At 39.6% G+C, this 248,741-nt stretch overlaps 4 protein-coding genes, 2 long non-coding RNA genes and 1 other non-coding gene across 12 annotated transcripts; 4 read left to right on the top strand and 3 right to left on the bottom strand.

Moving 5' to 3' along the window:
* Positions 1 to 16,175: 16,175 nt before the first annotated feature.
* Positions 16,176 to 95,324, bottom strand: mtcl1 (microtubule crosslinking factor 1). Of its 4 annotated transcripts, XM_085439912.1 has the most exons (16): positions 93,969 to 95,324; positions 89,030 to 89,254; positions 88,165 to 88,323; positions 56,789 to 56,848; positions 54,765 to 56,153; positions 48,943 to 49,083; positions 46,279 to 46,380; positions 45,104 to 45,328; positions 41,993 to 42,163; positions 37,747 to 37,914; positions 32,147 to 32,419; positions 28,927 to 29,268; positions 28,333 to 28,412; positions 26,242 to 27,817; positions 22,922 to 22,979; positions 17,339 to 17,404 (listed from the first exon to the last, which is right to left on the bottom strand). In XM_085439912.1, the coding sequence occupies exons 1-15, from the start codon at positions 94,800 to 94,802 to the stop codon at positions 22,941 to 22,943; spliced, it is 5,784 nt and encodes a 1,927-aa protein (XP_085296038.1). In that variant the 5' UTR covers positions 94,803 to 95,324; the 3' UTR covers positions 17,339 to 17,404; positions 22,922 to 22,940. The 4 variants fall into 4 exon arrangements, with proteins under 4 accessions (XP_085296034.1, XP_085296035.1, XP_085296036.1 ...); XM_085439908.1 differs by lacking the exon at positions 22,922 to 22,979 and having other exon boundaries at positions 16,176 to 17,404; XM_085439909.1 differs by lacking the exon at positions 22,922 to 22,979 and having other exon boundaries at positions 16,176 to 17,404; positions 45,104 to 45,325.
* A 267-nt stretch (positions 95,325 to 95,591) lies between these two features.
* On the bottom strand, positions 95,592 to 106,264 carry rab12 (RAB12, member RAS oncogene family). Of its 3 annotated transcripts, none has more exons than XM_085438897.1 (8): positions 105,871 to 106,264; positions 104,740 to 104,800; positions 102,056 to 102,116; positions 101,882 to 101,946; positions 101,201 to 101,339; positions 100,706 to 100,795; positions 100,085 to 100,189; positions 95,592 to 98,700 (listed from the first exon to the last, which is right to left on the bottom strand). In XM_085438897.1, exons 1-8 carry the CDS (start codon positions 106,097 to 106,099, stop codon positions 98,593 to 98,595), a joined length of 858 nt encoding a protein of 285 aa, XP_085295023.1. In that variant the 5' UTR covers positions 106,100 to 106,264; the 3' UTR covers positions 95,592 to 98,592. The 3 variants fall into 3 exon arrangements, with proteins under 3 accessions (XP_085295023.1, XP_085295024.1, XP_085295025.1); XM_085438898.1 differs by having other exon boundaries at positions 101,900 to 101,946; XM_085438899.1 differs by lacking the exons at positions 101,882 to 101,946; positions 102,056 to 102,116.
* Positions 106,265 to 109,274: 3,010 nt separating this feature from the next.
* napgb (N-ethylmaleimide-sensitive factor attachment protein, gamma b) lies at positions 109,275 to 116,254 on the top strand. The gene is made up of 12 exons (XM_085439312.1): positions 109,275 to 109,458; positions 109,633 to 109,700; positions 109,808 to 109,892; positions 110,789 to 110,806; positions 110,892 to 110,922; positions 111,028 to 111,137; positions 112,259 to 112,325; positions 112,411 to 112,481; positions 112,684 to 112,762; positions 113,085 to 113,164; positions 113,402 to 113,531; positions 115,162 to 116,254. The coding sequence occupies exons 1-12, from the start codon at positions 109,403 to 109,405 to the stop codon at positions 115,303 to 115,305; spliced, it is 939 nt and encodes a 312-aa protein (XP_085295438.1). The 5' UTR covers positions 109,275 to 109,402; the 3' UTR covers positions 115,306 to 116,254.
* Positions 116,255 to 119,006: 2,752 nt separating this feature from the next.
* On the bottom strand, positions 119,007 to 208,451 carry piezo2b (piezo-type mechanosensitive ion channel component 2b). The gene is made up of 53 exons (XM_085438378.1): positions 207,878 to 208,451; positions 201,668 to 201,763; positions 196,305 to 196,430; positions 188,898 to 188,940; positions 185,395 to 185,557; positions 183,560 to 183,827; positions 181,876 to 182,089; positions 176,981 to 177,155; positions 171,992 to 172,105; positions 169,414 to 169,531; positions 168,219 to 168,388; positions 165,448 to 165,684; positions 164,632 to 164,752; positions 164,072 to 164,265; positions 162,618 to 162,766; positions 161,343 to 161,516; positions 158,131 to 158,417; positions 155,958 to 156,118; positions 154,301 to 154,477; positions 153,431 to 153,553; positions 151,896 to 152,096; positions 151,294 to 151,498; positions 150,483 to 150,569; positions 149,861 to 150,026; positions 146,793 to 147,036; positions 146,492 to 146,594; positions 145,855 to 146,011; positions 145,589 to 145,678; positions 143,325 to 143,446; positions 143,032 to 143,100; positions 141,767 to 141,873; positions 139,490 to 139,588; positions 138,606 to 138,726; positions 138,442 to 138,522; positions 137,663 to 137,829; positions 137,343 to 137,536; positions 136,802 to 136,975; positions 134,058 to 134,720; positions 133,213 to 133,471; positions 132,722 to 132,898; positions 129,722 to 130,049; positions 129,331 to 129,463; positions 128,212 to 128,359; positions 127,880 to 128,091; positions 127,529 to 127,687; positions 125,998 to 126,145; positions 125,307 to 125,495; positions 124,906 to 124,998; positions 124,230 to 124,399; positions 122,870 to 122,998; positions 122,070 to 122,149; positions 121,538 to 121,739; positions 119,007 to 120,620 (listed from the first exon to the last, which is right to left on the bottom strand). Exons 1-53 carry the CDS (start codon positions 207,939 to 207,941, stop codon positions 120,368 to 120,370), a joined length of 8,904 nt encoding a protein of 2,967 aa, XP_085294504.1. The 5' UTR covers positions 207,942 to 208,451; the 3' UTR covers positions 119,007 to 120,367.
* On the top strand, positions 123,536 to 128,256 carry LOC146687370 (uncharacterized). Its single transcript, XR_014916312.1, has 4 exons — positions 123,536 to 124,019; positions 126,017 to 126,131; positions 127,900 to 128,104; positions 128,195 to 128,256. It is a non-coding gene; the product is annotated as an uncharacterized LOC146687370 (long non-coding RNA).
* Positions 208,452 to 222,637: 14,186 nt separating the features above from the next.
* Positions 222,638 to 222,709, top strand: trnaw-cca (transfer RNA tryptophan (anticodon CCA)). Its single transcript has one exon. It is a non-coding gene; the product is annotated as a tRNA-Trp (tRNA).
* A 9,387-nt stretch (positions 222,710 to 232,096) lies between these two features.
* LOC146687367 (uncharacterized) lies at positions 232,097 to 232,697 on the top strand. Its single transcript, XR_014916490.1, has 2 exons — positions 232,097 to 232,250; positions 232,342 to 232,697. It is a non-coding gene; the product is annotated as an uncharacterized LOC146687367 (long non-coding RNA).
* Positions 232,698 to 248,741: the final 16,044 nt, after the last annotated feature.

The raw sequence follows: 248,741 nt of genomic DNA, 5'->3' as shown, positions 1-248,741 counted from the left end.
TTGACCTTCACATATAAAATTCAAATATAACAATCAGGCAGAAGGTAATATCCCGTCCAGCTCTCCACAGCCTCCAAACCAGCAGCACTGAGTGACATACGCAATCTGCGCACACAAAAAACACTCTCAAACGCTGTCATTTAAAATGATTAAATTGCACAAACTGTATCTTTAAAAGGCGAGCTGTCAGTGCTGACAGAGCACTCTGACAAAGCTGTAGTCAGCGTGGCAGCAACAGGCAGAAGCCATCCAGCCTCCAAACAACAGGCAATGAATTATTAATGAGCCGCTCGTCATCCAAATGTTGTGATGTAGGATATCTGCATTGCTCCAAACACCATCTGTCTCTCCATACTAATTATGATTTCTAACCTTCAGAAGCTGTGCATTGTATTATTACACTATTGTATTATTCTTTATGCTACCCCTTCTTATATTTTACTATTATTAGCTTAAAGACACATGGTTGCATCTCTCAGTGACCACTGTTCTTTCTACTTCAGGCAAATGTTCTAATATTATGAACAAATGTGCTCATTTTATTTAATTATGTATTCATGGGAGTATGTTGGTGTGTTAGCAATATGGCCTCACAGCAAGGAGGTCCTGGGAGTCTTTTTGAGTGGAGCTTTCATGTTCTCCCCGTGCCTGCGTGGGTTCTAGGTTGGCTGTGTGAATGGTTGCTTGTGTCGCCGTGTTAACCCTGTGATAGATTGGTGACCTCTCCAGTGTTTACTTCGCCCAAGGACAACTGAGATAGGCTCCAACAGCCCCACAACCCTGAATTGGATAAGTGGAACAAAATGGATGGTTTTATTTAATCAAATATCTCAATTCTATGTTTTTTTTCCCTTAATTTTCCTGATTACTGTGTTGTTGTTTTTTTCTTATTCTCTGGTTTACATTTTAAAAGGCTTAGATTTTTTGTGTTCTTCCATCATTTAAAAAGCACAGACTTTTTTTTTCATGTTAGTTAAATTATATTTTTGCCTGTGGCACAATCCAAATAAACTCCGTCCTTTTGTGGAGAAGAGCAGGAAAACAATAAAAACAAAGAGAAAACAAGTGGAGTACTTACAGTATAAAGTAGAATGCAACAGTTTTTGCTATGTTTTCAAGAGCTGGTTTATCAGTGAGTTTATCTTTTAAATATTTTAAAGTCTCCACCTCACAACAAGGAGTGTCTTTATGGGAATGTTTGACTGTTGTTCCGATGTCAGACACTGATGTTGGACGAGAAGGCCTTCCTCACAGTCCCACCTCTAATTCATCTCAAAGGTGCTATGTTGGGTTGAGGTCAGAACTCTGTGCAGGCCAGTCAAGTTCTTCCACACCGAACACCGTGTCTTTATGGACCTTCCAGTCAAGTTGGAACAGGAAGCAACCGTTCCCAAAGTGTTCCCATAAAGTTGGGAGCATTACCTGTTGCACAGGTGGCATCCTATCACTGTAACTGTAGTTGTTTCTCAAATGTTTGTAGAAGTGACACCACCACAATGATCAATTCAAAAAGATGAAGAATAAATTCAAATTGTTTTAGCAACATCTTTTTTTAATCTATTGCATTTGTGTGCAGCTTCTTTTTCAACATCACCTTTTGTTAAATAAAAAGAATAAATAGCAAATGTGTAGTTATTATGCATTTGTGTTTTCTTCATATATCCATTTATCCATCTTCTCCGGGTCGTAGGGGCAGCAGTCTAAGCAGAGACTCCCAGACCTCCCTCTCCACCAAGGCGTTCCCAGGCCAGATATAATCTCTGCAGCGTGTCCTGGGTCTGTCCAAGGGCCTCCTCCTGGTGGCACATGCCCGGGACACCTCATGCAGGAGTTGCCAGGAGGCATTCTTGTCAGGTTCCCGAACCACCTCCACTGCCTCCTTTCAATGTGGAGGAGCAACAGCTCTACTCTGAGCCCCTCCCGGATGGCCAAACTTCTCACCCTATCTCTTCGGAGGAAGCTCATTTCTGCCGCTTGTATCCGTGATCTTGTTCTTTCGGTCACTACCCACAGCTAGAGCGCTTAGATTGGGCGATCTTTTTCTCTTGGCCACACCAAGGTCAAGGCTGGTTCTTAGAGGCGATCTTGTGTTTAACTAAATGTGCTATATAAATAAATAAACTACACTACACTAAACTAAACTCGTGACCATAGGTGAGCATAGGGACATAGATCAACTGGTAAATTGAGAGCTTTGCTTTTACACTCAGCTCTCTCTTCACCACGACGCTCTGGTACAGCGTCTGCATCACTGCAGCCACAGCACCAATCCGACTGTCGATCTCCCTTCTCCCCTCACTCGTGAACAAGACCCGAGATACTTAAACTCTTCCACTTGGGGCAAGAACTCGTACCTGGCCCAGAGTGGGCACTCCACCCTTTTCTGTCTTCTGCCACTTGGCTAAGCCTAGAAATTCTGTCCATAAAAATTATGAACAGAAGTGGTGACAAAAGGCAGCCCTGGCGGAGCCCATCACCCACCAGGAACGAGTCCGACTTATTGCCAGCTATGCGGCCCAAGCGCTTGCAACGGTTGTATAAGGATCGAATGGCCCGTAGCATAGGCCAGACACCCCATACTCCCCCTTCTTAAAAATGGGAACCACCACCCCGGTCTGCCAATCCTGAGGTACCTCCCCTGATCTCCACGCAACATTTTCTTCATTTAATATCAGCATGAAAAGAATTGGAGCTCATATTAAACACGAAACATATTAATATGGTAAAATGCTAAACATCGCAAAGATGTTTTAACATCTAGAATATGCAGGATTGTTTATTCCTTTAAGGATTATGGTCCAAAAATCTGGCATCATTGTTTCATGTTCTTTTACTCAGACAGGGATTCAGCTATCCTCAAAGTGGGATTAGATGCCATGTGACCCAAAGATTTCATCACCATACATTTCAGTCCGTGTAGAGACAGAGGCCTGCTGGGGGAGACACAAAGATGTGAACACCTTCAACGTGTCTTTTAGACCCCATTCCTACAAAACTGCTCAAAGAAGTCCTGCCATTAATTAATTCTTCGATCTTAAATATGATCAACCTATCTCTAATAATCGGCTATGTACCACAGGCCTTCAAGCTGGCTGTAGTTAAACCTTTACTCAAAAAGCCATCTCTAGACCCAGCAGTCTTAGCTAATTATAGGCCAATCTCCAACCTTCCTTTCATATCAAAAATCCTTGAAAGAGTAGTTGTCAAACAGCTAACAGATCATCTGCAGAGGAATGGTTTATTTGAAGAGTTTCAGTCAGGTTTCAGAGCTCAGCACAGCACAGAAACAGCTTTAGTGAAGGTTACAAATGATCTTCTTATGGCCTCTGACAGTGGACTCATCTCTGTGCTTGTCCTGCTAGACCTCAGTGCAGCGTTCGATACTGTCGACCATAATATCCTATTAGAGCGATTAGAGCATGCTGTAGGTATTACAGGTACTGCACTGCAGTGGTTTGTATCATATCTATCTAATAGACTCCAATTTGTGCATGTAAATGGAGAGTCCTCTTCACACACTGGGGTTAATTATGGAGTTCCACAGGGTTCAGTGCTAGGACCAATTCTGTTTACATTATACATGCTTCCCTTAGGCAGCATCATTAGAAGACATAGCATACATTTTCACTGCTATGCCGATGACACCCAGCTCTATCTGTCCATGAAGCCAGATAACACACACCAATTAGTTAAACTGCAGGAATGTCTTAAAGACATAAAGACCTGGATGGCCGCTAACTTTCTGCTTCTTAATTCAGATAAAACTGAGGTTATTGTACTCGGCCCTGAAAATCTTAGAAATATGGTATCTAACCAGATTCTTACTCTGGATGGCATTACCTTGGCCTCCAGTAACGCTGTGAGGAACCTTGGAGTCATTTTTGACCAGGACATGTCCTTCAAAGCACATATTAAACAAATATGTAAGACTGCTTTCTTCCATTTGCGCAACATCTCTAAAATTAGAATTATCCTGTCTCAGAGTGACGCTGAAAAACTAGTTCATGCATTTATTACTTCCAGGCTGGACTACTGTAATTCATTATTATCAGGATGTCCAAACAACTCGCTGAAAAGCCTTCAGCTAATCCAAAATGCTGCAGCAAGAGTACTGACAGGGACTAGAAAGAGAGAGCATATTTCTCCTGTTTTGGCTTCCCTTCATTGGCTTCCTGTTAAATCCAGAATTGAATTCAAAATCCTGCTCCTCACATACAAGGTCTTAAATAATCAGGCCCCATCTTATCTTAATGACCTTGTAGTACCATATCACCCTATTAGAGCACTTCGCTCTCGCTCTGCAGGCCTACTTGTTGTTCCTAGAGTATTTAAAAGTAGAATGGGAGGCAGAGCCTTCAGTTTTCAGGCCCCTCTTCTGTGGAACCAGCTTCCAGTTTGGATTCGGGAGACAGACACTATCTCTACTTTCAAGATTAGGCTTAAAACTTTCCTTTTTGCTAAAGCATATAGTTAGGGCTGGACCAGGTGATCCTGAATCCTCCCTTAGTTATGCTGCAATAGACGTAGGCTGCCGGGGGATTCCCATGATGCATTGAGTTTTTCCTTTCCAGTCACCTTTCTCACTCACTATGTATTAACAGACCTCTCTGCATTGAATCATATCTGTTATTAACCTCTGTCTCTCTTCCACAGCATGTCTTTTATCCTGTCTTCCTTCTCTCACCCCAACCGGTCACAGCAGATGGCCGCCCCTCCCTGAGCCTGGTTCTGCCGGAGGTTTCTTCCTGTTAAAAGGGAGTTTTTCCTTCCCACTGTCGCCAAAGTGCTTGCTCATAGGGGGTCATATGATTGTTGGGTTTTTCTCTGTATCTATGAAGCGCCTTGAGGCGACTTTTGTTGTGATTTGGCGCTATATAAATAAAATTGAATTGAATTGAATTGAATTGAACTGTGTGTGTATGTGTGTTTGTGCCAGTGCCATGAAGAAGACTGGGCACATCCAAAGCAAATTACACAGACAAAGGAAGAATCAAGGAGGCACCAAATGAATGGCCTCTTTTTGTTTTTGCTCCTCAAAAGACGGACAGATGGTCTAACTGAACTTGAAGGCTGTTGGACTTTTTTTTCTTCTCAGTTTGTGTTTGCGAGGAAACTTTGAGATAACCTGATTGGGATCAGCAGCAGTCTTGTGTGACGCGCAGCAGATGCGATATCTGTACGCATGTGAAAAGAGCTGAATGGCATAGAAAAATCAGATAAACTGCTTAAAGTTACAGTACTGTGCAAAAATCCTAAGTCACCCCTCATTTCTTTACATTTTGCAAGGAAAATGGAAAACAAGTGCAGTGTTTTACTAAAACGCACAAACACAACAATACAGTATAAAAGTCAAAGTTTGTCAGCATTTACTGTAGCATGACCACCTTTATTCTTCAACACAGCCTGAAATCTCTTAGAAAAGCTCTCTTCTAATAAAGTTGTCTTCAGGAATAGCTCTCCAGGCTTCTTGAGGGACATTCACAGGTTTTATTTGGATGTTGGCTGCCTGTTGTTTGCCGAGATAATCCCACACTGCTTCAGTAATGTTTTGGATTCTTTCCATGACCTATATTATTCCATTGTGTGTTTTTTCCATCCAGGTATACTTTTACTGCATTGGCAGTGTGTATGGAATCACTGTCATGCTAAAAAGTTAAGCCTTTGCCAGTAGGACACTTTTCAGGTGGATCAAAATCTGAACGCTGTCTTCTGGGTTCGAAATTCCACAAATTTGATAAGATCCCCAAAACCACCAACTAAAAGTCAACCGCAAACCACAACGGAGCCTCCACTGTGTTTGACAGGTGGCTGTAGACACTGACTGTTTTACCTCTCTCCTGACCTCCACCGTACATATTATGATGACTTAAAACATTTTGCATACCTCCCCATCCTCAAGGCTTCTTTACAGCTGCCCTTCCACTGAGAGCATTTCCGATTAGGCTTCAGTGAACAATAGATGGATCAACAGTACATGAAGGTACAGGTGCATCTCTCAAGTTTTTCCTCAGTGATGATTTTCAGATACTGTTCATCTGCTAAAGATGTTTTTTTACACTTGTCCAGTTTCCTCAGATTTTTTGAGGACACACTGCACAACATACATAGATTGCTTGTAGGAGAAAAGTAGCCAAAAGTAGCCAACTTTGAAAGACCTACATAACGTCTTTGGATTTAGACAACCCGAAGCTGTTGAAATGTGCCAGTAAAAACATAATATATGTACTGTTTATTTGATGGGACACTAATTTCTCTGTACTTGTTTTTGAAAGCAAAGGAGTCGCCTGCCTCTTAGTATTAGAAGGAATACAAGATTAAGGCATTTTAGCATGTTTCTGATTAAAGGTATAAAAGAACAACAAGAGAACGATTGATATTTTATGTTTTAGGAATAATACTTTGTAAACACTTTCACTTTTAGATTATGTTTACGTTTGTAAACATAATGCAGCTGTACTCTTTCACATTTCCTGTAGATGTTTTCTTTGGTGGACATTGTGTTTTTGATTCTGCGCCAGCCTGAGCGCCAGCCCTGCTGCTTCAGTTCAGGGTTCAAACGGTTGTCACACTCCTCCACACAAAGGGTCTGCCTGTTTACTCGTACAATGGTGTGTTTCTTGTGGCGCAAATACCCCCAAAAACTTGACACCCAGCCTCAGCCATGCTGCTTCCCCAGTATGGGCACTACGGGTCTGCGGCTGTAGACGGGAACCTCAGGATGAATAACGATGTAACTGAGGGAGGGAGGAGAAGGGGAGGGCCTTTAAGCAAAGCTCTCGCTCTCCATGAATTCTCCTTGGGGCCAAACCTCTCGCCTGCACCGAGTGTGGGGCTTTTTGTACCGTTGGCATGACAACCTCTCAGCTAATGGCACAGCCAGGCCCATTGTGTCACTCATTGTCTGTTCGAGGCCTTTGCGCACAGCTGCAAGCTTGTGCAATTTAGGGTCCAATTTTTTGACAGATTGCATGCTGAACAACGCAGCGTGGAGCCCTCAGAAAGGTTAATGCTGTCAGCAGGACACATGGAAAATGAAGGTAGTTAAGTAAAAGTGAATAAAACATGTCTTTTTTAAAGATTGTACATGCTGTCTTAAGTTTCTAGAGAGCATTTCATTTTATTGTTAACAGGTTTAAAATGTGAACAAAGACAGGGAGTTGCTTAACACTGAAGATGAATATATTCTTTGTTTTTAGGGTAACATATTTAATTTAAAAAGTGGCAGATTGTAGTCTTTGGTGCATTAAATGTGGATGCATCACTAAGTTTCAATTTTCAGTTTTCAGCAATGCAACTGGTTTATTTTAAAACAATCCCAGTCATTTAAAGCCCCCCGAATGTAACAGATTCTTATGAAACAGTAGTACTAAGGAAGAAACAAAGTCCTCTAACCTGAAAACAGGAGATTAACACAGTAAAAAAAGTAGTTCCCAACCACCCCAGTAGGATGGCACAGGGAGGATGGCAGAATGCCCACAACAAATCTGAATATTTGATCATAAGTAAATTGTGCATGATTCCGGCACAGCTCTGTGATATAATAGCACCGTAACATATGGTGTAACAGTCACCGAACAGAAGAATACCCAAATCCAGGAGGTTGAGTAAAACCCACAATCCAAAGCTTCAATCTAGAAACAGACCAAAGTCATTAACATACTGTTTATGTTGCAGCAACTTGCCTGGAACATGTAAAAGACCTTCACCTACAGAGGCAAGACATGCACTAGTGCTAAGAGGTCACAAATGTGAGTAAGGAGGAGCAAGCCCATGAAGGATCAATAAAAACCTTTAAGGGTATTCTTAAACATAATGGAAGCCAATGTAAAAGGGCTAAAACCTAAGTGGTGTGATCCTGTTTTTTTTTAGTTCTGCTTTAAACCGTTGCATCTGTGCACTGTTCGATGATTTTCTGTTAATGCAAGTAAAAAGAGTGTTCTTTGCAATGGGGAACCAGCTGATGGAAGAATTTGTTTATCTATGAGCCGTGATCAAATGATAATAACTTAGGGTTCATCTAAACAAAGGTTAGATGATCTAATGGTCAGGAGTACCTGCATTTCATCAGCATAAAAATGAAAAGAAACACTCTGTCTCTGAATTACATGCCTGAACAGAGTGTACATTAAAAAAAATAAAAAGGGTCCCATAAATGACCCCTGTGGCACACCATACTCAACAGATGCAAACATAAAGAAATCTATCCAGTGAGATTGAAGAAATTCAGCTGATGGGATTGTAGAAATCACTTAGCACATAGCAAGACTACTGTGCATACACCTCCATCCTTCACGTCTTCAGCAACACATTTTTAAGGCTTTGTCTCACCTGCATTCAAAAAATTACTTTAGAAATTTGTTGGTCTAATAAAATGTTTACATCCGGCAGCACAGCGTCTCTGCTGTCTACAGTCTCTTAAACACTGGGGATTGTGACACTTATTGTCACGGTCTGGCTGGCAGACCGTGGGGATGTGGGGAAGGAGGACCCAGGCGCGGAGCTCAAAGTTCAAGCAGTGCGTTTATTTACAGAGGGTGATATCAAACAACAATAAATCCTCGTGTTTTTCCCCAGACTCCCGTGTCGTGTCCTCCAAGTGCTCTCTGCTCCCGTGTCTGCACTCCCGGTGCTCGCTGCTCCTTAAGCCTTCCACGCTCCTCCTGCGGGAAACAATAGCGGCAGCAGTCAGGACACTGAACAATGGCAGGCATACACTACACGACCAAAACCTAAACTGGGTAACTAACGTGGAGTCCCAAGCAATGATCCCGCGTCGGTGGGAGCTCCAAGACTCTCTTAAGTAGCTCCCCCGACGAGGCCTGATCAGCAGCAGGTGTGTGGCTTCGGGTGTGGCCAGTCCCCTTGCAGGGCCACACCCTCCAGGCCTGACGCCGCCTATAAACAAGTGCTCAGCCACCCACACACACACATATACACAAGCACAGAGAAGGGGAAGCAACACCAAAATACACAACAATAGCACAGGTCCATGACTGCCCAGGGGTCCTGGGTCACCCAGTCCCAGGACCCTGACACTTATACCTGTGTTCTCTGGACTGGCACTGATCTGATCCTCTGCTGTTTTGGGATTTTTTTCCCTCCCTGCTATCAGCTGATGTTGTCTTGCTTTGCTCTGTTTATGACCAGTGGCCTTTGTATTCCTCAGACTTTGCTCTGCCTAATATATACACCATCTCACTGCTTTGGTCTACAATTTTACAAAGCTGTTTTCTATTTTGAAATTCTCCCTCCAGCCGTCATCTAGAAATCCACTACTCTCTCATGTATGACCAATCCATGCAAAAGGAAAAACCTTGACAAGTAGTTATACCTGTCAGTCAGACATATATTTAGTTAACCATCTGAAAAAATAAGGACTCAGCATTAAAGGGGCTCCTTGAGGAAGAAATAGAAAGTCACTGGAAACATGTCTCTCCTGCATCGTACTTTGTTGTTACTCAGACTGTTCATTTACTACACAAACGCTCAGCCATCCTCAGGAGCCTTCGCATAATCAGCACATCTGTCTATCTTCCAGTGGCATAAAATCAGTATCATTGCTTCAGCCCTGCACGTCGATCCCCAGCGCTCAGACTTCTATAAGCTGTCAGCTGAGTCCTCAGACATCAGCTGCAAGACTCCACAAAGGAGAGAGAGCACGAAGCTCGTCTCATCTGTTCAGTGAGATGCACGGAGATTTGAGAACTCAAGGGGGAAATGGCTCTAGACAATCTTTCAGAGACGGCCAGACAGCCGCCGCTGCATTATTCATCACAGCCCGAATGGAAAACGTGGATCTTTTTATCTTTTTCAATCACAGCCAAATGTCAGAGCAAACATTGAAAGGCAGTGTCATTTATAGAAGTGGTTTAATAAACATACACAGTTTTACTTAGCAGACTTCATAGAATAACCTGAACTAATATCACAGCTGCTGGCTGGAAAGAAAGAGAGAGAGGTTTCTTTACAGTATTTGTTTGCAATAAGAATCCGGCTGGAACAGTTACTTTTTTGGTGCTGTGCCATCTCAGTGATAAAATCACATTAGCAGATGTTTGTCACTGAAAATCCTAAAACACATCCAGTGACCTCTTTGATGACTGATTTATTTTTCTTATCAGTTAATTGGAACATTTTCGAGTGACTTTGTAAAGCAGAGTGTCATTTAAGAAAGCGAGGGCAAAGAGAGATACAAACAAAAGCATAAAATCCTGTTTTTACACTAACGTCTGCTAAATATTGCATTTCTGGAGCATAATATCTTAGGAGGTGGTGGCATTAAAATGCAAATCTTAGAAATTTAGCAAAGAATGCTTTATATTTAATTTCTTTGTTCAAGCGGTGATTGCTTTTTTGTTTTTTCAGAGGAGAAAACTCCCCAAAATAAACCACATCTACAGCAAAATGACCATAGAACAATAAAAAAATGAGCAAATTTTCACACAATGTCTCACTTGCAGCTCACGTTACTTACCCAGACAGCATTCGCAGAGGCTATAAATTAACACATGTAAACTGATCAACACATGTGGCAAATGCACCAGAGAATGAGGCATAAATGAGTTACAACACAAAACGAGCTTTGGGATGATGAAAAAGCCAATGAATGCCCATCGCAGCCTTTGTTTCCTGCAGTATGCTCTGTTGGTATCTGCACATTAAGTACATTAGCAGTTCCAAACACAGGATTTCTGGTAAATCTTTTCCTGGAAAACCCATCACACAGGATGCGATGAGTCTAATCAAGCGATCGTCCATCAGTCAAACTTTTTTTTTTTTTTTTTAGCTTTGTGCACCGTGCAGCTCAGTAAAACAAGAAAAGAGTTGTTTACATGTAGTAGAGGATGAGTCAGGATACACAAGGGACACAAACAGGCAGAATTCAAGCCAAACGTGAAATGCATAAATGATGAGACTGGAACAATTTGGCAGCGTAAAGATGGCTGAAGGTGAACATGTCGGTGTGAATGCTGGCACTGAGGTTATTTTACAGGGAAATAGAGGAGTTTGTAGCCATCTCATATACCTTAAAGAGTGAGGCAGGACATACCCTTCACAGGCCACCAGTCTTTCTGTGTTAGTGCATCACAGAGCTAAACTAGAGAGACAAACAACCCTGCACTCTCAATCTTAGAATCTCTATTATATATGAAATGAACAATCATGTTTTTAGTCTGTGGGGGGGAAAGTAACCAGAGAGAATCCTACCAGGCACAGGAAGTACATGTCAGGAGGTTTGATTCATGCCAACCACAACCTGACCTAGCAACACAGAAACAGAAATCCATAAAAAACACTTCACTACACTAAAAGCACTAAAAACACTAAAAACACAACACTGATCAGCTATTAGGTCAGCTAGCAGGCACGTGTTTGCCATTACAGCCTGATGTCAGTGGAGCAGACAAGGGAGAGGACAAGTTGGTTGTCTGATCCTGCCATAACTAGTATATGTTAATTCTGAAATCAAGCCCAGTATCTATAGTTCTGAACAGTTAATGTGGAATAAATAAAAGCCTGAATTTTTATTTCTTTTACTATCTATTAATAAATAGACTATCGTGTATATACACACAATATCCACATGTTAAATCACACACAAAGACACACAGACAGGTTATTTCTATCTTTGATCTTTGGATACAAGGCACTTTGGTTCAGTCCCGCAACACATTTAATTCCTGCTCCCCTACATACTCAAAAGCACTTAAAATCAGACACTGCATGTGTTGATCTGCCTTTTAATACTGCTCCCAAGAAATAAATATTCTCCTGGTTTGAGTCCAGGTGTTTCATTTATTGAGTCTGTATTGAAAGGGAATGTTTTGAGGTGTTTTTCAGCCAGTGCACGTCACCTGGATGAAATGCACTATATGGCCCTAACCAAACAAATGCGCGACAGTAGGAAAGAAATCCTCTTTGTATATTTTACATTTCTCACCTGTATATTGGTTAGTGTTATGATCGTTCTGCTCATAGACATTAAACTAGGGCGGAAAGAAAAATGCCAAACAGACCACCTTGTCCCCTTCAGCTCATTTCAGCAGTAATGTGCATAATACTGGAAATCGTCCTGCCTACTTCAGAGAAATGCTGATCTCTCATCTGAAATTATCAGCCCTGATCTACACTGAGGATGATGAAAATCTCACCCTACTCTACACAAATCGTTTAAATGAAAGGAAAATAAGGTAATGGCAAAAAATCTAACTGAAATCATAAAAATGTATGAAAAACAATCAAACACAGACTTTCAGCTCACCACCACGATGGTAAAAAGCTAAAAACTTCCTCTTCAGCTTGTAATGGCTTGAATATTTAGTAAAATTACCATCCATTTATATCACATTGACCTTCAAGTGATATAAAATTCATCATATGTCAGTGTCTGCTTCAGGATATGTACTGTATTTGGGTATTACTTGTATTTTGCAGAGGTCACACCCTTCTTGCCGTGGCCGGTGTTTAGCAGCGTGTCTGTGTGTTTCAGCAGGGACTTCAGGGCTGGAGTAAATTATTCAGCTGTGGTGGATTCCTCTCGGGTGGATGGAAGTAAAAGAAGAGCATCTTCTCCTTCCAGCCGCTGACCCACTCAGTGCCATCAGCAGCTCCCAGCGTGCAGCCGGGACGCTTTAATTATTCATTCTTATAACTCAGTGAAAGGTATACGGAGGCCTTCAGCTCTCTGCTTCTGCCTCTTCATCACTCTCTCTTTCCCCTCTCTGCCACCATCACACGCTGTCCCTCTGAGCCAATAAAAGCCCAGTGTTTTCCAGTTTAAAAAAATAAATAAATAAAATTCAGTTTAGAGATTAAATTCTTGAACTTTGTTTGTTTGGAATTAAAACATTGAAAAGTAGTCAAATAAACAAGAGAAGAAAGAGGACCTTTGTCTGTATTAGCTGCCAGTCAAGTACTTTAAAGAGCCTGTTGCACTGTACAGGGAACTATTAGGCACATTTCCAGTTCCATGTTTGTATTGTAGGACTCTAGGGTAGCTTTGCATGATTCTCAGTGCAGCCCCCCCAATGTTTAAAAGTAGCTGTTTTAAGTCCTCTCCCTTTAACACCACTTAAAGGGTCTTATTACTGATTGGCTCCCCCTCGTGAGCAGGTAAAAGGCTTGAATAGCAGGTGGGTGGGGCTTCTTGGTTCCAAGCCAGAGCTGTGTGCCTCAGCAGACCACATTAGGGTCCCTATGACATCATGCAGAGATGTTTTATCGCTGACAATAAACACGTTTCCTGATCACTTTTCATAAGATGATAGCAAACTAAAAAACAAACTACCAGGCTAATTAACAAAATTTTAGGAATAAGCCAGAGTGACATTTGAGAAGATTACTAGAGCCACAAAGACCCAAAGCTATTTTTACCCTGTTTGTTAAACATTCCTGAAATTATAAGACTTTTTTTTCTCATTTATATATTTTGTTAAATGGGGTTAGGTCCTGTGTCTTTAATGTATGGAAGCTTGTTTCTGTCACTGAAAATAACAAAAATAAAAACAATTTTCTGCCATCCATAGGTGAAAATTTCAGGTTATCTTAATGTTAAAGTTTTAGTTAGTAACAATTATTTTCAGGTACCCAACATGTAATTTTAATATAACTGTTACGGCCGAGACCGTTTTGGACGAGTGACAGGACTCAAACGCAGGACGCCGAACAGCTCTTAAGTAGATTTTAAGAATAATGTTTAATGTTTCCACAAATATTCATAAACAAAAAGGTGAGAGTAGACAAATACGACGTTCCACCACTGAAACTAAGTAATGATCTGGTCCGGGTCAGAGAGTGCAGATGTTCAGATACGGATTAGGAGACATATGAATATGTTGCTGGTTCAGAATCCTCCTTCGTACTGCGTACTTGCCAAAGGAGGTCGGAGATGACGTAGAGGGGTGAGTAGTCCGGGTGTGAAATCCAAAAAACTCCTGGCGTGGAGGCAGAGAGGCAGGTAGGTAATTCGGGTAATAGCCTGTGGGACTGCCAGATGGTCCAGCATCCAAGTAGGAGCTCTTCGACAGGGGTTGACAGTTGGGTGTAGTGATGTTAGCAGAGAATCTGGCGAAGAGAGATTGAGTACGCTGGCCTTATGAGTCCCCGGCTAAATTACCCACAGGTGTAAGCGATCAGCAAAAACACTGAGGCCCCTCCCCGGGGTGGAGACGCCGGCTCGGAGGGAGACACACTGGCACACACCCGGACCATGACAATAATAACCAAACAATTTGACTTGATGGAGCGCAGACCCATCAAAACTGAGAAAACTGAGTATTCAGTTCAATTAACACAAACATTTTCTTCCTTCTCACTCTCATTTAGGTCATTTGCGCTTTGGTTCTGCTTGTTTAAACTGTAAATGGATGCCCCAGACAAATGTGGACCGGACCCGGAGGTCAGCATATTTGGATGTGGAGTATATAAATATAATGAGAAACCAGAGCTCCCCCTTACATCTACCAACATTTCACCAGTTTATGAATAGGTGATACTGGACACTTAATGAAAAAACGTACATTTATTATTTAGGGATGTTACATCGAGAGAATTTTGGGAGTATTATCCATCCCGTCTATGGAATGTGAGGGAAAAGCACAGGCCTGTGTTGAAAAGAAAACCTTAATTAGGACTGTTCACAACATAAATTCTGCTTGTGTTTTAATATAATTGTTATCCTGGCTTCCTGTTTGCTTCCATAGCAGGATGTGGAGCAAAATAAATTACTTAAGAGCCCCTTTAGCAAAACTGAATTTACAGGTTAGGTGAGTTTAGTCAGGGTATTTCTAGTAACCATATGTGCTGCTCAATTCTTTTTAGAAATATATGTAAATATCAGTTCTTTGTGTTTATTCTTTATTTTTTAGTTGGACCTGGTTAATGTAGATATTTAGTTTGTCATTTGGTTATCCAGATACTCACCTGAGGCAGGTAGAGCATAAAAGGAAGTCAGCTGCTTTCAGAGGGGTCGGTGTGTTGGTGAACTCCTGCTTTAATAATACAGGCTATAGGTTGGTGAATTCAGCCTCATGCTTTGTTTAAACCTGAAGCTACTGCTGTCTGCTAACTCTAACTAACCTGATGAGTCAATTACATCCATAAGTTATAATGGTGTAGAAACACATATCTGTAAACTAGTGCTAAATACTAGTGGCCTCTGCTGGCACTCCTCTCCCTCAGAGTGTCTACACCCCTGACTTGAGTTTTTTGCCCATAAGGATGGGTTACACACACACAAGGAAACTATCTTAAGGCCTGAACTGCTCTTAGTCTTCTTCTTCTTCTCTCAGCTCCTTCCTTTCCGACTCACCAGAGTAAATCATCTGCCTCAATCTCACCCTATCCCTAGCATCCTCCTCTGCCACACCGACCCTCTCAATGCCCCCCTTCACTACTTCCATGAATCTTCTTTGTGGGCTTCTTTTCCTCCTGCCTGGAAGGTCCACCTTCATCATTGTTTGTCCAATATTACCGCAATCCCTGCTCTGCACATGTCTAAACCATCTTAGCCTTGCCTCTTTAACTTAGTCTCCAAACTAATCAACCTGAGCCGTCCTTCTGAAACACTCTTCTAATCCTGTCCTGCCGGAAACTCCCTTTTGCAGTCAGTCTGAAGTATTCATACAAGAAACTGGTACGCTGGTGTTGTTGTTGTTGTTTCTCTTCTTCTTTTTTTCAAGTTCTTGAGGTCACCACTTGGGTCAGATATGGTGTGTAGCAGCTTGAATCCCCAGTGTGACTCCAGTGAGCTTGACCTTTACTGTTCTATCTAAATAAGGGCAAAATGTCCAAAAAATAATCTCTTTACAGTGACTGACTCTGCCAGGGGTAGGTAAAACAGCAGATTCGGTCCTGCAGACCTTTAAATAAACTAGTGGGGGTAGTAGTAATGGTCTCTGACTTGCACAATAACCTGGGAAACAAGAGTAAGATGGCACAACGTGATGCAAGAGGATTTGACTTCTGGGAGGACACAATCTTCTTATTCGCATTCTCTCTTGTGTGCGTCCCACCCCGACCCGCTGTAACCCTGTGGTCTGCACCGTAATCCACACGCACACGGTTCAGGATGGCGTGTTTGCCAAGAACGCAAACTTGGGTCTAACGAAACAGCGCACAATCCATCATGTGCTACAGCTAACGTATGTCATGGAGAGATACAAGAAAAGAGGCGGTCTTGGAAATACACATTCATATTTATTACCATTTAGTATTTACATAGGACTATAGCTCGTTAAGACTTTTTTTGACATAGACTTTTCATTTAAAACATTCATGATTTCCACAATCCCTTTTTCTTGTCAAAAGAAAAGGTTTTTCCTATCCAATAGTAACAACTGTACAAAGCCAGCCTGATAAGTACAATAATTTACTTAAAAACATCTTATTTTCATCAATGCAAATCATGTGACAACAAAACAGTCCCCTCCCCCAAACAGCTGAGCTGAGCAATCACAAATGACTATAGCTCTTTATGTACATGCACTAAAGTGCTAGTATTCAAAAGGCATGCAAATATTTGACCCATATTTATACAACTGCCTTCCAAATATGCATAAGGTTATTATGTTTGTTGTCACCCATCTTCTACATGTCTACAGAGTCAAACATTCATCTCAACGTAAAAATAAAGACGGACACGAGCATCAGAAATGACATCATGTGTCTCCGCTTCAGACCCGGTGAAGCAGAAGTTGTTTTTTTGTTTGTTTGTTTGTTTGCTTCCTTGTTTTTGTTGTCTTTCCTCTCCTTGAAGGTAAACAGAAAAGTAAAGTGAAGCTTTAAAGGCTGGCAAAATAAAAATAAATAAAAAAAGGATTTAAAAAAAGTTTGCATGAATGTTTATGGGACAGCGATGAAGAAAAATAAAAATGTAAACACAGGAGGAGTTTTTACCTGAAAAATAGGTTCACACACACACACACACACACACACACACACACACGTGGGTGATGGTTAACTCAAGTATACAGGCACCTCTTATGGAAACCTATTTTTCTGTATGTTGTCTTTAAATACAGTACATTCCAGGTTCTTAAAAAAAAAAAAGGTTCTGGTTCCTTGATGGTCAGCTGGTGCTACTGGTTAGATCCCAACCCCTCTCTCAGGCTCCTCTAGAGGGAGTCCATATGTTTGGAGGGGGTTTTCTGAGGTACTGGGTCTGTTTAGGCAGAGGTGGAGGAGGAGGTAGAGGACGGCTTTACGGCGGCTCCTCACCCTCCAGGATGGTCTTCCGGTGTCCCGGCGGCGGGAAGGTGAACCTCCTCTTCGAGCCCTCGCTCCACTTTGGGGAGGAGGAGGGGGAGCGTGCGGCCCAGCGCGAGGGGGGTCGGCGGTTGGCCGGGCGCGCCGGTCTCAGGAAGCAGGAATCCAGAGGCGGAGCCACCGGAGAGCGAGGCAGGTCCTGCCAACGACAAGGAGCTGTCAGAGAGGAGCAACGGGGCGCCTGCAGCCATTTGCCACCGAGGAAAACAGGAAGTGAGGAGATTCATACAGAAAGATGAAGGGGAGCGAGTGAAAGAAAGCGAGCAAAGGTGCTGATGTAGAAGTGACGTGCACATGAAACAAAAATAAGGAGCAATGTAATGAAAGAATTTTAAATGAAAGCCATTTCATGAGGAACTTTTATGTTTTCACTTGTTTCTTACTTTATTCTTGTTGCAGTTTTCTTTCAGTGGATATAAGAACTTCAACCCCTAACATACTGCTCCTAATGCAGTTTTTAGTCTGACCTGTTCTGCCTGCCTTATCTGAAAGGATTTAACTTAAAACTCATTTTGTTTGCTTGAAGCTGGAGCAAAAACCAGCAGGTCAGCCTTTAAATAACTTAAATAAGTGACAGACGTTTAACCTTCTCACCTAACAGGAATGTGCAATCTGGTGAAAAAGGCAAACAAACCAAGAAAGAAAAAAAGGTTACATAGTTACTGCAGACATTTAGCTACGGAAGCAGACAAGAGTCAATTTGAGCAGCTGTTTCAACCTTCCCTCTTCCACTTAATAGCACTCAGTTACTCAGGGGACACAGCAGCTAATGACCCACACCTGCTACCACCATCACTGGTTGAGCGAGCAGTGCAAGCGCCTAACATCACTTCATTTGACACATTTTAAAGAAGCTTCTGTTCAGTGATTTGTTATATTTGGCTGGTACACTGGCAAAACACAAATGGTATGACAGATATAATTTAAGAATTCTCCGCAATCAAGCATCATAACGTTTGAGTCTCTTGGTGTTTTAAAAACCGACTGAGAAACTGACAGACACAGTACGGTAGAGACTCATTAAGGGGAAAGTAAGGCCACCTTACTGCCCAGTCTATTTCCAGTCTAATGAGGGCTTTACTTTCCAAACTGAACATTATATTATATTCAGTAAAACTTAAAACCAGCAAATCTAAACTTATCAGAGAAGCATTTACTGGGGTCTTAGAGTACAGGAAGTGAAGGTCTATTTTCCCATAGACTCCTATTCAATGTAACTACTTTTTGCAACTGGAGAAGCCACCCCCTGCTGGCCATTAGAGAGAATACAGGCTTAAGACTGACAGGCTTTATAATGCAGAAAACATACAGAAACACTGAAAAAGCCAAATCCACGGTTCAAAGAAATGTCTCAGGTACACTAGAGTAAAAATCAGATGCCAACCTCCACGTGGAAAAAAACAAGAAAACAAAACCAACTGGTTACCTAGAGGTTGACAATTCTTGTAGGTGACCACTTTCAGTTACGAGGTAACTGCACACAGGTTGCCTGGTAGGAGGCAAGCTGTCTTCAAATAATACATTTGTCCAAATAATCCTACTTGGACTGACTATAGTCGCTCACAGACTTAGCAAAGGTTAGCAAATAATTGCTGTCTAATTTATAAATGTAGACAGATTGCCAACATATTGCAGTCACTCTAATTCTGTGACAGGTCTCATGAGGAACTCAGCTGGTTGCCAACTGGTTGTGTTCTGGTCATATTCCTATAATATAATCAGAGCATTAAATCACTGGATTGTCCAACAGATGGCAAAAGATTTATCATTTTCCACATTAAAAAAAACAGAAACTTATAATCTTCTTTCATCTTGACATACAAAAACTGCTTTGAAAATGGCAGCTGACTGCGAGTGGTTGGATACCTGGTCCCAATCTTCAAAGCAACCATTTCAAAGGGAACAAGATCACACAAGTTCATTCCACAGAGCTGGCAATGTTACGGTGGCACTGCTCAGACCACTGTTTTCCTGAGTATGACTGTGGCATAATTAGACCACAATTAGAAGTTTATTAGATTTAATTCAGAATTTTAAACCCTGACTCTGAAGTCATCTCAGTGTTTAAAGAAGTCCTAAACTGCAGATGAATCACTTGCGTGCCACAAATCTGCTATCAGAGGTCACTGCAGGCATCAGGTGATAGAAGTCCATAAATACATGCAGTCCATTTGTGCAATTTTGCATTGATTGTAACGTCTAAATATTTAAACCTGTTAAGTGCTTAATTGGCAACAAAGCTTTATGCATCTGTCCCCTGGATGAAAACAGAAAGTGTAGAAAAAAAGGCCACAAAAAACTAAAACTATGAGTGAGTTTGTTTTCCCCCCTTCGAGTGAAGTCAGAGCATGAATCGAGTGAACGATCACACCACTGGCCTAAAATATTAATAGCTCATCTCCAGGCGTTAGATTTCACTTGAAGGATGGAGGACAAGAAGACCAAAAAGCAACAATCTAGTTCGGCTAAAAATACATGACAGTCAGGCTGCGGTGGTGTGAGAAGATGAACTGGAGGAAAAATAACCGGATGGATGGACACGTGGATGGAGGATGGACAGATGTGCTACACAATCTGCAGCAAGTCCTGCAGAAAAACAGGTCGCAGAGTTTGACAGGAGGCGTCTGCGCCAAACCATCAATAAATCATTAGTTTATGAATACAGCTGATGGGAATACAGACGATACTGCTTGTGCAAGATTTCCCATGTGACGCCAAAGCATCAGATCAAACAATCCCACAAGTCAGGCACCTGTATACAGGAAGTCAGTATACACGAGCGGATATTAAAAAACAGCAAAGTCAACACCTGTACATGGACCACAGCTTCTAAGTTTTTGACCTTAAAAAAAGATCCACCTTAAAACCCTCTAGTGCAAGAATAAATAAAAATCCGTTTTAGATCAAATGTATGTCCATTAATTAGCCTGAAGTTACAGTATGACCTAAAATATCATCAGATTTTCACACAAGTTGATAAAAAAAGAGCCCAGATAAAACAATTAAATAAAAATCTTAAAGTCTGTCATTTATTTACTGAGGAAAACAGTCAAGTATTTAATATATGTGAGGGGGAAAATTATGTCAACCTTGAAAATAATCAGTAGTTAAAGCTCAGTGGAATACTACCGTAATCAGGTACTCACATCCTGTGTTATCTAAGGAATCTGGTTTTTACAACTCATTTGTGGACGAGAATCGTGGTACGAGCAAAAGATTCCTGAGGACTTTAGAAAAGTTTTTGCTGCTCAACATCTCTAAGGATTTTGAAGTTATTCAGACAGATTGTGTACAAATGGAGGAATGTGAGGAGCATCGTTTCCCTCCACAGGAGAGGCCGACCAACGGTATTACTCAAGGAGCAATACAGCAGTCTGGGAGCCCACAAAGGTTCGTATACATTTGTCACTGATGATATCAGCTGTTGGGACTTGTGTAAAAATATGATGATTATTTGTTATTCTTACTGAGAAATGGAGAAATGTCTTAACACCCCTCTAAATTTAACCAAATGCTGCATTTCCTCCCTTTGTGCCAGGCCTGCTGTAAAGGATCTGTATTTATATCCATGAAGGCATCTTGTTCACCGACATCACTCAGAGTGTTCTCCACTTTGTTGGATGTTGTGAAGGAGATTTTTCACCACGGAAAGAATTCTGTGATCATTAGTTTATTTGTCTTTTTAAGAATGTTGATTTGGAAACTTCTGAAGGTATTTTTCACCTCTTCTGTTCCTATACGAGTGGTGACAGGACTGTAGTGAGTCTGATGTACCCTCAAGTGGCGATATAAGCGGCGGTTGTCACAACGAACGCAGTGACTATAAGCCAGGCTTACCGATGGCCACTGTTCTTTCAAAAGCATTTGAGAAATATCAGAAGTTACGACCTGCTAACACTTCGTTCCAACACGACATCTGAAATGACCAATATGACATGGTGAGAATAGACACACTTCCCTGCAGTTTCTAACAGTGGATTTTTTCCTTAAGCATGCACAGTGTACCAGAATATTTAGTTCATTTCTACCAGAAATGACACAAAACCAAGACAGTGCAGAGGAAATGGCGAGTGTTAGCAGCCCGTCTTCATTGGTTAATCTTTGTTAGTCTGAGAGGAAATGGTAAGAAGACGTAAGAAAGCGCTGTGTGGACAAACACGTGAGAAAAAAAGTACAATATTACAAGAAAACATCACAGTCCGTCTAGCGGTGCACGTAAAAAGGAGGACCTGGTAGAAACACAGTGTTAGAATAATCCAGCAATGCCTTATGAAGCCCGAACAGACAACAATCGACCTGTGAATGTGTGAAATGTCCAAGAGTCGTCTTTTATGTCATGTTCACTGGCAAACACTTTGGCAGAAATATTAAAATCCACCAGTGATCAAGACCGAAGACTCTTTGGGTTACATGAATTTAAGGACCATACCAGTGTTTTTGCATGACTTCTTTTCCCCCCAATCAGTGGCAAATAGCAGATATTTTATGTTACCACAAAACTATTTAGCTTTTATATTTAAGTGTGACGAGCTACTCGCTGAAGCTTGAATTTTTCTTTAGATACATACTGCAGTAAAAATCCAGCACAGAGAGCAGAAACTGTGTAATAAATCTAATCTCATTTTTATGTCTGCAAAGGTTTTATGAAATGTGTTTACAGCAGGATTACTCAAAAGGTAATGAATAGATTTGCAAGCACTCATTTTTACACCTGTGTTGATCCAGGAAGTTTTTCTGGAAGGATTCTTTACTATTCTGAGGCAAAAATGGGCATGAAAATTACTCCAGGACTATTAGCTGTGCTTTTCAGACATGGGCTCAATTGGACATTACTGTGTAATCCAACCTCCCAACTAATGTCCGATTCAAATGCATCAGAAATGCATTTTCTCACATGCACCTCAACCGAATAGTGTCTAGAAAAGTTTAGGGCTGTAGTGTATGTCTGAAATTGTCTTTATAAACAAAACGGGAGGGCTAATAGTTTCAAACTGAGGAAGTTATGTGTACCAAAATGCACAAACTGCCCGAATGGCTACCAAAACATAAAAAGAAGACACACAGATTATACACACACAGAAGGAGTGTGATTTCATTCTCTGCAAAATATTATTCTTTAAGTGCTAAATATACAGGTAAGGACCTGTAAGGTCACTTGTATGAAGTTGCTGCTCTGGCTGCTTTTGCTGCAGTGGAACTCACTGATTTGTGCTGCTTAATAAACCCCATCTCTCACTTTATGCAAGTCACTTAAACGTGTTTTTTTTTTACAGTACAAAGAGACATTTTTATTAAAATTTTGATAAGCCAAGAACATATAGTATGGTGTTAGTTACAATAGTGGATGGGAATCATGGGTAATGTTCTGCAGCATGCAAAAACACCGGCATGGCCCTTTACAAAAAACTGATGATCCACCAAAAAATATGAGCATGCACTCATTAACTGGGAGAAACAGATGCATGGCCGTCGCACGACTTTTGACACCACTCCAATGGCTTCACACACTGTCACTGTGCTATCCTGTGAAGCATGCATTAATGAAGAGGGAGGAGGTGGGGGGGGGCTGAGGTCTGCGGGGCGTGAGGTTCCTGTGGTTGGTGAACCCACCGCCAAAGGTCATAGAGGCAAAGTAGGAGGAGGAAGAGGAACTTACATCACGGAGACTAGCAGATTTAGAGTCCCCAAGGAGTTGTTAGTATGACAGTGTGGTTCTGGATCAGAGCACAGAGGACAGGGAGGAGGAGATAAAGCCCAGAGGGGAGGAAAGAGGGAGGGGAGGAGAAGGAGGAAAGATAGAGCGGGAAATGTTAATTGGTAAAAATCAAGCAAAGGGGAAGAGATCAAAGAAAAGTCAGGTATGTCGAAGGCAGAAGGCAGAAATAAGGCGGACCACCCAATAAACACACGCACACAGCTTCACTTAAAACCTGGAACTTCTGAAAGGGGAGGAGGGGGGCAGGCCTAGAGACTGGTTGGCAACCACCTGGCAACCACTGGTTGCTAGGGAGTGGTTGCCTGCTGTTGTTAGGTGAAGTCGGTTGCAAAGTGGTATACATCAAAAACCTGGTTTCTATCCGGTTGTTCAGTCTGACGTCACTAGCCGTGTCTGGGTCTAAACTCTGCTGCAGGTCCATATATCAAACGATCACTATGGCATTACTGAGAGTTGAAAAACTGTCTAAAGTCTTTCATCTTTAATAAAATGATCAGCGTTCTGCTCTACCAGGTGTAACAATTGAGTTTAACATCCAGGCATCCATGAAAACGGAATTTATGACATTTAACGGAGTTAGAAGTTAGCAGGGAGTTAGCTCGCTAGCTTCTATCTAAATACAATATAGCATGTCCTGACTGCGGGGTTTTGGAAACAAATTAAAACGTACAGCTCTGCTATCACTTCCAGCATAAATGAAGACAGAAAACTAAACAGCAGTGACGTTTGTAGGGTTACTGAAGTTGGGCTAGCTGGTATATAATGATGTGCTACGTGACCGCTAGCGACACAGCTATGTTAGCATAATATAAACAAGCTAACTTTTTTTCCACTCGATAAAAGTTACCGTGAGTGCTGTCAGTGGTCAGAAACAAATGTAATCACATGGCAGGATGCTGTAAAAGGACCAAACTTCAGCCAGGAGAACAACTGAGATAATCCATCCACAATACGAGGTTAGTCATTCATACTGTATACTGCTGCATGGGCTGGGCTGTAGTTACATCCTAAGGTTTTAAAAACTGAGCTTAAATAAATGATTAGCGGTAATAAAAGCCGAGGGAGGTCAACAGTGATCACTGACTGTTTTAGGAGCTTTTTGAGATCAAATAGAAGAAAATACATAACATTAAACATGTTAACAACACAAAAGCCATATTAAACGTAGAATACTTTAGACCCGGAAGTAGGATTCGTCGCGTCATCACTGAACAACCGGATTTCTTTAGTTGCTAAGAAAGTCCCCACTCACAAACTACTCACTAAGTGCTCATGAAGAGTGAACATCAAAGCAAGAGTGCAAAGTTAGAACTAGAAACTGAGACCATTTACTTTCAAAGTAAAGGTTGCACCTTTTTCAGCAGCGAGGCACAAGTTTTACTTTGAAGGTGAAAGGTCTCCACAACTTTTCAGGGTTCATTGAAACTTGATGGTTACCTAGCAAGTTGGTGTCTTTAGTGCACATTGTGGGTGAGTCATGGCAATCTGACAAGCAAAGGAATCACAAGGTTTTTGGTGCGGCACCCTCTTTGTGACCAGTTTAACCTACCTACTGCAAGCAGCAAATCTGGAAAGCACAAGAATGCACGGCAACATTTAGGCTGGGAGCACCTTGTTAGTTTGGCAATGTCATGGTTACGGTCCAGCTTCACCACTCGCAGCCCAGAGAGTCAGTTTTATTGCTAACTGTGACTAGAATAGATATTAAAAGCTTACATCTTTAAAAAAAACTCAAAATATATTTATTCAAAATAAAGAAAGAGGAATAGAAAAGAAATGTGTGAAATTGAGCATTAAAGAGCAGCCTGGATTACTTCCAAACTGTCCTTAACAGTTAAAACTTTGGGTATAATTAATATGAGCATCTACCAGTACATGGCTGAAAATAAGGAAAAGCATAAAAGGTCCCTTTCAAACTCATAAGCTCCTCAGGTAATTGATCGAAATGGCCACATTTGTGCAACAGTCACCAGCAGCTCATTCATATCAGCTTATTTACTGCTACCTTTTATTAATTTCTGAATTATAAGACAAAGGCTGCATTAAGACGAGGTTTGCTCCATACTGCCTGCCACTTCAAGAAATAAAAAGTATTTTCTGTGAGTTTGTTCTTACAAAGCAAACAGAGACACCAAAACGAAATCCACATTCATACCTCTTCTAAAAAATTGACATAACGCGTGGTTACGCGCCATCGCAATCCATTACTTTCGTGCTATTATCATGCTGTAATCATTATCCACAGAGTCACAGTTTTGTTTCATGAATGATCGCACGCTCCAGTGCCATTCATAAAGTCACATATCAGACTGTAATCTTGCTCCTGCACATCAGTGAACAGCAGCAGGTGAACTCTTGATGTTATTAACCAGCATATGTGCGATTATATTGCTCCCTGTACATGTACACAATTTCAAATATACAACTGGTCTGGGGAACACAGATTTTTTTTTTTTACAGCTGTAATGCAGCATGACCTGCTTTTCATAGGTTTTAATCGGTTTATGGAGAGTCAAATATGAGGCGTGCCGGCAGATACTGTAATTATTTCATTCAGGACATATATTAATTAATTAAAAGTCTGTCACATTTTTTGCACGGGTCAGAGAAATGGGTGGTGAAAACAGCCTGAACTGATTTCATCGAGTGAAGTTAGCGCTTTCCCAGGTTTATTTTGGTACGCGGGGGCGGGGATCCAACTCCTTTAAAAACCGGAGCCACTTAAAATTCTGCTTGAACACTTGATTGGAAGGCGCTGCTAATGATTAATTAAGGAACTGTGTAATAGTGATCCCACTCAGATCGCAGTTGTTAGACCATTTATTTCACTTCTCCACTTATCAGAGACATAAATCAGACTTCAGTCGGGCCTCAGTGATGGTTTAAGCACAGAGGTAAAAGCCACACTACAAGGAAGCCACTGCAGCAGAGATGAAAGTACAGAAGAAGAAACCTTCAAGAGTTTCTACATGCAGCGATAAGAGAAAGTTCAGTGTGTTGCAGAGGAGGGTTAAATGTTTTATAACATTACCATTGCATCAGTCAGTGCTTTTGATCTGAGGAAAGAGCATGAACATTTTAGTGATTGTGCACATTTTAAAGGTGAATTCTTGATCATCGTTTGTCTGATTAAACACAGATGTCTTCAGACATTACACGGGAACTCCAAGGCGGTACCATAAGTATCACCGTGTCATAAAACATGGGCCCCACATCACATGAATGATGAAGCGATGAATCCAGTGCATCTGTGTATTTACCTCCATGCATCCTGACTGTCCTCTGTCTGACTCGGTCTGCCTGCTGTTGTCTCTGCCGTGGCTGCTCGGTCCTCCCGCCTGCAGCCTCCTCTCCTCCCTAAAGTTCTGCTCCTGCAGCTTCTTGTTGAGGATGCGGGCTGCGTTTTCAGCCAGCGTGTAGCCCGGCGGGGCCGATAGATCCTGCCGAATGCTCACCACCTCTGGGTTCTTGTCGCCCTGCGTCTCCACTATTAGCTGCACAGGGCTTGGTGAGCGCCCGCGAGCAGGCCGCAGGCATTCCTGCGCGTTCCTGGGGTCTGCAGACAGAGGCCCGTGAGCGGGGCTCGGCTCAGTGGTGGAGGGTGGCGTGGGGCGGGAGCGACTTGGGGACTTATTCAATTTCTGAATGGTGTCATAGACCACAGGGGTGTGGTCGATTATGTTGAAGAGGCTGGACAGCCCATCGTTGATGGTAGTGTGCACAGGGCTGTCGCGAGTGGTGGTGGAGCGGGCCCATGCCGACTCGTTGTTCCCTTTCTGGGGCGTTGTGGGCATGGGGGCGCGGCTGTTATTGGGTAGCTCGGTTTTACTGGACGTGGATGGTTTGCGCTGAAGTTTCGGTGAGCCGTACTTTGGGGAGCAGCAGGGTCGCTCGAACTTGCTCTGGACCACAGGAGAGTACTGAACTTTCCTTGTGTTGCGTGATGGGGACGAGATGGGCGTGTTGCCACCTTTCGGGGTGAGGCAGCGGTGGGGGCTGCTGGTCAGGTTCCTCAGCAGGTCTGTCTGCAGACCCACGCTGATGGTTTGGGTGGTCTGAGTCCCTCTTGTGGTGAATCCGTTGGTCTGGCAGGCGGTGTCCCGGACAACAGGCCCCGGTGGAGAGCGGATGGCGTTCCTCACAGAGATGGCCACCTCCTTCATGTCGTCACTCATGTTTCTGGAGAGCTGAAGATCCAGAGAGGATGCATAGCCCACTGTGGGGCAGATAGGAGACTGACTAGGAGAAGTCCGTAGTCCTCCACCCTCCAGAAGGCAAGGCCACCTTGCACTGCTGAACACTTCATCCGGCCCACTGGCACCCACCCCAGCCTCCACTCCTCCCCTTGCTTTGGTCCCCTTTGCATACAGGAAATCGGGATCCTGGGCAGTGGTGTGCTCAGCTGCCCCGGGTCTGGTGGGGCTGTGGAGGATGTGCACCCCGTAGTGCTCCACTCCCACCCCTGCTGCTGCTGCTCCATTGCCTCTCAGTGGGGACTTGTGGCAGTGCTCAGGGCTGCTCAGGGTGCTGGTGGTCAGGGTGGCGCTGGTGGTGAGGAACCAGGAAGCGGGTTGGAATGGACCAGGAACGGCCTCTCCTTCCCGGGCCTCTGTTGATTTGTCTGTCCACACTTCCCGCAACAGTCCCGGACCAGAGGTGGCTGACGGGAAGTCCCAGCCCTTATTGTTGAACTCCTCGATGTACTTGAGATCATCTGGAGACAGAGGCGGGGTGACGTCGTCTTGGCCCTGATCGCCATGACGCGTCTTGTCAGGGAGGAACGGTGAGCTGTCCATTAACCGCTGGAAGTCGCTCATGGAGCACACCGACTTGGCTCTGGACACACGCGCACACACACACACACACGCACACACACACACACACACACACACACACACACACACACACACACACACACACACACACACACACACACACACACACACAGAGATCATTAACTACAGCTAAAGTCAAATGTCTCAAACTGATCTTCATAACATCTCCTTTATTTTCCCACAAAAAACCCCCAAAAATCTGTGGCTGCTTTTTTTTTTTTTTTTTTTTTTTTTTACAAAGGAACTCGGTCTGTGTTTTAAAACTTTGTGAATTATTTAACAGCGTAGTGAGCTGGATCTCATCGCTGCCATAAAAGAACAATCACCAGTCTCCCCGTCACTACAAGTCACACTTAACAGAATCAGCAGGGCCGATCAGTACGTACGAGCAAGAAAGTACTGCAGGAGGCCGGATAATCTGCAGCCAGTTAGTTATTGGTTAAAAATTTACAGCAGACTTTACAATACTCCAGCTTTTTGAACTCAGTTTAACATAATTCTGTCTCTGGTGGTTACCTGAGCAGACTCCCACCCTCCCTCATCTTGTCTTCTGAGTAAGCAGCAGCATCTTCTCTCTCCGAAATCTCATTTAGGGCCTGAAAGGCAACAGACACAACAGTTAAAACATGTTGAGGGAAGGGGGTTCAGTGCATAACCCTATTTAATCTAAATATTGTGGAATTTTGGCTCACTTGTGCAACACAGTTTAGAGAAGTAAGTGCATCTTCTCCTGGAAACAGACACTGAATGATAAATTTGTGCTTCTTAGATTTTAATATACTTTTAAATATAACCTCTTAAAATCTAAACTGGTGTTTGTGAATAATGTTTCACACTTCATAGCTAAATGAACTAATAAATATAAAACAATGAAAGAAGAAATGAAACACAGGTATTAATGAAGATTACGCTATCAACTAAAATGAAAACATAACATAACTTGTTTTTACCTTTATTTTAGATTCAAATTTACATTAAGATGAATTTTCATTAGTAACAGCTCAAAATCTAAGGAAGATGTTTTTTCACATAGTGTAGCTATCACACACATGCACAAATTTTCCTTTGTCTCTTCAAAGGTCATATTGAACTCATACAGATGTGCGTTACCTCCTTCATACAGGGAAACCTCTTCTCACTCTCCAGTCTGGAGGGTGGAGGGACCTCCGGTCCACTCATGGGGTCCAGAGACAGTGCGTCCAGGAACAGGTTGTCTGCTGAGCCTTTGAGCCCCATCGCAGCCCCCTGCTCCTCCAGAATGGCCTCGGAGTCAGAGTGGGAACGTGTGGGGGGCATCAGGACAGGTGTAGCCGTACAGGGGGAGCGGGGGGTGTGAGGCGACCGGGGAGCCTGGCAGGGACTGTCCTGAGGTGAAAACATGCCTCTGTAGGATGTGCTGCCATCTTTAACGTCAGAGCCCTCACCTCGCCGAGAGTTAAGTTCCCTCTGCATCTGCATGAAGTACGACACATGTGCTGGATAAGAGTCTGGGAGCTTATTACCTGTAAATGCAGCGAGCGCAGTCATCAAACATAATAAAACTGTAATTACTAAATGTGTCAGGACAATTTTAAACAAATATAAGCGGAATAAATATGCGAAAAAGGTTTGAGTTGTGTCTCTTTCCTGATGCTCCTTTTTCAGACGCACAGTGTTAAGCGTATATTCATGATGTGCTGATCTCATTAATTTTTATTTTCTTTTTTTATGCAAAAATTAAATTTTTACCACGTGACATATTTTATTTATGGGATAATAAAATCCAATTAAGAAGCTAAACTAAAAGAACAGCTTGATATTTTGGAAAACACTGGCATGTGCTGAGTGTTCAATGAAGAATGACACAGATCTCATGTGTGCATGCCAAGTTTAAACCAACTGAGGTGCCAAACAGTAACACAGACTGGCAGAACCACAGAGACCAGCCGGCCTAAGTTTGTACAAAGGTATAAAAAAAGCAATCTGACTTTTTACTCTATGTATGCTAAGCTAATCAGCTGCTAGTGAAAGTGGCACATTTGCCATAATGAATCTTGAGGTCGATGATTAAGAATTTTAAAAGCTCTACAGCTTTATATCAGATAATATACAAGTTTTTTTCTTTTCATGAGCAGCAAACAGATTTTTATTTGACATCAAGTTCCCTTAAAATTTATTTTGAAGAGTGATCTTTAGACACACCTCTCTGAGACATGAAACATTGCCACTGCGTGGTTTTAACCAAGCTCATCCATTCACCCTACTGGCTCCTTCACAGGTTTAGCACTATAAAGCATGCAAAACCTCTCATGTGGTCCTGCAGTCAAGGGAAGTGTGCAAAAAAGCTCCCATTTTAAAATGCACAACTTTAGTGCAGAAAGTTGTCCGATCACATGTTAGTGCACTCGGAGTGCTGGACCCGTGCCTGGATACAAGGGAGGGTTTCATCAGAAAGGCTACATCTGTACATGGATGCAGCTTGTCTGTCATTATTAGTTGATAGTACACAGCACTCAACTCTCTCATTAAATCTAGCTCAAAAAACAAAACAAAACAAAAAAAAATAAAAAACAGAAATAAGCCAACCTGGTGATGCTATGATGCCTAAATCGAGGCTCCAAAATGGGAATTCCCATTAAAGTGTATCTATCCTTTAATTTAGCTTCTTCTGCTCCTTTTAGGGGTCACCTCCCTCTCACCCTGTCCCTAGCATCCCTCTGTCACACCAACGCTCCTTACCGCCTTCACTACCTCTGCTCCTTGCACATGTACATCTCCATCTGTTCTTCTCATTCACAACCATGTATTCTCTGATCACTCCTCTTCTTTCCAGAACATATCTCCACCTCTCTCTTTTTTTTTTTTATTATCCATTTCTGTTAAGCAGAGGAGGCTTTTACCACACACGCGCTATATTCTTGTGCTCTGTTACTCCAATGTCACTCGCACAGTAATACACCTGCAGCACTTAAGGTTAAGCACCTTGTTCCTGGCTTGAAGTTTAAGGAAGAACAGCCACATTACTCACTCACTTTCAGCCTGCCAGTCTGAGCAGTTCAGTGGATGACCTGTGCTTTATAGTTTCCTGCAACATTGCTGAATAATGCATTTCCACCTCCTGCTCTGCATCTCCATTCAGAGGTGCATCAGCAGTTTTTTCCCCCTCTCTGAGCTGGAAAGCGTAAACTATATTCAGAGAGGTGTATTCCTGTCCCCTGGTCTGAATGATAATACGCTCACACACACATCATATTAATCAGTGTGTAGTTCTACTTCCTGCCCTGAACATCAAAATGCAAAAAGTGCAATGCTACAGCTCGTCTAATTAAATCGCACAAAGGACATAAATTATTCAGTTATGCTCAATTATTGCATCTACTATAATCGCCCTGAGTCCTTTGTCTGGGTTTCTTTCTCTCATTCCTTTATTAAAACACTGATGCAGCAAAAGAAATGCATAAAAAAAATCTATTAGCTATAATTTTGTTGATTGTCTCCCCTTAAAACTTTATTTCTAAAAAGTTTTAAATAGCTTTAGTTTTTCCCTCTTTATCTCCGATGTCTCAGGTCTAAGACTCATGCAAAAGACATTCAGAGCTCACAGAGATTAAATAAAGATTATACGCTGCCATCTTTGCCTAGTCTCCCTCACAAAAGAGGGATATTAGGCAACTCAGATAAACTTTAAGAACTTCTGTCTAGCAGAAATGCCAGGACTCGGATGAATGCAATGATCATAATATAAAAATATGGCAAAATTATAAAAAAAAAAAATTGCTTCATGTTTTCTATGTCAAAGCACAGAAAGCAGTAACGTGACGACGTGCTACAAAAAAAATGATACAAGACCGTCTCTCAAATATGAAGATTTAAAGCTTTTCTCTGTTTTATATCAATGTATAAAAGGAATATTTTGTTTTTTTGCCTGTGAACAAGAGAAAACACGTCTATAAAATGGCATTAACTGTGAAAAATGTTTTGGCTATTTGTAAGAGTTAAGAATTGAAATGTCTGAGTTTTCTTTTAACTTACTTACTGGTCAATAAACTGAACTGCTGATCAGTTATCAGGAAAGTTCGATCCCAGAATGAAACCTGCAACTTCTACTGTTGTTTCTTGATAACGTTCAGCAGGAGGAGCTGCTGAAGTTGTCATGGAGCTGTAAATCTTCACATTTATTTTGGGAAATTGTAGTCCAGTTTAAAGTTAATTTCAAACCTTGTAAACAGATGATTCCAATGATTACATTACAGCAAAGACCTCAGATTGAGTCAAATCTTGCCAAATCTTTCCTTCTTTGCCATTATTACCACTACTATTCTGTCTGTTTTTACTCCCGCCCTTCTCTCACCCTCTCCATCTTCCGGTGGAGCTCCCGCATACTGCTGTCCCACTCCTGCCGCTCCCTGTCGAAGTGCTCCAGGAGATCGACCCTCTCCCGGTTCCACCTCTTCTCTCCGTGCTGCAGCTTCCAGCGCAGATCCAGCGACGTGTTGTGGCTCTCGGCAAGCAGACGACGATGCTCCTCGCGCTCCAGCTTCAGGGCCCACTCGGTGTCTGCAGCTGGCTCCCCTTCGCCTCCCTGCGCTTCACCTCGCACCTTACCTTGCTCCTCCTCCTCCAGCTGGTCGAAGATGAGACACAAATATTGAAAAGAGACGATAAATAAAAAACACAGAAAAAGAGAAAATACCAGAGAATAGTAAAAGTCTCTGCAGTGGCAGTTTGCTGTTAAATTTTTGATAGCATTTCTGTTTAATTTGGCTTTAACGTTATTAACATGAAGGCAAAACACTTATTACAAAACCATCCTACTGTTTTGTAATTTCTGTGAAAGACTGCTTTAATTTTAGAGCACAACATTTGTAAATAGAAAGTTTTCAGACAATTAAAAGATCTTCTTCCAAACTTTCTGTCAGTTCAGTAACATACAAACGTGAGTGCAGCCAAGCAGGTCACCAAACCACAAAATAATAAATCAATGTCAAAACAGAACAGAAAAACGAATGAAAAGGCGTTGGCTGAAACAAACGCTCACTCTCACACTACGAATGATCGACACGTGCGGACGAGCCAACAATTAAACGGCTCACTGGGACTGATCGGTGTCATTTTGCAATGCTGAAAATCACAGTGTTATGCCAGCAGCAGCATACGTGTTAGATGAAGATGTAAACAGACGCTGTAGTCTTTAATAAGTAAGAGAAAACTTTTACAATGCAAATTTTTGTTTGAATCCTAATCAACAAAGGAAGATTTTAGGCATGACGTTGGTTCAAAGAGCAGCTTGAAGAAATAAAAGAGTAGTCGATAAAAACCTTTGGGAAATTTAAGAGAATCAATATCACTTTCAGGCTTCTATTATACATACTTGTAGCCAGAAGACGGTTTGCTTAGCTTAGAATAAAACTGAAAAGATAGGGAATGTAGGTTGATCCTGAGAGCTCAGAGCTCAGTGCATTTCAAATTGAAAAAAAAAAAAAAAAGAAACAAAAGCTAATTAAGAACTCTTTACCACATCTTCCTACAGGACAAAAATAAATAAAATTAAACAAAACAACTATATTATCATATTTTCAGTGCTTCCTAGAAACATTTTACTCTTGTATGTATCAAAAAAAACTGACGACAGTCTTCTCTAACTTTATATTCCTTGTGTTTTGTCCGTTTACTCGGGCTGTAGCAGTATTCAACAGCCTGTTATCAAAGTTCTGCTGAACTGAGGGTGAAAGTCACCAAACACAGAAGTTAAAAAAAAGGACGAGGCAGAGAGAAAATTAAAAGTAGCAGAAGGCTTTTCACTTTTCTCTCACTGCACTGCGGCTCTGGGTCCTTCTCCAAAGCATTGCTGCTCACTCACCTAATCAACACAACAAAGCAGCACGGTTCTTGTGCCGGTCCAACTCTTCCCACTTTTCACGCTGAACTCTTTATCGTTACACAATTACTGTGCAGACATGCAGGTGAGAATGATCTTCTTTTATAACTTAAGGGCCAAATAAAAGGGTAAAATGGCACGATAAGCGATAAAAACCATCCACTTTATTGCCCAGGTGAGGCTGGAGCCTAACCCAGCTGTCACGGATCGAGAGGTGGGGGTATCCCCCGGACAGGTCACAGGTCTGAGGGGGGTCCAATCAATCAGTCACTCTCACCTTCACACTTAATTTCAATTTAGAATTGCTATCTAACCTAAAGTAGCCGGAGAAAACCCACATAGGAACAAGGTGGAACAAGCAAACACCACACCTGGATCTGAACCAAGGACCTTCTTGCTGCTAGGTGACTTTTTCCCAACTTAAAACCAGTTCAAATTAATTAAAATGAATTGAATCTCTGCTGTACACAGAGAAATGACAAGAGAGGATGACGAAGCGGTTATTCTGCAGCAGGCAGAGACAGTTCAAACCTGAATTTATATGTCTAACCACACAATAGCGGGGAGGGGGGGAGGAAGAAGAAGGGAATCAGGCATTCTGCAGATTCTTCAAAGCTGCAGAACAACGAGAGGGAAGCTTCTCTTTCTGCAGAGCGGAGCTTTGTAGTCTTCAGACATGCTTTCATTCCAAGACATAATGGTACAAAGTAGAGTCTGCAGCAGGAGAGTCGTGCACACGGACCTCCTCAAACACAAGCTTCCGTTCTCTCATTCACAAATATTTGCCTTGTAGGCTTTTTATCTGTTTTAAACCTGCCTAATTTGACACCGGAGGAGACGATGAGTACACTTAGAGCTGCTGAATGAATTCTATAAGTCAGACTCTGCGGTATTATTAATACAGGCAGCTCTGTAGGGGCGAGCAGGTGGCCAGACCAGAGCATGAAACAGGAGGCAGCGTAAGCAATAACATAATCACTGGTTATGTCCACAGGTGAGAGCAATTTCCAATTCGACTCTGGTCTACTGGGCTGTATAATAATCCTGAATGAGAAGTATATTTCTAAAGTCCTAATAAGTGAAGCAAGTAAAGAACTCTGCACAGTTATCAGAGCAAATAAGTACATTAGTTCCCACTGTGGCCTTCAGCGACCTCTCCTCTGTGGAAGGATTGAACCGTGTAAGAGATTTACAGATTAAAAGCACAAGAGTTAAAAAGATAATCTTCCTCCTTTGACTCGAGCCTCTTAATTGGTTCCCAAAGCTGCAGTTTCCTTTAAAAAAAAAAAATCAGCTCAGGCTGATAAGAGACACTTCTCCACCCACCAAGGGTTTCAAATTTTTAGCTCTCAGCAAAGTGGTCAGAGAGGACATTCAGGACCCGGTTCGATTCTCAACGGGAAAGAAAGTTTTAGATTTCCCGCGCGGCGACAGCGAGGTACCCACAGAGACGCACGCAAAGAAAACACACTCAGCAAACGCTGCCAAACAAATGTGCTGCTTCTCAGAATAAAGTTGCTGTTTATTTCGCCTCATGTGAGATTTAAACGATTTAATTATGTTTGACCTTTAATAACAGTTTTTCTTAGAAACACGCTGTGAACACAATCCCGACACTTCAGTCAGAGAACTGCTTTTCAAAATGACAGATTTGTTGCAGCAGAGTTCCCCGCTTCCTTTGAATCTGTTACAACAAAATTTAGGAGTGATTGATGACTAATTATCTCCTCTGAGCCTACAGATGGGAGCTGGGAGGGAATCAAACAACAGGTATCTTAATTAGACCGCCAGACTGTGAGGGGAGTTTTGAAAAATGACATCAGAAGAGTAAGCCATCGATCTAGATACGTATACCTCAAACGTTTCCCTTTTTAAACCCTATAAAGTTTGAACCATGAAATAATACCCAAAAAATTATAATTTCTTGAAACTTGAGTTTTTACTGAATCTTCTGACAAATGAAAAAGAAAAAAAATATCAGTTTGCAAATATGAGTTTTAATTTAGATCTTTTTTTGCTACAGCCAGCAGTTTTGTGTAATTTATTGCTTAAAAATTTGTTGTGCAATTTGTTCAGGTTTTCCAAGGAAAAGAAAATGACACTGATGCTATAGGGGTCTCAAAACCTCACAAAAACACACGGATTAAAACGATACTCGTGGCTTTAGAGCAGGGGTCCCCAATCCCAGTCCACGAGGGCCGGTGTCCCTGCAGGTTTTAGATGTGTCCTTGTCCCACCACAGCTGATTTCAATGGATAAATAACCTTCTTAACATGTCTTGAAGTTCTCCAGAGGCCTGGTAATGAACTAATCATGTGATTCAGGTGTGTTGACCCAGGGTGAGATCTAAAACCTGCAGGGGCACCGGCCCCCGTGGACTGGGATTGGGGACCCCTGCTTTAGAGGGGTAGGTCCATTACTCGCTCTTTTAGCTTCTGCCCTCCACCAAGTCATAAAGAAAATATGTGGCTCACCAATCAGCTGGTTTTAAAAGTGCTTTTATAACAAACCTTTACATTTTTATAAAACACTAATTACCTCCTCTAAGGAAGTGACTGGTTTAGATCAGGGTTGCCAAACTCGTTTTACATCGTGGGCTACATACGGGCCACTTTGATGTGAAGTGGGTCATATCAGTGAAGCTACATGATAAACGTGTAAAGGTAACAGAAAATGTCCTTGTATTTTTGGGTAGTATGGATTCCACTATAAGATGGGGGTCTTTACTAATGCAAAAAGCTGTTAAAAAATATGAAAATACAGTTAAAAGTTCAAAATCTATGCACTCCATATGTTTTTTAAAGCTGTCCAATGGGCCAAATTTGGAGTTGTTGCTGGGCAGATTCTAGCCCTCGAGCTATAATCCTCCTAACAGACAGATTTACAAAGACTTTTATCGAAGATTAACTTCTGGAAACAATCTAATTTAATTTTGGAAGAATTATTTATTACTTTATTAGCGAGGTGCAGATTTTATTTTCTATTGGGATGTCTCATTATTCAGCAAATATAAAATGATAAATGGACTGGTACTGACATGATGCTTTTCTACTCAATTAGTTTGTGAGAAAGCAGTCCAAGTGCTTTCTTACTACGAGCCTTATCCACCCATTCACACGCTAACACACACGATCCCTTCAATATCTCGGCCCAAGGTACTCCGACATGCAGACTGAGGAGGCTTGTGACATTAGCAGACCTGAGCCACATGCGTCTTTGCTATAATCCACACTAGATTTACACTTACAGATTCGCTAATCCACCACAATCTGGCATTAAAATTGTCAGACAGTCGGTTTCAGACAGCATACAGCACTGTGTAAACGGCTTCCTCATCATTTTATTTATTGCTCTGCCAGACAGCAGCCATGCTATCACACAGGGCAGTTTTCTTTTTTGAGCCATTTGATTAGCCAAAACTAATCAGATACATCGATCCGTTACTAAAACTGGTCTTTTTAATAGTTCGTGCTGATGCAGGAAAGCATGCTTTAGCAAATAAAACTACCTGGATGTGTTTGTTATATCAGCAGACTTCAGCATTTATGACACCAACACAAACATCAGGTTACACACAGCCATGTCATTTTTAGATGAGGATGGTATACTTTCAAAGTACAAAGCACTTCTATCTCATTAGGAATATGAATGAGTGCTTTAACAGCTGTTTTCAGTTCTGTAAGATGTGCACAGAGTCACACTGAACAATTAGGCTCAAAGCTGAATTAATTAGTTTGCGCAAAGACAGATTATATCCATTGTGCAGTGCCAAGAGTGTGATTCATCATTATTTCCTTGGATGCGGTTCTTTTTTTTAAATTTAATCGGTGAGGAGAGATTATGAATGTTCGTTTGTTTGTCAGATGTGATATGGTTTAAGACACTATTTAGAGTTATTATTCATTCCAGCGCTTTACTTTCAAATCAGAAAACTGGCCAAAGAGGAGCAGTGAGCTTACAGGTAGAAAAAAGGGAAAACAAAACAGGTTTTCTCTGAGTGCAAAAAGGCAAAAAAAAAAAAAGCAGATTGTGTCCTGTCCCTTTAAAGGTGGGTGCTGAGATGCCATCTGTACCTGGGCGACATGGCACTTCATCTCTGCCCACTTGACCTCCCAGGCGGCTTTGTCATTGGCGTAGGATTGCTGCAGTTGGCATCGCCGCGCCTCCTCCTCCCGCAGCTCCTCTCGAAACTCCTCCAGCAGCGTCCGCAAGACCTGCAGCACTCGACGTGTCTCGCCGAACTGCACGAACAGGATGTAGACAAAACAATCATCAGAAACACACATTGGGCAAACTGTGAACGAATCCTTATCTAAACTGTGATTCGTTCAACCCGCGTCCTTTTTTCTCTGAATCACCTCGGGATGAACCTGCTTTGTGAGCGTTTTATAAAATCATTTTTACTTTTCTTCTTGTCTATTCTACTCTATTTTTTTCTATCCTTGTCCTTTTCTTGACCTCGTCGAGTAAAGAGCTGAAAGCTGGGTGAGAATAAAAAACTGTTTAAAATTCCTTCAGAACTTCTGAGCAATGCGCTAATTATGGCTGCAACAAAAACTTTCGTCATCCAGGATCTGGATTCGGATTCGTATGGAAACGAACAGCGGTGCTTGCCTGAGCTGTCTGCTCAGAGAGGTGTTTGCAGAGCTGTTTGCCTCTGGTGGTCCTGCTGTGGAGAGGCTTCAGGTCTTGGCAGGAGGCAGTGAATCACAAAAAGAGTCTGATCACCTCGAGGTGTCAATACAGCGCTGCCAGATCTGAGAACATAACATGAGCGCAATAGTTGCAAACTATTGTTTGCTTGAGTCTTCTATAGTTCATTTTTTTATTTATGTTTTTAGGGTAAATAATACCAAAACAAAGATAAGAGGAAAAAAGTATCCAAAGACTGAGGCTCTCATTATAAAAGGAATATAAATAGCTGTGCTTTTACCTTTCTAGCATACTCTATATAACAGAAGTCAAACTCATTTTAATTAATGAGCCACAGGCAGCCCAATATGATCCTAAGTGGGCCATGTCAGAGAATTTCTTGCACAGTAAACTCATAATTTTCCCGTTGCTTTTAGTGTAAAACAATAAAAAATGTTCAAATTTAATGAAGAACCCATCTACGGAGTACATGATGAATGATCTGAGAAAAGAACCTGACATGTTTTTCCCATATTAGCCCCAGAACTGAATTTAAAATCTTGATCTCGACTCCATCATATTGTTAAGACTTACTAGTATCATATTTTCCCAATAGGGCTCTTCCCTCTCAGACTGCAGGCTTACTTGTGGTTTCTGGAGTTTCTAAAAGTAGAATGGGAGGAAGAGCCTTCAGCTATCAGGAACAAACTCCCAGTTTGGATTTAGGACACAGATATCCCTCTCTACTTTTAGGATGAGACATAAAAGTTTCCTTTCTGATAACACGTAAAGTTAGTCCTGGAACAGATTCTGAGTCTGATTTAATCAAGGCTGATCAGCTTTTAGTTATGCTGCTATTGGCTTAGCCTGCTGGTGGATTTCCTGTGATTCAGATTCATCGATCATTTATTTTCTATTCCCCTCTTTTAACTCCCTGTGTGTTCATATCCTTCACAGCTGTTACAGTTTTCATAGTAGTACATTTTCACCCGTACAAGATTAAAAACAAAGGGGCCATTTGACCATTTATATCACTTTCACCAGAAGAGCTCATATCTAGCAGACGTCACAGTCGCAAAAATCATTCAGCCTGGGTTTTGTTTTCTTATGACCTGCTCCTATGCTTCTTCAGACCAGCCACTCCCACCAGTCCTCAGTACATACACCTCCACCTTTGGTAGATTATCTTGATGCCTGACCTTTCAAGCATTCTGTTTTCTTAACCTTTCCTCATACTTTGGGTTCTGCCTCAGCCTGATCCTCCCTGTGCTCCCCGTCTGCCTGTTTTTGTAACCTTGAACCTGTACTATTGAAGTAAAACTCCCTTTTTGCCTTTACAGCCTGCCTCCTGTTGTGCTTGTAAGGCCACAGGATAAAAACAATCAAGGTTTCACAGGTCTCACATTTCTATAACTACAAGAGTGAGCAATCACCTTCACTCAGAAGTCGCTATAAAACACAACAAATTCTACAAGTGAGTTTAATATAAAGAATGAGGACCACAGGCCAAGTTTTAAAGAAATGAATCGGCTCCTATGAAGCATTTCTTTACTTTCCCTTAAATATGTAGGTTGTCACAGCACAATGAGCCACTTTACAACATCATCTACCATTGTGATTTAAAGCTAGTATTATGCTAGCAACAGCAGTGAATTTCTAGCATCAATCTCAGCATCAACAACCAGAAACAGCGATTAAACCTCGTATGAATGACTGAGGAAAGTGGAGTGAATGGAAGATCCTGCCCATGTTTAAGCAGCAACACAAAAACCACAATCTGGTTCAAACGTCGTTGCCAAAACCGGTGACGTCAGTATCTGAGTGCTGTGAAGTCAACGGTTAGACGTCAACATTCAGCTGCTGGAAAAACACCACGTTCACAGACTGCTTAGTCTAATTAAAGGAGGAGCTCTCCCTACCAGAAATGTGATGAAAGTTCACAACGACTGCAGAACTTATCTGCCGTATGTAGGCTATTCATATATGCTTAAGCACTTCAATCATATCAGCCAACTGCAGTACCCGAAGGAATGAAGGATTTCTTCATCACCAATCTGCCTACTTTCTTCTCTGGTTGTCACTGAGAACTGAAAATGACCCTTTCACATCTTAAAATAATCTTATGTCACTAATATCTCACTCTGGCTGCAGGACCTATGATCTGTGCTTGCTCTGCTGCACGTGTGCAAATGCTTACTATATCAAGTCTGCATTTCTGCCCTCACGTTAACCTACTATGCACGCTTGTTCATATACTGAAGCTACAATGTCAGATCATTGTACACACCATTTTTGAGATGCTGGGAAAAATCAAAACACGACAAAGTAGAGCACTTAGTGCTGCTTAATAATGCATTCGACCCAAAATGTCTAGCTGCTTTCTTTACTTTAAGGGGGGTCAGCTGAGGTACTGAAAGGAGATTTCATCACATGAAAGATCTAGAAACTCAAAAAAAGGAAGCTCCTTTTGTCTCCTGATGTTTGCATAAACAAGAAGCATAAAACTGGGTTTACCCAAAATAATTACCGTCTCTAACCAGTTATGTAGGTCAAAATTCCCATCTGCATACTGTGCCAAGCAGCTCCAATGAATATCTGCCAAACACTCATTTGCACACAATGAAAGAGTAAAAAAAAAAAGGGTATAACTTTTGATGTGTTTTCTTTTTACAGTTACTGAAGTCTCCATTACATCTTATTGTATTCCACTCTGTTTTACTAAACACAGCTTTGAACCTTTTTGTTTGTGTTAGAGCTCACGGTCATTCTGAAAATATAAATTCATTCATCCAGAAAACTGTGCTGAAGAAAGAACAAAGAAACCGTGTTATCATAACTGCACTAAGGATGATGGAGCTTGAAACAAATAGTAGTAGAACTGCAGCCAAAGCCCTTTTTTCATTCAGTAATACCATCGTACAGTCATCGTGCCTCAAACTTGACATCCTATCCAAGTTTATTACATTTCTGACGCACGCTGTGCTCATATTATACTCATAAGGTTGCCAAATTCATGCTTTTGAACACAGTAAGTGAGAGTCATTATGTGAGGGAGCATTAACAAGCTTTTGCTCTTTAAAGTGCCCAGAAAGACTCCACCAGACGAATGACTCAATTTCAGATCTTTGCCCTAAACGTGCAACAGAAAAAGACGATCTTATCCACACGGATTAAAATGGCAATAAATTAAAACATTATTGGGGCTCAGTTTGGGAGAATTTGCAATGAGTGTCGGATTCAAGATGGGAAGAGGCTCTAACTGGATAGAGATCAGGGCACACTGTGGTCATGAAGGGATGGACATGATACTCAGGTCAACTCTGGCAGGTAAATGACGGTCAGTTGGTACTTTGGGGTCCAAAGTGTGCCAAAAGAAATTCCCCACACCCTTACAGCCCTACTTGCAACCTGATCTATTCATACAAGCCAGGATGGTTTCATCATGTTTACAGTAAATTCTGACTCCACCATCTGAATGTTGCAGCAGAAGTCGAGACTCGTCGATTTCTAAACCAGGTTGTCTTGACCATGCCTACATGACACGAAAGACCAAGTCGCTGCCATATGATTGGCTAATCAACTAATCGTGTTAATGAGCAGCTGAACAGGTGTCTCTAAAACGGTGTTTGCCTTTTTACATTTCATAAAGCGTGTGTGACAGTGGAGCTGCTGTAAGAGGCGCTGTACCTGTCTTTGATGCTGCAGGTGACGGTCAGGTGACGGCAGAGGGATGATGGGTGTGGTGTCGGGGACGTCCCCTGGAGTCTGTGGTAAACACAGTCTGTCGTCTCGGTCTGACTCCCCCTCCGCCTGCTCCATGATCACTCCCAACTCTGGGAAGCCCTCCAACTTCTCAAACTGGAACAGATGATAGAGCAACAAAAAGCCATGTTTTCATTCGTGCGCTTAGTTTGTGGGTTTTTTTGTTGTGTACCAACACATTCTGTTTCAGGCTCACAATCGCTGAGCCTTTCCCAGCATGCAACAGACAGAAGCTAGTGACACACCCAAGTCTTTCACCAACACATCTGAGCTATCTAATACGAACAACAAGTCCTGCTCAAAATCCATACCCGTGAGTTTAAACCACACACGTATTCAGTCTGGGTTATTTTGGAGGAAATGAACTCACACTTAAGTTATGCAAAAATTATTATTATTTTTTCCCTTTTTTGACAGCTGGATAATCTGCTCCTTCACCCATTTAATTCCTTAATTTTCCACCTGAAAAACATCCTCGAAATTCAGTCAGTCAAAGCTCCACAACTCTAAGCCCTCAAATGAAAATCTCTGGGCTCCAAGGATAAGAGACACTTGGGAGAATTTTGAAACACAATAAGTCGCCGTCTCCTTATCACCAGGTGACAGTGAGGCAAAACTCCAACGAAAAAAGGAAAAAAGGCATTTTTAATAAATGGGAGCTTTGTAACGCCGCAGATACCGATGTTATTGAACTTGTTCCAAAAAGTCTCGGCTGTAACTCTAATAAATTTGATGCAACAGATAGAAAGCAAAACAAATGATCGAGCGTGGTGTAATGCTCGTCCTATATCGTTGCATGCATGTCAGCAAAGACATACGTCTGACCGAGGTCAGCAGTGAAGGGAATCATGGAGAACATTTGCAGAAGGAACAGCGTGCACTTACAGATCTTTCCGTATTTGAGGCATTGGACTGTACACACTTAAAATGACAATGCCCCTGCACGATTAAGAGGCGGATAGAGTGCTTGCTGCTTTGTGCTTTAGACGTTACATATCACAGCCTTCTCAGTGTGACTTGTACAGAAGTGTAGTATGGCCTTCCCTGTCAGTTAGAGGATCGCAGTGCTCTTTATGCTTTCTGTTCCAGGGAAACAGCCTAGAGGCAAAAATCATTCATTGAGGTCTATGGAGTGCATCAATCAGAAGATCCTCAAAAAACCCAAAAGAAACAAGCAAAAGAAATCCAAAATATTTCAAATGTTTCTCGACACTCTGACAGAAAAAACACAGCAGAAGCAACTGAAGCTGACTCATTTGATTTCTTCATGTGTTATACTTATACCATATTAATGCTTTTTAAATTATATTTAATGCTCTTTAATGCTATTTAAACCTTTTATGGTTCACACTACACCCTGCATTCACCAATCAGGGCAATCTGAGGTTCACTGTCTTGCTAGAGGACACTCATTCCTTGGCTTATCCAGCCTGCAGGTGGATGTTCTGATTGAAGGCTGACCCCATCCAGGATTTACAGTTGTGTAAAACTTGCTCAAAGTAAAGTAAACTTATTCACAACTACACCATCTTCTATTGGTGGTGTAAATTTGAGTGTATTTATTATTCTTACTAGGATGGCTTTTGTTTCAAGTGTCCTGACACAGGACAATGTGCAAATGAGATGTTCTCAATACAGAATTGTGAATAAATGAAGTTACTTGAATTTGAGTAGATTAATTATTCTCTCCACGTGATTGGAGAGTTTTCCTCTCCGATCATGTTTAGCGTCAATAAACTGAAGTTATTCTAACAACAAAGCCAGCGCAATCTCAAACACATGGTCTCAGCAGCCTTGAGCCTTTGCAGACTAAACACCAAAATAAGTTCAGCAGCTCTTTCTTTTTTCAACCTTTTTTTGTTTTTTAAAGGTGAGAAGCATCAATTTGCTTTACGGTTTCTGAATCTAAGGACTGTAAAGCTCTTTGAGGGTATTATGATGATTAAAGGATATAAAAAAATCAAGTTTAATTAAGATTTAAGGTCAAGGTAAGATAAGGACGATGTAAACACACAGAAAGAAACCTGCTGGTAACTCGCTGCTCCACCATCTGTACACAAATTAGGCTTCGATGAGTCAGGATAGAAAAAACGAGGGATTTAGAAACAGCAGCACAGAATTATGCAAAAACAGCTCATTCGAAGAAAGAAAATAAATTGTCCATCAGGAGAAAATTAAAGGAAAAGAAGTTATCGCTGCTGGCTGCGGTGCATAGAGTAATCCAGTGAGTGTATTCATCTAAGAAAAACAAAACTAAACACATGAATCTTATAAATTAGGAGTTTAATCAACCAGGGGCAGGAGAAGATAACAAGGAAAACATCGACCGCTGAATCAACAAGGTGAGCAACTAATGGAGTCGCTCAATCAGCCGGCCAACCAATTAACCATCGCAGGTGGGACGTACACACCAGTAAGAGGCACGGGGCTGGAAGTGAATCAGGATGAGTCACTTGTTTGTTGTCGTTTTCCTCGTGTTGTTCCTAATGATTGACTTAAACCACAACCCACCTTATCTGCAGCATTTTTAAGAGATTTGGGTTACTCCGACAGCATATCTGCACTGAACTACAGCTTCCTGGAACTTTATTTATTATTCAGTATATCCACGGTTACCTTTAATTCTCACTGGATGATGAGAGTAATGGAATGAATCCAAAATGCTGACTTCTGTGCACCAGATCATCTTCATGGATGATGCCAAAGGTAAAACCAACAACTGTTTCTGGATTCTGTGCAAAGTCCCCCACAAGAGAGTGAAGCGAAAAATACTGAAAAATTCATCAGACTCAGCTGGCTGCGGGGCAAAAGTTAAAAAAAAGAAGAAAAACTTTTTTTCCCTGCTTTAACTCTTTGATCCTTTCCCTTTCATTCCCTAATTATTATTTTTTTTAACAATTATTTCTTTGCTTCATCATCACTTGTGTCTGGTTTCTGGTGCAATGAAGAGTCAAAGCGCTCAAAAAATGAAGAGAATCATTTCATCGATAAAAGCTTAAGTAAAAAGTAAGTCCACAAAACCCCTGTCGGACTCACCTCTGGGTGCACCGCGTCGTCTCCAGAGTCTTCCTTGCGTCCGAGCCTCCAGTGCATAAGGATCCACCTGAGCTTCATGTAGATGATGATGATGTTGCGTCTATAGAGGCGGACCTCTTGTTGCAGCATGGCTCTCTCCTGAGCCCAGGGCACCTCGTGAGTCTGAAGGCCCTGCAGCTCCAGACCCTCACGCTGGGCCTCCAGACGTAAACGCTCATCATCCTGCTGCAAAAAAACCTCCATTCATATAGTGAAATAAACAAAACAGATCAAATACATACATACATATAAAATCTTTGTTTATTTGGATTCGACCTTCCACTAATATCTTTGTTTTTGTACTCCAGCATGCTAAAACGTATGTTTTATTTTATGGTATTGTAAAATACACCTGAGAAACTGTCACTAGTCGTCTTTTCCAGTGTGAAGTTTTTCTTTAGTGTGTCGTCAAATATGAGGCTTTGCAAGAATGCTTTACAGCACTGAAAAATCGGAATAATTTTTCACATTTTAACCAGCCAATCCACAAACTTGTTTTTAAAAGAAAATGTATTATGTGCCAGATTATGGATCCTGATTCATTTTGATGGTAATAAAGAGGCCAGTGAAAACTTCAAGTTTTTATGTTCAATAGTTTTTGAGATCTGTGTGTGTGTTGGAAATTTTTCAAAAACTATATCTTAAAAAGTATCTGATATATAAAGCCAAAATTTCACACCAATCAGTACATATCATCAAACTCTGGACCATGAAGTTTATATGTAAATTGGTGACAGTTGAGCAGAAAATGGTCAGAAATTTGATGATTTGGAATCAAATTACCCAAGAGACAGTTGGGGATGAATCATAAAGTACCAAGAATACAAAACATAAGGGAAAAAAAGACAAAGTTATGAACAAAAACAAATTTTGTTGCAAAGCTAAGTAGAATTAAACTCAAACTTGAATCAAATGAAGAGCAGTTTCATTGATAACGCATACTGAAGACTGTATCACATCAGTGTTGGTCTAAAACTATTCAATCAATCAATAAAAATACTGAAACTTTCTTTCCCATCAGATGGTGTCGTGCACTTAAAATTCTGCTCAGCCAGCAAAGATAGAAAACCCAGCAAAGAGTGATGCCGCTGCTCCTGCGCTCATTCTCTGAAGGCGTTCAGACTGAATAACCGTACCTGAGGCAGAGAAGCGACGGCCTCCCGTTCCTCCGTTGTCGCCCTCATCCTTCGCTCGTGATCCAGACGAAACTGGATGTCAGAAGCAGGCGTGTCCCGGAGCTGAACCCACAACAGCACAGCAAACAATTATTTAACCATATCCCTGGATAAATTTACACACATACCGATGTCTCACGATCGGTCTTGAAGCTATAATTGAAAGTCAAACAGGGATTTGTGGGCGAGATTATTCTACTTGATCATATTTATAATTTTCAATCCACTGCAAAATAAAAACTCGCCAAGGAAGATGAGGGGGAAAAAAAAAAACCCTCAAATGAGATCCGAGTTTTGTGCAAGCAAAAACCCCATTAAAGCTTCTTCAGCAGCATCTCGAGAAATGATTAGGATTTAATGCTGCTCATTTCAGGCTGGACTGTTTCTTTATTTAGCAGCATCAAAGCTTTATGATCAAATTTCAAGCACTGGACTTTTTCATTTTTTTGTGAATTACCAAAGAGTTGCTTCACGTCTAATCGGGCAGGTGTAGAATGATTTCTATCTCCAAAATAAATCTTTCTAAACATGCGAAAATTGTTAATGCACTAATAAATGGAGAATTTGCAGTTGAACTGATTCTTTTGTGTAAAAGTTTTCTGAAAGCGCATCTTTAAATATGAAAATGAGTTAATATCCAATTAAATATTAACTAACTTGCAAAAATTACCAAGTGATAAAGTGCATTAAAATAATTAAAATGCTGGAAAAAAATGTGGTGCTAAAAAAATTAAAGCTAAAATATTACATGCCAACTGCAAAAGGAATTGGCAAAATTTGTTTAACTACAAGTGAGATAAAAATGCTCTTAGGGAAATGATATGTCCATGTTTATGGTTTTGAATGTGATGATTTGTCTTCGGTCTTCAGCTCTTTCATAAGACATCCGCATCTTTCCCTCTAAAAATACCCCAAACTGCAGACTGACAATTTGGAAATTCCAGCAATTTATAATGCGATTTCTCTTCTCTATCCTTTGCTGGGACTATACTGTACCCTCCAACAGCGAGTTGAGCTGTTCAGCGTGTACTGACCCTGGATCGCCTCCCTGTCAGCCCAATGTCAAATGCAAATCACACAGGCCAACAGTGCACTGCTAATCCTGCCATATCCAAGCTGCTTTCCCCATTCATTCACTGCACCTCGCAGATTATACTGCAGCAGAGAGCGCGGGGATAAAAAGAAATCCACACGAATGTGCTATAACTGTAACTGTAATAGTTGTGTGTCACATCGCTGTCGCTGCTGCCAGTGCTCTGCATTACATAACAACCGGCAATTTCTCTATGAGCACAAACATGAGGCAGCGATTATGAATCACGGTGTCCTGCGATTACACAGCCAGTTTATTAATCAGCCGAGTCACCGAACGAGCTACCAGATCTGAGATGATGTGTGCTGGTAGCGCTCAGGTCTTTGATCTTCTGTGTGTGTGAGGGGAGGGGTGTGGGTATTGTGGTTCCCCTGTGTCAGCTGCACTTTTACATACATTAAATATGCTGAATCACGAAAGTAATACTGGTAGTGATGAACCAGAGCCAGAGGGCATCGTTGCAGAGTGCACTGCCTGCAGATTCAGCTATAATACACTAAATACACACACAGGCCTAACAAGTCATCCTAATGTACTGCAGTTGTACACGGCTGCTGTTTAAAAGAGCAACAAACTGCCCGCCCACCCGCAGATGCATACAGGATCAGCAAATCTGCTGCAATGAATGAGCAAAATGTTTTCAAGCTCCTTTGAACTTTTATCGGTAATCAAACCTACTTCCAGGGGTGATACAAATTTTCAAAGAAAGACGAAAATGTGAAACCAAAGGAGAAATAAAATAAATTGAACATCAGTAGCCGTGGGAGTGGATTTTAGTGTGGAAGTAGAGCGAGTGGATGAAGTGACATCGTGTTCATCAAGAAGTGACCGTGGCTGGAGTGTCACTAGACATGCTGGACTTAGAGGCCTTCTGGACAGTTCAAATTTAACCCACTGTCATTTACAATCAGCCAAATTTGGAGTGTATTTGGATGTAATGTAAGATGCCTTTGTTAGGGATCAACATAACTTATGCTTTTTTTCTTTAATTTATAAGTAATCTGTGAAATCGAACGTTACATTTGACCTGTACCTGTACCTAAGTGTTCAACTTGAGTCAACTCCAAAAATCAACTCCAAACTGTAAACCCCTGACTATCACCAAACAATGTCACAGGTGTAACAGAACAGATATCATCAGCTGGCATGCACAGATCACTTCCATTTCAAAGGTAAGCTCCGCACTCATTGTATCTTAAATACCTGTGTCAGGTTAGCGCTAGAAAAATCTGGAGATAGAGAGCTGCAACTCTCAGGAGAGGAAATAAAATATGTAAATAGGATGTCTCAAAGCTTTGCACATATCAATATGTTGAGATCTAAATGTTTGAGTTAGTTTTGGAGTTGCTGTTTGGAGTTTACATTCATCCTGCAGAGCTGCACTTGACAGTTATTCACCCTGCGGAGCATTTGAATCAGTTGGCAATGGAGTAATATAAAAACAGTGTTCAGGTCAAAAAAAAAAAGAAAAAGAAAAACTGTCCAGATTTATGGTTCAGACTTAGCAGAAGGGAGATGGAGGAGGCACTGACCTCTACTTTTAAAGCCAGGGGCCTGTGGTACCTAGTGAGTCCAGTGGCTCCCCTGCTCTGGGCCTGGCCCCCACCCTGGCTCTGGGGCTCCACGCCTCGCTCCTGTCCTAGACGCCACTCCAGCTCATCCCTCTGACCGGACTGTGAGTGTCGTGGGGTGGGGAGAGGGAAGGAGAGGGAAGGGAGGGGAAAGGGGGTGGGGGGTCGTGTGGATGGTGGGTGTAAGGGATTAGGGAGATGGGTGACAGGTGCGGGATACGGGGTGCAGGTGGTGGTGGTGATGGTGGTATTGGAGAGGGAAAGATGTGTGAGGTGGGTTGTGGACAACAAAGACAGAAGACACCAAACAGTGTGAGGGGGACGAGAAAGCGGGCAGAGAAAAACAAAAACAGAAAATGGGTAAAGAAGATAAGCCGAGGGGGGGGGGGGGGGGTAATAATCGACTAACAGACTACACGATGTGGAGAAGAACAAACGGACTACAGTACGAAGAAGAGCGCAAAGAGGAAGACCAACTTAAAGATGACGGCGTATGAGAGAGATGAGAAGAGAACGAGAATGAGGATGAACAAAATCATGGGCTGAAACATCTGGCGGGAACACAAAGAGGAACAAAGAGAGGGAATCGGGGAGGAAAAGAATGCAAAACACTTGTTATGAAGCGCATGCAATGAGGGATACATGAGTCCAAACCAACAGCTGAGAGATACCGCGCCAAACTGCAGAGCTAGCACGCTAAAGGTTTTCAACACATGCCCGTGCACAGCCGTGTGTGTCGTAGAAGCAGTAAACTAAAGGGAAGTTGCATCTTGAGCCTGTATGATGCACATTGTTTTCAGACAGTACAGCATTGAAAATACACTGAAGTCATTGGAGGCTTCGGTCAAGCTTTTGAAGCAACATGCTAGTTGCCTCCTTTGTAGCAGTGCTCACACATTTCTTTGAGTGTAATATTGCTACTAGCAAGCAGTTAAGTCATCATACCAAAGAGGTAAGGTATTTATCAAAGAAAAAAAAACAATGGTAAGTTTATATGCTACAACAGAGCGACTTTTATTGTTTCCACCTTGTGAGTCTGTGTCGTCTTTCGAAAATTTAGCGTTGCCAACGAAACTTTAGCAGGAAATCCCCCGAATGCAGCTTTGGGAATTTTGTCATGTGTGTTTGTCTGTTTGGGTTTTGTCAATGCAAAAATGCAGCAACATTGTAAATTGTTGTTCCCAAAAGTTTAATAAATAGGTAGCTGGGGTCAAAAGATAGATGGGATCCATCTTATGATTACTGAATAAGGGGCACCAGGGGGCCCATGGTCCTTTTCCCTCTTTACGCCTCTGTCACAGAGTCTCTCTCTTTTAATGCATTTTATTCTATATATCAAATAAGTTTAGAGAATATTTAACATTTAATATTTTAAATGGCTGCAGTGTGAGATATAATTGGTGTTACAGCTGTTGCGATCCTAATGCAGGATGTGCTCTAATTTCTTATAGTTTTTCTTTCTATATCTTGCAATGTTGACAATATTTTCCATGAGTGTTTGAGAATCATTCAGAAACTATCTTCTAAGTTAAGAACAACTTCTTCAGAACCTCATAAATAAGTATATGAGGTTTTTGTCATTATTACAAGAATATATTCAAACTAAGCTGTTGTTTTTATTATAACATTTTAATATCATAAAACTCCCATAATCACAAAACCTGCATTTTTCATTTTAAGTGTTTTGCTCTCAATATAATTGAGGTTTCATTATCACAATGTTATTACAAAATTTCAGTACTGCCGAGCCATTTTTGGAATTTGGAAATCACGTTGATAAAAATATTTTCAAATAGATAAATTGTCATAATTATAACTGAGAGAAATCTGAGAATGAGAAAATACCGAGATGGTTAGTTTAAATGTAGGAAAAAAAATCAGTGTTTTTAAGGGTGAATTTATACATATGAATGTTTTAATTGAGAACACGTCTTAAATTGTATAATTCATTAAATATGCTTCTTATTGACACAACATACTTAGTCATAAAGAGACGTTTTAATGATAATTTTCAGGTAGAATTACAAAAAAAATTACAAAATAATTACATGAAAATGCCTATTTTTACTCCTTTCTGAATGCACTTTTATAAAGAGCTTCATATTTAAATTTATTACACACACATTAACTACATTAATTACATTCTCAAGCTTAATCCACCTTCAGCAGCTCTCAGTGCTTGAAGGCTTTTTTCTTTTCTTTTTTTGGAACAAGTCAAGGTTGTTAGTTCAGCAGTTAGCTTTAACTAACCCACCCAGCTTCACCCAGACTAACAAGTGAATCCTACAGGCAGAGGAGCAAAGCAGAAACAAGTCCTTGGACAGAATGAGTATGGAGGCAGCTTCACTCTATTATCTCTACAAAGCACACTGGGTTCTTCAAGGGAGAGATGTTTAAAGAGCTGATTGTTTTATTCCATACGACAGTCTGGCTAATTAGAAATGACATCCAAGATGTCGGCCTGATCATGCAGCACAGGAATAATGAACCTGCTTTGGTAGAGTACACTGTATGTTGACATGTTGATTTACACTATAAAACAAGGACGCGATAAAACAAGGACAGAAAGCAGGATGCCAGCCAGCGAGGTTCTTCCACAGGCAACTCACACTGCCATGCAACAACGTTTCAGACTCTTTTTTTGGTCTAGCACAGGTTATTTTAGTGAGTGCACACATTTTTATGGCTCGTCTCCTTGACAACACCATGGAGTATCCAATCCCACGTGTGTCTGTGTATGCGTGATGATATGTTGTGCAAACATAACAGCTACACCATTTTTGTGTCATAATGAGTCACAGTAATGATAGTATCGTGCAGCGGAGCTATAAAGAGAAAAATACCAACTGAACTTCATGCGGCAATTTGTAGTGTCAAGAAAGTCGGGCCAAGTGGAAGAAGCTGCTAAACTCCTTTAGTACTTACTCCATTCACACCAAGCACCCTTTCAAGCACCCTCTTAAGCCAGCCACTCTCCTTTGGCCTTGGCTGACTGAAAGCAGGGCAGCTGCAGACAGTGAGTGCATGGAGAGGGAGGCAGGCAGGCAGGCAGGGCTTCTGGCTATGAGGATGTGCATGAAGATGCAGATGTGAAAGCAGCAGCAACAGCAGCAGCAGGAAGCAATGGTGGTGGCAGTGGGTCTGGGGAGGGGTGGCGGTGGTGCCAGTGTGGTCGAGCTGGGGTGAGTGTGGGGCCTGACGCTGTGTGTTACTAAAGCCCTGGAGGTTTATTAAGGCCCTCAATCTCAATCTTCCTTTAAAGCTTACGGTTCGGATCTTTTCCAGTTTATCTAACCCTTAGCTCAGTTTCCTTGTTGCTGGTTGACCAGTTGAGATGCTTCAAAGCATTTAACTGCCAAACGTCTGTCTGCAACAAGCTCATTGTCTCTTAGGTAACTTTTGATATCTCGTGTTTAATCTAAAGAATCAGAGAGCCTGTTTACACTTTGTTTTAAAATCCATCTTGGGCATTTGTTTATCATGTGCCTCTCAGGTGTTTTATTACTGTCCAAGTCATAAACAGGTTGTCAAGGACGGAGGTCCAATTTAGGGAGCCAAGAGCTGCAGTGTAGTGGTTTACATATTTGCCTAACATTTGCGAAAACTCCCCTCACTCTACTTGTAACAAATCATTCCAGAGTGGTGGTTTATGGTTGTAATTACAATTCTTTTACAGTTTTATATTTTTTATTCATTACCTATGGCATTTATTTACATCAACTGTATTCAGGTACCAAGGATTAGAGTGCTATGACATATAAAACAGAACAGTTCAAATTCTCTTAATCTTGTTTTGAATTGGTGTAGTATGACACGAAGCTCATTATTTCCTATCTTGATGCACCAAGCAAAGGCTGTCATTGGCCTACACTTTGTGAATACTGGCACTAGAGGTTAAAGGTCCCTGTACACCAATCAGGTGCCCAATTTGTGTTGCAAGTCCTAGCATAGAAAATAAAATGCTAAACGAACTGTTCCAACTATTGAAATTAGCGGGGAACCTAATTTCTGCCTTGGAAAATGTTGAAGGACGCATTAGAATTAATACGCCAATAGATTTGTGGCCTAGCCAAAACACAAAAGCTATCATATCACAAAGCGTCTCATCTACATCTACACTGGTACTAACCACTGCCCACTTATGATCTGACCTTCCAAGACATATTTCAAAACTAAATGTAAACAGGCCGGAGGATTCAATGATACTGAAAATCAACAAGATAAATACCCAAAGATAGCAGATGAAGGCTTTTGCTTTCCCTACCTCCCGTTTACTACCATTTTAAACCTGCACTAACCCAAACCACACTACAAAAATATAACATCCATTACTCACTCTATGCAAAAAGCTTCAGGAATCAACGTTATCAAATTTAGTCTGTACTGGGTCTTCGTAAGACATTTTTTCAACCAGTTAAAAGTACTCAAATAGTACTTTAATGCAATTAGAGAGAGACACTGTTTCCCCAAATTGGACACTATAGTTCCCCTAGTTAGTATATAAACTATATATACACTGTGCATAGTTTACTAGGCAGACACGTGATGCACTGTATGAATGTTGACAGGGTTTAACAAAGTTCTGCACTTACTGGAAATGACAAGAGAGAACTCTGACCACAACTGTCGTCTAGCGTCATGTCTTGTGAATGTTTGCAACTTGTCGAGCTTCACATAAGAATTAATATTAAATTCTTCTATGGTGAAGGAAACAATTTGACACACAAATATTAAACAATGACTAGCTGGCACTGTCATCTCCTTTCTGAAACCCCACATGTCCTCGGTTTGTCTGATAAATATTTGAAGATTCTCTCTTTTTCCAAATATGCAACCGTGGCGACCAACGCGAGAGTTCCACACAAAGCTTTATGCCGGTCATGAGTACTAGCCACGTACTTTTAGAGCACTTCATGCAGTCTCACTTGTCAGTATGAACATACTTATGCACCCAAGATAGTGAATGTAAAAGTGTCTTCTCTACGACCCATCCTGTGTGGTACGCTGGTGGCAGCTCATTTAGCCTTGAGCCGAGAATATGAAGCAGCCACAGCGGCAGCAGAACTCCCCAAAGTTTTCATGCGCAGATTTCATAAGCAGATTTTTACACAGAACAGGAACTTTTCCTACATTTTACCCCTCATTTCTTACATTGGAGTTGAAAGATTATATTGGGCCTTCACTCTCATAACTCAACATACGAGCATTATATGAAGATAGACAATGAAAAAGTCCGAACCCATCCTTCACGCCGTTTTTCTTTAATGAGATTCCTTTTGACAGGCACGGCTGTGCAGTGTGTGTCCTGCTAAAGATGAGCCGCCAATTAGAGCTGCACCTTTAATTAGAGATGCTTTTTCTGCTGACTTGGACTCTCATTTAGTTTATTTTGGCCATAAATGTGTACTAATGAATGCACACTTAGGGACATTTAACTCAAACCTAAATGAATTCTCACATTTACAATATACCACTGGATATACTCGTACCCATCTTAATTTTGCCTGCTAGTTAAAGTCATTTTTTGGACAATTTAATGTTTCCTACTGCTTTTCAAGTTAACGAAGCCTTGATATCTGCTTCTCATAAGCTTAAGATTGTCTGGAATAATCAGGAGATTTAATGCTAATTGATGTTCTTATTCACAATTTTTATAGAACACGAGACATTTTTCTTTTTGGACAAACAAAAGTGAAAAGAACATCTCTGTGTACCAAAACATGTCACCTTACAGTACAGAAAGGCATTGAAAAGGTCAGAAGAAGGCTATCCATTGAACTTACCTGGAAGTCGGTCACCAGGTCTCTGCCAAACGTGCCAATGGGAGAGTCACGAGACATGGAGGTGACGGTGGACAGGAAGCTGCTGGACTCTGTGAGGTTTGGCATGGGTGACAGATCATCTGTCCTTTCTCTCAGCCCCTCCCCTATGTGGTCCAGCTTCTCCATAAAGATGTGCAGCTCAGTGCGGAAAGCCTTCATGCGGGTGTTAATGGTGTCCAGGACTTGAGTGTCTGGTTTGGATCCAGAGGCTGCCCCGCCTTCGAGGCTCTCTCCTGTCGTCACCAGGAGCCTGCCCTCAAAGATCAGGCTGTCAGTGTCCGTGATCAAACGGTCCACTGTCTTCCCGAGCCTTTCTGCCTCTCGCTTCACATTAGCGAATGACTCCCGCTCTTCCCTTCTACGATTGGCCAGTTCAGTGGCACTGAGCTCGCTGCCATCTGATGGTTTGATGCTTCCAAACCCCGAGGTGGTCGCTGTTTTCTCAAACAGATCTTCAGAGTCACTCTCACCTCCAATAGGTCCTTCTCTCTTCGGTTGGAGGAGGAGAAGTCGCCCTGCTTCCTCATCCTCCGCAGCTTCTCGCCGGCCCGCATCACTCTCCGCATCGCTGTCTCGAGGGCTGCCGGTTCGCAGGCCCAAGTGTGCAGCCAGGTCACAGCGCTGGACATTAGACATGAGGACACGGTTCTCATATTGCAGCTTCATCACCTTTCCGCTCAGCTCGTTGATCTGCATCCTGGCTGATTTAAGCTCCTCCATCAACATCCCACTACTGGAGCCATTACCCGTGCCCCCGTTCCCGGGTTTAAACAGTACCCCCTCACTGCCTTCTTCACCAACGGCCCCAGAGGTGCTGCTTGGACCAAATTTGAAGCGATTGAGTTCAGACGTAAGCTGCCTATTGTGGTCCTCAATCTCTGAGATGGAGCGGCGCAACAGCTCAGCCTCCTCCTCGACAAACTGGAGATGGCGACGAAGCTCACTGGCCGACTCCAGCGCATCGCCGCCATATGGAGACGAGGGCATGCTGGAGAAAGGCTCGCGCCCAAAGCAGTCTCTTTCATACTGACAGCGAATGTCTTCATTCTCCGCTCTTAAGCTGCGGTTCTCCACCTCCAGCTCCACAATCTTTCTGCCCAGAATGTTAGCCTCCTCCTCCACCAGCTTGAGACGCAATCGTAGCTCGGCTTCTCGAGTGGTGTGAGGGCCGCCGCCAGAGCACTCCGCCAGGGGAAGGGGACTGTCCACGTCCCCGTAAACTGATTTGTACTTTTGCAGCTCCTGCTCAAGTTCATCCTTTTCACGGCCGAGCTTGGCCATCTTTTTCCTCATGAGGCCGGACTCCTCTTTGGCAAACTGCAGCTGGCACCTGAGGTCCGCACTGTCCTCCTAATGAAATAAAAATGACAGTAAAGCTGCTGTCGTCTCATACTTTTGTTATTGTCTAAAAACATCCAATAAAAGTTCCAATCCAGTCCAAGAGCAATTTTTTCCTACTATAACAGAGCATTTTATTTTTATTCGTGTTGTATAGTATGTAATTCTATTTTATCTTATTCTATTCTATTGCGGTTTTCGTAACTTTTACTGCCTTCAAATGGACGTATGACTACAAAATGTACCAAAATGACTAAACACAGACTGAAAAAAAGGTTGGAAATCACTGCAATACATAATTTAGCCCAGAAGGCAACAGTACATTTATTGAACTGGATAAAAGCAGTAAGTGGGCTACAGTAAATGTTCTGCCGAAGGCTCAGCTTAAATGTTGCAGCCTGGTTGTTTTCCTGTTATCTTCACTTACGGTTTCTCATTTTAAACTTTTGACTTCACACTTATTTTTCTATTTTCTTTCCTCTTGTTGTGATTTCTTTGTTTCCACCTTCAGGATGTGTTTTTTTCTTTAATTTTATCAAAGCTGCTTTTCTCTTTAAATCTGCTAATCCACGCCTGTAAAGGGTTGAAAAAAGTGCCTTATTCTCTTTCTGCAGAGTGAGTAACACTGACATCTTTTTCTTATTTACCTGACTTGTGGATTTTTTGTCTTTAAATGTTTCCCTGCTACCTCGTCGCCTCAGTGCAGTCTGTAAAAGAGCAAAACAGAAGAAACGCCTCATCAGAAACAAACTTCTTCACTGCTGCACAAAAGGAAAGAAATTTTTAAAACATGCCAACATTAAAGCAGAGTGATAAAGACATAAGAAGGCTATTAGGGAGGATCTCTGCAGCTCTATTGATATTTCCATAAATCACGATGCCAGTGTTTATATAGACAATCATGATGATGGCGTTTGCTAATGTGTATGCCAACTCCCTAATGTGAAGAAGACTCTGGAAAAAAGAAGCGCATTAATCTATCTGCATGTGTTATATAACATTGGCATCATCAGGTCAAAGCTAGATCTAATAAGGAAGTGTTTACTTTAGATCACATTGCACATCATGACATAATTACTGTCAGAGACTGTCCTGGTAATAGCCTGCATCCAAGGCTAACATCTGGCTAGCATGTCACTCTTTCTGTGGTTGAATGGAGCGGCAGATTGAACAGACAATATATATGATTTATATGAATAAACTAAAATGCCCCTTGAGACGATTCTGCTTTTTATTCAACTCAGAAAACTTGAGAATTCAGATAAAGGCGGTTTAATGTCTGTCATGTATGATGCACCAGGGTGCTTTAGATCCCATTCATAGCTCAGTGTGACAGACGTCTTATCCCGGCTCAGATTCAGTGACACATGGTGCATCCACGACGCTCGGAGGGGAAAGCATCTGCCCGTCCAGTGGGGAAATCTGTCCTGTAGCTAATACAACAGTAGGCATCGCACGCAAAGCCTGGATAAAACAGGGCCTTCTACACGCCAGCTTAGTCTTACTGACTAATAAAATCATTCATTTTTTATCAAGTCACTTTCTTACATCAGCTACAGCTCTATCAGACTGGGGCAAGATAAATTATCACAGAGAGGGGGAAAGGGAGAGGAGGAGGAGAAGCGAGAGAGAGAAAGGGAGGAAGAAATCCCCGTCTATAAATGCAGAGCCTTTTCCAGGAGCAGACTGCTGCCCCGGCAGGGTTATTTAAAGGTTTGATGATCAGTTGGGCTACGGATGGCTTCCTTTCTAGGAAGCATAACTTGATATTAATATTTCTGATGTCACAGTCATAATCACACATCTCTGTGTAGGTTCTTGTCATCCAGGTCATGGTAGTCTAAGGAGCTCGGAAAGAAAGCGATTTCTCAGATGAGAGGTGAAACGTCTTCATGGGTTTTTTTAAACCAACTCGAGCATCTTAAAGTCTCTCATCAAATAGATTATTACATATTTCGAATATGTTCCAGGACTATTGTGTCAGCGGAGGTGTACGTATGTGTATATTTGAGCCTGTATGTATACTTTTAACTGTGTGCGGATTAGAGAAAATCCAAAATAAATTCAAAAGTTGTGCACCCGTATCTTATTTTCAAGTCAAGTCATCTTTATTTAGCACATTTAAAAGACATCAAGTGTCTCGCAAAGTGCTGAAGTGCTAAACATCTTTAATTTTAAAGTAATTAAAGGTGTTTAAAAGACGATTAAAGCCCACGATAGTCATGCTCCAGATTTTTGACCTTTTGACCACAACTGTAAATGTGACATGTTGTCACAACAATTTTAATACTCCTTAGTCTTCAGAAAGGCACATATTGTATATATACATTATATAGTGCCAATTGTCTGATATAAACCACTGCAGGTCACTGATGAAAAATACTGCACTGGGGTCGAGCTAAGCAGCAGCACAGTCACTCACTGCAGTCGACTGCAACAAGAGTTTTTAAGCATATTGCTTCCTCTTATTCATTTTTTGGGAAAACTGTTTTTGCTTTACTCTGATTGCAAGCTTGAGTGAGATGGTCTGTTAGCTCCACTCATCCACTGCTGATCAAAATCCAACCTTTAGTGGTTTGAAGCACCAAAGCTTGCAAACCATTGCATTAACCTAAAATTAACCAATCGCATATTCATGTCGAATCACGTAGCAGAGATTGAAAGGTGCACGAGGGATGTTCACTGGTGGGATGAACATGTCATTTGAATTGAACGAAACTGATTTTTTTGTCCTGCCCACCAAAGATGTGCAATAGCTCAATGAGCAGAATCAGTGTTGGCTACTCCTCTTTCAGCACACACTCACTCACTCTCATTTCACTTGGCATACAGCAGATTCTTCCCTGCAGAAGCTCTGTTGCCATCCTAAACAGACCAGAAGGACAGTGTGAATCATTCATGGCCAGACGGATGGAAAGTGTGAGGGAGAACCTGTTTTGCCCAGAGCAAGAACGGACCTTGACTCAGTCGCTGGCTCGGCGACAGGAAGGGAGCGCCCGCTTAGAAACGGTGGCGCAAAAATGAGCATAACCAAACTGCAGGCGGCAACGGTTACAGAGAGACGTCTGTGTCTGCTGCTTTCCGTGACAAATTTGAATGAAAATACTGTTTTGATTTTAAACTTTATTTTATTTTATAAGGTTTGCGTGCAGAGAAGTTCAAGCAGGGCACAGATGAGACACATTTCTCTGTTGCTGCTCAAAAGAGCTTTATAGTTTTGTTTCATTTCCTAACTGCTGTACGATTCCCTTTATCAACATGTTTCTTTATCTGCTCCCGTTGCTCTCTCCACAGTCTCAGTCCATTTTGACCTCCGAGCTGCTGTTCTCCAAAAAAAAAAAAACATTTTCTCTATAGGCTGAGTAACCTTGGCCTGCTGCCTTTACAAGATCTGATTGTTTGATCGAACTGTGGCACCAACTGTCTGGGTTTCCCTCGGAAAAAAGACAGATTTCTTAAATATGTCCCTAAATTTAATTTGTCAAACTGATTTTTTTAGACACTGGAAAAAGCTAAATGTCAAAATGACTGAAGATGACAGTTTGCCCTTGAAGGAAACTACACCTCTTCTGATCTTTCCCTACAACCAGACCTCAATGTTTCTCAGAAATCCATTTTCTTTAAATACAACAATTACTGACAGATTCATAGTTTACTTTATTTATTGATCAGCTGCATCAAAATTGTGCATCTGCACCCCCACAGCCCCTCGGGTCTCACTTCAGCTTTGTTTTCAGGGTCTCTCCAACACCAGCCGTGGTTTAATTCCCCACCCTGGTGACGGGGCTAATCTCTCTGGGGAGACAGCGGATTAGACAGCATCTTGTACAAAGCTCCTCAGACTGCCATTGTCAGGGATCCCCGTTTATTCTACACACAAGCCAATGTGAGAGTCAGAGAAACAACAACGTGATCAAGTAACTCAAAGACACTCATCTGCGATTCGCTTGCAAATATAACTGCACAAACAGACCTTATATTACATACATTAACAGTGAGTAGTCATTTAAACGTCAGATATCTGTATGGCATTGTTATTCTTCTAATCTAATGACGAAAACTGAAGTAACAGGGTTTGGTTTTTTTTGAGCTGTTAGTTTTTTGGCTTCAAGTGGGTCATAGAAGCGGGAAACTTCAGGGCTGAAAGAAGACAACACTGAAGTACAACTTTAGAGCATAAATAAACATTTTTCGTTAATTCTTTCCTTCATGAAAACTATAAAGGTTGATTTCCTTCTAATAAAATACCCATTTGAATTTTATTACAGCTTAAATTTTGAATTATTAAAGGCATGGCTGTTTTTACTGGCAAGTAGGTTCCCACTAGGCAGGTAGCTGACCTCTTGGCTATAACTGTTGTTTTATTGTAGTTATCTGACACTGCGAGCCATGCTCATAGACACAGAAGTTTGGTGAATTAAATTGTAATATTTTATTTATATGTTGCTTCAAAGCCATCAGCAGGTATCAGTATCAATGCATTGCACCTGTATAGTTTATAGGAGCAGTTTGTTAACCAAGTGTCCTATAAATGAAGGCCATTTTCAATCCCATTTCTAACTTTAACTGATAACTTGGCACTCCACTCATGGTTCCATAAATCCGACGCTACAATTGACAAATTGATGTTGCTTCTTCTGAAATTACCAAATCCTCAAAATAACGCCAGTGCAGCTATTGATATGTTTTTGTAGTCACTTTAAAATTCGAGCGTGCAAAAACTTTGTGTTAAAAAATAAAAATAAAAATCGTGTTAAAACTCATATCACAGATCTGTACGTGGACAGGGCAATTTTATGGTGTGTGGAGACCTTTTGAACTGAGATTCAGGTGTGTTATGCAAATAATCACTAATAAAGCTTCAAGCTGCGGAGATCTGGCAAACACTTCTTTCTCCACACCTGCTGATTTCAAACTTTAATCACAACCCGTCACCAGACAATATCCCGACCACACTACAGCATCACGCTAACTCAAAGTTCCCTGCTGAAATTTTCCAGTTATTAAGGATCAATAACATGAAATGAACAACAATACTTCTCCAAGATAGTTAAACTCCTCCACCTGAGGCAGTAATCATTCCCCACCTGGTGTGGGATACGTGGACCGGCAAAGACCAAATATTTAGCTCCAATAATCACCACGTTATTCCATAATGGAAATAATTATCTGCACCTCTAAAAGACCTTTTACTGCTCCCTGATAGTGTGAATGACTGTTGCTCTACTTTTTAAAATTTGATTCAACCACTGAGATTAATTGTGCCTCCTGAAAGCTCTGCCACATTTTCACAGTCATGCAGTCACGCAGGAGCAGCATGCAGTCTGGCAGGCAGATCCAGCTGGTGTGAGAACTGGCTGCATTACTGGTGCTGCTGGTTTTTACTTGGACCTCTGCCAGCCTGCAGGATTAGCAGATTGTAGTTACACAGTCGTTACTCTGGTGGGACCGAGTGAAGCAGTCGCTGCAGGCCCTGACTGACTGACTGCCAGTCTGTATTTCACTGGCCTTCTCATGTACCTCCCTCCTGGACTCCCTAATCCCGTTTTACTCCCTTCTTGCTTCTTTCTTTCTTCCACATTTCCTTACTTTACTCCAGCTCCACATAAATCACCCCTGAATGACATCTGAAATGTATGTGGCAACTAAAGTTATATATGTGTGTGCTCATAGTGGGCCGTTCTATCTTTGAGAAGCACCTTGAGTTTAGATCATCAAAGTGAGGTCAATGTAGCCTCTCAATCTCTTTTAAAGGCTTCACTTGGGTAAGGATTATAAATGAGCACTAAGATGAGATTTAGGATTTGTTTTGGCAGTTTGAGGTCAGATAAAACTTTGATTTGATTTATTTGAAGATGACAGAGTTAGGATAAGGTTTAGCACAAGATATGAGGGGCAGGAATTTAGAGGTGACACTTTAAGGATGTCAGGGAGGAGTTTGGGCGACAGGTTCTTAAAAAGAGAAGACACAAAAAGCTGATTTTTGAAAAATAACATCTCCACTCTTATAAACCCTCAGTGAGTCGGTACACTGGACTGTACAATCCAGCAAGTCCCGAGACATTTCTTTAAATTTTAGTCGACAAATTCTAAAAATTCCCATCATCAGAATTTGCTCTGGAATGTTTTGATTGGTGAATAGAGTCGTCTTGGGATGCAGCCATCTTTATCTGTGGCTTTTTTGATAGCCCCAGCTGAGACAGCGCACTAGTCTGCTGGATTAAGTAACTAAGTAAGGTTCATTAATATAGTGTTTTTCGAGAACAAAGTACACACGGTGCTTTACAATGCCCATGTAGGTACAACCAAATTAAAACAGTATAAAAAAATAAATAAAACTATGATAAACAGTTATGTAGGGTTTGAGTGTTTCAGTTTGATATGTTAAATTGGTGGTTGGACGGGTTAGTATGTTCACATTTCACCAAATTCTTATTAGCCAGATGATGTCTGGCATTAACATTATAAGAATAGTGTTGAAGTTATTCCATAAATATCCTCCCAGGACTGACCCCTGGTTTTTTGCAGGTGGAGAAACAGGCTTCCACAACTTTGAACTTGCAAATTTAACAACAACCACTCGTTCTAACTGGTTTCACAATTAGCGAATGCTTACATAGAGCTGGCTCCAAACTAACATGTCAAATCATCGGTGTAATATGAATATTTTAGCTTGTTGTGTGGTACAGACCATCCAAGAAGTTGTATTTTCAGTTTTAATGAGTGAAATCCTGGTGTTTTACTTGTATCTTACATTTATTTGTGTCCTTGAATGTATAGTTAATGCCTACAGTTTACTAAACTTTCTTCAGCTGAGGGTCAAGAGGCTGAAAACCAATGAGTTGCATCACTGTGGCTAAGGCAATTCTTTTACACAGTCTATGCTCCTCTCTCATTAAAAATGAAAAATGGTATCACACTGGGAACTAACGATAACCCTCGAAAATAAAGAAACGATCAACTGCTACCGTCTGTGTTGTATCCCAGAAGTTGTGTGCGACAGTGTTTATGTTCAACAAGTGTTTATAGCATTTGTTTAGAATTAAAAATGCATCACAAGTTGGCGATATCTTATTATTATTATTTTTTTAGATGTGGGGCAAAATCCTGACAACTCAATTTCCCTGAGAAAATTTCATTTTTCATGTTGCTGCTGCAGTCTCACTACAGTCTTGGAACAAGTGTTGGAGCACAACAATATGGAGTATTCTGACACGCCTGTTTGCGTAATACACTCGGGCATTTTTGGAACAAGTGCAGACTGACATACACAGTGACATCACCCCAAACATCCCAATGTGGGAAGGGGGAAAAAAAACTGAAAAACATTTTGGGAACACAGCGAGAGTATTTTCAGCAGCATCTGTACTCAACAGCTTGGCCTATTTATGATTTAGCTCAAAGACCGTAACACATTGCAGAGAGGGGCGTCTGGCTCTGGTAATGGGATTTAACAGGAAGTGTGGTGTGACCAGCGAAAGAGGGGGGCGGGATGGAGGGGCTGGCAGGGAAGGGGGTGGTAACGGAGCACAAACGCAGCTGCGACTGCCGCTGGATGCAGATAAACCCCTTCTCAGCCCTGACAGAGGCAGCTAAGACTCCGACACAACAGAATAAATATCGCTCACCCGGCGGGAGAGCTCAGAGAGATAAGTCGCTATGAAATGTTTAGAGGCAGATTATATTACGGAGATCTGGATGAATGAGCCCTCAATCTGGACTGTAATCCGTTTCAATAAATTAATTAATACAGCACACGCACACACACTTGTCTGAATATATTTAAGTGTCAGACGCCCTCTCTTTTTGTCACTTGATTTAATTTTTTTCACCCCATCCAAGGACATTATTCTGATGCACAAGTGTTTTCTGTTGCTGCTCCTGCTACTTCATGATGCACACAGCTGTTTTATTTTTAAACCGGTAATCAATCTGTGACTTGCAGCACCTGCATTAGTCTAAATATACAGCTTCTAGATATGCTCCATCAGCCAAATACGCACCATGCAACCCACTGAAATTCAATTTGCTGCTGAAAATGGTGCACCGCCACCCATTCCTCCTCGAGGCTACAGTGAAGTTGCTGCAAACAGGAGCAGCGGTGATATTTTGAGGAAAAAAAAAAAAAAACCTTTCACCAATCAAAGCTAAATGAATTAAAGCAATCTAGCAGAGTGGGCTTCCAATATGATGCACGTGTGTGCTCGTCTGCACACGCATGCGTTGTCGAGACATCCATACAGCGTGTTATTGTGTGGGTGCCTGTTTTTGTGCTTTTTGTCTGGGCATCCTGGTGCGTCTGTGGCTGCGTTTGTGGCGGTTGCTGGTCTGTCCGTATAATCGGCAGTAAGACAGGCTTCATGCAGCACTCTGAGGTCGTTCCAATGTCAGGGCACCCCCAGCGGATGTGATCTTGTAAACAGCTTCAAGCATCTCCATCTCCCCTTTGTCTTAACATCAGTAGCTGTCCAGAGATTTTGATCCACCTCAGAGGTCTTTATAGCCTGAATGCAGGAGCAGAGCTTAGGAGAGGCAGGTGGAAGAAAATGCACACAACTGCCGTTATAAAGCTGGTAAAATTCCAAGTGGGCATGTTTTGGGCCAAAGGATGGCGCTGGTGTAAGTAAAACCATCAGCTAAGACTTTAAAACTGTACTCAGTGATGCTTTTTAAAGCAATGAAACAAATTTATTTGTGTGTTATTAAAGTAATTGCTTGTAGTGAACTAGATTGACTATACGAAACAGGTGTAGCAAGAGTGAACCTTGAGTTTCAGGGTGGTGTGCCAAGTTATAGGCTAACTTGGTTAGCCATTTTTGGGACTATTAAATGATGAACATTTCTCCAGAAGGTGCCAAAACTACAAACACAGTGCAGAGGTCCAGTTCAGTGACTCAGGTTAGCTGAGACCTGGCAATGCTCTGGTAAGCTGCAGTGACACCATCCACTTGTCTCTCAAAGCATTAAATCCGTAATCATGTATAATTTCAAATGCTTTAAATGGGTGAGTCATATAAAAATTCACCCCATGTACAATTGTCACAAAGGACGAAATTATCTGCAGAGAACAAGCTAGTTTTGAAATTTCTGCTCTAAATTTGGAGAAGTCTGTGGGCACTGACTCATTTTTCAAGCAAACTGCCATTCGGGGAGCTGCCAGTTAATGCCACCTTCTGTGTTGCCTTTATTGTTGCATCCTCAGAGGTTGCCACTTCACGGTGACAAATTCACTGAAAAGTATCATCAAACCCTGCGGTTCCCCATATGGAAAAGATATATATAAATCTTATAAAGTTTGTATCTGTCTTGTGTGAAACTTGTATGAAAAGCATATAAGAGTGAAAACAGATATAAGATCCCTTGAAAAATTATATAATGAAACTTGTATGTTTTGGATACTTACTAAAACAATATATGAAAGTAATGAGAAAGTGGCCACTTTCATGAGTAATCACATATAAGTTTTTACTATTTCTTTTCCATATGGGTCCCCTCAGCCCTGCAAAGCTTTTTAGCATTTTGGAGGCTTAACGTTCAGGTTTTGCATCTTACTGTTTGGTTTGTTCTTTACTCAGTACCATGTTTGGCCACAGACACAGATGTTTTCAGTCAAAACGCTGATAAACTGTAACTTGCCCATTATCAAACAAACCAGACAAAAAAAATAGGCAGCATTTCTGGTGAATGCACTCTCGCTTTTCACAGGTACAGTCAGATGTTTTCTTTGAGAGAGAGGTAAAAGGAGAACGAACAGCTTCTTCCTCTGACTTGTTGTTACCATCACGTCCCTCTTGTGTGATTTTTGTACAGAATTTTTATTTTTGTTGCAAACTTACGACATATATTCATTTCTATTTATTCTTTCTATAAGAAATATGATAGACTCATTGTATCCGAGTCTTAATGACCCCCCCCCCACACACACACACATTATTATTTTATTTTGCAGCATTACCCAATCTTCTTCAGCTCAAAACACTTGAAACCAGCTCTGTGTGATTTCGGTCGTCTTTTTCTAATATTTTTCAGTGGCAAAGTGTTCAGAGTATTTCCAATCTTTGTCAGGATGTTGGTTTGTTTGCTTTACACAGTATGTAAAGTTATATATTTAGAGAAGTTAATAGATTCCAACACCCAACAAAAACACCAAATAGAGCACCTACAGAAGGAATTAAAAATATTTCTATTGTGGTTCATTTTACAAACTAGAAATCAATTTTTTAGTAACAGTAACCTGGGGGGGACACAGTGGTGTAGTGGTTAGCACTATGACAAGAAGGTCCTAGGTTCAAACCCCTGCAACTGTGAATGTGTTAGCCCTGGGATGGAGATGAAACCTCTGTAGGGTGTACCCTGCACCCTATGGCAGCTGGAATAGGCTCCTGCCCCCCTGCAACCCTGAATTAGACAAGTGGAAGAATTTGGATGGATAGACCATTCAAATGACTGGAATTCTCTGATGCATGTTCCAGCAAAAACACAGGACTTTCAATGTTGCAGACAAATTAAAATATATAAAAAAAGAAAAGATCAGGCGATCTGCATGAAGCATCAACAGTGCTGCTATTCCTGGATGCCCACCAGAGATTTCCAGGTCCTACAGCAGCATGTAGACGGGAAAAGAAAGAACAGGCCAGGAATTCTCAAAGGAGTAACCACCGGTAGCTGTAGCAACCTATGCTGACTTGCAGAGTGTATATATATATATATATATATATTAGGGGTGCAACGATATTCGTATTGATATTGAGTCGTTCGATACAGTGCTTTCGGTTCGGTACGCATATGTATCGAACAATACAACATTTGTAATTTATTTTATCAATTTTCCTTCTGACGATGCTGTCTGTGTTGAGCGCTCAGTGAATCTGTGTTCGACTACTCCGCCTAGGCTGCACTGTCCTGCGCAGATCCACTGAGCGCTCAACACAGACAGCATAGTCAGAAGGAAGAGCGCAGGGCAAGCTAGCAAGACAGAAGTTAAGCTCTCCTTGCAACATAGACCTAGTCATGGACTAAAGTAAAACAGTATGTTGGATGTGCCATGCAATGCTCAATTACACGTGTGTGAACTAGTGTGTTAGCGCAGTTAGCTCGTTAACGTGTTGGCCGTCTAGCTCCATGCACGGAGCGATCAGCGGTAGCTCGTTAACAGAGATTTGCCGTGTTGTGGCGTTAAGGTCATTTCAACGAGATTAACCTGAAAGCACTAGTGGGAACACAACGAATATGACTGCACATTTACGCCGACATGATCCTAGTGCAAAGACAAGTGGAAGCAGATAAAAAAAAAAGCAAGCATGCTACTAACTTTAGCCGAGTCATTTAGAAAGCTGTTAGCACATGATTCTCCTTATGCTGCTGAGAATATATCCCTGCCCGTCGGGCTATTGTAGGAAAAATATATGTCAATGCTTTTGCATTCTTTCAGAAATGTAGCTGGGTAATTATGTCATTGGCATCGGTGAGCCACTGTCAATATGTGACATATTGAAGTCGCGTTTGAATTTGCGCTTGTTTTTTTGCTTTCACTTTGCAATCGTGCGAACTATGTATAGAGAGCGACAGCACTGATCTGTGAGTGATGATAATTTGTGCACCAATTCCTCTGACATCGTCTTATTAATCGTTAGCTTACTATGCAAACATGACAAGTGAAATCTCCCCCAGCTTAAACATGTGAGAGGTTGATCGCGCAGAGAATCGCTGAGCTTATATATATATATAAATATATATATATATATCCTGCAAAATCCTGCAAGGCAGCAGGAATACAATATGCCTACCTGAGTGTGTGTGTGAGTAAATGTTTGTGGATGAGTGTCTGCAGGAGGTCGCGCGTGAGCAGCGAAGGGTCACTCCCATATTGCTCTCCACTAAGCCGTCCCTGACCTCTGTCTGAGACCCAACATGCAATAAAGAGAAGCACAAAAGAGCTTTTATGGGGCATGTCACTACCGCTCTCGCTCACGCTTTACAAATCTCCCTGAACAACCCGACGGCCTGGCATGCTGCTCGTGGAAAACACGATGCCACTCTGCCAGCTGGCACGATCCAAAGACACAAGTTCGACACAACCTACGGGGGCATTAAGAAATTCGGCAGAAGTTTAGCAGAAACACTCCTGCTAATCTCTTTTACAGAACAGAGGAGTGTTGTCATTTCATGCTGCTTCAAAATAAATCAACAGAAAACTGCAATTAACTGCTAATAATTACCAAATTATGTCAATCACTGCGCGAGTGCTGAAACTATTTAGCAAAACAAAATAACTGTGCAAGAGAGGGTTTTCCTCAAGCAGATCAGATTTCGCAATGTAAGACATGCATTAGTCATTATGTGTGTGCATTTGTGTTGCACGTGTCATACATTAACATGCACGCTGGCTCTCGAATGGCTGAGGTGCAGTGCTGACACTGCAGATCCCACGGTAAGAGGAAACAAGAGAGAGGAGAGGCTTCACTTCAGTGAGTGCTCCCATTAGCATCAGAAGCTTCTCTCAAACGTATAATTACAATCAGCTTCACCTCAAGGTGCCATCATGAAACACAGACAGGCCACATTCATTTGAGTACTTTATTAAGCTTCAGAGACCAAGCATGAAAACTTATAGGGCGCAGAAGAGTACTGTGTTGCACAATGCTGATTTATAAGCAGTATAGTAGGGGAAAAGATATTTAATATAGCAAAGACAGGCAGCAATGATCCCCTGTTATCTTTGTCATGAGGATATAAGAGCAGGTAAAGAAAGATAAGAGTGAGAAAAGGAAGGTAGTCTCCTTATTGTCAACCTCGAGGAGTCTGCAGCATGTACACATAACTGATGAGACTGATAATGAAACCAGAAGCGGGACAAGTAGCTGCTTCTGTAGACACTGATGTTTAATTTCAGTGTAAATTCAGCTTCAAAATGGTCAAGTTACCAAAGAGATCACGTTGTCTACCAACTGTTTAGTATTTTACTCTAAGGATTAAAAAAACCTGCTGTGTCATGAGCTTTGGAAGTTTGAGGTAATAACATAAAGATGTCCAACGTCAGACATGACACATTCTTTAAAATGGGAAATGTTGAAGGATTACAAATTCAACAAACATCTCAGTAACAATTAGAAATGCGATGAAAAGTTTGAGACACTCTGGTTTATCTTGTGGCCAAGTGATGGGATCCAGATCTCCAGGTCAGGAACTAGCGGATCTACATGAGGCGGTTGACATTGAGATTATTGAATATTTACATTATTTTTTACTTTTTCCTCAAAGTGGGCGAATTTTCCTCATTTTCACCTCCACATTTTCTATTCCTTGACTTTACTAAAGTAGCTTTGCATGTTTCACAGTTCAAAATATCACCTGATTATCTAATTTTGAGCCTTAGCATCATCAGCTGTCTGACACTAGACACAGTAGCTCCTCTGTCTTTAAGACCACCAGCTTTAAGAGAGCTTTCTCCTAACTGGCTGCCCCTTGGTAGGGTCAAACAGCAGGTCAGCGGAGCCTCTATGATCTCATATTCAGAGCTCTGTGTCTAAGATGGCCTCTGATTTACACGTTCAAGAGTATGAAGAAAAAAGAAACAGCGCCTGAAACAGTCTGAAGCTCGATCTTCACACACTAATGGCACATAACTGAACTCACTGTCTGAAGCTTTGACCATTTGTAATAAGAGCATCCATCATCATAATACTAAGCAGATAATAAGGAAATGTAGAATTCAAGTCCTCAAAGCATCAAACAAAAATGCTTCCACTAACTCACGGTAAAGATGTCTCAGCTGGCTCACAGTCAAAGGACACACCGCCTGGTTGCCCTGTGAACAGTAGCTAGTAAAGCAAGAAAATCTTCTCACAGTAATTAATGACCCGTGGCTGGCTGTGCTATCCATCACTGGTTGCCACGGTAACGGATAGCTCTAGACAGCCAAATCGAAAAATCTGACCTGGAAATAGAAGAAGTGAGACAAGGAGCGGGAGCTTCTGAACACAGACGGATGTTATAATTACACTAACAGCACATGCTCTCAATGTTCTGATCAGGTGTTTTTCAACCGATAATGTGCGCTTTTAAAAAGAAGCGCAGTTTTGTGTTATTGTTTTATCTCCGTGAGCACTTTTCCATCCACCTTATTAAGCACATCTTCAGTTTAGTCTCTAAACAGATCAGTGGCTGAGTGGAACATTAAAAGGAAACTCTACGCGATGAAGCTTTTTTTTAAGGTTGGTGGTAAAGTAAGAAGTTCTAATGTATGCTGAAGAGACTCCGTGTGGAGGCTGAAGTTCAAATATCCATCCATCCGTTCGCTTCCGCTTATCGTTATCTGGTAGCTGTGGATACAGGGTTGCTTTTGTAAAGAAATACTTTTGAAAAAACACAGTGGCTTCTGTTGCTGCCACATTGTAACTCGATTTAATGCAGTAACCTGAAGAGTCCATCAAAGCGACCAGTCACACGTCAAAAGTGAGTCGATTCGCGCGAGCAGAATTTATGTCCGAGCGTAGAGAGTTGTGAAACAGCAGCGGCATGTGAAAAGAAGACGCTCTGGCGTGTGGGATGGCGTATTTGTGCACGCTGCTGCCGAGTTCTGGGCGTGGATGTTGCATTTATGTGCGAGGAATTTAATTCCACCCATGAAATGAAACTATTTGCTCAGGTTATGTTTTTGCTCGCGCGTACATATTGACATAAATACCATCCCATAGAGTGAGCATGTGCATTAACTTTTATTTAGTTTTTTGTTGTTTATTATAACTATTATAAACTTCTCTACTTTTGAAATGAAGTAAACAAGTAATAAAAAAGGGTCCACAGGTGAAGCCGCACTGCCATCAGACTTAAACATCTGGGGTGGATAAGAGTCTATCCACAAAAAACTAGTCTGTGCATGAATGACTGACACATTAATAGGTACATTTAGTGAATGAAATGTTCTGGTTTATCTGTTAATTTTACTGTGATATAAAACATGAGTTTGAGAAACACACAAATTAAGTAGTAGGACATCAACAATGAATATCATCACTGGCACAAAAGAAAATCAACATAAAAGAAAAAAAATAATATTATACACACAAAACAAAAACCCCATAGACATCTCCTCCAGCAATGAGCTATCCAAATCTAAAATATTGTTTTAAACATTGCTATTCGAACAGTATTTCTCACAAGCAGAGGGGCTCAGTGTAAAAACTTCAAGCGATATTGCTCCCATTCTGTCACTTTTGGCTCTATTTGTAAAGCTCTTGGTGCCATGATTTGTAGTTCTTTGTTATATCTCATGGAAAAATGTTCATAGTTAGTGTGGTATAAGAAGGTACGTTAGTTAGGTAAATATGAATATTTTCATACATTTTAAAACCAACATATTTGCAAAGGACATCTTAAATAAGCCAAGTTTTGTTTTACTTATTTATTTTGCCACGAGCGCTCTAAAGAATCTGAGTTTATCTTTTGGTAAATACATTTTTTTGACAGAGTGCATCACGCTGTCCCACAAAATTTGTATCTGTGAGTTGCCTTAAAATTTCATCAAACACTGCGACTCTAAAAGAGCGAGCTGACAGACTGGATCCAACTAATGATAAACTCTGAGCGACTGCGGGCCTGATTTAGCCCCCTCGCTGCTATGGAAGGATGACAAGTGCAGAACTGGCAACCTCCCCCTGTGGCTCGGTGAGAGAGCTGGTGGTGGAGTCGAACGGGGAGACTGCACCCGACCGCTAAAGGCGAGAGGAGGGAAGTGGTGATTGATATTTCTGCTATGAAAGGCACACAGTCTGGCAAAGTGAACCAGCTTCAGAGAACAAGTGAATTTTGTTCTGAACACATTTCCAGCCTGGAGAGGAGTGCCAAGTCCAAACAACTCGTTATTTTCTTTCTTGTCAAGTCTGCTGCAAAGGTAGGGCTTCTTATAGTTTGCCTGACTATGTCAACACTGCATTTTGAGTAAGGTACAAATGATCTGAACTAAAACTACATAGCTGTAGCTGCATTTGTTTGCTGTAAGACTCAGCTACCAAGCCTAATACCTGATTTTATAATTTAGAAATTATTTAATGTCCTTGTTTGTGCTGACACTATGATGGTACAACTGACATGTTACATGACAGGATTAGGCAGGTGGAGAAACATTAATGACTCACTATGAACTTCCTAATATGATCAACTTAACCTGCTCTGCTGCAGCTCTGAGTCTAATGCGTTATATATGCAGATGTGATGTGAACTATTATGCTGCCATGGCTGATGTCCAGTCCCCATAAAGTCATAAAAATGCATGGCAAATGGTGCTAAAGAGCATCATGAGCTTAATTTCAAACCAATGCTACCCATATGGAAAAGATATATATAAATCTTATAAAGTTTGTATCTGTCTTGTGTGAAACTTGTATGAAAAGCATATAAGAGTGAAAACAGATATAAGATCCCTTGAAAAATTATATAATGAAACTTGTATGTTTTGGATACTTACTAAAACAATATATGAAAGTAATGAGAAAGTGGCCACTTTCATGAGTAATCACATATAAGTTTTTACTATTTCTAAACTAAACTAAACTAAACTGTGCAGTGTGGGCATCCATCTATTTTCTTCTGCCCTGTGACTCTAAGGCTGGGCACCCCATGATGGATCGCCAATCTGTTTCAATTCAATCTATTTATACAGCGCCAAATCACAACAACAGTCACCTCAAGGCGCTTTATATTGTAAGGTAGATCCTGCAATAATACATACAGGATCATATGACCCCTTATGAGCAAGCACATTGGTAAGGCAAGGCAAGGCAAGTTTATTTGTATAGCACAATTCAACAACAAGGTGATTCAAAGTGCTTTACAGAGACATTAGAAACAAAAACCAATACAAAGCATGATTTAAAATTGATTAAAACAAGCAAACAAACTAATTAACAAACAAACAAAACAGTATATAAAATCAAAACAGATAAAATCAGTAGTTAAAATGTAAGTTTTGAAATTTAAGCTTAAAGTGTGGATTTGGTTCTTTATTCAAATGCAGCTGAGAACAGGTGAGTCTTCAACCTGGATTTAAATAAACTGAGTGTTTCAGCTGATCTGAGGCTTTCTGGGAGTTTGTTCCAGATATAAGGAGCATAAAAGCTGAATGCAGCTTCTCCGTGTCTGGTTCTGACTCTGAGAACTGATAAAAGACCGGATCCAGATGACCTGAGGGATCTGGAAGGTTCATACTGGGTCAGGAGGTCACTGATGTATTTTGGTCCTAAACCATTCAGAGCTTTATAGACCAGCATCAGAACTTTAAAGTCTATCCTCTGATGGACAGGCAGCCAGTGTAAAGACCTCAGAGCTGGACTGATGTGGTCCACTTTTTTGGTCTTAGTGAGGACTCGAGCAGCAGAGTTCTGAATGAGCTGTAGTTGTCTGACTGATTTTTTAGGTAGACCTGTAAAGATGCTGTTACAGTAATCAAGCCTACTAAAGATGAATGCATGGACTAGTTTTTCCAGGTCCTGTTGAGACATCAGATCTTTTATCCTTGAAATATTCTTGAGGTGATAGTAAGCTGATTTTGTTATTGTCTTAATGTGTTTTTCTAAGTTTAGGTCTGCATCCATCACTACACCCAAATTTCTCGCCTGGTTTGTGGTTTTTAGATGTATAGATTGAAGTTCTCTGGTGACCTGTAATCGTTTTTCTTTGGCGCCAAAGACTATTACTTCAGTTTTGTTTTTGTTTAGCTGGAGAAAATTGTGGCACAACCAGTCATTAGTTTCCTCAATGCATTTACCAAGAGCCTGTACAGGGCCTCGGTCTCCTGGTGACATTGTGATATATATTTGTGTGTCATCTGCATAGCTGTGATAGTTTATTTTGACAGTGAGAAGGAAAAACTCCCTTTTAACAGGAAGAAACCTCCGGCAGAACCAGGCTCAGGGAGGGGCGGGGCCATCTGCCACGACCACGTGTGAGAGAAGGACGGCAGGATAAAAGACATGCTGTGGCTTTTGGCTAATGCACAGAGACAGATATTTACACTCACATTCACACCAACAGCTACTTTAGAACCACCACTTAAACCATCCCCATACATCTCTTTGGACTGTGAGAGGAAACCATAGAGAAGCCCGTACAGACACGGGGAGAACATGCAAAGAAGGCCCCAGTCCAGATTCGAACCCACAACTTTCTTGCTGTGAGGTCTTACTGCCGAAGTCTACAAAAGCTTGAGGACAACAGCAGCAATCCCACAAATATTAGATGACTGTTTGTTTGAGATCACCTGTGAATCAAAGAAAAATGAATGGACACCCTTGTACCCCTTTATAACAAAGCCCTCGGTGAAGTCATGAGACTGTACAGGGCAGCTCCCAGGTGGGAATGTGTGTAACTTAAAATGAGCTGCAGGACAGTGCTTTAAAAAGCCTGCAGACACAGCAAAACTCTTCCCTAGAGACAAGTGAAAAATACACAATACACCTGAAAGGCATTGGCGCTGCATACTACTGCTCTGTCTGGAGGTCATCCAGTGCACATCCAGCCTAAAAAGCCTGAACTCCCAAACATCCCAGAGTCTAAGTGAAGCTACTGTATGGATACATATATAAAATAATAATTTAAAGCGTCACTAGGAGTCAACCCACTAACAGCTATTAGTGACACTGTGGCTCAGACAGGCCAGGAGGAGGGAAGAGCTGCCATGTCAGCTGCCTCCAAACTCTTCAGCAGGTCCAGCGAGTATTCTGGGAAAGCAGACTGGCTGCGTGCCAGTGCTGTGCAGTGTGCAGTACAAAGAAAGCGAGCCATGTGGAGAAGGCAAGGGAGGCGAATGTCGCTCTGCACTCATCAAGATATACAGAGAAGACGGATAAGATCAGCGAGTTACACTCAACCGGAGGCGACCCCGCCCTCGGGCAAATTAATGCTGACAAATCAGAAATGGAAAGAGATACTACATTTCCCATGCTGTTCCTGCCAGAACAAATTTCTCCAGCACAGACATGCAGAACACAAAGATCCTCTCTTATTTTTTTGTGCAACCCATCTTGAACCAGTTGGTGCAGCTGAGATTAAGAATTCATCTTTGAAGGGAGGATAAGGGATAAAGCTGGTGATATTTTACCTTCATATGTATTTGGCAGATGCTTTTGTCCAAAGCAGCGCACAGATGAATCTCTGTTATTATCAACAAATATGATGAAAAGACCAAAAACTCAAACAAATGTAGCCCGTTGCAGTATTTCTCATAGCTGACCCACTTCAGCACCATTCATTACATTGATTCCAAACCTTTGCTTCAATTTGGCATGTAAATCTCCTTTACTTGAGTCAAAAGTGATTATACGCGTGACCTAGACGGAGGCCGCTCAAAATTACATTCCCACTCCCACGCAAGCCGAACAGAGAGGGGGATTCCTTTGATCTAATATATAAAAAGAAGAAAAAGTAGGACGTCTTCACTTGTCTGAATATCATTAGTGGGTGTTTTATGTTGATAAATTAACAAACTGGGTCATTGTTGTCTTTCTTAATGGAAAACAGAGAAAAACAGAAAGTTGTACTGACATAAAAAAATACATCAAAACTCTTGAAAAGTAAAGAACTACTCTGGAGATCACTCACAACTTCCCAACTCTAGCATCTCAGAACTGAAGTCATCCACGACCTGCTCACTTGTGCAGTTTACTCATGTGTACATGCATACAGCATACATTTAGTGGGAACAGAATCTCTGAGTCATCCCTTTCCACTACATGGTCCACCAATGTAGTGAAATGGTGCCAGATGGTCTAGTCTGAGTATTTTAGAAACTGCTGATCTACTGTGATTTTCCACACAACCAGCTCTAAGGTTTGTAGAGAATGGTCCAAAAAAAAAGAGAAATATCCAACGAGCGGCAGCTCTCTGACTAAAAATGCCTTGTTGACATCAGAGGTCTGAAGAGAATGGTTGGATTGCTTCAATGTGACAGGAAGACAGTAACTCAAATAAACACTCATTACAGCCAAGGTATGCAGAAGAACATCTTCAGACTGGCTGCCACTCCTGTCAACCAGAAACAGGAAACTGAAGCTACAATTCATACAGGCTCATCAAAGACTGGAAACACATTGCCTGGTCTGATGAGTCACAATTTCTTCTCCAACATTCAGATGGTAGGGTCAGAACTGAACAACAAGAGAGCATAAAACCAACCACTCAGGCTGGGGATATAGTGGGGTGAGGGACATTTTCTTGGCACATTTTTTGCCCAATTCTGCACCAACTGTGTGAGGCTATTGTGTCAACATGAACCAAAATCTCTGAGGGAGATGAGGATTACGTTTACTTCATCGTGAGAGGTAGCTCTAACACACTTGGACACAACTTCAAGGTTGACTTATGTAGATACCTACTAATAACTACTAACTCATTGAATATAATGTACAGCTACAACTCGTGTACTGGTTTTGTTTATGGCCATCCTCCTTAGTGAGGTCACAGTTTGAGGAAACATCATAGAAACAAGGAACTGGTTTTTCCTCTTTGTTAAAAGTCCAAACATTCAGGCTTGCTTTGTTTTTCCACAATGCCACCAGTGTCTTGCTGATCATCACACCAGTTCATGCTGCATTCCTAATGGGTTGGTTACAATGGTGGAAGTAGGTCACAGTAATCTCCATAAACAGATATCTGCCTATGAATATGTAGAACCTGCAGGCAAAGGTTTTCTGGTGTCATTATGCAGTCAGCTTGAGTTCTGCTGACCAAACACATTTAAGCAACCTTTGATTGTGTGCAGGTAAACACTCTGTGTAAAGAGCAAGGAGAGACTGGGGGAGTATTTGCTGAAATGCAATCTTGAAAACATTGACTATTTAGCATAGAAAAAAAGTTGTGCCCAAAACTGAGTATTTGGAAACAACTATCACTGAATACAACAGGAAGTCATTGCTCAGACACGCATCAGCTCTATCAGGAGCCCTGAAAAATTGCTCCTTGTCTTCAGAGACTTTGCCAGCAGACTAGTCAATGGGTTTCCAAACTTAGGCTATAGCAGCAATGATATTGTGTGATGGACATTTAAACTTTGTTCCAGTTACAGCTGTCCTGTAAAATCAACCAACCAAGCCAAGCCAATTCATCAGCCAATATTAGAGTATTGGAGACATATTGGTATTGGGATATATGTCTAACGTTAAGTCTCAAAAACCAGTAAAAACAAAAAAATCTTTTAAATTGGCATTTTAAAAGATCAGTCGATATATAATTTCCTGTTACTAAAAATCCCTTTCTTTGAGATTTGGTGCAATCAAAAGATCAGATACTTCCCTCAAATCTTACTCCAATGCAACAGTGCAAAAAGAAATAAGCCCATTTAGACTTTGGTGCATCTGATTGTTTCTGTAAACAGACTTCTCAAGATAGCTTCCAGGCCCAATTAAGCCCTTATCAGCGGCTTATTATCCTTTAGCCCATGATTATCATGTAGTTAGGAACGGCAGCCTCTTCTCACATCATCTGCAATTCATAATTAGCAGGAACCAAGTTATTTTTCAAGACTCTGACTCCTCGTTCTGTTACCATCAAGCATGTGTCTATGGTAACAAAGCAAGGATAAATAAAAACCTTACAACCCCATGATCATAAACTTGTGTCTGTTTATCTGGAGCTTTCCCTCAGGCATCAGCCATGTCTCCTCTGCTCACTAATAGGAACCATACACACAGCATACAACAGAGCACTATTATAATCTATGGAAGGAGCCTGAATGAGCGCACAGTTGGAGGGGGGTGTAGGTTAGGGGGGGATGAGGGTCAAAACGATGCGTACGAGTGTCCAGCTGGCTGATAATGAGGTCGGCCTCACCCCCGCGCCACTTTTCCACCACCCAGCACTTCACTGTGCCCTAGTGTGCATCAAAAGGTTCACAAAAGGTTGGTAATAAGAAGGAGGGGCTTTCGCCTCTGCACACATGGGAGCTTCGTGGCCAGAAAATGTTAGGAGGGGAACCAATAAAGGAGCAAAGTGAGAGGTGAAATACTGAACTATTATGAAATCCCAGCAGACTACCAAGCTGCCACAGGACGTTGTACAAGATAACGAAGTCTGAGCTCAGGTGGCGGCCAAGGAGTGCAGTAATCTACAGAGTTGTTACCCGGACTTGTTATTAGCCCAGATGATGGCTTAAGTCGGGGGGTAGTGTTTGTTTGTGTCATGTCACAGCTCCTGAAGTGGAGCTTTTAACTGATTCTTCTGGGATGACCGCCTTCCTCCCTCAGCTGGGCTGGAGCTTTGCCTTTTCTCAGTTTCCTTAGAGGGGGTCTAAGGCATTGATACGCTTATTTAATTAAAGGTTAACCAGTGTTTGATTTCTAAACACTGTAGTTTACACTCATAACCTGTAACATTTTGCAACTCCAGGGCTGTATTTTAAAACCAACCACGTGAGCCAGCTAATTCATCAGCCAATATTAGGTTATTGGAGATATATTGGTAATTGGGGTATATGTCTAACTTTAAGTCTCACAAAACTAATGTTATCCATGTTATCTAAGCATCAACACAGTACAAACTCCCTAAAATTGGTATTTTAAAGTTCACTTAAAATTAAAAGCCTAGCGGTCAGTATATCCGTTCCTATCACTATAAACATCTATGTCTGAATCACACTTAATTAAGCATAAAAAGAATGGCTCTATCTCAGATGGTTGTTCACAGGCAATGTGCATTATCATGTGAACTGCTGATAGCTTAAAGAGCAGTTTGAAGCTTCAAAAAAACAAAAAAAAAAACAACTTCATCTAGTACTGAATATCACAGCATGACATGGAAACGACAGGCTTGCAGTAGCTCTCTAGAAACTACAATACCTCGACCTTCGTTATGTGTTGGTATAGTCAAACGGTGATGATGTTCTTCTCCAGGTCATCATTAGTGCAGCGAAATTCAAGGCCAGCAAAGGAGGGCGAGGAAGCTACACTAAAACCCCCTAGGTACTTAACAAAGAGGGGATTGAAAGCAAATAGAAGAGGTAATTAAAGGAGGGATAAGTCACCAAGATTTCACAGCTTTCTGATTTAGTCTCCCTCAGTCTTAACAAGCTATGCAGCAGGTCTCTGTCCATATCACCGAAGTCATTATTTGCTTATGACTGTTTGCGTGCAACATATAACCTCGGAGAGGAAGCAGTGACAGCCTCTGTTTTCTTTCCCAGTCTCATAGTTTCTTCTGTAACAAGCACTGTGGATTAAAGCACAAACAGATCTATAGGCTCCCACAGTTCTCAGACACATGCAGCCCCATCTACTTCAAGTGAGAGACCACACAGTCCCCCCCAGACTAATACATTGCCTGAAATAGACCACTTTAAATATGATAGAGAACTCACTTGGATACTGCAAGCTTGACCAGGCACAGCTCTTTATTTTCTCAGGAAGGTTATACACTCCTGGACTGTAAAAACATAAACAGCTTTGTGATTCTATTGGAGTCCATCTTGATGAAAAATGTGTACATCAAAATGTGCATCGAACTCTTTTTGGAAAGAAACAAGCTATTCTATTTATGAAAGTAGCCGTATATTTTCTGTGCATATGCAATATCCTGAGTTGCATTTTTAATATTCATAGTGCCATATTTTTTTTAAAAAAACACTAAGCCTTTCATGTAGAATAATTAAGATTTTGCAGGGAGTGATGAGCACACAGAATAATCAGGAACCATAAATGATCATGTTAGTTATAAAACTCCTAGCTTTACTGTTCTGGTCACTTTCAGTGCTCTCAGCTGTGGCAGGCAGCTGTTTTCTGTGAAAAACACTATGAAAGACTCACTGTATAAAGTACATATTGAAGCATTTATCAACTAGATATTTCAGCCAGGTATTTCCCCAAGGAGTTTACAGAGACCTGGACAAGTTAAAAGATGTGTTATTATTGAACTTATATTCATCCAGTGCCAGAAATAGGACTCCTAATGAGTGATAATGCTTCTCTGGCTTTACTGGAAATGTTAAAAGCCAACACATTCTTCGAAATGTTACATGTTATATAACAACAAGGAAAATAAGGAAAACATTTTTTTGGATATGATTGCATCTCTATGTGCCTTTGTACTCATTCTGGAAACAGATTCTAGTTAAAGGCCAGAACAGAGCTTAATGTCTTGCACAAGAGTCGTGCTAAATAATATACTCGTCTTTTCCCTGACAGTAGACGTGTTCTTCTGCAACAGGAGGGCTGCACAATCCTCCCATAAGTCACTTTAGTCTCTTGTAGTTTACATTTATGTTGATGCAGCCTTGTCTCGCCCTGTTGCTGCTGTCGGTGAGGACATGGTGACAGCGCTCTGTGACTCAGGCGATCTCTGACCGCTGCCTCATCAAATGAACTTTTTTAGACTACAGCGAAGCTCACTGACACCACAAAGTCCCTGTAGCCTGCAGGTGTGCACGGAACATGTAACTGGGCTTATTTTTGGAGTAAAAGAAATGGAAACTGGCCAGCACAGAGTTGCTGTAAGCATCCTGATAAGATGTAACACTGGGCCACCATAGATCATCTCCTTGTAATGCCTTATGGCAAGAGTTCCTGCTTCATCAGGATCACTCTATATGCCTTTTTCTGCTCTCAAGCTCAAACATCTGGAAATTTTTAGACCTAGTAAGAATATTAGCTCTTCTCCATATAACGTTAAGCTGCATTAGCTCATTGTTTTGGTCACTACGCACCAGAAGAAATTTACCCGTTTGCTCTTCCAGACAACAGAGCTGTTAGAAAACGGCAGATGGGTGTCGAGGGATAATTTTTTATTTATACATGAAATAGGCTTGTGATACACTACAGTTGTATTTATTGTTTTATTCAGGCTGTGGGTGGGAGAATTGTTTGCAGAATCAAAACAAAGTTAAAACGTTCTCACATGATCCTTACAGGATTACAAGAGTCAAACTTAGTACGAAAATGTCTGAATTTAGTTACCAGTGACCCACTTTGCATTACACGTAGTCAATATATATTATTTGTTATTGTGAAAATATGGATTACTGGAGCCTTAACAGGATTATCGCCTTATCTTTTTTTTTTTTTTGAGCAAAAATCTTTATAGTCTGGAAGCATCCAAAACAATTCAGCAGGATAATGTAAATCAGAACTGACATCGTCTCTCTTCATACCCTCAGGCGAGGCCAGAACAGTTTTTTCTGACTATATTTCACTCAAGGCGATGGCCCCCAACATACTAGTGGGAGCTCTATTTTCCTGATGGCTTGTCTGTTCCTTGTGTTTGGAGGAGAGGTGAGCAACACAATGAATCAGCCTGAGTTACAGCCTGCCAAGCTGCTGTCAAACACCCTAAATATAACTGCTAATACCATTTGTTACAGTGAAGAAGAAAAGCATCCATGATACCAACCTTGGATTTCTCCTGCTTTCAGATCTGGGTTAAGCTGAACAAAATACTGTGAGACAATGAGGTGATGTTTTCAGGACACCAGCTTTATTTGCATTTTCAGATGTTTTGTTATATTTAAACTGTATTAAACCACTGCACCTGTATCTCAGCCACGTTTCTGTTGCACCACTGCTCTGTCTTGGACTTGTTGTTTTCATTTCTTTTTTCCCCCTTGTATAGTTAATTTACTTAATCATCTCGCAGCACATTAAATATTCATTCTCCAAAAACACCCAACTGGGCCAGGGTTAACCTACCAGCTCAAAGCACAGATGCAAGATTAGCTTTGCCTTTATAGAGATTTTTCCCCATTTTCAACTATAAACATCAAATGATGGCACCCAAAAAAGGTGGAAACATCTGAATTTTCAACCAGCCATGGCTAGTTGCCAGGTAGCTTCCATAAATACAGATTTAATTTTATAGACATTACGAAAAACTCAGGATACATTTAGTTTAATTTCATCATCAAATATCAACTGTTTTAGATAAAGTATTTTACCAGCTTTGATGCCTGTAAGAGCACTTTAAATGCAAATCAGATGTGAACTACATGCCAAGGCTCACGATTTCTGAAGACTGCACTTAGGATGGCGACAAATATGTTTTTGAATTTCTTTCAAATGCCCCTTCATGTGTCTGAAGACATTTAAAGACACACTTTCATGCTGGAACGGCGAATGCTTCGGGATGTTTTCTGATTATAAAACGACGGCTTGGATACGACTGCAAATTGAAACGTTTGAGCAACACGACGGCGTGCATGAAAAATAAATAAATAAATAGAAAAGGAGAAATTCCATCTTGCAAGGGTTTTAACTTCAAAGGCCAAATGCCTCAGAGTTGTAACACATGACTCCAGGGTTTCATGCACTTGTCGATTTTCCATTACTTGCTTTGGGTCTCCGATAGCTTGCCTATAGGGTAACAATATTGTCTCCTCTAAAATGATTTACCACTCCACAGTTTAGGCATTCATGATACACATTACTGTTGTAAAATAAAAAGCTATGTGTCAAGCACAGCCTTGATTTCAGACGTGCGTTTATGGTGTTATTCTAATGCCGTTCTCATTAAATCGGAGCTGAAGATGTGGTTTCCACCTGAAAACAGCAGAAATGTGCAAGTAATGGCGTCCTCCTCTCAATCACGTCTACGAAGAATTTCTGCACATTGAGCAAACTGCACAGTGGCTGCGCGATGATAAGCTTTATATGGATGTGTGTCACTGCAGCAAATTTTGAGTCCCTACGCTGCTCCTCTCCTCACGCCTGTTCTCCTTCCTATTGGTGGAGTCAGACACAAGATACTAACTAGGTCAATGAGATTCATTTACACTCCTCCAACAGGGGAACCACAGCAGAGGAGAGGAGAGGGGGAAGATGTGAAAGAGAGAGGTGTGGAGAAGCAAGGAGAACAGAAGGATCAGGAGATGCTTCTTCAAAGCCAACGCTTTTTCTGCCAAGGAAGGGGGGGAACGATGCAGCAGCTCTGACATGAAACAAATGTCTGTGGTGACTCTCGCTCAGATACTGTTGATGTGACTTATTAAGAATGCAGGCATTTCCCTCTGAAATCTTTGTAGTGGGGAAAACACAGCAACAAAACAACTGAAAGGTTGGAACTTCTCTCGTAGACACCTTCAGTCTTTATTTTTGGTTCTGCATAAGTGAACCCAGTTATTGTGGCTCTTTCATAGTTAAAAACCAGCAGAGTTGTGTTGCATTTAGTTAGTAGTTAAACTGATAATGCACATCAAATCAGTTCATCATTTGCAAATTTTTGATTCGTCTCCACTGCAACCTGCACATGAAACAAGGCAATAAAAGGAAAAACACACCATCGCTTTGCAAAGATTAAACAAACCCCCCAAAAACACACAAAACAGAAGCTTGCTAATGAGCACAGGTGACGACTCTATGCATCCACAAGCACTTGAAGCAAATCAGCCTTTGGAATACAACCCTTATCGAACAGATTGCATCGTGTAAACAATTTCACTCGAATACATTCTGCGTGCACATGCTCTTCATTTTAATGTATATTTCAGGTGACATACCCTTTTCCACTTCCCAAAAATGGCAGCTTTCAATCTCAAATGATCCTCAGCAGATGTTTTTCTTTATTTATTTAATAATCAATTAGACTGAAAAAAAAAAACCATTATGCACTACATACTGTACATTAATGCCACTGTTTTGCACATGTCTCAACCAACTCTGTATATTTTTTATATATTTTATTTTATTGTTTAATCTATTTAATTTGTAAAATATGTATACACACACACATATATAGAAAAACATATTAGTATACACATCCAGTAATGCATATACTATTATATATTGTACATATATTTATTAGTCTCAGATTTAGCCATTCTTATATTTTGCTTGTTTTACGTTATTGTATTTTTGCACAACTCTGTTGCTTGTGAAGCTCGCACACAGGAATTTCACTCACATGTACTGTACCAGTGTACCTGCACATGTGATGTGACAATAAAAAGTGATTTGATTTGATTTGAAAAGAAAGTGGCCAGTGTGAAATTAATTTGGGCTGTCTGACAGACCAGAAAGGCTTTCTTGAAACATCACATCAGGGTCTGGGATCAAGTGATTAGAGATTCTTAGTTCCAGATATATTCTCTTTTTTAGGGCTTCGCTATGACTCGATTAAATCAAAATGAATATAGTAGGACCCACTAATAGTGCCTTTATTTGGTCACCTTCCTTTTTAGATATGTCCTCCACTCAAATTCATTAAGAAGATGAATAATCCACAGATACTGCTGTGAACGGCTTTTATTAGAACTCCTTCAGCAGAACAAACGCTACAAAATCACACTTAAATGCTCTCTGCCTACTCCAAAAGAAGCCTCATCTTACCAGCATAACCCTCAATGAGACTTTATTGATCACTGCTTTCATGACATCTGATGTCAAGTTAATGCTTCAATATGAAAATATCTGACGTGCAACATACCTGGGAGTCACTGAGGGGGAAACCACCGCACAAAGGATTATCCTTTGGCCTAATGAAAGATGAGTTTATCACAGCGAAGCAGGAACTGCAGATAAATCACCTGATGCTCGTGTTCTGCGTGTTGGCATTTCATTAGTTCCAGTTCATTACACACATCAGTGGGCCTTTCTTCAAATGTCAGAATGAAAAATCTCCCAATTGATCACAGTTTGCCTTCGTGCTGACCAGCAACGAGACCATAATTTAAAGTGAAGAAGATCCCGTCAGGCAGCTCTGCTAAACTGTTTGATATCAGGGCCGAAAGCTGTTGTTATAGCGCACGCACACGTGGCCTATGGCCGTCTGCTTACAGCCATCCCATACCTCTCTGTCTTTTTCTCCCTCGCTCTCCCCTCCCATCTGAGTGTACGGAAAAACGCCAGGCTGTTTTATAACAGCCCTTCTTGTTGGATTAATCCATGCTGGGGTGCCAATCTCTGGGCCAGCGTCACATTGTGCAGCCTCCAATAGCCAAGAACAGGCGCAGGGACATGAGGACTTGGGTTTTAAAGGGCAGAGATGCACAAACTGTTGGAGATTAGCCGACCTTTAGCAATGCAGTGAAAAAATTCAAACTGATTTTTTTTTCATAATACTTTTTCAAAACAAATTGAGGATTAATGTGTATAAATATAACATATGCCCAACATCAGAATAACTATTGGCAAATACGACAACATTTACTGATGGCTGGATTTTAAGCTGTTAAATGTACACACACAGAATGAGGAAGAAAACAGTTGATTTTGTTTTTTACACACAGAATATTATATCAATGTTTGTGTTTCACTAGAGGTTTTTAGGGAAACGTGTCAAACATGAGGTTTGTAGCACGGCTCTTTAGATCGCCTTGTATAAAAGCCAAATTCAGGTACAGAGACAAAGATGTTTACTCTCAGATTACACAATACATCTCAGTATCTTTTACGCAAGCACAAAAACTTTAATTAAAGTAGATCAATTAATATAAAATGCGATTTGATTTTGTAGGTCCCACAAAAAATGGTAGTTGTTAGTCTCGACTGGTTGGTTTGTTTGTACTATTGTGTAACTTTGGTGTTTTAGGATCAGTGCAGCAACTCCTGCTTTCATAAATACTTGTATGGTTACTAAAAGATGCTTAATGTAACAGGTCAATGTATTGATAGAAACGGTAAAGGGACCGGTACTTATATAACATTCACACAGACTCACACACCAATGGACACATCAGAGGCAACTTGCGGTTCACTATCTTTACCAAGGATACTTAAATACACAGGCTGGAGGAGGCAGGGATCCAACCAATGCTCTTTGGATTAGCCATCTCTGCTCTTATTTAAAGTAAATTTTATGTGTATAAAATTTTTAATCTAATTCTTTATTTCTGAAGAGTTCTTTTGAATAGATGGTTATAATGAACTTGAGCTGAACTGGGGTTTTTTGATCGACAGTATGATTTTATTTGAGAAGCCCACGTTAAGGTGCTTTGTTCATGCAGTGGTGCTCGTCTGCATTTAAAGTGTATGTTAGCATTCAACACTAGTGATAAAGGAGCTGAAAAGATATCCTAAGAAAAGTAATGGGGCTGACTCATACAAACTAGAACAAAACTCAAAGCAGTGCTGGATTATGTGCTTCCCTTTTCTTCTGTAAATTGCGTCACAGTACACCTGAGTCATGGTTTACGAGGTGTAATTAAATTTGAAAAGGAAATGAAGTACTCCTCAATCCAGTTGAGCTGCATTCTTATCAGTAAGTGTGTTGCTCCTTTCCTGTCTATGACTGATGTTATCTCTGTGACTGAGCAGCTCTGAGAGCAAAGGGCAGTTTCTTAGATTCAGTTGCTGAAGCTGATCGCCAAATAAATTGCGTGTAAACACTCTAATAATTTCCTGAAATGGTTATCCTGAATTTTAAAGCAATCAAAAGACTTTATGCGAGCCCACGGAAAAAGAAATGTGGACCAACTCTGAACACATTTGGGGGTGCTGTATTATAAAAGAGCCAGAGACGGTTTATGTTTTTCTGGGACAAAGCTCGGAGGAAAACACAAAAAAATCATTTGGAGCAGCCGCTGTCTCAGCCTTTCTACTTACTACTCCCTCCACTCCTCCTCTTTGAACAAGACAGTCTGTGTCATCTTATGCTCATAAATGTATGCATCGTCCCACCACCACCGAGCTGCATAAAACTGCACCGAGCCACAGTTACAGAGTTACACAGCACGCCCCGCATTACAGATATCTGAAAAATGTCAAAAGAACAATGTGCAGCTTCCTCACACTGCACTCTCGCTCTTTCCCAATAACTTTCTTTTAAAAGGTTATCAGGATTACAGCAACAAGAGTTGCGTTGACTGCATTAGCACATCCATAGTAGACATGAATTCTGCCTCTCAGTCAGTTCCTGATAAGCTGTCTTTGAAAACAGCGATGTTGCGAGCACTGACAGTTAAGGTCAGAAACATCTTTAGAATATAGATTCTGAACCAGTGGTAGACCTTTCTGAAGGGTACGCAGAAGCATGCAAAGTCTCACGGAGACAATGTGGCATGAGCTTAAAATCAAAGCATCTTCAGCAGCGCACATAACGACAGGAAACGAGTAACAGTGTCATCCTGCTGCCAAAAGAAAGCCACATCTCCAGACTGACCGGTCTGGTATTAGCCTAGTTTTTTCTTTGTTGGCAGATGGCATGTTACCTCCCATTGTCAGAATCGATTAGTCTAAGCAACTGAAGCTGAGCAGCACTGAGAATAGCTTCTGCTCATCTCGTTACCTGTGAGACGGCCTTACTTCACAGATGCAGTAAACAGTGATATTGAAGTATAACAAAAGCCTAAATTATACTGATACAGCAGCAAAAACACAAAATTAAAATATTTAAAGAACATGGGTAAATTGGGAGTGTGGGTACACTGCAGTTAAAGTGGGAGTGTCCTTCCTAGCACCTAAAGAAGCATGACTTTCCATGATTCAGATTCACCACTAAACTAGAAAAATAGAGCTCAGACATTACTTGGAATTTCCTCTCTGACTTCGTAGCTATCACATACCTTCAGTTTAGTTAGTCTGAAGCTCATAACATCTAGAACAAAATGTTATGTACTGCTTCTTGGGATGTAGCCATTCATTATGTGCCAAACCGTGTAGTGGGAAATGCCATCGAGGTCAAAATGTCTAAACTAAGAGAAGCACGAGAAGCAAGACATCTGGTTTTGACGAGCTCTTTCATTGTTTATTGTTATGAATGTTGGCTAAAAGAAGTTGCTGAACCTCTTTCCTAACGCACATTTATGGGGAACAACTTGTTCACACACCTGAGCTGTGAGTGGGAGGGGTTTTTTGGCCTTATTTTTGAATAATACAGTGAAAGTAACGTGTTCACACATCCTGATGCGAGTGTTTGAGAAAAGATGCTGCACTTAAAGGCAAAATTTGACTGCAGTGACCCTCCTGCTGATCAGGTCAGTGATCACCATTCATCTGAAACATGGTCACATTAACCAAAATTCCTCCTTGTTTATATGTGGAAATCCATATTTACAGGCTGTTCATTTACAGCAAAGCCACAAACTAAACTCTCAACTACTGCATTGTTATTCTCTGACCTCTTTGGTCCTCTCCAGCTCGTTGGCCAGTGCCTGTTTGGCGATCTCCACCTCGATGATCTTTTGTCTGAGCAGCTCGTTCTCGTCCTCAGCTCTGCTGCGTTTGTCCTCCACGATCTCCAGCTCGTTGTGCAAACGTACCGATACATCTTTGGCCACCTAAGGTCACACGGTCCCAAAAGGTTCAAACATAATGCACGTGTTAATATGTTGATTAAGGTACTCCTCTACTGACTTACATCCTAACACATCCACACACGTTTTATTATATAATTTGCTGCCCTATAGGAAAAACTTTCTTTATCATTACTACTATTAAACTGACAGATTAGTTGATAATGACAATGATTATTAGTTTCTCTCTTAAATCAATCTTGTGACACTATCAGTCATTGAACTATTTCAGTTTCCACTTGGACTTCTTGGACTTAAATCTCACCCTCTAGGGAGGTGCAGGTCCACTGTGAAAATAATGAAGGGAAGCTAAGCTAAGGTATATGGGGTTTTTTGGTAAAGCAAACACTGACCTTTAAGTAAAATTAAATGTTGTGCTTTTTTATTGCTATTGATTGATTAAAAATATAGAGCTTGAGGATTGAACTTTTTTTCAGTTTCCCAAATTTTAAAATGCCAGAAAAAGAAAGACTGGCTTAGAGTCATAATGTTGCCACACTGAAAAGATGCTGTGAATAAACTTACAGCTCAGATTATTAATTATCCTAAAGATAAAAATCCTTCTTCATAACTTTGGCGTTATGTGTGAACACATGCAATACTTTGGCATGACAAAATGTCAGTGTAAAAGTGTTGAGTGATGACAGGTGTTACTGCGGTCACTGACAAATACACAGACAAGCTCGCAGACCTTCAGATCCTGCTCCAGACTACGCAGCAGCTCTCCGTCCACGTGTCCGGTCTGAGCAACCCGTAGGCTCTTCTGCTCTGCCTTTCGCAGGCGGTATTGCAGGATTCGGCAGTTTTTATTAGAGCGGTCCAGTTCCCTCCGCAGCTCCTGTACCTGGTAAACCTCCTCCTCCAGATAGCTGTCGCGCACCTCCTCCATCTCAGCTCGCAGCTCGTCCACTTCATCCTGAGAAAGACGGAAAACAGAGGCCGACTATGTTAATAATGCACATTAATAATACTGATATGATTTGAGTGTTCATTTAGAGTACAAAAGCAGAAAAACGCTATATGAATTCCGATCCATTCACCATTTACCAGATGCTTGCTTTTACTGAATTAAAATGCCAAAAAGCACCAAAAATCACTTTGAAAGAAAAAAAATAGCCTTGCTGTTTCTTTCCAGAAATTATAATCTGGTTACTTAAGAGAAAAAAACAAAAACAAAAATGCCTCTCATGGTTTGTTATGGGACTGGCATGGTGGTTTGGTGGCTAGCACCAACACCTCACAGCAAGAAGGTCCTGAGTTAGGATCCAGCTCAGGCCAGCTGGGGCTTCTTGTGTGGAGCATGCATGTTCTCCCTGGGTACTCCCACTTCCTCCCACAATCCAAAGACATGCATGGTGATTCTAAATTGGCCATGCATGTGAATGTTTGTTTGTCTCTATGCGTACAGGCTGGTGATGTATCCAGGGTGTAGCCCGTCTCACACCCTGTGACAGCTGGAACAGGCTCCAGCACAACTGCAATGCTGAATTGGAAAGTTAGACGTACTCCTGAGTTTCTAAAAAAAAAAAAAAAAAATTCTGACAGACAAAATAATCTGTTTCAGATGTTCTACAGTTATATCGATGTTTTTATTGGTGAAAACGTTTTTGCAGATAATTCCAATTCCTCAAAAATCCTCTTACACTGATTCCAAATTGTATCCATTATTTTCTTAATCACTTATCCTATTCAGGGTCGGAGTGGAGCTATCCCACCTGTGATGGGGCTCCTGAACAGATTGTCATTGTATTGCAAGACTAACACATCAAGACAGACAACGATTTGCACTCATATTCACAAATACGACCACTTTAGAATAACTAATTAGCTGAACCTAGCATGCATGTCTTTGGGAAGAAGCTGGAGAGAGCCCACACAGGCAGAGTGAGAACATACAAAGTCCTCACCTAAAAGATGTGTATGGACCCAGGATTTCCATGATGCAAGGAACACAATAACTTCCAGTTTAGCATGCATGTGAGCAGCCTGCTGTAAAGACCCAGCTTGACTCTGCATGACTGTCTGATCAGCTGTGATGCTGCTCTGCTACATGTGCTGCAGACAGTGCCAAGAAAACCAGTTAGAGCGACTCCAGCAGACAAACAATATGATCAAACCCTTTCGAAACCAACCTAAAACTCTTTTCCTGCATCATTTTGTTAAACCAGTACCAGACAACATGCACGCCAATAGGAGTACATCTGCGATACAGCAATAAATACATAAATCTGGCACAAGTTATGACGCTGAAATGTAAAACTACAGATCTAAGCTCCTCTACATTATATAACACACATTAAACCTGCAATATGCTGACAGTATTGTATTATCCAGAGGAGGGACTAGAGTTTAAGATTTATCCTACACAGTGGCAAACAGAAGACTATGGGGGATTATTTTTTTAATCGTCTCAAAATATTGTGTTTTTGTTGACTATAAATTAACCACCAACATGTAAGAAAATTGCAAAATATTCAGCCTCAGATGAGCAAGAAAATACTATTAAATTTCAAAGCATACTTTAAGCTAGATTTTAATAATAAGTCATTTTTCCCTCAGACGGCATCTCAGAACAAAATAAGAGATTTCATCTTCTTGGACTTAAAAAAAAAAAAAAAAAAAGTTCAGACAAGACAGCTGAAATATCCAATTAGAAAATAGTCACAGAAAATAGTTTGGTTTATTTTTCTGTTGACCAGAGTCAACAGAAATAAAGTAATAAAAACGTAAGTGGAACACTTGACAAAACCATCAATGAAAACGGAAATTGTTGGTTCTTCTCATTACTCTAAAAAAGATGACGTTTTACAGCTACACGTATTTTAGTCCTAAACTATCAATTTTAAATGGTGTGTGATACAAAAATATAAGAAAGGCGATACAGTCTGCGGTAATATACGGTGGTAGATTACACTAATACTTTTATATGATTACATGAGTTCCAGTAATGCAGGTACTATTAGGGCTGATGATGTAACATTACTAGTTGGTTCTAAGCATCTTATCTTCGGATTGGATGCACTCATATTCTCCAGCTCCTATCAACGTAACATCGCAGTCTGGAAAAAGGGAGATTTATCTGCAGTACCGAGGCACTACTGAGGTTTGTTTGGTGACCACTGAGTTTGCCTCCCATCTCGACGAATCAGTTTGTTCTGTAGATTTCCCCCGAGACGATTCGTCCTAGGACTTAAGCGCCACTAGATGAAAAGACAATTGGACGGAGAAAAAAAGAGAGGGAGGGGATGAGTATGTCAATTAATGAAAACTAAATCTATCCTCATTTGGATTGGAAAAGCACACAGTCCGGAGGAAGCAGCTAATGACCTCGTACGGGGTCGAGCCAATCGATGGCCAGGTTAAAAGAGTCAGAGGCAAGGCAACATCCTGGGAGCATGTGTATAATCGCTGATGTTTATGAAGGGTGTGCATGCTGGGTCACCGGCACTACTTCTTCCTCTCTTGGAAGGGTGGATATTTTGAATTACCAGCTGCTTTAAGAAAGCTGGAGATGTTTGTTTGGACTTGTATTCACGATCAGTGAAGACCTGGAACAGATGATTTTACGTATCAGTTTACCTGACAGTTATTTTATTTGTAATTGATTTATTGTTCAATCCAGAAAGCTGGAGACATATTTAAACATTGACTACCATCATTTTTAGCATGCTTTGTCAAATCAGTAATCCAGAACACTAATGTTATCGATTTACATAAAGGTTAACATGAAGCGAAATAGATGGAAAATTTTATGATCATTAATGAATATATAATTTCATTCTATAAGTTTTAAAAAGCCAGTGGAACTAAAACAATAAGACAACCAATTGATTGACAGACCAAACAAACAGCAACAACACTGATTTTTCATGATCTTAAAGTTGAAATTTTAGTACATTTTTAAAGTAAAATAACTATATTTTTATACTATATAAAAAGGTACATTTTATATGCTTATAAACATTTGAAATACTTATGGATGGGGCGGAAAGTAATTTTGATAGACTAATAACAGACCAAACAAGTAATCTTTCCAGAAGTGTCAGTCAGATAATTAAATAATAATAATAAGATAATCTGTAAAAGGTTCCAGCTATTCTTCTTCTCAAACAGATATATTTTATAATTAACTTTGAATTTATTTTTATTTTTTTAAAAAGCTCATAAAAAGGTTTTAAAAAACATTTTTTTTAATCTTGTCAACTTTCCAAAATCAAATAATATTGAACGGGGTAGAAAAACAGCAAACCGCCACATTTATGCTTGAAAAACAACAATCAGATCGCTCGCTGATTAATTTGCTCTTAATTAACAATTAATCACTGCAGCTCTAATTAAAAAAACAAAACTCTTTTGTCTTTTGGTAGTAATGTAATGTTGTCATGTATATAAATACCGTATAAACAGACAGATTTTTATCAAATATCGCTCCCCTATATCTCCCCTGTCTCCCTTCACCCCAATCAAAACTGCCAAACCATCAGAAATAATAAATTCCCAAGAAAAATAAATATGTTGAACATTTTTTCCATGAGGATAAGATGCAGCAGAGATGAGGGCTCCCATACATTTTTGGGCCATGGGGGCTGGGGCGTGGTAAAGGACCTCAGAGACCCAGCTGGCAGGCTGACAGCCAAGCAGGAGGGTGTTTGAACCCTGCACACATGGGACATCTGACTGTTATCAAGTCCTGTGGGATAAAGCCATTACAGCGGGAGCCAGTAAAGCCGATTAACTCTCTTGTGTCTCCACCGAGCCAGAGAGAGACGCAGACATGCGTGATCAACTTTGAAATAATACTCTCATCAGTAACATGCAAATAAACATTGAATTAAAAAAAAAAAAAAGGCTGCAAGAGTGTATGCCGCATTAACTGTTTGCCTCCCCCTCCCCAAATTATGTGGATAACCTACTTAAGGGGGGGGGGGGGGGGGGGGGGGGGGGATTCTGCGTATAATCAGGTCCACTGAAGCTGCAAACAAAGCATTATATACGTACACCCTCTTAAAAACAGAGGTTTCTGAGATCTAACTCTTGGTTAGATCCGCAGACACATGCATTCGTTTGTCATCCACTTATGTTCTGAACACAACTCCAAAAAGTTAAGAAATAGCAGAAATAAGATCTGCACCGCATCTGATTACAGTGTGTTCGCATCATTACGCGCACACACAGATGTACTTATGTATGCCCCAAATGCAACAGAGTGGAAAATGGATGTTGAGACTTTCTGTCAAAACAGACTTTGGTGATTTGACAGCAACAATATGAAACACCTAAATTTTAAAGGGCATACTAGGATAAAAACCACTATCAATGTAATCCTATTGATAAAGGTCAAACCAGCAGGGAATCCCGGGAAGGTTAAAAAAACACGAGTGATGACATGATGAATGGAGAGCGGGGATTTCGTGGGGATGACAGCTGTGCATCATGGGGAAATGTCTTAGGATTGTAATTATGCTTCCAATTAGTGAGCAGGTGGAAGTTCAAGGACACTTAAAAAGAACCCATAGATGTCCTGTGACGGGACCGATTTTGATTGGATAGCTGCTCTGGATGGAATGTGGAAAAATGCACACACAAAAACAGTGATTTTTCTGTAACTTGTTGAAATCAGGCTGTCATACCTTGAGGTAGTCGTTTTCCGATCTCAAGTCCTCAATTTCCCGTTGCAGGTCCTCCTCGGTTGCTTGCTTGGTGCTTGGCAGTTTGGATTGTGCGCTTGCGGAGGGTTTCTCCTGCTTGTGTTTCTCTCCGTGCGAGCCCGGAGCGAGCTGAGCCTGAGACTTGCTTCCCTTGGCGGCGGAAGCCTCGGTTGTGCGCGGCGGGGCAGCAGCTGTGGATGCGGTAGCTTCTGCTCCCAGCTGATCCCGGTCACTGGAGCCGGTACCAGACTCGGCGTCGCTACTAGCGGCTGGTGCCAGCCTCTGCTCATCCGATAGCGGCTCGGACGGGCAGTCTGACAGGTCTGAACTGCTGTCGGTCTGGCTGACTCGGCCGAGAGGCGCTCCGGTCGGTACCCGGATCGGGGATCCATGGCTGAGAGGGCCCGGAGAACCGGAGGCTAGTTTTCCCTTCTTGCCTTTGGCGAAGATCGGACTGCTGGTGCAGTCCGGCTTGATGCTGGCGGGTTTGGGCTCAGCTGCGGCATGCTGTGGCACCTTGGTGGGTTTTTTCGCGACGGCAGACTTGGTGTTACTTTTTGCCGTGGCTGCTTTCTCCTTGGCTCCGGCCGGGGTGCGTCTGGAGCTGCGGTTCAGGTGGGCTAAGGGCACTGTGGCAGACTGCTGCTGCTTGCTTAGTTTGGGGGATTTCGGTACGATGGCAGGTGGTTTGGCACCGCGGGTGTGCACGTCTTTGAGGAAAGGTCTGGCCGGTGAAGGCGCTCGGTTCAGTCGCTTCTTCTCCAACTGGTGGTTCTGCGGTTTGGTGTCGCTGCCAGAGCCATTGGAGCTCTCCATTATACACCGACACCGGCAGCAGAAGGCTGATGACGGAAACGATCAATCCACAGCGCCGCGGAAAATCTCTGACATGTGAAAGCAGAATAACAGCCAGGTTTCTCTACCTTCTTCTTCTCCGTCGTCGGGTTGGAGATGCGCATCCTGCGCTGCGCTGGGTGCTTGTATGATTACTCCATCCTGAGCGTGTTCACCAGGGTGTCATTGTAGTCCCCTTTGGAGGAAACGCTGCAATAAACAGGGATTACTGGGACGGATGGGATGACAGACAGGTTGCATCTGCAGACAGGCTTGTAAGACTCAAGTTGGAAAGAAAGGATTAAGTCGGAGTCACACACGCCTCTTCTCTTCTTACACACTCCGGGTTTCCACTCCTCTTTTCCACCGGGCTCGGTATGTTAGACCCCAGTGTCTCTCACCCCTTCTCACTCCTTCCAATCTGACATCAAAAATCTGCAATCGCTGCGGCGAGGCACGACGCCCGTGATTTTCTCCTGGGCGCATGCGCCGCTGCTGCTGCTTCACAAGCACCCAAGCACACCCCTTGTTTTCTCCGGGACCAGGCGGGACCAGGTCTGACACGCTCTGGTGCGCATGTCCTAATGGCACGCACACTATTGGCTATTGAACACCTTCACGCGAGGAGCAAAGATGACCAATAAGTCTCCACGTTTATAATCCTTAGTATTAAGTAAAACATCACTTTTTATAGCATCTTGGACGACATTTGGAAGTTCCCAGACCCAAAATTTAACAGAACAGAGACAGTCAAATAAATCAAGACCATAATCTGGTAATAAATATAGACATCTTTAATTGTATTTCATTAGTTCAAGAATGCCACAAGTTATAAATACCATAAATCTGCTTTAAACATGCCAAAACCTCTCAAAAACAGGTTTAATACAAAGTACAGTCTTCCATCTTAAAAGATACATATTTCAAACAAAAGCACTTTTTTAATGTATATTTTAAACACTGAGTAGTAAAGTAAGGCTTGGGCTATTAAAACAGAGACCACAGGGTTAGTGCGAAATGCAAAAAGTCAAAGGAAGAGGGACAAATCAAATGTTTCCTTCCAAAAAACTCAAGAAATCCTCAGCTAACATTTCAAAACACAACCTTTAAAACCCCAAATTTTCTGATAATTTGTATTCAAAGGTTGTTTTGCTGGCTGATGGTCTTATTGCGAGATGTGCTTGGATGACGGAGACGGCATCGCATTTTCAACATCTCCGTTTTGGGATGAACGTTTTCATTTGTTAGAATACATAATGTGCCATTTTATTACCACAATAGCTCGACTTTAACATAAAAATTCAATCTAAAAACAACAACAAAGCAAGAAAATATTAACTAAAGTCATTCCTTTTGAATCGGTTCATTTGAGCAGTTTTCCTCACCCTCAGACTCGAGCTTTTACTGCAACATCTAACGAAACACAAACACAGCGCTACACTTGAAGTCATATAAGGAAACAAAGACGGAAGAATTAAAGTGGACCTATTATGCTTCTCCACATCTCAACCAGTCACATTGTGGTGATGCTTGCTCAGAAATTGAACTGACTCAAAATTTTAAATCAGTGTATGTGCAATGAGTCAAGTTTAGGCTTCAGACTGCTCTGAATATTCACTTTCAGACAGTTTAAAAAAACAAACAAAAAAAACACGGTTTTATTGCTGAGATTTGAATGTGACCGGACCAATGAAGTGCAATATCTTGTTTTTGAGATATTACACAGAAACTTCACCCATCTGCCATTCAAGTGTTGTGAATGTGATGGGCAACCAATCAGAATATTTTTGGATTAAAGCAGGGGTGTCAAACATGAAGCCTGAGGCCCAGAATTGGCCAGGCAAAGACTTCCATCCAGCCCAATGGACGGCTTTGGAACATCTTAAGGTTCCTATAAAGGTTTGTATGATTTGAATGAATAAAATATGTTTATTCTGTAATTTTACATATTTATTTATTTATGCTGACAGATTTCATTCACTTACTGCAAAATGTCTTCATCGTGTAGAAACTCTGTGATGTACTGTTGACACTTGTTTTTCTTAGATTAAATGGGATTAAAGGTGTAGTTAAACATCTTCACACTGATTGAGAGGGGAGTTTTGCTGGTCAGGCACACTTCAAACCAATTTGGGCAGTATGTGGCCCACCATGTAAAATTAGTTTGACATCCCGGGCTCAAAGTGAGGGGTATGGGAGCTTAAACGACTTGTTTCAGACGATGGATTAACCGAGGGTCTTCACTGAAGCCCAGTATAAGTGAATCATGCAAAGCTACTCTAGTAGAATCCAAGAATACAAACATGAAAGCATAATAGGTCCCCTTTAAAGGATTTAATCATACACAGGAAGGCTTAGATTATATGCACTGCCTAGTATTTCTGAAAATGTGAACGTAACAGATAATCCACACACTGGTCCGTAACAAACTGCCAAATAAAAATCAAAAGAAAAAAAATGCAAATGACCATTTTAAGCATTTTTTTAAAGAACTCAAAGCCAATCGAGCCACTAGCACAACAGATAGGAACCGACCAAAGATTCCTGAGTCATTGAAATACTAATCAAACCTTCCTGCATTTTTCCCTCCAAAAGGGAAACACATGTTTTTGTCTCTAACCTGTATCTGAATTCAAAGGAAAAGACAAAGCACAAATATTAGTAACAAAAACACAACAAAGGCTGACCCACATATGCCAGTGTACTATCTGCTCTGATATACCCGCCACAAACACAGGGAGAATTCCCTTGTACAAAGACAAATCCCTCAAAGACTACACTACCCATCTCTCCTTGCAGCCCGATCGGGTGTGGAAGCGTTCTGAGCGGCAGTGCCGAGGCCAGATCCATCTTTATTAGTGCTAAGCTACAAGTCGTGTACTTTCCTTTTCTGCATGTCAGCTTAACTAGCGAAGATGGATTGTAGTGCAAAACATTACAATTTATACACATTTGAAACAAGCAGCCATTTTAATACTATTAAGGCAAAGCAATATAAACTGATATGATATCACCACCACACAACCCCTGCTGCTGGCCACAACCACCTGCACCATGTCCAGTCATTACAGAAACACACTATATTTACACCGTGTGCTTTTGTTTACCTTGAGCCCCTTTGAAATCATACATATTAACGAGCACACAAAAGTACACTAAAACTATGTACCTGCAGCCTCAAGAGTTTAAACTAAGCAGGGAAGCCGTGAGATGTTGTCATCCCTTTTCTGTGAGCTAGTAAATGCAGAGATAACAGACCCAACTCAGACAATGTTAAACTTGGCGTGATGATAAAGGACTACCGGAAGCAAACAAGTTGTAAGGCCCTCAGTAATCGCCCTCCTCAAAAACAAAGCAAAAAAAAAAAAAAAGCGCAACTGCTACCAGAGGACTCTCTACCTGGAAGGCACCTGCGGGGCACAACTAGCCTAACCGTCTGAGCAATGAGGTAGTCTGGGTCAAGTGTTGACAAAAAGGTGGAAGGAAGTGGGTGATTCAGGCCTAAGTGTTAGTGTGAAGCAGGTCATAGTGTACAGTTACAAAACAGGAGAATAATCAAAGGAAGATAACACTGCTTGTTTAAAGAGTCCATGCATTTCAGCAGTCACTGATTCCAAAGTGCTGCTGTGTGCTGCCCCCCAGTGGCCAGATTGGTACTCTGCATGTGTGAGCTGTGTGTGTGTGTGTGTGTGTGTGTGTGTGTGTGTGTGTGTGTGTGTGTGTGTGTGTGCGCGCGCGCGCGCATAGGTAGGGTGGGGGACCACTCCGACTCTCAGCAACAGCGCATGCGAGGAGGGGGCAACTCCGGTGGCACTTCCGGTTCAGGCTGCAGAGACAGGACACTGTTGGAAAGCTCCTTGTTGGGAACTTCCAGAGGCATCTGTTGGATCACAGACAAAGTGACATCAGCAGCCACCAAACAGAGTGTGACAAGCAACACCATCGACAGATAGATTAAAACAAACAAACAAAAGACTAAAGTAATAAAACAATATGATGGAAAAGAATCAGATTCCTTTAACAATTTTCCTGTGAGTGTATTAGGCAAGTTTTTAAATAGCTCTTCCATCATCTAAGTAAGCGAAACAAGGCAAAAAGCAAACACATGACAAGACAAATGTCAATTCAAATTTAATAGGCCACTAAATGAATGGCGCGTTTACACAAGTCATTCCCACACATGTCCTGCAGCACCGAGCTTTAATGGACACTGAACAGCTGCAAACACAGACAAGTGATCACTCATGTTACAGTTCTCTGAAGTAGAGGTAATATGCAAATGCATATTTGGTGCTTTGTAGCATCTCTGCAGCAGAGTATATGTAGTGTGTTACAAAAAAAAACAAAACAAAAAAAACTGGCAGACATGCAGATGTGTGCAGAGCCTGGATCTGATTTTGTAATTTGGACCCGAGTGGACTCCCACATATGTACATAAGTGGAAAATATCACACCCGCATAAAAATGAGAACACATATATCAAGCGCAGTCAGTCTTCAACGTTCCCGTATCCCAATACAAAGTCTACATGATGCCCAGTTGAATCAATAATGAGAACAGCACAGATAATAAACCGGTGGTTTGGAGTGGACGTCACATGTAATGACTCCAGGCAGCATCCTCTCCTGAACCTCAAAGAATACTTCCAGCAGAGAGATCGCATTTGAAGCAAATCATCTCCTGCTGTGTGCTACAATTGAAAAAGGGCACCTTTGCAAACATTAAGACATGAAGGCATGATTTTATGGACACTATCTGGAGTTCATGTGTGAAAACAGTCGGTTTGGTTCCGATCAAACAAATTTCGGACGTGTTCCATGCACTTTGGTTCCAAGCACACTCCAGTGTAGCCTTTTTGGTGTATTAATGCACAACTGACAAATCAGATATAATATTAGTATGAATGGAAGAGCTGAAAAACAATAAAATCAGTGTGATGATGTCCACTGTCAAGATAGTGAGTTAATCACTTCACCATCAAAATATATGTATCATTTTTACACTACTTGACTCAGCTGATAAATTACTTCTATATGATAGAAAAGAAATAAGTATTTATTGCTATCAGTCACTAGAATCTGAGCCCCTCTACATGAGTTTGGTTGCGCTATACGATGACATCACCAAAAATGTATAGTAAATGTTTTATGTGTTGATCTACATGACTTCATGTTTACCCGTCTACTTTCATTCATAAAAACTCAAAGTGAACCAAAATGAACCAAACATTGTGTAAAATGTATTTCAGGCGCACTTAACCTCACCTTGCTAAGAATGTCGTCCACAAGCTTCAGGAAGATTTCATCCACATTAAAATTATCCTTCGCACTAGCTTCGCAGAAGCGCATTCCACTTATTCGAGAGGCAAACTATAAAACAAGTGAAACAAAACGAGCTCGGGGTTAGAGTCGGCATGGAAACCCAAACTCAATCCTCAGGAGCACAAATTAAATTGAAGAAAGCTCCAAACACTCTTCAAGTGCACAGTTGATTCACTGGCATATTATTAACTCAGTTTTTAGTATGAAGTACATACCTGTCAAACTATTTGCATTACAGATTTTTTTGTTTGGGTTTTTTGCTGTCAAATAATCTACTGTTTGGCCTGTTTTATCTAATCTTAGATGTTTAGATTATTCAGATTTGTAAAATACTGGTGGCTGCCAGTACAACCCCTCAGCGTCCTGGTAGTTCCACCAATGGTATCAATTTCAAAATCTTATGTCATCTTTTTCTCAAGTTATTGGACTCACAAATTTGTGTGTCCAGCCTGCCTGCCCGGCTGGACAATGGCAGCAACCCCATTAACCTTTTGCGGCTGACAGGTAAAACCTGAAGGTGCGGTGCAGTAATAAGACGGTGAAGGACTTTGCTGTTGAACCCACCCTCTCTCCTTGTTGCCTGGAGATGATGCGATCAGTCTCACAGTCCAGCTTGTTCCCGACCAGCAGAAGCTCTGCTTCCTCTGAGGCGTACTGATGGAAAACAGACCACAGCAGACACAAGTCAGGAAATCACCGGCCTACCGTCTCACAAAAGTCAAATCAGATTACTGCAGTTAAATCTTCATCATATCATATCACAGACAGGAAAATCTACAGTAAAAAGACACATATTCCCACACATGGATTTTCAAATACTTATAGTATTATTCAGCACAAATCATTTGAACTGAGGGGCAACACCAAGGTCTAGTTTTTGATCAGTCCCAGTTGGAATTGGTCCCCTTTATAGAAAAAGGCAGAACTGTAGGATAAATATCATGGAATAAATAGATAAACTAAATTCATGTTTCATTTTATAAGAGAAAAGGGAGGAGTTGTAATAAAAAGAAACAAAAACATAATACACACTCTCTGACACGCTGGACTTTAGTTTACCTTGTCAATCATTTTCATCCACTTGGGAAGGTCCTCAAAGGTCTCCTGTTTTGTGATATCATACACAAGCACAATTCCCTTGGCTCCTCTGTAGTATGCTGATGTGATGCTGTTGAACCTCTCCTGGCCTGCGGTGTCCCTGAAAGAGATCACACATTATAAAAACTCAATCATGTGAGAACAGATTAACCCATAGTTTTTTGATTGTGTTTTCCATTAATTAAATTTGATTAATAGGTAACTGGTTTTTAAAGACAATACATAAAAGTGTATGAACATGTAATTTCTGTGGTAATTTAGCAGAAATGTTACATCATAAATTAATGTAAGAATTTGTCATTTATTGAGATAGTAGACATGCTATTGGTTTTAAAACACTGAATCACTGTCTAAAGCTTCACATCGTCATCTATTAAAACTAAACAGAAAAACACACCACTGAAGAGTTTTGTTCCAAAATGTCACTTTTAGACTTTGAAAGAAGACGAGATAAAGTCGATATTAGCAATATAACTGTAGCAATATTAGCTATTACGGGTTATTAAATACGCATGCACTTTATAATGTTGCATTTTCGGAAGGTAACTCTTCAGTTTCATATTTAATTTGAAATATGACCACACTCGGCTGATCATCCGAGTCTGGACTGGCAGCATGACAAGCAGTTTGAGCCACACTCACAGTGCAGTGTTACTGTACCTCCAGCCAGTTAGTCTCTCCCTTTCCCCCTGTGAGTCACAGTCAGGCTTATGAGCAGAAGAGCAGACAGAGACAGCAGCACAATGGCAGGGTTAGGTAAGGTTGGGCGCGGCAGTGTTGGAGCTTGATGTGAGCAGTGCAACATGAGAAACATACACACAGTGATACTCCTCGTCTGACAGGTGGAGGACAGGCAGAGGTGTGAAGGGAGGATGTGCTGCGGTGATGGTGGATGGGAGCAAGACAGATATGTATGGAAATAAGAGATAGCGCTCCCACATTTTAACCAAGCATCGTCACACACTTGCATGTAATAAGTCTGTAGCTGAAGCAGCTCTTCAGTTGTTGGACACCAAATGTTTTCAAAATGAAATCAGAGCCTAACTGAGATCACAAGACGGCAACAGGATAACAGTATCAAATAACATCTTGTCACTAATTGACTGAGATATGAGACAATATGAGACTGATTTAAGATTTCACTGCATACATCTGTGATTTCTGCAAAGAGCACATTACATTTAGCTATTTAGTGCGAGTATTAAGCTGCAACAGCACAGTATGTAATGTTTGTAAAGTCACTGTATGGTTAACGCTAATTACTCAATGACACTAAACACAGTCTAATATGTACCATTAACTGACTGATAATGCTATTACTAATTATTTTATTAACAAACAGGGATGTAACAAACCTCCAAATCTATAGTTTTGGTTCATGCTTCAGTTTTCCTTTAGAGCAGATAAACAACAAAAAGCTGGAATAACCACCAACCTCAGAACTCCACCACGAAGCAGGATTTGGTGCTTAAGTGACTTCAGGCTTAACCCTGGGTTTCCAGTTTTACATCGCCATGGTAACTAATACACGTACGCACACGTAACCTGCGCCATAGTAGATCACGTCCAAGACAAAAGGTCAGCATAAGACCTAGCGACCAAGCAATTGTCTGGAAAAGCCCTTGCACCTCAGTGTGCAGATACTAAGAGGATCTACAGTTTTTATTCAGAACACACAGATCCTTACAGACACTTTTAGTCCTCGCTCGTTTGCTTGCTTCCATTTACCTTTCTTATAAGCCTGAAGCCTAATATTAACTTTACATGCAATTTGCATTTTCCCCTAATATGACTTGGTCTTCTGTTTGTTTGTTTTTAAATACATTGGAATATAGTATTACTCTCATTCTCTGGGTTGGCCATGTGAAGCCAAATTTGTTTTTTCCTTGTGAATACAGTCAGTTTGACTGGAAAACCCAGAGCTGACTTGTCAAGTTGATAACAACCCTGGTGGATTGCCTGTGTTAGGGTACGATACAATTTTGCAGGCATTTGCATTACGTGAGGAAAATAAAGTCTTCTGCTACAGTAAGCCCAACTATTAGAAAAACCTAATGAAGTGTAGTCTGCATTACATTTCTTATATTTATTAGTACCAGGATCTGTGGATATAACTATTTCAATCTGGGCATGCCACCAAGGACCTTCATCAGAAAATATTTTGAACACATTAGGTCATGCTGTCCTTACTAACCACAAAGAGCTGCTGGTGGACTGGCCAAGGTGAGACTTCACTGACGTCACTCTCAACCACTGATAATAAAGTACACTCATTGCAACCCACTGATGGGGTCTGGATAGAATCACTACTATGCTAAGAATAGCATTTTCTCTGTTTTGGTTTTACCATTTTAACCACACAACTATTATAATATTTTAATTAGGAGGAGGTCGGGGTACTAAGGTTCTAAGCATTTTTTCACCCCCCATGTGTTTATAGGCCACTAGTGCATGTCATTAACTATTGTGCATGCTCTTTCTTTGCTTTCCTTTTTTTTGCCTTCTTTTACCCTTTACCCCTAGATTGGTGATAGTAGATGACTCTGAGCTCCTGTTAAAAGGGAGGTTTTTCCCTCCCACCATCAACAAGTGCTTGGTTAATAGGGGATCATTTAAAAGATAGTCTCACTACCTTACTATATAACATTGAAACAACTGTGGTTCTTAGTTGGTGCTACATAAATAAAACTGAAATAACTTGAGAAAAGAAGATTGTCGGTACTGGAAAATACTTTATTTGTTTCTGTTGATGGATTTCCAACCTGTCCAACCGGTGTACCCCGCCTCTCACCCTATGATAGCTGGTATAGGCTCTAACCCTCTAAACAGGATAAGTTAAAACAGGGATGCATGGCTGGTTGTTTTGTGGGGGAGTGCAGGAACAGATCATGCAGGAGCTTTGACAAATGACACCCACTCAGTGTAACTTCACAAGACAATTTCCTGCTTTATTCTCACATGGTCTCTCAGTTCTCCTAGGTCAGATCTGACAGATTCAGACACGAATCCACCGAGTCTTGACTACATAATTTCACAGCTCATAGGTACAACCTTTAGGAAAGTAGAACCATTTATGTTTTTAGACAGCCGAGGTAGGTCAAATGCATTCACACAAATCTAGTAGTAACAGCTTAGTTGTTAGGCGAAAAGAGCACACCAGCACCTGCAGATACTCAAGATATCAGTAAAGAAATAGTGACGAGATATTCCTAGTAACAACAGCAGTACCTGATATAAACAAGCAATCTGAAACCTCAGACAACATGGTGAGCAATGATGATGTGGTTTGCATGATGATGTTTACTAGTGAGATTCCCACAGGAGACACTGGGAATCTGTACAAAAACATGTTGACATGGAGAAACATGCAAGAAACACAGCTGGAATACACCCAGTAAGCCAAACAGCAGCTTTTGTTAGTGAAGCCTGCATGCTGATAGGACGGACAGAGAGACAGAGGACATGCAACAGGCAGGAAAGTAAAGGAACTCCTCACTTACCATATCTGTAGTCTAATCTTCTTCCCTCTCAGCTCAACCGTCTTGATTTTGAAGTCAACTCCTATGAGGGAACCAAAACATGTGAACAAAGGCACAAGTTCAAGACTTTGCCCATAAGTTCTAGTGTTAGTAGATTTAATAGATGTGGAGCACTCACTGAGCCATCCACAAAACAATACAAGCCACATTGCATCACCCAGCTCGTCTGAGGCAACTTTTTCAGACAGGCTGGGAGACTGTAAAACTATTCCCTCTGTGGTACCTAATCAAAGAAGCATGTTATTAGTGACACATCTCACACAACTTATGAGCTGTGTCAGGGAGTGACAGGGCACAAAATGGAGCTCTGCTTTAGCAGCTGCTTCTTTTAGACTATTTTGGGACTGGACACTATGGCTGGCTGCCGGACTGGTCATAGGACTGTTTACCCAGCTGTATGTATAAACAGATCTCATGTGTATTTTTAATCTGCAAACATGACTGGCAATTTGTCACATGGCAATCTCGTGTTTAGTAAGTAAACATACCAGGGGTCAAATAATCAAATAATTAAAGAATGTGTTTTTATGTAGAAATATGCAACATCTTAGTTCTCTGTGTAGAGATATATCAGTAAAATCAAGGTGGTATTGGATAAGACTACTTCCTGGTTAACATAACCAAAACAGGGTTACTAGAAGTAAACAGTAATTCAGACCCATAATACCTATAATATAATATTCTGCAAATATTATCAGAACAGTAATAAAGTACAATTATTCATTTGTATTTAATTAATAAAAACGCTGTCCTTTAGCAGAAGTCTAAAATCTCTACATGCAAACGTTAAAAAAGCTTAAGGAAGCCTAGTTCATGTGATTGAAGTCAAAGGAAATGCTATTGTTACTTCAGTCACCATAGTCAACTGGCTAAGATACTGTTATCAACATACCTAGCGAGCTACAGCTAGCATTGGAAATAAAGTTTAGTCGCTATGCAAGTGAACTTGGAGGATTTATGGTCACTGGGCGCACCCCACAGTAGTTTACGCATTTCTCCTCGAGTATTTAGCCAGAGCCCTTCTACATGTTGTAGCTGATTAAATGAAAAGTAGTCGAAAAAACTAAATCTTTTAATGCCTTCTGTCCTCACCTACGGTTGACTTGCAAGCTTCGCAGAAAGTGTCGTCGGTAAATCTTTCCATGAGACTTGTTTTACCAACACCACGAGAGCCAATAATGATAATCTGAAGTTTGAAATCAGCGGGTCTGGGAGGCATCTTCCTGCGGCGTGACTGAGCCCCCAGAGCGGGGGACGAGTTCGCGGAGCCCCCGCCGCCACCGCCGGCGGCCCTCCGTGGAATATCATACCTCGGATCCATCAGTAATCCCACATTTGTGACTATAAGACGAACAGACAAATAACCCTAACCGGTTACAGAAACAACACAAGCCGATATCTCCAACTTTCTTTTGTCTCTGATGAAGTTTGCGAAAGTTTGTCAGTCGCCGACAGTTGTTGTTGTTCAGCCATTAGAGACCGGGGCCATCGTGATGTCATTTCCGCTTCCGGTGGCTATGATTTCTATTTTTATAAATTTTATAAAATTATAACCAGAGACCGCTTAATCACTTGTAATCAGACTGTATTACTTTTACATGTTATTTTGATTTATTAAACGTTTTCATTAAAAAGGCACCAAATATTAGGCCTGCATGTAGAGAGACATCCTCTTATAATTGATAATGTCACTTATAAGAGGATGTCAGTTATATCAATTATAAGATTTCAGTGCATAATCTGGTCCTTATTAGGTCTTACAATTGGGTAAATACAGCCTCAGAAGAATTACAAAACATGACATATTATACCATGTAATTATTTATTTAACAAAAATTAAGTCAAAATGTAGAGGTTACATGGTAAAAATAAATACACCCTCCCTTCTCCCAAAAGAATTAAGAGGGTAAGTAGAGGTCAGATCCTGATAATTGAATGCCCTTGATTATTTAATCACCAGCAACTTTGAGGATTTCTATAAAAGCAGACGTTTTGGCAGTTTGCTAGTCTGGAGCATTCGGGTGTGTGTTAACACAATGCCAAGAAGGAAATACATCAACACTGATCTTACAGAAACAATTGTTGCTTCCCATCAGTCTTGAAAAGGTTCTAAGTCCATATGAATTTCACTGAATTCCATCATTCTACACCGAGAAAGATTATTAACAAGTGGAAAACATTGATATCAGCTGTCAGTTTGTATCCAGAGTGGATGTCTAAGCAAATTAAGCAAATTAAGCACAGGCTCAGGGACTCTCAGGGAAAAAAACAAGAACTACAAATTCCACAGACCTCAGTAAGCATGTTAAATGTTAAAAGTTCATGACAGTACAATTAGAAACAGAGTGAACCAGTATGGCTTGTTTGGAAAGTTTGCCAGGAAAAAGCATCTTTTCTCTAAAAGGAAGACAGCACGGCATTGGTTTGGAAAACTGCCTCAGAATAAACCACCAGACGTCTTGTGGCATGTCTGGCAGAACCAAACACAGCATATCAGCACAAACACCTCACACCAAATGTTAGCACGGCTGCAGATTGGGCTTGTTTCATAACCACAGGATCTGGACTCCTTGCAGTCATTGAGTTGATCATGAACTCTGTATACCAAAGTTTTCTGAAGTCAATTGTGAAGCCATCTGTCTGACTGAAATTGGTCATACAACTGGAGAGTGAGCCCAACATATAACACAATGGCTGACAAAAGAAAATAATAAAGGTGTTGCAATGTCACAGTCAAAGTCTGGAATTCAATCTGATCACAGTTTTCCAATGAGACCTTAAGAGAGCTGTGAATAAAATGATGCCCCGCAAACTTTTATTATTGCTTCAAACTATCCCTATAAAAGGTGCTACTGAATCATGGGGTGCATTCAGTTTTTCACACACAGTTTCTACATTTACTTAAATAATGGCACAATGTAATACATCATGTTTTGTTGTTCAATTCAATCAGAATCAGAATCAGAATGGGTTTTATTGCCAAATGTTGAGCAGGTTTACAACATTAGGAAATTGCTGCGGTGCTTCAGTACAAACATGCTGTCATAAATTGCGCTTAAATAGACATGAAAAAATAAAAGTAAGAATAAGAATTAAAAGTGCTACGTAGAAAGATATATGCATGAGATATACATGAGATATATACATGAGAATAAGAATTAAAAGTGCTACGTAGAAAGATATATACATGAGTGCAGGTGGTGATCAGTGCCAAAACATGGAATCAAGCTGTATTAATTTAAATTTAAGACCTACAAATGACTAATTGCTTTTTTGCAATATCCTGAGATGTAAAACCTTAGAAAAGGGGGCGGATATACTTTCTTTTCACCATGAAAAAAAACCGTTTTCTTTTTGTATCACAACTGAGATTCTTGATCCCTTTTAAAGCCCCTTTAGGTAAATTTGTGATATGTACAAGTTTTATTTGACCTGAGGTTGCAGTCCAACAAACAGGACTGTGAATATCCAATGTAAGTGTGGAGAATCAATGCAAGATGTTCTGTTTTCTCAGAGTGATATAAAACTCTCAGGAATTCTGTTCAAGTATATTTCATTTAATGTTTGGCAAGGAAAAAAATGTAAAGACCACAAGGGAAAGTGCAGTTTGACAAAGAGAACAAAGGAGCACTGTCCTATAAAGTTTGACGTAGTTCTCATAAGCATGGCAGACTGACTATCTGGTGCTTTGCCAATGGTATTAACATGTATGGGTTCCATACATTCACTCCGCACACATCTGGAAAATGTTAAAGAGGCCCACTATGTCAAGTTGCTATAGCCTCCTGCGCCTTCACTTGTCCTCAGCTACGAAAAAATAACAAAAAAAAAGTACAGAACCAGTATGTGATTGGAAATTTCTGAATGAAAACAAGAGACTTAAATAAATACACTGCGAACTGAAGATAATCAATGGGCCAATGCCCTGACTTAACAGTGCCTATTCGCTCCCTGATGGAAAGTTAAAGAATTATCTGTGGATGGTTCTTTTGTTGTGCCTGCAACCTTACCAAACACTGGTAGTGTCATGGTGTTCTGTTAGACCTGTTAGTCATGGAGGGTTAAGTTAAGGCCCTTTTAATCCTGCATTAATTTAGCACTCTATTTTTCTTTATATTTACAAAACATATTATCAGCAAACATTGGACTGAAGCTTTGTGAAACTCCTGGAATTTGAAACCACACTGTAGGCTCCCACGTCACCAGACTTTCTTGTAATTGCTTCCAAATTCATAATCCAGACTTTGAGCAAAGGCTATTGTTGTTTTAATACTTATAAATGACTTGGTTTTAAAGCGAGGGCGTGGAAATTACATTTAAAAATCCACTGTGGTGGTGAACAGAGGGGATATTGCCCCCCAAAAATGTGCTATTGTGGATCTGATTGTATAGTTTTTCATTAAAAAAAAACAAAAAGCAAATTTTCTAGCTGCATTACAGTACTAGAGCCAGATTTTCGCATTCCCTGTTGTTGCTGTTTTTTGGTCCAATGCGGCATCCGTAACCTGCGACAGTGACGTTGCGGCCGAGGAGGAGTTCCTGGTAATCCAAACATCGACGAAGCGACATCCATAGTCGTTTATCAATAACATATTCCTCATAACCGAGTTGATCGATCAACATAATGGCTGCTCAGAAGATAAACGAAGCGCACGAGCACATAGCCAAAGCGGAGAAATGGTGAGCCAGGACAAAAACGATTATTTCCTGCTCTGTAGTTTTACTACTCACGTTAGCTAGCTGTAAGGCCACTGTGTATTTTCTGTTGAAAGGTTATGCGACATAAAGTGACTTTATGGTTATTTATCCATCGAATTATAATTGTATTATTTGTTCCTCGTGGTGTGTTTACAGCTTAAAAACGAGTCTGACAAAGTGGAAGCCTGACTTTGACAGTGCTGCATCAGAATACGCCAAAGCAGGTAAAACACGAAACGACACTATTGCTTAAAACTGGAGTGTTTTTTCTTATCATTATATTACAAATATATAATTTCACAGTGAGCTAACCTCTGTGCTTTGTTTCTAGCTGTGTGCTTCAAGAATGCCAAGCAGTATGAACAAGCAAAGGATGCTTATCTGAAGGAAGCTGAGTACCACACAGAAAACAAAACGTATCCTTTCCTGATCAAAGGAAAGGCACAAGTCTGCATATATTCTGTGCAATCGCTAGCCACTTTGTTAGCGGCTCAGACAACAGAAACACAAAGCGTGCAGGCAGTGTAGGGTGTAACCGTTTTTAACCCTGCACCCTGGGTCCTGTTTTAGCTGGGTTCAGGGTGCCTGCTTATCGCAGATTTAACAGCGTACCATAGTTATTCTCACTAGGGGTGTAACAACTCTAAAACCAAGACCAGCAAAACTCTGGCAAAAATATACACAATATATTATAATTCTGTCATTCCATACTGTGAGACCCACGTGGAGATATTGCGTAGAAATATTGAAATGTCATCAGTTTATAATGAAATAATTAAGTGACAAGATTTGTGGCAAACTGATTATTTTCCCATATGTATTTTGTTATTCAACCTCTCAAGGAAAACTAAGATTTGAGCTAAAACCCTGCCATCAAACCCTGGTAAAACAAATCTGGCTTCGAAGAATTGTTACACCCCTGATTCTGATGGGTTTTCATTTCATGAGCACTTTATACGTTGGCATGGATTCATTTTGCCTTGTGTCAAAAATCGAAGGAGGTCTTAATCCAACAGAGCACCTCTGGGACAAAGTTTGAACAGTAGAATTGCATTTGTAAGGTGCTGCCCAGAAATTTGTAACAACTGTAATCCTGCTGTGTCTTCAAGGACCCAAACCTCTGAGGAAGATTTCTAGCAACTTGTTGATTTTTGCTAAGAAGAGTTAAAGTCACTTTAGACTGTGGGAAGTTTGTATCAGGGGTTTAACATTTTATTAATGGAGAATGTAATCTGATTTATTTTAAGCCATATATTTGTTAGCATGACACAGTTTCACTCTTGTTTGGCTATTTCCTTAACTTGTCCTTCAGGCTTTTTCATGCTGCAAAGTAAGTATAATGCTTAATAACCTGTAATATTGAAGCAGCTGCAAACTTGGAAACACCTGTTTGATTCAAACTCTTATTTCCTCAGGGCTATTGAACAGGCTGGTATGATGATGAAGGTGAGTGTAACCACTCTAAAACCACACAGTGAAGTCATAATAAAACAGATGGAGATAATGATTCAGTAGCACAATTGTAACTCTGCTGTGTTTGCACTGCATCAGGAACAAAAGAAAATGCCAGAGGCCATCCAGTACATAGAGAAAGCCTGCATGATGTACATGGAGAACGGGACACCGGACACTGCTGCCATGGCTCTGGACCGGGCTGGAAAGTAAAAATAATACCTTAATTTACTCTGCTGATCAGTGCTGACCAGTTAAGCATATTTTTTTCATTGGAATGGCGATATGAATGTATTTGATAAACACCTTTCAGAAGTCTGCCTGATAACTGATTAATGAGAAAGTTCATCTTAATTTATATGCACCATACATTCACTGCCAAAGTACAAGTGTTTTAGCTATTGGATGAATAGGTTTGTTGGGTTCTTTAGTAATTAAAAAGATGCAATGAGAATATAATTAAGAACAGGATAATTGTAGCATTATATTTATGCCCACAGCTAACTAAAAGCTAAATTTTGACTGTGATAAAGTGCTGCAGAAATTTAAGGAAACTCTTAATTCTAATTCTGTAGTGCAGCCGTCCCCAGACTTAAGACAGAGCCTTACCATTTTAAAATATGAACGTTTTCTATGGATCTCCCAAACCTTTAAACACACTATCACATCACACAAGGCTAACACAAGAATTTAAAGGTTTTTTTGTGTGTGTTTTAAATTATTAATTTGAGCTTCTGCATTAGCAGCTTTATTTCTGGCACCATCTTCATGTTAGTTTTTTCTACTATTGATTTTTCAGGATCAAAATAGATCAGAAAATTAATCATCTAATTTTGAAATTTCACAACATTGATTTATTCATTCTATATCTTTTTAAAAATGATTTCTAAATATCTAATGGCAGTTTTAAAGTAAATAATATAAAACCGATTTCTTGTAAATCACTTCATGGCCCACCTGCAGCTCCTTTGCAGCCCACCTGGGAGCTACGACCCACATTTTGGGAATCACTGGTATAGCTAATATGCAGAATTTTAATTTTTTTTTTTATTCGATCCATTTTGTCACCTCACAATGGAGCAATGTTAGATAGGCTGAAGATCATTTTAACTATTAACATTATAAGCTGCCAGCTGCTGGTTATGGCACAAGTCTGATCGCTTTATTGTGATGAGAATTAATGCTTGCATTGTTACTGCCATTATGCATATTTACGTGCTGTTTATTATACTTACGTTAACTTTTTATTCTCAGAAACTGACTTTCAGTTCTAACAAAAAATACTCCGACTGAAAAAGAGTGTTTCCTAAAACACATTTTTCCTCCTCAGACTGATAGAGCCTATAAACCTGGAGAAAGCTGTGGACTTGTATCAGAAGGCAGCAGGTGTATTTGAGGTATGGATATCAACAAAGATTTAATAATTTAGCTTTTTTGGGGGGGGTTCAGTCAGCTGTTTTATCCTTTTTTTGTGTTTTGTAGAATGAGGATCGCCTACGTCAGGCAGTAGAACTGCTGGGAAAAGCCTCCAGACTTCTGGTCAGGTTAAAAAGGTAAAGGGAAATAATGGTGGATGGGATGTTAACACTCATCTTTGGTTATATATTACCAAGGATCAGATATGGTAACCTTGAAGGCTGGGCTTGGTAAATGAATTTCCTTTGATTTCTCTTCTTGCCTGTTTGATATATTTCATGTCAGTGATGTGTTTGTAAACCTGCTCCTCATCAGCCTTTTTCTGGCCTTTCTAACCAGGCTGGACGAAGCGGCAGTCGCCCTGCAGAAAGAAAAGAATATGTACAAAGAGATCGAGAACTTCCCGATGTGCTTCAAGGTGGCTCAGCTGTTTGTTTTTATATCATGTACATCTTTTTTGCACAGTTTATCAGCAGTGCAACAATCAGGTTTCCATTGTAGGCAATGTTGTGGTGTTTCTCTTAATCTGGTTTATCTTCTCTGCCTTTAAGTCAATCACGTTTTTAAGACAACTTTCTTTTCATTGTCTGCTCCTCATAAAGCAGTGGTTTGAAGAGCAGGCGGGTGGGACAGCCATGCTCATAGCCAGCACTGTGCACCTGAAACGATCATATAAGAGATTTCCTTTTTTAATTTTTTCATATCATTTAAATCATGTTTTTTTTTTTTTTCTTCCTTAGAAAACAACTGCTCAAGTACTGGTTCATCTTCACAGAGGCGACTACGTAGCAGCTGATAAATGTGTCAGAGAAAGTTACAGGTAAGCCAATTCACCTACACTTCATTGCCATCTGTATTATGAAGTTAGAAGAGACTAAAGTCTCCTCGAGCCAGCCTGGCAGGAAAATATTCCGCATCCTCATCAAAACATCAAAGACCAGAGAACGAACCGGCTCGCTTCTTACTTTGTTTGACCCTTGATGTCACATTCATGGTGTAACGCTGCTGCCACTTACTTTAAAGATGGTTACATGATGTACTGCTTGATCTCCTCCAGCCTGCCTGGCTATAGTGGAAGCGAAGATTGTGTTGCCATGGAGACGTTACTTCAGGGCTATGATGAGCAGGATGAGGACCAGGTCTATCGCGTGTGTAACTCACCTCTGCTGAAGTACATGGACAATGATGTGAGTACTAAGGTTTCATTGTTGTGGTTTGTGATTATGGTAGACTTCTGGCCCCGTTGTGATAATGCAGCGACGTCTGACGTGTTAGCTAAGTTTCATTCGTCCGTCCGTCCGCCTGTCTGTCTATATATTTTATTTAATTTATTTATTTATTTATTTATTTTTTTGCTGAATGCCAAAATAACGTCAAGATAATCCAAACAATAAAAAAGAATTTTAGCCATTGTATTCATGATTGCAGGTTTTTCTCTGTTACCTTAGATATATAATTAATAGCCTTTACCCTTTACAGAGTAAGGTGGAAAATAATGAATGTCCTCAGCTATCACTGTTCCACACAGTGTTTTAACCATCTGTAAAGCAATCCGAGGCTTAATACCTGTCTTAAGGCTGAAAATTTCCCCCACACCACACATGAGTTGGTGCCCTGGTTCCAGATGAGTTGGAGAAAGTTTCTTTGAGAACATCAAGATGGTGTCCAGTTTTTCTTATTTCAATTTAACATGTTTTTTTGAAAAGATGACACAAAATGTCAAATTTTGACCTATGTGCTACTGTGATGGGTGCTTCAAATAATTCCTTCTACCAGATCCAGGGCTATTACTACTGTGTCTCATCTACTCTGTAGATACAGGGTTACCCCCAAATCTTTCTGAAAACCTATGCCATGACTGGAAGTGCACCTCCCTTGAAATGTACTGTAACTACACACTGGATCAACGCAGACTGCAGCAGCTGTGATTGAACCACTCAGTTTGAATGATTCAAGCTACTTCAGCTGCCATTGTTTGAATCAGCAAGAAGAGAGAAACCCCGCCACCAGGTGGTGTTTTGGTGGTGAAATTGCAGAATAGGGGAGCCAAGCAGCACACAAGTATAAATGCTCTCACCTCCTTGGAGGAGTTGATTATATTAATGCTTCATTTAACACACTTAATACTTTATCAGCTTTAATTAACAACTTCAAACCAACTTCTAGCTCACTGCTGTTACCTTTAGTCCAATACTTTTGGTTGCTCCTTCATACTCCAACAGCTACTCAGTGTTTCAAGATATATTTCCACTCATTCTGTAAGGCAGACATTTTAGCTGTCTTTGTAGTATGTTAGGCTTTAGTTTAGTTGTTTAAAGTATTCGGTTATTCACCTTTTTTGATTGTTAGCTATCTGTTTGAAATGTAGTCTGTTTCTACATTCTAACCATCCATCTCTTACTTTTAATGAACCTTTCTACTCAAATCTGAACAGGTCTGAAATATTTCTAATTAAACTTCTGTATTTTAGAAGATTAAAGATGCAGCAGGAACAGCTGTCATGGTCCAGGTGGGATTGACATTATTATCTGTCTTAGGTGATGTTAAAATCACCTAAGATGAAAGATGAAAATAAATCCTGTGTGGACTTAGATGTTATATACTGACAACTTCATTAGGACTGTGTTGATTTGTTGTGGATGGATTAGATTAACAGCTGTCATTAGATTTTGATTTAAACGATGCCATATTTCAACACTGCCAAAGGAGGAAATGTGTTTATGGGTTTTGTTATTCGTTTTAAAATAGTTGATTAAAGCATAAATATTGAGGGGCTTTAAATCTGACGGCTAATGACACTCCCCCTCCCCCTCACAGTATGCCAAACTGGCTATTTCCCTGAGGGTACCTGGAGGAGGAGGAGGAAAGAAGAAGAAGGCTGCTGCTGCTCCACAGGGTGGTGCTAGTGGGGCACCAGCTCCAGAGGAAGAGGAGGATGACTATGAAGGCGGGCTGTGTTAGCCTTCAGCCTCCAGAGCACCGACTCTACCATCTGCTGCCACCAGTACACCCTCTCTGTATGAGTTAAACAACCTCTGAGCTCTGATATCCTGATGGGTGGCTTTCTGATCTTAAATGTGCAAAAAAAAAAAAGAATAAGAAAAAAATAAATTTTAAAACCCCAAACAGTTCAGTAGGTGTTGGCGTCAACCTGAGTTTGAACAGCCTTTTATTTTGTGTAATCTCTCGAGGTGGATCCTCAGCCTGTTGTATGTACATGTTCTATTATTTCTCGTCTCTTGTGAAGCTGTAAATTTTGCTGTTATTGTTTGCGGGTAGAGTGTAAAATTACTATAGGTATATTCAAATCACACAAAGACTTGATCAGTGTATAGGTGTTTATTTGTACAGAGTTAATTTATTCAGTATTCATGACTATAGCCTGAAAATGTTACTGGAGCAATATGCAATCAGATTGTTATAATGCATGTTTGCAATAACGGAACGATTAAATAAAATAAAATCTATGATAAATCTGTCGATATTAAAGCTTAAGAATGGGTCACGCTGTCATCTTCAGCATCAGCTCTCTCTACTTTTTTCTGAGTATTTTAAAAATAAGACATAATGCAGCTTGTAGCCAGCTGTAGACTGTTTTCCTGTCTACCTCCAGCTCTGTGTTACCTTATAATAAAATAGTCATGGCTGTGTCTTTATTTCTTAATTTCCTCTAAAATTAAAGATAGTATACTAATAAAAAGGGGACCATTCAGTGAAGATTTCAGGGCTGTAAATGTGAAAAGCCCACAATAAGTACAATATCACCTAAATGCCAATAATATAAAACTATCACTACTAAAGGGATTGTTTACATTTTTAAATTTGTGTTGTTGCTGACTTATTGTATATTCCTCAAAGTCATATCTTCAAACTTTGCACATGCATCAATAAACATTTCCGTTGTGTGGCATTTTATGGTCTCTGTACATTTTCTTAAATGAGTTAGCAAACAGATTTTCCATATCAGCGAGTCTAACAGCGGCTGCAGATGTCTGCACCAAAATGGCTCACAGACATGTAATGACTGTGTAGCTTCCTAAGACCTATTTATCTTTGATGAGGCTAATGCTTTCTCTCTGTTAAGCGATATTTAATGTATACCCATTCATGCTCTTTTTGTGATGCCTCTCATACTGAATGACTCCAGTGCATCTGTGCATTAGGTGGATCAAAGCTGGACTTGAGTGGAAAACAAATTAGCAGACAAAAATAAGAAGTTGTTTCATGTGTGGGTTATTAGAACAGAGTCTTGTGCATCGGACTTGAAAAATATTCTTAATTAAATTGAACTTTCATCACGATATGACTTAGTTTTGAGCTGATATACAGATTCCCAATTTAATAATTAAATACCGCTGACAAATCTTTTTTTCTAGGGCTTAGTCCTTTTTAGTTTCTAGGTCTGTTCCCCATGGTTTCAGTATAAAATATTTTTTGCATTCTTGATATCAGATTTCATCTGTGTTTAGTTCTTGTTTTCATTCCACAATATGCCAACTGCTTTCAATGAGTGACAAGTCTGAGGGGTTTAGCATCCAGACTCTTACTATGGAGCTCTACTGTTGTCCTAATGTAGAACGTGCAGAATGTAGTTTGGCATTGTCTTGTTTAGTGAGAAACGTTTTCCTGAAAGGCAGTATATGTTACTCCATAACCTGTTTATATCATTAACAGATGTTCTAATTACTCATAGTGTACACTAATGTACCCCAAATCATGAATGCCGTTTCCCTAGCAACTGTCTGCTGATAACAAGCTGGATGGCTCCTCTCCCCCTGTGCCTGCTGTATGCCGTGTGTGGTCAGACGACGTCATTGCAACATTCATGACCCTGAGAAGTAAGCAGTGTTTCTCAATCTTGTTTATATATAGGTTTCTTCACAGAGCTGTAGCTAGCATTCTTGGATTCAGCAACAAGTTGTGTTTACTGAGAGTGGATGTCGGAAGAACTTAAATGCACTCCAGATTGAGGTCATGGACAGATGGCTGGACATTCTCCTTCAGGATGTTTTAGTAGACAGCAGAATTCATGGTTCCATTTACCACAGCAAGTCTTCCAGGTCCTGAGACATCAAAACAGCCCCACACCATCACGCTACCTCCACCGTATTTTACTGTTGGCATGATGTTTCTTTTTTGAATGCTGTGTTAGTTTTACGCCAGACGTAACGGGACTCAAATCTTCAAAAGAGTTCAGCTTCGGAAGATCCCTTCAGTCTTGCGGATCATCGAGATGTTTTCTGGGAAAACTGAGACGAGGTTTATGTTCCTTTTGCTCAGCAGTGGGGGTTTTGTCTTGGAGCTCTGCCATGCAGGTCATTTTCATCCAGTGTCTTTCTTATGGTGGAGTCATAAACTCTGACCTTAACTGAGGCTAGTGAGGCCTGCAGTTCTTTGGATGTTGTTCTGGGGTCTTTTGTGAACTCTTGGATGAGTCTTCGCTATACTATTGGGTTAACTTTGGTCGGCCGGCCACTCCCGCGAAGCATCACCACTGTTCAGTTTTTTCGCCATTTGTGGATAATGGCGCTCACTGAGGTTCACTAGAGTCCCACAGCTTTAGAAATGGCTTTATAACATTTTACGACTGAAAGATCTTAATTATGTTGTTTCTCATTCTCAGTTCCTGAGTTTTCTTTGGAATGCAGCATGATTTCTGGCTTTTGAGTCTGCTCCATTTGATTTTTTGATTGAGCACAGGTGTGGCAGTAATCAGGCCTGGGTGTGGTTAGAGCAGAAATGAACTCTGGTGTATCTCTAACTGGGGGTGCAGTAGGCAAGACTTGTGTTGTCTTTCTCTAATATTTACATTTGTTTGATGATCTGAAAAATTTAACTGCGATAAACACATACACACACAAAAAGGAAATCAGGAGAAGGACTAACTCTTCTCTGTATCTCCATATCTTCTCACTGTAACTCTGCAGGACAGTGTGCATAGATACAGAACACATGTACAGTGCCCTTTTGCAGTTTTGCCTTTGCCCACCATTACAGTTAATTGTAAATCAATCAATATGATTAAAGTGGAGACTTCCAGCTCTAATTCAAGGGATTATACAACAATTTTGCACGAGCTGTTTAAGAATTGCAGTCATTTTTACACACTTTTTCCCATTAAAATAATGGGACAAACTAACATAAATTTAAAGAGTATTTTTTAATGTTTGAAAACAAACTCTTTACAGCCGATATCTGCCAGAAGTCTCCACCCTGGAGTTGCTTTGCTACACCTTAACTGCGGCCTCCAGTTGCAAAATTACACTACAAAAAATTGTCTTTGTTTCAAACATCGTGAGTGCACTGTATACTTACCTCTAACACACGTTTCATAAAATATCCTATTATTTAGTCATCTGTCCCATTATTATCTCTTTTCTTTTATCTTCCACTACCCATTTTTACCATGAACTACAGGACTGTAACTTTGGAGAATTGTCATGACACACAATAAAAAAATAAATTATCACAAATCAAAAGAGAGAAACTGATATGCTAAAATGAAATTAAGCAAGAGAAGCTACAATTTAAGGGGGGGGGGGGTCCAAGCCACGCATGTTGCAGCTCTTTTCCATCACAATCCTGTTAAAACCCACTAATGTGACCCCCAGACTTACAGACCATCTTCACACACACACAACAGCCGAGTGCAAAAAACGCCACACCTTTCCACATGTTTTATTTGAAGATTTTTGGACATTGCCTTAACATACAAGTTCAATTTTCACATTTCATTCCCCTGCGACCTTTCCCTTTAATGTAACCCCTATGTACAAGTATTGCAAATTAGTCATGGCAATAATTAAGGTTTTCACTCATGCTAAATGTCCTCTAATGCATAGTTTGGACCAAAGGGCTCCAAGTCTCAGCCCTTTGTGTGTTTCTTCTTTGATGACTGGATGCACAGCTGTGGGTGCCAGCGAGGTCCACAAGTCAAAGAGTCTACCGCCCGAAGCACATTACCCTGATGTAGAAAACCAGACCTCTGCTGCTCTCGACTCAAACCGGCTTGCAGATGATTCAAAATGTTGATGAATGACAAAAAAATGTCAATCTCTGCAGGAAAAAAGTCCTTCTTTAATACAGCTTTTAACTGTGTCACTGTGCAGTAAAACTCCGAACAGTTTCCACATTTTATTTCATGCCATTTAAATAGTTCTCGTCTTTTCTACAATATCATGTTTTTTAAGATCCACAAAAGCCTACATATTACCGTAACATACAATGATTATCTGTGAAAACAGCTCTTCCTGAGAAAGGTATGTAGTTCGTAAGAGTTTCAGTTCTTCTCATACAAACAAAATAAGGCAAGTAAAGATTGTCTGGTAATCTTTTGTTTTGCATTTTGTTTCCAGAGTGGCCTCTGACATTTCTTTAAAAAAACAAAAAAAAAGTAATCGTGATGTCTGAAAGTCAAATTTCCCTTGCTCCACATTCTTAAAAATCTTATAGGAACGGCAGCTCAGCATTGCACAGTCTCAAAATCCAAACGTTCCAGTTGGTAAAATATGTGATTGTGCTTGTGTGGTCGTTGTTGTCCACTTATTTGTCAGTGGAAAGCCCTTAAAGAGTAATGCTGCAGCCAGTTACTGTTTCTCTCCACCTACCATGCGATTTTGAAAATATTAGGGACAGATGTGAAGAGAAATTAGGGACTTTTTGTCTTTTAATTTCAGGAAAATTGCGCCTAAACACCTCGAACTGAAAACCGCCTGCTTATTTTATCCACTGGAGGCAAAACCTTTGCAAGATAAATACAGCACCTGGAAATCTGTGCTCAAATTTATTAATTGTGACAGTCAAGGTTGTCATTAATGAGTAAAAAATACCCCAGTTTATAAGTCCAAATAAAAAGGTGTTTCCCTTTGGAGCTAACACTGTATCACTGCCGCCCGAGCTCAGCTGACGAGGATAAAGTTGGCCTTCATTTGCTTTGGAGGCTAAAATAGCTGCTCACACCAACAGAGCGACTATCCAGTGTCTCTGAAAAGATCTGATTCAACTTCATTCATTAAAGTTTCCCTCACTGAGTTTTCTCCCGAGTCCACTTGATCATAGTCTCTGGCGAGCGGTAAAGGAAGATGAGTTTAGAGTACATGTCCTCCTCCAGGTCCAGCTCCCCCGTCTCTCGCACCAGGAAGATATCGGTGCACAGCTTGAGGATGCGGTCCACGTTGGGCAGCTCCTCGAACATGATGGTGTGGGAAATGCCACTGAAGAACTCGCGCACAAACTTGCCGATGACCAAAACCACAGAGGCGTACAGGCCCATGATACTAAACAGGAAGGAGAAGAAGAAAACATTCAGATTTTGGATTCTTTTAAATTCTTATTTCCCTGACTAGAAATCCAAATATAATGTATCAAAAAGGTAAAACATATGATATTTGACAAAAGCTGTGAACGCTGTACTTCTCTATGATATTCTAAGAAAATAATTTGATTGTTCTGTATCCCAACTGCCAAAGGATTCGGTTAATTTTTGTGAAGAAAAAGTATATGAATCGATCCCACGCTGTCTCATCAGCATCCAGCCGTAACCCCATTTTTGGTCATTTGTCTTTACATTTTGATTTTGTATCATATACACATAAAAAAGAACTCAGGCGAATCCTCCCTTAGTTATGCTGCAATAAGCCTAGGCTGCTGGGGGCTTCCCATGATGCACTGCTTCAACTTCACTCAAGAAGGTTCTTGGATGAGAAATCAAACGAACCAAGAACAATTCTAGTTACCTTTTTGTTAGATATCTTTAAAAAATGTTTTTCACTTTCGAATAAGAGACCGCCCCCAGTTATGAACAACATTAGGTATTTTATACATGTCAAAGTAACATTCACAAATCTCGCATAGTAGAAATGAATGTAAAACATGTAATATTTCATTTATTGCTGATAAGGGTGTGTCTCGCATGAAAAAAGGGAAATGTGACAATTTGGTAACAAAAGCTCAGTGAAATACATTAAAATAGTCTGATATGAAATGAAATTAATCAGTCAGATTAGTTTCAATCAGTAAGCATCAGTTCCTATCCTTACTTATCTTGTGACTCCTCTCATTATTCTTTATTTCTGCTATAACTGCTATTAACCCACTGGCTGTACAATTTTCAGTAACTTTCATAATATAATTTTTTACATATAAACACAAACATTTCACTGAAATACACAACAGAATATCACAAACCACGTACCCATATCCAGCTAGAAAGCCCAAACTGGGCGGGCTGACTTGGTCGCTGAATACGAACAGTTCCAGGCCTGCAGACTTTAGATTGGTTAGATTGGTCTTGCTAGGCTCTGTCTGATGGACGATCCACCATTCTTTATCATTGCTGTCATTAGCTCTCTTCAATTTCACCTTAATGTCATAATATTCTGGGCAACCGTCCGTTTCTACGATAAAGAAATAAAGAAGTTTTGTCAGAAAATGTAAATCAGATTTATTTTGGAAAAAAATATACAAAAGCTTTGTCCATCAAAAGTAAGTATATAAATTGATGTTAAAGAAATTTACTCACCCATTAAATAAAATGGCTTATGTACTTTTTGAAAAGCATGAATATGTTTTGATATTTAATAGTCAGAAATTCTAATCTACTACATCTCCTATTGAGATGGAGCATCTTTACTATTTTTTTTCTTTACTGTTACCAAATCAAATAACAAGGATGAAAAATTCACATCACTCTAACACTCTGTACACAGTGACAAATACTCGGTCACCTCTGTAAAGGCTTTCAACGGGTTTGGACTCCACATCGCTGGGTGCTCGAACATAGCGAGGGAAAACATTTGTTAGTGTCCTGCAGGAAAAGAAAAGCTGTAAGTGCTTGCAAGTTAATATTTTATAAATATTATAACAATTCTAATGATTATATTATATTATGGTTTTGTATGTTATAGAGGCGTGCCTTACTAATTGTAAAAATGTTTACTTTTTAACAGATTTGTAAATCCACTTCAGTCTAACAAAGCAAACATCACATATTCACATATTTTTCCCAGAATTCGTCGCTTATAACCAAATCACACCAAACTGTTTATCGATTAAAGAAGTTGTCTTTTTGCACATTTTAATACATTTTCTGACAAAAACAAACATCCATTGATGCTTCACAACCAACGGATGATGTCAGCATGGCTTCGTCCATCTTTTATATACATATTATGTTATATTTAAAAAGACCTTGTCTCGCTCCAAAACACACCAGTCAGTTGAAAAATATGCTACCACTAAGTGCTGTTAGGTTTTATTGTTTGCTAGGTTAGTTTTGCCCCTGTTTCCAGTCATTATGTTAAATAAATGCATATAAGTGACACCTGTCTTCACATGTCACTGTGGACTTGCTTTACTAATACTCTCCATACTTAATTTATGTACAGCCATAAAATTTTAATTGCCACTTTCGAAAATAAGAGGGAAAATTATTTAGCTGAGGGGGAACATTTAGCAGCTCCTGGTTACTAGAGAACACAAACTGGCAAAGAGTAAAGAGAAAATGTGTGGCTGATACTATACTCACACTTCTGTTATGTTACGTTCATCTTTTAACAGATCTATAAGGTCCTGTTTTATGTTTTGGTCTTTGTCTGTAAGCAACCTTGTTTTTTTTCCAGATGCTGTTTCTGCCTTGGCTCCCAGGCTGGCGTTTCTAAAGGAGAAAAAACATACTTAAATTATGCTTAAGGAATTTGTATCTTTACATTTAAAATTAAAATGTTGTTCGATGCGAAGCAAGGTAATTGGGGTTATTATGAAAAAGCAGATTTGCAACAAAGCTGGTAGACTGAGGAGAAGTCTTGTGAATGAGGGACAATTTAACTAGCCCTTGCTGATGTCTATGGGTCAAAAACTTTGACAACAAGGTATGATGAATGTGTATGTATGGCTGAGTGACTCCAGTGTCAGGAGTGGCTTGGCCCTCCCTATATAATAGGCTGACATTGTCATATGTTATTCAAAACAAGTCCACTTCTTCCTCACTTCCATAGCAAGGAGGGTGGTCCCCGGTTCTCTTGAGTAGCATGAGCATAACCTTATGTTCTCTTTCACAGCATTTATTTCATCTCTCACTGTGGGAGAAATACTGACTCCCTGATTCCGAGACATGCCTGTTAAGAAGACAACTGTCCCCCAATAATATTTCACAGAGGAGACGCTCCCACCTGGGAAGAACCTACACTGAGGGCTGAATGCACCAGGTTAAGTGCTGTCACATCTAGCTTGTAAAACAGATGTGCAGATGTGTGAGGTGAGGGCCAGCATCCAGCTGAACACACCTCCTGGATGGAAATTGATTTAAAAAGAGCCCATGAGGTTGTAGTGGGGACCCCTAACGTGCCCCAGGCCAGCAGGAGGCTGAAGACCCCTGTTAGTATAGGCCACGGCAATTGCTCCTACTATCCAGTGGGAGAGGCACAGTTTGTGCTTTAGCCCAGCACACAAAAAGCTGGTCACCCTGGGTTCTGTCCATATAAACAGACAGAGCATAGACTGGACACAAGGTTGCTCCTCTGAGGTGAAAGGTGTCAGGTAAAAGCCCGGCAGTTCTATAGGGGAACATGTGCTCTGAAGGCTGGCCTTTCCCTTAGAGATGGGGTGAGGACTGTAGTATTTTGGAAGGGACTCCGAGTAGAGCAGCTACTCTTCCACATTGATAGGCGCCAGTTGAGGTGATTATTGCACTTTTGCCAGAATGTCATTGATCTTACGTCTTTGGTCATACACTACTTGTAATGTGATGTCGATGCTCTTTAATAATTATCTTTTTTGTTTCATGATGATAAAATAAATAACTTAAATTTTATTACTTATTAATTAACCCTTTACTAACAGTTATTATAAAGTTTTAGCTATCTGGAAACACATTTGTCCCTGCGTACCTTTGCACAGACCAGGACACAGTGATGGAGAAATCATCAGTAGCGTTCAACATCTCTATCAAGCTAGCTCTGCTGGGCGGACTGATGGTCCACAGAGAGTTGGAGCTGCCTTTCAATTGAGCAATGATCAGGTCCTTATAAATGTAGCTCTCCAGCCACTGCATGGCGTCCTAATCCAAACACAAAATCAAACAATTGGAATAAATATAATTCAGTCGCACTAAACCAATAATCTGTCAGCTAAGCAAGTTTAAATTAAGGTCAACATGCACACATACACAAATGGACTGTTGATTGTTAAAACTGTTTCAGATTCAACTATAATTCAACTATCTAACTATAATCTTCCACTGAATATTAGTACATATCTTTTTGTTTCCTTCAGGAAAAATTTATCCCCTGATTTAAGGGTATGGATGGATCTTGCTAACCAAATTTGCTAGCCTTGACCTTCTCAGTCAATACATAAAATAAGCTTCCAAAACCAGTTGATGACATCATCGTTGTTACGTCGATCCTTTTTACTGTCTATGGTACTTTAGTAGAGAAAGAACTACTCGCATTATATGGGAACTACTTTACATCAGAGATAAAAAAGTATTTATTTCTCAAATTGAAAACACATTATGGTTTGTAAATTATGATCTTCTATTTGTATTTGATTTCGTATACTTACATCTTTCTTCTTATAATATTCTACAAAGTTGCGAAATTCCTTTTCCGTCACATTCTGCAGTTGCTTTTGCTGCGCGCTCATGGTGAAGATGGGCTGTGGAAAGACAACGTTTTGAAAAAAGTCTAGTTAAAGGTGAATACACCTCTAATGATTTTAAACCAAGCACTTGTTTCTGGTGAACTTAATTTATTCATACAGATTAATGTGCAGTAACTGTTGTGAAACTATGCCTGATACACACACATACAAACACACTACATTAAATCCTCCACCCTAAATACACTAAAATATCTCCCTCAGTCCACAGGTACCACATAACCATAAATGTTACCTCTAGACATTTGACAAAGGACCTGTGAAAAGAGGTGCCAATGATTTTATATAAGAAATTGTGTCCACACCTGAAAGCCTGCCAGTGTGATTTCAAACGAGACATCCAGCGGAGTGTTGACGACTCCAGCTACAGATTTCACGAGGGACATGAAGAGCAGCGGAAACCATACTATACAGATCAGCAGCACCACAATCATTCCTCCCATCCCATACTTCACCACTTTCTTCTTCTTCTGGCCTCGTGGCTGGGGATACCTCTGCAGAAGGATGACAGAGAGGACACTGAAATAAGTTACTGGTATTAGATGGAGAACGTAACACAGAATTCCCCCTGATCCTTTGCTTTAACAACAAAGTCAACGCAATTTTTTTTGACAAATTTGTAAAAGTAAAAATGTGCAAAAAGTTTCATGGAGGGATATATTTCAGACTGACTGGGTAACAACTACGAGAGAGCAGTGAATAAAGATATTTTCACTTTTGTTATTACAAATGCAGAGAGCTGTGCAAAATCTACACATCAGGCACAACTTTCTCATATGCAAGCTCTCTCTCTCTCTCTCTTTCTCTCTGCACAAATTTTTCACTATATATATATATATATATATATATATATATACATATACATATATATATATATATATATAAGATTTACCTCCATAAATCACAAAAGTAAATTTCAGTTTAAATTCCAACATGACAGACACTGGCCCTGAAACAGATTTTTTTACACTACACTAGTGCCACGATGATAAACACCTTCTCTGACTCTCTCCAGCATTTCAGGATAAAGATGTGAGCGTAGATGTCCTCCACACAGATCCAGCTGGACAGAGACAGCGAAGTGTCGGTCCAAACCCAGTCCATCACGGCTCGGAGCTCCGTCAGGAAAGGTACTAGACGGAAACTGAAAACCACATATCTTCTTTATTAATCTGGCATAATGTGAAAGCTCATGATATTATTGCCTATATAACAAGATACTCCTTTAGTCTACAGCATACATGCCAAACTTATTTAGCTTCCTGAATTTAAACCATAGCGCATAGCCTTCACATGTAGAGTATTTTGGAACTACTCAATTTAATTTAATTCAATTTTATTTATATAGCATCAAATTACAACAACTGTTGCTTCAATTCACTAAATAACTTACTTTTAAACAATATGCAAAGATTTAGAAATATTTTTTTGTAATTTTAAATACATTTTTTATTTTAAATAGTAGTCATAGTTTTGTGTGGTTTCAGTCCTTTGTATTAAAGTCGGCATGACCATACAAGAAACAGCAGTGCACTGTATTTGTTTTCACACTGCTGGGCTCATCCTCTCCTTCGAGACATCCCTTCTCTTTGCTGGTAACCCGCCATGTATTTTAAAACACACATTAAATTGCTATTAAGTGAATAAAACCCATTTTTGTGGCTTTTTTATGATGAAGAAATAACACCAAAGATTCCTCTTTCATTCAGTTTAGCCAAAAAATAATGAATTTTTTGTTATCAATTATAGATGTGCAGAAAAGTGGATATAGATTAGGTAGAAAAAGTATTGTGTTTATTAATTTCACACCCTTTTATGCATAGCTTGACTTTCATATTTTTTAGTTCACACATGATCTGGAGGCCTTCCCAGTGGCCTGATGGTGATTTTCTTGTTGCTGGTAAACGGTGAACTCAATCAGCAAACAGAGCTGTGCAAAATCTACACATCAGGCACAACTTTCTCATATGCAAGCTCTCTCTCTTTCTCTCTGCAGCTTCCATGCACGCAGGCTCCACATGCAAACTCTCTCCCTCTCTCTGTTTCTGTCAGCAAGGCAGGCAGTGTGAACCATGTAATGTTAGACACGTTGATCAGATAAATAAAGAAAAAGCAGAAGGGTGAGAGACGATGAAATACAGAAGCAGCTGAAAGTACCAGCTAGCAATAGGTCAGTCTAAAACACAAGCTAATACATCTTTGGATCTAGCTGTGCAGTCAAATAAGTAATAATAATGCATATAGTAATAAGCTCATAAATCGAAGTATCCAAACAGCATATTTTAGAGATCTGTTATGAATCTATTATAAATTTAATGTTAGTGCTTACCGTTTCAGCTGCATTAATGAATTAAATTCTAAATGCTAAACTGATCAAATATAACATAACTAGAGCGAAAACCAATGCTTATGTTTCTATACAATTCTCCTTGCAATTCTGCTTCACCAGCACCAGCAGCAGCAGCTAGCAGGGCCTTGGACATGTTTGTCCAGCTGGAAGAAATGAAACTCTCTCTGCATAACTCACCCCTGGAACAGGAAGAGGTTGACATAATTGTAGCTCTTTGTGAGGAAGTTTCCCAGAACACGGGTGGGATAACCACAGCGGATCTGATAGGCTGACAGCCCGAAGTAGATGCACTTGACAAAATACCACATCTGAGCGACTGTGTTCTCACTGAAACGTCTATGAAAGGAAGAAAACAAAGACAGCTGTTGAACTGAAAAAAGAATGCAGCTGGTTTTCTAACTTTGAAGAGCAAAATAAAAAAAAAATGCACAAATATATTGGACGCCATGCTGTCAGATGTATTTTATCATTTAAATTAATTAGGATGATTCATCTCAGCTCTCACGTGAGCTAAGATGAAGCGCTTACTTGTCTGTGACCTTTGGCAGGATGAAGAACATCCAGAAGTGGATGCCAAAGACCAGAATGACCTGGAAGATAACCTTGCCCATAACAGACTTTCGGAGGTAGAGGGCCCGGTCCACCACCATGGTGCCAAACTGGATCAACACCATGACGAGAAAAGCTCCCGGGACCTGATCCTCTGACAGCGATGATGTGATGTCCGCCGCTGAGTGTTTCTACAAGGAAAAGGTAAACATAAAAGTCAGTTTTATTAAGTCACGTAACAAAATTCTAATTGTTGTTGTCACTTGAGGCGAACACTGTCATTTTCTTCTGCAGATAAATTCAAAACTTACACCAAATGCCCAGAATCCAAACACAATGATGATGAAGTCAACCGTGTCAGCGAGGAACATCAGCACATAGACGTCGGTGACTGCGCTGTACTCTGGATGAATCAAGTTATAGAAAAACTGCCTGATGGGAAGATAGATACCCAAAACCCTACAGGGAGCAGAATCAGTGTTATTAGAAAGCGATCAAACAGACGCCTGAAGCTTTTTGTGTTTGTGACCTTTCTGAGACTGTGTCATTTTGTAAGGAATCTTTTACAAAGTTTCACATACTGAGGTCTGCGCAGAAGAGAATAATCAGCCTTCAGACTACTCTAAACACTAGGATGGAGGAATTTTTCAGTTGTTGGGTTTTAATGATGTCAGTGAGAATCTGATATTGCATCTACAGCCTCCTGTGTGAGCATCTGCCTGCTAATCAAACCCTCAGTTTGTTGAGGGAAGCCAATCAGAAGAACAAGAGCTTAAAGTGTCCTGTGCAGTTTAACTTAGTTTAATGATGAACTGGGGGTCTTACAAAAGGATAAGATAAAATGGGATTGTTTTTAACCATTAATCATACAAAGCTACTCTAAGTCCAAGAATAAAAATATGTAGTTGGAAATAAAGATAGTAAATCTGCTTTACATTTAAAAACCGCTTATAGGTTTTTTTCTGTGCGTTCAAACAAAATCACTTCAAACAAGTCTATATAACAGCACTTATTTCATATGAAGAGCTGAACTTATTTTGAGCAAAACATTGGGTTTCGGTTACTGTCTTACACATTATATCTGGGAAACCGCTCATTGCATTGCAATTAAATTTAGAACAATAACATGTTTGGAGTGTCTGTTGCAGCACTTACAAAAATGACAGTGAACGGTCTAACGGGAATGCTGTAATTAAAGATCCAAATTTAGACCTTTGAAAGGTTTAAGCTGCTGTATCACCACGGTGGTTTTCCACAGTGCATCTTACATCATTCATCAAGAATACTTGCTGAGCACACTTCTCAGCAATGCTCTCAAAACATTACAAACACACTTTATAGTCAGTAAGAAGCTGTGGGTGGAATTAAAGAGAGAGAAAAAAGAAACACAGCCACTTCAACTTTTACAAAGCAGCTATGTTTTGTGCTACCGCTTTATGATGAAAGCTTTTGCTTTGAAGAGCTGCTCCCTCAGTTTCTCTATGATCATCTGTTTGCGGGTCTTCTGATGGACGCTGGCCTCGCTGCCGCTCTTGCGGCTGCTGTTGCGAGAAGCTGTACTTCCTGTGGAAACAATTTACATTTTCAGTTTTAAATGACCCGTGTCAAAGCTCTGAGTTACTGACAAACGCAATACCAATGCAAGACTTTCTATTTATCGTTATTTTTACTGTAAAGAACAAAGTTTACGGTTACCACAAAATATCATATTTCTTCCAGGTGTTTGTTTTACAGAAATACTGCAGCAGGGGATTTCTTAAATCCACCATCCAACAACAATTTAGTAGCAGGAAATAGCCAAAAGGGAAAAAAAGCCTTCACCTCTCTTAGATCTTGCAGAAGAGTGAAGAGATGGATGAGAAATGTGTGAGCCTCCACTGGAGCTCTTGCGCCGCTGGTAGGTCTGCTGCTGCTGCGAGTAGGGCACCTGAACGTGTCCTGAATCTATGGAGGTCCCGAAGTTTATGGACCTCAGGGTCTGATTGGAGCCTCTCCTTTCACTGTTTAGTGACGAGCCCGGTTCCGACTCCTTCTCACTCTCCTCGTCTTTTCTCTCGTCTTCAGACTCAGACTGACTTCTGACTTCTTCAGACTGACAAGGTGCCTCTTTCTTTACCTTGGGGTCATCCTCATCCCATAGACCATGGCACTGGTAATGAAAGGTGGAAGGACTGTTATTTCCATATCCAAATAAGATGAAAGTGAACAGGTTTTTTTTCCCCAGTCATAAAGCTGTCCTACCCTCCAAAAAGAAAAGAAAAACATAAAAATATCACTAAAATCCCTGATACATGTAACCAATGAAGCCACAAACCCTCATCGTGGTAACAAATCTTTAATTTTTATCTCAGAGTTACTTCAAATACTTCAAATTCCCAACAACATAAATACATCTTCTTTGGTTCCTTTTACAATTTCTACAGGTAAAATAAAAAAAAACCTAAGTTTATATTATCTCTGCTACACTGAAAATAACATTTTTTCCCATAACGGTTTAGGGAGTAAATGTGACTGATCATTAGGTTTTATAACAGGACTCATTAGAAATAGAAGATGAGAGTGATCACAGTAATCGGCCTTTCAAATATTGAGAGGTGCACGACCAGCTGACAATACAACGTTAAAATCGCTACGTGACACCCACAACGAAAGTGACGCATCGAGCATAATGGAACTTTTATTTGGCTCTTTTTTGTAATATTTAATTGAGCAGTTTTGCTATTATTATTATTATTATTATTATTATTATTATTATTATTATTATTATTATTGTTGTTGTTGTTATAGTTATATGGGTTGATTCTATGCAGTATAATCTGTAAACTAAGTATAAGTGACCAAAAAATCTAATGCAAGGCTTCATAAAAAAGCTGGTCTTCTGTAAAAAAAAAAAAGAAAAAGAAAAAAAAAGGAAAATATCAGAAAGCAATGACAACCCGCATTTTAGTCATTATATGACATAAAAATATTGGCAGCAACTAGCGTAACCCCTCAGCCTCAGCCTAGTAGATACACATGTGGTATCAATTTAAAAAATCCTTTGTTGCCTTGTTCTTAAATCTTATATCAGACAAGAATGGACAACATTCCTCTCTCAAAAGTCCATCAACTGGTTTCATTAGTTGCTACATGTTTACAGACTGTTGTTAAAAGAAGAGGGGCTCCTACACAGTGGTAAACATAGTTACAAGTAACGTGTTACTGTAATCCGATTACTTTTTTCAAGTAACAAGTAAAGTAAGGGATTACTATTGCAAAAACGGTAATTAGATTACCGTTACTTTCCCGTAGGAACGCTGCGTTACTGCGTTACTAAAACCGTGATTTTTTTGCGAGACTGTCTCATGACAGTGACGTAAGCGAGTGCGACGTTCGTGACAACAGCTGTGTGCAGATCAACAGTGGATCATATATCGAGTACGGAAAGAGCATGAGCATGCAGCGTTTAAAGCGTGGAAGTACTGACCTTACTTTGGGTTTGATTCCATAAAAAGTGACAAAAACATTAGTTTCCGCTGTGCGTGGGAAGAAAACGTCTTTTTACAGCGAAAAAAAACCCCTAAACTTCCAAGCAAGCACCCGAGTGCGCAACGACGTAATGAGAAATTCACAGAGAAACTCACGGATTCTTCCACTGACCGCTGCGGCACACCTGCACCAGGGTAAACCTCCGCCTACCCTACTCCTGCTTTACAGGTGAAAAAACAGGAACAGGACCGCTGAGTCTTTGACTTTATTGATTTTCTGCTGTGTTTTACTTGCATCTATTTGAAAGAGTGAGTGTAAACACAAAAAAATATTTTATGTGCTGGAATGTGTAGAAAATAGGTTTAAATATTAAACAAATTTCTTCCAGTCAGAGAATGTTGCATATAATTAGATTTTTGCTTCATGCATAAAGTTAAAAGATTAAAACTAATAAAACAAGTTTTAAAAAGAGACTTTTTCATTTGATTACATTGTGTATGATGGATTATGCAGAAAAAGTAGAATTGGGCTGAAAGATCTATCACTTTATCACCTCTTCAGGTTGTAAATCGTGTTTTTAAAAAGTAACTAAGTAACCAAGTAAATAAGTAATTAATTGCTCTTGAAAATAAGTAATCAGTAAAGTAACGGGATTACTTTTTTCAGTAATTAGTTACTGATTACTTTTTTCAAGTAACTTGACCAACACTGCCATTCTTCATGAAATAGTAAAATGTCTCAGTTTAAACATCTGATGTGTTTTCTATGACCTGATGCGACCAAGTATGTGTGTCAGTGCACACATACTTGGTCAATAAATCTAAGTCTGATTCTAAAAGACACTATCTTCATTTTTAAGAAAATATCACAGACTAGCTAGCTCCAAGTGTCATTGTGTATCCAGAAGGATATCTCATTTCATGTTTACAGCTTTGGAGATATGCAGTCTTAAACTGCTTTTGTTTCATTTGTTGATAATAAACTGTGCAGAACAATCCAGCAGGGACATCTAAATTGCTCAAATACTGGCTTTTCATTCAGTTTTGTGTATCAGCCAGCCTGTGCTGCCAAAAGCTGGTACTTATTAATACTGGCCTTCTCAGATGCATAAATCAGTCCATAAAATGTGCAAAGGAATTTTATTTTGTCTGCAGATATTTGAAATATATTTTCTGTCTCTCTGAAAATTAATTCATGATGAAATATCAAGTCAGTGATGTCATGAATAACAAGACACATATAACGAGTGTACTTCAGGAGAATCAACTCTAAAAACAGTATGCGGCGATAGTTTTTTATGGTCTTTGTTTTCATGTGAGGGAGACGTCTATATATTTCTGTGTTTGCCCACACCTTCAGGATGGACCTGTGAAAGAAGAGAGCCAGTAACTGGACCAGGTCGTAGTGGACGTAACCGTCTTTCTTCTCCACACCAATGATGTTGGGAGGGTGAAGAGGTTTGTTCTTGTCTACGCTCGAGTGGAACGGGAAGAAGCCAAACTGGAAGAAGTATTTGATGACGATGGTGACCTGGAAGGAAAACATCATCAATCAATTTGAAATACACACCAAGTCCGACTTTTACTCTGGAACCTGATGATCATCTGCTAGACTAAATGCTGTTATGTTCCCTGTTGCCTTTTTTTCATCTTAACTTTGTAGTATTCACTGTGGACAAAACCAACAATCTTTTCCTTTATGTTTAGATCCTTTATCTACTTCATTTCCCCCCAAAAAAGACATCTGAAATTTGAAAATTAATGATAGAAACACACAGTTACTTAACAATTTCTTGAAAATCTTAGTTATTTATTTTGCAACATCATCATCATGTTTGTCTGCACCTCAGTATAGATGATGACAGTCATCCAGTAGCGCTTGCTGGGCCGTGGAACAGACAACATTGCCCAGAGAAAGATGGTAATGGGAAGGACCAGCGTAACACAAGAGGCTGACACCAAGTGGTTTATGATGATGACCAGGTAGCACACCAACTCTGAGTGAGCCACCAGCATGTTGTAGAGGGCGTAGCAAAGCTGGAGGAACAGAGGCTGGTTTTGGTAGAATTTATCTGACTGCTCCAGCTCCTCGTCATAAAACATCCTGGACAGACAGAGGAGGCATTAATGGAGGTCGTAACAGTGAAAAACTATTTATGTTTGATTTTTTTTTTTAAAGACAGAAATTATATCACAACTGAATGACTCTAGAGACAGATAGTTTACTCTCAGAAGGCTTTAAGTCGGGGGTATCAAACATAAGGCCTGGGGGCCAATATTGTCACAGCAAGGAATTGAATCGGGCCCATTAGACAGCTTTAGAAAATGTCAAGGAGTGAATAGATTTGAACTCTTAACTGTAATATCATAGGTTTTACAGCTTTTTCTATTTATAAGGGCTGCCGTTCATAATAGACCAAAGTAATTAACAGAAAAACAATTAAATAACAGGAAAGTTCCTGTTTTTCCACGGTAAATGAACAAAACCTTCATATCTTATAATTACAGGACACTCTGCTTAATGAATTCCCATAACTTTTGCAGACATTTTACACATTTATCACATGATTTCACTGCTCTGCCCTACTTAAGATCATAGTGAGCTCTATGTGTGGCTCAGCATGTAAAATGAGTTTGACATCCCTGCTTTAAGGTCTAAAACTTTAATCAATATATTTTTTTTAACTTACTTGTTGAGCAACAGTTCACTGGCCGTCAGTTCAGTAGTCATAGAGGGCAACATGATGTCCGACCTGCTGTCTGAGCGGCTGTCTGAGGTCATGACCATGCACCTCTTCCTATCTGTGTCACTCTCATCGTCACTAACTTCCAAGCGGTCAAAGCTGACTGCCTTGCTGTAGCTGGGAGGCACATCCGCATCAGATGTTTTAGAGGCATCTGTATCTGGAGTGTAGAGCAGCTCTGTTTGACCCTCCGTAGGCATGAGGTCCTGCTGTCCTGCACCATCTTCACTCTCAGTGATGAACTCTTTCTCCTGGGCAGAAGGAGAAGCGTGTAACTCTTCCACTCTTAAGGAGGGGCCCTCATCTGGACCAAAAGACTCCCAGGGAGCCTCCTCTCTCTCCTGGTCCTGCTGTTCCTGTAGTCCTTCTTCACCCTCTAATCCCTTCTGCCCTTCCTCGACCACCTCTTCTTCCTCTTCTTTTTTTTCTTTCTCCCTGGGCTCTCCATCACTCAATGCCACACCCTCAGCCTCCCCAATCTCATCAAACTGTTGAGATTCCCAGGGAACTTGCTGCTTGTCTTCCACTTGATCGTGCTCATCCTCCACTTCTTCTATGGTATCAGTAGTTCCCTGTCTAGAGTAAATTATGACACACTGGGTTGGCTCACTGTGAACGAGAAGACAAAACAAAACAGGGATTGTGTCAGATGTATCAATTTATTTGTACTTTCTAAATATTGATTTGGGTTCTCACTATATCTGGAATAAATAAAAAACTGGCATCAAGCAGAAAGCAAGCGTGTAGACACACTAATACATTTTTAGACTACATTAACCCGTATTATGGAGTTTTACTTGTAAGCACTGACAGGACCTAAAAATGTTTAAGGGCAAATTTCTGCATTAAAAAATATATTACTTTAATCCACCTGTTTAGCCTGTTTTAACTTATTGGCAAGTTATTCACAAATTATGGGTTAACACAACAGGAGTTGTTTTTTTACAGTGCTTCAAAAAAAGTGTTTGCCCCCACCCTGATTTCCTAGTGTCTTGCATATTTGTCACATTTACATGTTTCAGACCATCAAACCCGAGTAAATACAAAATGCAGTTTTTAAATAATGTTTTTATTGATTAAGGGAGAAAAGTTATCCAAGCCTACCTGGTCCTGTGTGAAAAAGTAATTGCCCCTTTTGTTAAATCATGAATTAACGGTGATTAACCACATTTTTTGGAAAATTGAGTTCAGTTTGACTAAACACACTCACGCCTGGCAGACCTGTTGAATCAAGAAATCACTTAAATAGAATCTGTCTGAGAAGCAGGCAAAAAGTTCTCAAAAAGCAACACATCATGTCACGATCTAATGAAACACCTGAGAAACAAAGACACTGACATCTTTCATCTGGAAAAGCTTACAAAACCATTTCCAAGGTTTTGGGACTCCATTGAACCACGATGAGAGCCATTATATACAAATGGAGAAAACTTGGAACAATGGTGAAGCTTCCCAGGAGTGACGGGCCAGCCAAAACTACTCCAAGAGTACACTGATGACTCATCCAGGAGGTAACAAAAGACCCCAGAACAACATTAAAGAACCACAGGCTTCACATGTCTCAGTTAAGGTCAGAGATCATGATTCAACAATAAGAAAGAGACTGGGGGGAAAAGTCATCCATGGGAGAGTTCAAGGGGAAAACCAGTGCTGACCAAAAAGAACACAAAGGTCTGTCTTACATTTGCCAAGAAACATCTGGATGATCCTCAAGACTTTGGGGAAAATACTCTGGGGACCGGCAAACAAAGGCTGAACTCTCAAGATTTTAGTCGTGTTACATCTGGCGTAAAAGTAAAACAGCATTTCACAAAAGGAACCTCATACCAAGAATACAATATGGTGGTGGTAGTGTGATGGTCTGGGGCTGTTTTGTTGACTCAGGACCAGGAAGATTTGCTGTGATAAATGGAACCAGGAATTCTGTTGTCTAGCAAAACATCCTATAGGAGAATGTCCAGCCATCAGTTCCTGACCTCAAGCTGAAACACACGTTGGTTCTGCAGCAGGACAACGATCCACAACGCACCAGCAAGTCCAACTCTGAATGGCTTTAGAAAACAAAAATGAAGACTATGGAGTGAAAAAAATAGGAAATCAGGAAGGGGTCAAACACTATTTCACACTGCTGTATGTATCACATTCTGGATTGATCATCTCAGTGTTGCATGACTGGCAGAGCCTCTGGACAATCACAATTCCAAATAATGGTCCTTCTGCCTTTTCAGTATAATGATAACCATAACAGAAGAATAATAGCTGGTTAGCGCAGAAGGCTAAGATGCACTTTAACAAATATGCTGTTAAAGTTCATCTTGTGACCATGAAAGAAATCAAGCAGACATCATTTGGGACAGTTGGAACAGCAAACCATTAGAAAGGAACTCTCCCTGTCAAAGTAAAACTACTGTTCGGTCCAACCCAAAAAAAGAAAGAGGCAGTTGTTTAAAAGAAGCAGGTCACAATTTACAAAACCCCTTCTTGTAACAATACTATTACTGAACAACAACTTGTGTTTAAGGTTAAAAATGGATTTGTGACAGAATGAAATACAAAAGTAAAAAAGTTTGAAATAGAAATCATGCAGTGATTCAGCAGACGTTAATAATCAATGCAAGACTGATGAAAACACAAAAAAGACAGAAGAGATGCAATGATATTTTCTGTGTGTACATGCAAAGGCCCAGCACCTGGATATGAAGCTGCTGCCGCTGTCCACTGATGAGCTGGACATATCCAGCCTAGGTGATCTTTTAAGTTTGGGCCTGGCACGCTCACTGGTTTTGGGAATGCACTCTGGCATTGCATCCAAGTCTTCCAAGGTGGATTGACGAGAAAACAGTGTGGTGGCGTCAGTGCAGCCACTGATAGGTTGTGAGAGTGACAAATGGGATGATCAGTGGTAAGAAGGATGACATGAAATCTATGTTATGTTAAACAAAAGAGATGATATTCTGCAAATAAAAAGCATCTGTAAAGATCATAGATCATGTGATGATTAACACAAAGATACAGTAAAGCATTTTGGTGAAATGGCTCAGTGTGATGATAATGTGCTGATAGAAAACTATGATAAGTAGGAAGTTTTTTTCTTGTTTGTTTTTAATGCATTGAAGCAGTAAACGTATACAGGTTTTTACATTCACATTTGCACAATACTGCACATAAAGACAACCTGAAACCGTTCATGATGGCATCTCGTTTAGTCTTCACATTGCACTGCTAATCTACCTGGACATGCTCTCTCTGGAGGCCGTGGACTCCTGGCTCTCCATCCGGTAACCTCCTCGCCTTCTGCGGACCCCGATGGAGCCCGAGACTGAGTCGTCCTCGCTCAGCACATCCATGCTTGCCTGTCTGGACATGTTAAGCCTCATGGCCTTGTGGTAATAAACATGGATGCTCTCTCTGGATGGCACGTTACCCTGGTGGGAGGAGAAGAGATCTGATCATACGTATTCCACTGAGTGATTTTATAAATGATTCAGTGAAAGCACATTTAAACTAACCCTACTTCTACATGTTTAAGGTCACTGCAGAGAGCTGCATACCTTCTTGACCTCTCGAGTCAGCATGCAGCGCTCTAAACGCAGCACAGTGGAGATGTCAATGTACTCTCTGCACATTTCATTCATCCATTTAGTGAAGCTTTCCACCGTCGTCTGGAAGAGCATCCAAGTGACCTTGATGATGTTGAACACTCGTTTGATGATGTTATCTGAGGAAGAGCACACAACAGAAAATGCATTAAACGTGGTCGAATTAAAAACTCATACTTAAATAAACCTTTTCATTAAATAATTGACAGTGTTGTATGTCCGAATGCCAGTAAAATTCCTTGAAATAATGATTTCAGTAATTCCTGCCTTAGTTCCTATAACCGTTGGGATCCTGATTTGCTGTGATTGTCCATGGGAGTCTAATCGCCAAATAGCTAGATTGATTTTTTATATTAATATATCACATTTAATTCCTACTAATTATCGCTCCTTATTGAACTAAGGTTATTGCACCCATAAATCTGTTTGGTTTTACAGGGGATTTACAAAAGTTGCACCGTTTTCTAAACACATACACGTTAATCAATTACAGTATCAAGCCCAAAAAGTATGACATTATTTCTGGTTGTTTTATTTGCTGAAACAGCAGGTTCATGAACCAGCAATCTAATAAATATTAATCTGATTTAATCACTGAAAATAATGATAGCATAAAGATTCCCACTCAAAAATACATTTTAATATGTATACCAGTTTTTCTCATGATGGAGAATTTGGTCAGTGTAAATTGGAGAGCTGTAATTTGTAAAACTGAGTGTCATAAAACCAACCTGGGCCACCAGATTTCTTGTTCTCATCGTCTTTTTCTTGCCCATCAGACAGCTCGCCAAGGTCGATGGTCACACGACCTGCTGATGTACAGTACAGACAGTTTAGTATAAATTTAAAGTCTGTTTCAAGTCAGGAAAAAATTTCCTTTCTAGAGCTGACTTACCATCTTTCTTGCTTTTTCTGTGTCTAACTCCTTTCGTGTATCTCTTCCAAAATTTGCGCTTCGCTTTGCCTCGCGCCCTGAGAGCAGCTTTGGGGTCTGTGATCCAGGTTTGATACATATACTGGAGAAAGGAGGGTAGCAGTTAAGTTTTAATGAACGTCACTGAGGGGAATTATGCCAAAGCCACAACAGAAAAAAAAATATTACAAAGTTTATATCTAATCATTAAAAGTCATGTAAATGTTATGCTGCTCTATTTTAGTATTTCTTAAAACTAGCCTAGAAATAAAATCAACAATTCATCATAGTGAACGTTCATATGATTAAAATACCAATTACATCTTTTATTTGCCTTTTAAACAAAATATGCTTGAGATTTCTTTAACGCAAGACCACCATCACCTTACTTTACAACAAATCTTTACAAAAAAGGAAAGAAAAGCGAGGGAGATAATTTTCAAAACAGTTTTTTAACTCTGACTTTGATTTCTAAAACTTGTGTAACAACCTATAATATCTATTTTACACCCCAAAAAAAATCTTTACCAGGAATAGGGACCACAGATCAAATTTGAATTATGTTGTACGTTACATATGTGATAGATCGTCAGAGCAGCGGGCCACATAAAATGGCCATGACACACATGCAAACACCAATCAGTCAGACAGTAACAATACATGGTACAAAAACATTCTCATTCCAAGTCGAATTTGGTGATCTATGTAAGTTTAGTGTTTTGGAACTGGATGAATAAACACATCTATTAATTTACAGCATGTTCACCAAACACGAGCTGGAAAGGCAGTTGTCTGTGGTGTTAGTTGTTATTTGAACTGGCAGATGTTCACAGAGAGAGCCAGCTGTGTTAGATGAGGGTGAATACCTTGCCTGCCTTCACTACATACTGCAGCACAGTTTTAGGCAGCTTAATGACAGATTTGGGTAAAGCCAGAAGAGCGGAGACAAACTTCCCAATAGCTCTCTGAAGAGAGGAAACAGAGTGGGGAGAGGGTTAGTAGAAAACAATTTCATACTGTTAGAAACAACAGAGGTTAATTATGTTAGGAGGCAGTAAACAAGAGGAGGACTTCAAAGCAAAATTATAGGTGTTTATTGAAAGGTTAGTGCCTACTGTATCACAAATCACATATTGTACTGCGCAAAACTCTTCTTTATATTTTTCTAAGAAAATGGGCTATAGGTCCAGTTATTTATTTAAACATGTGCAAACATGCATGGAAAGTGTACAGTATGTACAGTACAGAGTTTAAAATTTAATGAGCTTGACAGTCAATATTTGGTATTATCACCATTATTCTTAAACACAGCCTGAGCAGTCTTCAGGAATAGTTCTCCAGGCTTTTTGAAGGACATTCAAAGCTCTACTTTGTATGTTGGTGGTCTTTTGGTCTGTTCTCTATCAAGATGATCCCATACTGCTTCAATGATGTTGATGTGCAGGCTCTGGGGAGACCAATCCATCACTGTCAGTGTCTTACTGTGTGGTTTTTCTATCCAGGTACACTTTTACTGCATTGGCAGTAAAGGTTTGGGATCATTGTCAAGCTGTTAAATGAAGCTGCTCTCAATAAGATGCTTTCCATTGCTAGCTGACATGCAGTCCCAAACCGTAACAGAAACTACACCGTGTTTTACAGATGACTGCACTCATCTCTTCTTGACCTGATGAGAATTTGAACCAAAAATTTAAAATTTTTATTCCAGTTCTTGTGTTTGTTAATTTGATGTACCTTGTACACCAGTGCCCTGTTTCTCAAGGACATGACTTTAAGATACTGTTCATCTACAGTAGATGGTGTTTTTCTTCTGTACAAAAATGTATAGACACTGGTTCTATACTTGTTCACCCCTTAAGTTAGGAGCCTTTTAATGGTTGGATGACTCATAGGCCAGTGTTAAGTGGTTTAACAAATGAAAAAGCATTCCTCTAATAAAAATAGTCAGGTAGACAGACTGGACTGAAAATGAGCGAAAAAGAAGTCAATGTCCGAAGAAAACCTTTGGGAAACCTTCAGAAAGCCTGGGCACTTATTGTTCAAATCCACTTTAAAAATGACAGCTCTGGCTGCTTGGAAACAAAATATAAAGAAATAAAGGGTGGCTTAAGACTTTTGCACAGTATCATACATCCCAACTTCTACATTTAACCCAGGAAAACAGGAATGAACAGTACTGTAAGTGTAAAACTCTTTCTAGGTGATATCTTTATATATACTTATTATATTATATATACTTATACTTTATATACTTAATTTTCATTCATCAGTTGGTGTGTTTGTGATAGTGGGAGGGTTACAGACATGAGTTGAGAAAGAGGCCAGAAAAACAGGCTATAGTTGTGGTTACAACATGATGAAGTAGTCTTCCATTGTGTTACATTGTATACACAAATGAAATGTTATGAAGTGTTATGTCTACCTGTGGATGTGAGGACAGAAAAAAAACATTGCTCACTCATACACAGAGGTACGCAGTACTACAAATACTGCTGTATTTCCTCTTTCCAGAATGACACCTTTGTGTTTTAAACTTCATTTGCTTCTCCACTTCTGCTTTAAACATAGTAAATGAGCCAATATGACATCATTCACTATTTTGGCTGTTGCTATTCTGTTTTTTTAAAAAGCAAACATCAGAAGTGATGGGTGGATGTGCTTGAGAAACCGAGGAACCTGCAAACTCATGGAGTAACAAGTTATCAATCAGAAAGTATACGCTGGTTTATCATCTAATTTATAAATTTTTAAAAAGAGCATCACATTGTATTCAGCAAGACTTTGAAAATAGTGACTGACATCATAAACTCTTTAGGAAAGTGTTACTGTGTCTATAAATCATGGGAGAAATAGGGTAATTTTCCCATAGACTTCTGTATAATCAGATTTGTTTTTACAATGCGAGGAGCTGCCCCCTACTGGCCATTTGAAACAATGCAACCTGCATTCGCTTTGCTTTTACGATCCAAGGCAACGTCCACCTTTTACATATAGTTTACTATAGTTGTAAAGAAAAGTAATAGCTTAGAGAAGCCAATTAAAAACTATTTTGTAAAAAAGGACATCCATAACCATGTTCTTCTCCTTAAAATCTCTTTGGGAGAATCACAGCATTTCCCACTCTGAAGCCAAAATATAACCACCTGAAATGCTGACTTCTTTGGTGGATCGTCATCTTTTTTCTCTTCTTCCTCCTCTGCTTCTTCTTCACTGTCAGTTTCAAACAAGTAGTAGTCTCCACTTCTAACCACTGAGGGGCAGAGCGCAAAGCACTGTTACATTCACTCAAACACAGGCTGAAGTCATTTATTGCTTTTATGACATTAAAAAAAAAGCAACAGAAGGTTCTCTTGCTGTAAGGAAGAAACACAACCACATTAAACTCTACATATTTCTCTATCAAACATTTGCATATATCTATGGCTCGTTATGATATAGACGCACTTTTAAGAGGATGAAACCACACGTTAGTAAAATTAACGAAAGTATGAGCAGAAAACACAATGAGGAATGTCTGTTATTCTCATATTTCAGTCGCCCTGGAGTGACTCCAGTCTACAGTAGTTAAGTGTTAGAAGCAATGGGATAGACAAGGCTGACTTATGTCCTTGAACAGAACCGCAGTGGGCAGGAGATGAGGGGAGGATGCTGGGAAATGGAGATGAAACATCAAATGACAAAGAGATAAAATGGAGAAATAATTTGAAAATGTCATGTGGGGGTGGAGTATGATATGAGACATGAGTTCAAAACAAACAGGCAACCGCTGTATTGACTCAGGGAAATGCTGGCATTTTTTTTTTTTTATTTACCACAAACCGACTGTAAAAGCCATAATTTTACATATTTAATCACTGGTCTGATTGCTGTTCTATTTTCTCCTAGGTAATGCCTGTTTGGTGATCATGTCTGCAGGCAAAGAATGAACTAAACCTTCAGCCTTTATTCCAGTACTGAGAATGAAGGCTTGTCAGCTTCATTTCTTTGCTTGAAAATATTTTGCAATGGAGTGATTCTCTACTGTAGGCTCTTTAGGTGAGACCAGCGATGAAGTTTATGTTTTAAACAACGTCAAGTATAAAACCTCCAGACGTTAGTCATTTTCCCTTTCTTCATTGCTTCTATTTAAGGCAACCCTGTGCTGCACTCTTGCTGAGACTGTTACGCTTTTATAAACCTAAGAGTCTCGCCACACTTGCTTTGTAAAGTTACGCAAGAGCTACAGGTAACGGGGATCCTTAAATAGAGACAGAAAAAGATTAAAGTCCGGAGGGAGAAGGCAGATACTATATGATGTTGCCTTTAGAGCCCATGGGCAGTATGGGAATCCTCAGCGTTCTGGTCAAGGACACAAGGGCCAATCAGAGTGGAGGAAGAGAAAAAAGAGGTTTTGGGGGGGTCAACCTACTGGAAGCATGGTCAACCCACGGCCTCCACCACTGCTTTTTTTTGGTCTTGGCTTTCGTTGGCTGTGCTCCTAAAATTTCACAAATACATCAGTGCAACATTTAATAAGAAATTCAGTTCTGTAAACTTCAAGACACAAATCTAGTATGTGAAGCTTTTTATTTAGTTCCAATGCTAATAGAAATGACACTATTATAGACATTCTGTTCTTCTTATAAACGATCATGAACGCCCACCCTCCTTGAGTAATACCAAAACTCATAGTATTTCTACACCCAGCAGGCTTTGTCATACCATCATCATCATCCTCTTCGGGCGGGACTATCGTCTGTCCATCTCCAGAATGTTGAGCCAGGCTCAGCATCTTCTCCTTGCCCCGCTTAAACTTTTGCTGCCTCAACTTAATGCGCTCCATCCTGATTAGATCAAAGAGAAGGTGACGAGACACAAAGAATCGACACAGAGGAACAGCGTAACAGACTGACCATAAACACCTCCGGGCTTCATGTGGAAATTACTGTACGTTACGTAACAATGGAGTGCTCATTAGAGAGGGCGAGTGGACATCATCAGAGCTTGTGAGTAACCCCTGAGTTACTATGAGTGGTGGAAATACATTGGCTTGATGAAGTAGAGCAGGTTTCTGGGAAACAATGATGAAACTGAGCCAGGAGACACTTTGAGTCAAGTTTTTCTGCATCATGTTTACCTTGGTGTGAGATAAATTAGAGGGGGCCTAATAAAAGACGCTCAAAATCATGAAACAGACATAACTGTGTTTTAGTTTAACTCAGTGTTTAGTGATATTTTGCATTTATGTATTGTCGGCAAAAACAATAAAAGACCTGGTGCCGCTAAAGTCACTCAACTAAACTTAATTCTCATATAAAACGAATTAAACACACATATTTGAGTCGCTATGTTGCACTGCAAGACACGCTTTTCATCATTACCCTGAGTGCTCCGACTGACACCCTCACCTTCCACATCTACTCTGCCTCCTCTCTCAGCTCTTGATATTTCTCAAGCTTTTTGTGTTCCTTCTTTCTGATGTTGCTATCATTTGGTGTAGCTACATATATCACTGCAACCTTCTTCATCTATGTCCGGTTGGTTAGCTATCACCAGTTTGTCCATCTGTATGTGGAAGTCCAATGGGATCTGAGCTTCTGAGGGGGTTCATAGGCCTGAACCTGCTGAGCCAGATGGTTAACAAGTAACAAAGAGAGGGAAGGGAGCTAGAACTCAGGGGATTGTACTACCACAAAGTAAGATTCTGATTCTGATTGAAGGCATCAAAGACAGCTACAAGTACCTTGGAATCCCACAGGCAAATGGGAACCAAGAAGCGCTCACAAGAAAAACTGCAACCACTTAATACCTGCACAGAGTAAGGCAAGTCCCGAGGAGTCAGCTGAATGGGAAGAGCAAGATCCGGGCAATCAACACCTACGGCCTGCCGGTTGTCAGATACCCTGCTGGGTTAATAAGCTAGTCAAAGGAGGAGATAGAAGCTACTGACATCAAGTCAAGGAAGCTCCTTACCATGCATAGAGGGTTTCACCCAAAGACCAGCATCCTGAGACTGGACGCTAAGTGGAAGGAAGACGGCTGAAGACTAGTGAGTGTCAGAACTACTATCCAGGATGAAACAACACAGATCCATGAGTACTTCAGGGAGATGGCCACAACTCATCATGTGCTTGGTGAATACGTCAGTCAGCAGAAACCAGAAAACGCATGTACCACCAACAGATAGAAGAAGTAACTGATATAGAAAAATCCCACCAATGGCTGGAAAAAGCCCGACAGAAAGACAGCATAAAGGCACAAATCATGGAAACACAGGAACAAGCTCTAGGTACAAGTTCATTAGAGAATGGGATCTATCACACCAGAGAAGACCCCAGGTGCAAGCTGTGCATAGAGGCCCCTGAGACAATTCATCACAGCAGAAGTGAAGATGTTTCTCCAACCTTCTGTTATCCAATTTTGGTGAGCCTGGGCAAATTATAACCTCAGTTTCCTGTTCTTAGCTTCCCAAAGTGGCACCACATTTGGCCTTCTGTAACCAAGTCGCTTCAAGATTTGACCTGTTATGCATTCTGAGATGTTCTTCTGCATACCTTAATTATAATGTGGAGTAATTCAGTTACTGTTGAGTTAACGAACAGGTGTATCTAGTAAAATGACCAGTGGGTATATATTTGCACCCAAGTGCCACGATGAAGCAAGGCAGGAAGTAGTAAAATTAAATTTTTTTTCAAGGAATGTAAGGATAGATTTCAGATAAGAGGAAAGAAAAGCAGCTAATTATAGCAACTACTGGGTAGAAATTCTGATTTAATTTAAAGAAAATTAAAAGAAAATTAAATTTCATGATTAAAAAAAAAATCCTTCACTTGTCACTGGTTTTGCTTTTTTCTTGTGCAGACAACTGCAGAGCAGTTACGTGTCTTAGGAAAATAATCACTTTTCCATTCAGCGTTGGCTCAAAAGACAGTGACATCACAGACACATCATTTCATCAGAGGAAGGTTAAATGTTTGGAGTCTCACTGTCTCTTCAGCTGCTCCACGGACTTGCGCTCCTCCTCCAGTCTGGCTCTCACTGCCTTCACTATAGTTGCTTGGAAAAGCTCTGCACCTCTGAAAAACACAGAAAGACATTAGGAAAACATTTTGTTTGGTACGCCTGTATTTGTCAGGTAGAAAAGTTAATGCTTTGAGAAGAAATTTTAATACACGAGCACTGGTCTTGAATAAATCAAACCTGTATTTCTAATTAAATTGACTCCATGTAGCTGTCTCACTCAGTTAAATACCTGGAAGCGAGGATCTGTGATGCTCTGATATCTGCCACCACATGTAGAAAGTAGTAACTCATGAAGACTCGTCTCTGCAAGAGCAGGAAAGCAAAGCAGATACTGTCCCAGATGATGCCGGCCTCATTGCTTGGCACCTCACAAATATCCTTAGCATCTGGAATTCACATACAACACAGCCATATTTATTAATCAGGCACAACATTACAACAACTGACAGGTGGCGTGATTAACACTGATTATCTCCTCGTCATGGCACCTGTTAGTGGGTGAGCTACATCAGGGAGCAAGTGACATCAAAGTTAATTTGTTAGAAGTGGGAAAAATGCAGACAGTGTACACCCTTTCATGGAAACCTGTTTCAGCAGGATAATTCACCCTACCATGAAGCAAAAAATGGTTCAGGAATGGATTGATGAGCACAACAAGTTTAAGGTTTTGACTTGGCTTCCAAAATTCCCACATCTCAATCCAATACAGTATTTTTGGGATGTGTTGGACAAACAAGTGCCATCCGTGGAGGCTTGGATGGGACTTGGGTTTTTAAATTATTATTAACTAAGTTATAGGATTATACCTGCAAGTTGTTCATGAAAGTTAAAGGAATGAAATTTGAGTCAATTCACCCTCTGCTTACTTGTATTTATGTCGTAGCCCTTGATGGTGCATGCCAGACTGAACACCTGGATTAACCAGCAGTGGTCCTGTAGCAGTTGGTTGATGTACCCACAAGCCAGGATCTAAAAACAATGTTGCTTTATTACACACTATAAATATTGCATTTTAACTGTCAACATATCAGTTAAAACTTCACATTTGTATTGCTTTGTAAATACTATGCAGATAATGTTTTCAAATCTCAGCGGTTTATCTCTTTTTATGTTGAATATATAGATGATGATAATGGTATTATAATCAGTTTGTCATAGATTACTTACAGATAAAATGTTTTTCATAGTAATCACAAAGATGTTGTAGGCAATCAGGAAGTCCCAGTAGTGGAGGATCTTTCTGATTGGCTTCAGCAACAGGTCTCCACCAAAGAGCAGGAAGTAGAAGCAGGCCACCAAGTAACCCATACAGAAGACGCTGATACGTGTGGTTCCAGTGATGAAGATGATAGTGAGGACAAACCAGAAAAGGTAGCTGAACATGATAACTTTTAGCATGTCCAGGTAGGACCTAGAAATAGAGAAAAACAGTTTTTGTAAATGAAAAGACAAACAAGTGTCTGGTAGTTTTGAGAATAAGGATCCTTTCAAATGCAGCACAGTGGCAGCTCCAAATGTGAATGAAAATTCCTAACCTCCGCAAAAACAAATAAATAAACAGAGAGATCAAATATGACATCCCAACATGGAGTCATGTGAAAATGAAAGTCTTGGACTGCTTTTATTTATATTCTGAAATCATTAGAATTCTGCTTGGAAAAAAAGTTAAAAAAATAAAATCCTGGGCAATTAAATGTAATTAGCAAAACAGTCGTTACTCTGTGTTCAACAACTAGCGTTTTTCAACAATTTTCAATCATGTCTCAAAATGTCATCTTGTGTGGACTTATTTGAGCACTTTAATTCTCAAATAAATCCATAGAGTAAGACGTATATTTACACAAGGCCTGTTGCTGTCATGAAAAAGCAATGAGGGAGGTGGATGTAGTTGATGAGCTGATTTTAATCCCCATGGACCCCAGCTAGCTGCTATTACAGGTTAGGGTACATGTTTACCACATAGCAAAAGTCAAAAGAGAATTATCTGCTCATCATTCACAATTAGGGTATCACTTAATGTCACTTAGAATCTGATCAATGAATAGGAATGAGAGCTGTAACCCGATCCTTTCGCTCAGCACAGGTACACTGCTGCATGTCTTGCGCGTCTCTAACATGCTAGGCGCATGTCTATGGCTCCATGTGAAAGGCTGACGATATGATGCGCAGAGTGGAAACATGAGATGTAGCGTGCATTAATTTCAGATACATGGGGCCACAGTAACAGCTTCAACTCTTTAGAAAGCAGCTCTGATGAAGTGGGTTTGGATGGGACGATGCGTTGAAGGGCCGGAACAGCTGAGTGAGTGTCCTTCTTCATCAGGGGGAGAAAATACCTTTTCCATACTTAAAAGCTATTTATTGAGTTAGAGTACAAGGAAAAAGCGTCTGAGTCGGGGAGTGACGGACAGAGTGTTTTTGTGGATTATGGATTTCTCCCCCCACCCCGTATCCGTAATTCGATTCTGGAGGGAAACGATGGAATAAGTGCAGAGCTGCTGTGGCATGGACAGACGGGCTGTACAGCTCTCTCTCTTGCACTACTAGTGCTTGTTGATGGACACAGAGTGCGTTAATAAAAGACTTGTCCACTTTGCACACCAAAACAGTGGAATCTGAAGAGCACATAATCAATGAGTGTGGACAGGTCAGGATGCTCTTGCTGTCTTTTTAACTCGCGCCCTCTTCCCTTCAACATCCTGCGTTCACTCTTTATGTGCAAAGTCAGTATCCAGATCAGGCGAGTTTCTAAATTATGTATACAGCATGTATTTAATAACATCCCTCACTAAACCTCTGACGTGAGCTACTGTCAGCTATCATTTTTTTCTTACCTTTATTTTTCTGGGATAAAGTATTTGCTGACTGAGAATGTTCTTATTCAGCACCATCCCACTTAAGATTTCTGCAGTTACACAGTTTGCAGCCAAGCACAACAACAGTTTTCTTCAGAGCACACCTCTGACAACGCAAATGGAGGAAAAGGGGGGTGTTCAGCCTGTTTGTTGATCTATTTTGTCAGCTTGTGAAGCAGGACATGCCAGAAAAAGTCTGAAAACCAGTGCTGTAAGAGATGCAATTGTGTTATTGCAATGGGAATGTGAAAACTTCAATCTGCGGATTGTTTAGTATCCATAATTTAGTAATTCCAAAGTTGTCTCAAGTCATATACTTCTGGGGCAATAATTGCAGAGTGAGACAAACAAGGTAACAAAGTAAAACAAGAACCAACTGGAGATGTCACGAGAGTGGGTCACACACAAAAAAGCAAAGAGAATTGGAGACATGGAAAAAAAACACTGAAAATGCATTAAAGAAATAATTACAATTAATCCGTCAATCACACACATGTACATACATAACTGCAAGTACACATGTGTTGTGCTGGACTATTCACTACAAGCAATTTGAGTTTAATGTTTAGCTGAGAGATATATATTAGGCTTTATAAAGATAGAGACAACAGGGAGACAGAAAGGAAATTAGGGACAAAGACAGAAGGTCCTGAGTAGAAATAAATTATGGATACTAAAATAACCAAATGGGTTTTTCTTTAATGTTGAAGCCTGTTATACATTTCTAAAACCAATTTTTGACTGTAAAATACTTTCAAAAAGCTTTAAATACATATACTTAGCTTTTAACAGCTCCACTTGTGTGGAGCACATTTCAGTTTTGTATCTGACATCATAGATAGGCACCCAACATCATTAAGCATCAATTAGACTGGCTACTTCACTTCCTTTCCATTTCAGCATGTTGACCTCTGTCTTAATGGCGGCTGAGCCATGCAATAGCCACAAAATGATGAAAAGAGAATCTAATGTAAAATATATTTCAGAAACTGGAAATCATTTAAAAAGGTACATACAGCAATACACTTTATCCATGTAGGACTAATAGAAATACACAAGGCCACAAGGCCAACCACTGTAGTGAACAAAGCTTTGAATCAAGGATCCAGCACCAGTGCTGCCACACTAACTCACATGGCAAAAAAATGTCCTAATACACAGTATGTTGAAATAAATGTATCAAAACAATACTAAGAGTTGCACCAGCACTTAGCTGCATTTTGTAGTATACAATACAGCATGTTTTCTGGCCACAATTCTCTGCCTCAGCTACATGTACAGAACATTTTAAGGCATACTACTTTCAGTAAGTACTACTGCAGCAGTTCTTACTGAAAGCAAAATGAAAGTATATCTAATTTGGAGTGTTATCTGTGGTACCTGCAGTGGATAAAGTCGGGCACAGGGTTGTGGACGCTGAAGGAAGCTGCATCCAGGTCTCTGCAGATCTCTACATTGTCACCGGCCATGAGGCGGACAGCTGCCTTGTTCTCATCGTCAAAGACCTGCCTCTGGAGGGAGGCGCAGAGGAGCAACATGAAGTCATCTAAAAGAGAAGAGGAGATGAAAGCGTTTCTATTTGTGGAATCAGTGTTAAATCTTCATAAGATAAAACAATTATTTGATTTTGCCTGTGACGGTACATTTGCTTTACTGTATTCAACTCTCAAATTTTAAAAGTTAGCTTAGTTATTTAGAGACTGCAGACAGACGGTCGAAGTCGAAAGTTTGTTTGCACTTTTTTAAACACCACTAGATGTGTTTGAGTGCTTTATTTACTAGTTACTTTATACATTATAATTTTAACACAAAATTATGTCATGTTGGAGTTTAAACCACGAACTATTGTAATAACAAAATGCTTCTGATATACTAATATATTAGTAAGAATAATCCACTAATATGATTAATCGCATGAAGATTTACATGCATGTTTCTAACTTCTAATGAAGGATTTTCATTTATTCTTCAAAGAAATTTTCTCTTTAACTATAAAACTCACAGATGAGGAATAAAGGATTGGGCCTGCTGCGGAAATCTGGAATATAGAGCCACTTGACCACATTGTCATTTTCTGTCCAGGGATAACCTGAAAAGAAAACATTATCATCAGACATATGTAAGAACATCATAAAAATATCACGCTTCGCTTTGAAGAACCGCAAAAGAATGGAGCCATGACGTGTTAACGGATTAAAAAAAGAAAAAAAAAGTGCATCATAAACATGAAGAGAACACCTTTTACGTGTGGACAGTTTTTGTAATTACATGAAAAACAGCCTTAATTTATCTCTGAGACAATAATGAACTGACTTTTAACTTACATTATTTAAATCATTACATACCCTTCATTTAATGAGTAATTAAATCCGATGGTAACGCTTTATTCTACAGAGTGATTTTGTTTATTTATTTATTTCTTTTTGTGCTGCAGCCTGGCATTGCTTCCAGCTGATGGGATGGAGAGACTTACTCAGTAATAAAATAAAAATATCCCAACTCGCTATGGTTTTGTTTTACAGTTTGCATGAAAATAATAGACATTTTTACAGTTTAATGCAGGGTAACTGCATTACACTGTGGTGCTCATTGTCAGTGCTAGGTTACATTAGGTTTAGTGTATCAATTTAAAATAAGCTGATGATCCTGATTAGATTCACTCATTAGCGTATAAACTTTATACGATCTTTATACAGTTTTTAAGCTTTATAGCTCATGTAAAGTTTGTTTATTCTTGTTGAGTTCAGTTGGATTCCTAAATCCACAAACAGCAGTAATTCTCAGAGCAATCTGGCACATTTGATTACACAAACCTTTACAGGCTGCAGGTGGGATCCCGATGCAGACGAAGTACTGAACAGTAAGCATGCATGCCAGAAAGCAGCAGTACTTGGGCCAAATCTCAGCAATGGCTTTCCTTCTACGTCTGTACAGCACCGCTATTAAGGCAAAAGCATGAAGCATGGCATAGAAGTCCATACGCTGCCCTATGACGTTGACGACCAACAGCAGGCAAGTCTAAGGGAAACACAAGAGGAGTGTACATGAAGCAGTGTAGCACAGTACACATTTTAATAATGGGTTGCATTTATAGAGCGCTTTTCGAGAACCTTAAAGCGCTGTACAATTCCATTATTCATTCACTCTCACATTCACACACTGGTGGAGGCAAGCTACAGTTGTAGCCAGAGCTGCCCTGGGGCAGACTGACAGAAGTGAGGCTGCTATATCGCGCCATTGGCCCCTCTGGCCATCACCAGTAGGTGGTGGGTGAAGTGTCTTGCCCAAGGACACAACGACCGAGACTGTCCAAGCTGGAGCTCGAACCGGCAACCTTCCGATTACAAGACGAACTGCCAACTCTTGAGCCACGATCGCCCCAATTTAACTATTTCTACTTCATTATGCCACCTACCTCAAGTCCAAACTTGTAGAAGAAATAGTTGATGAAGTATTTGATGAAGCAGACAATGTTGATGTCCAGGTGCTGTCGTGTGATGTCATGAAAGATAATCCTGGCAGCGGGAGGTGACAATTTGTTCCTCAGTCTGAAGTATTTCTGATGGCGGTAGATGGTTACCTCCAATGCTAACAGAGCCAGCATCCAGAAGTTGTTCTGCTCAGATGGTCAGAAGAGAAAATTCCCCAAAATGCTTAGTTTTTATAAACTGTGTTTTTATAATATAGTTTTAAAAAATATTTAAATGTGATTAAATGGGCTGAGGATTACGACGGGTTGGGGAGTATCCAGAGAGCAACTTTAACATTGCTGGTTTTACTCATTTAAAGGACAAAAACTGCAGAATAGTCCCAGTTATTGGCAACATTTGATTGGCACTTCATATTTTCACAAGGTCAAGTGAATTACATTAAACTACTAAAAGTGTGAAGAAAACAAAAACACAAACCCGACTTACAAGACTGCAATCAAGATGTGATTTGCTGTATCCCTAGTGACTGATTTCAGTACTGCACATTGAAACAATTACAAAGAAAATCTAATAAGAAATTCCCTTTTGCTCTTAGACAGTGGAGATGAAAGCACACGGAGGGATGATCTGAATCCCAGTCTGGCTTTTCATTATGCCAACAAACACATAATGAGATGTTTCAATATGAAAACCACTGCTAACTAAATAAAATAGAAATTCTAAGTATTCAGAGTCTGAGATCTCACAAGTATTAAGTTCCCCTAAAAGGTCCAGGGGATGGGGAAAGATACTCACAAAAGAATCTTACAAATATTCCTCCTAACTGTCAAACATATAACTCATCATCTACATAAGACTTCCGTACAAAGGTGAGCTCTACAACCCGTTGAATTACAGTTAAGCACCAGGCCTGCTGTCTGTGGCAGCCTGTAGTTGAAAACCTTTGCTATGAACTGTTATCACTCAATATTAGCTTTTTTTAAATACATTTTTTATACATTTTGTTTATTTTAAAAATCCAAAAATCTTGTGTTCATCTCACTGAATAAAACACAGATCACCTCCTTCCCTGTACAGAGATTTGGAGGTGTGGGTGAAACAGAGTGACACTCGGCAGGTGACACAGGAAAGTAAAGAAAAATAATTACACAGTCTGTTTTCTTAGGAATGTATTGCAGTGGAATATTTATTTGTTCTTTTTTCAGTTGACTGCATTTTGTGGAATTTTGATATTATTTCAAATTAAATACTGACTTTAAACAGCCAAATAGCACTAGGTCGGTGATGTGTTAAACATCTCATATTTGACTGAATTACCCAAATCTGCATGAATTAAACATGAAATAGAGATTACTGCTGACATAAAAGTTAATAATAATTTAAAAAAAAAACGCATTACAATTTTCCTGTAAACACGGTAGTTCTAAATTCATAATTGCTCTATAAATAATAAAGAATAAAGAGTCTAATAGGCAGTGTATAACAACGATAAAAGAACTGTGGTTCATTTCGACCTTACCCTCAGGTAGCCCAGCAGGTCGTCATACTTCCTGAGGCCCACCCAGTTGGCTGGATCCACTCTTCCGTCATACAACAAAGATTCTGGTAACATTAAACTCTTATTTGTTGAGTTTCTGCATAACTGTGGACAAAAACACAATGGCTCAGTTTTCCAGTCTAGTAGAATTAAAAACTAGGCCTAAAGTAGGAATTATGTTTTCATCAAACATGGTCAAAGTTTCAAATATCGAGTTCCGTAAGAGTAAGTCGCTATGAGGCAAAATTTCAGGCTGCTCTAAACGCTAATTTTAAGAAAGACTTTTTCTACCCTTGGCTCTGAATGATGTCAGAGAGAGCAGATATAGCCTATTTTGGTCATTTCAGACACACTGCTTTGGTTGTAACCATAGAAGTCCCACCAACCTGTAATTTAAACTTTCTTTTTATAAGGGTCAGACAATGGGAAGACACCTAGCTCAAAGGCAGAGGATCTAAAACAACTTGTTGTTTCAGATCTCCTGGAATGGATGAAGTTAGTAGCTCATCTAAGGTGAGTATACGATAAACAAGGCTTATTTGATCTGTAAATCATCCAAAGCTTTACTAGAAGAATCCAAGAATAAAAAATATGGAGCTTCAAAGAACCATAGTACTTTAATTCAAATCTTGGAAACTAGCAGTAAGGCTTTTTGTCTCTTTTGGAATGCAAACATTTTATTCCAGAGTTTTTATGCCCAACGCCAACAAAAGTCATGACATAAAGCAGGCGCACATCAATCAAAATCAAGAGAATCTACAAAAAATCTGGCTTTAATTAAGGATAATAGGGACAATGCTAAAGAACAGCATGTATTCTATACAACTTTGGTTGAGAAGCATTAATATTTACCAAAGTGCAGTTCTTGGAGTACTTGCTGGGATCTATTAAGTCCAGCTGGTACAACATTTTACATACAATGATGACACACGTCCAGACAGTGCAAACACTAGAGGCAAGGGGCCGGTACTGGCTGTACGGCAGTGCAAACGCCCAGGATGCAAGGAACACATAGTTGAACAAAGACACCTGGACAAAAGACAATAGATGTGATGAGGACAAAAAAGCTACGGCTATAAATTTTTAACAATACACACACACACACACACACACACACACACATTGTACACTGAAAAGAAAACAGGTGTAAATCAGTGATGATTGAAAAATTCACTGAACCAGCAGCAAAAGAAGATCAAAACTACGCTTCATGTTTGATAAACATCGTCATTAATTCCCTCTTACTTTTGCTGCCAACACAATTGTGCACAGCGTTGTCGCTCGCTGTTTCGCCTCCGACAAGAAAGGCTCATTTCTGCTGTTCAATACCGAAGAAATGCAAACTTTTTAAAAGTATGACAAATTGCAAAACGCTTAGCTGTGTCTCCAATAAAACCTCTTTAACATTGCTCTGTTTCACTTCAGCAGCATCAGGTAATGTTCATATGTTGATTCATGGTTTTCTTCCGTTTTTGATCTACTGCAGAATAATTTATTTGATATAAAAAGTCAGGCCAGGAAAATCTCCTTCATATTTTTCAGTTACTTCGACACAAAGACATCTGCTGTGATGCTCCCACCTCTTATTAAGTCTCACAAGTGTCAGCTTTGTATACATAGATATAAAAATAAGCATATGTACTGATAATTTATCAGAATTATAATATTTCTGACTGTCTCAGTCAAAATTGGGACCTTGGGAATTGGAATCGAATCGATAAAAGAAACCGATCGATACCCAGTCCTGACACTGACACTATACTGTGTCATCATTTATTTATCAAAAACTAATCTAAAAAGCAGTGACCCAGTAAAAACCTGACCTACATGAATTCCTATGAGTGGGCTAAAATTCCTCCACAATGACGTGGGAAGCTGATGAAGCCAGATAGAAAATGATTACTGTACTTTAAGTTATTCAGGAGGCTCTCTAAGCTACCGAATAATGGGGTGTACTGTTTTAATACACGGTTTTTTATTTTGGATTAACTTTTGTTAAATTAATAATGACACTATTTTTTAGCTTATCTTTTTACTATGACTGTAAAGACTGTCAAATGAGTTTTCATAAGACTGGTATGGTTCATGTGTAAACTCAAAAAATCTCAGACTCTTCTTTACATCTCCAAAGTGTAGAAGCTGTTACAATTCTCCAGAATCCCCCACACTATTATTTGGCTTGTATGCGATATAGTAAACAGTTCAATTTAGATTAGTGCTGAACGACATCAGCTTTATTTGTGTATCTGAGAAGTAATCACACTAAAATAGCAGCGCCTCTCCAGGATATACTGCGGAGTGCTAACAAAGGCAGGAAAGAGAAGATGGGACCCAAGTAAAAGCAGTTATAAACAGTACTCAGTTTTAGCACCAACAGGAAGGGAAACACATTACCACCTGTGGTGTTTGATATGAAAGCTGACCAAATAAAATAAAATATGACTTTCAGGCAGGTTTAAGTTTGTCTTGCTGCAGGTACAAAAGTAAGTCAATTCTTCAGCTTTCATACCTCTTTGATAGCAACCATGACAACGTAGCAGGAAACGATCTTGATGATATGGATCTCCAGTAACCACCAAATGAACAACTGCAGTTTGTGGAAATACTCCAGGAACTTGAGGAAGAGCACTGTCAGACGGTCAACCACAAGGTGCCATTTATTCTTCAGGTCTGAGGAAAAAGAGACAAAAACCAGACACGTTTAAATGGGAAAGTGACAAGACTGAAGAGGTGCAAACGGAAAGTGTTTAAAAACGAATATCCCTGTTACTTCTATTTTTCACCTGCAAGTTTGTCAACTTAAGCTGGGAGATTGCACAAGCTTCACTTCAGGACAACGTTAGCTGCCATTCCACATGTTTGTAATTTTCTACAGTTCATTCAGAAATGAAAGGCAGATATACAGTTCCTTCTTTATAGCCCTTTATATATATATATGTAATTGATGCAGCCGTGGTATTTTTAGAGTCAACCCCTCTATTGATTAAAAATAAATCAATCAATACAGATTCATGTTAGATTAATATGAAGCTAATAATGCATATTAATCTAACAAATTTAAAGAATGTTTGATATCAAAGTAAAAAAGTAAAGAAAATAGAGCTTTTACTCACTAATACCTTGCTGTAAATATTTAATTAAGCCTAAAACAATTACTCCTCCACTTCATTAGTCTGTTTACAGACGAAGAGTAAACTATTAGAAACTAAATTCAAGAAATGTAATTTCAATTTTTTGGTTACTTTATGGTAGCAAACACGTGTTTCATATTAATTCTGAAGCTGCTACAGGATTGTTAACATCATTTTTTCCAATATTAAAGTTTTGAAGTTTGATGAGAATGAGCTTAAAAAATGTATTAACAAGCAAATTCCAAACTGCTGTTTTATTTAGCTGAGAAACAGGACTTTATAATTTGTTTCATATTCCCATAAAAACCACTATATTGTGGTAGAGCCTGTATACGTTTACAAAATCCATATTATCTCAGGCTTTAATAGAGGCCCCATTGTTTGGCTAAGAAACTCTGAGAGAATATACCTCGTACAGCCCACAACTCATTATAAACTAAGAGGCCCTGCAGGGCCGCAGGGTTGTGTTTTATCACCCATTTTATTTTCTGTGCATGCAAACAACATTTTCATTCAAGACTGTCTGTGTAAATATGCTAGTAATGCAGCTTTGGTCGGCCTTAGCAGGAGGGTAAAAGCAGGCGCTTGAGCTATGTGCTGTGTCGTAATGCAAGATAAATCGGCTGAAAACAAAAAACCTGCAGTACAACCGCTTTTACAAATTCTGCAGCAGTGGCTGGCTGGTGTGAGCGCAGGCAGAAGATACCAGGGCGGCAGCACAGAGCTTTGACCTTTAAAGACCACAATGAACTTGAGAGCAAACTGAAAAACTAGAGGCTTAGCACTAAATGCATGATGCATGACTCGTGCGCTGGCTAGGTTTTTATTACCATCGCACGTATGTCTATGACAGCTACTTGCAATCAGCATGATATTAATGTGCCATTTCCTTTTATAAAAAAAGAAACATGCTGCTTTGACAGAAATGTTCCGTCACAAACACAGTTTTGACATTAAAGTTTATGTGGAAACTAATGCTAAAACATAATTATTGCAGTTTTAAATCAAATTTCTAATTTACTGACATACAAACAGAGTGTTATTTTGATTAAGATGTGAAATTAAAATTATTTACTTTCATTCTTGAATAGAAAAATTTGTTTCAGTGGCTTAATGTTTACACTTGATTAATGTCTGACTTAGATATTTCCAAAAACTTTAAAGCTTTCACCCACAATGCAATAGTTTATTAGACCACCAGCCAATGTAAGATGCCCTAATTTAACAGGATTGGTGATTACTAAAAATCATTTTTGTTTTCTGTAATGGTTAATCCACCAATATGAATTTGCTCTTTAATCAAAATTGTATTTTTAATACTAAAGCATAATTGTTGTCGTTAACCATGAACTTCTAAATTAATCGTTTTACATAGAAGATTTTTTAAGACAATAAATTCTAAATGTTTATTAGTGTTTCTATACAGAAAAAAATATTTTAGTAGTTGAATGTTATGCTTGATTAGACAAAAATGAATTAGATCAAGTGAAATATTTCACAGTATTTTTGAAATCACATTTAAGGTCATGGACCCGCCGTGCTGCTCGGTACCTGAGCTCTGCTCTGTGCTCGGCTCCGGCTCGGTCTTCGCACTGCACTGTTGGCTCTCCTCTGTGCTGGACTGCCGTGGGTCAGACAAGCTCCTGGGCTTCTCATTAGTCATGTCAGTGTCATCCATCACCACCACCAGGGCCTGCTCCTTCTCTTTCTCCATATCCCAACCCTCCTGCATGTTCTGCTTTACATGTGTTTCACATTCCTCTCTGAGAAGCATCGCGTCCACCGAGCTGGCACTGAGCATGCTGAGGTCTGGCAGGCTGCCATCCGGGTCCACCAGTCTGAAGACACGGCAGAAGTTATTACACAAAAACACACACGAACACGCAACCCTGGGCACAGATCTGTATTAATATACATATGAGGACCTTCTGTGACTTACGGATTTTAAATATGATTGCTCCTGTTGTTGTTAAACATTTTATTATTTATCATGTTGTTATGGAACTGTACAATTTCCATATTTTGTGTGTTAACCATAGAGTGTGAATGGTGTGAACCTGACAGGACAGCAGTAATGGTTGTGTTTGTACAGGTTCAGGACTAATGTGTCTTTTTTTGTTTTTATTTCCACTTGCTATCTTCATGCCAGCACTCACTGCTGTTGCTGGTCTGTTTTTATGTCCAAATAATCCATTAAAAAACGTCAAATTATATGTTGTAAATTGTAATTGTGGATCATGTGGCAACTAAATTCAAAACTTCCAATAAAGGCATTATTGGTTCGAGCATGAATACGCTCCTAGATTTGATAATGTTTTTACCCATATTTCCTTTAGGTAAAGGACAAATGGGAAGTGAAGACATATAAAACCCAAAACGAAATATATAAAAATAAACAAAATTATACACAAAAAAAAGACTAGAAACTGTTTGGTAGTAGAGATATAAAAAAAATATATTTAATTCTCAATCCTTTATCGATACAATCCAACCAGCATTTCTTGTGATAAAAATCTTCATAGTTGGTATTTAGTGGATACAAATTTTGGTGACCATTGGGTCATATATGTACATTTGAAGATTATTAATAAATAGTTATGATAACTGTTTAAAAAGGAGGCGATGGGATACATACAGACATATCTACAAGGATATGCTACGATCAATATTGTAAGATAAGAAGAGGTGTTCCTCGTAAGTTTTTCGTCCTAATATTCCATAAATTTATCTGCATCTGATCTTAAACTCGACCAAGACATCAGCACAGTGAACAAAAACCAAATCCCTAAAAACAAACAAAAAAAGAAATCTCTTTTATTATTTTCTAAGGTATTCTGTCCTCATAAGTATATAAATACTTGAAAAATTATACACAAGGTCAAGATGACTGTCAAATGACTCCGATGCAGGATGGGAATCTGCTCGTTCTGCTAACTGAACAACAGAGCAGTGTTTCATCAGGCATTTCAAACTAAAAGCAGTGCACATTCCTGCTGCATTCTTTAAAATAATCCGTGTTGTATTCATGGTGTCTGATCTTTGAGCAGCAGATAAACAACTAAGGGGAGGCTTTAATCCTTCAATGTCTTTTCAGGCAATAATGGAGCCATGTCAAGGTTCAGGTTTGGCTTGCACGGACTGGCTGCATGTCAAGACGAGCATTTTGGTGTTTGGTAGTCACACTTACTTGCTCTGTGGAGTGGGAATTTTTTCTTTGATGCTGCTCAGAACAATATAGTTACACAGAAGTCATCATAAACAGTGAGAAGAGAAACTGACACAAAAACAGGCTGAAACGTCATTTTAAAATGCACGAAAACTGGCTGCAGGACTCCAGTGGTTTGGGGGAGGCGAGCTTTTATAGGAAGGGGGTAATTTTCTGGGGTTCAGTGCATAGATCAGGGTGTGGATCAGTGTAAAGCTAGTGGAGGGGAGCAAGAACTTTTTGCAGTTTTAAACATGCATGAGTAAGTTTGTTGCCTGTCAGAAGTAGAACATTTTTTATTAAAAAACAAAACATAGAAAATCCAAATAAGAGGAGGCTACAGGCAAAATAAAGAAACCCCAAAACCCCAAAAAAGAAAACCAGTCATGTCATGAAAAATACCTGATCTTCAGGTGCAAGATATTTCAGATTCTCAATAAAATACCATCAAAAACAAGGTAAGAGGGGTAAGTCACTGTGGGTGCTGAGGATGTATTGCAAAAGGAAGAAAACGCTAAGATTCAGAGGTGACATGGGATGGTGATTGATGCTACAGAAAGCGAGCAAATACCCACCTATTCATGATTAAATAGACACGCCCATTGACTTTGGCGTGGCTGTGAGTGAAACAGGCGGAGAAGATAGAAAGCAGCAGGTGACGGAGAGAAGCAGAGGGAAGAAGAGCTGAGCAAGTGGTAGCAGAACAACAAAATCCACAAAAACAACGCTAAAGTTAAATGACCCATGCCGCAGACTGTGAAATGTGCATGTTATGACACACAGCTGCACGACACAGCACGCAATGACCGATGAGGTTACAGCGGCCGTATAACAAGGTGTGACATAAAAGCGGATGAACTGGGTTTTACATGCATACTTCGTGAGTAGTGGAAATTTATTGCAATAATTATCTACTAATCAATTTGCACTGGAGTTGTGAAGTACAAAATGTAACAAGCAGAAGTCGGGGTGGGGCGGCACAGCAAACTAAAGACTGACTGATATATCAGATGACCAATATACTGCATTACTGCATGACCGCATGGGCCAATATTTTCCGATATATCAGGCATATCATTTTCATTTACTGGCTGATAAATGAAAATTTAAAAAAGCAAAGAGGAAAAAGGGGAAACACCCTTCAGCGATGTTATGAGTGCAACAGAGGGCACTATTCTCCACAATTAATCCACAATAAAACAAGTTTATTTTTATTCTGCACTATCTTGGTATGAAATTGTAAAAAACTACACATAATAAATGTTAGGGAAATCTGTTTGTGTGCATGAAACAAAGCAAAATACTGACCGATATTTCGGATTTTTAGATCACCAAATATCGGTATTGGTGTCGGTCGGGCTCTACAGCAAACCAAAAGCTTCCAAGTTACAAGGAGAAAAGACACTTAGTTTCAAAGCAAAGAAAATGTACTTACAATGATTCTGAATCACGATAACCCCATAAAACCAAATTTTCTACCATTTCTATATCTAAACAACTTCCCATCACTTTACTGTTGTTATAAGTATGAATTGAAAAAAAGCAGCATGTGTCTCACCTGTAGATAGTGCTCTCTTCTTTAGCCACTACAGCCTGGAGGTCAGTGAGCTGGAGAAAGCGGTCATGGAAATAGTGCAGGTGGAGAATACACGCCAGCAAGAAGGACGTGGGAATGAAAATCCTGATGAACAGCTCGCCCAGCTCGAACTGCTTCAAGCCCAGGGCTTCCAGACTGCATTCACAAACATTTCAAAGGAAACAGAAAACTGTGAGATTAAGCTTAAATCACTCCCAAGGTTACTGTGTGAAGAACTGCTGAAGTTTGGAAGACTGAGCACAGCGAAGCTGAATATTGACTCTGTAGATAAAATCTAATCTATTCATCATCTAATACTACCAGGTGTTTATATAACATTTTGTAATAATTATATGTTGGGGGTTTATTGTGACATCATAGCAATCTATAGTATGACCTTAAACCAAAAGACTTTATTCCGTTTACGTGAAAATGTAAAGAAATTCTCACATAAATGTGACCCTTACCCTTTAAATCACTGTAATTATAGTTAAAGTACTTAAGGTAATTTAGTCAAATTTGCCAACACAGCAAGCGTGACGAGGCACTGGCACCTATGTTTGAGACTGGGAGGTCTGAAAACTAAATCTGAACTTACTCAGATTTAGTAAGTTCAGTTTAATATCATAGTGCCCCTGGACACAGCTGTCACGACTAATCAGGCACACTGTAACAATATCATTTTCTGTTTATTGGCTTTTAACAACCACATATCAACTATAGTTGATTATATTTGTATGGCTGAGTATATTAACATAATTAAGTATACTACTTGAGGTAGTGTGTAGGTATATTTCTTTAAACAAGAAACAATAGTTTCAGTCTTTCCTGTAGCTTTTTTCATTACTAAAATATGCAGGTTCATCTTCAAGAGCTGTGAGGCAACTATGCTCTATAAATTGGAAGAACAGATACATACTAAAGTAGTTTTACTAGAACTGAACTACTACAATTTGTAATAGATTTTTTAGGTAACATCATGAATATCTACCTATATATCTACTTAAAAGAAATCAAAGAAAATAAGACATCTGTGAATTCAGTTCTAAAATTCTCCTCCATCCCCAACTAAAGCCACTATACATATGCTTTGCTACGCTAGCAGGGCAAAGCTACTAAAATAAACAAAACAAAACAAAAAAGCTCAAGACAAACAGTTGGTTTGATGACTAAGCCATAAGCTGTGCCTCTCTGGGAAACGTAGGCAGTGAATCTGTATCCTGCCGCTCAGACCGGCAGTTGCTCAGTGGCGCTCACCCTTTTTTATCCAGGCCTGTCATGTTACCCCAGGTGTGTATTGACTCTGGAAACTGGAAGGTGTAGACAACTGTAAGAACCAGCATGGTGTACATAACCACCGACATCCAGAAGTACTTCAGGATCCTTCGCCACCACTCGTAGTGCACCTTCATGACAAGAATTAGAAGAGGACATCTGGATTTATGTGACTTCTCAGTCTGCCTCTGGCTGTTGCTGGGAGTTAGGAATACAAAATGTGCTACGAACCTGGAAAGCACATACTTTATGAACTCACTTAACAAATGACAGCAAATTCTGTGTTTGGGAAATTGAATTTGGGACGTTTATGGCATCATATTCATATCTACACTTCAAATATATACTCCAAAAATTATAACAAAACATTAAATATCCTTATTTCACAGGTCGCCACATTTGGAAGGCTTCGAAAACAATTATACAGATCACGATTTTAAACATCCCACATATTCCCCAAATGTTAATAATAAATATGTGTTTATACACATAAACAGAAGGCAATTCTTTATAATAAGCACTGTTAGTATGCTTGGCCTTGTATATTTCCCCCCTGTTAAATGCATATGTATTATGGTTTTATATCTTTAGTCCATTGACCTTTTAGCAGAATGAAAATCAATTACATTCCCTAAATTGGAAGAATGTTAAACTGCATCATTTCCATCAAATACAATGACAATACATTTCACTTTACAGTTTATATTAATCCTTTGTTGTGAATTATGTGTCTCATGGTTGTTTAATAAATGCCAAAAACATTTAAAAGTCATTACTGATCCTTATTCCCAAAATACTGATGTTTTGTCAAAGCTGCTGTGACCTTGAAGATGGAGGAGTTTAAGTGTCTCAGAGTTTTGTTTACGAGTAGGGGAAGAGTGGAAATTGAAAACATGATGAGAAATGTACTTTCATCTGAAAGTAACCAGACAACCAGTCCATTTCTTCCTCTCCTTAACCCAAGTAAGATGCTTCTGATGTCTGCACAAACATCCTTGCGCCTTGAGCACCTTTTCTTGTCGCACCTTTATCTTCCAGTCAACTTTCCATTAAGAAGGGTGTCGAAGACCCATATGGAAAACTGTCAAGTTAGCTTCCACATGATCTAGGCTGCCTCTACCGTAGTAGACCAAGATATTAACTTTTTGGATAGTCATTTACTCAAACTTGAAATTTCGTATTTAATAATTTAAGATACTGAATTTCTGATTTTTAAAGCCGTAATCATAAAAATGTTAATATTAAAGGCTTGAAATATTTCACCTTACGTGCTATGAATACACACTGTCATTGTTCACCTTTTGAATTAAATTACAAAAAACAAAAAATAAATAAATGTATCACAATATTCCATTTTTTTGGGATGCACTTGTACATCTCAAATAGAAACGTCAGCATGTTTATTGTCAATCACTTGGCGTCCTTTCGGTGCGTACCTGGTATAGCGCCACACAGGAGAGGAACATCATCATGTAGATGATCTTGTACATGACGATACGTCCCTCAAAGGTGACGATGAAGAACATGCTACCGCAGATGTAGATCCAATATTTGACCATCAGAGCCATCACCATGTTACCAAGGACGTGCATGAGGTCCTGTTCCCCTCCCTCCTCAGACTCCTCTTCCTCTGTAAAAGCAGTTTTGCATTTTTCAGTCTAGTAGACCATATTTGTTTCTGGATTTTCATTTCTAATGAATGAATAAAGGCATATTTTCTTCTTCTTTAAAATTCTTTGGGCCCACCCAAGATCTCCAGTGACATTGCTGATCAGTGTTAAAAGTCTCTATCATAAGTTTTCCAATGCCATTATGTGCTAATTCTAATACTTGTAAGAGATATTTGTTCATGTTTTTCATTGTTGTTAACAAAGTTTGTATATTTCCTAAGCATTTTTTAAAATAAGTTTAAGTTTATTGTAACATACGTAAAGAGTTTATAAACTCTTTACGTATATACTACTGTAAGACAACAAAATAATAGCATAGAGCTTACCCTGCTTCTTCTGATCCTCTACATGAACGTCTAAGAGACCAGTGCTGTCTTCCTTTTGTTTTTCTTGTCTCTCTGTAAGCGTCTGTCTCAGCAGTAACCAGAAGGTCAGCATACAAAGGACCTTTTTAAAAAAGACGAGGAGCAAAAAAAACAAAAAGATGAAACAACAAATCACACAGAGTTTACTTTAACTGTGTGGGACCAAAAATTCTGATGGTCAAAATAACACAAGAGGATATTCTGTATACTGCATGTAGTAAATCAGACATGAGTTTGTAAACTATACTTGGATTGTCTAAATTTGTCTGCATCAACTCTTTAAATAAACATCATTAGCCATCATTTTTCACCCAGGTGTGAAATACAGTGCAATGCATCTTCACTCTTTAAATTAATAAACACATACGCTCTGCACTACAACAGAAATGTGAGTAATTTAAAAAATACGTTACGGTAATTCCAAGTTTGTGTGTTGCATAAAATCATAAAATCTCATTCCAGACCTAATCAGGTCAAGTACAGTAGCTGGAAACCTGAACGCCTTAGAGTTATTCCAACACATGTCAAAACACTAAAACCTGACCTTCTTCAGGAGCACATTGCATAACTACACTGTCTTATATTATTAACCGAGTAGTGGAGAGACACAATTTGTTAGCGAGATTGTTTCAGAATCTTAAAAAATAAAGCTTGGTGCAGCATATGCAGAGTACATGTTAAATCCCTGCACATATTAAACCATATTACGTGGTCAAGATTGCAGGCTGTCAAGCTAAATGTCAGGTTTAGTTGTTTGGCTAATGTGAACTCCCAAACCTTAGATGAAAGTGAGTGGAATGGGTTTTTCTTCTCAACAAAGAAGCCTTTGACTTTGCTGTAATCCATGTCTGGAAAAGTCCAAATGTACTGCAGAACTATCAGCAGGTTGCCGTAGGCCACCATGAAGGGAGACGACAGCATGGCGTAGCGCCTCCGATCACGGACCATCCACAGCAGGCAGGACCAGATGAGGAAGACGAACGTCAGCCAGCTGACGTATGTGATGCTCCACGCCTGGAGACAAACAAATTGGAGAGAAAAATTTACAACAAATGCTGCAGTCATGAATGACTAAGGAAGGCCAAATATGACTACTGCTCGGAAATAGTGCGTTGGCGCAGAAGCCACACGCACAAACACACATATATACACAAACACAAAGAGAAGCAGATTTCCAGATGATCATCAAACCGTTTTTCACTTCTGACAGAATTAATACAACAATGATTCGTTACTTTGGCTTAATTTTATTTTTAAATATAAATCAGTTTCTACTATTCAGACCCGCAAAGACGACTGAGATCCAAACACAGATGACTAAAAATGTGTACGTTTGTTATAATGCATAACATGACAAAGTAATGAAGCAACAGCATCAATAACTTTTTTAATTTTCAATTTAATGCTCAAACATTTTGGTAAAAATTTTGCAACGATCTTGTCTATGGCTTCCCAAAAATTGAGATTTGCACTGGTGTATCAGCATGTGTCAAGTTTGGAATTACAGATTGTTAACTTACTGTTAAATAACAATAAAAACAGTAACATTTAAATTATTTAACAGGTATTTGAACAAATTTATTGCTAAACTAACTGATTAAAATAAATAACGCAAATTAAAAAAAACAGTAATGGCAACAAAACAAAAAGTATGGTAACTATGCAACTTGAGACTGCTGATGTATTTAGAAGATGGTAACTATGATTTGTTATAAAAGCAGCATTTAGTCCTTTCAGCACTGACATTTTCCCATGAATGGATGAGAAAAAGGTTTTTAAACAATATTCTTCAAAGAAAAGTAGGAAGACTTTTGAATAATTAATTTTTCGTAGTGAAAAACATAATTCAATGATTTCAGGAATTCAGGATTCTGAAGGAATTTATTTACATAGAGATCAAAGACACAATCTGTCTGTGCTACATCACAAATCTTTTTTTTTTTTTTTTTTTTTTTTTCTTGTGTTTCCTTTTTATTATTTATTGGGAGTTGGCAAACAGAGAAATGGTGCATTACCACCAACAACTGGTGTGGACTGAAATACAAAAAAATATCCTCCCAAACAAATGAATCTGTCCTAAAAAACAAAATATGGCTGGATAACTTTCAATTTTCGAGTTCTTGTGAAATAAATCAACCAAGTCCAGTCTCACTTTCATATCTCTGAGCTTTTGAATCAGCGATTCATTTTCAGCATCATATTTCTGACAATGCACTAAAACATTTTCTATGGTTTCATCTTCTCTATTGCAGCCAGATTTTCATATATTTTCATGTTTTTTTTCCTGTTAAAAATAACATGTCTGTCTCCTCTCTCCTGTTCCTTTCTGCGCTTCTCATTTCTCCTGTTTTGCTTTGGATTTTGTAAAACCATCGCCCTTTCCTCTCTTCCTCCCGTTGCTTTTGCCACCTTTCTTCAATTGTCTGCCGTATTCTACTCTACTGTAAACTGATAATCCATCACTGAGCCTTTTCCTTGCTTTGATACTATCCCGCTGTGGTTGGCTGTGTTAGTAGATGCATCTATATAGATTTTGACATAACCGTAATACTGATCAATATATGCCTGTCTGTGAGTTTGGAATTAAACTTTTTGTCCAATAGTGTTGAATCTACTATAGCATCAGGGGACAGTGGTGTAGTAGATTTACCACCACATATCCATGGTGGTATTATTTGGCTAATGCTGATCTTGTCCAGATTACATTCAGCCGCTTTCCGATTGACTGTCCACCCACTCTTCATTTCTCATCACAAATCTTTATCTATAGGCGATATAACAGAAGTGCCAGTGCCAGTTAGGCTAAAATTTGCAAATGTCATCGTGCAAAACACAGCTGTCCGCTTCTCAGGCTCGGTGCGATGGACTGTCACATAGTGGTAACTTTCAGTGTGGTTAGACAAATCAATATTTCTGGTCTCTTTTAGTAAAATCAGGCTGTGCACTCCAGAGCAAAGGACAGATTGTTACCAGCAACGTTTGGAGTTGCGTCAGTGCCTTTGGGAACGCTAACTTGCAGTTCTGTGAAGGCGCCATTAGCTCTGACAAGTACGCTGATATTTTGGAGCAACATATGCTGTCGTGACATGACAACAATTTAACAAACAGTAGCGCTACTTGTATTTCTGTAAAAGAAAAAAAAAAAAAATTACTCCAGGAATGTCTAAACTGAGAACAGATGCTCATTTTTGGTTGCATTCTGCCACACATGCAACCATAGACGCTGCCCAGTAAAGCCACAGTTTCCTACTGCTAGCCAGCCAGTAGTTCCACTGGAGCAGAAAGAGGTTCAGTGCCTTGCTCAAGGGCATTGATGTTGATCGAGCAGGAAGGAGTGTTTTGCAAACGACATTTTTCCACCAGGTTTGTGGGTTTGGGCCTGTTACTCTCTGGATATAAAACTTGAATGTCAAATTAATCTGTTCATATAAACAGCAAGCGCATTTTAAGAGAACAAGTAGGAACGACAAAGTAAGTAAGATGTATATTTTTAAAATTTCATTCATATTATTAAGCAAAACTAAGCACTGACTTTCAACATTGCTCACCATCATGGATATGAGAGCACCGATGTAGCTTTGTTTCATGATGAAGTGGAAGATTTTGACCATCGCACCGACTCCTTTTTTCTTTATTATATTCTCTTCACTCTCGGTCTCCTTCACAGATGACTCCTCCGGGGGCAAACACACTTCATACACACACTCTTCTTTCTTCTCTGTTTGGACAAACAAACAGCTCATTACAACACTTCTACTGTGGAACTGTGTGGATCTATTACTGCACTTCCATAAAGTTGGGGGCAACTGTGAGAGTTTAACTTCACAAAGCACAGAAGACAGATTCTGACTTTCGATTCTTAGTTTGCAAAAAGCTCTAAACACCTCAGATTTTACACATTAAAGTAACTCGGCAGAAACCCAAATAAGACTTTCCCTATCTTTCCTTTTCATGTCCCTTGAAAAGTTTTTTAAGACTTTACAAGTTCCTCAGTACATTAAACAGCCATATTCACAGGCTATTAAGTATCTCACCTCATAACTACTATATTAACTAAAATAAGTGAAGGAAACCTTTAAAACAATTCAGTGAACTCGGCTGCAAATAAGTGAAACATAAAACCAAAATGAAGGCGGGAAGGGTGAAGTAGCAGATGTATTTAACACTTAATGTGAAAGATAATTTACTTTATCTTGAAGCCATCTTTGCTGCTTTTATGTACTGTTAACTGTGCACATTTGAATTCACTGCATAACATGTATCGTCTATTTGTAAAAGTTATGGTGGAAATACACCATACATAAGTTTTTACCATATTTGGTAAAAACTTCATCAAAGGTACTTAATTACTTCCAATCACTTTATGATTATGACAATTTATTCCTCACACAGTTAACTTAAAAAACTTTTAAACCTAAAAAAGTTAATTTAATCAGAAAAAACATTTACTGTTACACTCTATATTTTATTTAGCGTTTGTAACTAAGCATATGAAACTTAATTAAACCCTTACAAACAAATGTGGAATTCAACCACCTTCCTGATTTCTCCTTTTCTATATCTTTGTCACACTGAAACGTTTCACATGATCAAACAAATTTAAATAAAACATGCAGTTTTGAATAGAGGTGTTTATGATTAATATCAAAATGACAATTTTGAATGTTTTATGTGGTAGCAGCACTATTTTACAGATTCACTGCAGACTAGAAATGTTCATAATAGAATGAATAAACAGCTCACCTGTGCCATCACTGGGCTGGTCCATTTTGTACTGAGGGGTTGAGTACAAGTCCCGACAGACTGGTCCATTCTCAGTCACGGCAAACTCAAAGGAGGTCCCGTTTGAAGTGGGCACAGCCTGCAGATCATTTTTAAATAAATAACAAATAAACTTCAGTAGATGCCGAACTTTTTTTTTTTGTTATGAGCTCACACAACAGTTTAGCATGCCTCACAAAGGCAAAGAGGAGTAACTAATGTTGTTTGATACTGGACACTGTTTTTTTCCACAGGAAACTTTAGCCATTTAGTTACCACACTTTGGCTTTGTTGGGCAATAGAGGCACGATTTCTACTTTTCACACTGCATGGTTTTTGAAGTCGATACAACCCCTTTTCTAAAAAAAAAAAATGTAATGAAATGAAATCAAATTAAAATTACTTTGATCGAGGGCTTTCATATTTTTTCAATGGATGATTATCCTCATCAAAATATATGAATAACATCCATATTATATTTGTATCTGTAGAATGTCAAATTTGATGTGATATACATTAAAATCCATTTATTTTTATTTGTTAAACTTCATTAACTCAATTTTTGTTAGCTATACATTGTTTAAATAAGCTGTTGCCGCACTAAAGTAGTTATCAAGAGAAAATAGAGCTGTGATAACCTAGAAGGTGTGCTGGTGGTGGATAGGTGACAGCATTCTCACATTGTGATGTCATTAGTTTGATCTCTACTCATTTGTAGTTTTTGAAATACAATGTGGGCTGTAGGCCTTTTATTAAAATTAAAAAACAAACAAACAAAAAAATTCCCATCCGACAATCACAGATCTGCCTGAAAAAGGTTTCATGGGAAAGAAAAACTTCTTAAATAGAATTAGGCAAAAATTTCAGGTGCCTACTGTTAAGTTTAAAATGTTATTATGTCCTCTGTATATGAGAAGCTAGAAACAAAACATCAGTCCTCTATCTGAGAAATTGTGCTTTCTACAGACAGGCCTGTAAATTCTTTAAAAAATAGCCAAATGCACGTATGTACTAGTGTAATAATTTCCCCTCATAATGCTAGCTGTAAGTTTTTCCTGTGCAGAAACAATGTCTAAAAAAATCACTACCTAAAACAATGTGAGGCCTCAGCAGACTGACAATGCTGTAAGTTGAGAGTTTGGTGCAAAATGACTTTTCTGTGCTCCTGCAAACAATGTTTCTCTTGCTCAAATGTTGCACATAAAGAAGTCATTTTTGTACTAAGACGTCTTCAACCTTGAACAGATTTAGACCAATACTGATACTAATATAACAAAACAAACCACGCAACATAAAACATTTGTTATTTATAATTGTTAATGTACTCGCTTGCACTCTGACTTTCAAAATTTAATTCATGTTCCACTGTTATAAATGCTGAAAGATTTGAGAGATGTTTATTCAATGTTGATATGAACAGGAGGACAGTTCAAAGTGGAGGCAATAGTACCCTCAATCTAAATTTTAACCAATGGGTGTTCAAGAGAGTCTAAAAATAAGAACCAAACCTTTAAATATCATCAATATTCATCAGATATAATTCCTGTGACTTTTGTATTGTAAAAGCTGTACAGGTACTCCCTCTTCCAACATTTCCAACTAAGAAATACTTGCACAGCTTTTCAACTGAGAAGATAAAGGTAGATCAGGTTACCAACATATGTATATATAATGTTTACTTAAGCCCTCGATTAACAGAACCAATCAGGATGTAAAAATTATAGGAACCCCGTTCAATGAGGATGCAGTGTGAAAAGCACTTTGCAGCGATTTCCTTTCTTGCAGCAAGACTAAAAGGGGTGAAAATGCACAGATTTAAGACACATCCAGAACAACCCGCACCTCTGTTGTACTGATTCCATCCTGGGTGGAGAGGAGCTAAGAGGAGAAAAAGAGCATACAAGGCAAGGTGTGTTATCGATGAGTTGCTGAAGTCAAAGGCCTCCGTGTTCTTTATAGTGGTTGATAAGCAAGAACAAAGCCGAGTGCTGCTAATCTGTAAATCGAGACCATCACTCATCTGCGTCTGCACACCCTGAAAGCTTTTAAACCTCAGGAGGTCAACGGTGGAGACAGCGTACGGGCCTTGATGTAGGAACAAGGTCACAATAAGCGTGCGTGTGCAAGAGAGGCAAAGTGTCTTGGTCTGAAATCTTTCCAGGGATGAGTCGATTATCATGAAGATGAAGCAAATGGAAGTTTAAGGAAACAATCAACAGCTGCAGCTTGACGTTAGAGTTTAATAGAGTTGTTTTTATTGTTATTTGAAACTTTAATATTACTGATTTGTTCCATTCTGCTTTATTAAGACTGCCTGTTATTGTTGAATCGTAAAACTGAATCAAAGTGTTTCAGGACAACATTTGTTATCAGTTCTGACAACGTTAAAAAGAAACAAGTGTTTTTTTCTCGCTTACAAAGTTAAAAAAATATTATTATTTTTTCTCTGTTTCTGAACCTTTATCCGGTTTGTTTTAAAAGGACGGCATCGTAGAAAAATAATGATAATAATCAATACTTTGAGTGGCTTGTGTCCGCGTGTGTCTTAACCCTGACGTACGTTTTTCTCGTCTGTGCCCTGGCGTGATCCCCACCACAGCAGCCGCTTCCTGTTGGCTGAGATAAATGATTTGCCCAGCTCCTCCTCCTCGCACACATCATCGTCCTTGTCATCCTGAAAAAACACAGATAGAGAAGTTTCGTGTTTGATGTGAATCTTTCCGCTGTTGTGCAACGGAGATGATACTCTCAAGAGTTATGGTTTCAATCTGCTTCTAGAAAACACTGTTTTACGGTCTGTGAGGGAAGAAACTGAGGAGGACTTGGATGAACCGAGTTAGCGTCCCTGACGAGAGTGTCACCACGAAGTAAAAATGCACAAGAAGTTATTTAAAGAGGAGCTGTTAAGCTCATTTTCAGCACCTACCATGAACACTAAAGACAAAAATCAATTGCATTTTTGTAATAAATCAATAATAAAGAAGGTAAGACTATTGTACAGTCTATATTTTTTTGTCTGGACTTGATTTTGTCTTGCACAGCTGATTATTTCTCCACTCATCATTTACTGCATCACGAGGAAGCAGTACTGCGTGATGTTCATTTATATATTACCAGTTACTTTATTCAGTTAGTTTGCAGTATACAAGTTTAAGGAGCTACATTTTGTTACTGAAACATTTTAAATTGTTATATTTATGTAACAACATTCATTCTTGCACTTGACTTTTTAATTCTGAAAACGTTTCATGCATTTCTTTCTATTATCTCTCTGTAGGTGTTGATGCATTGGGGTTTTGTAAGCAGGTCTAGAAAGTGAGATCCAAGTTTATTAAGACTGCTGGTAAAATAAGAGACTTAATTGTCTGTGCGGATTCTCAGTCATCCAGGTTAGTCTTAAATGATGAAAAAAAAGGCAACTGCACTTTTTAAATTGTTTTTGAAGCGTTTTAATCTTATCCAAAAGGACTCATTAGTTCTAAAGCAACTGGCAGAGTCTTAGGTAAGACACGCCTAGCCCACTAGGCTAGGAGGGCTGTCCCCTCTGGAGGTGGTCCTAAAGGTCCTTAGCCCACTACTGATCAGGCGAGTCATCACGTGACTTTGTGTTTATGGTGTTGGACTTCTGTTTAAGTTTTTTTATGTAGCAGATATTTACTGGCTGGCTTCTTTATGATAATAGTCCCAGTCTTAGTTTATTCTACCTTTGAAATGTAGTTTTTGTTTGTAGTTAGGATCATAGATTATATTTAATTCCTTGAGTTTCAGTTTATCCCTGTCATGTTAATCCCTTATTTTGGTAGCCATTTTTCTTTCTTTGTTTCTTCTTAGCTTAACTGGTTTTACATGTGTCTAGTTCTCAAGGTGTCTCTAATTTCTAATTACCTCTTTTGTGTATTTCATCATGTTCTTTTTCTGTTTACTTCATCCTTGTGTGTTTTTGCTTATTGTCCTGTGTGCTTTTGGCTTTAGCTGTTTGAATTTTGACACTATTTGCTTTTGACCTTAATAAATGGCTTGTTTTGTTATTTTTTAAGTTTAGAAGTCTTGCATCTGGGTCCTTTCCTGCTCCCCGGAACAAGCTGTTTTAGCTTCTCTCATTTTAACACAACTTTCTTCTGATTGGCTGCCCCTCAGAAAACAATGTGTATTGAACTTTGTGTCTGACATCATACAGATCTTAAAGATATTTTTTTTAAGTGTGAAACCTTATAAATTCATCTGAAGCAGATTCCTTATGTCTCACTTCTTTGGATCATTACTCTGCTTTCAGAATTTGATGAACTGCTGCTGAATAAACACAGATGACAAACTATAAATCAACCTGTAAAGTGATTTATAATCCGCCTTATTTTTCTGGCAAACATGAAGTCCATCATAATCTGGCATCTCCACCATCGAACAAACCTGTCCGCTGCTGATTTAAGCCACAATCATTTTTTTATTATCTAAAGTGTAAGAGTGGGTGAAAACACACAGACCCACGCACGCGTACACGTAAACACACACACACAAACCGCTCTATGAAGCGATCAATAATGCATACAGCCCCACCAGTTTACAGGCTGGTATTGATCTCTCTATAAAAACACTCATCTATAACTCCATTACAGGACAACGGAGCTGAGCTCGAGCTCTGAGGTTAAGGAAGGCAGGATGAATTCAGGAGGGGCGGTCTTCTTGAATATGATTGCACAACATTTCACTCAGGACTTTAGTTTCAACTCAGTGGTGGGAGCAGAGCAAAAATACAGTCAGGGTCAGTTCACCAAAACTGTTAAAATAAAATACTCCGTCAGTGAAGTGTGGGTTTTTCCTTCCTTCCTTTCCTTTTTTCCTTCCATATCTGTGATTTGTCTCCCCACTAGTACAGTGGATAGTACAGTGGCAGTGAAACTCACAACGCAATCAAAGATTACACTTAAAAACAAATCTGTGACACCTAAGTGCTGGGTGCATTTGATACTTTTGTGTTTTAAAGAGCTGCTTATTGTGGCCAGACGTTAGAAACAAAATTGTAAAATATTATTAGCAATAAAAACCCAAAGCAATCATTTAAAATATACTAAATAATTTCACAGAGGTGAGGAATAAACTTGATAAAGAGAAAAAGTGTGAAATTACAGACTCTATAGAAAAGATTTTAACACTGATCTTTCATTCATTCAACATTTTTGGAGCAGTGGATTCTGTTATTATGTAAGAGCTGCATTTTTCTCTTGTACAGAGCTCTGTAAAACAGGAACGTAGCGCCAAAACCGGTCCTCCCTTTATGCTTTGTCAAAATTAGACCAGCAGTGTCTCAGATAACACCTAAGCTGTGTACAGATTCCACCAGTGATCGATTGCCCTGAAATCTTCCATCAGTACGGTTTCTCTGATCACAAGGCCACCTGGTTGCCCATTTAATTCAATCTGGATCTATTTCAGTTCACTGTCTGGAATTTACTGTGGAGCTGTCATGGAGGCTGTGTGTACTGCATTCAAACCGTGTCTCTGACACCCACCCAGTTTTTGCATCTGCTTTTAATCCAGAATCCACACTTTCCAAAGGAGGAGCTAATTTAAATTGGGCAGCATAAATATGCACATGCTGTTTGTCCACCAAGGTTTCTTCTCTACACTGTTATTGTTCAGTTAGATATAATTTATTAGGTCTAACTTTGTGTTAATAGTCACAGATTTATGAGTTTGTGTGAAGTTGCTAGAAGTCAAGAATTGTATGAACTGAGTTCATACATCAAGCTTTGCGTGATATTGGATTGATTGGACAGAGTGAAATCAGGCAGTCATAGCTAAATGTCATCAGGCGTTTTTAAAAAGTAACCTTTCTATTGAGCTGGTCTCTGTAACCCAGTGTATTTCTCTCGCTGTGTTTACTCAAAAGCAGTCACATCTGAGAAAAGTTCATTGCTGAATCCTTCAGAACCAAATCTTTTGCAAATTAACCTAATCCATGCAACATTATACCTAATAACTGTCACCGGCTTTCAAACTGAGGTGGTTGGAAATTGGGTTCTTTTTATGTTTTTTGTTTTTTTTAGTTTATCCCTCATAACTTCAAATACAGGAACTAGTCAGTCGAAATTGTCAGGGAGCTTGAAAAACACATTTACGCTCTGATAAAGCAAAAAAAAAAAAAAAATCAACAAATTTAAAGTGTCACAATGTAAAGCCAAAATGCATAATTTTTCTTTTGTCAAAAATGAGAAATTAAAAACAAATTTTCTTGTATAACCAAATTTGTGCTCCAGTTGTTGAAATGCCCTTGTGAGCTAGTAGGTAAAAATGAAAAAGTAATTTAAAAAAAAATTGTGATTTCCAGACACAGAGGAAACAGAAGAAAGAACCCACAGTGCCCCTTTAAACATTAAGGAAAGTTCAAGTTTTAACACTGACCCTCCCATATCCCATGTGTATTTGTGTATAGTGGTAATGTGATGATACAATTCTTGAAAAAGTAATTTTTGGCTGCAGATGTCTTTTATTTGATTAGTACAGAAATCTCATCTAACTTTCATGTACTGTGATTGTTATTTCACATAAAATCACACTGATGATGGCTTTTTGGTGAAATAATGATTTTTTTCGATATTGTCCACCAGTTTAATTCGAGTACTGCAGAGCAACAGCAACAAACTGACCCAAATTAGCAGGTCAAAAGTGAGCATACCAAAACAGGGAGTGAGTCATCTATTAACCAAAAAAATCTCAGTATGAGGATCTCTTTGACACACGTGTCTCCTTAAACCCCACAGCAATTCAGATCAATGAGATGTAGCTGAAAAAAATCGATCTGCAGGTAGTAGGATTTGATGTAGGGTTTACTCAGAGAGGGGCAGCTTTATCACAAACACCCTGCCATATAAACCTAAAATCTGTTTATTATTGATCGCCAAATTCTGCCCCAAACATGTGCTAATGAAGTTACTGTTACTGTACAAGTGAGTAAACGCACAGGTAGCTCATATTGTTCTGCAAAGCTAAGATTCAAAACTGAACATCTGTCTCAGTTCCATTAAAAGCTGTTTGAAATATTTATGTAACAGATCCAACGCTACAGAAACAGGAAAAGGATCAAACTCTGTGAAAGCTGAGTTGTGATGTTGCAGAGTTCTGTGTGTGCACAGTCTTGAGAAACGACATGCAGCAGCTTCTATGTTCCCTGAAATTTTTTTTCATGCATGAATCTCTGTATATGAACGTGACTAAAACCTAAACTCAGCTCTGTCTGTAACAGCAGATATGCTGTCTTGGCGATTTGGATTATTATATTAAACTCATACAAATGTACATGTCATACAGGCAGTGTGATTTAGTAAATCCTGCAGTACAGTTTCAAGAACAGAAGACTGATGGAGACTGTTACTAAATCTGATCCACAACATCTAAATTTAGCCAGATCATAAATACAATTGTGGAGCTGCTTTCAAATCAAAAACACCCGATATAAATGAAAATCAATAAATTATTGATGTGCTTTACAAAACATGTCACAACGTTTTGACTAAAAAAAAAAAAGGCGTGTGTGCGCTCTCTCTGTCCTCACCATCAGCTGGTCGATGGGCTCCTGCAGCCAGAGGCGGATGAGAGTAGCCAGGGTGTAATAGAGGATCAGCAGCATGATGGGACTGACAAAGTGGTACCACTTACGCCGCGGGTGCACAGTGAGCTTCCACGTGCAGGAGCAGTTGCTCTGGACAATGGGGGAGATGCCAAACACACTGAGAAGAGACAGAAAGGTTTATGAGGATGGAAAAAAGGGTTTTTAAGCAGTAAAAACAGCAGACAAATAAGATTTTATAATGCTTTTTTGTCTCCTAATGTTTTACTTTGTAAATTTCTTTAGTTTATACATGAAAAGAAACATTTTACTAAACAAATTCAAATCAAACAGTATACTGGCTTCCTTTAGTCGTATCCTGGAGAGCAAAAATGTACGAAAGGTCTTAACAGCTTAAATCTTCTGATGACTGCACAGAACACATGAGAGAGACTATGTAACTCATCGGGCTTCACCTGGAGATTTCCCGCAAGGTGTGGGAATGTGTTGCTGGGGAGACGGATGTCTGGACTGTTTTGCTCAGATGCTCCGAGTAAATCCAGTTCAGTTCAGTGTTGAGAGTTTAATGATTTAAAGGAACAGTATTTAGGTAAATCTAATTGGAGGCTTGGTAATTATGGAGAATGGCAGTACAGAAAGAAATTTAAAATAAATGGTGCCATGTGATCGCAGCAGAGCATTTCGCTCTGTGCAGGCTTACTTATGGCAGGGCCTTCATCTACTGTCTGACTACTGTCAAAACTGCTCTCAGTTTGAGTCAGGGAGACAGACGCAAGCTAAAAACTTGAAAGCTTGTTCTTAGAGCTGGATCAGTCGACCCTGAAACAGCCCTTAGTTATGCTGCCATAGACTGGGGCTGTTGGGGGACTTGTAAAATGATGCACCGAGCTCTTCTCCTCTATGCTCTCTTTCTCTCTGTGACTCTCAGTGCATTTATTTCCCTCTACTGCTTGTTATTAACCTGCGTCCAAGCCCTTCCATAGGTAGTGATTTATCCTGTTTGTTGATCATCCTGATCCTGTTCATTGCCTTTTCTGTCATCTGTTTCCCCTCAACCCCCAACTTGCTGCGGCAGAGGGCTCCCTTCCTGAGCCTGTTGCTGCCTGTTGTTTTTTCTCTCCTCACAGTCACTTTAAGTTGCTCACAGGGGATTTCTGGATTGTTGGGGTTTCTATAACACTGCAAGTTATTTATGGTTTATGCAAGTTTTTTTGTGATTTGACACTACATAAACAATGATGATCAAACTAGCTTATGGTGATCTCACAGAAGGCAAATATTGCTCCTCACTTCAGGTATACAGGTTTCACTATGAGCACGGAAGCCAAACGCACACACTGTCCAAACATTTTGATGAAAAGCAGCCAATCAGAAGAAAGTGGGATTAAGGGAGAGGAGTTAAAGGAGTTTGTTTCTGACAGTGGATGAAGTGGCCACTGTAACATCATCATAAATCCACTTTAATAAAACCAGTGTTACAGTTTCTTCCAGTCGACTTCTGTAATGAACTTTAAAAAACTAAATATACTTTCTGATTTTGGTAGCAACTCTCTTCTAGTGGTCATTTTGGCAAGAAACTCTCTAACCCTGGATTCTGTACAATGCAGCCAGGCTAAAAATGTGTTCATAAAACAAAGGATGTCATATGTTTCACTCCTTTTCCTTCTGAGCAGAATAAAGGTCATCTACTCAGGAACTGCACTGACGTATTCCAGTGACAAACACTCAGATTTAGAAGCCTCCAGAGTCTTGTCTTTCATGCCATGTCGAGGAGCGAACGACCCCCAGAATCCAGCACATTTCCTGAACAGTTTCTTGTTACAACTGGGGAAGGCCGGTTAGTCACATGACAGGGGACTTCCACTTTAAGGCGGTGAGGCAGGAAGTGAAGTGGAAGCCAGGACTCTCAACAGTCTCACTCAGCACCAGGTCCACAGCAAGGCCGAGTCATTGTCAGCAGGGACAATTAGGACAGGCACTGAGGTGGCCTATTGTCAAATCGAGGCTACACGTATATATGGGCCAATAGTTTCCCTCTGACAACCTGAAGTGCGAACTAAACAGGCCAGAGCAGAGGAGATCATGCCTCAGTTTTTACACAGCAGCAGACAGAAATACTTCAGTGATGTGGAAAGTCAACATGAACGTGTGAGTAGACGGCAAATGATGAAACAGACAGTCTGTTTGTGAAATAAGAATCGGAAAAGTGACAACCTTTCCAAATGCTGGCCCTCAGACAGACAAATTAGGTCCTTCTTTATTTCCAAAATGAGAAGACCACAGTTTGGGAACCCTCCCCCCATAAAACACTAACTAAATATAAAATAGGGGATTTATAAAGTAAAGAGTGCTTTTTTATGCTTTGTACATAGGGCATCGAGTTCTCCACAGTTTTATGCCAATCACCCTTAAAATGTGTGTCTAATTTTGGCCTTCACAACATTACTTCCTCAGTGACGTGTTAACGGCAGTGATTCTTTTCCTTTTATGTCTCATTTAAAAGATTTCTGGAGGCGAGAGCCTACACTCACCTTTGAGTATTTTACTTTCCAATATCCAGCATTTAATTAAGTATTTCAGGGGACCAATAACAACAAGTATTCTCTTAAATTTAAGGATTTTTAGACAACCTAAGAAGTAAAGGTAAACTAAAGCATAGTAGAGGGATGTGATGACCCCTCAAATTTATCACACACTCAGACTGCGCGGTCACTAAAGCTGGACGATTTAAAGAGATTACCCTGTGTAGATGGTGTGAGGGTGAGCGGTTCATTCATTCTAATGACTTTGTTTCCTAATGAAAAACCTGTCAGTGGGACACTGTAATCGCTTCCTTATCTGCCATCTGAGGCCGGAGCGGGACGGAGAGGACACGGGCTTTATCGAGGCAGTTTCAGCTATACATAGCTGTAACAGCAGCACAGCTTTCAAATGAGAAAGTCTGAGATCAATAAAACACAGCAACACCAAGGGCACTGAGATATCAGCTACACAGAGACAGCTGCAGTGCTACTGGTGAGACACCGCATCATTACTATAAGTTAAAGGACCTGCTGTGCAGCAGTGGGCGTACATCAACTTTAGAGAGCTTTTCTAGTTTACATTCAAAGCCATTTTTTAATTGATCTTTCTGAGTTACTAGTGAATTTAAGCATCATATTTGCATTGTTTTAGTTTTAGTTTAGTGTGATAAATTACCTTTACTGTGGCTGCTGGACTCCAATTGTTTTTATCTTTAATACAAAATTAATGTTGTACATAATTCTCTAATCATCATTCATCAAAATTAAACCAAAGATTAGTTTGAAATATTTCTCTTCATGTGTATTAAATAAGAAAGCTTTTAAATCAAACTGTAAAATCATTCACTTTTTTTGATATTCCAGTTTTTTTTTTGAGCTGCACTACTCCACTAAAATGATATTGGCATCCATTCATCCACCCTCGCTTCTCGAGGTCCAGTTAGCATTCTAAGGCGTAGTCACCTCCTCCAGCTCTTCTGAGAGGATGTTGGTGTATTTCAAAGCCATCTGAGAAAGATTATCTCTCCCACATGTCCCGGATCTGTCCAGGGGCCTCCTCCCGGTTGTACATGTCCAAAACATCTCACTGAGGAGGTATCCAGGATGCATCCTAATCAGATGGCTCAACCATCTCAGATTGATTGGTTCAGCATCTGCACCGGTTCATCTGTCAATCTTTCTTTCTCCGTTCCAAGACCCAGAGATACTTAAACTCCTCCACTTTGAGCCTAACTTCACCCCCAACTCCAATGTCCGTGATAAGTGAACAGAAGCAGGGAATGTCTTCGTTAGCCAAATTAAACAATTAAAATCAGATGACTGATTAAAACCAGTGAAGAAAACAAAGTCAAATTAATAGCAGAAGTCGATAGAGGACATGTTTAGAGAGAATTATAGCAGATATTTTAAAAGTCTACATTTGTTATTAAATAAACAGCATCATTCTCATCCCAAGCTGTCAGAATAGAAACAATGAGCTGACAGACTGCCTGCTATGAAGTCAGCTCACTGAACAACTGTGACTAACATATATTGGCAAGACGTTCAACAGTGTGGCTTTAGTCCAACCACAGCGCTTCACCGCAGCAGCCACAGACAGCTGATTGCCTCCTTTTTCATGCATAATAAAACAGCACTGGTTGTAGTGAAGAGCTTAAAAGCTCTGCATTTGACACTGATGTGCTATGAGTAGGAGTCTGATGAAGCTACCCTCCAGCTAAGTTTTTCTTTTCATTGCTTTCTAGGTTGAAACAACAGTAAATATTTGTTGTTTAAACAAACTTGCCTCGGGCACAATAAATCTCGTTGAGTCGAAGGAGCTCTGGCTCCTGAGCCCTGTCAACATGTCATTTATATTCACATGATAAAAGAGCGTTAGTATCAGATTGTGATGTTTTTAACTATGGAAATACATTTCAGCAATTCATCAAAATGACAGGAGAGAGACAAATTGTAATGCCACAGTTTGACTTTCACTGTGTCGTTGGGACAACAGTTTGTGTTTGTTCCTGAGTTGGTTTCCTTTCCTTTTGTGTGCCGAGTGAAAGTCAAGTGCACCGACCAAGTTTAACCCTCTGAGGTCTGATTACTCTGCTTTCGCTAACCTATCTGAGAATAAAAAAAGACTTTTTAAAAAGTTTTTAAAGCCTGTTGGTTTTTGTTGATTTTTTGAGAATGACAAATACAAACAACATAGAGTTAGCATATTATTTGTAATGATCCGCGATCCGTTTTGCCCAACAGAGTTAAATTGTGGAAAATAATAAAACAATAATAATATAAAGTCTTGTTTGTCTGATGTAAAGCCAAACATTTAAAGCAGTATAATGTCTGAATTCTGAGCTTCACATTTCTGACCTGATGTAGCCGTCATTGGTCAAGACGGACTCCTGAAAGAACTGGAACTGGTAGAGGTAGAGGACGATCAGATGTCCGGCGCTGAAGATGGCCATCAGAACACACATGCAGCTGAACATCAGCGTGCTCAAGGTCCGGCGCAGGGACCACCAGGTGCACAGGAAGAGGAAGGTGAAGAAGTAAACAGCTGAGGTCAGCGAGGGCAGCGTGATTCCTGCAAACATAAAACCAGTGAAAACCAGTCAGACATCTGCCAGAGTGGTATATAAATACAAGCCTTTTCTTAACCCATATGGAGCCTCAGATTGTGTTCCCGTAATTTTATAATGTTTTAATATGTTGAATGTGGCAAAACTTTCACATCATTAATGCTGTTAAATATTGACTGAGAAATAATTCCAAATATGGTTTAACATAGTTATTCATGCAGTTTTACGTCTTGGCTGTCAAACTACAGTTCAAATACACTTTATATTATATACTGTCACCAGATAAATCTGAATAGTGATAAAGTGCAGTGCAGTGGCTAGCATTGTTGGCAAGAAGGTTCTTGGTTTGAGCCTCAGCTGGGGCCTTTGTGTGTGGAGTTTGGATATCCTCCCTGTACACGTGTGGGCTTCCTCCAACTTCCTCTCACAGTCCAGAGACATGTATGTCAGGTTAACTAGTGATTTTAAATTAGGCATGACTGAGCAGTAGTTAAAGTGGTCTAGAGTCGCAATATTTCTTTTATATGAGAATTAATGAATCATTTATTCAGTGTTTTCTTTTCTCTAAAGTCTTGAATGAAGGTGAGGGGTTTTTCTGCCTTGTTTTTTCAGGGATTATGAGATTTTAAATCTAAATTCCTCTAAATTCCTTGCACCACACTTGTTTTCGTTATCACAACGTCATAGCTATGTAGTTACTGTTTTAAAAACACTTTATTCAAGGTGAGTTCAACAACACATGGGAAACTGTGGAAAAACAGGTTTTATGAGCACCGGTCTGAAATTAAAGCCAGCAGACTCACGCTAAATACACGTTGCTAATACGATGACTGGAAGTAGGTCATTTCTTTCTTTCTTTCTCATTAAGATATTTTTCAGCACCTACCCCTCATACTTCAACAGAACAAAAAAAATAATTATAAATCATCATTGAAAATCTGTTTTCAGTATATTAGGACAGATTAAGAACCCCCCCCCCCTCCCCCCCCTTTCCTGGCAATCCTCAATCACTGTAAACATAACTACTTAAGATTAAATCAGAGTATATGCGCTGGGAGATCTTATGCTACTTATAGAAAAAAACTGACTCCCTCTGATATATCTCATAAGGTTTTCTTCACAGCTTGGGAACTGCATCTCCTCCACAAAAAAGACTGGTGTTTACAGTCAAAATCATTAAAAAAATCAGAGTAGAATTTTCTGATTGTCACAAATCCCCCCATTTAAATGTCTATAAAGCGGCCCTGATTAAAAGCCACTGAGACAAGTTTAAACAGAAAAATGTTTTAAACTATAAAGTGTTCAAAAACCCCGGCTGCTCTTAGCTGGAGGAGCAAAAACTGGTGAAATTGTAAAGCAAACATCATTCAAGTTAATGTAAGGTGCCCAACTTGAACACATAAGCAAACAGACTGTATGTTTCATGATAATCTGAAACTATTTATTTGCCCCACAAACAGAAAAGATTTCCTCACCTGTTACGCACAACAAGATGGTGATCACCACTTTTCCTGCAGTGGTTATCAAATTCCCGATGATCTCCTTCACTTTGGAAGCAACTTCTGCCACCATCCGCAGAATCTTCATCTTTGTGCTCTCTTTTGCTTCCTCTTCCTCCTCCTCTTCCTCCTCCTCTTCATCCTCCAGCACATCATCTTCCTCGTCCTCCTCAGCCTCGTACCCTGCTTCATAGTCTTCCTCCAACAGGACGTTGTCCTCCAGGCTTAGCTTCTCGTCTTCCTCCTTGGGAGGAGATAACAGCGACACATTTAAGGTGCACATACGGGTGCAGCTCGGAGGTCAGAGCTCTCCATGGTGCTGAAAACATTTTCTTACAGGTAATCTCTACTAATACTAAAAAAGTAAAGTGTGTCACGTGTGTTCCTGCGAGGGTCTGTCAGCACGGTTAGCATGTAACACAACATATCAGAGCATATATGCTTGAAAGCCTTAGCAGATGTTTTCCTCTGGAACTACATGTTGGCTTGACATCTAATCCAGTCAGATCTTCCTTGGCTGCTGAATCTAAGTAATTATGTGTCCCTGACTTCCCTAAGACTCTGTAAAAGAGAAACATCATAGCAAGCAGGCCACTCACTTCAACACATAAAGTGCTAGGCAAAGAAAGAAGCAGGCGGAAAATCCTCTTATAACAGAACGCAATACAGGCGCTGTAGATTAATTCTGGTGTTTCTCAGTAATAAAGCGGCCATGCCATCTGTGCCAACCAGAGCAGCACAGTGGAAGTGAAAGTGAATGTGGATTTAATTAACACAAGTCATAAAGAGAAGGGAGGACTTGCCAGGAGACGGGGGATGTTGTCCAAGTCACCAACGCTCACGGGGAAGTTTACTTGAGTTCTGCTGCTTACAGCTTATAGAGCTCAGGTTAGGACTTGAAGAGCCCTATACAAGAGGCTATTTTAGCGCCTTCAAGGAACTATCATTTTAATTTGGTGCCACATAAATAAAACTGAACTGAAGTGAAATTGAATTTGATTGTTTGTAACAAGGTGAATTTAGTTTACACGGTCATTAAAAACACAAATATTTTATTATTATTTTGTTTTAAATGTGGTTCTTTTTTTAAGGTCTAGAAAAGATGCAGTTCTCTTCAGCAGCTATGTTTCTCAACATAAATGTCAGGTCACTTTGAATTTGAGATTTGCTCTCTGTATGAGTTGGAGGTCCATGGTGAAATCACGAATGCGCACACAGGTTTTCAGAGAGGGGATGCCAGTAGCTGTGCGATTTAAACAAGCTCAGGTTTTTGTATTTATAATGAACAGATTTGTGAACTTTTTAGTCTCCTTTCATATACTTATAGCAATAATTTTGACAGCATACAATGAACAACTTTTTCTTTCCTCAGCGCTGAAGTCTGTAATCAGTTTGTGTGAAATTGTTTACATAGGAGTTTACGGCCAACTGAAAGTTCCTCTGACTAGACTGAGACATTATTCTCTTCAAGACACTTTTATTCTTTGTTTTAGGCACAAAAATCTGCTTGTACTCAGCTTCCTAAATGATTTATTGTTTTTTTATGAAATCCACACTTTAACCCACACCTCCCTTCACTTTTTATTTCAAACAGGAAAGGAAACAATAAGTCAATTAGTAGACTGCTCTCCATTCCTTTCTCTTTCTGCGTGAAACCGACCAATACTTTGTTTTTCCACCCACCGTGAATATCTTAATTGTGTGGAGTTTTCATGGAGTAAGAAAATATTACAATGAACAACAACAAAATTAAAAGAACTTTTCAAACCATCCAGACAGACGGACTTCATTTCAGCTCAAATGAAACCTACCTGTTCCTCTGATTGGAAGTCTTCATTGTACTGTGCCATGTCCTCAGGCGGCCTCTTCTGGACCAGACTGCGACACAGCAGCCAGATGCCCAAGCCGACCATAAACATGCCGATATCGGGGATGAACACTCGGATGCCATTCCCCGCATCTGCACCTCTCACGCTGGGGACAAACAGACAAAAGATGGGACACAGACGCTGACAGAAAGCAGACGCTCGGTTCCTCAAAGTGCAGATGAATCCCAAAAATCGTGATTTGGAGGAATCTTGCAGGCCAATAACACATAAAGGATTGAAATTGGGACAAGATAAAACAGGCTTAACTGCCCGTGGACAATGAGGTCTAATATGAAGCAGTTTTTCTGAGAAATCCAGGGACTCCTGGTCGATTGTTTAGTTTACTTTGGCCCATAAACAGGTGCTGCCCTGTGTTTGAACCTGGCTGAGTTCACGTCACATGTCCCTCTGTATCTCTGACTTTTTAAAACTAAAATAAAGAAAAGTTATTAATTCATTCTAATCCGTTTCAGGCAGACAGGAGCTGCACTGAGAATCACGAGAACAGGTATTACTGAAGCAAAACACCACCTGTTCACATGAACGCATGGGAATCTGTATTTTTCCCTTACTCAAGTGCTCTTTTAATATGTGTTGTGCTCAGATTTTATATGCAGTACCACCCTCTTTAATGAAATCGGGCTTTAAACATATTGCTGTTAACGAGTTAAATTCCATTCAAACAAAAAGGCCATGAGAGAGGGAGAGCGTTATTTTCTGTTTTTAACTAAACTGTGAAAAACATGTTTACTTCCCTAAAAACTGCATCCTTTGTTCGTACGGAGGCAGCTGGCGTAATTAGCCCTATTTCTTTTCTCTTTCATCTGCATGGAGTAAGAAAAGTAAGGACTAAATAAAAGGATCATTTTGAGATGTTTGTCCATCTGTCTGAATTCTCTTGACAACACTTAATAAACAAATCATATTTACACAAAGACAGCTCGGGGTTTTTATTACTGATATATTAAAACATGACGCTGTTTAAACTCTTGTAGTTATAGCGCTGTGAACAAACACTGCCTTTGCAACATTTGTTATTTGATTAGTCCGCTCACGTCTAATTAAATACAAAAAGGTTTGTTCAAACAGGAAGCTAAACACTGGTGGCGGACAGTTGCCATGACTGCTGCAGTAATCTCAGACTTCAAATAATCCAGAGAGATGCATTTATGCTGCCCGAGGACGCATTTTATGAGGTGTCATGATTGCATGTTCTATTAAATCAAATAAAAATTGTCCCTGAAATGGCTAACAGGTTTCAAAAGCTTTAAAACTCTCTTTTATCATCCAAACCAATTTCTATTTTGGTTTTACAGCAATAGCGCTCCATCCTGTCTTTGGCCACTAAAGTGTTTTCTTTACATTTCATGCTGGGCTCCAAGAGTAATTAAACAGTTTACAATAAACACACCATACTGGTGATTCTGCGGCTCAGGCTGCAGAGAAAAAGCAGACCAAATACTTGTAATTTTAAAAAAAAGAGAAAAAAAACAGCCAGTGTCATTCTGGATTCTGGTCTTGAGCTTATATAAAGCTTATAAAAGTTAACAAGTTGAAACCAGAGTGCTAATCATCTTGATGGAAAAACGCACACACCGATAAATAGATGCGCCTCTGGCTTCTGTTGTGGAGTTTAATCTGCTCAAGGACGCCTGTTTCCATTTGCTTCATTGTTGTGAAGCTTCGCGCATCCTCACATGGATGAAAGAGATGGAAACCATCAGAGCCAAACGGGGCTGAGCCAGTAACTTCAGTGACTCCCACTTTTCCCATAGTTATCGTATGAGGGAATCACAAAAACATCAGTAGTGTTCGGACCTGTCCTCACTGGTCCAAGCTACAGCTGGAATTAGTCACGCCACCTCAGTGAAAAACTTTAAATATAGACCAAATAAAATATGCCCTGTATATAAATATTTGGTATTTATGAAGGATCTGCAAAGGTCAATCCTGAGTAAACTGAACACTCAGCATGACTGAAAAAGTCACACAACAGCTGTGAATCGTTTTCAGGCTTGGATACATCTGAGCTCAGGTCCATTTAGGCATTAAAATGCACCAAAGCCAACTGTAATCACTGCTCATATACTGTATATGACCCTCGACACAAACAGGTAAATGCATATGGGATGAAATGTTTATGGCTCTACTTCCGCCACTTACAGTATGAAGGATGTTGAGTACTGGAAAAAAGGACGTGGCTGAGTTAGGACATTCCCGTACTCAGGAAACCACATCTAATATGATCATGTGTGTGTGGGGGGGAGGCAGACACAACAGCAAAAGCTTTGAAAAATAGGCACTGTCAAACATAAGTGGGTTTAGCGTTCAACAAGAATCCACACAGGGACAGGTTTGGAGCTTTTATGAAGCTGGGCACATGACGAGCCACTGCAGCTACAGTAATAAGTGATGTTTAATGTTATTGTGGGGCTGCTATATTTAAGACACTTTGCACGGTCGGTGCCACCTCCTGCAAACAGAGCGGTGATACAAAAAGGTGAAGCGAAAATGTGAATTTTAAAATAATTTATTTTTAAAGATATTTCCTTAAAACTGCATTATTATTGCAACCCCAGTTGTACTATTTATGTGTTATCATCGCTCAGCAGGGTTTCAATTTCAAAACTGAATTAGTTTATTTTGATTTTGTTTTCATTTCGTACAAATATTTAGTTTTAGTTTGTTTTTAATGATTTTCAGGTGACCCCTTTTTTTGTATAGTTATTTTATAAGGTATATTTTGTTATTTAGTTTATCACATTATACAATAGTTTATTTTCTAAATTCTACTTTTTAAAAAATCTTATTTCACCTAATTTTTTTCCACACAAAATTATAAAGTTTTGACTGCACACACTGTGTCTGCAGACCGCTCAGTCCATAGTGTCTCATCTTTAGTTGGTGCAGACTGCTTGATTCCCTGCTCAGACTCGACTCTGCTTTACGTCCCTGCATGTCCAAACTAACTGATCATACATTAACATTCTGTTATCCTGACTTTTTCATAAATATTTTTAATTTTGTCAGCCACATAATGTGGACAGCACCTTGGTTTTGTCTTGTTTCTCTCTTTATTGTTATTTTTTATTTGCTACATAAATAATTTTAGTAAGTAATTCAGTAATTATTACACATAGAACACAGAACACTTTTCTTAAAAGTAATGCAGTGCGCTACTTAATTACTCCCAGAGAAAGTAATTTGTTACACTACTCTTTACATTAATTTTGATTTTCGCTCTCGCTCACTCGTGTTTTTGTGCTATAAAATATAAATAAAGTATCCATATCCACTCTGTAGACTGTGCCACTGTTTTCCACCTTCAGCACATGAACTGAAATCATTTTGTAGCACAAGTGCAGGCAGAACCGATGAGTGGAATTATTATTATTATTAGCATCATTATTATTTATAACTCATTATTAGTTTAAATCTTATCTTACCTTTCAAAGCCAATTTGTCTTATGGATTTCTCCCATGAGGAACCTGCACACAAATATATGAAGTAATTTAGTGAGTACAGGTGAGGTGTGGCAAAGAAAAGCACCTTTAAAGTTAATAATTGTTAGATCACAGTCATTAGAAACAATTAGGAAGTTGGTTGATCAAGAAACAAATTAAACAAAAATAAAACTGAATAATTAGAAAGAAACCATTTCTATTAATGTATCCAGTGATAGCATCAGCTCATCTTTTAATTTCATACAGAGGATCGTTCGCGGTGCTCGTGTAACCTTCATGTATAAACGAGAAAATAAAAACCAAAGCCTCGTTTCCACACTTTGCATTGGTTGAAGTGTTCCTGACCATCACTCCAACACCCACAAGGAGATTTCCAGGTATTCAATTCATGAGCTCGGGAGAACGAAAGAACAGCACTCATTCGGCCTTTGTTCTACTGCCACAGAAAACACAACGTCAGTGTGACTCAACTAAATGACGTATCAGTAGTCCATCTGTTTTGTCTATTGGTAGTAATTATATGCTGAACTGAATTTAGCTCAACACAGATAAAGCAGATAAAACACTTCATCTTCATCTTATCTGCCGTGTCTCCGCTGTGCAAGCCAGCTACTGCCAGCTTGTCAAGCTAAAAAAACTGAAAACAGACATTTTTTCACAGCAATTCTTGTTACACATTTACTACATTGAGCAAAACAAGTAAGTACAATTATCTTTCATCAGTGATCAAACTGGGCTGTAGCCTATCCCAGTTGTCTTAGGGCGAGAGGCATATATAAATATATATTTTTCTTTAAATAAAATGTCTTCCTGTTAATCAAAAAAAAATCACCACAGTTATTAAGAATTTTACAAAGTAAAAAGGAAAGAAAGAAAACAAACATACACACATCTGTGAAAGGAGGGGGCTACATGACATACCCTGACATCAAACGCTGTTTGAGACTCATCAGTCCACTTCCACTCAGTTACTCCCATCTAAAAGAGCTCACTGATGGAGGAAACAAACTAGGTTGTGTGAATGACTCATTCAGTAATAGCTAAACACCCTAAAGAACAAAAGGAAATTAGTAATTATTGTCTCTGTGGTACTAAGCAACACTGCAATTTACCAGTGACTAGCAACCATTTTATCATGTGTGGAGCAGAGAATTGAAACACCAAACAATCTATTTGCACGCTGAGAGCAAAGCTAAACATAGTATTTGTTCAATTTGATGTAAAAAAAGATTCTGTGTAGCTCTCATCAGCTTTCAGCCACGTTTCCACACAGCAGTACGGCTCTGATTCTCAGTAACTTGCATAAAACTGTGCCACACAAGCTCAGAAGAGCAGAAAGCAGAGAGCCAAACATCAACGTTAAAAGCTAAAGACACACATGTCTTTATTTGGAGTAAAAGCACCAAACCTGAGTTTAAAATCTGCAAATTCCACTGACCTGAAACATGAATCCAACAACTTGTTGGTCTGTGTCCACTGGATTTGTTAGTAACCATAACAAACCTACAAGCCAACGGTTTATCGTGGCTGTGTTTTCCTTTGGAATCTTTTTTTTCCTCCAAAGGTCCAAAATTACTCACGCCAGCTTTAATCATGAGATTAAACAACAGTGAAAACTCCAATCAAAATGACATAAGCAAAATTAGACTTTAGAGATTTTGAGCAGCAGTTTCAGTGAATATTAAAACATCTCTAGCACCAGCTCTTCTATGCACCTTTTGTTCTTTTGCTTTTGCTCGCTGCTTTGCTGTTTGTGTCATTTACAAGTAGCTTAAGTGGTCAGGAAAGAGGGGAGTGCCAGAAACTTGCACAGTAGGAGATAAGCTCCACTCATGTTGTCCTAATTCCTAAAAATCACCCACAGAGCTTGATAGAGTTCATAGATTACTTAATGCCCTGTTTAAATCTTAAAATAAAAACCCAGTGATGCATTAAGCAAATGCAGTCAGTTTGCAACATGCAACTTCAACCCACCCCCAAAACCAAACCTACAGATGTAAGAGGAAATCCATCCTGTGTGTGAGATCATGCTCGAGGAATGTCAGAGGTAAAGCAAGGCCAGTCTGATGCATAGGATGTCTTAGGAATACTTTCTAGTGCAGACTGAACTCAGCACGGAGACTTCTAGAAGAGAGACTTTCTGCCTGCCGAGGCGAGGCCACATTTCACCCCAGCTGGGCACCAAAAATACCTGTCCTCACACTTTATGCGAACACCATAAAACACCCTTTGTACTTGCTGGGCTGTTAACCTCTCAGTGCTGCATTTCTTTGCACTCTCGCTTCTATCTCTGGGACCTAATGCCAGCTGCCCCTTTTCCACAGAGGATGGTGATAAGCACAATCGACATTTCAGCACATCATAATTATATCAGACAATCTGAGAGTTTAGTAAGTGTTGCACATTAAGGAAACAGCAGGAAAGACATGTGTGGATACAAAAGGGAATAACAATGGGGCTTTACAAAGACCACCGCTGCACAGCCGTGTTTTTTTAGGCTGCTTAGCCCTTACAGACTGGACAAATGTCTACTGCCATCAGACAAATTGAATGCACAAATCCTTTATTATACTTAAAAAAGCTCCTTAGTGACCAGATTGCTGCTAAAAACTACCATAAAGTTTAAACAATCAAAGGAAAGTATATGGAAGTGAGTGGAGCTTGTTTTTTTTAGTCACAAACTGGCAATTTAGATCTGCAATGTATTGAACTCCACCCATCTGGAATACAAATGTTTTCAACTGTTTGTAAATGCAATGTCGAGTCAGCATGCAGGAATGACGGATGACTCCAAAGGAAGGCGTCCCCGGTCTCATCTGGTGACCAGTCGCTGACCTGCTCCAACAGCAGGAGGTGTCAGCTTTTTTGGAAAGGTTTTCTCATTCATACTCATACTCAGCTTACTGCTCTAATGGCGTATTTGGCTGCGGTGAACGGAGGAAATTATATGAAGTTATCCGGGGACAGGATAACCACCTAACTGCGAAGGAGGACTCCTTGTTTATACTCGACTGCCAAAAGGAAAAGGGTGTCAAGGAGGCTAAATGCCAGATATAGAAAATCTGAGATAAGGCTATTTCTCAGGCGGCAGAATGAGAAGACAAAGAGTAATGCCTAACTTCCTGTTGTATAGAAATAACATTAAAATATCAATATCAACAGGCTGACATTAACTTCAGGAAGTGGAAAAGCCAACAACATGTATACAAATCATCACAGTGAATCAAAATCATCGGTTTGCATATTGTGCAAGATTGGGTGCAGATTGTTTAAAAGAAGTGTGCTGCGAAATGTTGTTTTGACACGATACAAGGATGTTTTTGATCTACTCAGTGTGGTTTTTACTGAAATTCCAGTGTGAGATAAGGCAAAGCATAAATAGCCTGACTTTAGATAGCAAGAATCCATACTAAGCATGTTTAAAATACCAGGAGTGGTGTGCATTCAAGGGAGGACAGTAAGTCATGTACACCAAATTATTTATTTATCTTTTATTATTTTTTGCACTGCTGGAGGAACAAAACGGGGGGGGGGGGCTTTTTGTTTTAATATATTTACTGTTCCTGCTCAAACAATTATCAAGGGTATCTATTTGAATTGACAGCCTCTATTGATTTAAATCAGTCTTAACAATTAAGTCTGATATACTTTACTTTCTTACTTTCAGCTAATCTCAAGATCTACAAAACAAACAATGTGCTGCCCAGTCCAAGCACTTTCTGACTTCCTCAGTGTGTCAACATCCACTACTTCTGAAAGCAGGATTCTTAAAACCCACTGACAAATATTTATTTTAATTTCTTTTTTAAAAAGGCTCCACAATGTCCGACGGCAACGCACGAGCATTTAGAGACAGGATATGGACCGAGTCAGAATAAAACAGTCCGAGCACTCATTAAGGAACATGTCAACTAGAATAGCAGTGTTTCACTAATGTGTTATTAATAGTGTCTGAGTAACAATGGGCTAGCAAACAGATAAAAACTAGAACATGCTAAGCTGCACACACAATATTTGATAGCAGAACCAGTTCAACTAACCACCAAGAAGGTCGTGGGTCGGCTGAGGTCTATCTGTGTAATTTGCCCGTCTCTCCGGGTACTCCAGCTTCCTCCCACAAAAACTATCACGTTAGGTTAACTGGCTAAAACGTGAATGGTTTTCTGTCTCTCTGTTGGCCCTACGACAGATTGGCGACCTGTCTAGGGGATACCCAGCCTCGTGTCCTTTTTTAGAAGCTGGGACAGACTCAAGATCCCGTGAATCCGAGCTGGATAAGCGGAATTAAATTAATAAATCGACGGAAGTTCACTTTGACTTGATTTATTATAATCAAAAATATATAAAAAAAAATATAAACAGACTTATTATTTAAAGCTGGTCATTGTGCTTTTCTGCATGTTTTTACATCGTGCTACCAATTTGATATTCATTCAGTAAAATGTTTTTCACTGGACTCTTTTCTTTCTCTTGTGATTCATACATCTCTTCCAGATTTTAGTCACGCTAACTCTGGATGTCAAAGCTAAAGTGTATCTGATTTGTCTTGAGTTAATCTGCTTATGTGAGTGAATAGGTTGTCAGTTAAAATGCAGCTGATTTCTAAAAAGTCATGTATTTGTGTTCTTTACTGCAATAATCTGTATTTCTTGCCCTACAGCAGAAGGTTTGGGCTACAGAAACTTTAACATCTGGCTGGTTACGCTACAGTTTTTTGTATCATGGACTCTGGGTCTTGGCCGCAGGGTTTTGGGTTTATGGGTTCTTGATTCTTTTGGAGATACGAATCATGTGTTTTGAGTTTTGTATTTTTCTTATAACAACATTTCCTGGTTGGTGTCTGTTTATTCATATTCTCAGATTTCAGTTTCAAATTTAGGTTGTTCTTGGTTAGAATTTGTTTCATATTTAATTCCTTGAATTTCCTGGTATTCCCGCCTCCCTTCTATTTCCGTGTCATGCTTAATCTCTGTTGCCGTTATCTCTTCCTGTTTTATTTTAGTTATTGTTTTTCTCTGTGTCTTGTGTGATGTTTTACTTCCTTTGTCTCAGGTTCTGGATTAGTTACAGCTGTCCTCCCACCTGTTATCTCTCCCCACATTATCTGTTGTATGCATATATCGTCTGAGTTTTCTCTTGTCCTTTGTATTGTCGTCCCTCATGGCTGTGTGTCTCCCTAGCCTGTTTTCCTAAAGATCCCTGGCATTCAGATACCCAGCTTCTGCTATGCAGATGTTTGGACTTTTGTATTATTGTGAGCTAACAGCATTAAAGCTGATTTTTAAGTTCACTCCTGTTTCTCAAGTCCTAGCACACAATCTGCCTTTTACACAGAAAATCCTTGACATTTACTGTCACACAACTTGCTCTGGCTAGAGAGAAAGTTGCTGTTTTCACTGTTTTTACTGGATTGTTTCATTTTTTACACAAAATAATAATAATGAAAGCTTATTTGTATAGCACTTTCAAAGCATGCGTTTCAAAGTGCTTCCACTGAATGAAAAATACAAATTTATATAAAATAACTGGACAGAATTTATGGTGTCACTCCAGGGTTTGATCTGCCAAAAAACTGGAGCCCCGGAGACTTTAGGAATAAGGACTTCCTTGACAGAATATTTAGTCTACCCTCTCTGAGAGGTGTCGTGTGTTTTTGCCTGAGGCGATAAGGTTCGTTCTACCTTGTGAGTTGGCCGTTTCTCGGCGGAGAAAACCGAGCCGCTTCCATTAGAGAGAACAAGTCATTATAACATAAGGTCAGGGTCTGTCCCGTCTAGACACGTTCATATTTTACAGTTTGATACAGAGTTTCATGAGAAACCCAAAGCCAGCTATTAACACCTTCCCAACACTGAGTCAGGAACTTACAATGTTTGCTTTACTGGCACCAAGTATCCTTTTTCTCTGCATTGCCATATGGCACAAAGAAGCTAATTACACTGAGGAATGTGTCGGATCCATAAATCTTCATGATGTGACAAAATGCAATAAGAATGAAGGTATCTAAAAAAAAAAAACCTGAATTACTATTCAGAGCGAAGTGTGCTCTCTCCTGCAAATGGTGCATGTCTTCACTTAGTGTTTTGGATGGAAATCTTGCCTCAGGCTGTGAAAAAGCTACAACTTTCTCTGGCGATATACAACTTTGTGACCTTGCATCAGGGGCTGGTCAGAGTGCAGGTATACAAGGGCACGTGAGACTGATGGGACACACGTGTGCACATAGTCGGTCATGAACAGGAAGAGAATCCGCCTTATCTGGTCTTTCCCACCCCCCAAAAAACATCCGTTCTGTGCAAGTAAATCATGGTTAATGTCTTTACAGTCAGGTTTAGCCTCATTTATATTTCTGCTGTACGCAATAACTCCAGCAGCTACGTGCAGCTGCAGGAGCACAGAGGCTACATCACAGCTCGTATGTGTACACCTCTTTAAAAGGTGTAATCAGACACTGGAGCTATTTTGGCTATGTGGGAATGAAAAAAGTCTATGATTGATCAGAGAGAACGGCTTTATGTTCTCTAGGCCTGCGACTGAGGCCCTAAAAACTCTTCAGATACAAACATTTGATTCAACTTGACATCTTAGGCTTATTAAATTCAAATTATTTGAAAGTAATGCAGGTAATTTGCATTTTTAAAGCAGGCTGGACATTTTTTCAACGCGCATGATTTAAAACACGGTATTTTCTCAGAAAAGAAATATTTACAGGGTAAATAATCAAAGTGCAACATGACCAAATTAAGCCAAATCTACCATTAGGTTACCCACACAAGTGTAAACCAGGGTTAAGCTCTTACAGGTTAGAAAAAGATGGTGTTTTTGTTTACCATATTTGATTTCCCAGTGAATACAACCAAAGCAATAAGTTCCCTGCAAAAGACATTTGATCCAATAAAAATATGATTTTATAGAAAAATACCCTTAAATGCTCTGCCAGTGCCAACGTCTTAACCCAGAGGTAAGCTGCCGACCTCTGCCCTATCCAGATCTACACCAGAAATTAATGAGCTCTACTTTTACCCATACTCCACCGCTCTACCAAGTTTCATAAACTCCACCTTGCTAGTTTTCATGTAATCGTGCAAAGAAACAAACTGCAACGGTCACATACCTCTGCCTTGACTCACACTTTGGCAGAAAATGATTTTAAAGGGTTTAATTCATCTTTATTAGTCTATCCCCTTTTCTAAAAACGAATAAGGTGCTTCCTGCATGTCTTTTTTAAATGTTTCCAGAAGGCAAGAACAACAGAAGACCACTCAATCAATAAACTCCATTCCTGCTTCTTGGATTCTTGACCCGTGAGGGATTTTATTTTATTTCTGTATACAGAACAAACGTCGCTACTCTTAGAGCGTTTACTACAATGGCTGCAGTGTACTCACAGTTGAAGTTGGAGGCGATGGAGTTCCCGGCCACGAGGCTGTGGATGGTAATCTGATAGATGATGTGGAGTAGCAGGAAGGACATACTGGTGAAGCAGAGCGACTGGAGGAGACGCCCTGTGTGGCCTAACAGAGGAGAACAGCTACAGTGAGTTCAACACGGCTCAGTTTAAAGATTCCCACATGTTCATTCATCCACTGAAACACAGAAAAGTCTATGCGCTGGTTTGCTTGTGTAGATACTGAGAACTTTATCAAACACAAAAGTGAAATTTTGCTTCTTTTTGAGTTTGAGTGACATATTTAAAAAGTGCCATTTCGTGTAGTTTTCTTAGGACTTCAGTTTAGGACTGAATGGATTTGAAAACAGACAGCTGTTTCTCATAGAAAAAGTCAGTGCCTGGAGACTGGAGCTGTTTTGAATAAATTGGTAAAGAAGGTGAGGGTGATTGGGACAGCACCCAGGAGGGATTTTCAGTGGATCACAATACATATCCTGGTCAAGAGCTGGTAATGTTACTATTGAGCAAAGCTGATTTCTACTGACAAGTCAAATAAACGTTTTGGTGGACCACAGGACCTCTAAGTCGATAAGTTACCGTCTATAAGATTTTGAACTTAATTCTGCTCTTCAGCTTCAGTGTCTGTTGGTGTTCACAGTTAAGGACTTGGCTGTTGGAGGCCATGAACATGAAGGTGTTGACTGTGAAGAATACAGCTGTCAGTGGATGACTGATCCTGGGAGGGTGGAAGAGATCGGGCAGGGGAGCTGCCACAGCTGTTCAACACATGGCCACTTTATGGTGCACCTACAGGTATTTGGGATAATTTCAGGAGCTGTTATGGTCAAAATTCTCAGCAGCAGGTTTCCCACTAATTATGAAAATGAAAATCTTGATCGAGAGAAGGCAAATGAAGCTGGATCAGGCTCTCGTTCTTTGATTAATAAATAACAGTAATGTCTTGTGCTGGGCTATCAACAATGTTTTATTAAATAGTTTTGCTTATCTGCACAGTTTGGTTCTTCACTGGGCAACATCCCCATCTCATTAAATTTACTGCATCCTTGTGGGGGAATGCACAGCAGTTTTACTACAGTGGGGTAATATCCTGGCTGAGGTGAGGCGCTACTGCTGAGCCTCGGGCCGCTGAGGGCTAACCTTATCAAACGTGTGCAACAACACATCACGTTGGACTTCTTGCAGTAAATGTTGAAGTAAAAACAATTTGTGTTAATTTCCCTTTGCAATTCCCAATGCTTTCACAATGGGGGAAAAGAATGCTTGTAAATGCGAGGTATGAGGAGTTTTTGCGAGCTTCTGCATCCAAACTGGTACTAAGGCTCGGGACATTGCAACTTGTTTGGCTTTACCCCCTGTTTTTCCTATTTGTAATAGAACATTTTTGCTGCCTGACGGCCATCTGACTTGTTTGCCAATGCTCATCTTGAAAAAGTAATCTGCGTCACTTTTTCAGTTTCAAAATTCTGTCCCAAGAGCACTTTTCCCCCCCCCTTTCAAAACAGAGGCCATTGTTTGGTTTTAACGGTTCCTTCTTTTTCCTAAACAGTCAAAGAACTTCATCCATCTGACAGCGTTAAGACCTGACAAAACACGCTGTCCTGCCAAATCACAGTTTCAGAAAAGCCTAATTAAGTCTTTTAAAGACCAGTTCAATTTATGGGGAAGCCTGCTGTCCGACTTAACAATAAGAGAAAAAGCATCTCAGGTCGTTAAAAAGCATGAAAGCATGACAAAGACTAAAAAGAAAAAAAGCCAAATTAGAAGTCTGCAAGCTAAAACATAAACCTGATAACCATATAACCCATAACATCAAATATTTATGTGAAGTCATGTAAGACGGCTAAAAGACTACAGATTTCACAAAGCTTGTAACACCTACTGCTAAAGCTCTCGCAATGCTTGTTGCTCTTTTAAAAGCAACAGCTTAGATTTTGTTCACCTCCACTGGGAATGCCTTCAAAGGTACATTGAGCTAAATACTGCAATTATGGCATTAGAGAGTAAAACACAAAAACAACAACAACAAGTTGCATAAAATATTGTCTCTGTGCTCACGTATCCGCGGGCACACAGCTGCGCTGCAGCTTTTCAAAGCAAAACGCACCTAATGAATTATTCATGTCAAACATTCGTTTTAAATTAACTTAACAGATTTAACTGCTGCATGTCCTCGAAGATGAAAAGACTGAATGAAACAGACCATCAAAACAAAGCAGTGAATTTAGCTCAATCTATTTACCTAATTCCCTCTAAAATGATTTTGAACATGTGAGTCTTTACTGCAAAATAAGATGGTTTTTATAAGTTTGTGCTGCCTGTGTCTAATTGGCGCTTAGTGTCAAAAGCTGATTTTTAACATATGAATTAACAGGAATGTTACTAGAAATTAGGATTATCTGGTAACAATATAAACAGAGATCAAATGAATTTGATTCAATGTTTCCATGGTGATTATTTTAAGCCAATGTGCATCTTAAAGGTACTGAATTGGACTGTACATGGTAGAAATATGAGACGCCTCTCCCCTTCAACTCTCTAAACAATATCTACCTACAATCAGCTGTTTGTGCAATGACAACATCGTAATTGTTCCAGCTGTTTTGTACACTGTATATTATCCTGTTATTAAAGTCCTCCTGCCATAACTTCCTCATAGTGAGCCTGTCAGCCTGCAGCCCCCTCCCTGATGACAGACAGCTGAGGCAGACAGATGGGACGCATGTCCTGGCAGGTTGCACTGGAAGGATATCTCCTACTTTCTGACGCCGATGACTTCACTCCTCTCCTGTTTTGGATACTCTGACAATGCGCGGTGAAAGGTCACATAAACATAAGCTACTAAAAATTTAATCCACTTTCCTTTAAGGGTAAACAAAAGAACTGGCATTTTGTCAGGGTGGCGGCCTACCAACATTTTTTAATAGTAGTTTGAATGACCTTTTAATCAGCACGTCATCGCCCCTTGTCACATAGGTGTGACGTTGTGACATCTATACGTTTTTGTGGATTGGTTCTTTTAGTTTGCAGCTACAAAAAATTTCTACTACAAAGTAAGAAAAACTGAATTGTTTCAATGGGTCTGAAGACTTTTTTATTTTAAGTTATATAAGAGCTTTTTATAAGCGACAGATTTTTTAGCAGCTGGTAATTATGCCTGGAAATGCCTCTCTAGGGAAACTCGAACTTACTGCTCAGGACTGCAGAAATAATTAACATTGATTGATTATAAGAAAAGAAAACATACCAATTATTGTTAATAATCAAATCAAACAACAATAAAATACATTTACATTTATTCTAGTATTTATTTCTTTTTCAGTGCTTATTATTAGTATTTTTTTTTATACCAGAGTGAAGTTGTTTGCACTCTAAACCTGTTGAATATGTTCTGAAGTTCATAAAATCTGAATTTGAGAAGTTAACCAATGGCAGCAACAATTCTCCAGCTTAAATGATCCTCAGTTGGTACTGCGCGCCAAGAAAATACTCCCCGCACCATTACACCACCAGCAGCAGCCTGAACTGCTGATACGAGGCAGGGTGGAGCAACGCTTTAATGGTGTTCACACCAAATTCTGACGGTCGAAGCAGAAAGACTGACTCATCAGACAAGGCAACAGTTTTCCAAGCTTTTATTGTATAATTTTGGTGAGCACGTGCAAAATGCATCCTCTCCGGGTTGCTGCCATGTGACTGGCTAATCAGATTTGTGTTAATGAGCACTTGGTGAGTTGTACCTAATGAACTGGCCAGTTCCATCCCTCAATTGGGAAATTACCTGGGTGAAGATTAGTCTTTTGGGTTTGGTACTTTTGACAAAAGTGAGTTGTTTAGACATTAAATGTGAATAATCAGATGTAAAATTAAATCTTAATTTCAGCCTTATTAGTAACAGGAATACTTTGTATATTTTTTTGTTTTTTGAAGCATGCAGTTTAAGAATATTTATATAGAATATAGATATTAAAACACCCATTAAGGCAGGAAAATAAAAACGTAACAACAATAATGTCCGTCAGTCTAATTCACCTATAACAGTGTTTATGTGATTTTTGGGGGCAATTTTACTTTGGCCAGTGTTTGCAAAAGCTAGACAAAAAAAATCAGTTACACAAATAGTAACAGCATTATTGTGAGTATTGTTGACACATTATCGATATATTATTTTTTAAATATCATTATTATTATCCTTAATGTATATCCTGTCATGACTGTTGAACGACTCTTGAAATCAGCAGCTATCAGCTTCATGAGCGTTCAGCTTTACTAGAAGTCTCTTTAACTATTGATGAGACTGTAAGTGGTCCACTTTCTCCTCTCCCGCACCTCCTCTCTTTCTCTTCCTCCTTTACTTCCTGATTGTTATTTCAGCTGGAGACGAGCAGAGACGAATCTCGGACTGGACGTCGCTCCCTCAGACAAAATAGGTTTATGTATTATTAAACACTACATGTGGTCTCCTGCAGAAGCCTATATTATTAGAGGTCTGGGAGGTGTGCTGTTTAGTGTTTTGTGGTGGATGAAGTGCATAAAAGCGAGGCTTAAATCCCACATTCATCACCCGTAAGGAGAACAGTCACCTCAGTCACTTCTCATAAACCGCAGAGGTCCACCGTGATTCATATTTCTTCAGAGGATGAATGGATTCTAAATAGCTGTCAGCTGTCATATGGAAGCTTGTTTACCGGCTGTAAACTTCCTGCATTTTTATCTAAACCAAAACACCAGAAAGGTTAAAGGTCACCTCCACCTTCAAATCGGATGAATTAATGAACATCACAGACGCACGCAGATTGTGATGTTATGGCCTGGGGAGAGAAACTTCTCAGTTTCTGTTCTTCAAATAAAATGGTTAGCCATTGTCAAAACCAGTCCTCATCCCAAGTTTCTTTTTCTTTTCTTCTCTAAGAGATATTTTACAAGCTCTTTTGTGTTTGTCTTCTCGACAGAACAACTCATGTATTTAGTTTTGTATCATTTATATGGGTATTATATGAGCAAATAAACTAAACCTGAGCCTAAAATGGCAATTTTCATGAAGAGCTCCTTAGATGTGGTCCTAATGGATCACATCTTTCTATCTCAGAGCTGGCCGGTTGCAGATCATTTTTATTATTACAGATGGACTCATGCCTGCGCTAACCAATATTACCTTTCATGGACTGAGCTATGTGCCAAATCCATGCTCATCTTAAGGAAATTCAACTCTCCTGCAGAAGGGCTGGTTTGTATTATAGAGAACAACAAGTCAATTCAAACTCTGGGAAACAGTCAAGATTCTTAGGGTGATGGCAAAGCCACTGAAACTACACAGCTTCAGAGGGGCACTGTAGAGCTTACCTTGCATTGTTGTGCTTGTAGGCTCTGGGAAGAGTGGAATAAGCAGGAGATAGATGAGGTAGACGAAGGACAGGACATTGTACCTGAACAGGCAAGCTGCAGAGACAAAGACAGAAAATTGACCAGCTCAGTAATGTGTTTACAGCTTCGTTTGCATTACATAATGTGTAGGAGTAAATAACGTGCAGACACTGGCAGCAGTCAGATCGTCACTGAACAGATACTTGAGACAAACATGTGGTGAAAATCATTAAAATGTTCCTGCTGGCTCAAAGTAGTAAAACATCAAACATTCCTCTAACTAAACTTCACACTCACAAACCTCATTATCTGTTCATCTGGCCCGCATCACTAAACCAGCCTGTGCTTAAGTCAGTCAATGAACTGCCGTTTGTTTTGAAGAACAGTAAAGACCTGATAGTCCTCGGATGTGAAGAGGGACAATTAGCTGACTGAGCAGCCTGCGGTTATATCTGCCTCCATGCCGTAAAATGCCTCACTAAGCGCAGCTTCATATCACATGTGCAGATTTCAGAGTTTTGCAGGGACGTTATTGAAACCAGATCATTTTTTAGGATTAAACTCTACAAAATGAAATCTTTGAATGTTTTGCAGCAGTGCGGCGAGCGTCATGCACCAGATGCCCTTAAAATACTCGATGTACCTCAGAGATTTCAAAACAGGAAAATAACGTCTGGTTGCCAAAACTTTAAATGAATCACAGCCATGTGGCTGGAGCATGAAGAGTGTGTAATCCCATGACAAAAGTCTGAAAGTACAGTGTTTGATTTTTAACCAAAACACAAAATGAAGGTTAATTAATTCTGCTGTAAAATTATTACAGTTTTTTTTTTTTTTTATTCCAGCTCCAATTTCATGTCATTTATCTTTTAACAAAAGTTTACATCAGGACAGAATGAAAGACCAGGGCTGGCTTTTGTTCAGTTTATTGTGTCAGTAAAACAAATAAATGTGAAGCTGTTAGCTACTTTTTAGCCCTTTAGCGCTTCAACAGTAATTACTTGGCAACTACTGAAAATGAATCGACTGTTTTGGCGAAACGTTCACTGGTTGCAGTTTCTCAAATATTCAGCTTTCCCCCATTTTTCACCTACCAAAGAAATAAGGTGTTTATCACTGGCTTACACATTTTCCCTTTCACAATAATATGAATTAATTTACGATAAAAAATACAACCTGCAGTCACGCTTCCACTATGAATTTAGTCAAACCTCAGAACACTGTTTCAGTATTTAGGATGTAAAACCACACATGACACTGGCTTATGTAACACCTTCCCAGCATTACACACACAAACACATACTCACGCCCCATCCAGGCACATGAAGAAGGTCCTTTTGGTTTCATGATGTCTTAAAAAGCTTGAGTGCAAACATGACTTCCAAAAACCATTAATTGATGTATTGATCCATGATGCTCCTCATTTCCTGAAGCAGGCTGACCATCTGCACTGACAAGTTCATTTTTTAACTATTTAAGCAGCTCTGCTGTCTAAATAAAGTGACTCACACTCCCAGATGTGTATACTCGCTGCTCGGTTACTCTGCTCTGTGACATCTGCTTAATATTTCAAGTTTTTCTTAGTTTGTGCAAAACGAATGTAATAAACTGCATAGCTGCTTATATTTTGTTGAACCTTTTTAGGTCAGGGGAAGGGAGTCAGGGAAGAAAGTACACAGTGACTTAGTATAAAATGTGGACACACAGTCTGACCTCCTAAGTTTCTCATTGCGGTTATATCAACAAGCTCAGAGTTTACAACCTGGTCGGCCGCACGAGTTATCGTCTCAGTCACAGACATCGGCAGCTACTGCTCTTGAACTACTGAAAAATTACATTTAAATGCTGAAAATGGTGCTTTTATTTATCTTTGCACGCTCAATGGACCCATTCATCGACATTTGACTTGGCTCTGACTTTTCCCTTGCTGAAGCTGTGAAGTAAGAGCACCTTCAGGTTTTCTCAGTTCTCAGATGCAGACCAGCGAAAACTAACAAAAGTTAATAAAAGTTGTTGGGGCTGTCATCTTTGGGCAAATTGCAAACATCTGGGATTAGTTTCAAGTACGCATGAATGCTTGGCCTGCCACATGCCAAAATCACAAATATAATGACATAAATAGAGCACTATCATTATTGATCTTTTTTCTTTTCTTTTTCAAAGCTTTTTAGCAAGTAGGCGAGGGTTTTTCAGCCTAAGCCTCTCAGGTGACTGAGGAGGGAATGACTCACAATCTATCATTTTTCATCTTACACTGTTTTAATCCACCCACTTGAATTTTTATCCACATTAAATGTGGCATTAAACACTTTCTAAACCTGCAAATTTTCATGCTAACCCCATTAATCGTCTGCTCTGAGCTTTAAGTCTAAATTGGTCTCTAACCATATTTGATGTACAGATAATCCAAATGTATCTATATGGCTCTGCTCCCACTGCTAGCCTGCAGACACTTGACCGCAGCCTTCCTGACCATTTGCCTTTGCTGCATGACTCACCATCAGAAGATTTTAACACAGGGAATGAAAATAAACTGCCCTTCTTTTAAGATAAACCGGTTACTGCAAAAATCCCCATTCACGGTTGAATCGGGCTTTTGTCTCTTCCAGTTAAACCTACTATTACAAACACACAAAGCCTAGACACAGGCGAGCCAAACCAGAATTTTGCAACCAACTAATTTCACAGTTTTAGGCCTCATAAATGATGAAACGTGGCAGGAGATAAGACTGCGCAGTGCCAAGCGAAGCCAAGCACTGGGAGATAAAGGAGTAAAATGAAACCGTTCAGAAGAAAGTCATGAACGAGATACCACATCAGCTGTTTTCATCTGAGCATGAAACTAAGAACTTGTGTCTATTATGATACCATGAAAGATATCCACAATGTCCTTGTACTACTTTCCAGATAAAATATGTTCAGAGAACAAACGATTAATCTGGGCTTCAAACTAACAGCGATCTTTATTATTAAACAACATTTTATTTCCTTCACTATTTGTTTGACCTGTTGGCAAATTGTGATGGGTCAAAGCTTTAACAGTTTAAAGTGATAACTTTACTGTAGAGGGATTCTTTTTTTCTCAGCTCAAACCCAAATATGTTCCATTTACTATCAGAGAAAATAAGGATATCATCTGTTTAGTTTAGTGTCAGATATTCTCATATGAGAAGCAGAGAAGGTTTTGTCATTTAAAAATGATTTAAGTGACTGGACGAACACAAACACACAGGTTGCTGCAATGTTAGAGTTTTACCTGCGTATTGCTGCCCTCTTTTAATATAAATTTAACTGCTTCAGACTTTGAGCAAAGCACCAAGAACATCTGAACTTCATGCAGTCAGCTTTTTTTTCTATCACATCTGATATTTTTTATTTGGGTGATCAATTTAAAAACTATTTTAAACTCAAACATTCATACACTGAACTATCGTGCCGAGTTCAATTGCAGAAGAATTTGCCTGATGTCTGATTCCTTTCTCTTTAATGGTTTCTGATAATAATAAAATTATTGCTTAATTCTCTCCAGCCTGTTTTTACCCATGAGAGAAAGCATTAATCTGTCTTTGCTTTCCACAAAGAATTTGCTCTGTATCTGGGATTTCACCTTATTTGGGCAATCTTCTAACTAAACATTTTATTTTTAAGAATATTATAGTTTTGAAATTGATGTTTAGCCTAAACAGAACACTTTTTGCCACCTTGTCAAAGATTCTTAGTCAACATATCTGATGAAACAGCAGAGCATCTTCATATCAAAATACCACCTAAAGCATTGTGTTCTAGCGATGGCCACTGCAGCATCTGCAAACTGCACAACCCAGCTGACTAGCTGCTCCCTCTTTACGGTCACACCGCAGGTTCGATATCAGATCAGACATTTGGAAAAGTGCGTGCTCACAATTAAGTCCGCACTCCAAACTCTGCCAGTAAACACATAAACAGCAGCCTGTTTGATCAGCAAAACTCGAGCTGTGTGCAGATGTGTGTGTTTGTTTGTGTATGTGTGTGTGTGTGTGTGTGTGTGTGTGGTGGTGGTGGTGGTTTAGGGGATTGTGTACACATGGGCCCAGCAGTTCTGCCGGATTCAATAGAGGTGCTGTCAGATGGCCAACAGGAAACACAGACTATTCAACGTCAGTAGGCAAGTCTTTCACTAGGACATGAGAAAAGTATCAGTCTCTGCATATAACGCACAACTAAACATATAGTGCGACTGTTATGTAGGTGTTTGGGGTAAGATAACATCTGCTGCGGTGCAGTTCACTTCCTCTCAGTTTATTTGGCAGTGAGAAGCCAGAAAATTTACTTTTATATTTTATATCCCAAAGACAAAAACCAATACTGTCTGTCTGCTGATAGCATTTGGTTTCATGGCTTATTTATGGCAAGGGCTTTAGTTCTCAAAAAGGAAAGAAAATCAGCTGATCAGGTGACTCTGATGACCAAAAACAGCATCTGTCATCGCTGATGCTGTCTGTTTCTATATGTTCCCTTCTTTCCACTTTACATTTCCTCCATCCTGACAGTTAATGATGTGTACAGGCGTAGCGAACGCTCATTTGCACTTTGAAAAAACATAAAATATTAAAGGTATGTTTACGATAAAAGGGAAGGCAAATATTCTCTCCCTCAGAACCGCATTATTAATTCATACTGTTAAAACGACTTTCCACGAATTAATGGAGACAATGCATGGACTCACGATTGCTTTTGGAAATAAAAGGGGCATCAGGCTGTCAAATGATGCATTATAGTGGTACTGAGTGGGGCTTATCTATAGAAAGCATGCTGTTAGCTTTAAAAGTACCCCGCCCTCATAAGTCTTACACAGACACCACATTGGAACCTCAAAGGCAGTTAGACACTAATCACTTTTCGCTTGTGGCCTACCACAGGATTACAACTGAAAACGCAAAGTAAAGTGCATTTAATTCAAGGAGTCTGCATCCAAGGTGAGACTATGCCTCCAAATCTTCTCCACAAAATGCAAATAACCATCGAACAATGTGTCACCTTCAGTGAAATTCATCAGCTTTTCTAGGCAGATTAGTCCTGCAAAAAGTCACAAAATAAAAAACTCCAAAGTTTGACGGCATGAATCATCGTCCACATCTGCATAGCAAAGGAGTGAATCAACACGGCCACAGCTTCTTCCTTGGAACAGAACACTTTTCTCAACAAAGTAACAAATTCAGTAAACAACAAAACGAGGAAGCACAGCTGACTACAACTCTGAGGAATGTGGAACAGCTGAAGACGTGCAGCTCAAACACTGTCATCGAAATGTAAATGATAATGAATAACAATCACACTGTCAGCCGCCAAACAGTTCAATTACAACACTGATGATTCACTAATATTAAAGGAAAACTCCGAAACCACAGTGAAAACCAAAGATACGAATTACCAATAATGCAAAGTCTGTGTATTTAGTGTTGCAATACATGTTTCATTTCCAGACACGAAAAAAATCCGATTGAAAGGAAATAATAAACTAAAACTTTGATGCTGTGATTCTGTATTTAGATATAAATAAACATACACCATTTAATTCACATCAGTTCATTTTCACCATCAGACTTTTGTACCTGAAACACAGACACCATGCCTTTGGTGTGACTCTGCAGTCACTGCTGCCGGCTGTGTTTCCTTCATTACCTCCAATAAAAGGTGACAGGTGGAGGACATTGCTGGTAAATGACGGCTCTGCTTTGTAATCTGTGTTTAATAGCTGGTGCATGACTCTGTGCAGTCTGTCGTTTTTCGTTTGGATTCACTTTTAGAGGAAAAGACCTCGGCAGTGATGAAAGGTGATCTGTGACCTCCATCACTGTGAGGTCAATCACAAATCATATAAAAAAAATCAATGACATTTTCCCACAAACATAAATATGAAAGCTGCTCTCAATGTCCTGAACAAATATACTGGAACTGCGCTCTAATATATATGAGGCTTTGAATTAATGTCACAACTGATTTATATCAGTGTAGGGAGCCGAGACAACGCAGACTAGAGTACAGTTATTAATTAACATTAAATTTAAAGGTACAAGCACAGCACAGGGTGGGATCAGTAAATAAGCTTTATAGATATTATTAGTTTAATTACACATCCTTACTTACCATAGCCAATAACACAAAAGGCCAACAAAGATGTAAAAATTGGGTATTAGAGAGAAAACTCACCAGCTGCAAGACATACTGGGAGCAGTAACCTGAAGACCAACCCGCACACTACTTCAGAGGCCATGGCTCGGGGCAGGCCGTGTTGAATCCAGGTAAAAGAAGCCGAGAACTGTCTCTCTAAGGGTTCTCTTGCATCCCAAACTCCTGCGCTCTGTCAAATCCCAGCTGGCTGCTCCAGACGGCCACATCGGCTCTCCGCTGGTGACACCTGGACTCTGGTTATTCCACAGTGAAACACTGCGCATTCACCAAGGTTCGCCTCATCAGCTCCGTCGCCAGAAAATAGTATCACCATGATAGTTTAGTGGCTCAAATGCTGTAAAGTCATGTTGACGCTGCACAAGCTGAGCAGCGGACTCAGGTGCGCAAACAGCTGCGCTGGCACGGCGCGTAAAAAAGCCGGACAAAGGAGCCAACAAGTCCTCAAGTCCAATTAAACCCCTTTCAATGCTAAACCACTTTAATCCTTAACGGATTACATAGTCTGTGTATACTTCTTAACAGAGGAGGAATGAAAGAAGACCAAAGTATAACCGGATAACGCTACCCTTCTTCCTTAGCCCCCGTGGTGAAATTTGACTTTCTGACTTCTGGTCCGGATTGTGTTCGCCAACAGGAGGCTACGGGACAAGCCTGAGATTGGCGTCGTGTTCAGCCAATCAGAAGTGCGCCATTGGTAGCTGATCCAGCCCCCTGCGATAATTGGAAGCAAGAGGTGGGACGCGGAGATGGATGAAAATACCACAAGAATGAAACGATAACGTGAAACACACGCAGCCTTTTATTAATTCTATAATTTAATTATATTAGTGCATATTTTGCTATTTAATCACCATTTTTAAAGTAATAAACACCAGATAACCACGGCCACGTCGAGGAAGATTTTATGAATTTCAGGGGGGAGACTTTTCATTATGACCTGATCTCTTCAGGTCCAACTGTTTATCGGAGAGAAACAGCGACGCCTACCGGTGCAGTATAACCACTCCAGTCTAATCCAGTTAACCACAAAAACAGGCCTGCGCTGTTTGTGCTTGCAGGCAGGAAAATTAATTTTACCGAAATGTTTTCAGTTCTCGGACAAATTCTAAACAATGTAAGAAAACATCTTCTCTAGTAACACGTAATTTAATTGCTGAGCGGGTAAACAAACATGATTTAAAGCTCAGTTTGAAGCCTCAGGATGCTTTTTTGAATTTCCAAATATTCAAACAAAAGGTTGGAAGCATATTTGCTGTTAAAATAGGATTTTGTGCAGAGGCAGCTGCAGAGGTCGCCCTGTCAGATGGGTGACCCCTGTTCTTCACCTAAACTCATCATCTTAAAATACATTTTATGGCACAATTTTTAAAGATTAAACTAAACATTTTAAACAAAGGCCTAATAATTTGAGGAAATTTATTTTTAATTTACTTTTGAAATACAAAGACCCGTGAAGTGAAGTTAAAATGGCACATAGACTGGAAACTAAATCCAAGAATTTGCTTTTTGTGTGTCATTTGTTGCATCTGTACAGAAACTAAAAAGTGTGAGTGAGTGTAGGAAGATGCACAAAATACACTTCTTCCATTAAAGTTTCTGTTTGTATACAGAATACATTTGCGAGAGGTGTTAACAGATGTTTTAACCCAGAAAAGAGCCAAGCTACAGTGTCTGTTTAGTCTCCAGTATTTAAGTTCTATCTTAATTTATAACACAGAGGCAAAAGCGTGGCGTCATCTAATCAAAAGAAAGCGTGCAACTGAGAATATTTTCTAATTACACAAGTGACTAATGAAAGAAAAAAAATAATAAAGTGTCCCACCAAGGATCCTCCACAAGTGATGTTGTTGTGACAGCATTCATTGCTGGGACACTCACTACAAAGGCCGTAAAGGCATTTTACTAGACTGGTTTTGGGAAAAGTGTGAAAAGCTGATCTATATGGATGTGATGTAGAGTTTGAGTTCTGGTGAGTTCAACTGAAAACCACATGGATGCTGCTTCTGATTAAAATGATGGTAAAGTGAATGGTGTGCATTGATGTGACACTGAATTGACAGTTCGCAGGAGAAAGAAAAGAAGCATTTTTAAAAGTTTGCAGGTGACGGGATGCCATTTCTAACTTCCCAGTCAGCTGAAAGAGCCCGAAAAGAAACAGAAAGCTGTTTTCCTGACTGAACTTTCATCCATTGGGTTGATATCCGCTAACTGTTAGTGCTGTCAAATCAGTCAGTGACCCATGGTGTAGATGTGGGCACTGTCATCATGGAGGACTCCTATCCAGGCTGAAATGTTTCATCAGCCCCCTAAATGTTCTCTGCCAGCTCACAAAACAAGTTTTTTTGGTTTAATGTGTTTTTAATGGAGATACCTGCATTCATCATGATTCTCCATTCATTTATTCAGGTTTAAGTCATTAATGAGTCATCAAATCTCCATGGATGGCAAAATGTCATTAGGAAAGCTGCCTGGAGCTTCTCCAGCACTCTGAGCATGATGCACTGAAAGCTGGTGTTGACTCATTTGCTTGAACATAATTTTCTGAGTCAGATGTTTAATATTAGAGGACACTGTAACTGTGGAACAAATATACTCAAAAGACCAATTAGAACTGGTTTGATAGACCTGGACACTGTGAAAAGCACTAATGTGGACTAAAAATAACAATAATAAAAAAAAAACATGTAGGAAACTGTTTCTTGTATTGGTTTTTCCTTCATTTGAAAGATATCAAAATTCATTTATGGTTACTTATCACCACAGTAAAGCAAAGGCCTTTAAGGCAAAGAGTGCTGACATAATGTTTACCTGTGTGTTAAACAGGGAAGAGCATCCAAGTTTAAACTCTGAAGTGCATTAACTTAAGAATAAAACCAATCAATAAAGCATGCTTTGATATGTTTAACAACTTTATTGACAAGGAAATGATCAACGATGCTGTTCCCCCTGAAGTGCATTATACAGAATGAGAGCAAGGTATGATGGGAGTCAATGCTGAGCCAACTGACCCTTTACCTGGAAAAGGCAGAGCAATTAAAGAAGCAAAGTTTCTGCTTATGATGTGATGAATCGTCGTTTGGCCTAATAACCGAAATGGATTCGGTTTATGAAAATAAGAAAAACAAACAGCTGAGCACTGCTGAGGGAAAAGCTGCTCGCTGCCAACCTCTGCCCAGAAGCTTCACTTTTCACTGGAGATCCAGAGCGGCTGGAAGGTCTGCAGTCAGAGTGACCCACGATGCCCCTAAGCTGCAGCCATCAACAATCAATAACCAACCTCAAAACATGTCAGCGAGCCCTTGATTTCTTTCTGCCGTTTGAAGTCTGGACCTGCTGATCTAATCCCTCAGATGGATGCGAATCTTAAGTAACATTTGTCTTTGATCCATTATTTACCGGATTCTTGAGAGGGACTTATTGATAAACTCTTGGTTAAAATGGACTCAACGGTTTTACGCTGTGGCGCTCTGGGTCAAGTTGTTCTTGAGTCACTCACCTCAATTTTTAGGTCAAGATTGTTTCAAGAGCAACAGGGATAATTTTTGTTTATCAGGAGCCTGGAGCTCATGAGACCTCTAAATGGGCACCGTTTAGCTTAAAGACAGTGAAAGTGAGTCTCAAATCCAGAATATTTTTTAGTCTAGACTAAAAACTAAACACTTATGGCAGTTCTAGCAGTCCTGCAAGACTGCACTTTAGCACAGTGATGCTTTAAATATATTGTCATCTTAGTTTTGCTCGGAGCCAATTTGCACTTTTTTGTGCAAAATGACTTCATCTCTGCATCACATCGTTCGCCCTCTTCATGGGACATAAAATGTCACCACATGGCAAAACACTGACATATGAGGATTCAGAAATAACAAACATATAAACATAAAAATGACAAGTAGAGTCAAATGTTATGGCTACAGCATATTTAAAACAACCTCAGCTGACCAAAGTGTTTTACAGGTGTAACAAAATATACATTATATGCAACAGTCACTAAATCAACATCGAATGTACACTAAAAATTCTCAAATAAACCAAAGTAAATAAGACTGTTTCCAAATTAAAGGTCAGGAATACAATGAATGCAAGTCAGAATAAGTTAAAAAAATGTAAATATGGATTATTTTCATATCAGAGACATGTTAATGTAAGGTTTTATTTGCTTTATTTATTTAGACAAGCTGAGCCAAGACAGTGACTGAGAAGGCAGATTTTAAAAAGCTAAAACTTGAGCTTTACTCACAAAATGTGGGTTCAAGGTTACAAAAACCAAGAAGATAAACAAAGCACAGAAAGAAGCCCGAGGCTGAAAAATACAAGAAAAAAAGTAAAAGTAAAACAAAGAAGCATGAATGACAATGAGGACAGTGAAGCCAGCATTTCTTCATCTAGCTTATCTGTCCTAAACTGGCTGACCTCAACATTAAAACAGTCTTTTACAATTTTGTCCATATATTTCAGTTTAGCTCATGAGAAGCAGCCCTCCTCTGGTCTGAGCCTGATGTCAGGGTAAGATACTGAAACATTCCTGTTTTTGTATCGCTGCACTGATTTTTAGTTGTCTGACAGACAGAGTTCCTCAGATAACAGCGAGATTTATACATGAGTCTGACAAAAAAAAGGGGGAAAAGTATTGTACAGCCCTCTGGTCAAATTTAGATCTCAACACTGAGTATTTGAGCTCCTGGTATTTGAAACTGGAGAATTTATATTTATCCTTTTCCTCCCGCATTCCTCTATATTTGTACATGTCCAGGAGATGATCTACTTCTAGGAATAAAATAGAGAAGATAGTCGATTTCAAAATGTTGCTCTAAAACAGTGCTGACTGGTGGGACGTGGGGCTACAACAGGTGGGAAACATAGGGAGTGAAAGATTTTTGTAGTTAAATTAAAGATGAGATTCTTGATGACATTTTCACCTCTATTTAAATAACTTTAATTTTAATCATTGTAATTTCAAGGTTTAAGTAAAAGAAACAAACCAAAAAAATTATTCTTTTTTTAATTCTGAAGTAGGTTAAGCCAGAAAAAGGAGAATATGCAGATTTTAGTTTGCAGATTTTAACAGTTTCACAACCAAAAACGGTCCTTTCAGGTCAGCCTTTCAGAAAAATGCCTGCATGAGCATAGAATTAGATGGACAAATATCGATTATCAGAAGTAAAATCTAAGAACACAGAAAGCCACCGCACTGTTCTAAATCCTGAATATCTTTGGATTTTATTGCCAGTCTGCAGCAGCATTTGCCAAGACGAAAACACAAGTGAAAATGAAATTAGGGCCCAGATTGCTTCAGTATTGATCCACCAGTGAAATTCAAACTGTGAGCATGTTCAATATTTACATGGATGCACTTTCCATGCACTTTAAAGGTGCCCCAGCTTAAGTGGGCTTTTCACTGTCTTTCTGTGGTGGCTGAGGGCAGATAGTCTCTTCGGGAATTAAGACTCATATGAAAACCAGATAAGTCCAGTTTGGAGTCTGTCCATATTTTAATGCTGTCAGTTAATTTCCTGATGATTTGACAATCATTGTAATCAGGCTGCTAAATTTAAAGATGAAAAATATGTTTAATACATGTGATTTTCTTTGTCTGTGGTTATGTAATAAAATCAAGTTTACAGCCATTCTGAAAGTAAAAGCAAACTATAACTCATTCTGCTGGGAAGGTCTTTACTTTTCTATGGATTTGATTGTCAAGTAAGGCTGACTGGGGAATGAGACAAAGACAAAGGTGGATAAACACATGGACGCATGTCCGGTAAAGACGATTAGAACAGTCACAGAACAAAAACTGCAATTTGAGGTCAGATAAAATATAGGTGGTGTGTTTGGGGGGGGGTCACCCAAGAGTGGAGAGGAACAGCACAGAGTCAAAACAGAGCGGAGGGATCTCTGAAGATTGAACATGTGGTCACTCATGGAGACAAAATCTCATTAGAAGCTGTGCAGGAAGCCAACGACAGAAGTGGAGGAGCCACTTGACTTGTCTGGAGGCTGATAAGGAAAAACAGGTAGACTCATGTACCTCGGTGTCCGATCTGGCACATAAAACAGGCACTCTGTGAGGTGGTGTAGGCACTGAAAACAGTCTCTGGAGGAACTGGCACAAGGGACAAAGACTTGGAGAAAATCAGCTGGAGCCCCAGTGATTGAGAAGAGGCGCCATCTTTGGTTAGGAGTCACTGGTTGCCCTTGTATCAGACTGAGGCCATCTGAGCTCATCCAGTGATTCAGGGATAGGTGGGGTGTTGTTCTCCCTCAGAGCAGGCTTTAATGCACAAAACCTTCGGGGTTACGACAGTAAGCATCACATTTCATACCTTTTGCAGTATTTTATATTAAAATATGTCGTAATCTGCCAATTTAGCTGCAAGTATCTATAGATAGCTTGGAAATCAAGTTGATTTAACTGAAGGACAGAGCAGCAGAGCATCCTTCTGAAAAGTCAAGCTTCTGATTTCATTATTAAACTGTCTTAATTACAGATGCGGCACCTGACAAGGCAAATCGGAAGATCTAACGTTATTTAACTCCCTGACTATGTTCCCATTTGTCTGTAGTGTAGGAGACCGACTCTTTATCCATGTTATTAGTGCGAATTGACTCAGGGTAATGGCATTCATTAACGGGCGATTGCAGGCCTGTTTTGTGTGTAATAAAGCTTCTATGGCCTCAGCATTTGAAAGCAGGAAGATGCTCGTGTTAATGCACATACACAGGATGTCGGAGTCATTGGAAAGAACTTACGTGTTGACCGAACATCACTTTACATCCTGAAATATTTACATCCTTCACACTGAAACAGCAAGTGGCATGATGAAAGATATGCTGTAAGGCTATGCATTATTGAGGACTGTGTGTGCTTTTACAGGAATCCCAAAGTGGGGAAGAGTTCAGCTTTTAACAACCATGACCTAAGAGGTCGAAGGTCACTGGGACTTCATTCCTCTGGCCCTGCTGCACACAACAGTGTCTGTGTTTCGTAACACAATGGACTTCTTTGGAAGGGTGGAGTGTCTGAAAAACATGGAGAAAGTTGCTTCATGAGGAGGAGGAGGAGTGCTTTTACAGTTTTTCTCAATTGCTTTGATGCAATTCTCACAGCAGGAATGTCATTCTGTTCTCAAAAAAGCTAGGGCATTTTTCACTATACAGACTCGCCTGTGCAAAAGACACTAAAACAATCAAAATGTTTTTTTCCACTCACTGCAACTTTGTGACGTGATGGATTTATTTGAGACTTTACAAAAGCTGAAATGGTGAAAAGTAATATGATACTTTTGAAACTGTGCAGTATGTGTCAGAAACAAGCAAAGAACATGTATACAATCTGAGAACATAGCACCAATGACTGTATACACTGGTCACTTTATTAGGTGCACTGTTCAACTGCTTATTAATCCAAATATCTGATCAGCCTTTCACATGTCAGCAACTCAAAGCATCTAGAATTATTGGTAGTGAAGTTGCTGCTGTCCTTCTGTCACAAATCACTCCGGACAACAAATATATCAGAAAAAAAGACCAAAAGAATATAAAATTAGAACCTTGCACCAAGCACTGTGTGGTAGAGTACAGTCACACTACATAAAAGTGCTTGTGTGTAATTAGCAGTGCATCTGTGATACCAGGCCAAGAGCATCTCTTTCTATTTACTTCAAATAAAGGGAAATTTCTCTACTACAACTGTGAGTGTGTGGCTGGCTTTACTCCTTCAATGCTCGATAGTATTAGGAAAAGTGGGAGATGTGTAGTTCTGACTGATTTGATTAGTTTACTTTGCGTCTAACGACCAAAGTTAAATGATTTGGTGGATGTTTCACAACCTTCAAACCCGCAGCAGTAACTCACTTGAGGTCAGTGACTCCTTCTAGCAACACACAACCTTCCTGTGCCGACGGTCACGTGTGCACACAGAGTCAGGAGTTAGTGATAAAGTGCTGTTTACAGTTGTATGTTACCAGCTCTATCCTAGCCTCTCTCAAAGACGTTTAGTGTTTGCCCCCCATTTCCAAGAATCAATAAAAACATTTACGTATTTACTTAAATATTCGAGTAAGTAAGTAAGTCACCAGATCTCAGTTCAGTGGAGCATCCTTGAGATCTGCTAAGTAAGAAGTATTTATTTAAAAAGGCCTTATCTTATAATCTGGCAGCCATAGCAGGTCTGCCATATGTTCTCAGATGTCCTACCACCCACTTCCTTAATGTCTTAATGGGCATTTTCATGATTAATCATTATATTTGATAAATATTACAGTTTTTTAATTTGTCCCATAGTCAGATTGTACATTACTGTTTTTAGCATAAATTTTTAATTGATATGCATGTGACCATCATCTCTGTGTTTTCTAAACTGATCATGTAAAATCTTAATATGTAAACTTCATTTAAAAACACCTATAGACCAGTTCTGAAACCAATTTAGTGGAGTGTAAGTAGAATATTTTCCTTTGGCTGTCATTCATTTTTTTGAACATTTTTTTTTTCTTTTAGCAAACGTATTTGTTTATTTGTGTATGTTAAACCAGGGATCCCTGAAACTTGACCCCTACAGATACAGTAGTTTTATACTTGTTAAATCTGTTTCCTAGGTGTATCATAACCCCAGACCATGTCATGATGTGTCGCCAGTTTACTGTCAAATTTGGGTCCATTAGAAGAGTTCATGCTAATCAGTGCGATGCTGCTGAAATGATTGAAAACATTTTTGTCTTTCAATTCTGGGATCAGAATGGCTCATGCATCAGGGTAAAGGGCTAACTTAATTGTTCCATGAAACTGCATGTGATGTAAGTCATAGGTATGGCTATCATAAACAAATATAACATCTACAGGAGATTTTGGACCCCCGCCACGAAGCTCCCGGTGCACATTTCCCCTATTTATTATATAAATGTTTTCTAGGGATCACGTTTTATTTTTTTTACTTTTAATATATTTTTATTCACTTATTCTTTATTTCTGTGATTGATTAGGATTCATTCTGAACAGGTCCTCAGTCCAGCGCAGGAAGAATCTACATTAAAGCTTATCACTGTATATTTATATCTTTTTCAAAAAATAAAATAAAATAAAAATAACAGTTGACCCAGATGCATACTTAATTTGGAAATTGCCATTTGAAACACATAGAAGTAAATTTTTCTGTAAACAGAGTCTTATTCTCATTTTGATATTCCGCTTTGATGTTTGCGTTTATATCACTCCAGCCACGGTTGGGACCCAGCAGCAATTATGAAAGTAATTTCTAGAACCCATCTCCTATATTTAACACCACAAGTGCCTCTTTCTACTCTTACTGCTGAACATGAGCTGCTCAGCATAATCAGAACAACCACAATCTAAAGATGGATCATGTGGCAAATAGCATGCTGAATTATAGACTTCCTGTTCAGAGTTTATCAGGTGCCTAATGCACATCCAATCTTTAATCATTTAAAGTACAAACAATTGTGTACACCCATTCCCCACACAAAAAAATAGATCTCACTGAAGTTCAGCATCATCCTGTAACATAATAATCTTGTTGAGAGCTTCATATTCTCCAATATAACCCAACCAATCATCTGCACTCCATTAAGTGTAATGTAATTGTAACTGGGAGCTGAGTGTGTTATTTAAAAGTTTCCTGCTGAGCATACAAAATGCACACTGGCCCCAGTACTGGTTTCTATTTCAAAGATGTTCAATTGTTGACGACTGAGTTAAAAGTAAAACAAAGAATTTCATAATGAAAGCAGAAAACTGATGAAAGGATTTTAATACTTGACCAACATAGGAATCCCCTTTTCTATATTTCATTATATATTAACATAATAAAATTATTTTAACTCACAACATTAGATTTGTACTCTGGAAAAGAAGGCCTCCAAAATGCTGCTGAACAACTTTACTTGTCCTGTGATTTAAGGTGGCACAACTTTATGTGCTTTTTATATCAATAAAGCAAAGCTGTATTCATCGCACACTCAAAGAGTTGGGACTATCTCAAATTACCCAGTGGCATTTGGACAGAGCTGGCCTTGTTTCATATTCCTACAAATATGCAACATGAAAACACAAAATAGATTCTCTTACAACTGTCCTTAAATGAAAGATCTTGTGATTTTCCTTCTTTTCTGCTAGAATGGACACATTTTTTAACAGTGCAACTCCAAATTATGCCTGTGACCACAAAGCTGTTTCACCAGGCTGCTTTGAACGCTGTTTCAGACAGTTTTCTTTCTATTCTTGCGTCTGTTTATCGTCCCTTCAAGAACATTTTCTTCAAGCAGTCATTGCAAGCACACAAGCCCCGCCCACCTGCTGTTCAAATCATTTCTTTAAAACAAGCAGAAAATCAGAAGAAAGCTGGCTTGAAGGCAGCCAAGCTAAAATAAATGATGGGGGTTTGCACAAAGGCTCAGTATAACATGAAAATAATAAGATAATTATGAACTATTTACACATGGAAAGCTCCTCTACTGGCATCCAAGAACTAAAGATGTAAGATGTTTTTGAAATTAAGCTGTAATGATATGTCCCACATTGGGTCAGATTGTATATTTTCTTTGTTTTCTGATGCTATTTTTGTTTTTTCTCAATTTCAACAATTTTGTAATGCTTCAAAAAAAAATCCTTCACATTTCATTTTACAATACTGACATTTTTACTGCAGTCTTTCCAAAGTCAGTAAAGTTTTGAGAAACAAAATTGATGACTCAGTCGTGAATGGTTTTGTGTGATTTAGTGACGGGTCATGTTTTGACAAATGTGAAAAAGGTTTTGATTGTTTTGGTGTCTTTTACACAGGTGAGTCTGTGTTGTGAAAAATGTCTTAACTGTTTTTTAGAATTTCAAATAAAGTGGTGAGAATGATTTTTCTGCTGTGAGCCAAATCGATTGAGGAAAAACTTTAATGTGGAGAAACATTTAACTGAGCAAAAGCCTCCTTAATGACTCGTGTCTGGTTATCTGTAATTGAACCAAATTTAATAGTTGATCGTAATCAGCTAAAATAAGCTAATGTGCTTTTATCTTACTTTGTGTTTTTCGACATGTGAGCTTAGAAGAAAAAAACTTTAAATAAAAATTAAATTTAAGACACTGACATACAACTTTACATGTTTTCGTACTTCCTACGAGACTACTGTTATAAGAGGGCTGATTGTTGTTTTTATGTCTTTAAGTTATATTCACAAACAGCTTTCTTTACTTCTCTCTAAATTAGACTGTATGTGTTGGTGTGACAGAGTAACTGTCTATCCAGGCTGTATCATTCATCAATGTTAGCTTTAGCAAACTCCAGCCATAGAAATGTTTAATAGTCATGACTGGCATTTACACTAAGGTCTATAATTTGTTGGAGAGCAACAGAGTTTTTGTAGGCTTTGTACACCGCCGCACACAGACAAAATGTGATTGAAGCATAAGAATGGTTGACATTTGTAAGAGCAAAAAACATGGATTACTGTTGGTTATTCATCCAAAGATAGGTAGCCTGTTGCACAATTACTGCTGAGTGTTCTGACTTCATTTCATTGCATAGCTAGTTCCTTCTGATAGCATGTTTTCCACCAGATAACCAGTGACAAACTTGTCAGTTTCCCTTGAAAGGACACATTAGTCAAACTACAAGCAAGTCATCCACAGGAATGCTGGCGAGCACCCAGGAGGACCAGAAACAAGGGAAAACACATAAGCACTTTCTCATTTCCCAGATTGTTCATTCTCAGTTTTTGATCCTTCATCTTGATTTGCAGACTCATTTTAAAGTGATGCCAGTTAAATATGTTTGTTATGGCATAATTTTTTTCATTATAACTGTATTTTAGGATCTCAGGTGGGACTGTTGTTACCTCAGTACAGAGGCCCCCGTTTACATTAAAGCCGTGTCATTAGCTTTCCTGTCTAATCAAGGGTGAAATATTCAGATTAATCTTCTTCCCAAAGCTTCTCCTGCAACCTTGTCATAAGCACTCCTATTAGCCAACCACATGAAAGCACTTTGGTTCATTATTGCGTCTCTCTAATCTGAAATCTTTCATATTATTGAGGAGAGGATGCCGATGCTTGCAAAAGTTGCAGAGGTCAGTGAAAATCAGCTCAACAGTTATAAATGCAATAAATGAACATGAATCAGCTATTGAATGTAAATTTAACCATTAATTTAAATTTAGTCTAACCCGCGTTTATCGTATCCCCACAACTCTACTCACAAACCCCTGTCAGGTCTCCCAAGAAGGGGGAACAATGTCTTTCCTGCAGGGTGAGGCCTCTAGTTTGTCACTTGGATTTGGATCTAAGAGCAGAGGCCTTCAAGTACCTCAGCAATAAGGTATTTCTCTTCTTCAGGCTGGGGGCAGTCTTTGGGCCACTCTCCTTAGAGCGCGGGGGACGTTAAGGCCTGCCTCTGCAGTTATAGGTGCAAGGTCAAGATGAGGGAGTCTTTGATCGTCCTTGAATCCATCAGCAAGGTGTTCATGCACTTAGACACTACTTTACTGTCCTCATCTGCACCTTGGCTCGGCTCATAATTGGACTGCCAGTCAAAGCGGGAAGCATGACAGTGAGTGAGAAATGTATGATTATATACTCCATTGTTACCATGGTGAAGTCATACGGGCCTGTTGAGTTACTTTATTTGCTGCGGCATGAAATCAGTGACCAGCACTGCTTACATAGAGAAGCATTTAAATAGGAAAAAAGCTCAAGAACACATAGAAAAGCAAGTTTCACATTTACTTGATGCATTACATAACCATTCTTTAAAAATTAAAAGTGAAACACAACTCTTTGACAAAGCACATTAATATGATGTGAGGATGATACCATCATTGTTTGTTTTTCCAGCAAATGCTTGGCATTGTGTGACCATTAAGGAGGTGTAAGGTTGGAGACCTCAGGAGATGTTTTCAGGGGGAAAGGAATGTAATGACTCGGATGTTTGTCTAAGTTTGTGTGTCTGTGTGTGTCACACGTAAGAAAATGTCCTTTAGGATGTTCTGAACAACTGTGGCAACAACACAGCAGACTCCGTCCTGTTCTTGAGTCGATCGTTCTGGCACCAGATTACAAAGAAGACGTTTTCTTAGTTCTTTTTGGGTCTTGAAATTAAACTACAGTCATCAGTAAGATAGTTGCTGACCTCCCAAATTCCCAAAAAATTCAACTTTGACAGATTGCTCTCTACACGGAGGAGTTTTTCAGTTTTATGGTCAACACTTGAGGTTATCTTTAGGCCAGTTTTGTGGAATGTTAGTTTGTAAGACGAAGATGTTTTGGCTTTTTTAAATATTACCTTATGCCAGAGTGTAACTATGTTATATGTGTGCTACACAAATATAATTAGTCCAGCATCAAACCTGTGACCTGACTGGCTTTATGTGGCTGTCGGGCTCATTCGAGTGTACAGAAGCGAAGGTCTGTGATGTTTTCTGATGTGATGCGCCACCACGTGGAGAAAGTAGCAGCTCATAAGGACTCATCTCTGCAACAGCAGGAAAACAAAGCAGAGAGTCTCTCAGTGTCATCACTGGGGAGCTCACAGAAGTCATTATGAGCTGGAACACAGCCCTGTATGTCATTAAAATTCATTTGATGAAACCTAATAAATATCTTTACACGATAAAAACCAGGCAGCACAATACAAATATTGTGCATAATTATCAGCTATTGCAAACTGTTTCAGTTTCTCTCCATGAGTGAGAAGCAGTGGAACTGATGTCATTTTTTTGTTAAAATTAAGTTACTTTAAGGAGTCAGTTTGAAAGGTATTCTAGTTACAGGTGAAACTGATGAAATCTGTGAATGCAAATTGTAAAGTCTTTCAGTAATTTTGATTTCTGTGTATGCACAATAATTCTACATTTTCAGTTCACTGTGATTTGTCTGTGGGGTGAAAATAAAGACCACGCTGATTTACACTGGAAAAAACAAACATTTTAGGGTTCAATTTAACAACAAGCAGCAAACAATGAAATCCAAACAGGGCTTTTAATTTAGATTGTTTTTGATAAGACTGAATAGAATATCTCACCATGCTGTACAGGAAATGTAAATAAACAAACAAGGAAAGTAGAGTTTCGAGTCCACTCACCTACACGCTTCAATTCAGTGCAATTCCATTTGATTTTTCTGATGCCAAATTATAACAACAGTTGCCTCAAGATGCTTTCTATTATAAGGTCAAGGTGTCACGGGCTGCGACGGCAGACCGTGGGGGAATGTGGGAAAGGAGGACCCATGACTGCCCAGGGGTCCTGGGTCGCCCAGTCCCAGGACCCTGACACAAGGTCCTGCAATAATAAAAAGAAAGCAGAAAAAACTCCAACAATCATATGACCACCCTATGAGCAAGCAAATTGGCGACAGTGGGAAGAAAACAACCCTCCCTTTTAACAGGAAGAAACTTCCAGCAGAGCCAGGCTCAGGGAGTGGCGGCCACCTGCACCTTGCAGTTCTTTAGCAGATCCCAGTTATCCCACCTTCAATAGGGCCAGTGGACTAACAGAGACCCACTCATACTCACATTCACAATATGAGCAATTTAGAACCACGGACAGTCTTTGGACTGTTCTCTTTCACGATTGTTGTTTTTATGACACTTCTTGTTGCTTCAGCTGCAGAGCTCCACGTGGGCTCTGTGTTGAGCTAAGGACTAACGTTCCTCAGGAAAGCAGACAGATCTGTGGTGAATTTCTATAAATGATCACGTTCGTCACACGCACGCACACACTTTTTAAAAAAAATTTTTTCCCGTTGTTGTTGTTTGGTGGGGGGACAGTCAGAACGGACGACCTCGTGGCGCAACGGTAGCGCGTCTGACTCCAGATCAGAAGGTTGCGTGTTCAAATCACGTCGGGGTCAATCCTTTATTCTTGTCACGCAGACTAAAGGAGAGCGCGTCCCAAATTACAACAGCGAAGATCTGACGTCAAATCCAACATGAAGATCATCAAGATCGAGGCTCTGTGACCCGGTTAATAATCGCCCCCGGTGCTGCTGATCAGCAGAGTGTTGATGTAATTTGTCCTTCTTCTTCTGGTTTATGCGTTGCTTATGAAATGTTATGTAGTGGTTGCGTTTTTCACCCACTATCACACTGAAATTTTGTAACTTTTGGCAACTTTGTCATTACAGTATTTAAGAATATATATATACTGGAGCTGGCAACTTTTTTCCGTTTTCCCCCATAATTATTTTTTTTATTATTACTCAAGAAACATTTAATTAACAGTACTGGTAATTACCAAAGTCATTGTTTTTGTTTCTGTCGTGGTTAATCCACCAGTATGCGCTCTTTCACTAAAATTATCATTTTAAAGCTAAAATATTATTATTATTGTTGTTATGAAAAACAGAAAAAACGAGTAGAGCCCGTTATTATTTTTTGATTAAGATTTCAAATTACACTACATGTTACATCCCTGAACAGAAAAAAAGATGTTTCAGTGGTTGAATGTTGTGCTTGATTAATTTCAGACTTCTCCAGAAGTCAAATTTGGGAATAAAAATGTGAATCAGTTTATTATTTGCCTAATACACAATAACAACAATATAATTTGTTTTAGTTTTAAACAAGTAAAAGAATTAGAAATGTTTGTGCTTTCTTGTTTTACGACAGGTGGTCTACTAAATTGTTGAACACTTCACAAATCCAAGCAATCCAGACACAAACAGACAAAAAAGAAGGGAAAAGCAAAACAATTCACACAAAAAACTGAAGACCAAAGAGCCCTGTACTCTTTATTTCACCTAAAATGGTTCAATAAAGTGACACTTTTAGCATTCATGTTGTTTCATACTTTAATACATTATATTGTTGTCTAATGTTATGTCTATCTGGATAGACATAACATGGATAGATGGATGGATAGATAGATGCTGATTTTCTTTTTTTGTGTTTAATTTTGGTTCTTGCCTTTCTGACTTTATGTTAGAAAATATAAAGTAGCAGCAGGGACACGTGGACACCGACCCTCGAGGGCTGGAGTCATTGGATCACGTAAGCCTGACTTAAGCCAATATAATTCTGAGTAACTTTCTAACATTTGGCAGGCTTTTTAACTTTTTCGTACTGTGTTTAATGTATATTTTCAGTAAATTTCCTACAGGTATTCTGTCCTCATAAGTACATAAATGCTACACACGTTCATATGTAGTATCAATGACTCCAATGCAGAGTGGGAATCATCAGCAGAGCAGCGTTTCACCCAACATTTTGAACAAAAAGCTGTAATCATTTCTGCTGCATTCCTTAAAACAATCTGTGTTGATTTCATGGTGTCTGATCTTTGAGCAGCAGATAAATAATCGCATTAAGACATTAAAACTTTAATGTGTTCTCAGGCAATAATGGAGCCATGTCAAAGTTCAGGCTTGGCTGCACGCACTGGCTGCATGTCAAGGCGAACATTTTGCCATTTTGTGGTCACACTTACTTATTTGAGTGGAATTTTTTTTCCCTTTGATGCTTCTCAGGCCAGTATAGTTACACAGAAGTCATTATACACAGTGAGGAGAGAAACTAGAATAGATCCATGGAGATTTGTCAAGATCCACACAAACTGGCTGCAGGACTCCAGTGGTTTTGGGGGAAGGGAGCTTTTTCAGGAAGGGGGTAATTTTCTGGGGTTCAGTGGACAGATCAGGGTGTGGATCATCAGAAAGCCACTGGTTGAAGAAATTCTTGCAGATTCCAAACATGCATGAGAAAGAGGTTGTCTGTCAGAAGTAGAGAGATTTTATTTGAAAAAGGATTAAAAGAGGGTAAGAATTTGGCTACGGGCAAAACAAAAAGAAAGACAAAACGAACTTGCCATGCAGAATACCTGAACTTTAGAAGCAAGGTTAGTTATATTCTTAATGTAAAGCACCACCAAAAACAAAGCATCAGGAACAAGTCAGAGTGGGAGGTAAAGGAGGAAGACGCTGAAATTCAGAGATGAACTGGGATGGTGCATGGCACAGAAAGCGAGCAGATACCCAACGATTAAATAGAACCCATGAATCAATTTACCATGAATGAAACAGATGATAGAGGAAAGACGGCAACAGCTCACAGTGAGAAGCAACAGGAAGTTGAGCTGAGCAAGTGGCAGCAGAACAACGGGGAATCCACAAAAACAATAATAAAGTTAAAAGGCCCATGCCACAGACTGTGAAGTGAGGATGTTATGACACACAGCTGAACAATACAGCACGCAATCACCGATGAGAACAGACGATCAAAAGAGGCAGTTAACAGGGTGTGACAAAAATGGGATGAGTTGTGTCACATTCAAGGTCTGCTGGGTTTTTGGTGCATATGCTAAATCCAAAAAAACAAAGAAAGTCTGATCATTGTCCGGTATTTTTGGTACCTGGTACCACACAAAACAGGAACATCATCACGTAGAAGATCTCAGTGGATTCGTTTTTACTCATTTACTTTTTATCTCTTTTTCATCCCCTTTTTCTTTTTGTTTTGGAAAGCACAGCCTGTCCTGTTATGATCAGACACAAATAAAATAAATAGATGGAGTAAATCTTTCAGCCCCATTATGTTCTAGTTCTGATACCTGCATGTAATATAATATTTGTCCATATCTTTCATTGTCTTTAACATAATTAGTTTATTAACTTTGCCTGTAACCCATATTGAACAGTTTATATCTTATTGTAAGTTTAAAAAAAAGAGCACAGGGCTTACCCTGCTCCTTCTTCTGATCCTCTACATCAGGGGTGACAAATATAAGGCCCGGGGACCACAATCAGCACACCATAGATGACAATCTGGTCCACTGGGCAGCTTTGGAAAATACATTTTGGACTTTTATAGTTTTTTCTTCTAATAAAGACATCAGATGACATTTTTTTGTTCTGTAAAAATTGCTTTGTTTTGTTTTTAAGTAGATTAAGTAGATCCACATTATTAAAACAAACAAACAGAAGATTTCTGTTTTATAATTACAGGACAGTCTGGACAGTGAGCTAGCAGAATCTTTCTATTGTTTTGCACATTAATTTCTTACAATTTAAACCCAAAGAGCTGTGTCTACAGAATTCTCTAATTTACTCGTTTTCTTTATCATGTAGAAAAACTGAGACGTACTGTTGAATATGCACTTTTTTCTCTCATTTAAAGATACCTCAGAGATTAAATGTGTAGTTAAACTTCTTTACATGGACAGAAAGAGAAGTTTCACTGGTCTGGCACACCCAAGATCAAAGCGGGTTGTATGTGGTCCAGCCTGGCTTCACATGAACGTCTGAGAGACCAGTGCTGTCTCCTTTTGTTTTTCTTCTGTCTCTCTGTAAGCGTCTGTCTCAGCAGTAACCAGAAGGCCCTCATGCAAAGGACCTACGCACAATAAATATGTTTAAAAAGAGATGAGACATAGTTTACTTTAACTCTGTGGAAGAAAAATGCTGATGGTCAGAATAATATGAGGAGATATTCTTTATACGTAGGAAATGAGAATTGAGTTTGTCAAATTATTGCTTAACTAATTACCCATACTTGTGTACATGTATTGCATTTATCTGGCCATCAAATAAACATAAAAAAGTTTAACAAAGGTGTAAAATACAGTTGCATCTATATTCCTAAAATTAATAAACACATATAAACCATTTGGGGGGAAGCAGAAATCTAGGTGAACCAAAAGAAAAAGAACCATTTTCAGGCAGTTTCAGGTTTGTGAGACATAATTGAGAAACTGGAAACATGAAAGCCTCAGAGTTATTCCAACACATGTCAAAACACTAAAACTTGACCATCTTCAGGAGCACAATGGATAACTACAGTCTTATTTTATTAAATAGCCTTGCACGTATTTAAACCACGCTGTGTTTTCAGATTGCAGGTTGCCAAGCTAAATATCAGGTTTAGTGACTGCTTTGATATTTAGTTGGAAAGTTTCAAAGTATTTGGCTATGAATTTTAGCTCCCAAAAATTAGATGAACGTGTTCATGTTCATGTCCAAACTCCACATGTAGTCCAGAACTATCAGTGTGCTGCCATAGGCCACAAGGCAGCCGGTCTCCGGTCTAGCTTCAGGCACAGCAGGCAGGACCAGATGAGTAAGATGAACATTAGCCAACTGATGTATGTGACGAAATGTTAAAAAAAAATGCTGCAGCTCTGCTGGGGATGAGTGACTAATGAAGAATAAACATAAACAATAGCCTGGAAAATGTTTGGACAGCAGGAATAGCACAAGTAAAAAAAATAAATAAAACAGTTATTTCCAAATTTTAGATTAAATTATATTTGATTTAAGACAAAATGGAAACAGACTGCCTTTTTATATGCCAGTTTCTATCATTCAAGGCTACAACACACCCAAAGAAACAGATGAGATGTAGGGTTAGCAATGTGTAAATTTGAAGGCATAACACATCAACTTAATCGCATTAAAGTTGTCTGTATGTAAAAGAGCCGTTAAGTTCATTTTAAAGTAACTATTCAAACAATGCTGCTTTCTGGGTTTGAATCCAGTCTGGGGCCATTTCTGTGTGGAGTTTACATGCGAGAGAACACAGAGCTTGATGATGATCACAAATGATGGGGCCAACGCCAAGGGCTCTGCAGTGTTACACAATCGGTCTGGAAAACTGCATTATTGTTATTATAAGTTAATGGAGCTACTGAAAAGTAACTGACGTATATTAACTTTAGTGTTACTTTAAATCTATGCATAAGGAAAGCCATCACTAGTCTGAGCAAAACAAGATAAATCTAACAGAGGCAGCAAAGAACATTAGGAGGGACCGAATCAACACTCTGGTTCATCCCTGAAAAGAATAAATGTCTTGTCCAACTCAGGACAAGGATGGACAGGATGTCTTGTCCAAATACTTAAAGGCCTGAAAGACCTCAAACGAAAATGTGGATGACAGAATTATTTCCATGGTTGACAAAAACTGTTTCTGAACATCAAACCAACACAGGAGAATCATTTTCCACCTTTATAGTCGAGAGACATCTTGGCTCCAGGCCGAGCAGAGCTCAGATCTCAGGGGAATAAACACAGCATTTGGTGATGTTTCCAAGATTTTTAGATTTCAGTTAGTCTTTTACTAGAAATGATTTCCAAGAATTAAAAACTTATATTTAAAGTTATATTGTCATATATCCTGTCAATAATGGATATGTTACGGCCCTAGCTGGGCCTCCTGATACTGCCCTTGTGTGGGCGTGGTGTTTTTCTCCGCCTCCTCCTCTTTTGCTCCACCCCCCGTCTCTCTCAAACCTGGCCACCTGGTTGCTCACTGTTTGAAAGCAAACTCAAAGCAAAATCGATCTGTTTTCAAAAGAGTGAACTGTGGTTCACAAACCGACAAAGTTGCCAGTCCTAGGCAACAGTTGGAGCATAATTGCTCAGTGGTGTCATTTGGTCACTGTCAGAGATCAACTAATTGTAATCTGCCACCTGATGACGGTCTCTCGGGTCCAGATGACCTACAGTGTGATAGATTGTGTGTGACACAACCATTTCAACCTGCACCTCTGGCTAACCAGCATGCCTTTTGCCATGACCTAGCGAAGAAGCGTCAGAGAAGTGTTGCTGTAAGGCCTTCTAGCTGCCTGATGGGTTCTCCATATGTGATGGCTCAAAAAACATTTGGCTGTCATTTGGGACACTATGTTGAGGGACTTGAGCCAACCCCGTGCAGTGTTTTCAACCCATCAAAAAGGTCTTGGCAGATTCGGCAGGGTATGCCTAACCGTTATTATGGTGGATGGTAGGTGATATGTTTAAAAGCTGGGTGGGACGTTCTATGACAAACCACTGGTTTGTATTTATGGGAGGGGGTGTTACGGCCCTAGCTGGGCCTCCTGATACTGCCCTTGTGTGGGCGTGGTGTTTTTCTCCGCCTCCTCCTCTTTTGCTCCACCCCCCGTCTCTCTCTTGCTCTTCTCTCTCCCCAGGACACAGCTGCTGCTCATTGGACTCATTTACCACCTGGGCCCAGTCAGCAATCACCTCTCGGAGGTCATATAAGCTGGGGATGAGCTGTGAGCAGGGTGGGGTGTTCTCTGGTGTCTCTGCGTTGTGTGTGGTTAACCTGCTCAAAGTGTGGAGTTGTGGAAACAGCATAGCTGCTTTGCGTGAGTAGTGTGGGCTTGTGAGCCTTGGCAGCAGCAAAGCCAGCTGCTGTTAGTGACAGGGTGAGCTTGTGGGCCCCTGGAAGTACCTCCTCGTGGTGTGGAGTTTTTGTTTGGTTATTGTGTTCTTTGTTGTTGCAACCCTTTTTCTCTTTTTCCAAGTGTTATTGGTCAAACGGCGTTGCCGGCTCTTTATGTTAAGATGATCTATAATAAAGACTATTTTATTTACTGAAAACACTGGTCTGTTTTCCTTTCATTCTGTTCTGGACTCATTTGTTACTGGTCCCCTCACTCACATGCCTAGACCCTTTCGGGGGGAACGTAACAGGATATATCACCATATTGTAAAGTTTTGAGCCTCTGAAAAAGGGGGGCTGCATTTAAAGATGGAAAAACCCCAAACAAACACACAAACAAAAAATAAATGGCGCCCTCTTCTGGACCAGACCGCAACAGATGGCCAAATAGACAACAAACATGAAGATCTCTGGGATGCCATTTCCTGCATATGCACTCACTCAGTCTGGAGGAGAAAAAAGAAAAGAGGATCGACATGTTGATAGAAAGCAGACGCCTGGTTCCACAAAGTAGAAATAAATGCCAAAACTGTGATTTGGAGCAATCTTGGAGGGTAGTATCACAACCAAATGATTGAAATTGGGATGAGACTAATAACAATGAAGTCTAATAGGAAACAGTTTTTTCTGAGGAATCGAGGGACTTGTTAGAGTTACTTTGGCCCGTAAATGAAGGTCCTGTCCTGTGGTTGATGCTCACAGGTCCCTCATTATCTCTGACTTTTGGAGAGAAAATGTGGGTAAACACACAAATTGTCTGATGTTTGTTCAAGAAGACTGAAACTGTATGAGAACAGAAATCAGTAATTATTGCAACCAGTTTGTTTATGTATTCAGCTTGTATGAGCAGCAACACCCTCTCTAATAAACTGAGGCTTTAAACATATTGCTGATAGCAAGGGAGTTAAATTATATTCCACTATAAAGGCCACAGGAGAGGCAGTGTTGTTTTCTGTTTTTAACTAAACTCTGAAAAACATGTTTACTCCTTCAAAATTGCATCCTTTGTTTCTAACGAGGTGGCACAATTAGCCCCATTTCTCCTCTTCCATCTAGTTTAAAAAGTAAACAAATAAAAGAAGACATTGTTCCGATTTTGTGAGGTCTGTTAAAAATTCACCTGACATTTAATAAACACATCACATTAGTCCATTTGTGGTCTACAAACCTTTGTTTTTCATTAAAACCTTAAAAAAAAACTTCTTAAAAAAATCATCCAACCTTTTTTATAAGAGTTTAGTCACTAAAGTGTTGCACACTTCATGCTGGGCTCTATGTGTAATTACACAGTTTAAAACAAACACAACACACTGGCCATTCTGTGGTTCAGTCATGCAGAATCAGTGAAAAACCATGAATACAGACCACAGCAAATATGCCCACATATAAATCTTTGGTATTTGTAAACAGCTTGCAAAGGTCAGCCCTGACTAAAGTGAAGGAGCAGTCTGAGTGAAAAGTCTTACAAAACCTCTTTTGACTCCTGTATACCTGACTTATGATCAATAAAGGCAGTAAAATACAGTTATAAGCATTGTACATACCAGCCACTTTATTATGTTTAACTGAAAATTTAAGTAAACATCTATCTAAATGTGTTTTTGCACTTTAGACGATGTGCACATGTCTAAGCTTTCATATTCAAAAACCTTCATTTCACCAGCCAAAAGCATCTGATTCACCAAAACTGGATAGCAAAATCTGGGTTACATAAAATCCGTACTTGATCATCGGGGGAGAGGTCATTTAGAAGCAACCAGAGAACTGTGACTCATGAAGATCACTGAGGTTGCCAAACGTTGAACGTGTTGTCAAAATATAACGGCCCACGGTATCATTATTGTTTATCTTATATATATGCAGAGTTGTTATTAATTTCTCCCATTAGAGAGCTGTACAGAAACAGATATTATTTGGCAACAAAATTGACCTTCAATAATAATAATTGTGTCATAGTCTTTAAAAAACAAACAGCAGCTGGTTAAACAAATAGCACTGCCCACATCTGATTGGCTCAAAAACTGATATGGGGCCCATCCCTGCCCAAGCACACCCACCTGGGGCTCACATGGGATAGGTGTGTGTTTGCTTTGCCAGAACAGAACCACTCCACGATTCACCCACACGTACCTGCTGTGGGCACGCATGGGTATATTTGTTGGCACACCGTACAGTGAACTATTACAGAGAAGATGAAATCATAGAAAATGTTTTATTACATCGTCTGAAATATGAGCCTGGAATAAGACGACTGATTCTAAACTAAATTGGATTTTATTGATACACTGCAAGAGAAGTCAAAATGTGCAAGGACATATTCCATTTTCTCAGTATGACTAAGTTTGTAGTTTTGTTTACATGTTTGATTACTAAGACAAAGATTCCTGGTTCGAGCTTGGGAGAAGGCATACGTTTTTTGGAGGTTGTCTGGACTGTATGGGTGTACCTCACATGGGCCCCAAGAGGGCATGTCTGCTGGGCTGGTGTAAATGTGTCTTTGGTGCATGATGTAAATTCTCAGTGGATGACTCAGGGTGGTCACAATGAAACAGGCAGGCACACAGATGTCCTAACAAATCCTCACACTCCCTGTGTCTGATGATAAAATTAACATCACATGGACTCTAGCAGATTCACAGACACAGAAAGTATAATCAGGGCTACAACATGCTCACAGTTAAAGTTCGTGGCCACAAAGCTGTGGATGTGGAAGTAATCTGATAGGTGTTGTGAAGCAGGAAGAAGGACAGCAGTAAACACCCTGTGTGGCCTCAAACAGAAGAGGAGCTACAGTGACTTCAACATCATTCAGCTTACGGATTCCCACAAGTTCTTTCTGCCATTGTAATTATTAAAGAAAGTGAGGGTGACTGGGACAGCACCTAAAGACGATTTTCAGTGGATCACAATACATATCCTGGCCAAGAGCTGGTAACATTTCTATTGAGCAAAGCAAATTTTCACTGACAGGTCAAATAAACATTCTGGTGGACCACAAGACCTCCAAGTCTTTAACTTATCGTCTAAGTTTCTGAACCTGATTCTGTTCTTCAGCTTCAGTGTCTGTTGGTGTTCACAGTTAAGGACTTGGCTGTTGGAGGCCATGGACATGAAGGCGTTGACTGTGAAGAATACAGCTGTCAGTGGATGACTGATCCTGGGAGGATGGAAGAGATCGGGCAGGGGAGCTGCCACAGCTGTTCAACACATGGCCACTTTATGGTGCACCTACAGGTATTTGGGATAATTTCAGGAGCTGTTATGGTCAAAATTCTCAGCAGCAGGTTTCCCACTAATTATGAAAATGAAAATTTTCATCCTCAAGGGAAGGTGAATGAAGCGGGATCCGGCTCTGGTTCTTTGATTAATAAACAACAGCAATGTCTTACTGTAATGTTTTAACAAATAGTTTTACTTATCTGCACAGTTTGGTTCTTCACTGGGCAACATCTCCATCTCATTAAATTTAATCACAACAGTTTTACTACAGTGGGGTAATATCCTGGCCTCAGGTCGCTGAGAGCTAATTGTATCAAATGTGTGCAACACCACAACACAATGGCCTTAATAAATGCTGAAGTATAAATGATGTGTGCCGATTTCCCAGAATGGCATGAATTTAGCCAGTTCTAGATCCACACTGGTACTGAGGCTCGGCGTGGGACATTGCAGCTGGTTTCACTCCATACAGGCTCCAAAGCTAACCCGGTCAAACCATAACACATAGACAAGAGAGAAAAAAGGACCATTTTTGATAACAGCTAACTATTACCTTGCTGAAAGGGAAAGTGAGAAAGTTGCTCTTTCCAGGCCATAATACAACAATCTGTGTGCGTCTTTGCTATTCATTAATCCATCCAATTTGAAGGTGGAGGTGACCTTTAACCTTTCTGCTGTTTTGGTTTAGAAAAGAGCTTAACTATCATTTTTTGACAGCTATTTAGAATCCATTCATCCTCTGAAGAAATATGAATCACGGTGGACCTCTGCGGTTTATGAGGAGTGACTGAGGTGACTGTTCTCCTTACGGGTGATGAATATGGGATTTAAGCCTCGCTTTTATGCACTTCATCCACCACAAAACACTAAACAGCACACCTCCCAGACCTCTAATAATACAGGCTTCTGCAGGAGACCACATGTAGTGTTTAATAATACATAAACCTATTTTGTCTGAGGGAGCGACGTCCAGTCCGAGATTCGTCTCTGCTCGTCTCCAGCTGAAATAGCATTAACAAAGTAAAGGAGGAAGAGAAAGAGAGGAGAAAGTGGACCACTTACAGTCTCATCAATACTTAAAGAGACTTCTAGTAAAGCTGAACGCTCATGAAGCTGATAGCTGCTGACTTCAAGAGTCATACATCAGGTATAATGATGAACAGAATATTTATAATGAATACATTAATATTCTATCAATAATGGATACATGACCATATTGTAAAAACTGTTTTTGTTTTTTTGGATACTTTTATATAATTATGGTTACAGACTCTCATCACCTCATTGAACTTAAACACTGATAATTCATTTTCTTACAACCAGCTGAATACTTTGTCATTCGCTGCAGTCAGCAAAACATTCCTCTAAAGTATTTCTTTTTCAATCTTACTGTAGATATTAGACTTACAACACATTGTAAGTATTTTATGAATAAAACTCACAAATGCTACTCTTTTAAAATTATTCGGGATAGATTTAGAAGGCAATCGACATAAATCCCCTGCTTTGTTGTGATGGTTTGTTTCATTTTTATCTTTTTGTCTTTCTTTCTCATTTTTTCTGCAGCAGTTAAATCCATTCATTAGCTTTACTACTCGTCTAATTCAGGATCCCAGGGCGAGGGGAAAGGATGAACCTTATCTCAGCTACAACAGGGCAAAAGACTCTGGACAGGCCGCAGTCTGTTGCAGCGCTCCATTAAATCTGTGATGTTAATTTAACACAAATGTTTGACATGAATAATTCATTCGGTGTGTTTTGCTTTAAAAAGCTGCAGAGCAGCACCCGAGCATTCATGCGCTCAGAGACAACTTGTTTTTTTTACTTTCAGATGTCGTAACTGTAGTATCAGTGGAGGTGAACAAAATCTAAGCTGTTGCTCTCATAAGACCAACAAGCATACTAACAGTACGTGCTGCATTCTTAAATCAGTACTGACTGAATCGGTTCCTTAGGGGAGTCTTTCAGCCTTCTTACATAAGTTCACATAAATATTTTATATTCTGGGGGATTTATCAGGTTTATGTTTTAGCTTGTAGGCTTCTAGCAGAAGATGAGTGGAGTAAACAAAAATCTTCTAAAGACAGATGTTCCAAATCCACGTTAATCTCAAGGAAACTCAGCTCTCCTGCAGAAGGGGTGGTTTGTTTTACAGAGAACAATGCAGTTCAAACTGGAGGCTTTTGGGAAACAGTCAATATCTGCAAGGAAATGCACAAAACCAATGAAAGTGCACAGCTTCAAACAGAATGGGATTGTAGAGTTTACCTTGCACTGTTGTGCTTGTAGGCTCTGGGAAGAGTGGGATCAGCAGGAGATGGATGAGGTAGAAGAAAAGCAGGGAGGGGAGGAAGACAGGACCAAAGACATGCTGTGAAAAATGACAGAGATTATTAACTAATGATTAAATGGAGAGAGGTGTATAAACACACAGAGGGTGAAAAAAGGTGAGTGAAAAAGAAACATTCAGTGCATCATGGGAATCCCCCAGCAGCCTAACCTGATCCAGCACTTACTATATGCTTGATCAAAAAGGGCAGTTTTAGAATAGAACAGAATAGCCCTTTATTGTCAATGTACATGTGCAATGGAATTATATGCTCCATGCCAACTGTGCAGGAGTAAAATATATATATACATAAACCTAATCTTAAAAGTAGAGTGGGTGTCTGTTTCCTGACTCCAAACTGGGGGCTGGTTCCAAAGAAGAAGGGCCAAAAAGCTGCAGGCTCTGCTTCTTCTTTTAAATATCCTATGAACCACAAGTAAACCAGCAGTCTTAGCTCAAAGTGCTCTAACGCAGTGTGTGACAAAGTGGGTGAGAACACCATTTGTCCATATTCTTAGTTAACATTCTTGTTTTGATTTAGCCATATCTCATATGTATTCTGTAATAGGCAAACATGTACTATCCCAGGTTTGTTTATGTTTTGCACTTTCACAGACTATGTAATGTAACATCTTGGTTTAAATCAATTCTGACAAGTTTGTTAAGTTAACATGTTATTTATTTCACATGTTAATTTGTGTAGTTTGAACTCACCTCACCTACCTGTGTTCCAGGATAAAAAAAAGGGAAAATGTCGCTTCACTTCCTGTATTTATAGTTACCTGGTTAGTCTGAGGTCACAGCAAGAGACCAGCTGAAGAAGGGGGAAAATCTTTGTAATTGAATAAAGTTGATTTTAGAGTATGTTTAGAGTTTTTATTGCTAGGAAAGAGTAACAGTATAGGATTGCGTAGGGAAATGTTTGTTTTACCTACATAATGGAATAGTCCAGGGGTGAGATTGTTTGGTTAAGTGGACGATTTAAGCAGAAGGATGCAGGTGTTTGAAGAGAAAGGACCAGGTCAGTGTAGCGGTGTGTCGATGTGACCTTAATTTCTGTTGATTTAAATTCAGTTATGTTTATTTGAACTGAGTTAACTATGGAGTTGTTTCTTATTTATTTTTGTAAATATTGTTTCACCAAAGATGATGATTAAATCACTCGCTACACTGGACAGCATCTGTCTCCTGCCATTCTTTGGCCGATTATGTCAAGTCTTACCACACAGTGATACAGGACTATGAGGTAGGATGAAAAGGTGAGACCTGATTATTCAAGACCTTGTATGTGATTAAAAGGATTTTAAACTTGATTATGGATTTAACAGTGAGCCAATGAAGTCAGTATGGGCAAATAATTTGCTCTCTTTCTAGTTTCTTTCATTTAAATGTTCCTGCTGGCTCATAGTAGTAAAACATCAAACATTACTCTAACTAAACTTCAAACTCACAAACCTCATTATCTGTTCATCTGGCCCGCATCACTAAAACAGCCGGTGCTAAAATCATTCAATGAACCGGCTTTTGTTTTGAAGAACAGTAAAGACCTGATAGTCCTCGGATGTTAAAAGGGACAGCCTGCGGTTATATCTGCGTGCATGCTGTAAAATACCTCACTAAGCATAGTTTTAGATCACAAGTGCAGATTTCATTTTTGCAAGAACCTAAAAAATTTTCAGGGATTATAAAATATCATCATTTTTAGAATGAAATGCCACAAAAAAATCACTGAATGCAGCAGTGCAAGAGCCAGATGCCCTTAAAATACAGGAGCATGAAGTGTCTGATTTCAAATAAGCATTAAAATAAAGTTTAATTATCACAACCACAGAAGACGATGAATTCTGAGTTTTCTAAGGCATGCAAAACATGCAACTTTCCAATGTTTATTTTGTACAAGTGCACCGGTCTAAGCAAAGGAATTTGCAACAGAGAGATCCACACATGAGTTTCAGTTCACTGAGCTGCGATGGGCTTCTGTGAAGGAGGAGAAATAGATTAGCCGATGTTACCAGTGTCAAATTGGAGATTTGTGAGTTAATGTTATCTTAGGATTCTTACTTGGATTTCCTTACAAAGCAGGGAGCAAAGATGGTAACGCCACTGAATTTACTCACAAGAAAGCAAAATCACATTTCCCAGGAACAGACCAACTTGGTCCTTAAGTATTTGCAGGTAATGGACCGATGAGGAACACGTGGCTCCGCTGACAAACAGTCCAAGGCGGGACCTCGGACCTCCACCTCCACCTCCACCTGAGAGCAAAGGAAAGTTACTGTAGGAGATGAAAGAGAAAAGACAGAGAAAACTTCCTGACATTGTTGCAGTTGCAATTGCAATTTTGTTTCATGCATCTTTTACTAGAATTAAATGAGTCAAAGGAAAGAATTGGACTCAGTTTTCTTCAGTTCAGTGTGGCAGTAAAATAAAGACATTTAAAATAGTTTCTTAGTTTCAATTCACTTAGTGTTTTAACAGTAAATAATGGACAACTAGTGATAATTAATGGACTCATTTTTAAAAGTAGAACTTTTTACAAAACTATGCAGCTGCTATATATATGTATATACTTCCAAAATCCATTAATTGATGTATTGATCTGTGATGTTCATACTGCTAGTCTTCCTGATCCTTTGTCTTTGCTGTATGACCCACCATCTGAAGAAGTTTAGACAGGGAATAAAAATAAACTGGTCTTGTTTTAATACAGTTACTGCAAAAGTGCACATACATGGTTGAATCCAGCTTCTGCCTCTTCCAGTTAAAACAACAGAAAAACTCTTTTACTACAACACAACAAAAGTGACAATCTATACGGCACAGCATCGTGATATTTTGCATTTGATTACATGCATTGCATGTGTCATCCGTGATGCTGATTCTACACGTTTTAGGTACACTTGTTCAATTGCTTTGCTAATGCAAATCAACCAATCACATTGCAGCGGGTCACTGCGTTTAGACATGGAGACGTGGTCAAGGCGATCTGCCTAAGTTTAAACTGAGGATCAGAATGAGGAAGAAAGGTGATTTAAGTGAATATGAACGTGGCGGTGTCATTGTTGGTGTGAGACCTGTTACCATCCTGCCTTGTTTGTTGAGTCATTTGCTGGTATTTCTAGTTTAGGTTGTCTTGTTTGCTATATGGTCTTCTTTTATGTCCTTCTTTCATCTCTGTGCACTTTCCTCAGGGTCTTCCAGTTTAGTCAGTCTCGTCTTCATGTTGTTTTGTCAGTCTGTCTCCCCAGCCATGTCCCTTGCTCTCTGTCTGTCTTTCTTCTGTTCTACTGTACAAGTTTACATGTCCTTGTTTGGGTCTCAGTCTGCGTGCCACTTCCTGTTTCATTTTGATGATCCCTTGTCTCATGTGCATTCTGTTCAGTTTGTTTCCCCTGTCTCATCATGTTTAATTTGTGCCTGCTGTGCTCCCGTGTGTTTCCAGTTTCCTTATCACTCAGTTGCCCCTTGTCCCAGTCTCTGCTCACCTTTCCTTATGTCTTCCAGGTTTCATGGTTATTTTGTATTTTCCCAGTTTAGGTTACTTGTTGGTTTCTCCTTTTTTTGTACATTTGTGTTCAGCCAAAATAAATGGCTCGCCTTTTGTAATTAAGTATCTGTTTTCCTGTGCCGTCTGCGCTTGGGTCCTTGTCTTGCCACACACGATATGCAGCCGCAGATCCTGACAGCAAATTTCGAAGATAAACCATATTAATTTTGGAACCAACCTTGTGTCTACTAGGTCTATTTATTGACTATACCACACAGAGCCTTTCTTTTCCTTCCTGCAGCTATCAGCTATAAGGAATGTGTGATGTCATCATTTCATAAACTTTTCTAAAAAGGTAATTGAAGCTGATCCTGTCCATCCATCATGACCACAGTGTACACACCTTAAGAATGTTGCCTTCAGCAGGATAATACGTCATGCCACAAAATCGAATAATTTCAAACTGGTTTCTTGAACATGGAAATTAATTCACTGTTCTCAAATGATCTCCACAGTCAGTTCTCAATGCAGCCAATGAGCATGACTCACATCATGGATGTGCAGCCAACAAAACGTGCAGCAGCTGTGTGACACGATCATGTCAATATTAACCAAAATCTCTGAGAAATGTTTCCAGCACCTTGTTGAATCTGTGCAATTAAGGATTAAAGCAGCTCTGAAGACTCCAACCCTTTACTAGCAAGGTGTACCTAATAACGTGCCCACTGAATGCATGTTCCCTTCTTTCTACGTTACATTTCTTCCATTTTGACAGTTACTCGTGTGTGCAGCTGTAGTGAACGCTCAGCTGCACTTTGAAAAAGAAATGCTCAATGTGCAACGCATTGAACCTTGAAGCATTTAATTTTATCCTCTGAATTGTATTATTAATTCATACTGTTAAAATGTCTTCCCACAAATTAATGGACAAAATGCATAGACTCACAACTGCTGTGAGAAATTAAAGGGGTCTGTGCTGTCAGATGATCCATTATAGTATTACTGAATGAGGCCTATTGATTAAAAGCCTGCTCTTAGCAAAGCTGGAAAAGCAAGTTTCTGAAGTCAAAGAAATTGGTCATTCTTCAATAGCAAGATCAGTCAATTGATTTCAGCTCAACAGAGCAAGCACTTTAGTTACAGGAGACAAAGCTGAAGGCAAAGCGACCAACAAACAAGAAGCAACTGGAGCTGCATGTAGCATCAGATGAAATCCACAGGTTCTAGAGGATTTTCATTTAGTATTTTAAATTATAATCTGCACGAGAAAGAAGTAAATCAAGCACTAACTTCTAATAAGAGACCAACAGATTCTTCCTTCTCACAGAACGACTTTTGTTAACAGAGTAACAAATTCAGTAAACAGACCAAAACACAGCTGACTGCAACACAGAGCAGTGAAACAGCTGAAGACGTGCAGCTCAAACAATGTCATTGTAATGTAAATGATAATTAATAACAATCACACTGTCAGAAGCCGAACAGTTCAATAACAACACTGATGATTCATTAATAGCCACTGAGTATGAAAACTGTGAAAGCTGCTATAGCACAGTTAATGAAAGCCATAAATGTTTAATTCAGAATAAAGGGATTACTAGGAAAATAGTAAACTCTAAGTTTGTTGTTCTGTCTGTAATTACAAATAACTAAAAATAAGAAGTACATACCAGTTCATTTTCACCATCAGACGTTTGTACCTGAAACACAGACACCATGCCTTTGGTGTGACTCTGCAGTCACTGCTGCCGGCTGTGTTTCCTTCATTAACTCCAATAAACGCTGACAGGTGGAGGACAGCGCTGACGGCTCTGTTAATAAATATGAAAGCTGCTCTTAATGTCCTGAACAAATATACTGGAACTGCGCTCTAATATATATGAGGCTTTGAATTAATGTCACAGCTTATTTATCAGTGTAGGAAGGCGGGAAAACACAAACGAGAGTACAGTTATTATTTAAAATCACATTTAAAGTACAAGGACAGAACAAGATGGGATTGATAATAATATGTATAAACATTTATACATATTAATTACCCACTCTTACTTTGCGCACTGTCAATAACACAAAAGGCCAACAAAGATGTAAAAAAAAAAAGTGGGTATTAGAGGGAAAACTCACCAGCTGCAGTAACCAGAAGACCAGCCCGCACACCACTTCAGAGGCCATGGGTCTGGGCAGGCCGTGATGAATCCAGGTAAAAGACACCGAGAACTGTCTCTCTAAGGGTTCTGTTGCATCCCAAACTCATGCGCTCCCAGCTGGCTGCTCCAGACAGACACATCGGCTCTCCGCTGGTGACACCTGGACTCCGATTATTCCACAGTGGGACACTGCGCATTCACCAAGGTTCGCCCCACCAGCTCCATCGCCAGAAAACAGTATCACCATGGTAGTTTAGTGGCTCAGATGCTGTAAAATCATGTTGACCCTGCACAAGCTGAGCGCGACTCAGATGCGCAAACAGCTGCGCTGGCACGGAGCGTAAAAAAACCGGACAAAGGAGCCAACAAGTCCTCAAGTCCAATTAAACCCACTTTCAATACTAAACCACATTAACGAGGAACTATAACTAGGTTATTACATGGTCTCATTGCAGTTTTTGAGTTTCGTTAAAAGCAAGCAAGGGGGGTTGAGGCCTGAAGTCCCTCTATTCTTTTGGTTACATTTGACTGACTGGTCGCCAACAGGAGGCTCCAGGACAAGCCTGGGATTGACTTCGGATTCAGCCAATCAGAAGTGCGACTGGTTGCTGAGCCAGCTTCCTGCGATAATTGGAAGCAAAACGTGGGGCGTGCAATATAAACAGCTGCTTTAATCTTATAATTGTATAATTGTATAGTTTGCTATTTAATCACCATCATCAAATTTATAAACACCAAACAAGCAGGACCCCCAAGACGAAGATTTTATGAATTTCAAGAGGAGACTTTTCCTTATGACCTGATACCTTTTGGTACAGCTATATCAGAGAGAAACAGCGACGCCTACCGGTGCAGTATAACCACTCCAGTCTAATCCAGTTGACCACAAAAACAGGCCTTGGCTGTTTCTGCTTGCAGGAAAATTAATTTTGCCAAAATGTTTTCAGTTCTCGGGCAAATTCTAAACAATGTAAGAAAACATCTTCTCTAGTAACACGTAATTTAATTGTTGAGCAGGTAAACAAACATGATCTACAGCTCAGTTCAGAGCCCCAGGATGCTTTTTTAAATTTCCAAATATTCAAACAAAAATGCCACTGATCATTCATTAAAGTTAAGGAAAGTTTCTTCATGGTTCAGAGGTTGCTCAGTAGAGGATGATGAAAAGCGTACTGGTCAATGTGCATGAAGTGGACTGTTACAACGGGTCAGAATTACCCCGTCAAAACATAATAAATGTTACCTTTTTATAAAGGAGGAAAACACATGGAGTCTTTTTTATATTTTTACACTGGCGAACTGGTCAACTTAAATTTTTGTTTTTGGTCATAGAGTTATTATTTTAATACACTGTTTGAAATTTAAATTGTAACTGAATGTTGAGTAATTTGACATATAAAAATTACTTTTATATTTTTTTATTTCTTTTGTCATTTGTGGAAACACTTGTTTATTTTCAGGGAAACATTCAGCCTAAAATTCACCATTTGTCAGCATCTCCAAAGGTCAGGAATTAACTTTTTATATCTAATTTCTTAAATATGTGCAGAAACCGAAATGTTGAAAGTCAGACTTCTCTCAGTGATTCAGTGTGGGAGGATACGCAGATGGATAAACTGTTGTTCATCAGGAAAAATGCTCTGACATTTAACATTTCTGTTTGTGTGCAGAATAAATAACTGTGGTAATTCATTAGCAGATTTTGTAATATTCTTTTTTATCATCAACAATTTTTATTTATTTCATTTTAAACTTCAATAACAGAACTTAAGGATAAATACATAAATAAATAGTTTAAAAAACAAACAAACAACAAAAAAAACAAAAACACAACACAACAATAACAACAAAAAAACAAAAACCCAAACAAAGAGAAGTTATCCTATTCTTTCTTCGCACACCACCCACACCACCACCCTGTCATTACTCCTCTGGTCTTCAAGTTACAGAAAGCCAGCTTGTAAAGGGGGACCAAATACAATCATATTGATGCAATTTGTCTAATAAACCATAAGTCACTTTTTCGTAAGACGCCAACTTAGCCATTGTCTTTAGCCACTCTTCATAGGGAGGGGGGTTCTTTTTCCGCCAATGTCTTAGCAGGACCCGTTTGGCCGTAGTAAGAGCCAAAATAATCCATCGTTTTGTATAACTGGAAAAATCTCCATCAGAAAGTTCTGTGGTTATACCAAGTATGGACAGTTTTGGTGAGATACCAAATCTCCTTTTTAAAACACTGAAAATTACCTCCATTATATTTTCCCACCAATCCCAAAGTGCCGAACAGCTCCATAAGATATGTAAAATCAAAGCATTTTGACCATCACATCTCCAACATTCGTCCGTAGAGGCCAGGTTCCATTTATACTATTGTTGCGGTGTTGGATGCCACCTATGGAATATCTTAAGTTGAATAAATCTACTGCCTGTTTCTTTATACATAGTATTAACATTTTGAAAACATGAATCCCATTCAACTGAAGAGATTTTGTAATATTCTAACTAATTAACACATTTGGCTGGTTTCCAATATTTAAGGTCCTTCTTCATCTATACCACACAGACACAAGAGTGGTAAAAATTTAACAAAGAAAATAGAACAGTTTAGAGGAAAATCTGTGCTGAAAAAGATGAAAACCAGTCTTCTAAGACAAGAGATATTGGTTATTTATTTATTTAACAATCATTGTAGTTGCATCTGTTCACTTTATAGTAACCAGATATCATTATGACAACATTTTTCACAGATTATAAATGAATTTTTATGAAAAGATTACTGCCATATGTACATATTGCAAGAAGATCTGTACAAGGCCATTTAGTGTCGTCGCTAAGAATCACAATTTTTGCACAGATAAAGTAACAGTCAGCAGGAATGACATAGAAGAAACAAAATGTTACTTTTCCAGGAGTCTGTTGGCCATATGTCTGTGTTGTCAAATCAGAATCAGAATCAGAATCAGAAACTTTATTGTCATTGTCATGAGAACAACGAAATTAAGAATGGTCCCCGATCATTGCATCATCCCTAGCAATATCAAAATATAAATAAAACAATAAAATTCAATAAATAAAATAGATAGAATACTTAAAATACTAATAAGATATAACAGTAAAACATTCACATACATTCCCACACACATGCTTCAGACCGTGCATAGATTAACACAAGAGTGGCGTGATGGACATTTTTTTGTAGTATTCAGATGTGTTATTGCAGTTGGATAACAGCTGTGTTTGAGTCTATTAGTCCTTGCTCTGATTGCCCTGTACCGTCTGCCTGAGGGCAACAGTTCACTTGGGGAAGGTTATAAGGCCATTTATGAACAATCCATCATTCTACAGTGAGAAAGATTATGTGAAAAACATCCAAGACAGCTGCCAATCTTCTGGCAGTGGATGTCCCAGCAAATTCATCTGGGACACTCCTAGCCCCACTCCTGCAGTCACTTGGTGAACCATCCTGTAGATGTGGACACTGTCGTCATGGAGGACTCCTATCCAGGCTGAAATCCTTTATCGGCTCCCTAAATGTTGTCATCATGTTTGGAAAACATGTTCATTCGATTTAATGTGTTTTTAATGGAGATACCTGCATTCATCATGTTTCTCCATTCATTTATTCGGTTTTAAGTGAGTCATAAAATCTCCATGGATGGCAAAATGTCATTAAGAAAGCTGCCTGGAGCTTCTCCAGCACTCTGAGCACGGTGTACTGAAAGCTGGTGTTGACTCATTTTCTTGAACATAATTTTAAAATAAAAGCTAGAATTTTGCACCAGCATACTGGGAAATTTCTGAGACTCTGATCTTTGATGTTAGAGCTATTTGTTAGCATGACACCACAGACAAATTTTGTGTAATAATTTTTCTACTGAAACACAAATGAATCTTCTCGCTTCCAAAATGCTATAGCTGTGGAACAAATATATTCCAAATACAAATGAGAAATGGTTTGATAGCCCTGAATACTGTGAAAAGTACTAATTTAGACTGAAAATAATGAAACAATAATAAAAATAGCTTGGAATTATAACTTTCTTTATGACTTTATCAGTCCCTTGCATGGAGGAATGTTGGGCCACTGATCCTTACAACAAAACAGTGTTGTAAATGTTTCAGTTCATTGACATTTGCAGGCATTCCTTTATCCACAGCTCTTTTAAGATCCTGCCACAGTATTTAAGTTGGGTTGAGGTCTGGACTTTAACTGGAACATTGATACGCTGTCCTGTTGCATACCCAGTTTCAGTCAAGCTTTAGCTGTCCGGCAAGGTGCAAAACAAGCCCAAATCACCACCTCACTACTGTTGTGTTTGACAGTTGGTATGAGGTACTTGTGTTGATATGCTGCTTGTTTTTTTTGTTTTTTTTGCAAAACATTGTGCTGTGCCAAACATCTCCACGTTGGAGATTAAAGACAAAAAAAAAAAAGTTCAATTGTAATGCTATGAACTTCAACATTTAACAAGCTAAATGAAGCTTGTGGAGTAGCTCTAAGGTTTTTTGCAGTTTCTCTCAGCACTGCATAGACTGGCTTGTGCTGTGCTCAGACTGCATGTTAAACATTAACATGCAGTCTAGCACATGTTAACTCAAACTGCAGGAGTGGGGCTAGGAGTGTCCCAGATGAATTTGCTGGGACATCCACTGCCAGAAGATTGGCAGCTGTCTTGGATGTTTTTCACATAATCTTTCTCACTGTAGAATGATGGATTGTTCATAAATGGCCTTATAACCTTCCCCAGATTGATGGGCCGCTACGGATGATCTGATATCCTTGATGACGAGGGAACAACACCAACACGAGGATATCAGATCGTCCGGCAGCTACAGTTGCTTCTCTAAGATCATTGCTGATGTCCTTTCTTTTAGGTATTGTGTCAACACACAGCCAAATGCTCCAACTCAGCTAAGTGCAAAAACACCTACTTTTTAGAGGCATTCATAATTACTAATGGTCAGTTAATCAAGAAGCCAGGTTCTGCTACTTACCCTTTATGTCCTTTAGAAGTTTTCACTTGTCTGCTTCTGCGTTTTCCCTCAGTTGTTCTTAAATTAATATTAACATGGCGTAATATGTCATTGTGCTGTTGTTTGCATTAGGTTGTATTTAAATAATTTTAGAACCTGCTAATTTTTTTATAGGTTCTGATATTACACTCGAATAAGTTTTCTTTTTACTATGACTTTAAATTTAATGCCACTATTAACAAGACAAATGCTTAATGCTGCTGTTCCCCCTGAAGTGCATTATGCAGGAGAAGAGCAAGGTATGATGGGAGTCATTTCTGAACCAAGTGGCCCTCCACCTGGAAAAAGCAGAGCACTTAAAAAAAGTAGCTTTTCTGCTTATGATGTGATGAATCATCATTTGGCCTGATAACCAAAATAAATTCAGTTTATGAAAATAAGAAAAACAAACAGCTGAGCACTGCTGAGGGAAAAGCTGCCCAGACGCTTCAATTTTCACTGGAGATCCAGAGCGGCTGGAAGGTCTGCAGACAGTGACCCACGATGCCCCTAAGCTGCAGCCATCAACAATCAATAACCAACCTCAAAACATGTCAGCGAGCCCTTGATTTCTTTCTGCCGTTTGAAGTCTGGACCTGCTGATCTAATCCCTCAGATGGATGTGAATCTTAAGCAACATTTGTCTTTGATCCATTATTTACCGGATTCTTGAGAGCGACTTATTGATAAACTCTTGGTTAAAATGGATTCAACAGTTTTACGCTGTGGCGCTCTGGGTCAAGTTGTTCTTGAGTCACTCACCTCAATTTTTAGGTCAAGATTGTTCTGTTGCCTTACACAGAAGCCCTGAGCTTTTGAGACCTCTAAATTGGCACCATTTAGCTTAAAGGCAGTGAATGTGAGATAATTCTCTTCAGCTAGACTAAAAATGAAACACTTCCAGCCATTCTCATAATTCTACAAAGCTGCACTTCAACATGCTGATGATTTGAATATAATGCTTAGCAGCTGTAATGTTTATCATATTCACTATCTTAGTTTTGTATGTAGTTTGCAGTGTATACAGTAAAACTTATAATGGCGAATGTTAGTCTTATAATAAAATGTTGTTTTGGTAATATAATTTAGCTTAAGAGAGACATTAACATCAGCAGGATTTCATCCATCCAGTAGTTTCAAGTAACTTGACACTAAATCATTTGTGTTACAAAGTAAAATTAAAGGGACTAGTTCATCCTCTGGGAACCAAAAACTGCTGTTTAAAAGTTTTATGGCAGTTTTATGCATCCAATAGTTTTAAAGTTGTCCAACTCAAAATTGCAACTCAACGTCAGATGAGGGAAAAGGATGACACAGATGGCAAATCTTCTTCAGCTGATGTTTTGCTACTAGAATTTTTTACCCCAGTGTATTAATGTTTTGCCAATTACAGAATGTTGCTGTTGTTTTCAAACCAAAGGCCCCGACTGATGGAGCATCAATGAATGTCTGAATGTAAAATATGACAAAATTGCAGTGTATAGGGGTTCATTTTAAGGGGAAAGCTTTGGGATACATAAACATAAAGCCAGAAGTATGTGAAACACTATACAATCACTAGAGTCCTTTATTTCAAGACAGTTTTCAGCTGTCCACGTCTCCTGTTTAAATGTTCAGAAACTGTCAGCAAATTTGTATTTATGTTGACTTTGTGTCTTCAAAATGAGGGAAATGAAATGAAAGTGGTCAAATGCAACTATTTTACATCCAAAAACAATACAATTTAGCTCAGTATTTCAGAAGGATGTGTGTGAAAATAGAGAATTGCGTGGATAAACAGAGAGTCAATTACCTTTTCTAAAATGTAATTACATAGAAATCCCACACAGTAAAAAAATATTCACGAGGAAATCCATCTAAATCCTCATATCTTTTGATTTCACTGGAGATTCCCCACTGCCGGTTTATAGCACCATTTGCCAAGAAGACAAGACAAAGGGAAATAAGATTAAAGTCCAGATTGCTTCAATATGTGAAATCCAAACTGTGAACAAGTTCAATATTTACACGAAGGCACTTTGCAGGCACTTTAAAGGTGGCTCAGCTTAAGTGGGCTTTTTACCATATTTCTGTGGTAGCTGTGGATAGTCTCTTCAGGAATGGTAACTCCAATATGGATTTTGTTCATATTTTAATGTTGTCAATAAACTTCCTGGTGACTGAAATCCAGCTGCTAAGAAGGAAGAAACATAAAAAAGTTTTCTCTTCCTTTTTCTAGGATTTATAATTAAACAAAGTTTACAATCGGATTCAAAAAAGTAATGTTCTCAGCTTCCCTCGAAACAGCTGTAAGTTTTACTGTATGTGACAACAGAAGCAATTGGACAACTACTGATGTTGGACAAGTTGGGTCCAAAATACAGCGTAGTCTGGCTCGCCAGCTAACACATTATTTTTAGGAATAATTTATGTTAAAGTATTTAAAGTGAAGCCTAGGTGTCTGCAGTAGAAAAGCAGTTTAACTGACAGAATGTGAAATTTACATCCACATCTGTAACAAACTGGCAAACTTCCAAGGGGGACCCTGCTTCTCACCCTGTGAATGCTACAGTCCCGCAACCTTAAATTGAAAACATGAATTAGCTGGATAAACAGAATGAATCTGGTAATCCAATTTTAAGGCAAAATTTTCATTTTCATGCCAAGATTATTTACAAAGGGCTTAATGTAAGGATCTAGTGACTCCGTGTCTAATATTAGAGCTCCACTTGAACTCATGGGTCTGAGTATCTTGACCTCAATCTTGCTCTCACTGATTTTTAAAGATATTATGGTCATCCAGGTTTTGATGTTGCTGTAACATTCTAATAACAAGCTGCCATTGTTTCCTGTCAAACCCACAGCTAGATCTGGGAATAATCAGCACAGAAGTGGAAGGAGATGCTATATCTTTTCATAATTGATGTTAGAGGGAGTGAATACAAAAGAAAATGGCCCCAGAACAGAACCTTGTGGAACTCCACGTAGGAGCGGTCCAGAGGGAGCTGTTGAGCCTCCAAAACTGTCCCTAAAACTTCTCTCTGACAAGTACGATCTAAATTACTCTGAAACTGTTGATGGCTGGCAAACTGCTGTAAGATCTAAAAGCATTAAAATAACTGAGTCTCCAGAGTCACCAGGTAATAAAAGATCCTTAAAAAACCTTAAAAGAGCAGATTCTGTGCTGTGAAGTGGTTTAAAGCCAGACTGGAACACCTTAAGAATCACATCTTCCTCTGAAAAATACTGAAGGAGGAAGGAGACGAGATGTTTGCTCTACAGTCTTATAAACAAAATAGTTGAGAATTTTTTCACAGTGTTGAGGAAACACCAAGAAATTTTCTTTTTCCACCTTTTGTCATTCTTGCCTGATAATCACGAGTAATATCATTTAACCATTTAACGTTTTGTACCAGGACATATAACTTTAAGCAGACAAAAAGTTAGAAGTTATAGGGCTAAAGACATTAACTCTTCAGTATTTAAAAACAGGGAGGACCTATCGGTCTCCATGGCAATATTATATGGGTCAGCTGCCATGAGCATCATCA

This window comes from Copadichromis virginalis, linkage group LG18, assembly GCF_057382275.1.
Source record: "Copadichromis virginalis isolate Kocher_CV1m ecotype Utaka linkage group LG18, C_Virginalis_male_GT1.1, whole genome shotgun sequence".
Lineage (NCBI taxonomy): Eukaryota > Metazoa > Chordata > Actinopteri > Cichliformes > Cichlidae > Copadichromis > Copadichromis virginalis.
This window is presented reverse-complemented; position numbering and strand designations above follow the sequence as displayed.

Bases quoted from the DNA above. Each gene is read 5' to 3' on its own strand.
- rab12 (XM_085438897.1), bottom strand. From the start codon at position 106,099: ATGGATCCGAGGTATGATATTCCACGGAGGGCCGCCGGCGGTGGCGGC. The intron at 100,796-101,200 runs GTAAACTAAAGT...GTTTTCCATCAG, and splicing joins GGATGAAAATGATTGACAAG to TACGCCTCAGAGGAAGCAGA. The intron at 100,190-100,705 runs GTGGGTTCAACA...CTTGTTTTATAG, and splicing joins CCAGGCAACAAGGAGAGAGG to TTTGCCTCTCGAATAAGTGG.
- piezo2b (XM_085438378.1), bottom strand. From the start codon at position 207,941: ATGGCCTCTGAAGTAGTGTGCGGGTTGGTCTTCAGGTTACTGCTCCCA. The intron at 185,558-188,897 runs GTAAGATAAGAT...GTTTGTCCCCAG, and splicing joins AGACAAATTGGCTTTGAAAG to CGTGAGAGGTGCAGATGCGG. The intron at 129,464-129,721 runs GTGAAGGCTTTT...TTGTTTCCACAG, and splicing joins TTCTGCAAGATCTAAGAGAG to GAAGTACAGCTTCTCGCAAC.
- mtcl1 (XM_085439908.1), bottom strand. From the start codon at position 94,802: ATGGAGAGCTCCAATGGCTCTGGCAGCGACACCAAACCGCAGAACCAC. The intron at 89,255-93,968 runs GTATGACAGCCT...CGTCTTTCTCAG, and splicing joins CGGAAAACGACTACCTCAAG to GATGAAGTGGACGAGCTGCG. The intron at 56,849-88,164 runs GTCAGAGAATAA...GCTCTTTTACAG, and splicing joins AGCTGGAGAGGACCAAAGAG to ACTGCACTGAGGCGACGAGG.
- napgb (XM_085439312.1), top strand. From the start codon at position 109,403: ATGGCTGCTCAGAAGATAAACGAAGCGCACGAGCACATAGCCAAAGCG. The intron at 111,138-112,258 runs GTAAAAATAATA...TTTCCTCCTCAG, and splicing joins GCTCTGGACCGGGCTGGAAA to ACTGATAGAGCCTATAAACC. The intron at 113,165-113,401 runs GTAAGCCAATTC...GATCTCCTCCAG, and splicing joins TGTGTCAGAGAAAGTTACAG to CCTGCCTGGCTATAGTGGAA.